We start from the raw sequence: 258260 nt of genomic DNA on the forward strand, positions 1-258260 counted from the left end.
AGATACAAGGACATGAAGTTAGAAACCTGAAAACACGCGGGAAGACAGCTTCAAGAGGTCTAGAGCCCTAAATAAAATACATAAAAATATGATATCTTCGAGGACGACCTACTATAACAACGAACAATACATATGGAGGATTAGGATGTGATAATACAAAAGGGAATCAGGGAATATGAACGAAATTCACGAAAACTACTAAACTACGACGGACCATGGCGGGAATTTTAGGGAACGATGTTCTAATGAAGTAGAGAGCTATAACACATTCGTTTGAGTAATTCTTGATTACTAGCAACTTTTTCTTTCAGTTTTAAACCTGAATAATTCACTCATTTATCATTTCAGTCTCATTTTAACTAAAATGTCACTAAAATTGGAATAAATCAGCTGAAGGTCTCAGCACAGTCGCACGCATAGTAATGCGAGGTTTGAATTCAGTATGACCGAGTCATAGCGAACTTAATGGGAAATATGGGGAATTTGAAATAGGGAACTGCGGCAAATGCGGCGCAGACAAATTCTAATTAACCATTAAAATAGCTTAGGCGAGGAAGGACAATAAGGATTCCAGGCGCAGTCTGACCGCAGTAGACCGCAGTTCAGCGCAGCAAAGCGCAGCGGAACTATAGCGTGAAAATTTCACTTTTTATTCAGTTTGAGAAAAATACACTGTAAATAAATCCTGTAAATAGAAGGTAGAGCGTGAAAAAGGAAGGCGACCCAAGGAGTATAAAAGGGAGACCCTTTCTGCGACCTTTCGCCCCCCTCAGAGAAGTAAGAAAATAGAGTATTATTTTTCTCAAGCATTTCTGGTTGTCACTCCAGTGCGAAAAAGTGATATACAGTTAAGATTGCCACTGTAGTAAAAGGCAGCAATTAAGGAGAGAAATATTAAGTAGATATTTCAACAGGAGAGCTGGTTAACACTCCAGATTTCAAAGTGTAAACACAAAACAGTTATTTTGCTACTGTTAAAACAAGCAATAAAATAAGACAAAAATAGAACGAACTCAAGGGACACTCCAGACACCATCCAAATTCATTAACTGAATAGAATCTTTGAAACTTCACCAAGTAGAAGATTAAATTCAAGTTTAAATCCAAATTAAACAACGCTACACAAAATTACACCTAGACAAATTAATAAATTTCAATAAAGAAACAGCTCCGCAGGGCTCGGTTTATCTGTAAGTCAATTCCCAGGAACTTTAAAACTAACCCATAAAAATAGAATTAGCCAAAACACTCGGATTGGTACTATATTTACAATAAACAACACTAGTACACTTCCCCATCCTAACTAAAGAACCAGGGAACAGCTTGGTGGTGGTCTCGTTTGAACCTCCCAACTGACCTTCCTTCGTTCTCTCCTTCAGCGCTTAACAGGTGAGGTCACAGGGAGGGGAAGGTCTCCCCAGGTGGAATGTTCAATGCTTGGAGCAAGTTGTTCAGGGTGGATGATGGATGGATTAACAGGGTAGACACCAGTCACTCGGAAACTGGTGATAATGTGAGTTGAGTTCACGGCCTCCATCCATGCACGGCCAAAGACCAATAAGAATGATGACTTGTTCAGTTTTTTGGGGTAATTCTGCAAGTTGAATGCGTCCCATTGTTTAGAGAAGCTCCGCTTCAAGAGGGAGAATATGTGTTAGATACTGATCCGGGGTCGGGCACCGAAGGTCGCCGATGCGGACCGCTAAGGGCCGCGATGGCCGCGATGCCTCAGACAAGGCCCGAGGGTAGGGCATTTGGCCTCAGCAACTCTAAAGGGAGTGCTGTGCCCCCTAGTTGTCTCTTGGCCCTCATTTCGAACTTACTGGGGCTGCCTTGTTGGGGTCAGGGCTTGGGGTCGTGGTCAAGTTGATATTAGAGCTGAGGTACTATAAAGTAGTATACAGGATATATATATGAAGATAGAATGAATAGAAGCGGACCCGGGCCGAAGGCCGAAGGGTCCGGAAGCAGATAGGAACAAAGAGCGGGGTTGGCCGCACAGCGGCCGGCAATGACCGAGGGTCAAAACAAACAATAACAGATAAATAAACGAAGGGGTGTAGGGCCGCGATAGCGGCGATGGTATCATAGCGGAGTAGGCGATGTCGCGGAGTCACGCTAGGTCGGTACCAGAGGCGGACTCAGGGCAGGGAGGTCGGTGTGGCTGTGGGGGAGTCAGCCAGGTGCAGGGGAGCCTAGGGGCAAGCGGGGAAGTGAGCAGGGGGTCCTCAGGGAGGATAGGGCTGAGGTCGGGGCTCGTGCTCACGCTTGCATAGCGGTAACGGGCTCGGGCGGCATCGGGACGGGCAGCTAACGGGCCGGAATGCACGGCCGTGACAATATGACAACATCAAGTCCTTGAAGGACATGAGTTGTGTGTGCAGGATAACATATAATGACAATATTGTGGTTGCATGCATAGGTTATAAAGTCAAGGCTGTAGTGCGAGTTATGTCCATCCACTATGAGAAGACAGGGGTGGCCAGCAGCTTTTCCCTGTGTAGCAGCATTAAGAGTTTGAAGCCAATCAAGGCCAATCTCATTGTCTGTCCACCCTTTCTCTGAAACAGTGACCCTAGAAAGTGGAAGTATAAGCATGTGCAGTGATATTATGGATAAGAAACTCATGCGGCCTCCAAAGGATTGTCCTTCAACCACTTGGAGTTCACATTCCGCCCTTTAAAGATGACGACTGGAGGCACTGAAGTGCCATCTGCACAGACAGTTACAATCACGCTCACATTCTTGTGGTTCCCATCACGTTGAATGTGTGCTATTTTTGTCATCTTGCATGCAATGACTTTGGCCTTTTGTCCTGTCCCAAATGGGAAGCCGCTTTCATCCATTGCGTAGATATCCTCACATCTAAATTTGAAATGGTCATACTGAGCTTGTAACAGCTGGAACCAGTGTCGCACAGCTGCACGATTTACAGCACCACCCCGAATACTTTCAAGGTTGGTACTCCACTTGGCATCAAGTCGGTTTTTGTTGCATACTAGAAATGTTATGGAAATGGGATTTTCCCATTTTTAGCCTCTTATGGGCTCTATGCAGTACAATATCACGTGACATGTAAATAGTAACAACTGAACCATCAACAATCACCAAAAGCCACCCTTTGTTAATGTCATTGTAAAGACAATTGTTAAACCTCTGTTACATTAACTGTAACACTATTTCGATGTCACGGCCACTCCCTGCACCCGGACGCTATAGAAATGGGCCAATTAGGCCCCATTTTTATAACAAGAAAGCCGTCAACCCAATTTTTACCAAGCCCAGTAAGGTTTGGGTGGCGTATCTGGGCAACTTCCAAGGCATATTCCTTCACACGATCATGGGTAGCAGGGAATCCACGGTCAGACATAAGGAGAAGGAATTCCACCAGGGTGTCACTCTCAATCTGATTCAGCCATGACCAGTTTATTGAGGCCTCGAGCCAACTTTTCCCACCACTCAGCCTCCACATGAATGTAGAATAGGAAACATCACAATTAGAAGCATGTTCCCTGGTGCTGGGAGCTTTTTTGTGATTTTGTGTTGCATCCAGGACCTGAGATCTATATGAAATGATGGTGTTCTGCATGTGCAGCTCTGCTGCCTCAGCTGCAAGCTGCCTATGGCGCTCCAAAGAGTTGGCATGCTGGACCATTTGTCAAAAGAAGCAAGCAATGCAATATTGGGGTCGGGGGATGTGGGAATGGTGATTTAATTTACAGATTGTTCGGGTAACGGATGAAAACATGCTTCCAACTTAGGTTCCATGTCTCATCAAAACAAACAAATACTGGCATGTGTAACACTGGCCTTTTGCTCACTAGCTGTCTGGCTAGCTATTGGTAAGATGAAGAGAGCAATGAAACTGGAGTGGTTAAGTTGCAAGCATGGCAACTCCTCACACCCAAGTTCCCTATGTTTCCTCGATTTTTTCCTTTACTTCTTGCCCGCTTGACATCAAACTCGGTACATAAGTAGTCCTAGCAACGACTTATATACATGCCAAATCTCATCACAAAGGGTGGGGGGGCTCAGAAGTTATGTGGTGATTTATCATTGGGGGGTGTGTCTCATTGAGGGGTGAATGACTGTATTAATGTGATTTCTAGGGATTACAGTTGGCCAGGACTTTCGAGATACGTTTGCAACTATGTGCGCTCCTGTGATTTTGTGTCAGCGCATGAAGGTGGACCGTCATGCGCCATATGGTGAACTCATCCCACTCGAAATCCCTACCCAGAACTGGGAATCAATTTCTATGGATTTCATCACAGATTTGCCAGTATCCCATTCATATGACACTGTTCTAGTGGTGGTGGATCGTTTGTCGAAACAAGCACACTTCATTCCGACTCATAAGTCTTTGGATGCACCCAGTCTAGCTCAACTGCTTATTGCGAATGTCTTCAAATTGCATGGGCTTCCGTCATCGATCATGTCAGATCGAGGGTCTGTGTTTATCTCGGAATTTTGGAATGTGTTGACTTCCCAATTACACATTCGGCTGAACCTCTCCATGGCATATCACCCTCAAACAGACAGGCAGACAGAGCATGTAAACCAAGTTCTGGAACAATTTCTTTGAGTATTTTGCTCATACCAGCAGGATGACTGGGTGGAGCTATTGGGCATCACTGAGTTCCAGTATAATAATGCCAGACACGATTCTACAAAAGCATCTCCATTCTACACAAACTATGGTTTTCACCCATGCATGTCATTTCCCCCACTCCGTTCAGTCCAGAATCCCACCGCATCCGGCTGGGTTGAACACATGGCTGAGATTCAGGAGGAGCTGCATGCAGAATTGGCCTTAGTGCAAGATACCATGAAGGGCCAATATGACAAACATCGCAGCGCAGCGCCAGTTTTTCAGCCAGGTGAACAGGTGTTGCTTCTGCATCATAACATTTGCACTACAAGGCCATCGAATAAGTTGGATTATCGAAAAATCAGGCCTTTTAGGATTTTGGAATCTGTGGGGAAGAATGCTTACCGTTTGCAACTACCTCCATCACTCTCCCAACTCCATTCGGTGTTCAACGTGAACCTCCTGGAACGATACATGGACCCAAATATTGTAAATGGTCATGCAAATCTGCTGTGGCTGCAACCTGAAGTTGTATTTGAAGGAGAGAATCTGCTGGATATCAAGAAGATATTGGATGTACAAAAAGTGGGACATTGCTTTGATGTCAGGGACGCATCCAGGGTAGAGGGGGTCCGGATGTATTGCCTGGCAGAAGGGCCCTCACGGGGTGTGAACCAGGCGTGCGTGCTGGCAGGTCCGGGAAGGAACAGCAGTCCCTGGCCACTCAGACTGAAGTGGAGAATGTGTTATTATTATTAAAAGGGAGAACTATACTACTTACCTGAAGTGGAGAATGTGAGAAGAAGGTTACTTCTTCAGTTCCCACTTCAGGTACATTTATGTACATGCGGCTTGAGTCACATGACGAGTGCCACGTCATCCTCGGAGACAGCCATGGGCATCCAGGTGTCCCTGTGGGGGATCCCGAGAGCGTCCGCTGCATGTGCGCATGCTGGGCACAGTGGGAAGCCGTCCGGGGTGTGTGGGCCAGACAGGTCGATAGTACATTGATACAAAGGAAGGTGGTCCGTGTAGATAGAAGGAAATAAACAGGAAGAGGAAGATGAGAAGAATGAGATAAAGAAAGGAGAAGAAAGAGAGAAAAGAAAGGGGAAGAGAGGGAGGAAGGAGGAGGGAGAGGGATGGACAGTGGGGAGCGGGTGTGGTGTGGCCGGGTGGGTCCAGGTGGACCCGGGTCAGGCGGGTGTGTGTTCTGGGGATGGGGGGAAATCCCCATTCCTCGATCCATTCTTATAGCGGGATGATGAACGTCATATCTAGTCTGTACCATAACAGGATATGTAATCGATGAGTGATCCCAGTCTTGCATGGGAGTGGATGATTGAATTCCCATCAATCGTGATTGGTGATGTAGTGAGCTATTAAGGAATTGATGGTAGGTAGTTGGAGACGTCATGACGGATGGGTCAGCCATGGGTACTTGGCGCTCCTCAATGGAGCGTACCGTGTGCGAGGTCGCGACTCGTGAGGTGGGTGAGAACTTTGTATAACTGCCATCAGGTACTTGGCGTTCGCAGCGCGAACATACCGGTAGTGGGTTGATATCATGAGTGTGCAATGAGGATTGACTAACGGGGCCTTCGGTGACTTGGCGTTCCCAAAGGGAACGTACCGTTGGTGGGGGAATATGATGACTGATGAAGGAGGGAACAGACGGTGGATGGGTGGCTACTTGGCGTTCGCATAGCGAACGTGCCGGCATCACGGGAAAGTGGACCTCAGAGTATTCACGATCTCCAAGATCATGATGTGACGTCGTCTGTCGAGCACTGGGGGGAGAGCGGAGTGATGAAGTCCCATAGGGTACAGATTCCATAGGATGATACACATGTCGAGAGTCTTCGACTCGCGACCTCGAGTTCTCACGGTGAGGACCGTTAGAGGACTCAACATAACCAGACTTATAAGACATGTTGTGAGTTGTACAGTCACATGGTTCAGTTGAGTCACAGGATGGGTTGTTACAGAAGATTACACACAAGACAGTTGTAGAGAGTAGTTGTTAGTTAGCAGGAACCGCCTTCAGCAGTTTCCGTACAAGACACGTGACTATCTACAAATGGTAAGGTTGCAGGAAATCCCGCGAAACACAAGTAACCTCGGCCAGCACCAAAACCCCAATGGGGAAAGCTTTGCATGAGGGGGGGGAAGGGGTAGAACGAGTAAGGAGGGTAGGGTATCGGGATAGAGGACGAAAGGGAGAAAGAGGGGGGAACGATAAAGAGGAGAAGTCTTTGACTTTGCGATGGATATGGTCGTTGGAGACTCCGTATCCATAACAGTGTGCCCTGACATTCGAATACCTGGTGGAACATGTCAATAAGGTTCCCTCCAAGACTAGTTGGTATCTTTTAACTGATATTCCCAGAACTTACAACGAAGTAATCGAGACCTTCCATTGCTGACATCCAAAACTCCCACGTCCATCATTCTTAAACTCAAGCCCAGAGCATAAACAGAGGGAAGCACCTCACAGATCGCCAGACGTACTCGCACCATTACCGAGTGATGAATGGGAGACAGAACCAGGTTATTATACACCTCCCACTCGGACTACAACTCGCTCAGGACATGTGGCACACCCACCGAATCATGACAAGATCATAGAACAGATTTCCAGATGATTATTTTTTTGGATTGGGACTTGAGGATGAGGGCTGTGCATTTTTGGAAAGAGGGAAGGTAGTGTTATGGTTTAGCTGTAACCCCAAACAGACTTGATGGACATCTCACGTGTTGGACTTGACAGACATCTTGCATGTCTTCGTCTCACATGTCTTGCCTATTTCAGTTCCATCCCAATTCATGTAGCTTTGTGACTACCTGTATGACTCGGATGTCTCTCTTGTTTCATCTTGCATGTGTTAGCCTGTTTTCATGTATATAAGGAGTTGACAAGTGAAGATGGATTCTTCAACTGGTCAACACAGGTTGCCAACCTGAATTGACTTCTTGTGATCTTGTGACTTGTGGCTCATGATCTTCTTGCTCGTGACCTCACTTCTTGTGATCTCACAACTCTCGCTCCATTCCACTCCGTTCTCATGCTCTTAGCACCAAGAGGTTTGTGACAACAACCCTGGACAACTTCAGCCAGAGTGTTATGGAAATGGACTAGAATCTTATGGTCCATGGCTGCAAGCAAGGGGACCCAGGGTCACCTCCATTTCCTCCTCCTTTATTTCATTGCCAAACCCCATGCCAAGCTTTCCCACTGGGTTTTGGTGCTGGCTGGGGGATTTGTTGAGTTTCAAGGGACTTCCCTTGACCATTGTGACTTTTATATTAGATAGTTAGAAGTCATATGACATGTAAGGCAGATGCTGGAAATGTTCTCTTTATCAAATATACAATCTCAAACTATCACCCAGTGATTGTAACTGCCACCCCAGTGTGCCACCACCTGTAAACCTTCCCTGTAACATCTGACTTGACCCTTATCGATGTCTACATTGATATTCCTACAATCTGTGAGAAGACCTCAACGGCCTGGTGAGTGCTCAGATGCCAGACCTTACTCTTCCTGCTCCCACCCCCCCACTGGGTGGTTGAGTTCCCATTCCTACCCTTCCTGTTATAAGACGAAATGATGGACTAGCGATGTTGTCGCTCAGTCCGCTATGCGTGAACTAGAAATATATAGGAAGTATTCACCTAGCAATGTTGTCGCTGGTGTAAGAATATTAGATACAAGTTGTTAAACACATAAATGAAGGAGAAAACTTAGACTCACCTCAGTCCGCTATGCGTGAACTGAGGAAAAGTCGTAAGGTCCAAAAAATGGTGTTTTATAGTCAGGCGCTATCAATGCGCACTGACTTTAGTAACAACTGATCCAAAAAAGGGAAACAAAGTAAATCTTAGCGCCGCAAGACTCAACATCAACAACGTGAGTTGGCCTCAGCGTACGCTTGTATCCCAAGAAATTTAACACCTGTAGTACCCTACTGGGTCCTACAACCCTTCCTCCCTTCTTGGGAGGGAGAAGTGACTCAGGCAGCCCCAGGATGCCTGGCCACGTACCTGTGGGCCCAAATTCCCATGGCCACTCACTACTGTGCACTGGTCAACCAACCTGCCTGTCCCAACAAATCCCACTACTGGTACACTCCCCTGAGCACCAAGTAACCAATAGTCAACCACTGGGCTGCTCCCTCAAGGAGTGCCAATTACCCACGCTACCAGTACACTCACATGAGTGCCAAGTCACCGCTAGCTGACCGTTAGGTGGCTCCCTCAAGGTGTCCCCATTATACCCACTGCTGGTACGCTCCTCGGAGCACCAAGTCACCACTAGCCAACTGTTAGGTGGCTTCCTCAAGGAGCCCCCATTATACCCGCTGCCGGTATGCTCCTCGGAGTGCCAAGTTACCGCTAGCAAGCCACCACACCCGCTGCTGGTATGCTCCTTGGAGCACCAAGTTACCGTTAGTACACCCGGCCTCAGATCACCTCCTGCTCTCCCTTCAACGGCTACGCAGCCACCTCTGTCCGTGAGCAGAATGGCTCAGGCTGGGTTCCCCAGAACCCATTCCTGTAACACAGAGCCACCAGTCTTCGGCTCCCTTCTGCAGAAATGCTCGCCGACTATAACCAAAAAGCGACCCTTTTGAAGCAAGGTTGGCAGCCGAACTGTACCCGAACAGAAGCCGCAATCAGAGGGCCGCGAGGTGAACAATCGGGTAAGCGAGCCAAGGTCTCTGCTCCAGCGGATGGGACTCGAGAATCAAGCCCTGATGATTCAGCTGGGTTTGCCGATTCGGGACGAGACGAGGGGCAGCGAGCAGTGCGACAGTGAGACTCCGCGCGGAGTGGGCGCAAAGTGAGGCGAACTTACGTGGGAAACACAGCACGAGTAGTCTGAAGCGCACATATAAGTTCCCAGCCCTGCTACAACTAGGTGAGGACTTACCAGTCCGGAAGGTACAAGCACGAGGGCAGCAAGCGCTAAGGAAGCGGGAAGGACGATCGGCGCCAAAGGTGAATCATTCAAGGAAAGCCATTCGAATCTGCTCAGAGTAGTCCTGCCTAGTCTATATGATCAAAGAGAGAGCTGCGGAAATGATCTTGGGGCCTGAGGATGACAACATTTCGCCCTTGTGCATGTCATGACGGGTCTCGGAGCCTTAGGAACCCCCACGCTGAAATCAACAGCAATGATCGGCACTTGCTGAAGCCCCCACATGCCGTATAACCCCAATCCCTATGGTCTCCGTTTCCATGTTCCATGAACAAAGCACCGCGATTTGCATATGATCTAGGTCCCTAGAGCTTTCGGACTCTTGCGCCACTACACTGGCCATCTTGATCCACACCACCCTCGGTTCCAGCTGGTACCATCCCTGTCTTTCCACACCTGGGAAAGGGTGTCCACCACCTCTGTTCTACTCTCATTGAATGATTCGCGTGTGGTATCATTCGGCGTCAAGTCACAAGGATCAGTTGTTAGTGGAGGATCTGTTCTAGGTCAAGCTTTGGCTGTCGGGGTTTTTGGAGCGGATTGTTTGTCATGAATTTGTCTGATCATCGGAAAGTTTCGACGATAATTCATTGTGATTCGGATCATGGAGTTGGCTGTGCATGTGGTATTGGACTGTAACTTTCTGGGGTGGACGACCATACGCTAAAGGGGAAACCGACAGCCCCCGTCTGGCTAACCGCCTTTGGCTAGAGTGCCGCTACGAGGGAGAACATCATTGATATGAAAGTATACACGACTTGAAACCAATGTGGGTCATGAAAATGGAGCGCCCAGGGAAATTCTGGGCCCAAATCATTCATTCAAATCTCTTAGGGCAAAATTGCCACCACTAAGAAAACGACAAGGGGTTGGGCGAGCTCAATTGTATGTGTGTGTTTCTTTTACTCAAATTACATACCTGACTGCCCTTCCAGTGAAATATCCAAGGGACGAGAATCCTCTTTACGAACTTTGGAGCAGGGGGAAACTCGACGTCCTTCGGCAAGTGATACACAGTATACATGAGCAACGGATGAGGGCCCTATACAGATGTAGTCGATTGAGCCGTAAATAGTGTGGAGCGAAAGCCTGTCGTACGCACCAAGGATCTGATATGAGCCATGACAGCTTTATCCATTTCTTCGAGCTGCTTCTCCGTCATCCCTGATGCTTTGATATTTTCTGGATCAAGATAAGTTATCTCAGCTTGCAACTGATGCGAATGAACATTATGAGAACACTGCTCGCTCGTTTGAGATATCGCGTGGAAGTGTTGCTCACATGCGTAGTCAGCGGAACGATGAAGGTGTCTATGATCGCCTTCAGACGAGCGCCGTCAAATGCCACAGGCTCTTTCTGAGTTCGAGACGCGCTTTCCTCTACCGTATCGCGAAGGCCCCATTTCGTGCCAATGGGAAGACAGTTGGTGAGATATGTTTTCATCTCCTCGATTTTGGCGTGAAAAGTTTGGTGCTCGGAGAAAATGGTCTGGGTTTGGGTAAACGATTCTGGGAAATGTGTAAAATAGAGGTTTTCCTCGATCCAATGATGATTTATGATGTACTGAAAAAAGAGTTTTATGTTAGAGAAATATATTGGGATATTCCCGCCCCCAGTGGACGTGAACGCACCCCGACCCATTGTAAGCAGTATCCGACAAAGGCTCGATGTTTCTCCTCGGGGACAGTCAGTGCTTTCTGCTCGCTGGGAAATCAGCACTCTCTTTGTTACGGGGCCAATGGCAGACGTACTTCATATACGCTCTTCAAACCTGTTAGTATGATGGTGTGGAGGTTGCTCATCTCCCAGCGGGGTTTGTCGAAGCCTCTGCGCACTGGACCCTTGGTATGCGGACGAAAAACCTCCAAGGCATCCTGCAAAACCTTGACGGTGTCAGTGGCGCTCATGGTGTCCAAAATGTCAGGAGAGGACAGGGGGAGGCAACTCGTAGTAGGAGATTATAACCGGCAGAAGCCATGCCATGCCGATCCTTATTCGTGCCTGGCGAGCTGCGGATAGCAAGGCGAAGGCGACTAGCTAATGTGAAATTTAGGTGCATTGGCTTGGCTGGCACGCGCTTAACCCTTGTACCTTTCTGCCTTTCTTCGTATTTCTTTTATGATGGACGCTGCTCATGTTACCCCAGGTGATTTTCAGATAGGATTGTTGTTGTTGCTGTCTCTTGTTACCCCGCGGTCGCGTGACGACGCAACAGTGTGGCTACCCCTATTGTAATCTACGCGCGTCGAGGTTACATGTAGGGATCGTCCGGATGGGAAATAAGGTAATGAGTTCCCGAATGCGAAGCGGGAATACTAACACAGCCTCAACACGTTGAGGGTTGAAGCGCAAAGTTTTGAATGCACTCAGATAGCATCCGAAATGATGGCTTGGCAGGATCACAGCCTCTACTAAAGTAGGCAAGGCAGCCCAGCTTAGTGTCTATCCTGGCCACCGCCCCGCCGCCCGGTGCAATTGTTCGATAAAAGTTCTACGTGTTTGCTCGTGACAGACGTAGTGTCTATGCGCACGTTTGAGGGCTGGAGTTAGGATGTAATGATTAAATTTGATTGTTTACGATTCGCATAGTCCGCATGTATATCCCAGAATTGACATCCCTCAATTGTCCCATTGTCATGTGGGCCCCTGACCCCAACCCTGTGATGGTGCATGCAGTCTGCGAAAGACATGAACTACGTGGAGGTTCCGGGAACACACACGCAATTGGGAGAATATCGTTGGCAGGACAAGGCGGGCGACGACTTCCTTCGGCAGTTATCCGACCCTCAATTGGCGAACAAATCAAATTCCTCTGAATTCTGGCTGCATGGAGAGAAGAGTTTCAGGTGAATAATGAACGCCGGGGGTGTCCACGTCGTTGCGTGCGAACAATCGGGGGGGCGCGAGTGACGCTACTCGTGTGACGTGACTATCTGCGTGACGTGTGATGTATCGAAGACTTCTCTCACCCATATCCACCCGTTCGTTAAGACGGAACATCGTGCACACTGCGAGGTAGGTCCACCAAAGCTGAATGGGTTAAGCTTCAACTGAGCGAAATGTTGTTCTTAAATCGTGCAGTCGCAAAATGCTAGTGATCCCTGTGCCCGTTCGATCGGACAATTACGCATATCTTTTGGTGGATGAGTCCACTAAGAAGGCTGCCGCTGTTGACCCTGTAGGTAATATGGCTCAATATTCCTCCGCTTTGTTTGCACTCAACGATAACCTCTCTTGTAGTACGATGTGAAGAAGGTAGATGACGCCGCTTTGGAAGCCGGGGTTCACATCGAGGCTATCATCACAACTCATCACCACCATGACCATTCAGGTGGGAATGAGGAATTCGTAAGATTTTTATATTAATTTCTACGATACACACATATAGCATTAATTCTATCAGGTAAGAAAGCATCCAGGGACGCCTGTCTATGGAGGATCGAAGCAGATTACGGCATTGACCAAACAAGTTAAAGACAAAGATGAGTTCACGTTAGGAAATGACATCAAAATAAGGCACGTTCCCAGAATGCTTCGTGTGGCCTGACTGGACAATGCCTTTACTCTAGTTGCCTGGCCACTCCGTGTCATACGCAGGACTCAATATCATTCTTCTTCGAGGATGCCAAAACTGGTCAGAAGGGGGTGTTTACTGGGTAAGTCCCGTTTCTACACACCAATTTCGGGTGCATTAACTAGTACCCGTTTTCTCAGTGATACATTATTCATAGCCGGTTGTGGACGTTTCTTTGAGGGGACTGCAGAGGACATGCACAACTCATTGTCTTATCTGGGAACCCTTCCTGACGATACAGTCGTGTATAATGGACATGAATACACGACTGCTTCAGCAGCATTTGGAGCACATGTGAGTGGGGAGAGAGATTGGGGCCATTTGTGTCACCCGGATGTTTCGTGCTGACGATGAATAGGTTGACCCTAAAAATGAGGCTGTCCAGCAACTTCGGCGCATCGCAAAGGAAGGATCCTGCACGACAGGGAAATCAACAATAGGCGACGAGAAGAATTGGAACGTGTTCATGCGTTTGGACAGTCCTGCCGTTCAGTGCGTATATCACACTTGGAGCGAAGAAACATCCCATTGATTCTGCTTTTTAGGGACTTCACGAGCTCGAAGGACCCGATTGCCTCGTTAGTCAAATTAAGGGAAGCGAAGAATGTATTTCGGGGATGATTGAGATGACCCAAGTGTGATTCGCGCATTTTGCCACGCACTTGCGGAATGTACCCGTCTCTTCCTCGCGCATCGCTACTGGTGGGTAGGGCGTATAGCCGTGGCTGGGGCAGGGGAATTCTTGCATTATTAGCACTGAGGCGCAGTGGGTTGCGCGCGCGAATCCGACAACTCTGCGTTGTGCCTCAGCAGTTGTGCTAATATGGCATATGCGAATGAATATGGTTGTTCTATTCGAATAACAGTGTTGTAGTGAAGCTGTCAACAGTGGATTATCATGTGGGTCTGCCGAATGCACATGCCAGCCATTACAATACTATCGAACTAAGGCAGTTTATGTTGATCAGCGGGGGAAAGACTCAGGCGAACGGGAGCGTGAGGTCGGACTTAAGACGTGTTGTCTAGAGCGCGATGTCAAGCGTGGTTGAGCATCGCACTCAGGTAATCCTCGTCCCTTTATGTCTATCTAACTATGTAACAAAGCAGACAACAACGGTGAAACTAGCGCCTCTGACGCTTTGTGCCACTAAGGGTTTGCCACTCGGCAACGCTTTGCCTGCAGCTCCGCCTCCCCTTTGTCCTCGTGTGGCGTCGGGCTGCCACGACAACAGTTTAGCAGAGCATAAAGCTGTGCAGCCATGTATGTGTCTCATAAATTATGCATGGATCAAAAGGGACCGTACTAAATGCCACCATTTTTGGAATGGGTTAAACGAACATGGCTAGAGCAAAAGGGAAGAAAAGACACAAGAGAACACCCCAGATCGGATGAGCACTAAAATCAACCAGCAGAGTATTTTGTGCAGTGACCCAGGCTGGCCCTGCTTGGGGCTTTTAAATCCAGGCACCAAGCGATAACCGAAGAAAGGATATTTAGTATGTGAATAGTAGATCACTTACTACGTCTTAAGGCAACTGAGGAAGTCAAAGTCCAACCCCGCCATCACGGCTTGTGGGGTGATGGGTGAATGTGCACGTGCTGAACCGCTACAGGTAGAATTGTCGAGCATCAGGTCCGGGAGAATTTAAAATTACAAGCGCCTCAATAAATTGCGATTTAATAGAGGCACGAGATTAATTAGGCTTGTTGTCCACCTACGCTCCCCGCCGTATGCTTGGGACACATTCGCGCCCGCTGCACACATTGCGCCGTACCCTCATCGCATGCTGATGCGCCCAGTCAGCGGTTGCCCGCTCTCTAGATCGATTTTGTTGCCTACCGTTTACCGGATTGATTTCTATTCAAGAGTCTCGAAAGTCGTCGAGGCTCCCCGGTGGGTTTAATATCTTGTTTCATGTGTTGGGCTACGCGCGGCTCAGGGATGGCCATCTAGTTTTGCAATGCTAAGTGGATGACACCCCGGGTCCTAACTTACCCGGCTGCAATTCAAATTAGCGCCATGCAATCCCCCTGTCCTTCCATCAGCTCTTCGCGTTCGCGTTCGGCTGGTAAGCCCAGCGCGACAGTTTCACTGGCCTTGCGTAGTTATTTGCGTTTCGCTGGTACTCTCAGCGCACGCTTACGTGGGTTCAGTGAACTCCGCATGTGGCATCATAACTTTTCTGCTCAGCTTTATTCTCATCCTACGCTTACCATTTTTCGCATCTCCCTCCTCGCTTCCGTTTGCTGTTGCGGTTTCTTCACCTGATGCATGTGTCTCTTCCGCTATTGCTTTCGTATCTCCTTGGATTATCGCTCCTCAGTGTATGTCTTTCTTCATGCCTCTGCGTATGTCTTTCATTACTCCTGTATGTCTTTCGATCTTTGTATTTGCTTCTGCATCCGTTTCTTCAATGGTATTGTTTCGTCGGCCCCACTTGGGCCGAGACTACCCGCTGACCCAGACCGATTGGACCACGTCATCATGAGCGACGACAACGAAGGGAACGCTGCCCAAGCTGCAATCATCAAAGCGATCAGGGATGACCCGTCACTGTATCAACACCAGATATATCTCACCCAAAGACCACCCATTTTTCAGACAGTGGACATGGACAAACTTGAAGAATTAGCTGCTGAGAAACTCAGGAAAGGCAAGTAGCTCCCTGATCTTGACCAGTGTGACGAGCTTTCTGCCCACATGGATCTCTCAGATGAAGACGGGGCTTTCTGGTACATCGCTGGTTCAGCCGGGAAAGGCTTAACTCATTTGGCAAACCGTACGGCTTTCGACAAATGGAGGATTATCCCAGGATGATGGTAGACGCTACCGTGCGGGATTTATCTGTGAGCAGTCAGTCTCCTACTATCGGCTGTTGTGCACTGGACGTATGTTACCTTAGGTCACTCTTTTCGGGAAGAAGTACCCCCACCCTATTATCTTGGGTCCTGTGGGAGTTCAGGGGATCGCGCACGAAGATGCAGAATTGGCCACTGCTCGTGCCGCACAGAGGCTGAAGGCCATATACACACTTAGCACGGCTGCCTCGCGTAGTATCGAACAAGTGGCGAACGAAAACGGAGCTGGATCACGTTGGTTCCAATTGTACTGGTAAGTGTCTGTCGCCTTCGCTGGTTCAAGTCTAAGGACAATGCGAGAAAAGGCCAAAAGATAATGCCATTACTTTATCCCTTCTCAACCGTGCAAAGCAGAATGGTTACTCAGCACTTGTGGTGACCCTCGACACGATCCTCCTCGGTTGGCGGCCTGAAGACCTTAAAATCAACTACCTCCCTTTCATACACGGAGTTGGTTGTCAGATCGGCTTTTCCGATCCCGTCTTCATGACAAAGTGTAACTCTATCCCCATGGATGTGGTTCCGACCTTCCCGTACGATCCAGAAACCTTGAATACACTTGCTGCAGGAAATGGCCCTAAGACTGAGGAGTTCAAGAAAATAATGGAGATTGCCATCAGATGGTTAAAGGACGAAGTGACTTCTGGGTTTTTCAGAACTTGGAGCGACGTTGGGTTCCTGAGAACCAGTTGGGAGGGGCCATTGTTGCTAAAAGGCATTCAGAGTTTGGAGGATGCCGAGAAAGCAATTGATGCTGGGGTGGACGGGATTGTTGTATCCAATCATGGTATGTTTTTCGGATTCTCGGAATTTCCAGACAGTGAGGAGTTATCAGGTGGGAGACAGGTGGACGGCGCAATTGGTTCTCTTGATGCATTGGAGCGCATCATGAAATCTTCGCGGGTTAGAGAAGCTCAGAAGACTGGAAAGTTCACCGTCCTGTTTGATTCAGGCATTCGAACCGGCTCGGATATACTGAAGGCGCTTGGGCTGGGGGCTCAAGCTGTTCTGGGTAAGCAAGCAGGCTTCTGTCATTCGTCAAGCTAGCGTTGCTGAAGCTGGGGATTGAATAACCGTTTGTGCTGCAGTTGGAAGATCCTATATGTACGGTCTTGCATTGCAAGGGCAAGAAGGGGTCGAGGAGGTTCTCAAGATACTATTATCCGACTTGAACGCGACTATGGGGCTGGCAGGCTATAAGGACATTGAAGATGTGCGCAGCAATCTCCTACACCACCTCGTCCGAGCCTGAACGAGGGTGAACGAGCCTTAGAGAATGAATGTTATGCCTGGTGTAGTCGCGACGCGAATAGAGACTTTTTTGACTCCATTACACAAAGGCCGTGCTTGCGCCATGATATCGCGATTTTCCCAGCTTGGCAGTGACTTACATTACCTGATTCAGTTAAAATGACGGACATATTCCGAACAGTTCAGCTGCTAAGCCCCAACTCTGAGTTGGACCGTTTTTTGTGGAATCCTCGGTAGCTTTCGCTGTTGTGCAGGCACATTGTTTGTCTTTGGGGGGAAGAGCTCAGACCGTGGGCGCAATTTGAAGTCCTGCCTAGTCTGGAGTCAGCTGAAGGAGGTTCAACGAAGACAATTTCCTGATGAAGGGCTTTTGAACTGGATCTACGTAAGTCAGGGCTGCTGGAGCAGGACATTACAGGCGAGCGCCGCGCGTGGCAGTGTTGCAACACCGATTGATATTTATGTAACGATGTCAAATTGCGATGCTTGGTCTTGGCCGTGCCTGGCTGCAAATGTAGGGCGCTATTTTAAGGACACGAACCCGGCAGTTGTTCCACGTCCTGTTCTACGCCTCGCTCCGCAATGGCCGCTTTCATTCTGAAAAGAAGCCTCTTCTACCTCTGCCTGCTATCCGTTCGTGAAGGATTCGCGCGGGAGCTCAGCTTCGCGACACCAGCTCGGGATTCGAGCCAGCTGTTTGGCACCTCAAGCGTCAAGTGCCAACAAGATTACGATTGGGTGTGTGACTTCGGACAACGATCCTTAATTCGGCGATGAACGACGTCGTCTTCCCCGTAGGCGAATAATTCGTTGGGTCAAAGTCCATGTTCAGTGAGTGACTGTGCTCATTTGATCCTCGTTCGCGCGTTTACGATACCATTTGCTGTACCACTAGGTAGCTGCGTGGCTCATGGGAGCCTGCGAGGGTACTTCGGGCATCTTCTAGATACATTCTTGACATATCGGTTCAAATGTAGGGTGGGGGACTATGGACTATCTTTCCCCAGAGTGTGAACCTTACAACTCGCCCATGGACAATACTGGGCTACCTACAAGCCAATGTGTGTTTTCCATTGTGCCCCCGCTGTGGCTAACATTTAGGTTTTGAGAAGGTGTTTGTTCATCCGTTGTCTACAATGTGATTGCTGCGTGCGCCGGTTGTCAAGGAGAACCTTATGTCACGTACGTGGTCTGTCTGCGCAACATTATCCGTGCGGTCTGTTAAAGTCGGATGGTTTTTATAGATTCACAAATTATACCGCTAATTGTTCCACTTCTTACATTACGGATGGAGAGTGAGCAAGCTAGACATTGTTCCTAGCGGGAACACCTTCAAATCTTTTCCTTCGTACTAGCTTCCCCGTTTCAATTCCTAGCGACACTCGCATTCCGGCTTGGGCTTATCTCAAACCAAGCCAAAACAATGATTGGTACGTGATCTTTCAGCGTCAGACATCCTGTCTATCGGAGGGCTTGACGATCACCCATTTCGCTAGGTACAATGCCCCCCTTTCTAAAAAGATTGGACGTGCGTAAGGTTTCTTTCACCGTGTGCAAACATTAGCTGATAAATGGCACGCCGACAATTCTTCGCTCACACAGGCAATCCAGAGAATCAGAAACTCAGCAATCCCACCGGAGTCTCCCACTACTCCCCTCCCAAACCTTCTTGCTCCGGTGGGCCCGTTGACGACTCGAGTGGGGGAAGCGGGGGCGGTGGCAGCGGGGGTGGTGGAAGTACTAAAACAGGTTCAATTGTAGGGGGTGCGGTGGGTGCAGTGGCCGCTGTTGCCGCTGTTGCGGCCGTCGCTTACGTTGTTCATGCCAAAACGGCAGCAGCGGGTGCCGTGTCTGCGGCTTCAGCAGCTGCCAAAGGTGCGGCTGCCTCTGGAGGTGCCGGGGCGACTGCAGGTTACGGTGCAGGCGGAGGCGTGAGCGCGGCTGCGGGTGCAGCTCAGGCACCGTTTGCTGCTGGAGGTGTCGCGGGTGCAGCGTCGGGTGTCAGTGCGTCTGTAGGATCGGGCGCTGGAATTGCCGGGAGTGGTGCAGCGTCGGGTGTTAGCGCGGGTGTCGGTGCAACGGTTACTCCTGGAGTAAGCGCTTCTGTTGGTCCGGCCGCTGCCTTCGGCCCTGGAACTACAGCTTCAGCCATCCCTGCTGCGTCAATGGCTCCTGGTGTTGGCGCCTTTGGGGTCGGTGCTAGTGCTGGTTTTGCGCCTGGAGTCGGAGGCTTCGCACCCGCGGGAGGAGCTGGGGCAGCTGGCATGGCACCTGGGTTTGCGGGCGCTGGCTCTGCCTTGGCTTTGGGTCCTGGAGCAGGATCAGGGTCAGTCATTGGAGGCATTGCTGGCAGTGTTGGAGGTGCAGGATTCTGGGGGAGTTTGTTCGGTACATCCAAGAATAGACGAAATGATCCGGAAGGAGCTTATGCGCCCGAAATGACAAGTACGAACAATGATACCTCCTTGCTAATGCCATCCCATCAGTCGCCGTCTTTTCTCAGTGGTTCGACCCCCCAGTCGCCAACGAGGTAATACAAAGTTCTGATCACTCCGTCTTCTCCGACACTAATTGGGCATTTTTAGCCTTGATCCTGGTGTCTTATCCCCTGGAGTGCGAACTCCACTTTCGGTTGGGAGTGAAGTCTCATCCAGTCAGAGTTCCCCGTATTACGCAAGTTACTTCCAGGGAGCTCAGGGAACTAGTTGAAAACCGATACCATGAATCATGATCCCCTTTACAAATCCTTTTCTGTCCGCTACCGCTGTTCTGCATTGACTTATGTCTCATCTGTTTGGTATCATGGGGAAGAGCGCTGGACGGACCCCGGACCCCGATTCCGGACAGACTCCGGCTGGATTGAGGGTCTCCAAGCTCTATCGGACGGTCTTCCTGTTTGTTACACTGTGTTTGCAGACATTTCTAAAATAACGGCAAAATTTCGTGATTCTTCACCGGACCATGATAGGCTGAGCATGAGCCTATAGCGCTGAAGCATCCCTTTCCCACTAGTAGTTTAAACCCATTTCCCGCTTCCTTGTGCTTCGTATAGAACGTTGGGAAACCTCTCCATCTCTATGACATCCCCAATTCGATCTGACAGTGCCTGGGCGGAGATAGGCAGGTGATCAGCTTCTGTTTAGTGGGTGTGAGATCGGGGCTGTCCAGAGCTGCCACCACTGCATTTACACACTATGGCTTCGCGCACCGTGTTGGGCTCACGCTTCCCTGGGGGGCTAGGAATACCCCGAACGGTGTACGAGGGTTGAAGGAGTCTCGGAGAACAGGGGGTTCCAAACGTATCAACTACGCAAACTGATTGCATTCGGGCTCAGTATTGAACCGAACCAGTGCATGATATCTCTACGCGAAATTTGTCAGATCGAACCTTCTTTATCATCATCATTTCCCTTCTCTCGTCATCCTCAGGCGAAATCAAGCAACGAGGCCCCATCTCTTTTCCGTGAAGGTAAGGGAAATACCCCATCCCTCGGCCCTTCCAAGAGTATGAGCCAACCTATTATCACGTTTGCGATTTAGGGTCTTCGGTTCAGCTCTCCGAACCGAACCACCCCATCCCTACATCATAGACACCACAGAACAACCCAAAGAACAAACAGGGAATTCGGGTCAGCTAGTGGATGGAAACACCTCTGAACATGCCCCCAAGTTTGACCCGACAAATAAATAAAAGTGGTATCCTGGAATTAAGTGACGGAAAATTTCGCTTTAAATGTGGCGTGTGCCCCAAAAAACCATCCCCCATGATAAGCATGAGATGTCAGCCAAAGTGTACTCTCGATACGCAGAGAGAACCTAGGCAAGTGACCAGCTTAATTCTCTTTAACGGAGAAAACCGGACAACAAGAAAGGGAGATTCCCTGAAAAACAATAGGGTAACTGACCGGATCGGAAATACAGACCAGTGATCTCATCGATTCCGAACCGGATGTTCGGCACGATAGAGTTCCGGAAGACAAGGTTGCCACCTGGAGATAATATCTCAACGCCTCAATTCACTGGGAACTGTTGCATCAACAAATACGTAAAAAAATAACATGAAATGAGGCAAACGCAAGCGCTGAACGGGTCCCAAAATAGGACAGACTAAGCCGTTTGCGGCTGAATATGTCATCCACGTGATACTGCGATCTGAGATAATGTGGCCAGGCATGAACTGTTCTATCGCACTACCACCGCTCACGCGCTCATGGAGGGAGAACCCAAGGCTTCCCCTACGGACCGCTTCCCAACCGCTACATCGAAAGTTCAGGTATTCAACGATGCGTATCTGCTGATATTTTCCAAGTCTGACTTGTGGCGCTTCAGGAAGAGACAGAAAAGCTTATCCGGACATTGTTCGAGACTGCCAAACCTCAGCGGTAAGTGATGGAAGACCTTTGACACCAACGTTGCAGTTAAATATAAGCGATTGTTCAGATATACACTCAACCGGAATGCACATCTGAACTTTGTCGCCCGCTTCGTCTTTCAAGGGTTCCCTAGGCGCTATATGTCGCAAGATGCAAGCCAGCCATGGTTGCTGTTTTGGACATTCCAATCATTTCAGACACTCGGAGTGAAGTTTGACGATGGCAATCGGACACGGTATGGCACTCGTTCAGATACGCAATATTGTCTCATAGCCTCGTCATAGTGCAGTTTCAACGGTTCTTCGTTATCAGCATCCTCAAGGAGGATTCTGCGGTGGTCCTGGACAGAATGCTCATCTACTTGCTAATTATGCTGCCGTGTGCTCGATAGCCATTATGGGTTTCGCTGGTCCCAACGGGGGATGGGATCAGATCGATCGCGTTAAAATGTACGAATGGCTCATGTCACTCAAACAACCAGACGGCTCCTTTCTTGTTAGTGCGCACGCTGAAGTCGACGTGAGGTCAGTGGCTACTCTATCCTTTTTTGTAGAGTCTCACTCGCTCGTTAGGGGTATCTATTGCCTTCTTGTTGTTGCTACACTTCTCGATATTATGACGCCTGAGCTGGTTGAAGGTCTCGACACGTTCTTGGCAAGGTCTGTTTCTCATACCCAGGGATTACGTTAATTTCTTCATTAACTGACTTCCCTACCGCTCAGCTGCCAGACTTACGAAGGGGGTTTTAGCGCTGCTTCTCAACCCTACTTCTCCGCTTCCGACGCTGACACGAAGCCCAATGGGGAGACTTTACTTACTTACCCTCGGCCACCTCTCGGAGAAGCACATGGGGGTTACACTTATTGTGCTTTAGCCGCATTGGCGCTTCTTGAGCCCATCAAGATGGCTGAGACGCCCCATCAGCCGCTCAGATCGACGACACGTTGGATGGGCTTGAATATCAAGCGCTTATATCGGTGGGCCGCAAGCTTGCAAGGTGCTGAAGTTGAAGGTGGCGGTTTCCGAGGTCGGACGAATAAACTGGTGGATGGTTGTTATAGCTGGTGGGTTGGAGGGCTATTCCCAATTTTGGACGATATTATGGGGGAACCCCTGATGTCGAGGGATGCTGCAGGGAGAGATACTACAGTTGATGAACATGGCGAAGATGAGTGGGCTGATGATGATAGTGCGTGTTTCCATAGAACAAGGTCTTTCACAATCATCTGACTTGTTTTTTCACCCTGCGTAGTCGAAAGTCTTTTTAATCGGCGTACGTTAATTTATTTCCGGCTTCGAGCACTAATATGAAACTTGCCGTTCATTCTAGAAGCACTGCAGAGATTTATTCTCATATCGTCCCAAGCGGACACGGGCGGTTTGCGCGACAAGCCCAGCAAACCAGCAGATGCATACCATACCTTGTACAACCTTTCCGGTCTTTCAGCCGCCCAGCATCGTTTACACCGGCCGCCGCAGGAACGTGAAAGAGTTGCCAAAGCATGGAAGTCTTCTTGGAGTTTACCAATCATTAAGCCCAATGGAAACGCTGTCGAGAGGTTCCCCGATGAGGTAAGGAGGGAGATATTTGTTACAAGCACGTCGTGGGTTGAGGATGAGCCCGCATCGCGATACGTGGGGGGGAAAGTCAATCGAGTGGTATGTACAATGCCTAAGAAGTTGTCAACGCAAAATGCTCACGACCCTCAATTAGAATGCCACTCATCCAGTCTTTGATTTGACTATGACAACCACGAAGGCTTTTATGGATCATTTCTATGCTCAAGGTATTTGACGACAGTAATCATGTAGGATGGTAAACTTTTGTAGTTGTACATAAGGATTGTAGGGCGTTAATTGATTTATTCCACACTTATATGTGATATTTAGCAGTAGTGAGGCCCTCATTAGATGGTGTTTTGTAGGACATTTATGTGACACTGAGGAAGGCAGGACAAAATTATGTCTTGTTGTGAACCTACCATTTTGTTAATACTCCAGACAGCTTGTATGAATATTTCAGGTCGGCATGATGAAATAGTTGTTGGCTATAGAAGTCTATGAGGAATACAGACCCAACTCAGCCAACGCACATTTCTGCCCAATTCAACAAGTTCAAGTTTACGCATCAGAATCTCTTGAATTTAAGAGCACAATATAATGAGCACTTAATATACATCATCTTTGCCAAGCTTCAGCGCTATTTCCCCACTGTAAGCGGGTTATAAGTGTAGTAACCGCGAACGGACATCACGGACGTCCCATGTATCTCGTTCTCATATGGTATGTGCCCAGTCTACATCTAGATTGCACTTGGCCTAGATAACCTATGTCCATGTATGTATATAAAACCGTTGACCAGCAATGACTGAATCTTCAATTGGTCAACACAGGTCGCTTGCTTATCATTTTTTGTCTCAACTTCTCGAGTTCTTGCATCTTTGCTCCAGTCCCCACGCCTAAGCGCCGATAGGCTCGTAACAGGCTGGATTCCCATTGGGGCACCCTGTGCCGAATCCAGGAGGACAAGTCCTGAGGCCCCTGCTTGGAAACCATCTAGAGAGACCTATGTTGCACCCCTTGAAACACCGATGGAGAATTGAGTGTTGATCCACATGAAAGATTCGCACCCGAAAGAATGGCACGAGGAGTAAAATAGAAAAAAGGATCGGAATCAAGTAGTTCGTCGTACAATGAAATCATAAAATGGGGGGAAAGTGATGAGGAAGTTTCAAAACGAAAGCACCCGTCTTTGGGCAAAGGGATAAAAGAAAAGAATATATAAATTACTTCGGCGGGTATAGATACGGGTCTTCCCAGGTGTCTAGAGGAGTTATGAGTGCACGCTCGGGTGTGTGAATAGAAGTCCATCTTACCTTCTGTTATGCTTACCCACCCGCCGAACAATACACCAACCGAGAGTGTCTACGTACGTAAAGGAAGGAACGTTATTGGCACTTGCGTTGACGCAAGCATTTTCTACCCACTTCTAGGATGGTTGCTACGAACGACCCATCAATCTTTGCATTCGTGCCTTTACATATCACCTTGCTTAGAAGGAAGTAGTCCAGCTGGGAGAGCACGAATAGCAGGGCCGCCACTAAGAACCAAACTAAGAAACAAAAAGAAAGATAAGAAGATAATTTCAAGTGAACAGCCCTGAGTGTCAGTTGCCACTTACGTAACGGGCGCCCTTCATCTAACATCCGTACGACAACATAACTTATGATGATGAAATACGCAAATGCGCAACTAATGAACGAAACCCTAAGCCCATAAACGCCAAGTGAGTGGGGACTTTCGAGACTCACAATGCGGGCCAGACGCTGGTAAGGACGAACAATGGCACATTTTGGAGAATTGACGGCGGGTTCGAGGGATTGAATGCCGTCGTAAAGCTAAATGCAGTGTCAAGGGAAATATAGGTAGTGGCGCCAAACAAAATGATGTATATGCCATAGAATGGCTTTGAACAACGTGTGAGCGGACTCAAGAACAAAGGGAAGGAATCTTTTGAACGAAATATCTTACAATCAAACTTGAAGGAGTCCCATCTGATGGTGACAGGGATGAGATATGAGACGACAGGGAAAGTCCCACGGGAAGGGGTGGGACATACCTTCCACAAATTGAGTGGAAACGATGGCGTTTGCGAGCAGACCCCAGAAAAAACCGACTACAGCGCCCATATGCACTGCTGTGACTATAACCAACCCTGTTGAGGATTGTCTAAGGTAGGAGCCTGTCGTAAGAATCTGCAGAGGTACATAAGGTTCAGCCCCCGAGTAGATAGAGCGCTGGCTTGACAACGTATGCACCTGGAGGACGAGCGTGAGCCCGTACATGAGAAGTAGAGCTCGAAACTCTGCACGGCCTTAATCGGAAAGATCGGTGAAACGATTCAGATAGCAAAGATAACGAGACTCACCAACAGCGGCCTCCCGTTTTGAGCATCGCAAAACGAGCAAAAGCACAGCAATTATTGACAAACCGCATGCGATGGTGTTCGCTATGTTCCCAAGATGTCCAGAGCCCGAAGCGCGTGGTATCCCGCATTCAATATTTATGCCGACAGGCGCTACCTTCGTGAAGTCGTAGAGGTTACTTGTTGGGAATTCATCAGGGAAATGTTTGGCGAGCTAATAAAAAGCAACAGTCAGCATAGACAAAGGCTCCGTAGGCGAACCGCTGAACGCGACGTTTCCCGCACCTGTCTGAAAAACAAGTTACAGATGGGGTATGACCCAACAGTGCGGCATAGTGGTTTGAACGCGCCAAATGGTGGAAGGCCCATTACAGAAAACAGACAGCTTTCTCAAAGCCAGTGAAGAAAAGACAAAAAGTAGAGAGCAGGTAGGGAATGATACTCGTGCAGGAAACCGCCCACACGTGGTGACTGTATACGGATATCCAGCAATGGTAATTAAAAGGTGAGTTTCTTCCAGTTTGGTGCCCTGCACCTGAGCAGAACGAGATTGGAACAGAGTCTGCAGAGTGAGGAGAACAGCAAGTGCAAGAGGGGCGCAAATGGAAGGGAAACGGTTAACACTAACTCGTCGTCAGGTCGTTGCTATTCATGAACGCCATGTTGCGACCGAACAATTCCATCATGTTTGCATCCGAGCTTCCTTTATCCGGTAAGGCCCTACATTATCATAACCTGCCGTAACAGTCACAGCCCCACCCGCGAACTTCCGCAACGTGGAGGCCACATTCCAGTCAGCCTTACTTTCGCGTGTTCTAAGGTCACAGTGCAGGGATGTTCTGTGGCGAGCCCGAGCAAGCCGGGCAATTTACATTGTCTCAGTGCAAGCCACCGATAAGATGATGGAAATCGGACGCATAGATATAATAATATCAGTCCAATATAATGAATCAGAGTACAGTATAAACAATATTCAGTAAGCAGGTATACAGAACCACCAAGTAAATTTTTGCAGACTCATAGAGGACATCATGTCATCTCGTCATCCTCAGCAGCCTCATCATCAGGAATATCCCAATCCGGTGACCCCTGGCGCTCCCTAGTCTCTGTGTCTAGAGTCTCCTCGCCCATCGGCGAGCCGGGCTCGGTTGCGGTTGCGACAGTCTTTTGAGATTCCTCAGATTCAGCGGGGCGGTTATTAACTGAAGCCTTCGCGCTGCCACTCGATGCCTTCGACTGCGGACCAGCTCCTGGGTTGATTGGCCGCTTGTGACCGGACGCCGTATCATCCTCACTGCCTCTGCTCTTCTTTCCAGGCTTCGCGACAGCATCGGGTGGCGGGGGCGGGGGCAGTCCGAACAGTGTCGATTGCCGACTGCCATCCTTCTTTCCACTGTCTTTACCGGCCCGCCCACGCAGAGCTACATTTGAAGTTTGTTAGTTTTAAAAAAATATGGAAAGCGCGGTGGTAACGCACGAGCTGCAACTTCAGAATCAGCAGCGTCGACTTTGTCAAAGAAACTGTTGCTCTTGACGGTATTGATGGGTTGGCCACCCTTCCGGGCGAATGGACTAGACAAAGCTCCACCTTCTATCGCCCTTTTTCTTGCAAACGGGTTTTTACCTGCATGAATGAGATAATAAGTCCCACCTTTCTTCGAGTGAAAGTGGGCTCACTATTGGGCACTGGAGGTCTGCTTCGTGATAACGGCGACGTCCTTCTCTTTGGGCTGTCCATCAAGGTCGATTGGCTGTCCTCGTCCCGCTTTCGCTTTCCGGAAGTTTCCATGTATGAGTCCAAGGAATCGTCTGCATAATAATTACCTGTTGTGGAAAGTGGAGGACTGGATGGCATTGAGAGACTAATCGACGACGGCTCAGGCATAGCTGATGATGCAGCTGCCAAAGACCGACGCGGCACAACCGGCACTGGGGCAAAGTTGTCACTTAAACGTCCAACATCTCCATTAGCATGGTTGTGCCTTGCAATATTATCGAACTGAGCAACGCCTGCCCGAGGAACTGGCTCGTGAATACGCCCCCATCCACTCCTGACGTCACGTTCGTCATCCTCCTCGTTCTCTTCCCGAAACTCTTCAAGTTTGGCTATTTTCTCCCTCAGTCCAGGAAGATGGTAGAACTCGGCAATCTTTTGAGCTGCAGCGAAGGAAGCCGGATTGCGTAGCATTGACGTGTAGTCCAAGGCACGTTCAAGCTTGTCGGCTTTACACGCAGCCTGAAGTAACTGCAAAATAATCTTGTCAAGTGACAGGGCCTGTTGTTCAATCTCGTCCGTTGTTGATTCAGATGGTGGGAGGGCGTCACGTTGCATGGAAATGTAGATGTTCTCCCGGAGCACCCTGCGGGATCAGGGCGACTGAGTTCGGGTTACAGGGACAGAAATCGGGACTCCCACCTCTCTTCAAACTGGCCTTGAGGGGTGCCGACGTTTAGTAGAGGCATTCGAACCTCCAGCTCTTGCACTAGTGGTCTAGGGAAATCAGGATGTTCTTGTCGCCCCTTGAGGAAGAAAGCTTGTTAAGGGATTTACACGACTAGAAGCTCGAACGAACTTTTAGAACAATACACATGAATTCCGTGAAGGAAAGCCCAACAGGCCAGTATGATTCATCTTTTCCCTCTCTACGTCCGAGGTTGGTGTCAAGAGCAATAACCCATCGGCCCTGAGTCGGCCGTCTGAACCTGTCCAAGATGGACAATACTCCCTTCGAGTCGAATATTACCGGAGCCTGGATGAGAAACGATTAATCAAACGTAAATGCACAAGGAGTTCCTAAGGCAACTGACTCCCTCAGATGTAATGCCAATCCATTTGAGAGTTACCCCTTTACCAAGAGGCACTGGCCCAGAGTTAATAATATCGAACGAGTCCAACGACATCAACGTGTAGTTCAAATTCTGACAACCTAACGAATCAGATTAGCATTTAAGAAATTAGGGTAGTGAACAAGTTCGACGAACCATCCAGACTCGTGCCACCATCTCTGTGGATCACGAACACCCATTCGGCGCCTGCCTCCATGGCTACAATCTCGCCGCCCAAGTGCCACAGATAAGTCTGAATACCCGTCCCAAGCCAGAACCGGATAAGACCAGAAGATGTAGCAATGACTGCATAACCTGCGCCACCAGCATCTTTCGGCCCTCTACCCAACTCGTCCTGACTCTCGTCTTCCGACTTTCTATATAGGGGGGTTCCTCCTGCGCATACTGAAACAGGAACTTCGCCATCTGGCAGAGCCATTTGCCAATCCGGAGCACTTGCCCACGTTTCATAGGGGCGATAGTGTACTTGAGCAGGATTGGACCCTTCGGGAGCGCAAGCGTACAGCGCCCCTCGGGGTCCTAACGAGGCCAGATGGTATCTAAAATGGTCTTGGAAGTGGTACCCTCGGTGTGAGGACTTATCGTGGAATTCGACGTTAATAACGTGATGTGTGTCTTGATCAGTCGCCTCAATCACCCCAAGCATGTTGAACGCTGTCGAACAAATTAATCGCTACATTAGAACACCACGATATCAATAGCGCACCTAGGTAGCGTTTCTTGTTTCGGAAAGGCGTGGACCCAGGCTGAAACGCTGGCTGAGCCTTTGTCACGCTCACTGCCCATGAAGGTGGGTGAAATTGATTCTGCTAGATCAAAACACGCACCCATTTCACGCAGACCACTGTGACTGGGTCTTGAAGGCCCCGATTCTTTATAATTTATCCCAGCATTGTCGTCAATAATCCAATCATCCTTGTATTCTTCATCCACGTTCATATCTGCATCGTCGGCAATATCTTCCCCAATATCGTCAAAGAGGTCAACACCATCACCTTCAGACTTCGAGGGGGCTTTGCTTCGTGCGCCGGACGTCGCTGCCCTGGGACCGGGGCTTGAAGTTGAAATCACGTTGTTCCAACGAGTAAGCATGCCATCGATATCAGTCCATGCAAGGGCATCGTCAGACGGTGAGAAGGTGATACTCGTTATCGGGGATCTATCTTTCGTTTGAGTACTGGTTTCCAACCTTTCAATCAGCGTCCACCCTAAATTTTTTCTTGTGTGAAACAAGCTTACCGGCTGACCACCTTCCGCGTGGCAGTATCCCAGATAAGAACTTGGCCGTCAGCGGCACCTGACGCTAGGTGTTTCCCATCTGGAGAGAAGGCAAGAGATGTGACAGCCTGTAGGTGTATTCTAGAAGCAACTCATTTTGGAGTCGGAATGCGACCCACACAATCAAGTATTTTCCCCGCCTCAAAATGACCCATGGATTCCCAGATCTCCGCAGAGACAACCGCGATATCTTCCTTTTAATCAGCAACAATAGCCCATTCACACCAATTGAGTTGACCCACCATGACTATTGTTAGGCACCACGAAATAGCGTCCGTTAGGGTGCCAGATAGCGGCAGAATTATGATTGAATTCAAGGGCTCTTTTGTGATGGAAACATAAACATGAGCCAATGGTGACGGTACGCCTGCGATATTCTGCTCACCCATCATCGTGGACGGCGGGTACTATCCCAGTGAGGGTGGAAGACAGACTCCATTGGCCAGGAGAAGATTGGGCCCATACATAAATGCCACCATCTTGCGCAGTAGTCGTCTGGACAATGAATAAACTTTCATCGATCTCAAGATGCCCAGGAATCGAAATGCTCACAATGTTGTTTCCGTCTGGAGACCAAGTGACCGCCCTCACACCTCGTTTGTGGTCTCCAAGGACAGTTACGCTGCCAACCTCAGAGATCGAGATCACTTTTACAAATAGTTCCCTTAGAATGGTGGAAGGTAAGCGAACAATGGCCACCCGTATTGGGCCGAGCGAACTAACTCTGACGCGACGGCAAAATGTTCTCCATCAGGACTAACCGCAATACAACGAATCGAGGCACCATTAGCATTATATATGTCATCCTCTTTATCATCCGTCTTCACACTATATTTTCGAACAAGTCCATCTTGACTTGCTGAGAGCCAAGAATTAGTCTGGGCACGGGGATCAGTTCACCAGCCAAAGCACGTAGTATCGCGTCTTACGGTGCAGTCCACGCTAGTAACGGGTCCATCAGCATCCTGAATGACTTTTGGCTCTTGCGAGGACCCTTTCGACGCGTCCCATACTCGAACGACCTCATCGTAGCCCGCGGTATAGATTTGTCTGATCGGCCACAACGTTAAAAGGGAGAGTGGAGGTTTCCGAATACGAGGACACGCACTTTCCGTCTCTTGAGAACCTAACGATGGTATATCCTGCATCATGGGCAGCATTAACGAGAAGACTAGGGTCAGTGGCCATGATGGAGGCAAGTCAGTCGCGTCGCTTTGTCACACACTCACAACGTCACACCTTGACGGCCAGCTTGGCGAACGTACTGCTCTCTTCAATGAACTGTCGCCTTGAGTTTTCTCACCCATCGAAATGGCAATGATAGTGGAAGCTTTCCTCATCGATATTTATTGACATCGCCCAGCGCGGTTCACCTTGGATCTGTCTCACGGCCAGCATACGACAGCTAAATATATGTTCCTCATACAGGCCCCTATTCACATTACAGAAATAGCCTAGGCCAGCTAGTCATCCCTTTCGGCTTCTGTTATTTTTTGCGTGCAGTGTGACGGCGACGAACACAATCCAAAAAAATTATGTGAGGCTGTGCAGACACCATCCATCTTGTCCTATGCCGTTGGTACGCTTCAGCGGGCCAGAATTCCTCAGGCAACGTCTAGTGCTTTCTATATTAAGTGGGAAGCCCGTTCGCATTGATGGTATAAGGTCGGAAGACAGGGACCCCGGACTTAGAGGTAGCTCATCTTTGTGGCCCAGACTGAACAATCGTTAAACTTTCTGCAAATATTCCACAGACTATGAAGTTAGTCTGCTTCGACTTTTGGAGAAAGTAACAAATGGGACTGTGATAGAAATTTCCTACACCGGTTGGCGTTATCCTAGCCAGTTTGTCTGTTTTACTTATTGTTCAAAGGTACATCCGTGCTCCTTAAGCCTGGGATCATAAGCGGGGGGAAGGTCTCTCATGACTGCCCTCTGTCGCGCTCGGTTGGGTACTTCCTTGAGGCACTACTTCTTATTGCCCCATTCGCCAAAACACCTGTCGACATCACCCTGAAAGGCATCACCTCCGACGACAACGATTTATCCGTGGGACCAAATAGTTTATGTTTTATCTCTTTCTGACGATTACCAGGTTGACCTTATTCGGACGGTATCCTTGCCCCACTTACAATTATTTGGCGTGTCCGAGGGTCTTGAACTCCAGGTCAGTGCCTAACACAGCTTCTGCATTCACCTCACCGATGGTTCAGCACAGATCAAGAAAAGAGGAGAAGTACCATTGGGTGGAGGGGAAGTGAATTTTCTATGCCCAATCATCAAACAGGCTAAAACTATCAACTTTGTGGCACCTGGAAAGATAAAGAGGATCCGAGGAATAGCGTACGTCGTGGTTCCAGCTTATTGGGACAGACATTTCTTAATGCAGCTCACCATTTAGGCATGCTGTGCGCGTCTCGCCCCAGTTTTCGCAGCGGATGATCGAGGCCTCACGATCCGTGCTCAATCGATTCATACCCGACATTTATCTCTACACTGATGTCTATAAGGGGGACGACAGCGGAAAGTATGTTCATAAACATCCCAGTTATTAGCGCATCCCCCTTCCCAACTATTGCAGATCTCCTGGGTTCGCGTTGAGCCTTCTTGCCGAATCAACGACATTTGCACTGCATTGTACAGAGGTTGTGTCCAAACCAGCCATAACACCTGAGGACGTTGCACTGGCAGCCTCAAGGGCATTACTCTCCGAGATTCGTCGCGGCGGATGCATCGATCGCAAACATCAAGGGATAGTTTTAACTCTCATGCTTCTTGGTAGCGAGGATGTCGCTCGCTGTAGGATGGGCGAATTAACGACTCGATCGTAAGTAAAAGACCCTTCCACTTGATGGGGTTCGCAGACCTCACGATTCGACAGAATCCAACTGCTCCGCGACATAAAAGCTATATTCGGAACAACTTTCAAAATCGTGCCGGCTGAGCCAGAAGATCAGAACTGCACTGAAATCTTGGTATCATGTTTTGGCACGGGCTATATTAATGCAAACCGGGGCCTGGCTTAGACCTAGTCCCAACTTTACTCACTGCTTTGTACGATTAATTATTAATGATGTGAATTGGGTGAAGCCAGACCGTTCCTGCACACACAAGCTGAATGGGTGCAGAGTATCATGCTGTAGGAAACTCTTTGAAATAATTCGGGCCCTTCCTCTGCGTCGGAGGATCGGGAGACAGCCAAGCCGTGTGGGGCGCGAATGCTCCCCGTCCTATACCACCCCTCGCACGATTATTTGATAATAGTCCGCGCCTTATTGAGCCAGATGACAACTTCGACGACGCTGCTTTGTCCCACTCTCTCATCACCTCTCATCGGCTTCAAAAGTATTGCCCTGAGCAATTTCTAAGAGTTTCCGGAGCTCCTCGTTCTCGTTCTCTAATCTCACTATTTCAACTTCCCGTTCCAGAGCCCAGTCGTCCAATGGCTGTGGTGAGCCAGTGTATCCCCTTCGCGATAGCGTTCGAAGCCACCCTCGTGGAAGAGGCTGAGGTGCTCGGGAGACTGCAAACCATCTACTCTATCCGCCTCTCGCGAAACGTCAGCGTCTGGATCTTCGCCACTAAGAGATCTTAACGCTCTCCGGAGTAGATCTGATATTTTTGTCAGTGACTCGAATGTGGATACCGAGAGACCGAGGTCCTGATTCAACGAGTTGTTTTCTCGAGCTTGAAGCAACGATTCATAGTGGCGAGTGAGGGTCAGCTCGTGCCGCTGTGTGGCATGCTGAGGAACAGCTAATGCATCAAACGGCCACCATTGGCCTTCCCTAGACCCAAAGAAGGAGAAAACATACTGCTTGCGCTCTGAACTTCGCCATCACAGTTTCCAGTGTTTGCTCGTACTCTTTGAGGAGGGAGTTGATTTGTTTATTCTCGTGCAGTAATTGTTGATTCTCGATAATCAAGCTTGCATTCATTCGTTCCAGTTCGGATTCAAAGACCTCTTCCAGAATGTGTGAGTTGTAGGGACTTGAAGGTGACGAACCCAAAGTTCTCACCTTTCGCTAAATCGGTATTAAATCTTCTAAGGACGAATCCTGTACCAGTATGCAAAGCCTGACCCTATGGAACGGGGGTTATGGGAACTAATCCAGACTACTAGCATCATCTATCTACCTTCGCTTGAGCAGCCTGCTGCTGCAAAGTGGCCGCAATAGCACGGTTGGTATTCAGCTGCTCTGAGAGTTCATTCATTAAACTCCACAGACGGAGTAGATCGCTGTCCATCTCCTCTGATAGCAGAGCCATAATAAACTGAGATTGTCCACGAGTAGAATTGTCCGTCGCCCTCTATCGGTGTGCGCGTTGCTGTGGGTGAGAAGCCAAAGCATCAGGTCACGAGGCCAGATTTCAACAGCCAACACAGGCTCAACGCCCGAATTCATGTACTTGGCCATATGCAGATGGCTGCAGTGATTTCCTAAGGTAGATAAGATATCCCTTGTGAACTCAGCCAGGTGATTGTGATCAGAAATCATATTAAGCCGAGAATATCTACACAAAAAATGGAGAGATGTGCATAGCAAGATAGTACACGCGACAGTACGCGGGCAAAGCCACCAGGAGTGAGAACACGGATTTATTTATTCCTCAGATACTGTGCGATGAGAATGGCATGATCCTAGGAAGCGTGTCATCCACCAAGCGACGCAGATAAAAAGAAAATAGCGTACTCGTTCGTATGGTTCAAGAGTTAACTGCTCCAGTGGCTTAAACAATTCTTCCTGCAATCTCTTCACCTCAGAAGCAAACACAACTTCTGCAGGTACTGTCGAGTCAATACAGTTTGCCTTTATGGAGATCACAGCATGTCCGCCATGTTTTAAGAATTGGTGGGCGTTCAACCCAACGATGCGGGCTTGGTCTGGCTGGGCAATATCGGCAAAGATAACATCGACTAGAGAAAGAAGTACGCGGTACTTGTTGGGATGGCGGGCATCCTCAACGATTGCTGTTGGGAGGTCCATTCATTAGGGCACATCTCACAACACCGCGGCAGATCGGGAAAATCACTCACGTATCACATTCGTACGCTTCTTGGCCATATCGACAAGGTCGCGCCCAGACCTCAGCGAGAACTCGACAGCGTACACCAGTCCAGTCTGTTGCAATGCGGTGTGTCAGAGCACTAGCTAACGATATAACTCAACACTCACGGGCCCAACTATGTCGGCAACATGGCTGACACTAGTACCACTGGCAGCGCCAAGATACAAAACCTTGGTACCGGGCGCGATGAATATATCATCCAGACCCCCAAAATACCGGCGGCCAATTTGCTGCGGAAGGGGTTCCAGACACGATATTCAGTTTTTACCTTCTCACCATTTTGATCTGGCGGACTCTCGACTGCTATTCTCTTCTCGCCATAGACAGCCTCACCAGGGACAAGGTTTTTGGTGACAAGAAGGTGTTCCTTGCCTTTGGCAATGAACACGCCAGCATGTCTGTGAGGCTCGATGATGACAGTGGATCCGCCTCTGGCACCCCCCCTACCGCCTCCTGATAGAGGGACAATCAGAATGGACAAAACGACCACGAAGTCAGAATACCTCTGCCACCACGTCCGCCTGTACAAAAATCGTGTTAATGATGAATTTACACTGTTAAGTCAATACTATACCTCTCCCACTTCCGCCGCGAGGGCCGCCTAGCCACAAAAATATGATCAACAAGAGTACAAGAGATGCAGGAAAGATTTTACCGCGTCCTAAACCGCGTCCACCAGCACCACCCCGGCCACCTCGCCCAGGTGGACCACCACCACCACGGCTGAAACCACGTCCACCACCAAATCCCCCTTAAGAATAATGAGACGCCGCAAGTATTTGAAGAAAAAATGTATGCATGTGTCGGGACCAACCTCTTCCACCACCTCGTCCACCATGATCACCTATGGGTTTAAAGACATGCCTGTTAACAAATAAGGTCAACTCAAACGCGAAACACTAACCAAATCCCATTTTTGCAAGTAGAGGAAGGTCAAAGGCAGAGGCTGTTGGTTGAATGCAAAAGTTGAGACCGTTTTGATTTGCTTCCGACCCACCCGCTTCAATTGGGAATCTTGGTCTGCCCGTGGTCCTCACATCTGGGCATCGATACGACTCGGAAGGAGACTCTACTACTCGTTTAAATTGGGCGATCAGCCTGCGCTGTCTTTTTTTGTCTATCGTCAGTTCATTTTCTCAGGTTTGCCCCGCCCTGAATGATCACTCACGACATTATTACTTACAGTATTGGCATACTCCACTTGCGTGATTCATCCTTTATAGTACCTCTGTGTTCGTTTTTCGAAGCGGTGAGTTTGTGTTCCCCTCAGGATTGTGGCATATCACCAATTTCGAGCAATGTATACAGCACTTCACCAATCTATTGGGGAAACCTTACCTTGATTCTCCACCAGTGAGTATCATTATGCTTATTTGGTGCGCAGACCTGAGATTGTTACAGTTATCATGACTCATGGGCCAGGTCGAGGTGCAGGGACAAGTCAATCATCTCCCCGTTCATATCCCGTTCCACTGCCCCCATCACCCCCCAATCTGTATCACGCTCCCCCTGTCCAGCCTCAAGTCGCGTATGGGAATATCCCGTACCCACAGCAGCGACTGCCGGCTGTTTCTCCTCCATATTACTGTACCCAACCCAATTTCATATGCCTGGACCATCTCAACAATCTGCTCCGTATCCAATGAATCCACAATTTTATCCCCATCTTCCACCACTCCCTTATACATATCCTCCTCAGTATGCTGCATACTACCCTCCCTCAAGGCCTCCATATGAATCTCCAAGAGCCTCAGACTATACTCGCTCCAACTCCACACCATACCGAGGACCAAAACATGCCCACCGCCAAAACTTGAACTCCGCACCTGCCACAATCTGCCTCAGTCTCATAAGAGAATGGCATCATCATCCATGGTCGTCCCCACTTCCCCCTTCCCCGTACAGACAACTTCACCAGCCGGTCCCGCAGCATTGGGTTCAACACTCATCCCGCCTCCTTCCACCACGCCTACGCTTCCTGAGGGTCAGCCAGTTCAGTCTGAACTACCATCAGACTGCCTCCCTCACGAGCTTCCGGACCAAACAAGTGGAGCTCCAATCACTCCAAACAAGTCCACTCCACTCGTTGGTTTCCTGGATGAAATAACCCCAGAAAATAATATTCCCCTACCTAGGTCACTAACAGATGCCACCTACACAATTTTACCCTCCCGTCCCGAGGACCCTTCAATTGCCTATGGACTCACTTTCAGCAGTCGGACGAAGCCACCACCCCAAGTTGTGAAGTTTGCATTTGTGGCTGGGTCTGAGGTGCCCGGAACGCCCATCGTCCCTGGGGAGCCAAGCATAGATGATATCCTGACCCCGGAAACATCAGCAACAGCCGAAGTCCCCGCCGCCGAGGAAATGGAGCTTTTTGCACTGGGTAAAGAGTCAAAGTTGGACGTCGCCTCTAGGATTCCAGACACTTCAGAAAATCAGATTGAGGTGTCAGAAGGGGCATCAATAACGCCAAGCCGTTCTTCTGTGTATTCGTCTACCGCGCCAACCCCATCTAGCCACACTCCCTCCCCATCGTCACCAATCTCTACGGCTACTTCAATCTCAGTTTATCCCTCGACCGCCAAAGCTTCCCCCGGTTTACCCTTAAGCGGGCCACCTTGGCCCAGGCCTTTGACCAAGTCGTGGGCAGACATCGCCAAGAAAACCCAACCGTTCAAACCGGAGGTTTTGCCAGCAGGTGCATCTAAAGAAACCACTGATTCTAGGGATTCATGCGAGGGCAACGGGCCGGCTGTTGAAGTTTTATCAAACCAACATTCTCTTCGTTCGCACCCTGAGCCTTTGCAGAGATCGCTTCCGTCTTTGCACACGGTCTTGACAGCTTCGCCATCGCTCTCGATCCCAGCTCCGCTCACGCATCCCCGTGGTCTCGTCAATTCCGGTAACATGTGTTTTGCGAACGTCGTTCTCCAGGCGCTTCTTCATACGGCACCATTTTACAAGTTATTTGACATGATCGGACGAACCTTGCCAGCTGATTTGCGCCGTCGTGCCCTCGTCGATGCCACGTGAGTCTGAGTCGGCTTTCTGTGCGACCAACCGACAAAATGTTTTTGTGGCAGCGTCGGATTCCTTAGGGAGTTCCAGTTGGAGTCAGATTACCCGCCCCTTCAGCGGCCACCATCATCCGGAAAATCGACTCCAATGATAGCCGAGCAGCTGCGGCAGCTATCCTGGCAGCAAGACTCGTTTATCCCTCAAGCGCTGTATAGCGCCTTGTCGGAGAACAAACGATTTGACTCTATGAAGGTATATTGCTGGCTTCGGTGACGGCCAAACACACGCTAATCACCTCCATGTATTAGGGTGGTCTCCAAGAGGATGCTGAAGAGTTTTTAGGCTTCTTCCTTGATACGCTCCATGAAGAACTTTTAACGGCGCTCACCCGGTTACAGGCAACATCTTCCATTGGATGGGCAACATCGACGGCCTCCCACGTCCCAGCAAGTATGAACGAACGAGAGGTTCACAGGCCCGTAAGTCCTGTGAATGATGATGATAATGATGGGTGGATGGAAGTGGGAAAGAGGAACAAAGTGACCCAAACGCGAACTGTACGTGTGACGACAAAACTCGATGCTCGTCGTTAATTCTTCTATATTGCAGACTAAGGCTCAGGAATCTGCCATCACAAGAATATTCGGTGGCAAGCTGCGCAGCGTTCTGCGTGTACCTGGATTAGGCAAAGACTCCGTTACTTTGGAGCCTTACCAGCCCTTACAGCTTGATATCCAAGTAAGTAATCACAGTGCGTCGAGGGGACATTCCGCTCAAGTTCGCTATACTCTCTCAGTCTGACGATGTGCAGAACATCGAAGATGCCTTGCGTCATCTAACTAAAGCCGAGACCGTCCAAGTGACATCTCGAGGAGGAACTGTTCACGCCACGAAGCAGGTCTTCATCGAGTCGCTGCCTCCTGTTTTAGTTATTCATCTTAAACGATTTATTTATGACGGCTCTGACGTTCAGAAGAGCAATAAGGTCCTGATATACCAAACATTGTTGGAGATCCCTAACGGTGTGTTCTTCGGTTCCAATAACCTAAAGCTAAGCCAGACAGTCAATCTGTACCAGATGTTTTGGCCCCTGCCCAGCGATCCCGCGCACGGGTGCAATACAGGCTCTACGGAGGCAAGTCCCAGGCTTATTACTGCCCATACCGCCTACTTAGCATTCATTTGTAGTTGTGTATCACCACGGGAAGTTCGCCAGTGGAGGGCACTACACCCTCGACATCTGCGACAGGATTGCTGTGAATGGCTACGTATTGATGATACTCAGATTGAGGTTATTGCAGAGTCCGATGTTGTCGCTGTCGCGGAATCCGATAAGGCCCTAGACCGAGACAAGTCGGCGTATATACTTTTCTATCAACGACTACACGAGGAGCCTCGTCTTGCGCAAGTCGGACCTCGTACTCACCCACACTCTCGGCAAGTGAATACCACCCCCAGGTCAAAACAGTTGCGCCCAAAAATGCACCTTCATAGTCTTTCGTCCCTATTCATCAGGGCCTTGCCTGTGACCTCTGTGTATTGATCCCTCTGATACGGACGCTGCAGCTGTAACCACTAGAAGATTCGTTGAATTGTTATATTTTGCTATTTATGCCCTCCGCTGGTGGCTTCGTTTTATCTTATGCGCAAGCACTATGCATGATCTCTTACGAATTTACCAATTCCAATACTCTTCTTACTGTAATGTGCTATCTCGCCGTTGCCGCCGTTTATACTACCCAAACAGAGTATTTGTGGCTTAAATTAACTATGAAGAGCGAGCTATCGCCAAGTAACGGGCACTGCCTTCTCGTCTTAAGCGGATGATGGTCCGAGTCAGATAGAATGCCATAAAACAGGGGGCGAAAGAATTATAATGCGAAGATGCGACATGAAGTCAGATTTGAAGGAATCAATTGTAGATATTCCAACTCTAATGTGTCCCCCTTGAATCAGCGTCTCAGTTGCGGACCAAAAGACATATACTTACATTTCTCCACTGTATACCCTTATGTTCTCCGACTGGACCATTGATGCCGTACGAAACACCCTTAAACCACCAAAATGTGCCGAAGATCGCAATCCCACAAATGAACAATAGTACAGATTTCGTTGTCTCAGTAAACCGCCGCTTCTCCGAAAATACGAGGTGGTCGAGCATATGCCCTCCCATCAATACGGCAAACCATAGGGTAGGAAGCTGGAATAGGAAGATAATAGGATAAGGAACGTCGAGCAGCAGCAGTGTGGAAGAAACCTACATAATGATGAATGTACGTCACCTGCGGAAAAAGAATTAGCAAAGCACAGCATATCGTAGGGCAGCACAACTTACTCGGCCCATAGCTAGAAAAGGGACTTTGGGGAATTTTCCACGATTAGTTACAAAGTTACGAAAAGGCATAAGCCTTACTGTAGTGAAGACACCACCCATATAGGGCAATCTTTCCAGGGTGTAATAATTGCTGCCATTCCTCTGGACGAGAAGATGAGCACAGGATGAGGTACTTTTGGGCAAAGAGCGCACCCGGTCCTAAATCATTGTACTTCCTTTGCCATCGCAACATGTAGATGCCGAAGGTCGCGACAAAGAGGATAAGACTGAACGTTGTGCCCCACCAAACGATAGGATTACCAATCAAATAATACTTTGTTTGATTGTCACCCCATCCACACATGCGAAGACCGACCTTAAGCCACGGCCACTGGTCAGGAGTAGATGCCAATATATCAAACTTGTCTGGATCAGGAACAAGAGCGTTGTTTGACGTCATCATGGCTACGTTGAGATGCCAAAAGTCCGCAAGGAAGGGAGAGTGGTACTGCTTCGCTTCGCCAGGGGGCACTGCCGAACGGAAACGGTCAGGATATCTTCAAATACCAAAGGCTTCGCAACGGCGCTTACGGTGGTCGTTCCAATGACTTTCTACATTCCAGTGCGTGTGGGGATTATCGGGGTTGTTTTCTTTGTCGCACGTAACTTCAGTCTGCTTGAAACCCCATCCAGGGAGAACAACGTTGTTTGCTTTCAGATAACACCCTAAAGTCTTGTGGCGGAAGCGCAATCGCGTGGTCAAGGAATGCACCCTCGATCCTGATGATTTCCCTTGAAAAAGATCCGAATGAACCTCGACTACCCAATGATCATTAACGTCCCCAACTGTGTCGTTTCCGTAACCGCTGACTTCCCAATCCGACTTAGTGATTGGAGCTGGAATGGCATGCGAGTGTAACATTCGGGTTGTGGATCCATGTTGCAATCGCACCGTGTCACCGTCGAGGAGGAACCGAATCTCGGAAGAGTTGGGATCCAGTCTTGGCTCGTCCCATGAGGGGAGAATATCCCAGTTATTGTTATCGTCTTTGTAATGATAACAGGTAACTTGCTGCTGTAAGGAACCGACAGGGAATGTTTGCACATGAGAGTGGAGCAATCCTCCGCCATAACCAACATTTTTCAAAGTAACGCGAGAACCGAAAGCAACCTCTGCGAGTGTGTCGTTAGTGAAGTGGATAACTTCTACGCACACTCAGTCATGTACCTAATGGATTCCGCGAAAAATCATTTCCCTCCAGGTTAGCCTGGAAGAGTGAGCTCATTTGAGAGTCACCTGGTCCGGATTGGCTCAAGATGAGGAAGTGAATCTTAAAACAAGTAAGGTACACCATGAATGGCAAGATGATGAGACACAATATGCGAGCTGCCCAGTGTTTGGCGTATATTCGCTGGATGAACAGGCCGAACGGTGAGACCCGACGCTAAGGAGAGTGCAGATAAATACTCACCACTGGCATTCGAAGATCCCCGAACTTATCCCAAAGATCTTCAATAGTGTAAAGTCCCACCAGGGCTGTCGCAAACATTCCAACCCATTTCACGCTATGATAAGGGATATCAGCGTCACTCGAGACAACGGGATGAGCATGTGCACACCTTGTCACAGCACCAATAGAGAGACCTGTCATTATAAGCCATAACCACCAATCAAACGAAAAAGATCTAGGGGGTTGAGGATTAACAAGGGTACGAGATGAGCGATTCCCAACGAACCGGTACTGTTGATTATGGAATTTGGTCAAAAAATACACAGTTGTGCAAGTAAAACATAGGAGAAGGGAATCCAAAAGAATGAAACGACTGATAGTAAGCCAAGCTAAATCTGCACAGGGAGGGTAAGAAAAACCACCCTTCAAAGTTCAGTGGACATACCGAATAACACCATCCAAGTGACTAAGTGACGCGCTCTATAACTGAAATGCAGCTCTGATGCGGTCAACCATCCTAGCGGGATCATCGCTACCCCAAACAGTGCGAGGTAGACGCGCATGGCGACGTAAGGTAGACCGCTTGGGTACTGATCACCACTCTTAAATTCAAATGACCCATCATAACCTGATATCAGACCAACAAATGCCACTAGCATTTTTCCCAACGGGGGGTGGACATCGAAATAGAATTCTCGTTTGAGGTAATGTGAAGCAAATTTTCCAAAGTGAGCCTGAAAAAAAGATGTTCGACTCAAACTTTGAGCAAGAGGGCATGGGCCAACGCACTTCGTCCCAAATAACATAGGGCGCTAAACCAATGTCGTGTATCCGAGTGAAGAGGCCCAGCAAAGTATAATAAAAGGGGGCCCATAGATGTATCTGTGCAAAGATTAGGGGGAGAAAACCAGGGGCGGAGACACTGGGACGTACCAAGTGCGGCTTTTCCTTTGGTTGGCGAGGAGGTAATCGCCCTGTTGCATATCCTATCCGCGCTTTTTCATACACAGCTCTCCCGCCATCTACATCGTTGGAATATGGTTGGTATACTGGCACCGAATCCCCATGTACCCATCCCTCATGTGGTAGATTCGAATGGTCAAAAGCGACGTTTCTTCGACGTGGTTCAGCCTCCATGTTGTGTAATGGTAGCCGCTCGTCGTCGCTCCCCACAGTGTGTTGAGTTGTATGAGGGAAGTGGTTTCGAAAAGGAAAGGAGCCGTATGTGCCCCCGCCGTATGGAATTTCTTCGTAAGATGAGTCTCGGGACAGAGGAACGTCGAGTGTCACTGGATTAGCTGTCGGAAGAGTATTGCTGTCTATGTTTCGTCGTAGTGACATGTGCCTGGATGTGCCAAACGTCCAGTTTTGCGACGAAGCCTGTCCCTTTAAACACAGAGAAGACTACTGGGTCACGGCTATTATTGGAGTTTTTGGGCAAGGTACTGAAGCGGAACCTTTCGGGTGAGCACTGCCACCTCAAAAGTAATCTCTTCAATTACTTCTTCGAACTGTGGCGGTGTCTTATTGAGCAACGATGATAATTGCAAGACAAATGATTATACCAAGTATATCAGTCACAAGCAAGCTAGAAGAGCCTCACAGAGGCCTTGTGCAGTATTGGCAAGGAGAATGTTGAAAGGTGGATGAGAACGGATATACATCTTCCAACAACGCGATCATCCAGCACATCAGTCTTCAGCAGCCCCTCCCGGACACTCTCGAGATATGTGGCCCTCCTGACCACAGTTGTACTAGGTAATAATAATCAAATTTAGAGAATAGCACGTTGATTCAGCACACGTTAACTTACGCATGCTTTCTTCGCTGGTTTCGGGCAATCCCTCGAAATGTGACCCTAAACAACGACATGAGACGTCACCCCTGTCCACAGAACGTAGGATGCACTTACAAGTTCGGAGCAGTTGTAGCACTTCGGTTGCCTAGCATCAGAAGCACTCGTGCAATCCTTGCTCATATGGCCACTCCCTCCACAAGAGTAGCAGACAGTGCTGCGATTATAGCCAGCGTTTCGTCGCGAATCGCCCTGCGTGGCTTGAGGGCAAGACCTGATACTCTTGTCCTCAATAACCGTCCACTCAAAAAGCATGTAGTCAGACAATACCGTGCAATATGGCCCACTTGGCCGCATCTAGGTGAACTGGTAAGGTTTTTAAGCTCTCGAAAATGTCGACTTTACGAACTTGTAGCATTCAGGCCCACCACCACTAGCCCCACCAGCAGCGCTCGGGCAGTCACGAGCAATATGTCCCTCTTGATTGCACTGGTGGCAGGTCTTTGGCTTTCTTTCGGAAGTGCAGTCCTTCGAGACGTGCCCTTCTTGCCCGCCTGTAAATTGGTCCAGTGATGGGAAACTCAGGGCTCTAACTTAAACTTGAATGCAGGGGAATCAGACCACTAACAGTTATAGCTATGTCCGTGCGCCGAAGTTGGATCAGGTTTAAAAAATCCTCAACAGCTAGAGCCTCACCAGGTGGGGGTTCCGGCTTTGGGGCAATCGGCGGCCCGATGGCCAACTGATGATCGAAATAGTATATCCCGTGCAGGATTTAGCCAAGAGATTGCGTTCGAATGTCAGATAGAAAGGGCGTAGATGTGGCCGATTAAAAAAAAAAGTCGAATGCACAATGTTCAACAGGATTCCCAAGTCCCATGATAAGAATACGTGAGTATTGCCTCTATTTTTGAGCCATGCGCATCGTAATAATAACAGAGGTAAAAGGCTTAGTGTCCCACCGCCTGAAACGACCCTCAAGGCAATCCAGCGCAGGCGCAGGCTTGAGTCCGAAGACCAAAGTTTGTCCAAAAAAAAAAACAGAATCAATCTCACTTCCTCCGCAGTTATAGCACGATCTTGAAGACATGGGCTTGATGGAATTATAAGAAGCTTCAAAGTTGGTTGTAAGTTGGGACGAAGTGAATGATTCAAATTTATCACGGCCGCAGCCGATCCGTCAATTTTGCTTCCGGAACGAGAGCATAGATTTGCAAATGTTCTCACAATGAAAGAGATCGTGAAAAGCGAAAGACAGGAAAATTGTTACGTGATACAATAAAGGAAGGGTATCATGGGTCAATCGCGTCGGCCTGGCGAGCTGTCAGAAATTGGAGGGAAATTTCAAAAAAGACCCAGGAATAACAAACCACGAAACTCACTCGAAAGGATTGTTGTAATCAGGAGACCTAGAATAACGAGTCTGACTGGTAAAGTACTCTACAGATTGAGCACGAGTTGTAAGTCCTGGGGACTCAGGTGGTGGCACAAATGCCCCCTGGCTGTCATTATAATTGTGCGCTCGACGCTGCCGGCCTGCTACGCCAGTTGCCACGCCCAAGGTGACACCAGCACCCAAGGGAGCACCAACAACAGCTCCCCAAGGCAACTGAGAAGCCCCAGCTCCCGAAGCAGCGGCGGCACCCGCATTACCGGCATATGGTGCTGAAGGTGTTCCAAACCCATAAGGTGGCACAGTGCCTGTCGGTGCACCCCCCATTCCAGCGCTCACACCAGATCCATATCCCGCACTCACTCCTCCGGATCCAGACCCAGCACCAACTCCTCCGGATCCATATCCAGCACTTGCTCCCCCAGTTCCGTACCCGGAACTTCCCCCGGCTCCATGCCCAGCATCCCCTCCAGACGCATAGCCTGCCGCACCACTATCTGAACCAAATGGCGCTGGTACACCAGAGGTGCCAAAAGGTGCTTGAGGGCTTAATGTCGCAGCAGCACCATCCGGCACGTAACCCGAGCCCCCACCACCGACACCAGAAGGCCCCACCCCAGGAGCGTAGGGAGAACTTCCGGGTCCGAAAGGGGATACGTTGACCCCAAGTGAAGGGAACATCGGTCCTACCGGAAGGGGGCTACTTCCACCACCGCCATGCGAATAATTAATCATTTCAGGCTCAGGAATCGAGTCATGAATGTCAGGTCCTCGATGGAGGTATTTGTACGTCAAAAATCCGAGAGCCGCAATGCCCACCAGACCGCCGGCGATCCCACCAGCGATCGCGCCCACATTAGTTCCACCTCCACCAGATTTGCCGGCTGGAGTGACAACGATCGTGGGAACACCCCCAGGACCAGTTGTGGTATACGAAGTAAAACTGCTAGATCTGTAAATACTCGTTGATGCAGCACTCGCAGTGGATATCGAGGAAATCACGAAGCCCGGGAGTGATGATAAACTGCTCGCCACAATTGAACCAGAGGCTTTTGTTAGCAATCCTGAGGAAATTGTCACTGGTGAGCTTATGGCTGATGACTGAGAAGCTGAAGATGCTTGCGAAGCTGGAGACGATGTTACCGTTATCTGAGATACCGAGAAGTTAGTGGGTGCGTATTCGCTTTGAATTGAAGCATGTACCTGAGTTGAAGTGGGAGCAGACGAGCCTGTGAATGTAGACGTGGATATGGATGCAGGAATGGTGGTAGAAGGGGTGGGAATAGGAGTGGTGGTGGGGACACTTGATGTGGTCGACGAAGAGGAGCTTGATGTGGATGAAGGGATGCTAGGAGTGCTTTCCGGGGACTCTGTAAGAAGTAATCTGCCATGAACGCATTGAGACGGGAATGTCGTAAAAACAGATACAAACCATTACCCATCGCAACCCTAGGGTTGAAAATGCCATCACCGGGATCTAGATAGGCCCACCCAGGGACTCTGGTGCCACCAGGAATCGGCTCGCTATACCTGATGTTGAGCAGGCGATGTGCTCAGTGAGGTGCGAGAAAAGTCAATCTGAAGTACGAACGTTCCAACTGGGTCGGTGTCTCCACCACAACCACCCTGCCAGACAAACAAACTGTACATAGAAGCAGCCTTAGGATTTCAGGTGCGATATAAGTCCTTCATAGGAACACACCTGTACCATGATCCATTTTGACAACCGGCACACGCAGCCATGAGGGAGTAAACGACGCTCGAGCATCCACCTTGAAAAATTAATATTGTACTGGATATTAACCTTGACCACTAGGTATTAGAGGGCGCACTCACATCTACTGATAACCGAAGGCTCACGGTATGATTGAACGCCCAGGGAATCAAGGGAAGGGACATTAAAACCTAGATGAACTGCCATATGAAGAAAGCAGTACGCAGGCCTAGATTAGAACTCACCCGAAGAACAAGTGTTCTGAAGATATGCTGCAACCTAGTAAGACGATCAAGAGCGGCACCATTGTCACCGACGTCTGGTACCTACCAGGCAGGGACTCTGGGAAAGAGTGTTGAAGGACTAAGAATGCTACATTAGCTCGTCTCCTATAGCCCTCCAAGCAACCTGTCAAACCCATTGAAAGTTTGATACATTACAACGCGCAGATGTCTGGGCGTAGAAAGCGTGTGATGCGGAAATTAATGAAACCACAGAAGTTTAACTTCGTTAACGTACCGACTGTCCATGAACCGTCCAGCTTAACCTCGCCAGAAGGAACAGAACCAGTGGGGCGATCATTGTGCCACTTTAGGTGGAAGAAGGAACGGAGATTGATTGTAGGTAGCATCTTATAACGGTCCCAGGGGCTGGGATTTATTATGTATTTCAAATCCTTGAGATGGCCTGACACAGCCCCTGTTGGTAGGCAGGACTAGTGTTAAGCTTTTGGCTCAGCTTTCTTGTTTAATATAGAGGCTAGTATCCTGTCCTCACCTGCAACTTCACGCCTTACATTTTGCTCCACCGGCCAGTAACGCCAAGACTAATGTTTAAAATTTATCGGAGCCGAGCGGCCCCATTGAGGCTGATTCACTCTGACTCAATGGGCCAGACTACATAATTCGGAATGTGGCAACACAACGTTCAATGCCTCAGCGCCTAAATCTGTTGTCCTCCCGACGTCGTTCGAAGTTTTGTGCTTTAATGAAGCTGTAAACGGAATTACATATTTGCTGGCTAACCATGCTCATTCGTCGAAGTCACTGTGTCGCGTAGGCAGGTGTGTCGCGGCTTATGACTTGCATGCCTCCCCCTTTGGTCAGAGCCCCTATATATGTTATGCTCATCACCCGATCTTTCTTAGCTGCCCCCATTTCTGCACTGATGATGCCTTAAGTTTGTTGACTATAATTAGATATGGGGCTGCCAGACAGGGAGGCCTGCTCATGATTAGCACAGCGACTTGATGAAGACGACTCCCAGACCCAGCGACTTATTTCGCGGGCAACGCGGGCACCGAGTGCCGCGTTACCAATGAACCAGACCCCAGGAAACCGATGGAATGCGAGGACGGGGTCAATACAGCTAGACAGCTCCAAAGCAATTTTCGTATATGAGTGACAGAGAATTTTCGACACTGTACAGTAGTGACGAGCCGAAATCAGGCATTTGTATACCGAGCCATCCATCCTCTCGGGGTCGAGATTTTGCCTGCGTCCAATCCCGGACCTTCCACCGAAAACCCCAACACCCAAAGGTTTTGCTCCATCTGGAGCTGCATATCCAGGCACCCGTCCTTGTGTGCCTCCACGAAGTTCCATGTACCATATGCGGACAGTCCGCGTGAGCAGGCACGTCCAGAAGCGTCCCATGCGGGAAGCTGCTTATCGGTTACCAACCTCATGAGTGGCCTTTATTACTGCCGAATATCAAAATCAAATATACCACCGTTGCATTCTGGATCAACTTCGCCAACGGCCTCCTTTTACCTCCGGATGGCAAGACACTTGCTGTGGCTTCACGTATGCCCCCGGCTGTGCAGCCATACGTTGTGCGACTGACTTGATAGCATGGCCGGAAACGGTCTTCGCCCCTGACAACCCTCATATGGCGAGAGAGAGAAGCCCATCATAACGACGCAATTTACATCCAGCTCAATCGGATCACTGAGGCGATGAGTTGCTCATTAATCTCCTTGTTGCGCTCCTCGTTGTAGTAAGCTCTCGGAATCTTCAGTTTCAAAGTGTGTTCCCCCCCGAAGCACGCCTCACCACGCAGCGATGACTACAACCAAACAACGCTCTTGCGATATTGGTATGGGATCCCCGAATCCCCAAGACAGGAAATATGCTGTGTACTGACTTGGCGTTCAAGCACAGAAGCTTTGATCACCGCATCGAGTAATTCAGGCCAAGTACCAGATCAGGAACCGCTTGTGACACATGTGCACAACAGGTGAGACGATTGCCACCGCCTACTATGGAATAAAGGCTTATTCGCATGACGTTCCTGAGCCAGGGCTGCCAGCCATAGTCGTACCAGCCTCTATTAGGATAGACCACAGTCAAAGTCATAGTGGAGCCAGGAATCAGTGATGTTCGCTGCAATAGGTGTCGCAGTGGGTCGAGAGAAGAGAACGGATGCGTCAAACGCAAGCATAATATCGCAGGAATGAATGTAATCGAGACTACCCAAACACGGGGAGGAGAATCCGGAAATTGCAAGTGATAAGGAACACCGCCGTTCCAGAACCTGACGCTCCGCTCTGACACGACTCGAGGATGATCGATCGCCAACGGACGGTTTTACATGACATCGCACCCCTTCTGACACGGCCATGTACACACGATGCACCTACACAATATTGTCCCATCCGTTGTCTGCCGTTCAATTAAGCGATTTTCGACCAACACCGAGTGCCTCAGTAGCGGCATCGCCAGAGATGTTCGATGGCTCGTCCTTGTTTTGCTGTTAGTCCTAGTCTTTGCGGCAGTATATGCCCCAAATTTGTGCTACTAATTATGTGTACCACAAGTGGGAGAACATGTTATTCTCCACGCAGCTTGGTTCATGATTAAGCCTGGAGGCGTTCTATCAGACGGTCGTCATGATCCAGTAAACCCCTTCCAAAGTCTGTCGTTCGGTCAAGTCTTTCGCCATGGCGTCTTGGGTTTCAGCCATCAGGTGTGGCGAGGTCTTGGGTCATCTCTCCGCCCCAGAGCACTAGTAAATTTTGTGCCAAGGGGTGTCGCCAAGAATGCTTGCTCTCCTCTGCTCCTCGAGGAACTGGCGGCATTCGGAGCAACCGATTGTTTCTAACAGGATCGAAGTTATGGCATCATCGGAGCGCCCCAGGACGTACATGACACGTCTGCGCCAGTTTATTCATTCAGCACAAAATCGACTCGTTGTCGGAATTGATCAGGACCTCGCGTTTGGTGGTCGTATGACTTCAAATTAAGCGAAAAACGCGGAATTGTTCCTGGCGTCTCCGGTGATTAACTTCAATTCCTACTTTCGGGTAGTGAGGCCATCTGCGGGAAGTTGCCTCGACACTAGGATTGAAGTCTGGAGTTGTCCAGGTTCACTGGGAAGTTTCATGGATGCCAGTTCGCCACATGCAGCTACATATCTGTTCTCTCGACCACTCTCGCATCGGCAGCTGCGCTGCAAGTATTCTTGAACGGAGAAGACTCCATCGCGAGAAGAGACTATCCGCATGCAAGAATGGTCCCCCATGCGTAAATATTAAACCCGAGTCCGGATCAAGGTAGAATTGACAAGGAATCCCTATTGATAAAGGCTTAGCAATTGATACTCCGACTTCGTGTGCTGATCTTCGAAGCAAACAACAAAGGTAATAAGTGGACACTTGACATCGTTCAAGAGGGGCATCACCTCTTAGACCCGTCACTCGTATGTTACTGAGTTCATTTGGCACAGATGTAGATACTCCTACCAGGCACCTGAAACATCTGCCCCCCCCCATCCAGCGTAAGTATTGGCACATAGATGGGAAAAGTCCCTATCATCAACAACAGGGTCTTCGCACCAGATTCATCTGTAGGGATATATACCGACGTCACTGGCAAATATTCAAACCATGCCTGTACATTTGTGCATTGTACGGGTGGATACTATGGGACATAAAACATGTTCGCTGAGGGATTCTCCCATTCCGAGCCGAGCAATTGGGTTACGTCTTGTATAATCGAACGTTCAGCCGGTTCCCTTCACAGTCCCGCTAGGCCCTCAAAGTATCGGAGAAATGGCCCTAATATTCTATCACTTGGTACTTTATGCAAGATTCAATAGTTCAAGGCAGCTTGACTTGTTGAAGCCAACTATTACCACACGTCATGAGGCCGCAAGCTCAGAAATTCGAAAGCCACACCTATACCACAAATGCATTGATAGCAGCCATCCTTATGCAATGACTCCGCGGCTTGTTTGTTCCGTACCTGTTTATGGGCCTGTGGACTCAAAATATCTGAAAATGGCCTTCCCTAGCATTGCTCGTTATGCACTCACCAATAACTGCCGCAGGGGTTTGGACACGTGCACGGAACCGCGAATTTCAATTTCATCTCAATTGTCCTTCAACAGATCAAAAACACCTGGCAGTAGTAAATATTAATGCTTGCAGCGGCTACGCAAGCAGCATCATCTTTCTTCAAAGTATCTGCGATATCGCAGAACTACATCTATGCCTCAAACAATACACCAGCAATTCCATCATTTTCTTCAACCTCTGTGACACGTACCGGCTCGCCTGCGCCACCACAGAGCAACTCCCCGCCATTTACCTCAGGATTATGGCGCGTTCAGGAGGCAGTACACAAGACGAACGGGAAGCGCGTCAGCGTGTGGTCATTCGATAAGAAGAACAGCTCTCTTGATCGGCTAACTGCTAATGCAAGGGACCGTGTTCTAGAGGTATTGAAGGCGGAGGTGGGTGCGGAAGTCATATCATGTCTTTGATCATGGGCTCATGTGCTCCTGCGTATAATAGGCTACTGCTTTAACGAGGATGCGTCATCCCTGTGTGTTAGGTATGCCAAGTATGATGTCCTGACACTTCAAGCTGCGCTCATGATGTAATGGTACCAGAGGTGGTTGAACCACTCGAAGAGACAAGGTGGGCTCTAATTGCCTCGCGTTGTGACAAGTCTTGATTAACTTATCCCAGATCGGAAATGGTTTTTGCTACTGAGCCGATCATCGGCTCATTAGCGATGTCAATACCTGGTTCTGCCATTGCTTCGCGCGATTCCGAACCATTAGACGAGATAGAGGTACTCAATATGCTCCTTCCACTGTTACCCGCTCTCACGTATTTTCCACCTAATTTCTAGATACAAAAGGGTGTGTTACAACTGACCAAGGGACTGGCCTTTCTACATACTTCTGCACGTCTCGTGCACTCAACTTAAGCCCCGAATCAGTGATGATCAATGCAGCCGTACGTCGTGCGAGAGACACCTTTGGCTACTTTCCCTCATACAAACCTTTAGGGCGACTGGAAGATATCGGGTCTCGGTCTCATAATACCCCTCCTTGGGCTAGACGGTAGTCCCACAAAATGGGAATTTCTATCGTATGACGTCCGCATCCCCCCTTCCTCCCAACGATCCTTTGACTACATGGGTTCGTTTGTCATGTCATCCTTATTAACAAGCCCATTCAACATGTTTGTAGCTCCCGAATATGCACTACAAGAGCAAATAGTCACATCGAGCGACATGTATTCCCTTGGGTGTGTAATATATGCTGTTCATGCAAAGGTACTGCGACTCAGCTTGGAAGAAGATTGAACTACTGCTGAGTCCTCGTCCCAGGGCGTCCCACCCTTTCGGAATCACAACAGTCTAAGCTCCATGCGTAGCAATCAAGGGCGCCTTGAGGGAGGTGGGGGACTCCCGGGCATGGAATCGTGGGATGTTGATCTCCGCAGTATGTGTCGATTATGTTCTTTGACTACTAGCTCATTTCTATTCCTGGGATATAGACCTAATCTCATCGCTTGTCACTCCATCACCTATGGCCCGTTTATCTACCGAGACGATTGCTTTGCATGCTTGGTTCTCAGGTGTGGCAGTCTCGACGCTGAATTTCTTGGACCCAGCAACATTCGCTCCAAAGCCGAGGGAAGAAAAAATCGCTTTTATGAAGGGTTTGCAGACGGTCTTGCCCCGATTCAGTGAGGGGATGCGAAAACGGAAGATTCTTCCTAGTATCCTTGCTGAGGTGCGTCCCTTAAGGCCCGAAATCATTTTAAAGTATCTGAGTGTTCACGCACACAAAAGATGAAAGACCCTCTTCTTCTTCCTTCCATCCTCCCTAATGTCTTTAACATCTCCACCGCACTAGACGCAAACCAATTCCAGGAGATTGTTTTGCCATCCTTGAAGCCCCTGTTCACAGTTAAAGACCCACCTCAAAACATGATAGTTCTTTTGGAGAACCTTTCGGAATTACAGAGGAAGACTGCCAAAAACGTCTTTCGAGCAGGTTGAGATCATGAGCCTTACTTCGTTTAATGAAAAGTTGATTTGTCTTGTAGATGTTCTCCCATTGGTATACTACGCTCTGGAATCTGAACATCCGCAGGTGCAGGAGCGCGCGCTGCAGTGCGTCCCTGATCTGTGCGAGACGATTGACTTCGCGGAAGTCCAGAGCGTGTTGTTCACTAGAGTGGCCGTGAGTTTCCCTGCATAATCCACAGTGGGATGTCGATTCTGAGTAACGATTTTCCATCATAGTATGTCTTCACAAAAACGAAGATATTAAGCGTTAAAGTGAGCTCGTTACAGAGTTTCTTAGCCCTTGTGAAAACGTTGGACCAGGTGTGCAGTATTCAATGACCTAAACGTTCACGATTTTTATGTTTTCTTGCCAGGCAAGTCTGACGCAGAAGCTAGTGCCACTGTTGGCCAAGATACGGACAAAAGGTGTGGTCTCCTAACGTTTTCTTTTCTTGATCGTATGGCTGAGTGATATTCATATCTCCAAGAACCGGCTGTGATGGTAAGTTCAAATACCAATATTTTCCCATCGTATCTGTCAAGTTGATTGGTTATGCACTAGCTCGCCACACTTGCCGTTCATGAGGAAATGGGGAAGAAGATTGATCGGGAAGCAGTTGCATTGCAATTGTTGCCACAGTTATGGCAGATGTCAGTTGGGCCTCGTGTGTATTCACTTTTTGGTTGGAAATCATGTCAATGGAACGACATGCTAACAAATTTCGTCCGTTAGTGCTCAATGTTGAACAATTTGGTCGTTTCATGAGGTATGCTCCACGCGGAATCCCTTCCTAATTCTGACACTTGACAATTTCCAGTGTAATTCGCAATTTGAGCGAGAGAGTGGAACATGAACATTTGCAGCATTTACGCGATTCTCAGCGAATCGAGGATCGTAGTGCGGTCCCCGTCAACGGAGTGACGTCCTCGATTGCGGCCTCCGGCCCTGTCGATTTCGAAACTCTTATCAGCAGTGGAGCAAAGACGGGTGCTTCCAGGACTTCCCAGTCACTTCCGCCTAAGGGGGAGAATGGGGATAGCTGGGAAGATGATGTTTGGGGGAGTATGTTGAATTCAGACGTGAGTGATTCTCGGATCTCATGTTGACCAAGTAAATTTGACACCGTTGTGAAGCCGCCATCACAATTGGGATCGAGCCCCTTGCCGCTAGCCCAGCCTGCGGGTTCTCTGCCTGCAGTATCTGCCGCCACACCCCCCTCGCAGTCCCGATCTGTTCCATCCAGTCCTCGATTTGGGTCAGTAGTAGCGGGAGCAGGGGCTAGGAAGTTAGGAGCAAGATCTTTTGGCGCATCATCCTTGACCTCGTCACCACTCTCAAATACGTCAACATTAACTTCATTTCCTTTTCCTACCCCTCCCTCGACTACATCAACATCGTCCCTGTCGGCTCAACAGCCGCCACTTGCTCACGCCGCTCTTCCGCCACCCCTGGCACCCCGGCCTCCTTTGTCTAATCCGATGCAACCCAGTACTGTCTCATCGAAACCAAACTATAATATCGCGCTGGAACCGGCTCAATCGATAACCTCTTTCTCGCAGCCCCCAAATTTACCACAAAGCTCGTTCTTTGCGTCGCCCCTACAACCTATACAGCCCATGCAACCCAACTACATGTCTTCGCCTGCCCCCCTACCTGCTTCAAAACCAACATCATCTCCTACGACGTCCATGACACCATTAGTACCAACTCGGGTCACAAATACACAACAAGCAAAGTCAAGTCCTGATTGGAGTGGGTTTGATCCGCTGTCATAACCAAGGAGGTGCTATTCACATTCTGTCACGCTGACCAGCACACTTTTCAAACATTCTCTGGAACTGGATATTCCTGTTACTATCTTCATGTCATGCGCGTGGAAATCAGACTGTTATTCCTGTGTCACTCGAAAGCTTGCCCCAGAACATTGACCGTTTACCTTGGTCTACAGAGTTAGCAGTTTGACAATATCATCGAGTTGAAACGTCGCATAGTTACATGATCCCCTTGCTACAAAAAAATCGCGACACGAAAGCATTTGGTGGCTGAGCTTGCCAGGCTTCTGTTTGCAAGGGGCGTCAAATTTCTTTTCAATCCCCGTGAGAAATTGTTGCCTCGTGGGAAATGGCCAACATGTTACGCCATCTGCGGCCATAGGAGTCGCATCCCGTCTGATCCGAGTGCCGCTCAGTTAGTACTATGGTAGGGGACTACATGGGAATCCTGAGTGCTGTAGTTTTCGTTTTTTAGTTTCCCTTTCTGCCACTTCTCTCTTTTCTTCCCAAACTAAGAGCGTCAATGTCGTCAACCACGAGCGTTCTCAAATTAACGACTTGTACGAGCCAATCTGATTGGTCACCCACGCTATCTAATCACTGGTTACCCACCCGGCTGACACAATGCAGCCTCCCATGAATATTGTGAACTTGGACATCACAGGAGTCGACTCCGCGATCGGAGATCGATTCTTCTAGTAACTGGATCCTTCCGTCCTGCTGTATCTCGCGCAAGTATTCTTCTGGACGGTATCATAGTCTTGTGAAGTCTGAGCAGTGAAGATAATGTGAAACAGTGGGGGAAGGCCTCTTTCAATGCGCAAGCCCGACCGTCCAGTTTGAAAATCCTCATAACAAAAGTAGCCTGGTACGCTTCCTCCACTGTTTATTGGATGTCCTGCGGTGCGCTTGGAAATGCCTGAAGATAGTCTACTAGCTGCGTTCCGTCCAATAATAATGCGTACAGATGAGTGCGGGAAGAACGAAAATGGAGTGCTAGAAGCAGCCCGACCACAAACGGAGGGTGATCGAGACAGACACAATGAATGACAGAAGTACTATAGGATCATGGGCTCTGGTAGCGAGGGCGCAGGAATGTGGCCCGAAAATAACAGCATTAATACGTTCAAAGAAAGTGTATGAGGAATCTTGCACAGCAGAACAGGGGAGGATAATTAACCGAATAGGGGGTGAGGTTCGGAATAACTTAGATCAAACGAGGATACGTGGCCTAGAAGTCCAAGAATTGCCACTCATGTGGATCAGATTGCAATTCTGGTGGTAGTGCCGATTCAGGGAACAAGCCGGGGAGTTCCATTGGTTTCGGGTATGGAAGTCGGACGAAGTTGCGGGTATCATCTGCTGACATGACTTGCGGGACCAATGGGGCCTGTGTGAAACACAAAAGTGAGCAAAGACGGCGGCAACGCTTACAAGATTTGTGGAATGCATCACCTCAATGTATCCATTTTCCAACGCGACCCAATCTACACCCTCGAACCACGGGTGGTTCAGCACATCTTCGGCACCCCCTTTTAAGTTTCCTAGCCTTTGACTCCGATCATGGTTCAGAAACGCTTTTATAAACTCCTTGCTCCCTAGATCGAGCTCATTGGGCCAGTATACCCTTCCTCTCACTATCTTCTGATAAATTCCGAACGGATGTTCATCGAAAAAGGGCGGATAACCAACGAGCATTTCATATGTAAGAATGCCACATGCCCACCAGTCCACGGCTTTGGAATGACCTCTTTGTTCAATGATCTCAGGTGCAAGGTATTCCGGTGTGCCGCAGAGAGTCCAAGTACGATCGTCTACTACTTTCGCAAATCCAAAGTCGGTAATCCGGAGCTGTAAAGCAAGTTAGCACATCTTTTTTCCAAGCTGGAAAAATACAACAAAACTGACATAACCCCGATGGTCAAGTAATAAATTTTCTGGCTGTTAGGGTTGAATGCTCTCAGCCTCGCATTATCCAACAGGCGATTGTACATACCTTCAAATCACGGTATATAATATTATAGCGGTGCAAATAGCGAAGAGCGAGAACAATGCAGCCCAAATAAAATCGAGTGACATCAGGCGTGAAGCGGCCTGCTCTACGCAGATGCGAAAATAGCTCCCCACCCGGAACATAGCTCAGAAGCATATAAACGTTCAAGTGGTCTTGGAAGGTGGCATACAGATCGACGATAAATGGATGTTGGATACGTGCAAGAATGTTGCGCTCGGCCACCACATGCTTGACTTGTCTAAGCCTTACAACGTCTGCTTTGCGTAAGATTTTCATCGCGAAGTGTTGTACGGTGTCAGGGCGGTGATGGGGGGAGTCAGCATGAAGGCAGACAAGTAGGACCTTGCCAAACGTGCCAGTTCCTACGTGAAATTTCAGAGTGAGTTAGAGACACAAGTATTGGGGTAGTAGATGAGGACACGCGCTTACCAAGGGTTTTAAGTACATGGAAATCGCGAAGTAAGAGGGGTTGGCGAGGGTCTTGAATATAAATATGCTCTTGAGGGAGAGGCAATGGTGCTGGTGGGCCTTCCTCCTCCGGTTCGGCGGAATCCTTCTCCTCTGGGGCATCCAATTCGTCATCAGTCAGCTCGAGATCATCATCATCATCATCGGCCCGGCTATTCGAGGGCTGATCTCGATCTTCAACCACGCCTATATAGATAGGGTCTCCAGCCAAGGATTCCGCTGCACCGCACACAGAGTCCTCCACTGTATTGGTAGCAGTATCCAGCGTCGCCTCAGACGGCGTAGATTCTGAGAAATCTTCGTGTGCTTCGTACAGGGGCTCAGAGCTGAACCCAAACGAAGGTGGTGGGTCGTTAACTCCTTCAAATGGGGCCGACTTGAAAGAAATATCCACTTCGTCGCAGGGAGTCACACAATAAGCGCCTGGATCAACGACTTGGACGTCTCCGTATTCCATCTGGGATGGGAACAGCCGATTAGATACAGGGGCCGCGAACAACTTGCCCACGAACGATGAGCGTGACGATGTTTTTGAAGATGATGTCCTGGAATGAGGCTTCGGCGAGTCCCGATGTTTGAATTGATCGCAGCTCAGTCGATTTATCCCAAAAATTCACTTTATTTGTGGTCTGCGTTGGCAGCGTTGGACTTATTCTTTCAATTGTTGCAAGCATCTGTGTTTGGAATGCATCTCAGCGTACCATCGAAGGAGCTAAATACACGCTGAGCCTTCCAGTCACATTTCACAAAGCCAGGATGTGGGTAAAGTTGCGTATGAGATGGGCGTGTATGCCACGGGTGATACGGCTTGCAAATCACCGCTTCCAACAACACCCCCGAACAACTGATGGCGGTTTGCAATGCTCATTGGGGGAAAATGGAAGAAATGGAACGTCGTGCTAAATTGCCCTCCTAACTAACAAAACTGGCAACGTGTCTCAGCCTGAGATGGGAGGTCAATGTCCGCTCTCCGCTCCGTTCCGAAGGGGAAGATGGAAATTGGTTCTCATATTAGGGGTTGGAAGTTACTACAATAAGTATGACGGTAAGATAGTGTTGCAGCTCTACTGACGCAAATGATGCAAAGAACGAAGATGACAGAGGCGCATCTTAGAGTGTTAACGGCCGGTGTATGATTTATGTAACGGAGTGTGAGGCCGAGATGGATGGGGCGTACGTGCTCCAGAACGGTTAGCCAGCGTCTTCCGGATTCCTTGTGAGAATGACGATCCGGTCTCAGCATCGGAGAGAGGCAGCGTGCCTAAGGCGGGCGATGCCCCAGGAGATGCCTTGAGCGAAACTGGTGTAGAGGGTCTCGATGTCATTCGCGATTGAGATGCGATACGTTCTTCGCTGAACATTTCGAGGATCTCCACGACATCATCAGTCAGGGAATCGATCTCGTCAATTTCCTCCTGGCTCAATGGCGTGGCTTCATCATCTTGGTCGTCATCATCACTGTCGCTAACATCATCGTTTTGAGCAAACTTAAACGCCGATTGAATGAGGCGCTCCCGACTTCGTTGCGAATTCGCTGCACTAATCCCTTCAAACACGCGAAGCATACACGCCTCAAGATATGTTTTGAGTTCTTTTACCGGTTCCAGGATATTTTGGTTGCCTTGGACAGGAAGCCAATTATCACATATTAATCCTGGGTCGGCGGAAAGGACTTGGTGTGCACCAAAGAGAACGTACGTGACGACGTCAAGTCTAGTAGTGTCACGAAGGAAAATTGTTGCATTCGTGGCGGTCGAAGCGACAGAGACGTTGCGGACTTTTTCGGTGAATGTGATGATATGTTTTTCGTAAGGCTCACGCTTCGCTGCAGACTGCCGTTCTTTCTTTATTCCGTTTACGCTGCTGGGATGTATGAGAGTAGCCTACGAATAAATTAAAACAGTAAGGCAGTGATAGGTAGAGTAAGGGGAGACGCTAAACCTTGTCTTTCGAAGTGCGATAAACACGCTCGCTCGTCCGAGCAGCGAAGTTCGGTTGACTGGCGAGAGCGATGAGAGCAGCTAATATAGGAAGCGAATCGCTATTGACGTTCAACTCGGGAAGAATTTCTGACTCGCTCGTGATTTTCCGCTTCCACTTTGACGTAGCCACGAACTGAGACTTCGCAAAAGCGGATGAAGCCCGGCCACCAGCTGAGGCATCAACGACACCCGCGTCCAACAAAGATTGAAGCAATGATGTCCGTACTTTCTCGATCATTAGCAGAGTCGGTTTGGACAGAAAGTTCTCGCTACAAAATTGGTTTGCTTCGATGAAGTTGCCACGACTTTGCTTCTCCCACCACACTGTATAGGCTTGCAAAGCAGCAAGAGAATCGGACAGGAAGGCTTTTGGCGACCATGACTTCTTCATGGAAAACGCTTCGGTCCTGAGATTGACCGGAGAAAGGAACGGATCACGATTTGCCATGAGAGAGGCAAGTGTAAGTGTGGGACCTAAACATTTGAACAAACAACCATAAAGAACAAGGCGACCCAGAGCGGCTTCAATTGGCAACTGCAGGAGGACACGTCCCAATGATGTCAGATGCTCATTTTGGTCCAGTGCTCCTACTAATCGAAGAGTCTCAAGCGCAGCTTGGACACGCTCCGGCGATGGGGGCTCAATCAAGGATGCAAATATCTCCTCAACTTGCATGCCAGGGAAATCAAGCGCCTTAACGTGCATGACAACATCGCTGAGGTCCACACGCTTCATTTCGACGGTTTGATAGGGTTCCAGCGTCGCTAGGCGCGTTTTCGAGACTAAGCTATAATACTGGCCGGGACGGTGACGTCCTGCTCGTCCAGCGCGCTGATTGAGGTTGGAAGTCCCTACCCAAGCAGAAACCAGAGATGACATATGCCGCTCAGGGTCGTAACGCTTCTCCTTGACTTTCCCAGTATCAACCACATAAACAACATCGGGAATAGTAACAGAAGTTTCGGCAACGTTGGTTGCAAGGATGATTCGGCGGACTCCATGAGGGGCTGGCTCGAATACGGCTTGCTGCTCAGCTACAGGAATGCTGGAATGCAGTAGATGGATCTTGTACTTTCTTGTGTCGCTTAAATTCATCCCCAGAAGGGGGAAGCGTTGTGGATCCAGGAGTATGCGCTGTACAGCAGTTATCTCCTCCCAGCCTGGCAAGAACACCAAAACGTGCCCAGATTCGGATCCCCGCAAAACGTGCGCAACGACCAAAGCAACCAAACCAGATGGCACATCCAGATTCTCCCCTGCATCACGAGTGGCCGACGGTTCAACAGCGCGAATATTATTGGATCCCCGGCTGCGCAGTGCGCCAATAGCAGAAGGGCCAACTTCGTTCCCAAGGTAATGCACGACATTGCGCTCCTCGAACAACCACGGCGATAGGCGTCCGACATGTTCTCCCGATAATTGAGCAAGGACATCTTCTAGATGGTGTCTCTCAACAGGAAAGGATCGCCCAGGAACGTCAATAACCTGCACTGGTTTCTCGTTCACATCTTCAAAGTAGCTCTGGAACAAGGATGGGTCGATGGTAGCACTCATCAAGATGAGCTTCAAGGGTTTTCCCCGTGCTTTTCGATCTTGAAGTAGCCGCTTGAGCACCATGAGAGTTAAGTCCGTGTCGACATCTCGCTCGTGCACCTCGTCGACGATGAGGTGTGTGACGTCATCCATGCTTCTGCCATTTCCCGAAGATGGCGAGTCATACAGCGCGGATTGCATACGCTTTAGGAATATGCCAGTTGTGCAGAATGTGATTGATCCATGGTTCATGGGCAATTTGGAGTCAAAACGAACTTGGTACCCGATCTGGTCCCCAGTAACTTGACCTCGCTCTTTTGCTACTCGCTCTGCGACACTAATGGCCGCAATACGACGAGGCTGGGTACACACGACGTTACATTCGCTCCCTTCGCCTTTCGCGATGTAAGAATCAAGAATAATCTGAGGGATTTGGGTCGTCTTGCCAGAGCCGGTTGCCGCCATGCAAACTGTGACATCTTGAGATTCAAGAAGATCGATAAGTTCAGATGAGCGAGTAAACACCGGCAATGCGTGTCGTTGCTTGCGCATGTCAGCATGGACCGGGTCAGACATGTAAGATTCCAAAGTGTCTTTCATCCGCTGAGACTTATTCTGGAGGAAGGTTTGATTAGGGGCGCGGTATCGTGCACCTGTTGGTAGGGAAACAGCTGAGGCTGACTCGGAATCTGAACTCGAATGTGATGGCGACCCTGTGTCGGCTGACAATGAGTCATCATGAATTGGTTTTGGACGATTGGAGTAAAGTTGAGTTCGCGATAATCCATGATTTAACCCCTTCAGCTTCGCTCCGAGCCTGCCGCTGCCATTGATCCAATGGGGCGGAGCAAGTTGAGCAGTAATCTCTTTCTTCTTGTCCTGCTTCTTAGAATCAAGAAGGAATGAAGGCCATAGATTGAGATCACAGTTGTCAAGGTACTTGACAGCGTCTAGATAGGAGCTAGAGATCGCAAGTTTCTTGGAATGGCCTTTTCCGACACCAAGCCTGCGATCCTGAATCGATAAGTTCACTACCCACGTCCCTCGCAAATCACTGGGCACAAGCTCAGGAGGTGGAAGATCATATTTCGCACAGTAGAATTCCACGAAGGCCTTTGCGCGTTGTAAATCGAGTGCCGTCCCATCTCGCAACACAGTCTCTGGTTGTGGAGCGTACCCGCTGGCCAATACTTGGTCAAGCTAGGGCAGGTGTTGCGTTAGCGTTCGGTTCAGCGGAGGAAGACGGACACCTCACAAGACCGGACTGGGCCAACTGCAATACAATAGACAAGTATGCTGTCTTTTCTGCATTGCTTCTGGTGGTACCTTCTCCCACGCCTGTGATGGAAGCGGGGGGGTCTGCGAGAGTCAGAGTTGTTCTAATAAATTGAAAGGACATAAAAGAGAAATCCAAAGAAATTCCAATAACTATAATACTTGAAATGAATTTTTCCATTGTAGGATCCATATGACGAGCTCGAGATTGTTGGCTTATTTAGGTTCTTCCTGGCACAATATGTGGAGACGGCATTCTTAGGCGAGTCGAGATGCTTCGAGGCAACACCAACTGTGGGGTACAGTGAGAGGACACGCTCCTCAGTCATGAGTGTCCCAGAGGAGGGTGTAGACCGCTTCTTGTGCTGACGGGGGTGTTGAGTGGGGGAAGATGCAGGTCGTTTATGAGAAGGCATCTCAGGCGTTAGACTCCGCTTCACTGCTGCGACTGATGTAGCCAGTGTCCTACTAATAATAGGTCTGAGCTGCAGTCTCACAAGCATACGCCAGTTGGAGAAAAATTAACTCGAACACAGCCACCACGAAAGTAGCATGGCGCGCCGCCGAAAAACGAAAGCTCGACCCGCAGCCTCAAATGATACGCCTGGTGGAAGCAGCCCTCAGGTGCCAAGAACATTCGTTGTCAAGCATGGTCAGGTTAGCACCTCTATAACAAATCTAGTGCATGACATGCGGTCGGTCATGCAACCCAACACGGCCACAAGACTTAAAGTGCGTAAACCCCCCATTGCGAAAGCTTAAACAACGCCAGTGAGTTGCATTTATCCTGAACGTTAACTGATAGCTTTTCCTCCCAGGAAAGGTCCTATAATAAACTTAAAGACTTCCTTGTCATGGCGCCTCCACTGGGTGTTTCGCACCTTCTTGCATTCACGTTGACATCTATCGCCCCTCACCTCCATGTTATCCGATGTCCTTCCGGGCCCAGTGTCACATTTCGGGTTGAGAGATATTCACTTGTTCGTGACCTGCTAAACGCGAACATAGAAGCCAGGCCCATAGGTCAAGATTTTAACACCCCTCCCCTGGTAAGTTTGGCATACAACTTGGTCATGATGGATGACACCCATAAACATCCTAACACATACAGTTGGTGCTTTCTTCCTTCCCGCCTCCTGGTCCCAACACTCCCGCGCATATCCCCCTTCTCGTGACAACCTTTCAATCGCTTTTCCCCCCGCTTTCTCCTAAAACCATTTCTCTCGACTCTGCCCGACGAGTGGTGCTCATATCATATAATTCGGATCTTGGGACCATAGATTTTAGACATTACTTGATCAAGATTCGAAAGACAGATCCAACACAACGATTCCGCTCCATCTTATATCGGACTAGCGACGCACGAAATCTCGGACAGGAGAGAGACCTCTCAGAGTATGTTCTTCGGATGTTGCGCAAGGCCGACGGTAATGCCATTGCGCATTCGGCTACGCAAGGCTCAGATTCGGATGAGGACGAGGTCCAATTCGATAAGACAAGCAGAACGAGGACTAAGGATGGAAAGCATTCGATTAGGCTCTACGAGATCGGGCCAAGGATGGAACTGCTGTTGATGAAGATTACAGAAGGATACCCGGGAAATGATGGGACAGTCTTGTACCATCATTTCGGTTCGTGTCTTGGTTTTCTTCTGCGGTTGTAGTTTTCTCACGGGGTTCTTGGTGCTGTCACACAGTTCAAAAGACTGCTGAGGAGGCGGAAGCATTAGCGGCTTCAGTGGCCGAGCGCCAGCTCCTCAAGAAGCAACGTCGAGAAGAACAGGAAAGGAATGTCGCCCGCAAGAAACTGGCCAAAGAAATGCCAACGGCGACGGGGGATGGGAGTGACGGGGAGGATGGGAGAGCCACGGAGAACGAGAACTCTGATGTGGACGAGGACCTATCGGAAGATTACGGTTTGAACGAGGATGACGACACTGGGGAGCCCTCGACGAAGGTGAAAGTGATGAGGATGAACCACTGCATCCTCGAACCAAAAGAGTTCGAATACGCGGATAAAGATGATTTTTTCACAGTTCTTTCACAACTCGAAAACTTTCTTTGCAACTCTCATTTTATATGATTAAACGCGGGGCAACCGGGTGACATCTGAATATGACATCACAACGCTGGACACCGTACCCCACCTACCGAAGCTACCCTTATATACATGATAGATGTGGCGGGCTGGGAGGTGTCGTCAGGCACGCCACTTACAATACTGAAAGGTAAAGCGTAGTCAAAGCTCGTCAGACAATCGTGAAACTATGCCTTTGTCCCGCCACAGGCATAGGTGGTGTTGGACTGCATGTCTAACATAATATAATGAGGGGCACTTGTGTTGGGCCGGGCAAAGGGGAAAAGCCATGCAAAAGAGGGAAATACATACCCAAAGGCTCTGAGTGGAAAGTGCCGGAGCTACCACAGCTCACGGAATTTCAATATGGCTACGCTTGCCCAGTTGGGCGTCGACAATCCAGCAGATTCCGTGGAGTTTTGCCCCTTTCCAGGATTTTCGAGTCTTCTCGCGTGTGGCACATACCAGCTCCAAGCTGGAGGAGACTCTGTCGATGATCCCCTCCCGCAAAAGCGCTTAGGACAGTGTCTTCTCTACAGATGGATCGAAGAGAAACAAGAGCTGTTAGATAACACTATATTCTTTGGTTTTCACGACGTTCACTCCCGGGTTTGCTGATCAGAACTCAGCTATATCGACATGAGCAAGCTGGGGTGTTGGATATGAAATGGTAAGCCCATCCTCATGGGTATCAACACCACCCTTCATGGTCGCACCATTGCCCCAGGTCTCGCTGTCTGTTATTGGAAAGACCCATACTGGCGATCGCAGATGCTGAAGGTCATGTCGTAGTTCACAAATGGCTCGAACACGAAGTGAGGACAGATCAAAGATCAACTCCTTGTTGCCATCTCACTTCAATCCCAGCACTCTTTGGAAACAGTTCAAAGCATTGATTGCGCCAAGGCCGATGTTCTGTGCCTCTCTATCGACTGGTCGGATAGGCGAAGACTGCCTGTGTCTGGGTGAATGAATGTGATGTTTTGTAACCAAATAACGATCAACCAGCATCCGTCTAGGCCAGGGTCTCTCGTGGTCTCAAAGTCTGACGGACATTATGTGTCCTAAGAGCACACAGTTCTTCCATGATATTCGAGTCTAATTGGTGCGCTCACGACTTCGAGTCTTGGATAGCGGCGTGGGATTACTGGGATGAACATATTGTCTACTCAGGTTTGACCGCTGCCTGCGAGTGAGTTGGTCACGCCTGACTTGCTGCGTTCTGCAGGCGGCGATGATTGTAAGCTCAAAGCTTGGGATATACGGCAAGAACCGTCGCATCCTATTTTCGTAAACAATCGGTAGGAAACATCTCAAAGTGGTCATCACTATTGCTAAGGCGTTCAAGGTTTGACGCTGGGGTGACTACCATTCAAAGTCACCCTTTTGTGGAACATTTGATAGCTGTTGGAAGGTGCTACACTCCAGGCTCTCTATCGTTTCTCCCGTTTAACATCCCAATAGCTATGATGATACCGTACGACTGTTCGATGTCCGCCAGTCAAAGGAACCCTTCGCCGCCATCAACATTGGAGGGGGTGCCTGGCGGGTTAAATGGCATCACAAGCCAGAGCGCTCACAAGATCTCCTCGTCGCTTGCATGCATGACGGCTTTAAAGTTCTCCAGTTTGGTCCCAACAGAATACCTGACTCTCAGGCCCTCGATCAATTTGGCAGCTTCAATATAATCAAGCGATATGAAGCTCACCAATCGCTGGCATATGGTGCCGATTGGAGCTATCAGGACGCAGCGGGTAGCGATTCGTATATCGCCACCTGTTCGTTTTACGATCACTCTTTACATATCTGGACAGGCTGACTGTATCTATTCTCCACATCTACATAACCTCATGGTGCGTGTCTCTGCATTCGGCGTGCTGTTTCTGGATATAATATCTTGAATGCAATGCTTGCGACTGAGTACGTTGACCAGCAACCGCGCTGCCTCCAAACAGCGGTGAAGCAGGGCCTAGTTGCATGTCCCACAGGAAGAAGCCAGCCGCGTCTAGCCCCCGGATATTCAACTCCGTTGTGCTGGGATGCGGCCATTACAACACTTCTAAGTCACAGAGCTGAACTCCGACCAGCATTCATTGGTTGCACTTGCTCGCATCTTGCCACTGCCATCAATGTCGGCTGATGCTGCCTCCTGATGGGGCAGCGGAATATCTCCAGGGATGTGATGAAGCTTTGTATTCGGCATGAGATTCTCCCGAGTGAACGGAGCCCACAATTGTACTCGTCCTCGGCCTCATCGCCTACGCATTAATCGAGACATCTCTGTTGAGACCGGTGATCGCCGTGAAGCTCAGTTCTTGCGACAACGGTGTCCGACGATAATTGATCTTGCTTGATTGCAAAACTTGAGAATGGGTACGATCAACGTGCGGGCAATACTCGCTAGCTCGTAGCCTGGTTCAAGGAATTTGTCCTTATAGGATAATGACCAGCCGACAAACCCTTACATGCTGTCGGTTCACATGATCACGCGGGAGTAGGATCTGCCTTAATATGCGAGACCAATTTCATTTCCCCTTCTTCTAAATTTTACTTGAATGTCGCTCCTGTGGAACATGATTATGGACTTCCAGAAGGATACTGCGCGTTATATTGATGACATACGCAGTCGGGCAATCGTCTAATAGCTAATCCAGGGTACGCCACCAGCCTGGTTTCGAGTTTATTTCCCTTCCCATGATACAGTTCAACACAATACTAATGGGAACACTACGACTATTGACAAGTTGTTAGTTGCTAACACAACCAAGTCCCTAAAGAGCACAGAAGTACCACACGCGGGGCAGTTGAAAAAAAAAAGGAAAAATAACAATTCACCTTTGTGTGCCCATGCTCTAATTAATCAATTCCCAAGTTATTTGCTTCACAAATGATTAATCCAACAGGGTCTCGATCTTTTTGCAAATACACACCACGAGGGTCCAAAGAACACTAGAAGCAAACATGCATTCTGGTCTAAACTCAGTATCGATCCTAAGTTCAGGACTACATTCCAACCCGCGATTTAGCGTTCAATACCAGCTAGTTTCCCCGTGACTGTGGTTTGACCCTCGGGATCATCGGCATTCAGCATTAGACTCATTACAGTCTGACGTCATAATTTGTCCTCGACACGATTCTGGATTGTCCCGTTCGATGGCAACACACGGGGTGTATATGTAAGTGGGGAGTCAAGGCTCCGGACAGGACATGAACATGGCAGGGAACCATCTTGTTCATTTGATGATTCTGGCCGAACTCTCTGTGCAACGGGGCGGGAATCCCCGCGCGTTGTTTGTTGGCCGCGCCTTCTCTTTCTGATGAATAATATCTCAACAGGGCAGGGTCGGTGCCCATTTTATCGTTGGGAATACGCCTAAGCGTGCCATTCTGATATAGACACATGATAGAAGTACTCCGGGTTCAGCCAGCGTATCAGGTTCAGGGAGGGGTAGGCAGGTGACCAGCCCCCCCTTTAACGGGAAGAGAAGGGAGGGGGTACGTTCTATGTAAATACCTTCCCACATCAGGCTATGCAAATTCAGATCCAAGGAACCCATCACACACCCATGAGACATTGAAATCCCTCAGACTTTAATTGGGCCCCTCTGGAAGTCAGCACCTTTTGTGATAGCTACGCATGACTCACCAATAAACCAATATACCCAGATGTCAAGCAAGAAGATCTCTATGGTTTCATATATATGATGGTCGCTCCTTTTTTCCTTCTCTTTTCCACTCAGCTCTCTTCGCCCAGCTAGCTAGAGACTGAGACGTCCCCACATTCAGCGCCCTATTAGCACTGACATGTTTTTCGTCACATATAACTATCGCTGTACGTTCTTGCTAAAACTTGCGAGCCTCCTGTGGCCGCCAGCGATCATCTCCGTGCTTGTGACTCGCTTTATCCTTCCATCTGACTTTAGAGCATCCTTTCTGCGGCGATTGATCCTTTATGTTGCGTCGTGTCTTGGATACTGGACTGTCAAGGTCCGATACACGCGGTTTAAACACTCTTGGGAAGCCGCAAAAATGGGAGCAGTTCTTCCACCCAGGATGAAGGGTAAATGGCCCGGGAACGTGGATGTCGTCCTCCGGTTAGTCACCACCGGTCGTCCCAACCGATCAGATGCACTTACACACTCTCCCAGTTCACTAGATATCATCAGAGAAGGATATTCCACTGAACACTATCAGGAATTCTTGGACGAGAACGGTTGCGATACATTGAACTTGGGATTATGGTGGGAGGATTCCTTCATTACCAGGAATCATCACACAGTGCAGGCGATGCTGGCAACGGATTTTGACAACTTCATGAAAGGCCCTTCGAATATCGAAAGGTCTGTCCGTTCTCCCCCACAGGTGTCAGGATCGGGGATTCAGCTCATTCCAGGATCCATGGCGTGTTCGGCGAAGGAATATTCGGAACTGATTGGCCAGAGGGGAGGGTTCATAGAGCAATGACTCGACCGTTTTTCGGTACGCAGATCCGCGAACCCATCTCTTAGAGAATGATCAACTCTGTACTCTAGCTCGTGAACGGATACGGGACTTCAACATATTTGATCACTATTCCGAAAAAGCAATACGACACTTACTTGCACGGGCTGAGACCAAACAATCTATAGACATTCAGGATATCTTCGCGCGGTTTACACTCGACGCAGCGGGAGAATTCCTTTTCGGGACCAACGATCTGAACACATTAGACCTTCCCCTCCCCATTCCAGGTCAATCCCTGATGGGCCCAAAAGGGGTACAGGTGGACGGGGATTACGGAGGATTTGTTCACGCCTTCGAGAGTGCTCAGATTGTTATAGTGGAGAGGTTGGCGTACAGGAGTATGTGGCCTGCCAGAGAATTCCTTGCGGACAGAACAATGGGGCATAATTTGGTCATGGACCGTTGGATGGCACCCATGCTCCAAGCGGCGATCGATAGAAAAAAGGCAAGAGGTCCTCAAGTGTGCGGAGACAACGAAGGGAATCTTATCGATCATCTAATGGACTCGACGAGTAACATAAAACTCGTTCGCGACGAGGTAAGCCTCAAAGCAATTGTATCTGCCAGACCCTAAAGGCACGAAAATCTGTAGCTCCTCAACATCCTTCTAGCTGCCCGGGATACAACTGCATCGCTTCTCACCTTCACCATCTATATGCTCTGCATGCACCCCGATGTTACCGCCAAACTCCGCACCGAAATCCTCAAACGTGTCCCTAGCGGCCCACCAAGTTTCGAAGACATTCGTCATATGAAATACTGTACGTGACAATTGTGGTTACCCGTTGGAGCTCTGTTTGAACCTCGCATTTCAGTGCGCGCGGTCTTGAATGAGACATTACGGCTCTTCCCTCCTGTTCCGCTTAACAATCGGGCTACTAAATCTTCATGTCTCGTCCCAGGTGATGCATCGACTAATGGGAAACCTTTATATATTCCAGGTGGGGACACGAACATGGCGTACCTCCCTCTTGTCATACAACGACGCAAAGACCTTTGGGGGGATGATGCTCAAGAATTTGACCCTGAGCGGTGGATTGACGAAGAGCGAGTGAAGAAGATAGTCGCTGATCCGTTCAAGTTTATACCTTTCAACGCCGGGCCGAGGATTTGTTTAGGACAGGTGTGCCAACAGTCTTGCACCAACCAGCATCCTCCTGACGGCTCGCTCCAGAACTATGCATATAATGAAGCAAGCTTCAGTACTCTTTATCTCTCCCATTTCATCATTTGTCACTGGGTTAACTGACCCACTTGTGTTAGTGATGGTGCGCATATTGCAAGTTTTCAGTGATTTCACCCTCCGACAGGAGGATGCACCTGCTGGAGCCTGTCCACCTGCGTCATGGAAAGGCGCGGCGGGACGAAAGGGCGTCGAGAAAATCTGGCCGCAGAATGCGTCAACACTATATTCCAAGGTGTGTACCTCCAATGATATCACAGTGACTCAGTATTGAGGAAACACCTTGATGTGGACAGGGCGGCGTGTGGATCCAGATGGGAATCGCCGTGAAGACAATGTAACCAGTGGTGTCTTTCAAGGGTAGACAGCGCTGTCATTTACCGGTGCTGCGGGAAGGACAATGTTGCAGCTCATTTGGTTCACGGAAGAAAGGATAACGACATCAGTCTGTTGTAGCCACAGCCTGTTTAGTGTAACGACCCGAGGAGAGCGATTTTGCAAGAAGGTCAAGGGGTACACAATTACCAATCCAGCTATAGTCTTGATGAGTGAGCCAATCATCGCGGTTTTCAGAAGAGCACTTGAATACCAGACTCGGCCGAAATGAGACCAAAGTTGTTCCTTGACACTGTGTTCGCGTTGGAAGCAACGATTACTGTGATACAGATGGTGCGGAAAGTAGTACACAATGAGTGAGACGTAGGATCCACAGCTACCGGAACTCGCAGCCAGCTTCATACAGCTTCCGGCTTGCTGGAGGAGCAGACAGCTTTTCGATGCAACCATCTATCGCCGAGAACGCGATGGAAACAAGGTTACATGGATGTTACATAATCTCGAATCTCTCGCCAGAAGAGCGGCGACTCGACACAAATAGAGGTAAATGCATGTTACCGAGGACGAGAATCCTTATTCGTTGCGAGTGCGACAGCTAGTAGAGTGCATGGCCTCGCCCAAGAAGTGCGAGTGTTTATCCAAGAAAAGCGTCGATGTTGCTCGTCGTCACAACATAGGTAGGTTGGGGTGGAGGTTGTGTCAGACCCGTGTCTCTGGCACTTACCCCTTTTCATTTATTCATCGTGTCCCCCGTACCTATCGGCTCGAATTACTGTCTTCATTTGCCATACCCGCCGTCGACTTCTTGCATCCTGTCTTATCTGCGCGAGTTATCCTGTGTCCGCCGCTTTCGCCCGCTACTACATACTTCACCGCCGCCGCATGCTTTTTCGAGCCTGGCATTTTGTCCTGGCCGCCGTGCATCCTCATTAACGAATCATTTCTTTGGGTTAGCCTTTCTCGGATTGCTTTCTGGTCTAGCCTTGCTTAATGTTGCGCTGCTCATTGTGGTCTGGAAGTGCTGTGGCCTTCGGTTACCCATGGCGAGTAGGTTCCTGGATACTTGCTTGACTTGCTTGTCGGCAGTGGGTTTTCGCTTTTCTGTTTTGCTGCCCTAGAGGCTTCTTGGCTGCTCCCTGTCTGCTGTCTGGTCTTTCTCGTGTATCTGCACCTCATTTCTTCTGCGTCCACCCCATTCTCCACCTTCCTGAATATTTTAGCCGATCGCTTCGCTACACTCTCGTGTGATCAACTCGTTAGCACACAAGTTTGTCGTACGACTAGGTACGGATCCTTCTGTTCTTGAGGGCCTCTCGGAACCGTCATCCCATATCCGTAAAAGCGGTAATCGAGCTGTGTCAGCTTGCACTCTTCCAAATGAATTCTATGACCAAATCTTTAGGATCCTTGGGCCGGAGCGGTTCGTTGCGCTCTCATGTCTGCTCACATTGGCGGTCTGCTTGCATAAGCAATCCTTTTCTAGGTCACATATTCGGCAAGATCTCAGGAGGTCGATGGGTGCACTCCATGTAAAGCTCGACTCCAGCGACACTCAGCAAGAATCGACGTTGCGCCATTTCTCCGAGGACAACCATCCTTCCCCATTCCCGGAAGGAATGCCCAGCTTTTCGTTGACACGGTCGGGGATCGAGCAACTGAAGGAAATCCCCGTCCATTGCATCTACGGAATAGCACGGAGATCCTTCCCGCACTTCGCACACTCAACCTGTATGTCATGAACATCGCCAAAGCGCCGGGGGTAGCATTATCGCCCACCAAGCTCCCCTCCCTTCGTAACTTGACGCTCCAAGGGTATATCCCTCTCTCATCGATAATGCCAGAGTTCGTCTCGACACCTAAGCGCAATCATTCCCACCATCCACGTTCCTCTCCATCCCCCCCATGTTGAAAAGAATTGCACCACTTTGGAGTTTGCTCGATCCATAGACTGGACGCCTTTGAACATACCATATGCATGTGCGAACCGTTAACCTCCCGACTCCGCGTTGGATAAATTCCTGGATCATGCTGTTTCCCCCTCTCTCCAGACATTTCGTGTTAATAACCGAGTAGAACGCCCATCTTGGTTTCCTTCCTTGAGAGAGGCATGCAAGCTTTTCGGCGCTCATCATGGATATTTACCACTGGTTTCAATTTGATGTAGTCCTTTTTCCCTTGTCCAGCGAGTTCCGATGTTCAGCCAGCTCGAGCTACTCCTCTTTGACCACTGCGATTTTGAACCCATCGAAAAAGCCGAAAAGGCAGCAGCATCCCTTTCATGGAAGGGTGAACAGACGAGCCTGCGATCTTTCAATGATAATTCTTGTTTGTAGTGAAAATGTGAGAGTGCAGCCCGATGATAGATCACTTATGGGGTTCTTGTTGACTTCAGCCATCGGACTTCCCAACAGAATTGCACTAATTGATAGATAAAGTGTAATTTTCCAAAGCGTCAGCCAAGGCGTTAGTCTCATGCAAAGCTCTAATTTGTGTGCCTCGGCTTTGCCACGTCGGCAATACTGGGCCGGTGGCTAGCCAAGCATCGGTACCAGTGGTGTGGGCTGTCACTTCAACAACACTGCTTATAACGCAGGGAGACGTTTGTACGTTTACTGTGACAGGTGCGTATCAGCAATCATCTTACAGATAACGCTGCATAGCTGCTTGTTACGGTATTAATGTTAGAATTTTTGTGACCCGCAGCCGCTCACACGGTACGTAGGAAGGTTGTTCAGTTCAGACATCAAACCTCGATTCTACTCAGGATGCAACCCCCCATGCATGAACCACAGTCACTCAAAGATCGAGTTCATTGTATTCAGTCATGACTAAGGGCTTACATGAACATGCGAAGGACAGGCGGTACACATACCGTTTGGACTGAGGTATTGAACTAAATGTGGACTAACAGGAATAGTGAACCAGGTTCAATTGTGTTGAGAGCCGATGAGTTGAGCGGAAATACAGATTTGCCACACGTATGGGCAGGAGCAGAATAAGGACATATTCTGGGAATGAAGTATCCGTACAAACCAACGTAAGAGCATATGGGGCATCCAATTGACAGTCATGAGTGAGTATTCGCGAGTGCGGAACACAACTGGTAAATGAAGATAGGCATAGATTATACGGAGCCATTTTCAGATTGAGCTCGGCGAAAGTGGGAGTGGAATCGAAAGAGTCGGCTGAACATTCCCCTTTCCGTACTCCGCAAGGGGGCGAAAGAATGGAGCAAATGATACTGAAAAGGACTTTGTGAGAGTAAGCCGATGCGGTGTTCATCAGGCGAGATCAGTAGGCTGTGAGACGTTCTAAAATGACTATAAAATGTGGAGGATCACAGCGATGTCAAAATTGGACGAAGACGCCGGGGTGAGGTCGTCAAAATTGATGTGGTCTGTGTTGCTCTCCATATGCGAATAATAGTGCATGGACCTGGTATACAGATTCCTGTATTACACTGATTTTTGCTTCGATGGGCAGCTATGAACGTAAATGGCGTGAATGTGACTCTTCGTGTCCAAAGTATTAGAAGAATCACCTGGAGGAATTCGCGCATTTGTTTCATTTGGAGTGGTGAGAAACGTTGATCTATGGCAAATTTCCTCATCCAAGTTTGCATATCCGATGTAAGGGGTACAGGCGAGAAAGTCTTTGGCAACGGTGCAGGCACTGTAGAAACAAGTTGGAATTACTGCTGGTCAACTCCGATCAGCGTACTCACCATAGGAATGCCGCGCGAAACATGACGCCAGCGGCGAATTCGCGCCTACGTCACCTTGGGATAAGTCCTTCGCATGGTCAGCAAGCGCTTGTGCCGCTCGCTCTTTTTCCCGAATAGCTTTCGCTTTAGCCATGGCGCGGGCACGAACGGCCATATGATCTATATCCGAACTAGAAGACGAGGCTTCTGCATCCTCTGCATTCTTGGAGTCCGCAAGAGTGGGCTGCGTCCATGCAAATTTCTTTGACGCCTTTTTCATTCGTTTAACTCTGTAAGGATTTGGCGGCGCCTCTACTGGGAGCATAGTGCCGTCTCTGACAAACTCCGCGCAGCCCGATCGCCACGCGCCAACGAATTGGGGGATCTCCTGAACCCGCTGGCGATGCTCAACGTCCTTGACCTGCTCAGGATCCATCCACGACGTATCCACGGGTTCCGACGGCCAATCGTGCGGCTTCATGTTCCAAGTGTCGTCCATCTGGACAAAGAAAACATGTTGTGAATTTTCCTCATGAGCGAGAGCATCGCGGGTTGTTTTGAAAGAGGGTGTCTCCCCTTCGGGATTGGCAGGGCAGAGAGTGCAGCAGAAGTATCCAGCATGTGAGCGCGTGAAATAATCCGGATTCTTGAAGTTTGGCATGATGCCAGAAATGCCCAGTGGTGCCATGTCGAATGGATGAAGAAGAGGGCTTGAGTGAAGACTTGTAATGATAATAGAGTGTTGTCCGGAGTCCCAATATTTGAAGTACAGTCGAAGAACTTGGTAAAGTTGACGATCACAAAGTGGAGTAAGCGATGACACAAATGGGTGGCTGGCTTATCAAGACTAGACGCTTAAGCACACTTTATGTTGAGCAGAGAGTGTGCGTAAGCACCCAAGCAACGATTCGAGAGCGACCTTGTTCCCTTGATGTCAGTTGGGAGTGGCAAAGAGAGAGTGAACAACCCCTCTGTTCTTCTTCAAGTTTGGTGACTTATTCGATCGGCATCTCCCCCAACAATACATATTGGCCGTTCGGTCAACTCCGCTAGTCCATCCGTGAATCGGTGACGTGATCACTTGCCAAACTCCCGCTTCGGCTCATACAATACTCTATAAACATCCCTTCCGCGTCTGGTCCTGTCTCAGCGTCCAGAGGGGCCATGCTCGTTAGGAGGGTGCTACATGCTAGACACTCATTGCTTTCGGCGAGAAGCGTTGCTCGGCCGCGGCCGCCCTGGGCTGTCTCCGGACATGTTCTGAGGCGTGCGTATGCAACTCCGGCAAACGATTCACCTTCCAGTAAAAAGGAAGAAAAAGAATCGAGGCCCACCGCTGACCGTGGGGAATCTTCTTCAGCAGATGCCAAAGGCAAGGAGAAGGAACCCAATCCTGACTCTCAAGATTTGCAACGGTTGCCCAAAAGCTTGGAAGAATTCTTTAGATCATCACATAAACCCAATCAATTGGATAAGGACGATCGGCTGTCCTCCAAACTTGAATCTAAACGCAATGAAGAATCCTCATCTGGTGGTAATGGAGGAGAAAATCGGCCCCCAACTCTGCAAATGTCTATACAACAATTCGGAGTGCTCATGACAATACTTTACATCAGTTATCAGCTTGCCTCACCGGAAGGGAAAAGCAAGGAAATAACATGGCAGGAATTTAGAACTGCTTTTCTTGACCGAGGCCTTGTCGAGAAATTAGTCGTTGTCAACCGGAACCGAGTGCGGGTCTACCTTAATTCCAATGCTAGTGCCGTCTACCCCGGTACTTCAGGCAACCAGATCTTTGGTTTCTCGATCGGAAGCGTTGAGGCATTCGAGCGAAAACTCGATGAGGCTCAGGACCAACTTGGTATCCCCAGTTCTGAACGAATTCCTGTTGCTTACCAAGAAGAAATGAGCGTTGTCAATACTCTCCTTCATTTCGCACCCACTCTCCTCCTCGCTGGTTTACTCATCTACATGTCAAGACGTGCTTCTGGAGCCTCAGGGGGAGGTGGTCCTGGTGGGATATTTGGTATCGGGAGAAGTCGGGCCAAACTCTTCAATAAGGAGACGGATGTGAAGGTCAAGTTCAAAGATGTCGCTGGGATGGACGAAGCCAAAGTCGAGATCATGGAGTTTGTCAGCTTCTTGAAGGAACCTACCAAGTACGAGAAACTTGGCGCGAAAATCCCTCGTGGAGCCATTCTTTCAGGCCCCCCCGGTACGGGTAAGACCCTGCTGGCCAAGGCGACTGCGGGTGAAGCAGGTGTACCTTTCTTATCCGTCTCGGGTTCCGAGTTCGTCGAGATGTTTGTGGGTGTCGGGCCCTCCAGGGTCAGGGACCTGTTTGCGTCAGCGAAGAAGCATGCGCCATGCATCATTTTTGTCGACGAAATTGATGCTATAGGCAAGGCGCGGGGAAGAGGGGCAGGTTTGGGGGGGAATGACGAGCGCGAGTCCACACTTAACCAACTGCTTGTCGAAATGGATGGGTTTGGGACGAACGAACACATCGTAGTGTTGGCAGGTACAAACAGGCCAGACGTATTAGACCCAGCTCTTCTTCGACCAGGGCGATTTGATCGGCATATCGCTGTTGATAGGCCTGACGTTTCTGGGCGTCGTCAGATCTTCGCAGTGCACCTTCGACCATTACTCCTTGCCCCAGGCATCACGCTTGAAGGCATGGCCCAGAAACTTTCCGTCTTGACGCCAGGGTTTTCCGGAGCTGACATTGCCAATGTATGTAACGAAGCTGCGTTACATGCTGCTCGTCGCAGTGGATCGCATGTTGAAGAAGTTGATTTCGATACGGCAATCGAGCGAGTGTTGGTTGGGTTGGAACGCAAGAGTCGTGTCTTGAGTAAAGAAGAGAAGAAGACGGTCGCATATCATGAAGCTGGACATGCGATTTGTGGGTGGTTCCTTGAACATGCCGATCCTTTGCTCAAAGTGAGCATTATCCCTCGGGGTATCGGGGCCCTTGGGTACGCACAGGTAGGCCGTCTTCCTCTGGTCCTCTAGTCGTGCGCTAACGTTCATAATTTATTTACTATCCCACAGTACCTCCCAGCGGAACGATACCTTCTCTCAACACCGCAACTCCTAGATCGGATGTGCATGACCCTCGGCGGGCGTGTCGCTGAAGAGATCTTCTTCGACGAGATCACAACCGGTGCTCAAGATGACTTGCAAAAGGTCACCAAGTTGGCGTTCGAAGTATGTGCCAATTATGGGATGAATGAGGTCATTGGACCTGTGAGCTATGGAGGAAAGCGAGGAGAAACGGAACAGTTCCAGAAACCGTTTAGTGAGCAAACTGGTCAGCTGCTCGATGCCGAAGTTCGAAAAATGATCACGTATGTTCGCTATTTGATTTCTGCCACCCGCTCTTCTTTGACACAAGCCACGACGTCTAACACACCTTTCCCCACAGAAATGCTCATAAGCGTACAACCGAACTTTTGACAGCGAAGAAGGCTGAAGTGGAGATAATTGCGAAACTTCTGCTAGAAAAAGAGGTCATTACTCGGTATGAACTGCCCAAATCTTGGTGAACCCCAAGTTAATAACTTTCTTCCAGCGAGGATATGGTACGTGAGTTGGGTAAGCGCCCGTTTGAGGGACGTTCAGACGATATGGACAAGTACCTTGATGAGGAGGTCAGTCCTTTTACGATTGTGCCATGCCGTTTTCTTCTGATTCCACGCCATGTTCTCTCTCTCTCTCTTCGACAGGCCAAACGAAGAGCAGGACGCGAAAGTGCACCTCCACCCTTGGAAGATACACCTGACCTACCATCTCCATCCGTCGCAGTGTCCCCAGTATCCTCATTATAGTTCGGGGTTTCCCTTTGTCATGCTACCCTCGAATCCGAAATATATCCCACTCCCTAGTCACGAACTTCAATGCCCACACACACACATGCTCTCTTTAGTCTTCGGTGCTCACTACAGGCTGGCATATCTCATCCCGTTTTACGTTATTTTTTATAGACAAACTTGACTTTAACCTTGCTGCTTATTCCTTTTTTTAACGCCACATCACTGCAGTCACAACAACTGTCTCTACAAACCAAATTTGGCACTCTCAATGATTTGTTCATGCCGAGCCTTACGTACTCGACGCAAGACTCGGGCTATCACTATCTTCACCAAAGGCTGCGAAGTATTTTCGATGTTAAAAGTACGCAAACCAAATGTAATCATGTTAATATGGGAATTTTGGCGTTGTTGATAGCTTTCGCGCGCGCTCGCTTGAGTCCTGCAATTGAGGTTCTTTGACTTGCATACTGGACGGTTCATATGTTTTGCGTTGCCATGATATTGATGATCACACTGCTTACGCGCGCGGCACGGCGCGCTCGGAAGGTTGTGATTCTTGAAACTGAAAGACCAAAGATCAAGATGTTTCGTTGCAATCGCACACTGTACGTACTTGCAGCCTCACATAATTTTCCGGTCCAATTTACTATATAATATATACACACGAACTCGAGATCATTGAGAGTTTTCTCTGGTCAGAATAATTAACCAAGCTAGCTTTAGAGAACAGTATCATTTGGTAGTAGTACGTCCGCCATTCAGACAACCTTCGAAAGATTGCATGCAAAAGTTGCATGAATAGTAAATAAACCCATCATTCAGATTTTAGTATTTTAGGCCCCAAATTTAATGGCGCCGATGCATGTTGCGCGCGGCCCGGCCGCGCAAAAAATTTGAAAAGTGGCTCAACTACTATAAGCTAACTAGCAATCGGCCACAATGACCAAGCAGTAGTATATATGTATCCAAACAGGATTGTCTTCGTCCGGCTGCGTCGGCACATTTAAGACTAGTGGAGTGACGAATCTGCTTCCAAGTTAACTATATACAACCGCCATCATTAGAAATTATGCTAATGTTTTTAAACCCCACCCGCGATGACCGTCGCCCGTTCAAGTTGCCGCTACCAGTAACACGTAACGTAAGCATGTCCTACCAACGTACAACGTCAAGTCCCACACACCCCCCCCCCTTAGGTGGCATAAAATACCGCCACATCGGGGTAGAGACCGATCAATGGCGCTGTATAGGCAAGAGTTGACAATTTGGGAGAAAGGAATGTTGCCACGCCGCATGGGATCGTAAAAAAAAAAAAACATCTTTAACGCGCATGTAAAATCCAATTTACATATGTATGTCAACGAACGAATGTGATGTAAATGGCGTTGGCAGTTGGAGTTCTTCTAACATATACATAGTAACTTTCCGATTAAGCAAGCAGCACTTTGTTCCGCTTTAAGACATAATGTCTAATCTTATGTTTTCGATATATATAATAAACGCTGGGGCGCACGGATGAAAGCGAGCCTCGAGGCCCCGTGCATGTCATGCAGCTGTCAATACAAGCTAGCTCATCGGGCAGGTTGGTTATGGCACGTTCAGCTGGTAGAAGCGCATCTTTCAAACGAAAGCGCCTAGCCGCACGTTGACCAGGTGAACGACAGGGTGAGGGACGTATATAATGCAAGTTGTGCAACGCGCACACGTTAAGGGTACAAGGGTCAGTACAGTATCCCCGTTGGGATACGCCAGGCACTGATCATGAGTGTTCAGGGCCATAGAAACCGATCCATACATGCAAAGGAAGGGCCCATCGCGAATTGATGCAACCCCCTAGCCCTTTAGTACTGTAGAATCCTAACCCTTATTCATCAGAACTTCCAGATGATGCCTATGACATCAAACGATTTTATTATGGAAAGAGGGGGGGGGGGGGGTTGGCTAGGACATGTTAGATCAAGGTTTTCCATGCCGAGAAAGTAAACAGTAAGGCTTCACTAAGAACTAAAGCCCCTAACGTCCTTGACGAGTCGACACGACGGCCATGCAGACGTCTGCAAGGGAAAAGCGGGCTGAACGTCTCAGCCTAATCTCAGTCCGCCGGTACGTACGTCATTTGTCCCCGATCTCGAATTATCATGCTCAAAGCAGTTGCTATATCAGGAATGACATCATTGGGGAGGGTGCTAGACCTAGAGAATGTTCAATCAATAACATCTGGTTAACTATTCGGAAGAATCCCAGTACTTGTGCATCGATGCATTTATGTATAGTGATAGTAAGGGGCCCGCCCTAGCTAGCGAGAACTTGTTATCCGGAATGGATTAAACCTTGAATACTGTGGCGGCGGCGCTAGAGGGGAACAACTTGTCCCGCGCGGGCGCGGCCAGGGGTGATCACCGGCTCGTGATTCTTTAGGGGGGGCGCTTACAGTCCTACTGAGTTGGCAGCCTAAGGAGCCAAATGACGTATGTGACCCTCTATCAAGCTCTTCATCGACCTACGCACATGCATGTAGCTAGACCACATATACTAGCCATGTGCGCACACTGTACAATCGGTTTGAAAACTTATCAGTTGAGTTGAAGACCAAGATGAAACGAATCGATATAGGGTTTCTCGATACTAGCCAGCTCAACCCAACCCTCTGGACCTGCGGCACCAAAGGGGTGACATGCATGGCTACGAACCGAAAAGAAGCATGTGTATGTATATGTTATGTCCGTGATTATGGAATTTCTTCGCCTCTCCCTTTTCTTCTTTCCAATCGTTCTTTGAAAGTTGTTGTTGTTGTCATCATCACACTCAGGGTGTGTAAGCAGTAATCAGCAGGGGCGCAGATGTGGCTAATCTAGGGCAGAAGGAGGATTGATCAGATCCATCCGATTAGACCACCGTAGCTAGTACCATATAGCGGTGTCGATGGAGACCAGCTAGCTAGAGAGCTAGAGATGTACATAGATGACGAATGAAGACACCCTCCGGCGTTCCACGATCACAAGGCATGCATGGTGTCCCCCCGAGAGCATACAAGTAACTGACCTTGGAAGACACACAACAATGATATCTCAAATTGGTAGCTAGAACAAACTGCATGAACAGCATTTCAATGCATTGACGTACTACGCACAACATCCCTGCACATATATACGCATATATACATATATATCCAGCCACTCCAACGGCAAAGATATATGCATATACCTGATACTAGTAGGGTACCGCCGTGCGAGTGAGATGACACCATAAAAGTACATTTCCTCCGATCGAGGATGTCCAGGCAGAGTAAGATCCTTAATGGAATTTGTCGTTAGACCGATCGCACCGTGAAACAAAGCATTGATTTAGCTTTGTGAGTACCCAAGAATGGTCCTGGACCAAGTTTTGATGGTGGCACGTGTGTGTGTGTCAGAGTGGGCCGGGGAGCTCTTACTGTATCTCTATAGACCCTAGCTAGCTTTTAGGCATCCATTCAACCCTGTCCCATGCGCGCACATTCAGAGGTTTGAGAGAGAATCAAGCGTAAGTAAGCTATTAGACCGGAATCGCAACTACTAGTGTTAATGTTTAATTGTGTTTGTTTTTATTATTTTCACGCCGCGCGCGCGCCAAGTTGCTGAGAGGGCCTTGTTCAACAACAGGGACTGACATGAGCCAATCGACGTACACTTGCAACCGCCAGGGGTGGGACGTTCCGTTACTGTGGAAGATAAGAGATAACAAGAAGAAGAAAAAAATGGCTCAGAAGACAGGACCCTAGCTGGTCTTGATTCAAGTGGGGCAGGCGCCCGCTTACATACACTCGCCATGGCAAGTCTCCGCGCCAGGCACACACATATACACACACATGGCACATGTGCATTGCGTGTGCGCACGGTACATCCTTCCCGTAATACATGGATGAAAAAAAAAAAAAGATCTAGCTCTTCTCGCAAAGGCCGGCAATTTATCGATTAACCGATGTATTTCTCAGCAGGGATAGTGTTAAATATTGTGGGATTTACTCTAAACACAGTACGGCTTTACTTACTTACTCCCTTTCCGAAAAAAAAACAAAAAAGGATCAGAATCAGGTCATGAGGGCGAAGAACCTGACCTCATTGTGCACGTACAGGCAGCCTTTTGTTTTTTTTTTCTCTCTTCGTATGAATGGCCGGCCATACATGCGTATGTCACGATCCATCATGATCGAAGGATGGAGCGCAAGCGACAAGTCGGACCGATATTATATATAGAGAGAGAGCCATGCAGGGCATGGGGCATTCTCCATCTAGGAGCACTACAACCCAACGCCAGTCTTCCACGACGTTTCGATTACAAATAAGCGCCCCACGTACTGGCAAGATTCGATATACAATGTACGTCATGCAACTCCGGCATTTTGTTTTTCTTTTAATGTCTGTGCGCGCAGTTGTAGGACTAGCCTTATCTGATCACGCTTCTTCTCGTCCGCGTGGCCACGGGTTCCCAATATATACATTACATCCGCCGTCACCCCGGGCCTCCACCCCCCCCCCCCCCTCAATAACAAAGAGTTAAATGGGGAAAACTCTTTGAATGAGGCGGATGAGGTACGTACGTACTGCACGTCATGCGCGCGTGGGCGTCTGTCTAAGGCTCCCGATGATATCGCATCGTTCCGACAACCAACTTGAACGCCACCATCTCAACCCATGTGCCCCTACCTGCATTTCCTATGATATACCAGGCTCATAATGGGACTCTGCAATCCGATTCGATCGATCTACAGAGCTGAATGAGAGCACCATTATTCGAAATAAAAAAAATGGAACTTGTAGTTCGCAATGGATCCGAGCTAATCGCCCTTTTAGAGTTTCTTTTCCGGTTCGCTCAGCGTGATATCCCGGGATGGTGTCGAGCGAGTTGGCGATCCGGTTTTCTTTGGGACAAACTATCCGTGAATCACTCGGTTACTCAGTTATAGACATACAGCCTTGGCAACTTCTAGAGCGACGGAATCGATGGGATCGTGCGATGGTGTGTTAAAGTTAAAAAGACCATTGTACAAAGTCACAGGATCGATGATGGATCGATATCCGTCAACACCCTAGTTTGGACGGGCTGGCTCTGCCAATGGCAAATTTGTAAGTAGTACCTGAACCGGGTTAAATCGGTAAATCGATAAGAAATGACTAAAAAGTTCGGGCGCGGGCTTGAAAGAATTAGCGCAAGTTGAATAGACGGGATAAAATTATGGACCGCGATGATAACTAGGAGGAGGAGAATCGTCTCATGACTCTAGTTCCTTACTTACGATGTCATACATAAACCCATTCCAAACTTGGTCTGTAAGGCGCGTGGCTTTCACTTTTTGTTTTTGCAAATTGATTAAGGTAATGACGTAGATGCCAGTTCATATTTGGAAACGACCTAGGTCCCATGGTACCACTTTGTGACAAATTCGAAAGAGTTTCCCTTGATCGCTGTACAACCGTGATTCAATGCCAGGTGAATTAATCTCCCCTTCCGCGGCCCCCTTCGCGAATCGATCGCTTGGAGCACGTTATGGCGCAGCGCATTACATATAAAGACTGCCGTAAAGTCATATCGATTTAACATCATACTCATTTTGGACAACTACTTACTAGCCAATTGCCAAGCGTAAATACATGATTGGTGTCAATGGGCGCTAATATAATGAACACGGCACTTTGCGGCCACTCCATCATCTCTTCGTGTTCGCGAACTGCTCCATTTGCGCTCCTCGAGGACGGAGGCAAGACCGAAATATCAACGCGCGCGTATTCAAGCTGAACGCATCGAGCAATTAAGGCACAAGCTTTGGGCCATAGTTACTAACAGAGACATTGCAACTGGTGGCAGCTGCAATGTACATACATCAAGTGCGCGGAGGTACTACCGTCCATGCATGTGGCACAGCTTCACATCTTCATAATAATCTATGAAGAATTCACTCGGATCAACGTCATACCTGCGCCATAATTGCTATATATACTGAAGAGTACATACTATACGTAGTTACTGCCATTCCGGTATTTCATGATGGAAAAATCTATGCCCCCATATGCCCCGATTGGGGAATTAGCTCTCAATTGCGTGGCTTTGGGGGGGGGGCGTACTGCCCATATTGCTCCCAATCATCTGATTGTTAAGCTGAAGTAGGACGTAGTAGTACGGGCTGCATTAGTATGGAATGGTATGGCGCAAGCAAGCCCCCGAAATGGATTCTCAAGTTCCGTTGCATGGATATGTGGGGCCTCATGAACTCGATCGATCGAGTTTCTCCATGGATGATTTATCATAAGAAAAGAATCATACATTGAAAAGATATATGTACATTATACGTATGTACCGAATTTATTTATTTTTCTCTTGCGCAGTTTTTTTGTGATCCATCCAACTTGTCCTCGTACAAGTTCCAGGGGGAAGGATATAGATTAACCATCATATACATGTCAAAATTAAAAAGGAACACTATGCTGTACTATGATCCATCACGTACTTACGCAATCAACTTATCGATCAATTTACAGGGAACAAAAGGTTCCGAATGGGAATATCCCCATAATAGGCGATCGTGCAGGGGGTTGGTTTGGGCGGCTGGAGGGGGCTATGTAGTAGCTCGCCGGAACACTTACCATGCAACCGCGAAACAGGATTTTTTCCAGCGGAACGTTGGAATGTGCACAGGATAACGTGCGCAGCTAGGTAGCAGCAAAACTCTACTAAAAAGCAATATCATTGCATCGCATATCACGTCCTAGCTTCCCTGTTCTCTAACTGCTGTTGTGCCATTCCTGTTGCCAAAATCCCTTGTTTCTATCCTATTCCTTCCCCCATCTTTTGAGCCAGTGACAGTGACAGGGGGGGGGGGGGGGGTGATTCTTTGTGCAGCAATTCTAGCCACGTAAACCAAACTCGCTGCTGCACGTAGTAACACACCCCCTTCCCCCCCGATCATGATCCATAGCTTATACATTATAAATATACCGGAGATGTGCGCCATCCATGCCATGCCATCCATGCATGATGAACAATGAGATCCAGACCATCATTGCAAGGAACATCCATTCCCCCCCCCGCCGCTGCGGAGTGTTGCACGGCTGAAGCGTTTGATCAGAACTTCGAACAGTTTTGAATTCAAACCCTAGCTAGTTAGTTCGGGGATGATGTCTGTCTCTTTGACGGCGGCCGGCGCGCGAGTAAGCGACGTGCTGCGCAACTTCATTCAGCTGCGCTTTGCGCGTGGTACTGTGATCATATTACGCTAAAGCTAGGACTCCCTGTAGTAGCATGACCAATAATCCTTGGGCACACGGGGGGAAACATAACGTTATCATGGGAAGCGCAATACTACGCATGCACATGCAACAGTTAGTACCACCACCACATGCATATATATGTAGTCGTTATCTTCTCAGAACTGTTATTATTTTCAAAAAAAAAAAATTTGTGTGGATGTGAGAAAGATTAATTTTTTTTTTTTCGTGGAGCGCGCGCGCGCCCTCGTCCCAACTACAGCCAGGACGTAAAAGATACTACGAATGCACATGAAAAGTTGGAGAAATATACTATATCGGATCCTATCACTAGCCCTAGCCCACAGCTTCGAGCGAATTGTACACCATTTTTGGCCTAGTTCGTATATATCGGGCATGGGTTCACATGCATAATCCAGAACTAAACGACGGACATGATTTTGCTTGGGAATGGAACTCGACGTGCATGCATGCTTCAGCAGCCATGCACGGCCTCGAGTGCCCCGATAATCCAGTTTCAAGCCATTCTTTTTTTTCATAATCACAGCAGCAACAGACTGGGGTAAGTATAATTGATGTTCGGCCGGCCGCGCGTGCATGTCGAGCTCGCTGATCTACTATGAGCATGCATGCCAATGCTGCCCAATTGTGAAAGCGCGCGCACGCGCGCGCGTTATTTTTAATTTGGGGTATATATATATGGAGGATCGACAACGTTAGACCAAGCCTCCGATTAATCCAGGCCCAGTTTGGGCACTCACGATTCCACGTTGCACTAGTACTACTGTAAGTGGGAGCGAGCACTAAGCCCAAAGTGAACGATTTTTAGCTGCCAGGCTCAACAAAAAAAAAAAAAAAAAGCAAACACGCACGGAGCGCGTGAGTCCCCCCTCCTCCACATACACACACACACACACACACACACCTTCAGCGGTACATAGTATAAAAGCGCATCAGTACCAAAGAAAAATATACATACGTACGCACGTTGCGTGTGATTATCTAAAATGAGAAATTCAGCGCGATAATTGTGGCTTGGGAGAGAAAAGGCTTATGAATTATTGGGGGGGGGGACAATATACATAATACGAGTTGTCATGTCGCGCTATAGTATAGATATGTACCAGCACGAATTTACTGCAAATTTTTTTGGAGGGGAGAGATTCAAAGGAAGGTAGCTGCGTGGATGGAATTGGCTGCATGTGGGGAGGGGAACATCTAATCGTAATATACACGTGGAAGGGAGGGGGGGGGCATTTTGGATAGTATGTAATGTGAAGAAAATAGGTCGCCCATATGCATGTGTCATTCAAAGAGGGATCGGCATCCCACTTAATAGATTAGATAAGTTCTTCACACAGCCCGTTCGATTTTACCAAAAGTCCTTGGCCAAACGCGTGTCGCGGATTAACGCGTCCCCTTGAGCTAGTAGAACGATCCGAGAACAGCGGCGTATCTCCGCCGGCTGGATGTATGTAATTATATGCACCGCTATCATTAGAAGTACATTTGTAAAAATGCGGCGTTATATGAAGGGGGGGGGGAAGCCCGTGGGAGCCGGACTCGGCACAATGATTGGTTGGGCTTCCCCCTCCCGCCCGGGATCGAGACTGTTTGTGCCTGGTTCGAGCCAAAAGGAATGAGACAACCCGCATGATAAGAGGTACGGTAAGCTGATCAATGATGTTGATGGGGGGAGGTTGCGATCATTCGGCACAAGCACAGCACAGTACACATGCAAAAGGCCATTCCCCTCCCTCTTCGGAGGAGTAGCCCGAATGACTCCACCAACCGACAGCCAAATGAAGAGATAGTGATTTTATTTTTTTTCTCCTACATAAATGGAAGTAATGAGAAATCCATACATATGTACATAAAAAAAAAAGAGGAGAGAGGCAAAATAGAATAACACGGGGGCATGTGAAGAATTGAAGATGAGAGTTTATAAAAGACTAAAAGTCGCCTCAAATCCCGGGAGCAGCTTCCCCAAGATGGCAAGTAATTCAGAGCCCGTCGGGCTCCGCGCATACGGGTCCGCCGGGTCCGCTTATGCCGTAACGGATAACGAGTTCAAGTCCAAGTCGGAATGGCTCAAACAAAAGGAAAGCGCTCGTAACGGAATTGGGGAATTATCGATCGTTAATCTTGGGTGGGTATGGGAAGTTGCGGCCATGAGGTGAGGGGGGGGGGGAAACAGAGCAAAATAGTTGCGAGAGAGCATTGGATATGTAAATCGCTCTTGGTACCATATCCGATACTAGTTAACGGATGGTGACTGAGGCAATAAACGCAGGTACAAATGAAAGCCCTTTGTGGAACTTAACAGACCGCGCGCGCGTTGCGTGGGCGAATGGTTCCCACTGTTGTAATGACTTCTCCGGAGCAGATTGTCCGCAATGTTTTCTTAGCTTAGTAATGAAATCCCGAATGAGTAGTCGCGCTAGGCAGCAGGACTCCAGCCTCTATGACTTCGTAATAATATTATAGTCGTGCCCGCGTCGCGAGGGTAATAATCCCCACATCCATTCAACACGAAGGCACAATAGGACAGAGTGGCAACGACATGCGTGCAGTCCCATGCATGACCAACTCCTGGTTGTCCAGGAGAAGGTTGATTGTTCACGCTTATGATTTTCTAAGAGATTGAGATTCTAATGAAATTAATCTGAAATGCAGCGAAGCGAAAATTGAAGTGTTGACCTCGTATCTTCCATTGTGATCTCAGCATGCGGGCAGCAACAATTAATCCATCCACTTGACCAGATATATATGGGCAGAACCACTACCGCAAGGAATATATATTCGAATGTCGCGGTTCAACAAAAACAATTATAGGGCCACCAAAAATACCTACCCGCATTGTGGATTAGGTGTTCCGGATCAGGAACATCAACAGTTCTCTTCGTCCATGCTTTGCACTCAAGCATGGCCCCCCCCCCCCCCTTTTTTTCCATGAGCAAGCAATCACTGAACCAGGCACCGCTGGTCGCTAGCTCCTGTGCCCTCGCATAATATCGCAAAGGGGCAAAACACGTACGAGTCCGCCGACAGCATGATATGGATGAGGCTTTAATTTCGTGAAGACCCTGATGGACTTGTGCGTGCTGCAATGACCGGCAACCCGATGGCCGAAAGATGCACCTTCGCCCAACTCTGCTCTGCCCATGCTGAACCCTTGTCCTTTTCGAATTTGGGTAGCACAAACACAACACAATATACTGTACATAGTACATACCTTTCCGTTTTACACACATAACGTAAGTTGTACTGAAGATTGTGCCTAAATCCAAATCTGGAAAGGAGCTTGTTACAGACTCTCGGACATGGCCGACCAACAAGCAATGCAAACTCTTAGGCGATTACTCAGTGGAGCAAAATGAAAATCCGATCCTTTCCTCTTCGAGTTGCTTCCCGCGCCCCCCATGGAGTTGCCAAGCCCTTATATGCAGAGGTCCAACAACCAGAGAAGTTTCCCCGGGTTTTGTTATGTATTGGAAGGGACTTGAGGGGAAGGGGGGGAGAGATTAAATCAAGGGGCTTAAGGGGTGTTTGAGCTAGGCTAGGACACGAGATCAAGTCACGCTTGTCGCCACGCGAGAAAAACATACAAAGTCCCTATCGGATTGGCGAAGCTCTAGTTTCGCTGTTGCGAGGGGAACTTCGGGTGTGAGGCTTCAATAGGAAGTACGGTAGTATCGACTTTGTGGTGGCGTGCGTGAGGTGATAACGCCGTGCGCTTATGTAGAAAGGGATACAATTATGTTATGTTATCGGGTGTAGCTCTGACAAAGCGGGTTGTCACGAGCCCCCCCCCTCCCCACGAAGAAGGAAGCTCGGTCTTGCTTGGGCCGCGGAAGAAGAGTGTGGCAAGGGACCGTTGTTGACGATTCATGCAGAAGAAAAAAAAAAAAAGTTATCCGCGGTCGAACGACAACGGGCGTGGGAACCATTGTTCGGATGAATTGGTCATGCATGATATGATGCCCCCCTCCCGCGGAATGATAGACGGAGATCAGGGAAGAAGATGTTAACTTGGGAAAAAAAAAAAAAAAAAAGTAGACGCTCGGAGGACGCGACGATAGACTACCGGCCAGACTGCTTGAGTTGCACGTAAAACTCTTCGTTCAGCTTCTTCATCTTCCGGATCGATTTCCAACAGAAAGAGGGAAAAAAAAAAAAAAAAAAAAAAAGGCAGCTGGGGCAAGCGCAGATGAACGAACAGCATATTCCGATTGATTAATTTTCAGCGGCCCTATCACCCAAATGCTGCGGACCAAAAAAAAAAAAAAACCATTTTTACGCGGACGAAGAGGCCAACGGGTTTGCTGACAAAGCTACGATACATATGTATCCTTGATCAGCGTAAGCGGTCATCTCAACATCCTGACTTCCATAACAGCTAGTACTTTAGTCCTTCATCTGGAAGGACGACTTTGCGTGCTAGTGTGCGCATGACCAGCCAACCCTGGCTTACATATCTGGGGCTTAAGCTAGACCGCCTCTCTATTGTTGATATTTTTTGTTTCTTCTTCAGTACTTATTCTTGCATCGCTTCTGAAGGATCGAATGTTCACATATGGAATGAAACTAAACCCTGCATCGTCTGTTCTTCAGCGACGAAGCAATGATAGAGGCAGCGCTATTTCCTCCATTAACAACATCCCCCCCCCAAAAACAAATCACGCTGAGGTTGATAAAAACAACGACTAGAACCATCTTCCCAACCAGGGATGAGCTCCAAATCACTCGACGGCCATTGCGTGGGTGCTTAATTTAGAGGAATAGCAACCCATCAAGCAAAAAAAAAAAAAAAAGTAAACAGCCAACTTGATCCCTTTCCGGTCCCCGCCAAAGTCCCTCACCTCAAACTCAGTCTCCACATACGTACACATGTACGCGGTTTATAGCCCCCAGCCACTCAAGAAGGATAACAACCATCATGATCCACCAACATTACAAAGAACGATCAACTGCTGAAAATCATGAGATCCCCCGACAACTATCCAGAGTAAAGCCCCCCCCCCTGCTCGCAAAAAAGCGAGGAGTTAGGCCAACTGCGAACAATTAACGGCCGGACCCGTCCTTACAGTAAGTAAAGGGAAGATCATACGGAAAGATGTTGTCGCATGCTCAAACGCAACCAGTCCTTAAGCGCATATGCATGTGCTGTGGTAGCCAGAGAATCATATTCGTGGGATACGTTGCGTCGAGATGCGGAACGTGCCGAACCGCTGGTTCGATCCCGTCGTCAGAAAGAAGCCTTGATGCCACGCGCCACCGCGCGGCGCACTCTGCCCAGCTTGGTATAACCCCCCCAAGTTGATCATGCGCTCCTGCAATGGTAATACCAACTCCCCCCTGCACTTGAGCCATTCCCAAAGTAACAGTAACCCGCTGATTGATCGGAGCCCGAACGCCCTCAACCCAAGAAGCTGCATGCAGAGCTTGGGGGTACCATTGCAAAATTGCAAAGCGATTCCATCATCACATATAAAGTTTTTGTACCACAATATTACAGTACAATATTGTATGGGCGCTTTGAGGGTGGGTTCCAATGAGATGTTCCTGATCAGGGCCAGTGAATCGTGAGAAAAGTGCTGCCATTGCAAGAAGAGTGAAACGCGCGAAAAGGCCGGCAAAAAAAAAAAAAAAGAATTGAAAGCGGTCATTGCATAGTTTTTGATTCCGTCGACCGCGTTCGAATCTTTTTGGCACGATATCATCAAGTATCTCACTCATGAAGTATCTGATGTGTGTGTACATGGTGTAGTGTACCCAGCTATATGTAGCCGCGTAACTTGAAGAATGGGTTGATGATGATGATGATGATGATGATGGAATATTGGGAGGAGGAATCTCGACAGTGAACTGTGATCGGTGATCTCCTGAACGGATAGCTGAGACAGAAGCGCCACGCGAGAGCAATTAGCGGCAAGGGATTGTTACTCTATACATATAGTATCGATCAACGTAGGTCCATTTCAGCGATATGAACCCTTGGGAAAGGGTTAAGTAAGTAAGAGATCTTTCACTCTAAAATAGTCAGCTCTAGAGGGTGAGGGTGAGGAAAATGGTTATGGTTTTGGGAGTAATTTATTAATAAATAAAGTTGTATATACCATGCATAAGGATAACGCGCGTACGTTGACTCATGCATGCAGAGGGCGCGCGCGACGTGGGTGAAAACAATCATCGTAACCACCCCTACTTACAGTATAGTAGCTAGCTAGCTAAGAGCAAATTAAAGGAGTACATTATGTGAACGACGGACAACGTCCGCTTTACTTAATCGAGATATCGCTGCCAGCACACTCAAACCATGATCGAAATGATCAACTGAACGGATTGAGTTCTGCGCGGAAATCGTTTGCACCCTGGCCTGCAGGGAAATTACACGCTTGGTGTACCTTACAGGTTAAATTGTACCAACATACCAACATAGAGGGAGAGCGACATGCGCATGCGCACCCGTGCGCCTCTATTAGCGGCGCTTCTCCGCACCGCGTTCGCACGGTGCATGCCGGCGCCAACTCGATATAAACCTGCGTTTAGGCGACGAATTATGATGTTTACATGCAAGTGTTCGGAAGCTTCAAACTCATTTCATTCGAGCTAGCCGAGCCCGAGCTCGTGCAGTGAGCTGCGTATGCATGTAATTGGAAAGAAGCTGGGCCCCCTTTTTTTTTTTTAGCTTTATACTTATTAGTGTCAACTAGCAAGCTGCAGATCATTACATGTATGTATAGCCTTTTAATTTCATTGCAAAGCTTAGCTGTGCGTCACTTAGGAGTCGTTGTAAAAAATTAATGTCGAATAGATAGCGTTAGCGTGCCACTCTTCTAAAAAGGTTATTTGCATTGATATTTCACATTCCGGTATGGCATCACTGGAGAGCTGTCCCATTGCGATCAGTACTCCGGTAGCATTTCACCGAAACCGATCTAAATTAGCAGGTATCTCGGCGTACTAGGTACGGGCGCCAGTGCTGGATTGACTGACGCCGAAGCTATGCAGCTGGGGCAAATTGTAGAGCTAGGTTCCGGCCTGTGGACATGGAAATTGGCCTGATGCTATCGGGCTTGGACTGTATTGGTGCAAGCGTATAATATAGTCAAGACATATGCACTATGTAGCTCCATGTTCATTTGTAGCACTAACTATGTGTACGGCACGGCGTGGCGCTGCGTGGGCGGAGCTCGATGCAATTGTGTTTGCCGTAATGTTTGCGAACCGAGCAGGGGTGGTAAAACGTTGGTATGCAATATGGCGGACATATATCATATCCATGCATAATATGTCATGCGTCGGTCAAGAACTCCGCTTGGGCCTGCAACACAATGGATTTTGGCTACATATTCAGGTTGAAAGGAGGCAAAACAATTAGCATGCATCCTTCAGAATAGAATGAGGGATTCGAACGAATAACGTCCGCGAGTACGTACCATGCAATGTTAGGACTACCAATTTTTTTTTCTTCTCCAAGTAATGTGTAATTGAGAACGATCCATCAAGGTATGTAGTCCGGACGTTGAGAAAAGCGCAAGGATCCAAGTTTCAGGTACCCACACAGCAAGCAATATGTAAATCGGACACGAGGTGTGGACGCGGTGACGATCATATCATGAGAATATATCGAGCAGCTGGTGCGTTACACAGTTCGCACGAGATCTTCAGGTGCATCTGAACGGGGACGAGCCCCTCGCATGATACGTGAGATAATTAAGCAGGCAATTATGTCGCCGGCGCCAGCGACGACGGAAATGTACTACCAATATATGTGTCAGTGCATGAGCTACATAGTTAAGTATCAATCATTCACGCAAATCCATGCATTCTTGCATCGATAGTACGGTACAGATACGCAGGAGTGCATGCAGCTTATGAGTGCTGGATGATGGGAAGCACGTATGCATTTAGTTTCGGGTCCTGAAGTGTGGTGTGGCTATGGAACGAGGGAGTTTACGGGGACCAGTACATGTAGGTAATGTTGGTGGGAAAGGCGCGCGATGAGAGAGCTATTTTGATTGGATCTGGTCCTGAAGTATGGTTATTGCCGCGAGCTAATAACTTAAGCTTTGATGGCGCTTGAATGTTGTTACTTAATCATCAATTTTTGGTCCCTGATTGTGGTTGATTGTTTTTTTGGTCAGGGAGAATTTAGGATTGACGGACAAGCTAGGCAACCTCTACTAAAGTAATGGACAAGCTTGAATTTGTCTGTGCGGGTGTGTTGTCCATATGGGGGTATTATGTATCGATGGGGACGAAACACTAGGCGCGTGGGGATGGTGAAGTTATTCCTGAAGAATGTGAACGGGGTTTCAGAATTCCAAGACTGAGACTTGGGCTGAAGCTTGTCTTTTGCAGCATGGGAGTTTGGAGGGCGTGAGCAAGCACATGGGCGGTCCAATAAGAGTGCCTTTAATTGTATCATGCTGCATTATCACAGTCGCCTGAGCCTGAGAGAAGGACAGAGGATCAATAAGCCGCATTGCATTGTACATTTCGTCGCTAAGTCTGTTGCCAGATTGTCGAGGGAGTCCGTTCAAGTTCTAAATCAGATCGAACGTTTCATGACGCAACATGCAATTCGATTCTGAGCCATCGGATTCTCTTCGTCCCCATAACCACGCGTGTATATATACATAGGCAAGATGCGAGAAGTTCATATGTGTTGAGACTCGCTATGATGCAGGCAGTAGGGGACACATCACTACGTTAGGAAAGAGCTGTGTCCAACAATTTGTGTCGATAGTACCAGTGGCGTTTTGGCTCCAGTTTGGCTTCCTTCCTTCTCTCGCCTCTACACCCAGAGAATGGGAACTGGGAATAACCGGAGGCTATATTGATAGGATGATATTTGGCATATGGGGGAGGAGAAACTGGCAGTATTATATATGGGAATACTTTGGTTGAGCTTGGTGCTTAGGTGGAGTCTCGACCTGACCGCAGCATTGCATGTGCTTTGCGGTTGGAGAGCAAAGGGAGGCATGGACACATCTGGAGATTGGAGTCATCAGCTTCAAATCGAGCGTGATAATATCGTATCGCCGATAAAAAAAATGTTGATAGTCCTGTGCTGCTCCTATTGGCGGGCGCTTGTGAAACAAAGCTCAATGTGCAAAGTAAGAGGGGGCGCCGCCATAGGCAGTTCCAGGTTTGTGTTATGACTAAAGCGAAGCTGCATAGGCAACGTTGTGGCAGGATCCGAAAGCGTTTAGGGGCTAACACTACGAGCACATCCAGCGGGCAACAAAGCTGATTGATGACTTATCGGCAACCTTGACGGCACGTGAGAGAGAATGGACAGACTAAGCCGGGATTGATCGTGCGGTAGCAAGGAAAGGTTATGACGGCAAGTTGGGGATGTCTATGAGTTCGGTGAGGTTCCGTTGTGGCGGTCCACAACTGTGCATGTTGAGGGTTGTTGAATTCCGGGTCCTTATTGGATTTTTGCATTTCCAAATTGCGCCCCCTCAATTGCCCAGTCCACTTCTGGACTTCCGGACGTGGGCGAGACCCCTCATTCAAGGGTGCATTTCGGACCAGCAGTTGTTCAAGGCATCTGGATGCAAATAATATGAATATTGCGGTGCATCATCTCATTATCGTTGCATGCATGCCATTGAGTCTGGATGTTACTATGAGGTCCTGCGCCGAATCGCAAGGGATTGGTACCAGTCATCATGTGCATTGCTCCAGGATAAGTAAACATCACTGAGGGGACCAGGGGAACCGCAATGAAAAGACGTGTCCATGGCGGTGACAGGATAGCGTCTGTCGCTCAGGGCTGTACAGCTGGTGGTTCTCCGCTCGTTCCTCGAGATCGCCGTCGGTCATGAGCGATGCAGAGGATATTGGCCCGATACATTTCACAAGCCATGGGCCTAGGTTGAGGGTAGGAGGAGATGGAGATGGAAGGGAAGGGCAAGGGGGGGGGATGGAGGGAAATTCTGCAAAATGTGTTCAAGTGTGGCTTGAAGTAAAATAAAGTGATAAAATAAATATTTACGAATATTATTTTTGCAGAGGGCCGAGAAAGGCAAGTCAGACTCGAGCTCATCATAAACATATCGAATATTGGATTTTGTTGAGAAGGCTTAATTTGGGCTCCGACTTGCCTTTTCCATTCCGCCATTTTTGCCCCCGGTTTTCTTCCTATAGCTCACACTACCACACCTCATTCCCCCTCCCTCCCTCCCTCCCTCCCCTTCATCTCCCATCCACTTCCTAGATCCTCTCTAGACTATCGTGCTAACCGCCCTTCGCTGCTGCTCTTTCAGCCGAGCTAGCTTACATATTCGCCTCATCTTTCATTTCAACTTGTTGACTGCACCAGCAAGGACGGCGCGCCTTTCTGCAATCATCCCTCCCGCCACTTCGTACGCTCTTGCCGCTCGAAGAAGCCTTGGCCAAGGGCTTACCTTCTTAGTGAGTTGATCAATCAATCACCGTCTTTGTAGCCCTCTCATGCCAACGATTCTCAACTGTTCGGTTCAATCGTTATTTCAACGAAAACAACAAACATTAAACACTCTCGAAACGCTGCCATATAGCTTGCAGATCGCTTGAAGCACGATTCAATCTCTCTCTTCTGCCTCAGGCTCCACTTCCCTCACCTCCTCCCCTCCATAACATCCTCATTTCAATGCTGTCTCATCCTCTCCCCATCAAAGGGGCCACGGCAAATCATAACGCGGCTAGCGTAAATCTTGATAAAGAAGAAGGTGCGAGAGAGTATGGTCCAGGTGGTTACAAGCCCCTTGCCATCGGTGATGTCCTCCGTAAAGGACGATATACTGTCGTGCGCAAACTTGGGTGGGGGCATTTCAGTACGGTGTGGCTTGTCCACGATAAACGGTGAGTTTTGAAACGCGCCTCGTGTCTAAGTCATTGTGTCTTGCCATTCACTGATCACTTCTGCGCCTATTCCGTTCTGTTCTGTTCCTGTGCTCTTGCCGCCTTCTCCCCTTTCTCCCGGCTTTGCAACGTCACACCGCCACAACAATAATCACACTGAACAAATCGCCATAAAATGGTTTCTGACTTTTTGGCCATTGTGTATACCAAATAGGACAAGCTCTCATGTTGCACTCAAAGTGGTCAAGTCCAATCAGAAATACATGGAAACGGCTCGAGACGAGATCAAGTTGCTCCGTCACATTCGCGACTCCCCTAATCCGAATCATCCCGGTCGGATCCACGTTGTCCAATTCTTGGATTGGTTCGAACTGAAGCCTGATGATGGGATATCGAGTATGTCGAGGACGATTCATGTCACGGACTGTAGACACGTTTGGTAAGTACTCTGCTTCAGCGTTGGACTGAGCGTCCTTCTCCCACCCCACCCTTTCCCATTCCATTCCTTTGGCAATTTAATTTGCGTTCCCCGGTTTCTCATTTGGTCGCATTTCCCCTGTGGAACCCTGGGTTTTAAGTCGTCGTTAAGCGAATGAAACCCAACACTTATCCTCCGCTTCTGTGTTCGACGGGTCCTCTGCGTCCAGCTTTTTCCCATTAATGGAACCACTTGCTCGTTTCTTCGGAATCTAATGTCTTGTTTTAATTTAGTATGACGATGGAACCTCTTGGGGAAACTCTTCTCTCCTTACTTCGCCGATTGCAATCCTGTGACGAAACGAATCTGAAGACGGGTATCCCAACATTCCTCGTTCAACAAATTGTCCGGCAAATGCTCCATGGGCTAGATTTCCTGCATACTGAATGCCGTCTGATCCACACGGATCTGAAGCTAGAGAATGTCATGGTACTCGTGGAAGATGTGGAAGAACTCGTTCGTGCATGTTATGCATCTGAACAGATGATGGGTGTATCACCTACCAGTGCAAATCGGGTTGTTGCTGTCCCTGTTCCGTCGTCGCTATCCAGACCCCATGATAAGTCTGGAACGAGAAACGTCCAGATTTTTGGGTCTTATCCTTTGCCTAGTCCATTGCAGGAGTGGGGAAGGGAGAATGCGGGGCCGGAGGTAGAGAGCCTTGCGAGGATCATGTCACAGTTGGCTGTTGAGAAGAGGGAAAAGGAGCCCCTTTCCTCGCCTTCGCCTCTGCAGGATGACAGGGATACCGAGGAGGGGTGTGAATCTCCGGTGAAGAAACCAGTGGGGTCAGCGGTGAGGGCCGAGTCCAAACCCCTGACAACTAGGGCCGGAGTATTGGGGACGGGGAAGGGGATTGTAAATAAGGCGCCAACCAAGACCCTTTCTTCAGATTCGATGATTGGATCGGGTGCGTCGTCGCTTGTCAGTGTGGAGAGTGGGTTGTCGAAGTTTTCGATGGCTGCGTTGAGTTCGGCTGCTACGTCGGTTGAGAGCAGTATGGTTGAAGGGCACAAGATTGGGGAGCGGATAGAAGGGTTTGGTGGAGCTGAGTCTATGATTGCGAGTGCAGGGCCGAGGAGGTCGACAATAAGTATTGCAACGTCGGAGTCTTCGGCCACTATTGCTGCTTCGGAGTCTACGATGGCCGTCTCGAACACAAATCGGGACGTTTCGGTTCACTCGGACGCGACGACTATGATGGGACAGGTGGAGGATAAGGAGGATACTGCACAGACAACGCCAAATCCTTCTCGCACCATTTTCGCTTATCATTTGAAACAACCTTCAATGTCCTCTCCTACACCTAACAATTCGAACTCGAACTCAATCCATAACAGTCATAACAATGGCAACAGTACTAATCCTCATTCACCAGTTTCATACACCCCCACCCCAACGCCTGCGCATGCGCCTTCGCTCTTAACAGCATCAGCTCCTATCCCACCCACACGAGCTACGTCTCGCGGTCGATCACGTACAAATACAAATCACAAAGTCCATGCACCCGCTACAACCGCCCCACCACGGATCCGCATTAAAATCGCCGATCTTGGGAACGCTACTCCCATCAAGAACCACTTCACGCCGGATATACAAACACGACAGTATCGGGCACCTGAGGTGATTCTGGGATTCGACGATTGGGATGAAAGTGCAGATTTGTGGAGTGTCGGCACAATGGCGTTTGAGTTGTTGACCAGCGATTATCTTTTTGCGCCTGAAGAGAAGAAAGGAAGGTATACGAAGGATGATGATCACATTGCGCAGATAATTGAGTTGCTGGGGGACTTGCCGCATTACCGCAAATTTGGAGGGAGGGAGTCGAGGAACATCTTTACACAAAGGGGTATGTGTTTTCTCCCTTTTGAGGGGTGTCTGTTATTTTGGGCTCGGAAAAACCTCCCTTGGTTCCTTCTGCATAGCGTTGCGTCACCGCCGATTGTTATCAGACACTAACGTTGTTGTCATGTCCCTTTTTTTAGGTGAACTACGGCGTATCACAAAGTTGAAACCGTGGCCGCTGGAACAAGTGCTCGTACAGAAGTACGACTACCCGCCGAGACAGGCTAAGGCACTGAAGGACTTTCTCGTCATGCCGCTTTCCTTGGACCCTGCGGACCGACCGAGTGCGAAGGAGCTTGCCGAACACCCTTGGCTTGACATGGAGGATGCTGCACCGCCTTATCCCACTGCCAACCGCTTCAACCCTCGGCCTGCTGTTGCTTCGACCGCGTCCGCACCGATGCCACCTGTTCCTCCGATCAATACGGAGGGGTCGTCAGATGAGGGGAGCCTGAGCAATGAGTCGTCACCCAACAACGCCGTTGCCAGCATAGCCGCGCTAGATTAGGTCACGACGGCAATGCTTTTTTTCTGGGAGATGACATATTCCCGTGCTGTGGTTGTCCGGTGCTAGGCCTGAAATAGAACGAAGCGAGGAGAAAAGAATAGAACGGCGTTGATCGTCGTTGGGGCCCGCAGCTCTTTTCCTTCATTCTTATCGCCTCGCCTTACCTGCTTTCGTCACTCCTTGCTGGGTACTCCCTCGTTTCATCTGGCTTGTTGCAATTGGACTTGGGCACTACGCGCGCGAATTGGATTTAGAGACCGTTATCATCAGTTCGCTCTTTGCATTATTAGACGTCTCTGTAATCTTCCACACTTTGCCTTTGGCGCATCGCCACGTGGCTTGGGCTGTTGTTCTGGCTTCAACGTCTCGTGTCTTTGCTATCCTTGGTTCCGTGCAATTGTTCTTTCGCCACCCCCTATCCCCTCCCTCATTGGCATTCCTGCTGGCAACTCCGCATCCTTAGGCAGGGCATGTTACTGATCCACCCCCTTCACTACCGGGAGTGCGCTGGCTTTTGGAAGCAGCTTAATTGATGACTCCCCTGTTGGCTTCTTACCCACCCTTGCGCTCTTGCTCCCCTCTCCTTATCCCCCACCAGTGAACCTAACAGTGTGTGCATCTTTGGTATCGTCTGATTCGCCGTCTACTGCTATAGAAGGTTTTTACCGGTTTTGTCGCGCCCGCTTTTCTTCCCTTGTTTCCGTTCTTGTCTTAGCTCCATGTTTCATATATTATTGTCCACTTACGCCCCCTATCCGCTCTCCCTTCTACCTCGTCTTGAAACGAGCGCCTTTGTCTGATGCACTGCGTCCTTGACCGCGGATGATTGATTGTCCTTTCTATCCCTTTCGTTCTCCCTTCTCCTTTCAACCATTTTACGCCTTGCTGTCCTATCCTCACCGCCCTCCCAACCCGGTCACACAATGAGCCCATCATATTTCGTTCCTACTTCCTTATTCTCCCCTCAACCTTATGTCCAATCTATCCTAACCCTTGCACTCACCTTTTCCGCATTCACGACTCAGTTTTCACTTCTTCCTTCCTCCCGTTGCGTTATCACTTTTCCTTATACACCGTAATTCTTAATCGTTTCAGCGACACCATCACGTCCAGCCTTATAATACCCAATTCATAGAGCCTTCCCCCTCCATTTCTTCCATTGACTCGCCACATCCTTCTCTTCCTTCCCGTCCGTGGTTCCCATGTCCTCAGTTGGGTTCCCTGGGTCCCACGCCTGCACCTCTATCACGCCCATGTCAGATCCTTCTGCGTTTCCTCATACTTGTTCCTTACATACCAATCTTCTCGTCGCTCACCAGTATCATTTATCCTTGGCCTCAAGTCCCCTAACAATTCTATCTTCTGGTACTTATGGTCCTCCTCTCTCTCTCTCTCTCTCTCTCTCTCTCTCTCTCTCTCTCCCGTCACTTGTCTTCTCTGTCCTCATTTCACACTCTTGAACGTAAACAAGTTTCGTACCCAAACTTTTTTACTTTGTATATATTCCATTGGGCTAGCTTTCTTGTGGCGTGCATTGTGTGAGCGACACACGCTAAATATCACATTCCACATACTGTTGCATAATTCACTGGCCAGTTATTCTTTGTGCTTGCAAGTTTTATTACTTTTTCCATCGAGTATTGTACATGATCTAGATGCGCGCGCAATCTATTCAGTTAGGCGCAATGAGGAAGTCCAGCTTTTTGTCACAAATCCTGTGCAAGTTCATTGCATACGTGCGTGCGTTCACACATGCATGGCCATACTATATTGATACGTGAAGAGTGCGATAGGACAAAATGGGGTGCTACCTGATCTGTTATCCTTCCTTGGTCTGAACTATCAAACTGGGGAACCGAGAATGAGGCATCATCGCTTATGAGGATATAGAGGCAGTCGGATTCGGCTCTTGTCCTCTTCGCCCCTGTTGGACTGTATGGACGGGATGGCTCGCCGCTAGTGCAAAACTAAATTGGTATAGGTACAGGGTGTGAGCGATTTTGGAGCATTGGATCTCGTTTGGCTAATCATCGCCCCTCCCTCCACTCACGGAAAATTCTAATGGCAACAAGGTTCGAAACATGCGCAACCTGAATGTGATGTATATATGCATTCATCCCAGGACCTTGTACAACACATAAGTATATAAGCATCCATGGCAGGCTCATTTCGATGATACTGCATGTAATTGAATTGGAGGCGGACTTCGATAGGACGTACGTATGCCGCCGAATGTATGCGCTGAGGTCATCACGCGTTATTTTGGCCAGCTCGTCGTGAGCGGTGTGGGCAGCGTGGGGCACCTATTTGCCTATTTAGTGAGACATGCCTCAGTACAGTACAGTAGCGGCAATAGCGGCAATGCTTAGAGTACTAGCCCACTGTCTCCTGCAAGTCACAGTTGGGGAGGGGGAAGACTGAAGGAATCTCCAGCGTAAATTTTGGTTTTCGAATAGGGCAGCTGACCCTTGCCGTTGATAGGGGACTGAAGCGAGTTCCCGCAGAGCTGAGGGGTTGGGAGATTAGCGAGCTCGCTGATGGGCGAGTCGCCCCCCCCTTTGCGAAGATCGGGATCAAGTTCCACTGCTCTAGATTACCTATCCACCTTACGCGAACGTGCGTTCAATCGAGGAAGGATTTATGTCCCTCTTCGGACAAACGTAACCCTCGCGTGAAAATTTCAAGGGTCGCAGTTAACGGGGCGAATTAGGGAGATATCGTCCTGTGACGGCAACACAACGGGCGATACAAATTTGAGTTGCTTCGCGAACCCTGATCCACTGCCGGGCTCATAGAACGAAGGGTGGCCGAAGGTAGTGTGGATCGGACATGCGTGAGACACAGGTCATTGGGATCGAGATGGCAGTTGCTCCCCGAGTTGAGAACGTCTTGCAATGAGTGCGCATTATTTGATTCTCGTGGGTGAACGAATGAATTGACATGTACTCATGTAGTATGTTACCGACCTCGGTCTGAAATAATCGAGCATGGCGTTCGTAGAGGAGAAAACATCACTGACTTGTTCGTGAGCTACTACTGCTATGTAGGATTAGTATGCCATACCAAATGCATGATTTCCATGACGCAGTATGATGCCAGTCCAAACGTAGAGTCTGTAGCAAGATAGTAAGTCCGATACCATCATGGGCACGAGTGCGGAAATAGTTGCTTGTCAGAGGTGACTCAAGAGCCGGCCGTAATGGGCTTCTTGGGGATTAGGATTCCTGACCAGAAGCAAAAAAAAATTTAGGGGGAAGCCTCGCTCAGCATTCCCCTATTCGGGACGTTGGAGACAAGGAGTAATTTGTGACTGGAACAATAGCGGCACGCGATCGCTCATCCGTTTGGAGAATTGACAGAAAACTCCATTTGGCAAGCTGCTGTTCTTCCCCAGTGTCAATTCCTCGCACACCAGAAAATTCCAGGACATATGAGGCACTCTACTTGAGCCAGAGAATCTGGAAGGTGCATTGGAAGTTGTGCTTTATACACAAACGAGATTGAGGCAAGGGGGTCCATCAGGCAGTACGTACCAGTCAGCAGATAGGGAACCCCCAGTTCCAGCCTGCATTAGAGTAGTTGCACTGATTTTCACGCCGATTTTGCATGTCAAGGATTGTTTTGTGTACTACATACACCGCGGCTGGGTGAACAGTGCGCGGGTCACGAAGTGAGGATTGCTCAACTTTGAATAAATCAATAGTCCTCTATCTCCAGATGATGGCTGTGGAAGGCGGCTGACCTTGAAGCTTGTTTTTGCTTGGGCTATCCAATGAGCACGCAAACGAAAAGTTTTGGCTAGCAAGTTATATACTACGACTTGCGCCATGAGGCCGGCGTATGGTCTACACGATGTTGTGACAAAAACAATTACAAATTGAAATTTTCTGGAGGTTGGGCCACTTGTGGAAGAAGGTTGGTCATGAAGTAAAAGCAAGCTTCATCTCCTGCTGCGTAATGATCATTATCGTCCTTGTACCGGTCCTTTTCAGATAATCGGCTGTCACTTTGATACGCATCACGATCCCTACCCCTATCTCGGTCCTTGTCTCCGTCTTTTCGATGTTCGCGGTCGTCGTATTTATCTCTACCCTTTTCGCGGTCCCTATCCCCTTCACGTTCGCGTTCCCTGCGCTCTCTATCCTCGTCACGCCTGCGATCATCGATCCGTGCTGAGTCACGACGGGATAACGACCTATCACGGTCGTAGTCGCGGTCACTGCCACCGCGCTCACTGTGTTTGGTGCGAGGAGGAGGAGAGCGCGACGGTCGTCGCGAGGAGGACGAGGATCGTGGGATTGGTGAAGATGATTCATATCGCTAGTGTGAGAAAGAGGAATTAGGCTTGGACCAAACAAGGTAGGGAACACCCACCCTGTCTTTTGTTCCTCTTTTGCCTTCATGACCAGTGGGATGTACTTCTTCTCTGGCCTGGAAAATCGCTTTCCATCTTTCCTTGATGCGCCTGCAGACCCGCTGGGAATGTCTTCGGGTGGCCGCTCCTTTGCACCTATTCCCAAAAGTGCTGGTCGTGCTTCGGGCAAGTACGGCTCCACAGGGCCTGTTCTCGTCCGACTGGCGGACGTCCCTTCCTTCCAACCCATCCCCCTCAGAAGCGCTGCGCCAAACTGGTCCACAGGTACACGTTGATAATCGTCAAGCGTCGCGCTGTCAGGAAGCGTCACAACATCTTCTCTGTAGGCCTCCGTCTCGGTTCGGCTCCTCGTAGGGGGAATAACATCAATCTGGATAGTGGCTTCAGCGAGATCACCTTGGAGGATGGCGCGTAGAGCTCGTTCGTCTTCGGTGAGCTGCTCCGGCAGTTTATCGGATTCCGTCGTTGTGTCCTCCCGCCTGTCCTGAGGCTTTTCATCTTCCATCTTTGCATCGCCCTCTATAGAACGCGACTTCATGACGAGACCAACTTGTTGTGAACCGGAATTTATTGTAGCGCGCGTGCCGAGACCACCTACGCTGCCATCGGCACCTGTAGCTGCCCGAGCGCTCTCGGGAACGAATGTGCCTATGGCCTGTCGTTTTCGAGCTGCAGCCCTCCAATCACGGTTTTCAAGCGCAGGAATGACTAACGGGCCAGTGGGTTTAGATGCCGGATTTTTTCTGCAATATGGAAACAAAGCAAGATGCCCAAGCTGGGTGTGAGAGATGAATTTAGATCCATTTCGGGCATAAAACTGCCGTTGCGAGAAATCGTGCACGCACCGCTGAACCCCATCGCATCAAAACCAGTTATAATCTCGTCCTCTGTACCAGCTTCATCATCTGAGCTGTCGTAGTCATCCTCAAAGGATTGCTTTATTGCTTGCCGCTTCCCATTACTGTTAATCGAGAAAGCAAGTGGACTAGGCCTGACAGAGGCACTGGCAGGTTTTACTGGTTTAGTAAGAAAGTTCGATTTCGTCGGCACTTCACTGTCAGACGTCTCACGAGACAGCGGAGAAGGCCTCCTCACGGTAAATGAAACAGCTGGATGGCTAGCGAGAGGATTTGGCTTGCTCATAGCCCAATAGATCAAGGAGCGTTCTGGGCAAATGCGTGAGTCAGTCAAAGCAAATGGACACGTGACTTACATAGATCAATTGTCTCCAATTCGCTTCCGACGCCTGGCGCTTGTTCCTGCTGAATTGAATTTGTGTTCATCACAACAAGGTCGATTTCGACCCTGATGCATACATAATCTGTAGCTTTTTGGCTGGGAGCTTCACCTTTCCATCCTTGTGTTCGTGATGAAAACATTCTCGAATGAACCATGGATTGGCGCACCCAAGATTGTTATCGGGATTGACGTTGGCACCAGTTATTCTGGGGTATCATTTGCATATCTCTATCCGGGGTAATAGCCTTTGCCTTTGCCCGCTCAAAAATACGAGGCGAGCTCTAATTGCCTCTCTTGCTGCTCGCAGAGGCTCGAAAACGGTGACCAGGGTCCAACAATGGCCAGGACAAGAATCCCAACGAAGTGAGAGCAAAATCCCTACATTGATATGGTATAATGGCGAGCAGGTGGGCCCCCAGGTTCTCCTATGGCACGCGGGATTTGCTATTAATGGCGTACGCTAGGCAATGGCATTTGGTGCCAGCGTGTTGGACCCTGCAACACGCATGAGAGCAGCGGACGAGGAATGGCAACTGGCAAGAGACTTTAAAATCCATCTGCATCCAAAGAACTTGAAAGATGCTTTCAACCTTGAGTTGACTCGTTGCGTACTGTTAACATGTTCGGGTGGTTATGCATGTCTTGACGCACACTCCCTCTTCACAGCATTACCCGATAAAGTCTCACTGCAAGCCGTCTATCGCGATTTTTTGGCCTACCTTCTGCAACATACCCGACGTTACTTCAGCGAGCGCATCATTGAGGGAAATCGCATATGGAACACTCATTTTGGTTCCGCGGAGATCGTTATTGCCCATCCCAATGGATGGGGATTGAAAGAACAAGACTTCCTTCGTAAAGCAGCTATTGGCGCTGGATTGGTGACCAAGCAGGGCGCTCCAGAACGGGTTACCTTCGTGAGTGAGGGTGAAGCAAGTGTGCACTTTTGCCTGTTCTACGCGGAGTTGGGGTCGCAATTGAATGTAAGCTCCATTCGTCGTACATCGAATGGTTCTCCCAATTTCTTGTCCCAGGTCGAAACGAACTTCATGGTGTGCGATGTTGGTACGTATTGGAGTGTAATGACCTCACACAAGATCACAAATGGGATTATGCAGGTGGTTCGACTGTCGACGCTACTACATATACCGTGACCAGCAAAACGCCAAAACTTGAACTCAAGGAACTCAAGCCGTCGGCCTGTAGGTCTCCTTCAGCTCATTTCATCATTTTTGGGTCATGGCCGAAATTCTCCTGCAGGCGTTCAAATAGGAGGTGTCCATGTGGACGCAGCTTTTGAAAAGTATCTGCGCAACACTCTCAAGAAATCTAGTCTTGCTGGGGATGATCTCGATGAATTTATTGATGAGGGTATCAATGACTTCGAGGCCCGGGCCAAAAGGGCCTTCAGGGACCCAGAGCAGACCTCCTTGGTGTTTATCGGAACGCCCCACAAGTTCGCAAGCAGTATTGGGATCTCAGGATCAAGGTTCGCTCTAAAGGGGTATGTGAGATATCTGCTGAAGGGTGAAGAAGTGCCGCTAACGTAGATGATGATGAAGGAGGGTGACCCAACACTTTTTCCAGCCGGTTTTAGAAGAGATTCTTGTTACTATACGCGACCAACTGTCGGGGTTGGATGTGAAGGTTTGCTGCATCTCCAGCTCTGACGTACTTATTCCAACCAGCTCCCTAGACCGTCTTACTTGTAGGAGGCTTTGGCGACAGTCCGTATATCCGGGATGCCCTCCGGGCTTCATTATATCCTGACCACATCGACGTTGTCTCTGCAAACGATCTCACGTATGTATCCTGCCCACTGCGGCTGATCCCGTTTTAAAGACTTTACCACAGGTCCAAAGCTGTCTCAGATGGAGCGGTAATGTTCCACGTTACGAACATGGTCGTTGCCCGGGCGGCACGGTTCACTTACGGAATTTCTATATCGGAACGGTTCGCAGCTGGTAACCCGCATCATGCAGGGAGGCCGATTAAACATGATTTGGATGGCGAATGGGTGATGAACAAGTGGTTCCCCCTTGTGCGTCGAGTGGGTCCGACGATCTTAGTGCCTCCTAGCTGAGTCCTGACTAATCCCCGGAACCAAAGGGGGATATATTACCGCATGGGCAGAGTGCAATAATTCACGGAGATCAAGTCTTTGACACTGCCAAAGCAGGCTTGAGCAAGTGGTCTCAGGTTATCTATGCTTGGACAAATGTGGATGATCCAGAGCCGTATTGGGTCAGCGACCCTTCGGGTGAGTGAATGATCCTTTGCTGGCTGAAACCCTGAAGCATTCACCAATTCCCCAGGGAATCTACTGCCAGGATTTGAGCGAGTTTGCATGGTGACCGCAGACCTGACCCCTGCTGCAGGAGCAATCACAGAAGTCAAGCCTGAATCAGAGGATGCCAAACCCCATTGGAAGGTTGAACACAGTATTTCCATTCAATTTGGAGGACCCGAGTTGCAAGCTTTTTTGGAATGGACAGGAGCTGTGAGTCGGTCCCTGCTAATACTTGAGTGGCAGTTGCTGAGAAACGATATGCACAGGATGACAAAATTATTCGGACCCAGCCGTCATCATTCCGCACTCACTTGTGTGATGCATTGACTACAGTCTACTACAAATTGCACGAACGAGATGATAATTATCCTGGACTGACCATGCTGGGCTCAATCGGGCCTCGACAAGATGTATTATATGTAACACGGAATCCCCAACGTATAAGTAAAATTATATGAAGACCAGCGGCGAAGAACGCCCAACAAGTCCGAGCCAACAGGCGAATCCCGTGAGACTCTACCAGTAACGAGGTTTCAAGGGGACTCTGCCTGCGTGTTGACGGGGTGCCTGGCACGAGTAAGTGCCCCAAGCACCTTGCGAACAACAGACGTTGTCGTCGCGTTCTTGTCCTCCTCAAATCCCGGACCGTCGTAGTCGTACCTGTGCGGTGGTATAAAATCAACTTGCCCATAATGCCATTCATCCCGTCTCTTTCTGTCCTCGATGATCGCCTTCCTAGCCTCGATGTAAAACCATTGTTTTCTTCGATAACGCTTCTCAGCAGAACGTGCGTATGCAGCAGCTCGCGCCTCGGCTTCTTCCATTATTTTCGCCTTAACTGCTGCAAGGAAGGATGGGAGTCTGACAGAGGATGTGCTCTCGTTTGTGAAGACCGCGATCTGTGAAGCGTTCTCGGGATCAGGGTGCCAATCTGAGTCGTCTGGGATTTCCTCAGGTTTGATTCCTACATTGCGAAGGAATTGTGGGTGTCGAAAGGGATGCGCCCTGCATGCGTTCGATTGGAACAATGAGTCCGGGAGCTTAGATCATTATGGTTACCATTCACCATATTGAAACCGGAGGGTTGGCCAAGGTGTCAACATAAAAGCATCGGTTAGACTATGACGCCACAACGTCAGTTGAGTGAGTGCCATTGGGTGTGTGTGCGATGACCTTACTTGAGGGTCGAATGCCCTTAGCCACCCAGGTGGTAGTTCCTCATAGGACTCATATGGAGGAGGCAGAATAGAGGATGGACTTGGCGAGCGCCTGGCCGTTGTGTCGTTACCACCTTCGTCCGCGGCTGTCACTTGAAACATTGCGAACCCTTGACCTCGAGTCCTTCTGTCGTGACTGAAGGTTACTTGTCGAAGAGTGTTCTAAGCACACGCACTCTACAGCTTGAGAGGGCCTTTGGCACGTGCGAACGATCCGACGGACCGATCGGCTGGAGCCCCCCTACGGTGAGCACTTACCGATCACAGCATTAATTAATGGAGACTGCGGACCTATATACATATACTTTGACTGCTCAGTATTGTTCGATCACTACATGACCTGCAAATATAGATATGTCCCGAACCAAAGAGAAAACAAAGGTGACCAGCGAAACGGGTGAAAATCTAGAATAGAATGTCACCCAGTAACAACCCTCCAAGTAGGCCCCCAAGCAATGCGGTGCCCCCTCCCACCCCACCGCGCCTACCATACGGACTCTGTCCATACCCATACTGAGGCATGTAAACGGGACCACCATACGCTCCTGGATGCGGTGCCCCGGAATACCCGTCTCCGTAGTTCGGATAAGGAATACCTTGTCTCCTGTAGGCCTCACGCTCTTCCTCGACCATCCTCTGTCGCTCCGCAACGTATCGATTACGGGCCTCGATGAAGCGGCGCTCTTCTTCACGATGACGTTGCTCGCGTTCAGCGCGAACCCTTTCCCTTTCTCGTTTCCTTTCTAGTTTCCTTGCGGCACGCTCCTCTTTAGTGCCGATGGCGGAATCTTTTAGCCTCCCAAAGAAGCCTCGCTCTTTCTGCTTCCCTTCGTTAGTGGAGGAAGAAGTACGGACCGAACTTGAAGCGGGAGAAGAGGTGGAGGCGCCAGGAACGCTCAGATAGTCGGAGTTTGATTTAGAGCTAGAATGCGGGTCTTTGGAGTCGGGTCTGAAAGATCCAGGAGACGGGGATATAGGACGAGGGTGGTGATCCTCAGAGGAAGAGTGATCATCATCGCTGAGATCGCGAGAGGATATGCCTGCCGATCTCAGAAACTGAGGATCTTCAAATGGATGAACCCTGTTAAATCCACAATGATTGTCATTATAAACCAAGCCCAAATGCAGCAGCTGTCCAACACGATTTTTTGCTTACCAAATAGAACGAGGAGGTTTTGCCATCGTGTCGACATAATAGTGACGCTCACTCTATTGCAAATGGAAGGTTCGGGGTGAATCGAGAAAATCATAGTGTAAAATAGCTCACTCTCGGATCAAACTCCTTCACCCAGCCAGGAGGTAACTGACGATCCTCATAATCAGGAGGTGGGCCAGTAGGGACCGAGAACGCCTGTTGCCCAAGAGCAGAGGCAGAAGTTGCTGGGACATTACCGACTGAAGTAATAGACGTTCCTGTATCACTTTGCCCAAGTTTTCAGACATTGCAAGAAAGGGTTTGGGAGTGGTTGGAAGAGTGCTGTTGGTCGTATATCAGTACTGCTTTTATTTGTAAGGAGGCTGTGTTTTATGGGAATTCAGAACAGGTGATCACCAATCAAACAGCATAATAGGCTCGTATTATTCACAAACCTTTCCCGAGGATGCTGCGCTCAAACGATTGTCCGAGTTTCCGGGAGTTCGGACATGCCGAACAATGTCCTTGACCAGTGACCTAGCTTGTGGTGACGTGACTTTGTGCTGTGGGGCGTGCTTTATCGATCGAGCCTGTACAGAATCCGCAAATCAACGACAATTGCGAGCGAGTGGGCCACACGCCCAGTCACTCTTGTGCAGCAATGTGTCCAAATCCCCAACAGCGCAGGGTCATCAACACACAAATGCCTTGTAGGTGGATCCTGCCTAACAAATGCCCACAACGAGAAGGTTATCGGATTGCCCTGCTTTGTGCGTGAAATCATTTCAAGGCTCATAAGCTATCATTGTCCCGATGTGCGGAACTGCGCGGGAGAGTGTGGCAGTGACATTTATGTAATTCGAAATCACACGGGGCTGTTCCTGGGCCTGGTTGTTAGACGCCCTCGCCCATCCGATCTGTGCGCCAGACATCTAAGATTACAGATACTATGGCATCCACTCAACCGCAAAACACTAACCCAACAGTTGTAAGTCGTCTAAGAAATAACTCTGCCCGACCTCCGTTGTATCCCTTTTTGTCATTAGCCCGACCCGTCAACGGGACAACAGGACAGATCGATCCCTCTGTTCCCACTGGACAAACGGTGAATCCATCATGCCAGAGTGTAGGAAGTGGCGAAGGTATGAACGTTGCACATGGGCATGACTGCCAAATTTCTCTAATATCTTGCATCTTTGGATTTCAGTTACTGCGGGCGCTTCAGCGAACGTGGTCGATCCGGGCACTTGCCAAAACCCTCGATCCGAAACAAACAATTGCCCGGCGCAAACACTGAAGCTACTCCTCCTTTTCCGCCCAAGGAGCCTCAGGAGCCAGTTACTCAGCCATCAAGCGACCAGCGAGGAGCGCTTAATCAGGATGTTTCCAGACCTAGCACTAAGAATGACTCTGTGCCTATCAAGTCTCGGCCAGACTCTCCTCAAGTTCCCCCGAAGCATCCAGATGGGAAAAGGGACGGCCACCTTGCGCGCATCGGGGCGTGGTTCACGGGAAGCGGGGAGAAGGCCAGGGCCCAAGGCATATCCAGGGCTGATACCCGGGAACCATGCGCCTCAGCAGCAGCTCAATGCCCCAAATCCTTATCCTCAATACTTGACCCCTTATCAACAACAACAACAGCAGCAGCAACAGCTCCAATTTGTTCATCAAGAAGCATGGAAACAAGCTACAGACCACTTTGGAAACCAAATAAACACCCTGAGCTCCGCGAACGACGATTTGAAGAGGAGACAACGAGAACTGCAAGATGATGTTGTCAGGCTCACAAAGGAACTTCGCGAGGCCCAAGCGGGTTACGCCAATCTCCGCAAGCACCTGCAAGTTGGTGATGATACCGAGGCAAGGGATATTGTCACTGAGTTCAGAGATGTCAACCGCGCTATAGAAGATGCTGCTCGTTTCATTGCGGATGCATCTCTGAAGCATTTTGAAAACAGGGATGACCTCACAACCGGAAATGCTCAAAACTTCGATGCCTTGAAGGAATCATTCCTCAGGGGGATGCCGTGCCCTCCATCATCGTTTCTGAAAAGGGTTTCCCCAGACCACTTGAAGAAATGCTTGACTACGGGTTTCGTTCGATATTGTGCCAGGTGCTGTTCGATGAGATATTCAAACCTTTTCATCCTGCTTTTGGTCGCGGGAACCGGACGGACAAAACGGAAAGACTCGATAGACACTTGAGGGATATATACAAACAAATTCGCATCCAAGGTTAAGATTCTGGAGTCTTGATTGATCTATTGTTACTCACACCTGTCTACACCCTATTAGAACCTCAGGTTGTAGCTGGACGCTGGCGCGCCAATACGTACAAGGCACTGGATGCTCAAGTCAACAGTCACGACGCACTCCTATCCAACATCGTCCAATTTGTCGTGAATGACAATCTTATATCCCTCTTGACAGCCATCTTCCCTCAACCCCTCCAACCTGGGAGCGAGATCTATAATCATATCCAGACGTAGTGATTCGATCGTACAATTGGAACCTAAAAGTAAAAAGGGATGTCCTCCTTTTTGACTTTGTCCCATTCCATGTCGAGAACAACGCGCCTTATGACTCCAAAACAATGGATTTCTTCGATAAGCCGAAGGGGAAGGGGGGGAGCATACTGTGATCTCTGTGGGGACGCTTGGGTTGAAGTCAATACTTGCTGTCGAGGGGAAGCGAGACCCTGAAATGCGGATACAAGAGAAAGTCAAGATATTGACGACACAGTTCTTTGGAGATTAGGGGGATCAGGGTCTCTTTCAGAGAGCTGGGCCCCTTTGGGTTTTTGATAAGTTTCTTGCATCAACACCCGTGTATCTGCTTACTCCTGTACATGCTCACACATGATAATCATTTCGGCGAGAATAGCAACGTTCTAACGAATGAAACGAAACTCAGACGCCGGGAGGAAATAAATGGTATTCGCAAATAAGGGATGCATTGCGTAACTCGTCTCAGATAGCAGAATTTCAGCCCCTTCAAGGCTTGCATGTCCATCCGTTGCCCACTTCATATCAGCAACAGCTCTGTGCCTCGAATTCGATGTGACGGCAACCCGCAAGCAAGTCGAGAGAAATTCTAAAGGGCCAATCTTTGTTCTAACCCATCTGAAAGACCACCCCAATCGGCGACAAAACCGTATACCTTTCAATATGGGAGCTGAATTCGGTCGCGCTTCATGAGCCTGGCGAGCGTCGAAATAGCTTGCGTGGCTTCACTTTGTCGAAGACCCAACACCCAACAAGGATCAGCTCACTTCGTGCACACATGGTAGTGTTGAAAACGAGCGCGACCGGGGAAGGTCCAAACTAGTTCTTGGGTGCCACCACACCCACGTCCCCGCACGACCGGGAACCAGGTGTTTGTGATTCAATTAATCCCTCGATATCTGACCTGTTGCCCAGCATGTCCGGAGTTGCGGCGATTATGCAGCACTCGACCCATAATTTTGTATTGGAACCGACAAGTCCGAGCTAGCGCGACCAACTGCCCCGAACATCAAATAACAGTTCCGTCAGGTACTGCTTTAGCGCTCGTTTCAAGATGCGGTGGGGACTTGCTGGCGAGCCAATCCAAAGGTTGGTTGACGATGATCACTGCACTTCCGAGCTCTCAGCGGAGCCACGAAGTGTGTCGCAAGGCTGTTTGATCCTTGGCCCTTCAATCTGCCTCGGGGGGCTGGTGATTATTTCCTTGACGAAGGGTTTGGAGAGCTGTCTGGAACAGATGGGTTAGGAACTCAATGATTTTGTGGACACTCCACTAATGGTTAGGCAGGGGCAATGTCTAAAGCTAGAAAGCCTTGGTTCCAGATTCTATGTCGCCATGGACGCGGCCTAAAATACCGACGAGTGTTAGCGAGTAGGGACATAAGGGTGAATTCCGATTGTCAATAAACGAACTGGGTGTTCCAGAGCGTGCTCATCGCAATGGCTTGCAAGCTAAATCCCTGACGCACCGCATCGAAGACTCCAATGACCGTGTCGATTGGTTCAAGCGCAATTGTGGTGTTTGCCCCAAATTTTGCAACCATTGAGTTGTCTTCGGCATGGATCGGGACATGATTGGCCGGAGCTCAGTGAGGAGAAACCTGGTGGTTGTGTAGAAGATGGACGTCAAGCTCCACATGCGATGTCGGCTCACTGGCAGGCAGAGAGGCGCGTTGTAAGCAGGAAGGAGGATACTGAACAGTTGGAGATAACATCGTCGACGACATGCGGCCTTCGTGTGAGCCTGAGAGTCGGGTTCCGTCCTCGCGGGCCCACAACGTAATTGTACCCTTCTGTCTGAGACATGAGTGATGGCTGAGAAATTCTCGAAGTATTTCTGGTTGCGTGCTTAACAAGGGGAGCGACGTGATCCTTCCATTACTCTGGGGCTGCTTCGGATTTCGAGCGTGGTGTTTCCAGGATCGAGCCTAGCTGTCATCAATCTACAGGGTTCGGTCAGACGGTTGTGATGGTCATACTAGCCAGCGGCCGTGGACAAGCAGCCGGATTACTCCAGAAAAGATTGCAAGCGCACAGATTCTGAGACCCGACGAAGATGACGTACTGGTTGGCAGCTAAGCGAACCGGAAGTTCGTGCACGCGCACCAACCCATACGAATGGATTTCGGGTCACTGAAGAGAGCGTGTATTCAATGGCTCCTGACAGATGTACCTATGGCACCGTAGGGGTTTGGTCCGCGACCGCTGAGGGAACTGATCAGTTTGCCGGGTTTGTTTTTTTCTTTCAATGGCTCTCAGTCCGTCTGTTTCTTATCGCTTGCCAAGGGCAGCCCTGTGCAATACTAGTATATACCACCGTGTTGGAATGATTCGATACGCACAGTACTCATCCAACGCCTCTGCGGATCAGCAGCGCATGCGTAGAATTTGGCGCCATACTTATGCAGTCAGCCCAACTGGAAATGAACATGTTGGCTGCTCGTTTCCCTCCGGGCTGGATGCAAAAGCGGAGGCTCTTCCTTTTGGCTTCGTCCACTCCTTGTCGAGCATCTCATGACTCCAAATCAATGGATTTCTTCGAAAAGCTGACATGAAAACGGGAGGAACACATTGTAACCTGTGTGGGGACTTTGGGTTGAAATCAATTGCAGCCCCAGGGGTATTCGAGAACAAAAAATGCAAATATGAGGGAAGACAAGGACATTAACGGCACAGTTCTTTGGCGATTAAGAGGATTGTGATCTCTTTCAGTGACGGAAAATCCCCTTGGTCCATTTGAGACCCTGATAATTTCTTGCATCATATCAACACCCGTGTATGATGTAACTATTTCCCACTATGTCGCGGCCGCTGCTTCAATGATGGACAGAAATGGTGACCATTCTGACAACCATAATCAAAATACATACACCTGGAGGGAAACAAACGACGCTTGCAATCGGTGGTGTTGCATTGGCGATAAAGTTACGAAACGAATGCGGTAGTGTTTCGTCGTCTCAGATGATGGAATGCGGAATAATCGTCGCCGAGCCTCGCCGTATCATCCCCTAAGAAGATAAATTGAGTTTGAGCGATAATGTCGAAGAGGTTGCACAGTTACCCGTTCGGTCCACTCTATATAAGCAACCAGCTCTGTGCCTCCGAACTCGATACCAACTCGGAAGTCGAGATGCCAGAAGGTCCCGGAAGGTCCAGATCTCTGTTCGAGCCCTCCTGAAAGACCACTTAGATTGGCGACCAAATCGCACACCTTTTCAATACCAGGAGTTGGATTCGGCCGCACTTGAGGGATTCGTCAGCTGATTAAGCCTGATGGACTCCAAGTACCGCACGTACCTTCAGTGTCGAAGGCCCAGTAAGGATCGGGCTCGCTCACCCTCGTGAAAACATAAAGCGGAGTTGAAAACGAGCCCAAATCCGGTCGACTGTGACTGTATGCCCTTGAGAAAGCTCGTGTTACCCCTTGGCCGGGTGCCATTATATCGCCCTATGAGTGACATTGGGGATGAGCACGGGAAATTGCCAGCGCCACTCACTCTTCGCACGATCGGGAACCAAGTGTTTGGTATCCAATTGATCCCATCAATATCTCTTGTGACCCGTCGCCCAACATGCTTGGGGTTCTGGGGATTATACATTACTCGACCCACAATCCCATATTGGAATCGGCAGGCTCGAGCTACGACCGACTGCTTCGAACACCAAATGACAGCTCCGTCAGACACCGCCTTGGCGCTAATGTCAGGGCGCGGTGGGGTTTTAACGAGTCTTCCAAAGTCGTACAGGTTTGGAATGACTTACGTTGAATCGTTGACAATGGTAACTTGTGAGTTGCTGACAGAGTTACGGAGCGCCTCGCGCAAATATGGGCTCTCACCGAACCCTCCCACCAGTAGCACATGCTACCGGACAGTTAGGTCACTCTTCAAGCGCACTGAAGGGAACGATTTCCTGCTTACATCGACCCTCAGTCCTTCCATTTGCTCCAGGGCACTCGCAATTATTTGGTCGACGAGCGGCTTGAAAAACGATTCTATCGTATTTCTTCGGAAACGGATCAATTCAGAACTGCACCAGAACCTAGGAACCAGAGTTCTTGGACTTACCCGTCTAAATTCATTCTACCCCTCCGTATCCCGAGGTTTTCTACCGTCAGTCTGCCGGCACCCAAGTCGAGGGTTCCTCTTCCATTGCTTCCTTGGAAGGCCCTCTTCGTATTTGCCTCGAAATCCGTCACGGCCTTTGCCACAGCTTCTTCAAGATCCTGAGCGGTCATCATTCTGACCGTGCGCAGAGCTTGACGAAGATACTGCTCGGCGGCGAGATTGACAAATATTCCCCCAGCTTGCACACCTACAGTGGTTTCCCAATGATTAGACCCCGCAGGCCACAGATAATTTAAACCATCCATACACGCAGATGCTTTAATCTCCTTCATTTTGAATTGAGGCTGGGGTGCGATAACTTGGTAGGTGGTCGAGTCGACGGTCGATCCACCTTGACGGTCGACCAACTCAGTCAAAGACCCCATCAAGAGATGCGCAACAACTCACCAGCATCACACACCAGGAGGCTGATGCCTCGCTACAGAGAAGGAAGTGGGTGATACAACGCGCATGACCTTACATGAGGGGGTGGACGCACTTGGAACCTAGGCGCAAGGTCGGCATGGAACATGCAATAGTGCACACTGGCCTCTCCTTCCGTTATGAAATGAATCCTAGGAGAGCCGCTATCTCGAGTCCAACCCGCAGCCGCGACAGCGCTCCGAAGGAAGTCTTGTTCACGAATGCCCCATCCATTGGGGTGGGCGATGACGATGTCTGAGGCTGGAAAGTACTGGTTCCAGACTCGCACACCGTCAACTACGTGATCCACGAAATACTGACGAGTGTTAGCGAGTAGGTATGCCAGGAAATCTTGATATATTTGTGTCAGTCCAACCCCAGGAGGAAGCGCTGATTATGAATGGTCAGATGTAATCAATGAGAAACAAACCCCTCAGGCGCACGCTCGATCGCTAGGTTATACTTCTGTCTCATTGTCGAGGGATGGAGGTGGAGCTTGAATTGTTTCGCTAGTCTCCAGCCATAATCCGCCGCATCGTTTTGGGTCTCCGCAGTGACAGCTTCCGCTCCATACGCGACCGCCTGAATCGATGTCAGCTTAACCGACATGGCTAATATAATGGATTAGAGGGATCGACCTGGTTTTGCCTATTGTACCAGATGAGAGTCGGTATCTTGCTTTCTCCTCGGTGTGGTGGCTGGCCCGGCCACTCTGAGACACGAGTCACAGCTTGAGGACCGCTAAGCGCGAGCGGTTAAATTTCTATGGGCGTTACTGTAGCCAGCCAGTCTGACATACCTCGGGTACAAGTATGCATATGAGACGCCTGTATTTGAAGTGCCGATGTCGATGGCGATGATTATTTTGCTCTGGCCAGCATAGAGCTCGCTTGCGAATGCCTTCATCGTCCGATAAAAGGGACGGATGGGGAGGAATGCCGGAGGACTGAATCGCTTGAATAAATAATCCGTATTGCACAGGCCACGCCCTGAGGCTGCTCGATATGGGAAGAATGTGCGCCAAGGCTGTTTCCGGGGTCCTGCAATATTCTGGGAGTGATAAAAGCTACAAGATGCCGATGCAGACCTGACATCGCGAACCAGAACCTCAATCTCAGATCCGGAGGTTTTTAACGAGTGAGGTGTTGCCACTCGGGCGCATCCTTAAGCCTAAGCGCCCACGAGATGGACCCCTGACAGGGCCACCTTCCTGATCGGGTGACTGGGTGCAATCGTTTGCAATTAGCGTCACCTAAGCTGTGCAGCGAAGGGAGCCGTGGTTCCAGCTCGTGTGTGACTCAGAGCGCTGACGGTGCTGGTGCTGAGTGACTGACGCATCTGCCTGTTCCTCTGTTCGATCCGAATATGTTCACCAGGAGTAGAGAGGCAAGTGTCGCCTTTCTCTGTCATTGCCCATGGTCTCAGATAGATATCGTTTTTGTCAGAATCCTCGCGAGCAGATGTACCAAACGTCTACGCCTGGGATTGTTGGCATACGTATGTTGCTTGTATTTGATCTTCTCCTTTCTCTCATTGTCTTCCTCATGAACAGCGCCCAGGGGTACATCATATGAGTATATTGAAATCATTCAACCTCAGATCCCACCTCGTCAACGTCACCAATCTCAATCCACCTCAGGGTATCCTCCCGATCCGCGACATAGAAACGGGGCAAGGGTGGCGTCGCCTTCGCCGAGCAATCAAGGCTCAGCATCTCCGGGCCATTCGCAACGGCCTACGCCTCAGCCCCCGTTGCCCAGCGTAGGATCCGAAGCACAACCGAGGACTTCGCTCTCTTCGTCGCGGACTGCTCCGCAGTCACCGTCCAAACCAGTGCAGCCACCCCAGTGGCAGGATCATCAGCAAATATACGGGGATGAGAGGCTTGCTCATGAAGTCCATCAAGCAGAACAACGAAATATCGAGTTGGATAATCTGCGGCACCAGCTTCGGGAAGAGAAGAACAGGGCGGAGAACCTTGCGAAAGAACTCAAGATCGCGCGAGAGGATCATAGCTCTCTCCGTGCCAATCTACAGCTTGACGATGACATTGAACCTGGACAAATGGCAAAGGAATTTCAGGCGATTAATCGCAGCATCGAGGACGCTTCTAGAGCGATAAGCGGTTGGTTTTGCGGAATCTTCACCTTTGATGGTATCGACGCGCCCACTACTGCGCACGTAGTAGACCAAAAACGACTTTATGACTTGATGCCGTATGCAAGCAGCCGGAATTCGACGCTGATACGGTCGTCGAGAAGTGAGTTTCGACCCCTGGAGGAATTCATAGATTTCTTCCTACGATGTATTCTGGTCCGAAAGGTCCATCACGAAATACTGGCTCCCCTACACCCTCATTTGAATGCGAGTGTGGAAACACGGGGCACTTTTGAAAGGGTGTACAAAGAAATGCAGAAGCATGGTAGGTACCCATTCTTTTGAAGCCGACTCAGTTGACATTAAAGCATCCACAGAATCTCAAATTGTGTGTGGCCGCTGGCGGAGCATGTCATTCAATGGACTTCAGTCCACGCTTGGTCCCAACTGGGATAGAGAATATGCTGGAGAACAGACTCGTCAATTCGAGGTCCAAACTATCTACCCACTCTTTGAAGTTATCTATGGAGTCAAACGTCCTGTGGGGGTTAGCCATGAGGTTATTGATATGCAAGACACACATAGGACCCAGTTGTACCAGCTATTCTCGAAATGTTTAGAGTGGAACAAGCGCGCAAAGGGGCAGATGTACAGTGTCGAGTATATCTCATTTCTCGTTGCAAACAAAGGCGCGTTTATCCCAGACAAAATGCGACACCTCGACTCGCACAACAAAGAAACAAGGGAAATACATATCGTGGCAGCGGTTACACTAGGTCTGTTGGCGGAGAAGGTGCAGGGGAAGGGTTGGGGGCCCGGAACAAACCCTGACCCGGTGCCGTTGGAGTCTCGTGTTTTAGAAAAGGTGGCAGTCATCACTGACGATTACTTTCGAGTGGATCGTTAGCGGGACATTGCGCTTCGCGGAGGTGCACAGTGTCGGCATTGGGATTCTCTCCCTGTACTTGTACTTGTAATGGTTGTCATAGGGCCTTATATGTCGGATTGAGATTTTGATGTTAAACATGCCGTTCGATCTGTGCTCTGGTATCATTATATGAGGTATGGTCCCTATCGGAAAGGAGACGCCCATAATCCAGTGAAGGACAATAATCTCAAGCCTCTAGTCATTTGAGCTTCGCATAGTCCAATAATGGTAGGACACCCACTACAGCCCTATAAAAGGCGTCGAACCACGCTAAAGCTCTGCAAACTTGCCCTTCAGTGTCTACGATGTCTCTATGTTCCCCGATTCTAGGTACAATGGCTGGGTCTGCCTTTCAAAAGCGGCCTTCATTTTTCCCTCAACGATCTGGTACAGTTTTGGCACGTTTGGCGCGTGAGCCAATCAGTGGAGACTTGTGAGCGAGAGGGGGAGACGAGGAGGCATCAAGGGCTAACTTGGGGAGAACATTGTTACTTAACACGGTGGGAGGTGATTAGCAGAGAAAGTTAGAATACTGCGGTAGAGGTTGGCGAAGATGAAAGGATAGAAGCACCAGTTGTCCTGAATTAAAAGCTAAGAACGGATTCAGCGCACATTTGCAAGCAAGGGGTTAAGCCGTTCGGGTCTCTGAGTCCCCCAGCCTTTGCGTGCAGTCTGGCATGTCGTAGTACATTATTTCATGATCCGCCAAGCCTGAGGGTTTGGGGGAGGGGAAACCTTCCGTCTCTTGGTTCGACCAGCCCAGCTATCTTCCTCACCGGTGAACATGAGCAGAGGTCTCGATAAGGTGAAGGAAATGTGGAAAACGTAGCACAGCAGCCAAGAGCAGCCATCGATCTATCTCAGTCGCCTGGACGGAAGAACAATGCTAGCTGGAAACTCATGCAGGAGGCAGCTGTCGGCCCAAATCACCCCGAAACCCGAGTCGCGCGAGCAACCGGCGTTAGTATACATCTATCGTAGGCTTCCCATGCCCAGGGCACGAATACGTATATAATATGACACTTCCGTATGGCAGTATGAGTGGCAATGCCGATGCCGACGACGATTTTTGCTTTCGCTAATGTAGAAAGAAAGCCATCATCGTCCAATAAAATGAACCGGAGAATGCGCGTGTTGCATGTAGACGGGCCCCAAGTGCCTTTGAGGACGGTTGGCCACTGATGTCTTCAGAGATGGAGGACATAATAAAGAACTGGAACCGTAGAACCAATGTCCGATCTGAACGTAGCTGTCACTGAGGAGAGCGTCGGCACTCTGATACTCTCTTGAACCTAAGCGCGCAGCAGATACCTTACTAACCGGGCAATTACCTGCAATTCGCACACCTAAGTCGTGCAGTGAATGGAGCCAGCCTCCTGCTCGTCCGTGACCTCAATCGCGCAAATAACTAGCAAGGGTGTGGACTCAGAGCACTAGTGACAAACCCAACCTGTCCTGTCCTCCGCGGGGAGTCCACCAGAAATACCAGGCTATCACTTTCCTTTATCATTGTTCGAGATGAACGCTAATTTCGCCAGCGCCTATCATCCGTATGTTGCTTGCACCTATTCCTCGCTCTGGTCTTATGGTCTTCGCCATGCTTAGCATCGGGGGGTGCATTACATCGGCAAACGGAAAAGACGGCACAGCTCCATCTCGTCAAGCACCCCGATCCGCAACACGGGTACAGAACAGGGGTGGCGTTGCCTCCACTCTGTAAGTATGGCTCAGATTCCCCAAACAATCCGCAACTCGATGAAGCCAGGCGATTAATCGCACCATCGAGGATGTTTCCAGAGCATAGGTTGCAGAACCTTTGCTTTTCATGTTGTCAAGCCGCCCACTGCTGGGGATGCAGTAGGCCAAAAACAATTTAACGGCTTGATGGCTTATGCAAACACTGATACGGTCATCGGAAACTGAGTGTCAACCCTCCTGAAAGAATTCGTGAATTTCATCCTACGATGGAAATACTGGTTCCGTTTCATCCTCATCTGTGTGCGTATGGAAACACGGGACACTGTTGAAAGAGTGTGGTAAGAAATCCTGAAGTGTAACACGCCCGTTCTTCAGGACAAGCTCAATTGACGTTGGAGTCCAGAATCTCAAATCGGCCTCTGGCCGAACATGTCATTCGTTCCGAACAAGGACACATTGAATCCAGATAAATGCGAAATCTCGACCAAAGAAACAAAGGAAATAAGCATCGTTGGGGTGGTTACCCTAGGCGTATTGGCAGAGAAGGCGCAAGGGAAGGGCCGGACGTCCGGAACAAAGACAGACTCGGCGCAGTTAGAGTCTCGGACTTTAGGGAAAGTGACAGTTATTACTTTCGAGGGCATCACTAAGCAGTACGACATCCTACTCCGCAGAGCTGTGGAGTGTCAGTATGGGATCCACTGCCAGCAATTTTAGAGATTGCAATCGGGCTGTCTAATTGGGTTGTTGCTAGAGCTTCGTGCTCTTCAGGACAAGCAGTGAACGAGCTACCATGGTTCAGAATCTCCACCAGAGAGAGGACCACGGTGATCCAGCGAAGGAAAACTCGAGTCTTGTGTAATTTTAAGTCAGTCGTCTGAGCTTCACAGAGTTCAATAATAAACCGTCCTACAGTTCTAATATCCTGAGCTTGAAACGCTAAGATTCGACATACACATCAAGTCCCGTGTTCTCTTTGCCTAAGACGTCGCTGTGCTCCCAGGTCCCGGGTAGGGCAACTCGGTAAGCCTTGGCCTTAGCCAAGAACGCCGCTTTAATTCTGTCTGCGATCATCTGGTGCACTTTCGGCACATCCGATAGTTTGGCGCGCGAGCCCATGAGTGAGGACTGTGTGAGTGATAGGGAGAAGTCGGGCCGAAGCGAAAGCGTGAAGGAGGGCGTATCGAAGGTTGGTGGGGATATGGTTACCTGAAAGCGGAGAGCAGTGAGAATCCAGCATTAGTGACAAGATACGAAACCTACTACGGCAGAAAATAGGGAGAGTGAAATAGAAAGAGAAATTGGCAAACGTGCAAATGAGACGGATGGATAATTAAAGAGGAACGAAGTAGAGAGTGTCATCGATAGGGTATCCGTATATAGTAGGTCAAAATTTATAATCTTGCATAGAAATCCATCAAATGAAGTAGATGGACGGAAATGATTGCGGATTGAACGCACCGCTTCGCCTGTTTCAGAAGAACGAACAACACGAGCGTTGGACAATTTAGGCGCCGAAGTCCCCAATGATACAGAATGAACCTTTACGGGAGACTGGATCAAGGGTTAGTTAAATGCGACAGCACGTGGAAGCGGAGCTTGCCAAATATGAAGAATCCAGAGTTCTTTGAACCCATCTTTCGATCCTCATCCTCGCCACTTCATCTCCACCACTCATTGGTGGGCCCCGGCGTAAAGCCTCACGGTATGATTGGGCAATCTGTCACCGTAGGACCATCGGTCATGACATTCATCCGGGACCAGAGGCAAGAAAACAGAGCGGCGCACACGTGCAAGCAAGAAATTGAGCCATTCAAGACTTTCCGAACTGTCCCGAAGCTTTTGAACGTAATCAGGCATGCCCAAGTGTGCCCCTTCATGGTCTTCCAAGTGTAAGCGTTGGGCTTTGTGGTTAAACAAGTTGGGCAAATCGCTCGGCTCGCCCTCGGCTTGATCATCCTGGCTATCGTCATCACCAGTAGACACGGGTTGAGGCCCCGTTGTGTCGAAGAAAAGATAGCGCAGAACGTAGCCAAGGAACACTAGAACGGATACTTGTCCCAGAATGAAGCCTTGGGTGAACGTGGGAGTTAACGACAGGAGCCCCATAAACACTCAGAAGGCCACTTAGACTCCGCAGTCCCGGTTGGACCAGATGACAAACAATACCGGTAGAGGGCCGGTGGCGATAGTTCTGTCTTATCACCACGCGGTCTTGTGGTCAAAAATGTAAGGACCACGTACTGTGTGGGCGTGTTTGGGTTACATAAAGCTTATGTAATCAGGTGACAAGCAATTGAACTTTCGCAAAGATTTTTGCAGAGAATATCATAGTGAATAGTTATTAGCTCATCTGAGACACGGGGGTCATCGTGGGGGTCATCGTGCACGCGTGGCACCCAGCGATGTGCACATATGAACATTCTAACGAATAACGTTGTCTATAGTAAATCATTCACTATATGCGAGAACTATTATATATAGTAAAGCTATAAGTAATATACAATGATATAAGATAAAAAAAAAAAGATAAAATCATCATATATGCGAGAATGAAAAAAAATAATCAAAAATGAATAAGTTTATTCGATAAGTCGAATAAAAAATAAGAAGAAAAGGTTGTGACAAGTAGTCACGTAGCGGAATGTGCTGTCGGCGAGTTCGCTCGATGTGGATGTGCTGTACGAACTCGTCGCTCCATAGCACACGTTCTCAACATTCAACTTGAATATTGTTTGATTCTACTTCACATCATTGCGGCTGACGACGCTTATATATACCGACAGAGTCGCGTACTTTCACCGATACCACGCGGTCTCAATAACTTTATCACAGGCAATTGCTGTAAGCAATATTGGCACCAGTCGTATAAGATACGCTGAGCGCCGTAATTTTCTTCCTCAGATCTCCATATTGAGGGATACCATTTCCCTTTTACCATGTTACAGTTAAGCAACGCGTCTAGTCTAATTTTATTTAACACACATATTGTCATCCAAAAAAGATTGATTGCAATCATATTTGTCAGTGAGCATACGCAAGCCTCGACAGCAAAGTACCTTATGAAGACCCTGATTATGCCACTTTGTCATATCAAGCACCTACCGATAGATGGATCCAAAACTGTTACCACACCGGAGATACAGGGGTACGCTTCCCCGTATCGTCAACACCCCCACCACTGGCACGAATGTCTATGCCAGGGCCTAACTCCGATTTGTCTTTGGTATGGGCCATCAGAACAGTGTTGGACTGGTAGAAAGCCCAGAGCCTCATTGGACGAATCTGAGGCCCCATTATGTGAGGTCGAGGGCTCATGTAGTATTTCTGGTAACTTGCGCGTCACATTGACGATCTTTCCATATTCTTGGATGATATCAGTGTCACATCTATCACAGTGACGCTGCTGAGCAAGGACCTTAGTTTCAGGCATCTTGCAACAATGCCCGTCCGTAAAGAACAAGGAACGAGACCGGAGATGCAGGGCGCCCTAAAAAAAAACGGTTGTTAGACTGTTGCTCAGAAGAGAACGTTGGACCAAACTCTAGGAAGCGGTGGGTCGGTGACGCCCGCGCGTACCGCTTGCCTCAAAATCCTTGAATAAAGGTTTGTGCATGGAAGGTTATATTTCCAGACTTCTACAATATCGTTGCCAGAGAATCTCTCAAAGGTCGAGGACATGTCATTTCCAACTACCTGACACGCCACCGCAATTGCACACATCCCCCCTTGCTGCCACGATATAAACCCCAAGTGATAGCCCCTGGCCCTTAACTTCCGTACATGCTGCAGGGCTGAGAAAATTGGGGCTGGGTGAGGCACTAGCGCTTAGTATGGACCACTAGGTAGACGGGACGTGGACCCCCGACCCCACCTACAATGACTTCATTTTGTGCAGCGCAGTTCAGGCCGTTCAGAGACCATATCGGGTGATGCCGCCGAAGTTCGCGGGTTCATAATCGAGTCACTTCCCAGGCACCACGGAGAAATGTAGACGCTGTGCAGAACTCAAGTGCCGAGTACTGAATTTAGCTCTGATTCTGGTCATCTACCACGCAATGTGGAATAGAGTATGATGGAGAATACCGCAGATGTGAGGATTTGACTTAGGATAATACAGGCGCCAACATTAATTCTCTGTGGTGAGATTTCTCGCGTGAGCCGAGTGTGCTAGCATCTGCCCAAGAATTTTGCAGGGAGGGAAAACACAGCCATCGACCATATTATATGTCCTCTGATTGCAGCGAAAGGAATGGTCAGTGGGAAGGACTGACAGGGGCGGGCCCGGGCAGCAAAATCTAGGTTTTCAAGCATGCAGGAGGAAAATCTTATCGACGGTAGAGGTAATCGCGCTCGCGGCAAGGCATGGCGGTTACATGGGTTGTGCCTAAGCGTGAATGTGGGCACCAGTATGGAGCGGCGGATGAAGCAGGGTATAGCAGCGAGCGGGGCAGTGGGCATCAGATCCAGGAGAACCAGGTTCTCTCACTGTATGTGCATGATAGGTATATCATAGTAGACGCAATGGTGAAGGACGAAAGGCATATGCAGTGATCACCATGGCACTAAGTTTCGAGGTCCAATTGATATGTCCTGCCTGATATTACAGCTTGATACGACCTTTGTGATGAGAAGTTCCTAATTGGCAATATCTGAACTGATATTACTATCGAGCGTGGATACAACGGTACTTGCAGAAATCTGCAATCAATTTGTGAGGAGTCGGACACCCCCCCGATTGCACGCGTTTGGGCAATCGGCAAAATACCCGATATCCCCAGTTGCGAAATCCCCAACACATGCTGAAGATACGTCCTCTCAGGCTGGCAACTAAATACTTGTCCCACCTAATAGCCTTCTATTTTTGCTTATTTGGTCGCGTCTCTCCCTGGCCAGTGGGGATGTTGAACACCAATGCCCGCTTCGATACCTGGTCGGAAAGATCGGTGTATTACATACAGTAAGTAAGAGATCGGATTTCGGTACCTTCGGCGAGTTTATTCCTGCAACTCTGCCGCATTATGTATAACTCTATTACACATGCTTTCTAGTAATGATTCCTATCAATGACGCGCATATTTTTGACAGTGGTTCAATTTGGAATTGATGCGTCATCCTTAGCTCGGTCAGAGCCTCACCTGCCATCTTTGCAACCTCCGTGGCATCTAGCTGAAGCCCTGTTCTTAGCATCCTTCTTACTCTATCTGGGCTTGACGAGCCTTGGAAACCTGATTGGGATCCTTGATTCAACGGAAGGTTGGGGAGAAGGAGAGTGCGAGGATTGGGATGGTGTTTTTGCATATGGCGAACCTGAGCGATGACGACGATGCAGAAAGGCCCTCCGTGTCTGACCGCCCCAGCGCACCATCAAACTCTGCATCATTCCCTAATGTATCAAGTCTTATGAGCAATATAAGCTAAGTAGAGAAGCCGGTGCCTGTGTCAGCGTTATGTAAGTGCAAGGCAGATTCCCAGAAATATGAGTCCAGGTCAAGTGTCGAGGGCGGGCTTAGCGTGGGACGCACAAATAAACCATAACAAAAATTGCCATTTGTGCTTCCTATCTCCATGATCGCTTATAAATTGGGGATATGGTGCAGATAATGGATTTCTACAAAATATTCAGAGGAATTTGCGTGTAACCTCCACAAATGAAGATATGGGCAAAATAGACTCATTTCCTCAACCACAACAAAGCCATTTTGATTTTTACGAAAATTCTTCCGAACTATTTTTCGTTCTGATCAATGTTTACTATGTAATGAAGTTCCTCTTCGCTTGTTGTGTTTGGTGAGAGACATTTTTGGCACTCTTGACGACTCCATATGGTTTACATAAGCAGGCCACAGAACCGAGGACTTTCTGACCTGCTCATAAAACTCGAGAACTCGCTGAGGCATGCCTCCACCCCAGTGGTGTCTAGGCAATTCTGATGAGTGTGGCTCCGAAATGGCCTCGTTCGGCCATTATCTGCGCTGAGTTGGATCGGAGTAAACCCGCGACCGTCCCAGGATATATATGTCGTGACCATCGAAAGCGCGGTTGGTGGCCTGTACATACCGTTGTCGTTCAAAAGCTGATCTGTTGGAAAGTTGGCCATAATGAGATCATAACATCATCAATAAATCTTTTGATCGCAAATATCTGCGACACCATATACTTTCGGTGTTCCTTCCTTCATTGTCTAATAACTACGTCTTATCGAGGCAAATACCGTGGATACTGTTGTATCCAACGTCGAGTGTTCCCCCAAGTCACGGATACTATGTAGTTATATCCTGAGCTCGAATATTGGACCTCAACGCCCTAGTCAAGGCTATTTAAGTACGATCATCAATGCATATTATGCATAATTTGGGTTTTGATTTTGACGCCGGCTTGGTTGCCGAATTTAAGGGAACAGATGCCCTTTTATACCGATCCGTTCTTGGACACTCCCCTCCCATCCATCCCCTTTTCCACTTCGACCTCAACGCTCTCTTGTTGCCGCTCCCTCCACCAACGTTCTTTTCGCATAGCTTGCGCAGAGCTCCCTCGTAGCTTTTGATCGTTCTCAATGTCTGTCATTGGCGTTCGTGCCGTCCTGGTGACGGTGCTTGTCCTCACGAAATGCATTTCCCTCGTGAACGCCCATATCTTGGTAAGATCTCCTGCCCCTGCTTTCATATGACCGAGGCTCAAGTTTGTTAAAACGGTTTTAGTTGTATGTTGAACAAAACCACCTTCTGCATGGTGCTCATGACTTGTCGTCCCTGAACAGGGCCCACCCATCCTCGTGGGGCTTCAATGTGACCGTGCACACGCCCACCGCTTATCCAGGCGATAATCGTCCCTGCACTCCCTTGCGCTATCGCCCGTTCAAAGGGTGGTGGTTCCATGGCTTTCTAGATTATCCACCACACCCGCAAGACAGTTTCCAACTGGAGGCTGGAACAACAGCCGTAGTCGAGACTGTGTGCAATAAGGATGCATCGAGTTACTGGGAGTCAGGCAATGGAAAATTCACCCAGACAGGAAATATGAATTCCCCATGCCGTGAGCTGACGTCCGGACCATAATTGGTAAACATGACTCACTCTGTCCCTAGCTGGCCACCCGCCGAGGCAATACCGTACGTGTGAGCACATAGCTCTTATACATTACTGACAAGAAAGTGTTCCAGATACGACGGTAAAAATGATACAGGGGGTTGTGCCCTTTCGATTGTGTACGAATCGGACGTAAACAAAGTCCAACCCGAGGACTTTGTCGTTTTTTCTATCCAACAAATATGTGTGTGGTACCGTTTCAGTCACTTCGACGTTCCTGCGCATATGCCGCACTGCCCCCATGGAAAGTGTATTTGCCAGTGGTGAGAAGACATGCTGACTCTTGCCCCCACGACAACAAGCTGATTAATGTCCGTCTTTCTTGTTAGGACCTGGGTAAGTGTTTATGGATTGCGTCAAGGCGCTGACTGATACTTTATTCTGATTTAGCAACATCGTGCTGATTCGGGAACTGAACAAAGTAAGTTGATTCTGGCGCTTCCGTCGAAGCAGGGTATACTGAAATTCCTCACCACAAGTGTACTCGAATATGTTCCGCTGTGGCGTGACAGGAGGTACTTCCCCGAAACGTCTTGCCAAGCCCAAGGTCCCTCGTCTCTGTGGCGGCGATCCTGACAGGCATATACCTCCTAATCCAAAGGACTGCGTGTCGGGAGCAAAGCAACCGTTCTATTGGCTCCAACTCGAACGTAATAACGTCAGTCTTTCACTGTCATGTGATGGCATCGTATCGGCTGAATTTCAATATTATTATCATGGTGTGCAGATGCCGAACCCGAGCACCATCCACCCCTCTATAACGATAGGTATAATTTCAAGCAAGGCGCACAAAATGACATCTTTGAGGATGGCCCACCGATGCTCTTTCCCGCGTCGAACGCCACGTCGACGAGCCAGGCGAAGCCCATGTCTACTCCGTCTACTAGGACTACAACCCCGAAGACGAAGGGTGGACCGAGACACTCTCCGTCTACCGCCCCTAAACACACTCCAACTTCTCACTGGTACGTACCCACTGCTCTGCTTGTCATTGGCCTGGAGGAATGACTTGGCCTTTTTTCATTAACTGTTGCAGCGAGAACAAGCGTACCGAGGCTCTCGAGGCTAGGGGACGCCCAGGTGTGGATGCCCACCGAAACTTATCCGCAAGCATGGTCACCATGTCGAGGGAGATGCTTTCTAGACTGCTTTTTGGCCAATCTATATCCTTTATTGCTCTTGCGCAAACTTTTGGACAGGGTCCACAGCTCTGCGTACTTTCTTTTTTGTTGTCACGCGTCGGTTGATACCAGCGTACCATTCAAGCAAATGAATGGTCTTTTCTTTTCCCGCGCTTACGTTTATATAATTTATCGTTGTTCTGGCAGCTTTTCACGCAAGCGTGCGTCATCTATTCGTTGTCCGCGTCGTGTGCCAGGCTTGTTGCTCATTTTTTTCTGACAACACTAGCCACTTTGTTCTTTGTTATGTCCAACCAGCATTTTCAATACCTATGTTGATTCCGTCCCAATCAGGTTCATCCTTGTCTGTCCCGTGTGTTCTCTGTAGTATTGTGACCAACCATATGTGGATATCCCATTATCCTAGTGAACAAGTCCCTTTCTCGCCTGTTTGGACACGAAAGCATGGGAAAGTATCTTCGGGGTTGCGGGTGGACAATGTCCCGCTTGCCTGATGGTTACTGACGCTGTAAATTGTAGGAGATAAGCCTATCACGGCGCTTCTTTCATGCACGTTATACTTGTTGACTTGACTGCGGTGTTACCATTCGGGTACATATATTATTATATGTTCGTGTCTCATGAGTGCCAGTGGAAACACCAGACTAGTTACCCTAGTTGCGAAATCCCGACGCACTTTGAAGATACGTCCTCTCAGGTTGGCAACAAAGCAGGCTGAACAATTCTCTCAGCTAATAACCCGATATTGTTGCTTATTCGCTAGCGTCTCATTCAGGATGTCGGGTGCTCGGATACTAGTTATATCTGAGCGGATATTTGTCAACGATCATTCAAGTACGATCATCAACACATATTATGCATAATTTGGGTGTTGATTTGGTGCTGACGTGGTTGCTGAACAGATGCCCTTTATACCGATACGTTCTTGGATGCTCCCCTCCCATCCATCCCTTTTTCCGCTTCGACCTCAACGCTCCCTTCTTGCCGCTCCTTCCATCAACGTTCTTTTTGCATAGCTTGCACAAAGCTCCCCCGTAGCTTCTGAACGTTCTCGATGTCAGTCGTTCGTGCCGCCCTGGTGACGGTGCTTATCCTCACGAAATGTTTGTCCCTCGTGAACGCCCATATCATGGTAAGATCTCCTGCCCCTGCTTTCATATGACCGAGGCTCAAGTTTGTTAAAACGGTTTTAGTTGTATGTTGAACAAAACCACCTTCTGCATGGTGCTCATGACTTGTCGTCCCTGAACAGGGCCCACCCATCCTCGTGGGGCTTCAATGTGACCCAGGAAACGCCCACCGCTTATGCAGGCGATAATCGTCCCTGCGTTCCCTTGTACAATCGCACCTTCCATGAGTGGTGGTTCCATGGCTTTCTAGATTATCCACCACACCCGCAAGACGTTTTCCAACTGGAGGCTGGAAAAACAGCGGTAGTCGAGACTGTGTGCAATAAGGATGCATCGAGTTACTGGAGGACAGGCGATAACGTGTTCACCCAGACAGGAGATATGAATTCCCCATGCCGTGAGCTGACGTCCGGACCATAATCGGTAAACATGACTCACTCTGTCCCTAGCTGGCTCCCCTATGAAGCAATACCGTAAGTGTGAAGCATTTGGCTCTTATACATTACTGACAAGAAAGTGTTCCAGATACGACGGGTAAAAATGCTACAGGGGTTGTGCCCTTTCGATTGTGTACGAATCGGACGTAAGCAAAATCAAACCCGAGGACTTTACCGTTTTTTCTATCCAACAAACATGTGTGTGGCACCGTTTCACTCACTTCGACGTTCCTGCGGCTATGCCGCCCTGCCCCCACAATCGAACGTGTATTTGCCAGTGGTGAGAAGACATGCTGAAACTGCTTGCCCCCGTGACGACAAGCTGATTAGTGTCCGTCTTTTCTTGTTAGGAACTGGGTAAGTCTTTATGGACTGTGTGAAGGCGCTGACTGATACTTTATCCTGATTTAGCACCATCTTGCTTCTTCGGGATCTGAACAAAGTAAGTTGGTTCTGGTGCTTCTGTCAAAACAGGGTATATACTGAAACTCCTCACCACTAGTGTACTCGAATATGTTCCGATGTAACACGACAGGAACTAATTCCACGAAACCTATTGCCAAGCCCAAGGTCCCTCGTCGTTGTGGCGGCGATCCTGACAATCACATACCTCCTGATCCAAGCAACTGCACGTGGGGAGCGAAGCAGCCATTCTATTGGCTCCAACGCGAACGCAATAACGTCAGTCTTTCACTGCCATGTGGTCGTATCGGCTGAATTTCAATATCATTATCATGGTGTGCAGATGTTCGAAGGCTACTACGATGTACCGACCTACAACGATAGGTATAATTTTAAGCAAGGTGCACAGAATGACATCTTTGAGGATGGTCCATCGACGCCGCACACCACGGAGACGAAGGGTAGATCGACACACACTCCGTCTACTGGGACTGCAACCACGCAGACGGAGGGTAAACCGACACACTCACCGACACACACTCCGTCTACTGAGACTACAACCACGAAGACGAAGGGTAAACCGACACACACTCCGTCTACTGGGACTACAACCACGAAGAAGAAGGGTAAACCGACACACTCTCCGTCTACTGGGACTACAACCAAGGAGACGAAGGGTAAACCGACACACTCTCCGTCTACTAGAACTAAGAAGAAGGGTAGACCGACACACTCTCCGTCTACTGGGACTGCAACCAAGGAGACGAAGGGTAAACCGACACACACGAGGAAGAAGGGTGAACCGGGACACTCTCCGTCTACCGCCACTGAACACACCCCAACTTCTCACTGGTGCGTACCCACTGCTCTGCTATCATTGACCTGGAGGAATAAATTGGCCTTTTTCATCACCATTGCAGCAAGCACAGGCATACCCAGTCTCCCGAGGTTAGCGGACGCCCAGGTGCAAATGCTGCCCACCGAAAGCTCATCCGCAAACATGGTCACCATGCGAGGGAAATGCCTTCTAGACTGCCTTTTGGCCAATATATATCCTTGATTGCCCTTTTGGACAGGGTTGCGTTCTTTTCTTTTCCACCCTTACGTTTAGTTCTCGCAGATGGCTTCCACGCAAGCGTGCGTCATCCTTTCGTCCACACATATCGTGTGCCAGACTATTTTTTTTTTTTCGCGAAAACACTAGCCATTCCGTTCTTTGTGTCCAACCAGAGCATTTTCAATATTTGTGTTAATTCCGTCTCAATAGGGAAGATCCCCAACACTAGTTATCCCTTCAATGGCTGCAACGAGTATTGTGACTAACCGTATGTGAACGTCCGATTATCCTGGCGAATAAGTCAAGCGTTATTTTCTGGCCTGTTTAGACACGAAAAGATATCTTTGGAGTTGCGCTTGCCTGATGGTTACTATACTCCTTGGTGCTGTAAATTGTCAATATAGCTGGCGTAGGAGATGAGTCCCACCACGGTGCTTCTTTCATGCGCGTTATACCGACCCGTTGATAGATACGGTCACGCTCGTCTTCTGATTGCCAGTTTACGAAAGCCAATGGGATCGGCTGGTATTTCCTTTTTCGTGCCAATGAGGTGGTCGACAGCAACTCAGGGAATAATATATATATATAGAAAGTTTGTCATCAATAGGTCGGCCAACAGGCCGCGCCGGATGCGCACCGGACGATCAGAGATAGTCAAGATCAATGAGTAATGGTTCCGTCATCCGGTGTGTGCATCCGCGCAATTCCACATCCGGAAGCTCGGTCATCTCTTCTCTACATCCATAGTTGCAGTGAATGAATGCTCGACCCAGCTTGCCAGGCTGATGGAGGGTAGGCCATACATCATATATTTGCGGGATGGGTAGTTATATGTACATCCTTGGATACATGCAATCTAATCAGTCGGTAACAAGTGAGCAAAGATTCGCTAAAGTGGGCTCCGGGAGGGAGCAGACGCTGAGCGTGAAGAAATTACAAACCAAAGCACACGTAACTTAAATACAGGTAAGTAGTCTAAGGCGCGCGCATAAGTCACCGGTCCAAACTAGCACACAGGCAAAGGAGATAAGCAGACGGACGAAAGGAATGATCCGACCTCCCGAATTTGCAAAGACAAAGTGGTGAGCCCCTGCAGAATCCCATTAACACACGGCACCACACACGTCGCATCATACCACCACGATTGATCGGGTGAAATAAGAATATTAAACTGTGGAATATTGTATGGGTGTACTAGTAAGGAGCGCTCGGGGATCAGGGTAGTTGACATGTACCAAGGTTGGTCGCTTAGAACGCCGCGCGTGACTGGAGATACAATTTGGAACACACCATTTTGTATGGTGGTGTCGTTGGCAGTACATAAGAGTGATCTTGCCTGGATGAAAACACGTCAGCAGCCATGTATCCACTTCCACTCCTATCAGTGGCGCGGATGAGCAAACACCTTTGTTAGAACGCCTGTCCCAAACTGGTGCATGTGAAATATCCTGAGATCGACAGACTCGATCAAGATCATGAGAAAGGATACTGATCACATTTCGCTCAGGACCAGATCGCAAGCGAAATCTGTCTGATCGGAGGTATTGGTGTCAAGATCGGGACAGATTCATGACGGGTCCATTGCGACTCACCATGAATCAGATTGATGATGGAACGTGGGCGTCTCGGGTGAGAAAGAGCTCAAGGACATGAAAGGATGTGACAGTGTGCGCAAGGTGAACAACGCGCGAAAGTGATATCTGAGATGAACGAACTGGCGCACTTATTCAATCCCAAATTTTTAACCGCATAATTTTGCATTATTTAATGCGCTTCACATCAAGCAGTGACATATATATATATATAGTCCGACGCATTGATTCATGCATAACGTCCTCGGGCGGTGATTTGAGAAGTAGCTGTGATAACTCTATAGTTCCCCCCACCTTCAAGTTCACTGGGTTAAGTCATCTGTAAATGTGATCCCAAGAACACAACTTCGATCGGTACTCATCAAAGCGTTGTCAACTCCCAGTCGGTTGCCTAGCTGCCCTCCACAGTGCACATACATCATTTGGGGTGTGTTCCCTTCGTTCTCATCAAGGTAAAGAAGCGAGAATAAGAAGCTGGGCTAGTCTTCCAATACGTGGTGCTGCGGTGATCCGTCCTTCGCTTGATCTCGCGTCCGCACTCGACAAGTGAGCCAGGAGCGGTGTTAAATTGAGAAGGGAGGGTGAGTAGTGATGTGGGGGATAATGATCGGCAGAAACCACGACGGCCGAGACTAAGACGAGAGGGAACCGGGTGCAGTCTTTCACTAACAGCCAGAAGAAGCCTTCTACATCGTGCACTGCAAGAAATGGGCCAACGTAATATTGTTACGAAGTCATAGAGGCTGGAGTCCTGCCTAGGGCCAACGGCACTTGATGTGCCGAGAAACAACATCTGCCAAACGTGCCTGCTATCGACATATCCCAGACAAATCCATGGAAACCTACACCATGCAGGCTCCAGGAGGAGTCCCTCTGCTACCCAATTGTAACGGCCATAGCTCACATTGAGATTTAGTCGGTCACCCTCCATCCAGTCATCCAAAGTTCCTCTGCTGCCCACACTAGCATCTATCTATCGGGTCTTCGATATAACGCCACGTGTGGAGAAGCAGTGTGACAATATTGTTGTTGGGTTGAGCGGAACAACAATGGGAGAGATTCGGCCGGCTCCGCCGCAGGACCCCCCAAAAAAGGAAAGACACTTTGCACAAGGGAGAATACTCGTAGAAGACAAAGAACACGACAAATTCGCTGAATGCCTATGGCGCGGAAGATCGCATGCGATCCTGATTGAATCACTTGTGATATGGAACATCTCCCTTGTTCTAGCTGGATATGCGTGGCACCCTGGCTGATAGGGCTGCGAGAACTGAGAAGGTGTCGGGCGTCTCACCGACTCATCCTATGTCATTGTACATGCAATTGGTTTGTTTTGATCAGTCACTTGTTGCTCAACAATGTAACCTTGGTTCTGCTCGTTCAGTGAGTGGGTGACCGCATCCTGTTATCGTCACCAGGAACAAACCAAAACTCAAACCTGCATATAGTAAAGTTGATCACTCTTCGACATACGCGCAAAGACATGTTTTTCCCATGCTCTGTCCGGCCTGCTGCGTGACCGATCACGGGTGTATGCCTGGTTCATGGCTTCTCGTGTTCCTTCCCTCTCGTTCCTCCTAACAAGGACCACATCAGGCGGATTCCTCAAATTAATTTAATACCACCTCATCCGCAATAAATAGCCACTACTTCCTTTTGCTCTATCAACCGACGTACCGGCACCCCCGCTCCGAATAATCCACCGTGACGGAGTCCCAGAGACTGTATGTGGTGTGTATTCGCTGGTTTATGTAGCCAATGGCTCGATAGGGACGTTAACGCTGCCAGAAGGCAGAAATTTTTCGTCCCTTGGGCTGGGAGATAAAGACCCTGGGGAAATTGGTTGGTATGCTCGGCTTCTTCACCAGGCTCTTTCGCAGATGAGGCCGGGGAGGGGATCAAGGGTTGACAAGTGGGGTCGCTTCTTGCTGTGAACCGGGGGGGTTGGAGCTGTTAATGGTGTGCAGGATGCCAATCATATACATTTGTCGCTAGGGTTCACTTCGAACTGAATGGCCTAGCGCTTCCACAAGTCCTTAGGCAGGTTCCCAGCCTCTACTAAAGTAGACAGCGCCCTCGGCCCATGGACAATAGAGTTTATAGATACAAGGGCATGTTCTCAATTAGAATGTCCCATGGTTGTTGGGCACACCGAAGGGCCAGACCGTCGAACCCCGGTCTCTCGCAGAGAGCCTTTTTGGGGCCCCATATACCAGCTAGAGGGCGTCTGCGCATGGTGGTGCACCATCAGTCCTGCTGCCACTGGGCGAAGGTACTTGTGAAGAACACTTCTATTTTTCGGTTTATCCCATAATCTTCACCACACTCGCGATCGCTTTATGTAACGTTGCATGCCTCCCAATATTTCCCCTGTTGTTGTATGATGTATTTCGGTAACCGCACAATATGGTTTCCGCTTCTGGCTTTTTTTTTGGACCTGGCGACAATTCTCACGGGCTCACAATGCGGATTCTCACCCCTCTGTAATACAAATTTGTAATTGCCAATAAATGCCTCGCGGGCTCGGGCAATTGTGTAGCTTACCTAAGCAAGAGGCTAGTTGACAGCCTTTTATGGCTGTTCTTGGTAGCTTTCTCCTTTCCATCAGTCTCCCCCTCCTCCTCCTCAACCTCGACGCTCTCTTGACTTTGACCTCGTTCTTCTTCGCTCCCTACACCAGCGCTCTTTTCGCATACAACGCTCTCTCATAGATTCTTATCTTGACTTTTTGTTTTTCAATGTCCGTTGTTAACATTCGTACCGCACTGTCGACAGTGCTTGTCTTCGCACAATTTGCCATCACGGTGAATGCCCATATTTCAGTATGTCGCCCCCCGTCTCTGCCTTCGTATAACTGAGACCTAAGCTTATTACCCTGATTTTAGGTGTATGTTGAACAAAACTATGTACACTGCATAGTGCTCATGACTTGCTCGACAGTTTTCATCCGGCGATGTGGGGCTTCAACACGAACGCAGACACGCCCACTCCCGTTGGAGGCGATAATCGACCTGTCATTCCTTTGATGAATCGCAAGTTCAACGACTGGTGGTTCCACGGTCTCCTCAACGATCCACCGGCCGCCGATGCCATTGTTCAGATGCCAGTTGGACAAACCACAATGCTTGAGACTGTGTGTGATAAGGGGGCGTCGAGCTACTGGAATTCAAGTGCTGGCCACACATTCGTCCAGACCGGGGATGATAATTATCCATGCCGTGAGCTACCAACCGAACAATGATTGCGACCATGGCTCACTCTTCACTTAGCTGGTTACCCTCTTTCTCAATTCCGTGAGTGAAGTGAGCACGCAGGCCCCCCATGTATGGCTGACAAATGTATTTCAGATACCACTGGCATCAATGATTTGGGAGGTTGTGCCCTTTCCATTGCGTACAAGTCGGATGTCAATCAAGTCACACCGGACGATTTCGTCATTTTCTCTGTTCAACATCAATGTGTATGGACGCGTTGGACAGCCTTCGACGTTCCTGCGGACATGCCGGCCTGCCCCAACGGAAAGTGCATATGTGCTTGGTGAGAAAATTGCTTGTCTCCGTGACGACATGCTCATTGATCTCCATTTCCCCCCTTCAGGCACTGGGCAAGTCAATGTATTACTGGCTATGTAAAGGCGTTGACTGACACTTTATCCCAATTTAGATCCACAATCCAGATTCGGGATCTGAACAGAGTGAGTTGGTTCTGGTGTTTCCAGTCGAAATCGGGGTATGCTGAAACTTCTCGCCAACAAAGTGTACATGACTGGATTTCAATGTAACATGCAAGGAGCCACCGGGACGAAACCCCTTGGGAAACCCCAGGTCCTCGTTACTGTGGCGCTGATTCCGCCAAGAACAAGCCTGCCGTTCCAAGCAACTGCACGTATGGGGCGAAGTCCCCGATGTGGTGGTTCCAAGCTGAAGGCAATAACGTTAGTCTTTCAGACCATGTAACGGCGAACAAAGTTTATATCATGATGCATACAGATGTTCGAAGATGCGATGGATGCACCGACGTACAATGACAGGTATCATTTCTCGCAGGGTGCACAGGTTGACATCTTCGGGGATGTTCCGGCGACGTCGTACTCTTCGTCGACTTCGTTCACCCCAACCCCGACGACTACGAGTACAAGTACGAGTACGAGTACGACTACAACTACAACCACAACTACAAGCAGCGCGTCCAGCTCTCCACAGCAATTATACAACAATGCTCCCTCCACGTCCTCCACGTCCTCCACCACTACAACTACGATTACTTCCCAACACAAGGCTGCACCTAATTCTACTCCGTCTCCTAAGACCACCACTACCACTCCTAAAATGAAGGCTAAGCCTAAACCTACAACCACGACCACTTGCACGGAGAAGCCTCACCCTATTCCACACACCACCAGCAAACACAAGCATCACCCTATTCCACATACCACCAGCAAACACAAGCCCCACCACGTACCAACTCCCTCCCAGAAACATTGGTGCGTACACATTGCTCTCTTCATTGTTGACTTGGGAGCACACCTTAACTTTTTGCATTCATTATTCGTGTAGCAAGCACAAGCGTACCAAAGATCTTTTGGCTGAGAGACGGTCAGACGCGGCCGCCCATAGAAAGCTCGTCCACAAGCGGGGCCACCATGGCGAGGGCAACACCTTCTAAACTATCTTATAGCTGATCTTGATTGTCTCTGCGTCGACGTTTGGACAGATCTTGCGCCCCTTTCTCCTTTGGTGTTGTGTGTCGGCTGGTGCCCGCCTCGGCTCTTGGCATGTGGTTCGAGTGAATGAACGATCTTGATGATTTCGTTCCATTTTATATTTTCTTTCTTTTTTTCGCGCTTGCGTTTAGTTTATAGTCGTTCTGGCAGATCGATGACTTCCACGCAAGCGTGTGTCGTCCTCTCATCCACATCGCATTAAGCTGCATGCTTTTTTTTATTTATTTCATGTTGCTCATTTTGTTTAAAGAAACTCGATGCCATCTGTTCTGTCCTGCGCATGTCGAATCAGAGATATTTCAAATATTTTCTATACCTGTATAAGTTTAGCTCCCCATTGGGAAAATACCAACCACTGAGTTGCCTTTCAGTCCTATTGGTGATGGTCGTCACTGTTCTTCCTTTCCCCTTCATAGTTAACTTCCATTCATGCCCCTCATTTTCTACTATTCATCCGGAAGGTGAATCTCCGTGCATCCGACACAACAAATCCATGGGAACACCCCTCAGGGTTGCACCAGAAGAAGCCGGAAGCAGCTGGGGAAGAGCGCGAGTAGCTACGGATGATGGTGTGGCTGAGCATTGATGCGGGAACGTGAATGGAAACGGATATCAGAAGGCGCAAAAACTAATACCCAAAGTGCACAAGTGCAGCATCAGCCACATCGATGCAACCGGTTGTTTCTCGGCTTCCCTGTACCCGAGCTACTCCAAATCTCGTCGCGCTTCCATGGAAGTAGGCATCGTGACCCTGAGTCGCCACATGTGTCTAATCGTCAGGGAGACCCCACGTTGGAAAGAATCGGCTACAATGGCTGTATATTCCCTGACGGGCTGTTCCCCCCACATGAAAGCATGGAAAGCGCCTTCTAGGCTTAGGGGTTGAAGCACTCGTATTGAATTCAGTGAAATTTCGCCTCCCAGCGGATGAACCAAACCGCAGATCGAGCCGGCCACGGACACTTGGAAGCGTTCGTATGCCGTGCCGAAGCATCTGTAGAAATGTTCCAACATAGGTCAACATGTACTTATTCTATGGTTACCGATGCGCAGTCTTGACCTTGCTTGTGACCAACAAAGGGAGGGGAAACCAGGAACAATCTTACGAGGATGCGAAAAAAAGTTCCCTCGAATTGTGAGGTTTGAATATGCATGCATTGGGCGCAACTGCCCATCGTCAGTAGGATAGCCCATCAGTGGTGGTCCCTTGTCACCATTCAATTCTATAGAGGCTGGTCCCCTGCCTACCATTTGATACACTCTGATCCCCTTGGGGTTGAAGGAAACCTGAGACCGAGATAGATACGGTGATGTTCATACGAATCAAACTTACATGAAAAGCTTACACGCCTGCTAGGAGTTAACTTCAGTCTTCCATAACGATGAAAATTAGGTTAGCAGACGATACACATGGTTGATTTTGTCCGAGAATCGCGCATGCCGTTGGAGTGTTTGCGTAAAAAACTGCACAAAAAATGCTCCCGCGCATTTAGAACTTCAGCATACGCAATTCCCTGAATTCTGGCAGCATTGACGTGACATGCCAAGTCACTGTCAATCACCCGTCTTGGTGATTAGGTGAAATGAGTGCCATCTTTGTCGGCAACTTCCACAAGACTTTGCATGCGCCTCGTACATTTGTGCTAATACTGACAGTGCCCCAGCTGGGTGCCAGCCATGAAATGGTTGCCGGTTCGATCCACTCTAGTGGTTGTACGGAAAGTGGCGGTCCTCGGGCTATTCTTCGGAGTCGCTAGCTAGGGGGAGATCAACATGCGTCAGTTTGGAGCACCACAGCAACCCATTTTGTGTATAAAATGTGTTACCCTACAGCTGCTGACTTTGCACGTTGGGCTGGGGCACAAGTGAATGGCATATAGCCACCGGCTCCACACCTCTGACATGTACTCCTTGGTAACGATCTAGCCCGGGGGGGGTGGGTGCAGGCACGGCTACTACTCGAGCCATCAGCCACATGCACAATTTGCCTCATTGATAAGCGAGCTGTGATTGAGTCTGACATCCTGTTTTCCGTTCTCCGATCCATTAGTCCGGCAGTCAAATAATAATTACTGCAAGCCAAGTACGTAGGCTTCAACGGTAGCACTCTATAAATACAATGGATCAGGACCCCAGTACCGCACGACCTACATCTCGTGATGTCAGTGGTTCTCCATATCTGAGGGTCACTCAATCATGCTCCCGTTACAGCGCTCTCCTGAGAAAGCCCTCGGAGGATTGACCAGATGAACTATGAACTTGGCGGGCCTCCAATGCAATATTCTATTCCCAACTAGGCAACGGACTGACTGGGAGGATTCAGTGGGCGCTGATCGGGGTCAGGATTTTTTGGGGACCCTCACAGGCAGCTTGGCCCAGGCTGCCCGAACTTGGGAGTGGGAAAGCCGTCACGGCTGTTGGTGTAACTGTACATCTGCTGCTGCCGAATCCATGCCCTCGAGCTGTTTGTGCATTGCGAGCCAGGTCAAAACCGGATCAGAGTCGATGCGAGAAGGAAGTCGGAACATAACCTTACGATTTCTTTCCTCTAAGTTCAGCCCTAAGAACGCATCTTCTTTGGCACGCTTATTTTCTTCGCCAAGTCTCCGGATTTAGGTGTTGAAAACATCTATCGTCCTGAAGGATCAGTATGATGACATTCCTTCCTTTGACGATCTCTTTGCATACCTCGATAACATGGCTAAGTCTTGTCAGAAATTGTGCGGTCCCTATTGCCAACACTCCCCAAGGAACGACTTGCTCGTTTGGCGACGGAGTAATTGTATTCCCCCAATCGTAGAAGACATGCATTGTCTGCAACGACATCCACCCTTATCTAGTCTGAACTTCACTTCTGTCTAATTCTTATCTGACACGAACGTCTTGCCATATCGAAGTCATTCAAGAGATAACTATGACCATAACCGCAGCGATCGTAGCTCTCATGCTCACGCCAAGGGCAAGTTAACTATTTAGAATCCATGGGGCAAAACAATCAGAGCTTGTTCGAAATGCTCAAACCTTGGTCACTATGGGTAGGTCACTGGTGTGCTTGAATACTCGTGCGTCGTGTACAGTGTGTTGAATATGTTAAGTGGCGCAATACAAATTACCAATGCTACTGCGTTTGAGGAAAGGAATGTAGGGCGGGTCTCATCGGTGCTTCGAGTGCTTGTGGCCTTTTTTACTGCGTCTTCCCCCCGATTCATCGTCACGGTTTTTCTCGGGACTGTCGTCATCGTGCCTTCGCTGTTGCTCGGAATCTTCGGCATCGTGTCTCTTTCTTTTCGACCCGGAGCGCTCACGTTCCTCGTCGTCCCCCCACTTGCGTTTGGTCTTAGAACGTCCAACGTCCAGCTTCCGATCTAGCTCGGAAGCCTCGCCACCTTCCCCCTTTCGATCTGACCCGGAATCCCTGCGCTTGCTCTTCTTTTGCTCCGACTTGAGGGATTCCCACTTTTTCCCCGACTTGGACTTGGAGGGCCTTTCATCATCCCGCTCCCTCTCTGACTCGGAGTGCGCATTGCCATCGTGCCTCTTCCCTGACTCACCTCGCCCCCTGTCCAATCCCAGATCCTCATCGCCACTGTGCTTTCGTTTGGACTTGGATTCCTTGTCCTCATCTCGCTTCCGTCTTGACTTGGAAGGCTCATCTCCACCTCGTTTCTTCGGCGTGGACTCGTCGCCCCTTGCTCTCGACTTGGAACGTTTGTGGTCGCCACGCTTCTGCTCTGATTTGGGCTCATCCTCAATGCTTTCACCATATTGCCCCTGCTCCGACCCAGAACGCTCATCCCCGTCTCTTCTTCGGTGAGATCTAACCCGCTCCTTATCCCGCTTCCGCTCCGACTTTGAACGTATCTCACCATATTGCTCCTGCTCAGACCCAGAATGTTCATCCTCGTCTTTCTTTTGGTGAGGCCTAACCCATTCCTTATCCCACTCCCGCTCCGACTTGTAACGCATTTCACCATATTGCTCTTGCTCCGACCCAGAGTGTTCATCATCCCATTCCCGCCTGGACCCAGAGCGTTTCCTATTCAGGTTCCGCTCCGACCTGGAATGCTCATCGTCGTCATCTCCCCTTCTCTTAGATTTAGACCGGGGTTCCTCTCGGTTTCGTTCCGACTTGTGTTTCTTATCCCGTTTTCGCCGGGATCCAGGTCTTTCCTCATCGCTCGATGCACTCGGGTTGATGTTTTCGCCCTTGTCTCGCCTTCGTTTGGACTTAGAACGACGTTCACTTCGTTCCGGCTCAGAACTCCCATCTTCATCCAGAGCGCGCTCGACTTCGACAACCTCCAGCTCCGCTCCGGAACCCTTGACCCCTTTTCGCTCACGCTTTGGCTTCTGGGTTTCGTTGTCATCTCCTTGGCCCGGGGGTTGCTTGTCCTGCTTTTGCCCTGATGCGAAATCAGATTCCTGACGAAATGGTTTCTGCATTTGAGAATGCCGTTTCTGGGTTGTGGGAAACGGTACCTGGACTGCAATCTCTTTATCCCCAACGGTTGTGGGAAATACAGATTTATTGGTTTCGTTGGTGTATAGCTGAGGGACAGAGACTTTGTGGTAGCCACTATCGGCTTCAACTCGTTTTGGCGCCTCCTCGTTGGAAGATGAAGCAGTTCTGTCCACCCACAGGGAATGATCTAGGGTTATTCTGAGGCTGAAGCAAATTTGGCTCACTCGTCTGAGCTTTCCTCGGACTTCAAGATGGCATCTGAGCTATAGAAGTCCCAGATATTCTGTATTTTTGTCCCGCCATTCTTTGGGGTGAGAGCCGAGTGGGGGGGAACGACAATATTGAAGAGGGAGGTTTTGGACTCATGACGCGCTTCGGAATTGGCAAGCGAGAGTGGTGAGTCAGAAACAGTGTTTGTGGCACTGGGGATGGTTTGGTTGGAGCTTGACTTTCTCTCCAATGGCCTAAGGGAAAACAGCTGTTACGAGTATGCGTAAAATACAAGTATTAGCTTACGTTTTTTCAGATTCATTATGACTCCGGTATTTCTTCCCCATGTGGATATACAGACAGTGTGAAGTGGTGATGGAGATGGGATCAATGAGAAATGTATGCGTCCTGTCGTGTTTGAAGATGCGTAAATGACTGCTTGAAAGCTCCAGAAGCCAATGTGATGCAAGAAGAACGCGGGGGCAATGGGATGCTTCGTGGCGCCACGGCGATAACACCAGCAACTGAAATGAAAACCCTGTAAACACTAGTGCTACAGAATAGAATTTGCGCTGCTTAAAGCCTGATGCACCCGTAGAGTGAAACCAGGGCTGCGTAAGGTAGGTGTGGCCGCGGTTTTCAACTGTCCAAATTTCAGTTCTTTGGCCAGCTTTGAACCAAACACATCAAAACAATGACGACCCAACCAAGTCGCTAGGTCCCCAATATGGGCCATGAATTAGGCAGGTGACCAGCCTCTCTTAGCCATGAACGGGCTCGGGGGCTGCTTTGCGCAGAGGTTCCGACTCGTATCGCTAGAACCAAACCAAGCAAGGAGGGATGATGATGATGAATTCATTTCCAAGAAAGATGTTCACGAATGAATGACTTGACAGCAGGGAACGTCCTGAAAAATTGGCCAGCTCGGGGATTCGAAGATGCAGCTGGTCACGTCACGGAAACCTATGGAGCCAATGAGGATCGATACTGGAACAGGGCTCCTGGGTGTTGCGTACAGGTTCGCGCCAGGAAAACGCCCCTTGAGTCTCGCATCTTGCGTCCTTTGAAAATGCCGTTATCATTCATTTTCCAAAATGTACCTGATGCTGCTATCTTCCGTGGTACTTGTGTAGTTGCCGTTGAAGCTTGTGCTGATGCCAAATTAGGCCTCACGGATGTTACGGCTGCGCACGCGACAAAAGGCCGTACGTCTTGATCGGAAGTGACTGCTTTGATTCCCTTGTAGTTGTGGCGCAATCCAATGAGACCTTGCACGGCCTCCCAAGGCCTCGATGTCAATATGGAAATTTTTGTCGGGACGCCCAGCCAAAATTCAAATCCACAAACAGTCTAGTTATTCATACACATAGGGAAATATTTTCCGATGTCCCGTCCTGTTTGCTGTGCGATCGATTACAGTGCATACCTACCCACGACCCGCGGCATTCCCTCCAGCATCCTGTTCGCACCAACAGGTATCGTATCAGCCGAGTTCCTAACATCGATCTCTCGGTCCTGTCTCATCCGCAACACGATCGCCACCACTTCTCTCTCCGTCACCAAATTTACTCTTTCCTCAGCACCAACATCGCCCCAGCCACGGCTACTCGCAGCGATTTTGTTGCTCTCTGCTCTATCAGCCCGACGTACAGCATCTTGCTCCGAACGATCCGTGAAGGAATCCCAGAGACTATATGTTGAGAGTATTTGCTGACTTATGTAGCCGATGAGCTCAATAGAGACGTTAAGACGTGCCAGAAAGTTGAGGATTTCGTCTCTTGGGGAGACTGAAGATGAGGATGCATGGGGCAGAAATTGACTGGTATACTCGGTTTCTTCGCCGGGCTCCTTCGTGGACGAAGTAGGGGAAGGGGGCATGGATTGGGAAGTCGGTTCATTCCTCGCGTGGGATTGTTGGGGACCGAGGAGCCTGGAGCTGATACTCGTGTGCAGGACGCAAGTCATATACAGGGCCGCGATGGCGATCAAATAAGGAGGGTAGAGCAAGCATAGCTCTGTCCGAAAGCTGTCACTGATGATGAACCTGAAATGGAATGATTGGTACCCAGTGGGCGCCGGGTGGAGTTAACTTACCATGACGTCTGTATGGCTCCCTCTTCGAGAACTAGTTTCCCTTCGCCAGTACCCCAGAACCGTTCCTCCTCTGGGACATAACCTTCCTCACCCTCTTCCTTTAGTTCGATGTGGCCAGTGTTTCCACACAGATCGGCAAGATCCTGATAGGGATGATACACAGTGAGCTGAAAGTCGAGGTCCTCGAGCAAGTAAAACTCCATTTCGCCTAATTTTGTATGATCAGTTGGAAACGATTTGATGCCATAGTCATCTGGACGGGGGTACTGCCTGGTTAGGCTCATCTGGGGTAAGTCGAAGACATAGTGTATACTCACTACCAAAGGCGTTTCGCGCTTCGGTTACAACACTCTTAAGATGGGCAGGAGACTCTTCCACTTTTGCGGCAACATAACAACAGGCAGCAGCAACGACAAATGGATCCGTTTCACAGTACGAGTTCTTCAGGTAGAAGCGCCGAAAGTAGACGATTGCAGTGGCAATGACCTGTTGTCGAAACTCCAAGCGCTTTCCAAGCTTCGAAATGACTGAAGGATATCAACGTAAGTTTCTGGCTCCGTTTCCTCGTATATTCCGGCTCACCATTGGCAAAGAGTATGTTGATTAAGGAAATCTCTCGTTGTGTTGCATACTTAAGATCGTCCGAGCGAGCCTGTTTAAGAATCGTCTGGTCAACGAGCCAATACTTACTTGTGTGGTCGATTAGTCCTTCAAATCATCTGGACCACTCGAAGACTTACTAGTGGGAAGAGCGCCAAAAATCCGTAGCCATTTAAATTATTCCATGATCGTGTCTGTAAGGAGATCCCCGGTTCCACAATCGACTCTATGTATTACATTCTCCGATGGTTTCTGGTTACGACGTGAGCTGAACAGGACTCCGCAAGCTTGTTTAACCGTGCATTCAACACGTTCAATGGGACGGCTTTTCTGCGTCAATATCCACTTGCGCAACACTCGTAATGGAGCCACTGAATTGTTAAAAGTACGGATGGTCTTGTGCCTATCGATCTCTTTGGTTGGAATCGTCATTCCCTTTCTTGAATTCTTTAGTTGTTTCGTTGTCTGAGGCCCCTTATCCCTACCGAGTTCAGTTGTTGAGATCGGGCGACTTAGAATGCTCGGTCATTGTTTGCATGAACCTTACCAGATCAGTGCAGCCAAAGTGCAGCACTTGTAGTCCCCAAGTAATTGAACGCCCCATCCTGTGCTTTCTGGCCCCTTCGTATGAAGTGCTTGTCATCCGAGGCGCGGGCTAATACCAACGTTTGATCATTCTCAGAGAATGACACCCAGGACGGGCCCGAAATATTCTCCCCCTCCTTAGTCGTTAACTTAGGGGGCCAGGAGAAAACTCTGGACCCACAGATCGGGTGCAGCACCCCCTGCCAGCGTCGCATCATGTCAGAGAAAGGATCAGTAACAAAGTCCACACAGGACAACGGCGTGATGACTCAGAGCCCACAGGAGGAGAATCAAGCTAGTGCTGGCATTCTGCCTGACCCTGCTAGTTCTCCTGCAAGGCGCAAGTTTGCCATTGCCAACGTTCGAGAGTTCCTCGACGAGGAAGTCTACACTGATCTGGTTTACATTCCTCTGTTTTTTTACTACTTTATGACCGTAAGTACTGGAAAGGATAAGGTTCCATCATATCGCATGGCTGAGTCCTCTCTTCAGTGCCTTTGACGGACAGCAGTGATCGACCCCCTAGTGCAGATAGACGCAATAGCATTCACAGCAGCCTACGTGTGGTGCGCTTTCCAAACTAGTGGGTTTGTTTCGTTTTCGTTTTCCCCACCGTCCCGGAAACCAGTCCTTCAAATCACCAGGAAATACCATCGGGCTCTCTCTCGCTCTGGCATGGCTTTTCTCCGGCCGAAAAAGCCTTGCTGTGCCCGATCGGAAAGCCTTCGTCTCCCCGCTTCATTCCTGATGCAGGTCTCGGCCAAATCTCAAACCTTCCGCCTGTTTCCGAGGTCCCGCAAATGGCTCGTCCTGAGCACCCTTGCCCAACTAGGCCTAACGCTTGCTGCATCCTTGGTAGTGCATTACAGCGGGCAGAGCGAGTTCGCAGGTGAATCAAGTTGGACGAATGCGTTGGGTTACGCAACGCTTGCGCGCGTGCCAACGTTGGCACTAGAATCGGAAGTCAATTTGCTACGTTGGTATCACCTCTTTCACCATTGATTTGTCTTCATTTCACAACCTTCTTGAGTGATCCATATCTCAGCGCAACAGAAGTGTCGTATTAACTACCATCTATCATCGGATCGCATCTTTTCCGGTTGAACCAGCCACACAAGCCTCGGGATTACAAGTTCTTAGCAATCCTTAGCCTCTTGTACGTCTTGTTCTCTTGCACCAGGCACGAGTCAGTTCTCTGATGAACTTTATCAACAACCACATCCTTCCGACCACCGCTATCTTGGAGGTGTGACCGGTCGTGCGCTCGTCGACTCCCTGCCACTCTTGGCCTCGGCGCGGGATTGTGTGTGCTGATCGCCCTCAGTTGGTTGTTGATACATACCCAATTTGTTCTTCATCACCCTAAAATCATGGATCCATTCATCAAACAACGCTTATTGAGCGGTAGTACAGTGTAGGAGTTGCGATTTTGTCCCGACGCTGATATTGATAATTATATCGTCTCCCCGCCGTGTTATCACCACATCAATCCATTATAAGTTTCTTTGGTATAGCCTGTGATTCCTTTGAATGACTGTAGAACCTGGGTCTGAACCGCATCGCGCGATTCGGGTAAAGCATTTACGTTGCGACCTAACTAAACACCAACGTGGAATACAAAGAAATGGCCACAATAAATCTGTCTTAGAGTCGACTGATTGATCGTCCAAGGACAGAAGGCAGAAATAATCAAGTCCAACACATCGGGGAAGAGTGATGTCCTTTGGACGACGGAAAAAACTGTAAAGTAAAATAACAAGAAGCCACATCTACATATCCATGGCAAAGAGCGGGGGAAATCCAACAACCTAAGGAAGAGAATTATAATATTGAAAACAATCCTGAAATGAGGAAAAAAGCGGGAAAACATATTTTTCTTGAACACTTCGCCTGGCCAATAAAGTAAAAAAGGACACATGAGTACAGGCAACTTCGTTTGACCATGACACTTTGGCTGAGGTCGACAAACGCTTTCGCGGTACACCTGCGCAAGGAGAGCGTATGTAGAATGGAATAAATAGTTTATCACAATAGACTTGTTTCATCCGAAAAGAACGGCTTCAGCATTAGCGGGCACGGGCGGTGCCACTATACCGGCTAGATACAGGGAGGTCTGTCAGCGAGTTGAGGAACGAGTAGCTTGAGAAAATGTGCATGATTCACCTAACGCACAAAGGGCTTGACGTCTTACCATGTCGGGTTCGCTCTCACGTTGTCAAAATCTACGTTGAAGCTGCTGCATCTCGAGCTTCGTCTCGGCAACATTGGGGGACCCTTCAACATAGGGACACCCAGATTTCTCGACACAGGCCGTCCTATTTTCGCACTCCGATCAAGACACTCGAGTGGCACAACACCCGCGTAACCATCTTCGTTGCCAACCATCTCGCAATAAGCCCAACCGTCATCAAACTCGTTGATGACCCGAACGAGATCGCCTACATTAACATTCAATTCGTCGAGAAGAGCAGGGACATAAGTCCGGACAACCACGAACATTTTGTCCGGTTGGCTTCCCTGTTCTTGTTGTAAGGCAAGGTCGGGGACGGTTGGGGATTGCGGCTGAGGTGATGCGAGGGGATCGGATACAGAGCTCAGAGCCAAAGGCTCAATGGGAACAGGAGGGAGGTGAAGGAATGACGCTGTGTTACTTTTTGCGGTCTGAGCAACATATGGTGGAGGGGGCATCGGAGCATTTGCAGCGGGAGCAGGCACCATCAGAGGCGAGGTAGTATGCATTGCCGGCATTGCAGTAGCAGCAGTTTGAGGTCCAGATGCCTCGTGTGCGGACTTCGGGGTGGAGTAAAGCAAAACCGGGCCCGAATCAGGACGAGGAACGTACGGAGAGGGTACAGGGGGAAGGGGTGAAGGTGAACGCGAATGCGCCTGCGCATTCATGGCACTCGGGACAGGGCTCGGAGCAAGTTTTGCAAAAGGGTCTGCCGAGGACGGGACGGTGCTGACCATTGCCGGAGTATGTGGGACAGGCGCGTGCTGACCTGTTCCCCCACTCACCATCGACCCCTTGTCCGACATCACCGGGGGAGGCGGTGAAACAGGAGGTAAGGCTTCATGCGTGGAGCCCGGCTTGTGAGCATCCGAACTTCCCATCCCTCCAAATACATATGGGCTTGCTACTTTTCCCTCGTCGCTCTGCGTCCTCATCTGGTCGAGGTATTTCCCGTTCTCAAGCCAAAGCCCACTCTTGGCTCTTCTGTGACGATTCTTCCTCCACTGAAACAAGAACCAAACCCCCACAAGTGCGGCCGCTACAAGGAGAACAACAATGACAGCAATTACGGGAGCGGGGACGCCTCCATTACCGCTTGGAGAATTGGAGGGCGTCGCAGAATGAGTGCCTTTACGCATGGTGCTTGAAGACTTCGGAGAGCTGCTCCTGCGTAAAGACGTCACAGAGGTCAGCGTGAAAATTGTTGCAGATGAGGTCCGTGGGATGGATGTCGCGGGTGAGGTCAGCGAGGTCTGGGTCATTGTGGACTGGGCAGCAACGGAGATTAACGAAATTTTTGACTGGATAGCGACAGACTGAACCGATACGATGGATTTCATTGTATCGTCCATCTTGTCTGCCGTCAATGTTGCTGATAGGGCGAAAACGAGCGTCGGTAAACGGTGATTTTCAGGTGCTTGAGCAAGTCAAAGAGCGTGGGTAGTGAGCGTAAGAGTGCAACAGCGAGAAGAAAGAAGTGGTGAAGCCAACGACGACGACAATGGAACACTGGAAACGGAGGTCCGGCTGACTCCGGATGGTGGCGTGACAAGTAAGAGGCGATGCTGGATTCCAGGGGGGCGCGAAATTCACCAGCAAAAATTATGGCTTTGTACATAAGGGGGGAGGGGCCACGGAATTTTAACAGCGGCGGGTGTGGCGGTTTCGGATTTTAGACTACATGCAACAACGAATGCGGGCAGGGTCCCACAAATTGCTTGTCACGCGACTATCCGGAGTCAGCTGGAGACATATTTCGCTGCCATGTGAACTGAATTCATTCCGATACCGATGTCTTCAATCAGTCCCCCAACATCTCCCATCGCACAAGATGTAGCCCAGCTCAAAAACGTGAATAATGCACCAGATGATGCAGTAGGGGGTAAAGCGAGGGATGATGCTGTTGAGGATGAGGCAGAGGATGCTCTTGATATGGACGATGATGAATACACAAGGCAATCCTCATACCAGGCACAAGTCAAGGAGGACTTGAAGTATGTTTAGTGTGCTAAAGATCGTCTAACTAACTGAACGTGTTTTTCTTCTGATGTAGCCTTCTTGTCAGCAATTTCGACAACGAGCAGTTGGAACGTTACAACCTTTACAGAGAAACGGGTCTGAAGGCGCCACAGGTCAAGCGTGTTAGTCTGGCCTTCCTTCACGCGATGTACTATCAGCTTACAATTTTTTTTAGATTTTAGTGGCCACAGGCATGTACAACGTGCCACCAACTGTTCTTCCGCTCATCGGAGGAGTCGCTAAAGTTTTCGTCGGCGAGGTCGTCGAGAAAGGTGCACAATTGCTCTTCCCATTATATTTCCCCTTTATAATCGGCCCTCTTAACTAATCTCACAAATATTTGCCACTGGACAGCCCGTGAGGTACAAGCGGTACGCAAGGAATCAGGGCCACTTTCACCAGAGCATCTTCGTGAAGCATACCGCCTGTATACGATCGAGTCAGGCCACATTGGTGCCGCTTCGCCTGCTCGAGGAAAACGGCTTTTTGTTCGATGACTCATTCTGAGTTACGTCTTTCCTCAACCTGTCTTGCATTTGGCGTTATTCATCCTTACATGTAATTGTAGCTTCTAACCTGGTATCCACCTGGAAGATGTCACTCGGAGTGGGACGAATTTTTTTCTCGGAAAAGCGTAGTTCATACAGATGGAAATCACCCTGGGGATTAGCATCAAGTGATGTAGAGTCTACAGAACTAACGAGGTATGTAATAAGACGTGTCCAATTGTACCAAAAGTATAGTTCCTCAGCTTAAAGACAAATTGGCAATGCATCCTTTAAATTCCTAATGGTCCGTGCCTCTTCAAGTTGAAGCGCTGTGATCAGATATTCCCTCTGCTTCTCTCTCCTACCTTGCAAACCGACCGCTTGAGCGAGGAAGTACCACGCCTCTGGAACGTCAAACCCGATCGTCCGCTGTGTGGCATCTTCGAGAAGGCCGGCGGCCATGTCAATATTGGATGTGTCGCGCTTTGCGGTGTCCGTTCGTTGTTGGTCGAGTATGCTGGCGCTGTCCTGCTTCCCTGATGTTGTGGGTGGCAGGGTAGGGTGTGGAGGCAAGGCTGGCGGAAGATGTGGCTCAAGGTAGAGCCTTGCGAGGTGAACAGTCGCAGAGATGTTGTTCGAGTCGAGCATTAGCACTTTGAAGAAACACTCGAGGCTGAGAGCGCGATTACCAATAGTCATGTGGTGCAGGCCAAGCTATGAAAGTAGGGACAGTTCAGAAGGATTCACCGCCAGTCCGAAGCGAGAAATACACACCTGGACCCACACTCCTGGATTGTTCTCGTCCAAGATCTCTGCCTCCCCGATTGCATCTTTCGCCTGGTCATATCTCCCCATCCTTCTGAATATGGCGGCAGAAGTTAGCCAGACATCTGATAATAACCTGTTCTCGTATCTTGTCCGCTGCACCGGTGTGGCCGTCGGCACTGGTGATGGTGTGAGCGACCGCTGAAGATCGTGTGTGACGCTACCATAACCACGTAAAAAGGATGGTGCAGGTGAGCGTGAGGGCGCTGTGGATGGAGCCGGCGAACCTGCCCTGCCTTTCGACTGTTTCTCAGTTTGAGACTGCAGATCTGCGAGGATTTAGGTGAGTGAAATTGTAGCATAGCGCCCAAGAATCTGAAGATGCAAACCAGACACAGAAGCATGCATCTTCAGAGCACTTTCGACATCCACCCACTCACCCGAGTCGCTCTTCTTCCTCGGACGATGCGGCCGGAGCAAACGCCGATGACGATGAGAATGGGACTCGGATGGCGAAGACTCCATTGAGCCCCGAGGGTCATTTATTTCGATCCGAGGAACACTTCCAGCATTGGTAGGGGGCTGCATGTATCCTGCCAATTGCGCCATGTCCAATGATTCCCCTGCGTGAGTTTGATGAGCATGATGACAATGCCTGTAGATGCTCCACTTACTACAAGAGGATGGCAAGGTCCCACTGGGACAGTGTAACGAGAAGTACGTGAAGAGATCCTGTAATTTCTCATTCGCGCTATCTGCACCCTCGTTTTTTTCGATGATTGCGATCTGAGTTAGAAGTAGATTGATTGACACTCCAAATCGTTCCTGTCTAGATATGGGAGTAGCGATGGTCATTCCAGCGAGAAGAGTGTAGGGCGATGGTATTCGATCGCTCCTCGGTTCAATTAGCATTTGCTCAGGTGCATGCACTACTTCCCCAGGGTTCCCTTCACCTTCGGGCTGCGAAGGCGCATAGACCCGTATAATTGTGCCATCATGTGGGTTCTGATTTGCGGGAAAATCCAGAACGGGGCTAGATGAAGTTTCGCGAAGATCCTCTTCCCCTGTCTCGACGAAGCATATGTCAAGCAGTTGCCTTGCGCTTGTCCATTCTTCTTTGGCTGTAAGCAAAAGCGCTAGAAGATGCCAAGCGCGCCGATCTTTCGGAGCCAGCTCTAGAGATCGTCGAGCCGACAGAATAGCGCCGTCAATAGATCGCTGTGCTGCTTGAACAATTGCAAGCTGGAAGTAACCTGAGGCTGGGCACCCTTTTGACACTGTTGCATCTTGTAGCGCAGCGCTTGCTTGCTTGAGCAAATTTGGTCGTGCCACGGGATCATGTTCTGAGGACAGTTTAGAGTGAATCACGAGCGAGTCCTTGGACAAGAAACCATACCTAAATTTGCTTCACGCCAGAAGAGGGTCCCTCGTGCGATATTCGCATTCGTAAAAGTAAGGGCTGGCCATTTGTGTTTCTCGATAACAAGTTCGTCGAGAAGAGCACACGTACGCCTTGCTTCAGCAACATCATCCCGGTCGCCATAGCGACATAGCATGCGGATTCCGTACATGAGCGTGTCAACGTAAGTCTCATCATCATCCATGTCGCCAGTTGACCTGTCGTCCACACTGTCTTTCGCTTTGGGCTTTCTGCCATCAGTGACAGTTTCATTCTCCTCTTCTCCTTTTGCTATGACATCTGGATGCTCGGCAGGAAGCTCCGTGGGGCGTCTCTTAAGCAACAATGATACGCCGCCTTGGAACGTCTGTCTCGACTTGGTGACGAGTTGCACGTACAGTTTGAATGTGCGCTTTGCTTCCACGAAATTCCCATGTGCAACAAGCAGCCGAGTAAGATGGCGCATGATTCGTTGTGAATGGAATGTCAAACGAGATGCCCACCATAGAATCTGATTGGTATGTCATTAGAAGGAACAAGATAACTAGAAGCAAACACAGACAAACCTCGATAATCCACTCCGTTTCTGTTTCAAAACACCCTCCTCGGTTCCAGATCGCAACACAAAGGTCGACGAAAGAGTTGATGGCAGCATTATGCTCTCCTGCTTTTGGGAATTTTGTGACAGATCCCAGCACGCGTTGGTATTCTTCGGCAGCCCGCTTTGACTCGACGTACCAATTTCCGAAAGAGATTGGTGGCTTCGACGAAGAAACAGCGCGTTTCATTGTCGAAGTTTGACTTGAGAGTTCTCCGGCCGGCAGCAAGGAGGACGATTGTTGCAACGGTGCCTCAGTGGATGGTTCCGAGATCGGCATCAGTGGAGATGACAGGCAAAGAGCCCGAATGTATAGCGAGTAAACTGCCCCAAAGCCGCATGGACGGAAAGAAAGGGGCCAATTTGACGAATAGAGCTGGTAGGCCCGGAAATGTAAGAATGTTTCGGAAAGGGACCTGTTGGCATTTGCGATTAAAAAACCGTTCGTCCATCTTGAGAGAAAACACCCACTGATACTTTGCGGCCAGTATAGTCCTTCGCCTTATGAGCAACTCTGCCCACCTCCACATTTCTCTGTGGGACCTGAAAGTCTCAACTTTGACCCTTTCAGTTTTCCCAAATGACTTCGTTGCCGTAAGCCCATCGAGTATCACGAACCCAGCATCATACGCTCGAGATGCAGAAACAAAATCCTTTAGCAGCTCATGGGACATCCCTAATCACAGGAAAGGCACCGTTAGAAACCATCAATGCTGAGTTGGGTTGCGACCCAACCTTCTTCGCAACGTCCCCTGAGAAGCTCAGTGGCACGCCAAACCGCACCGGGATTAGATTCAGACTCTGCTTTACGCGCGGCCGCTCCAGTGTTCCAAATGGTGCTTTCAGTCAGGCTCACAGAACGCGACATTACAGACCCGATAGTTATGTTTGTGATTGACGTGGTTGTTGTGCTCACGGTGGTGGTGGTGCGTTGAGTACTGCGGCCGATACTATCTTGGGGTAATAGTAAAGATGAGGGAAGTGAAGAGGGGAAGGCATTAAGGTCAACGCGAGAAAGAATTGAGAGACATTCGCTTGGATTCCCCAGTGCGTATGCAAAATGAGCACGAGCCAGTTGAATGGACTACATTTCAAGAATATGGAATGAGCAAGACAATGAAGACGTAGAGTTGTCGAATAGGATATTCACTCACGATTTTCGAGGGGGAATTCTCGTTTGCGCTCCCTAGGGCATTCAAGCAACCCAAAGCCTCTTCTTTCCGTTCCTCAGGCAGTACGCATTCTGAGCCCAATCTAAGTGGTACACCCGGGTCGGACACATCGCCGTCTAGTACCTCAGCGGAAACACTGTTGTCAGGCGCAACTGAGTCACCTAGTGGGACCAGGAGTAACGCGAGCGCCTGAGTTTGAGAAGCAACATTCGCCAGATCTAGTAAATAGAAAATTTGAAAATTCCAAGTCATAATCCTACGCCTTAGGAGAAAATAATCAGAAATATGCACAAACTCTGACCTGCATGATTCGAGGCATGCTTGCGGAACTTGCGGAGTAACTCGGACCAATTCAATGCGGTGCCATTGTGGGCACGTCCCGGAAGACTGTCAATCCAAGCCCCCTTCAGAAGCGCTTCGTATAGCTGGTGCTCATAATGAGCCGTCTTCCCCGCGTTCGGTGCCATGAATGCAATCCGTCCAGACGATGACCTCGTCGAGTTTGCCCACACACGTGAAACCGGATACGGCCGGGGCGCTAATGTCCAACTGTCGCGTCCATTCTCAGGAATGACGACAACTGGATGAGAAATTGACGACTTGAAGAGGCTCGACGACATCCATGGACTTCTACTGGCGCGTTTTCTGTACGAGTTGTGTTGCTGTTTTGTGTCCATCATCCTCGTGGAAACCTCGAATTCATCGTCTGCCAGCGTGCCCATGAAGTTCACTGCCGTGCAAATCCTACTTGTGGCCTCAAGAAAGTTATTGTATTGGGCCTTCCGCTCGATTCACAAATTGCCCGCTGTTTCCTTTGCATCTATTGGAATTACTAATAGGACCGTCCCGGACAATCTGAAAGCCCAATGGGACTTAGTTATGATTCGACTCCTGTGATGGGATTTGCACCAGTGGAATTGTGCCGTCTGCCTTAACCAATTTCTTGCCAGCCGGTTTTTGATTGAAAGCGACGACGTGGACATTTTCATTCCAAGAACGAAACAAGAGACGCGTCATCAAACAATAACTTTGAGCTATTTGGAGACCAGACAATCGTACAGATCAAGAACTGACACCTTTGATCCCATCCCCTTTCTGCACTGTTCAATTGAGGGTCCGAGTGGCGCTTTTGCCTAGCAATGCGGGGAGACAAACAATGCGCCATCAAGCCATATCAGGTTTAGGTGTCTACGCTAGCCTTTCAGCATGTCCATTATCCCTGGTCCCATCCCCCCTGAGCGGCGGTGCACACGACTACAGGATATACGCTGCCAGCAGTTACGTGTCCACTTCCTCCCACTCCTATGAGCCTTAAAACACCAAGATCGACCGGGTCCTTTTGATTCCAATAGTGTTCTCTGATAGACTCTACCGGCCTCTCGATACAAGCGCCTGCATTGGAACTAGTCAGTATTCCAACATCGCCCTGCCACCCTTGCTGCATTCCCTCGGACAATTGGAAAACAAGCCATGCTGCCGGCCTGACAGCAAGGAACTGTGCTACCATGCAACGTCCCACTAACCTGACACCACTCCCCGATGTGTCTGTATTCTACAGCATAGTATCAAAGTCCATTAGTTAAACATAATAATAATCTTTGTCTTTGTCTTATACGTCAACAGTTGGTCATCAATCATTCCCTACCTGTAAAGTACAGAGAGTCAGTCACATCCAAAGTCATAATGCATTACAACTTTGAGCTAAATGAGCGCTGATATTGATTGGTGTCTATATTTGGCCAATGTACGGTGGGAGAGCCACCTGCCAAGCGTGAGAAGTGTCGGTGACGCCCATGGAGAGGAAGAGAATTACCCTGCACAACATGCGCCACATATATCATGACCAGAGTGGTTTGCGTCCGCGCGCCAGCCGCTATTGGACTGAACAACATTGCCCCCCCGACGACCCCCAAAATCCGCAAAGTGCCGAGCGCCTACTTCCGCCTGCTTGAAATGGAGTTTGACGACACTGACGCAAGTTTGGTATTTTGCATTGCCTACACTGCCTAATTTTGGCGCGACAACGAGGGGCATTCGCATTTTTGCTCCAGTCGCTCCCATATTCTCGGTGCTCCTTTACGTCCAAGTAGACACAGCTCCTTTCTTAAGCAGACTTGCCAACAACCTATGTCTCTCACGCTTAATCTCAATTGTTGGGGAGTTGGCGATGATGTTAACCGAGTGTTCCCGGTGGAAAATTTGAATACAAAGTCTATTGGTGCCCTCAAGAAAGCTATCCGGGGGGAGAAGCAGGTCGCTCTCCAACACGTTGACGCAGATGCCCTCACACTTTGGAAGGTTGCCATCCCATTCGACGTTTTCGAGGAGAAGAAGGTTGGACTTGAAGACGAACGAGTACTACTCTCGCCTGTGAAGACATTGTCCAGCATTTTCTCAGATCAACCTGATGACCAAAACCTACACATCGTTGTTCAGTTCCCTCGTGTTAGTGAGTCCATGATAGTCACAGTGCCTTCTCTGTCTGAGACCCATTTTCTATTTTTAGTGCCACCTCCCATCCCTCCTATCCCTATCCTCGAACTATACTGTCTCATTCGTGATGATGATGCCAGCCACATCTTTCCGGTCAAAATTGATAGTACAGAGTTTGTTGCCACCCTCAAGAAAGTCATCCGGGGGGAGAAGCAGGTCGCTTCCCAATACGTTGACGCAGATGCCCTCACACTCTGGATGGTTTCCATTCCATTCGGCGGCAGTTTCGAGGAGAATGTGAAGAACGCTGAACTTAAAGATGAGAAAACGCTATCACCTGTGCAGAGACTATCCGACATTTTCTTGCGTCCACCTCAGGGTGAACATCTGCACATCATTGTTAAGCCTCCACGTAGAAGTGAGCGCATATGATTGACTGGTTGTTGTGTTTACCCCTTACCTGTTCGAACGGCGTTACTCGTGCGGTTGCCCCATTCGGTAGTCAACGCACAGAAAGATACAGGTACGCAGTGCATACACTTCTGGCTTCTTATTGTTTGTTTATACATTCCATTGTTGGTTTTCTCGTGTGCTCCGCCGATACCCACCAACAGTTCCTCGTCACCGAAGAAGATCCATGCTACAGCGACTTGGCTATCACCCACCACTATCTCTGGGGAAATATGGATCATTTGCGTAGCATCATTTCCTACTCCCCGATCCAAGTACCCGACCTTGGAGTTAATGACGAATTTCAAGAATCTAAGACAGAGGACGTCGCGATGGATGATGTTACGGCAGACACTCAGGCAGTGTTTTATAACCTAATGAAGATTCCGGCGATGCCGCGGAATACATCCCAGGTGCTTGAAGAGAGCTTTTATGTGCGGGACGAATACAATATACTCAACGAATTCGTGGAGAAGCAGAGAGAATTGGCTATTGCTGGGCCCCTGTTCCTGCGGGCCAATGTTACTTGTTGGACAACCTGGAATAGGTCCGTGGGTTGTGCAGGATTGTCGTTGCACAATACGACTAATCACACTCCTAAAGGCAAGACTGTCTATTTGACATACTGTCTCCTGAATCGGCTCGCACAAGGAAAGCCCACCGTGCTTTCGAAGTCGCGTTTGATGCGTTTTGCCTTTCTCCGCTCTGGTGTTTACATGGTTCCAGGTGACTCCTTCGATTTTTGGAACCATCCTGAGGTCCATGCAGCTAGAGCAGATTTGCGTGGCCTTGTTCTCTTTGACCTCACCCCAGGTGAGAAGGTTGACAATCCGCATCGTCGCCCAAGCTGCAAGAGCTGTATCATTGGATAAAGGAATACCGTGTGATTAAGTTCTACATGAAAACATGGAGTTGGCAGGAGGTGTATCTATGTCGGTGAGTCCTCAGCTGCGTAGATGGAGAGGCCTCGCAGTACTGATCTCTTCCAGCCATTATGTCATAGAGCAGAGGCTCGAAGATGATGCTTGGCGTACTGCATTTATAAAGTATGGGGGTTCGGCAAGGTCTCTATTCGATCATACCCAACAAGCGCTAGATGATGACCTCACCTCAGCCATTATGGAATGCAACCTGAAGGACCTCTTCAACCAAGCAGTGAACCATGAGCCCCAGAAGTACAGCCACCATCTGGTTGAAATCAATCCGCTTCAAGACGCCCATGGTGTTGTCCAGGATCAATTGATACCACGCACACGGGTTATTTCCTTTATCTTCACTGAGCTGATGAAGAAGGGATCGGAATTGGTCAATACCTCAGCTCTTACTTCTACACTTGTATGAAGTATCCTTCCACGACCTCCACAGCCGGTCTCATGTTTGAAGCCCTTGGACATGTCTATATCAACAAAGCTAAAGCCGCTTTTGCTGTATGAGCGCTCAGCACCAGTTGCCAACAAGACTTGCATCTGGAACACATCAACTGCGAGAATGTGCAAGTATTCTCCGGACTGGACCCACCGTTTGGTGGGCCTGGGGACCAGGGGACCCGTTGTCCAGATGCAACCGAGTGCTACCAACCAGCTGCCGGTAACCTCTCCAACATTGATTCATTCGCTTTTGAAATGGATAAGAAGAATGCCATCACCGGGGTTGTCATGTTCCAGTATACAGTTACTTCACAACACTCTGTCAAGCCAAAATTTATCAACAAGCTTTGGGATGTGCTGACGAAACAGCACAACCGAAAATGGAAGTGGAAGCTTGTATTTGTCATCCCGAAGGGAAACCGTGGTTTCAGCAAAGTATGCCCACCAAGGGCTTGAAACCACAGGTGGATCAATTTGTGCTGAGAGTTGATTTGGAGGATATGTGGGGTGCCATGTGCAAGTCTGCAGAGAAAGCTGGTCACTCCCGTGAACGTTAGCCTTCCCACTCTTGGACTCTTTTCTATGTCCTTCCCACTTTCTTGTACTGAAATTGTGTAATACAGTCGTGTGCCTATGAGGAATTATCCTTTTCCAGTTCAACGGGATTCCCGAATCTGCAGGATTGCAGAATTGGGGTATTCCCGAGATTCAAGTTCGAAGCAAACGCGTCATAGACCATAAATTGTCCCACTGCATCCGAAGTGATCAGATGTGTTGTCAGTAACAGGTCGGCGGCGCTGGGTTATAGAGATCATCATCATCTGAGATCGAAGATATGGCAGCGCCGCCCCTCAGGTGACAGAACTTCAAGCACTAGAACCAGAAGGATAATCTATGGTCCACGATGGATAGATCAGAATCTGGTAAGCAATATAACGATTTGAAGAGGCCACACAACCGCCGGCTGAGATGGCAACCACCCGTGCTGGCTATATAGTGTAAGAGTCCCTAGTCGGTGGAAGCAACGAAGGAGCCACCAAGGTCGTTGAAGGTTTATCATTCATTACGCTTGTGTTGGGCTTCTTGTCACAAGTCACTGCCAAAAACATTTACTTTATTGGCTTCAGTGGTATCCTGGGTCAGAATGGTTCGAGACGCACAGTCGTGAGCATAAACACCGCCACGTCTGGCGCTTATTTGCACCAATTGTCGCCGGCAGGCTCCGTCGCAGACAGAAGCGAAATTCCAGATGTACTCTCACTCCCCTGCATATCACTCAGACGATAGCCTGTCTACCTCAGATGATGAAGTGCCTCCTGAAATGAGCCAGCCGGGAGTCCAGGACTCGAATGCTCAGGCTGATAACTACTTTGATTTCAACCCACCGGACAGTCCTTCGGGTGACCATGAAGTCGTGACTTGTCTCTGGAATAACTGTGGCAGGCAGTTTAACAAATTAAATCCTCTGATTACTCATGTACATGGTAAGGAACCTTGTGGACGCGTTAGCTTCACCTTTCCCTTGATGCCAATATGAATTCCATTCCCCCGTCAATCACACCCAATTAGAAGATCACGTCGGCGTTCACAAGTCAACGTACGCCTGCGACTGGGCAACTTGTTCACGCAGGGGGATGGCTCAAACGTCACGCTTTGCCCTCGTGTCGCATCTTCGATCTCACACCGGCGAGAAGCCTTTCACTTGTTCACTCCCAGGTTCGTTTGCTTCTTCGGCTCCGGTTCAAGCAGCTTGCTCAGAACGGTGCAACTACAAAAATGGAACGCTCATGTCCCTGTTGATTCACATAGAGTGCGATAAGTCTTTCACCCGCTCAGACGCATTAGCAAAACACATGCGTCTTCAGCACAACATCTCACCCCCACTACCAGGGCGCGGCAATCGCAAACGAAAGCGTCCCGATCCTGAAGAACTTCCCTCTCCATCTTCTACACCGGCACCAGGTGCGCGAGGTTCACATGTCAGTCAACCCGGGATCCCCAATGAAAAGCCTTTGGAAAATGATGAGGACGACCTTGGAGACTTCGTCGATTTTGAGGGAAATGGCACACGTCATGGTGGGTCCACCACGACAGCCGCCGCCCCTCTGTAGGATCAAATGGGTCCCCACCGCCTGTCTTCTTACCCCTCATTGCAACTCATGAGCCAGACACCTCTCCACATGCTGGAACCGTCCCACCTCACGAAATGGACGGCGAAGAGGATCTTTCGGATATCCCTGCTTCACTTGCCCAGCACTATGACTCTTCACGACGGACAATCTTTGAACGACGCATTCCTCAAGTGCGGTATTTGATCACCAAGGCGAAATTCCGATGGTTACTTGCAGAGCATCAATTATTGCTGGACGAACTAGACACCGTGAGAAAGGAGGAGGAGAGAATGCGAGCGTCCGTGGATGCAGTAATGGACCGTGTACTCGTCAAGGAGCTTGGGTAAGATTCCCTTTCTTCCTTGTGCACCTTTCCCTTATTCCTGCAATCGTAGTCCGGAAGCCGCAGAGCCCCTGGTAGGGGAACTCATGCCTCTGCCCATAAAAAATTACAACTATTCAATCGGCAGTGAGACAATATCACCAACCAAGCCCAGGAAGGGCCGATGAATCCCTTCAGCATCAGATTCCCGCATCGCTCTCACGATGACGACCCAATAATAGTCAATAAAATGTATCAAGATTTTAGTATTCTGATAGACAACATAATGGCGTACCGCCAGGATCAAGTCGGCGAGGAAGCATAAGAACAAATTATAGGTGAAGCGTAGAGAATCTTAAGTGTTGTGCGCAAGAAGAAAAGCTCCAGTTGAGCCGAAGCGCACAAGAAACAGACAACGGAACAAAAGCGAAGCAAATGGGAACCGTAGGGATATCAGATGCCTAACGTCAAGTAGACGAGCAGCACTTAGAGAATCAACGTGTACACTAAACGAAGAGTGTTTTCTTCCTGCCATTCCATTCCCAATCAACCTCCTCTTCTTGGGCACGCAACAAAGTGACACAGCTAATCTTCAGGCCATCGAACCGCAAAGCCTTTTCAGATCCAGACAAAAAAGAGCATAGAGGCGCTATCCCGCCGACGGTCCTCGGAGATGATGCACACAAGGGACAATTGCGATGAACATTAAGTGCCGTGGATGAAAGTGCCCTAACTGGCGGCTGCTGAGAATCCGGAAGGATGTATGGCAATATATCCGATTCGGAGGAAGGGGAAGATGATGAAGGTGTAGAGATGAAGGATGGCGGGGATGACAAAGCTGGGGAAGCGGGAAGTGAATCGGACGGAGATAGAAGGTTTTCGTCTAAGATGGGGTCGTGGTGATCACGAAGGAAATATGGAAGGAACGTCAGTTCGAGAATGCAAGATGGTGCACAGCTGATTTCGACGGAGCTGGACGTGGGCTTGTCCTCAAAAGAGGCATCGCGGATCTATTTACGGTACGGAGTTAGACACTGTAGCACGGACCAATCAATGAGGAGCCTTACACGTTCAACACCTTTGCAAATAGGCTGCTTTCTCATTTGGACCAATGACAGTCCTCCTTTAGCGTTTGAAAGCGGAGACAGGGTCACAGGGCAAGTCATCCATATATCCCAAAGCACGGTCCGGAAGGTTTCAAACGGAGTTTCAATGTTGATAGGGAAACGCTCGCTGTCTTGGAGAAATTTGAATACTGCTAGAGGATATTTCCATGAGGAAGACGTTTCTTGAAGATTGACCCACAAAACGTTATTGTCTTGCAAAGAAAAGGTTGGGATACACGGAAACAACTCGCCTAACGCATTTTGAACATTGATAGTGACAGACTCCTCAGTACGAGAGAACATGAGGCAGTGTTGAGTCCTGTACGTCTCAGATGGCAGAGACATAACGAACTAGCAAGGCGAATGAATCATCGTGGCATCAAAACTACAGTTCATCGGGAAGCGCACCTCTAGATCGGCCCCTCGAGCGCCAAACAGCACCGAAACCCTCTTCTTTAGCACGGTCGAAGTTAGAGAAAAGAATCGCCGAGACAGAATACTGCAATTAAGCATGTCCTGAACCCGAAGCATCTCGAAGACATCGCAGATAAGCTCAGAAGGCAAGATCTGGTCTATCGGAGGATCCGTATAACATCCCATCTATGAGTCGCGTCGTATCTGAAAACTATTAGGTCTAAAGTTAACGAGATGGGTATGGGGTCGGGAGGGAGGAATTAGGGTAGCAGAGCAGCAACAATTCTGCAATATTCCACGTGGCGCTAAAATTAAATTGTCATAAGTACATATTTCACACCGTGTCGGTGATGAGGCGCCGACCTCCCACGGGTTTTTGCAGTGCTGAGGGTTTTTCGGGCGTTGTTCCATTGCGAGTTATCAAATGCGTCGTTTCCGGGTCAGGTGTTGTTGCGTCCTGCTCACTTCGCCCAATATCACCTCCAAATCACCTCTTCTGCGTTCGCATCCGTACTAATTTGGGCTCTTACATTGGGGCGACAGGGCTGGTGAGTTATGTGTATGCTCAGGCCTTGCACTTTTTTTTGCAACTCTCGTCGTACAGCGCAGCCTTGGCTACATAATTTTATGATCAGTTCTTGCTTACTGAGCATCCTTTTTCTCATTGACGTTCACTGCGAGCGTATGGCTTATTGGTCTCTTTTGTGTTCCCCCTCCTCCCCATCATCCACGTTTGTCGTTTCACCCTCCGAGTTTTCTGTGTACTGTGTCATACCGCTAGGTCGAAATTCGACCGATTAGGTTATCATTATCACCTAGCTTATCTGAGCTACTGCGATGTTAAGCTCATCAACCATGTCGAAGGAAAGTCTTGACGTCAAGTGCGCCTACAATTACGCCCTCAAATCGAAGGAATCGACTATGTCCGTGGACAGGGGCATTCAAACTAAGTGTCTCATGGGATGGATATGACAGGCACCAAGGCCCTCACAGACATGCCTGAACCCTTGCCATTAGCATCTCAACATCATGTACATCGCCTGATCGGCAACACTTGTTTCAGCCTGGACAACATTTATTTCTGGAAAAAAGCGATCCCAATACACACCGATGCTGCTCGTCTTCGGCATGATTTTCAAACGGTGAACATGAGTACGATTCAGTAAGAATAAGTGAATCGGATACAATGCGGAGAATATCTGGGTTTGTGGTGAAAGGAATGCCAAAATAACTGAAGCCTCAGACAAACCCCAGCCCGTCAATTGCACACATCCACAATGACCTACACCAAATGGTGAACCCTTGATTCAAGCAAAAGAGTGTAGAGAACAGCAAGACTTACCATTGTCAACGTCTTAAGCGGCGTTAGGGCAGCGGCGAGGAGCATGTCCTTGCTTGCCACAGATACGGCAGCTGGTCCTCTTCGTCTCAGAGCAAGAGGACGAGATATGTCCATCACGTCCACCTGAGGACTCTAGTTAGCGATAGGGCAATGAGTACTACCGCACATCCTACTGACAGTTGTAGCTTTAGGGTGTACAGAAATTAGATCACGATCGCCAGTACTCATTCGCAGTGAACTCACCAAACAGGGTCCCAGCCTTAGGGCAGGAGGCAGCAAGGTGACCGGCTACACGAGGGAGCAACAAGGTTGGACCAGTCAGAAGAGGTTGGGTGCAATCCAACCCATGCAGTTTGCAAGGAAAGTGTTACGACAGGTAAAGATGAGATAATCAGCACTGTGCCACACATAACAATGACATTGAGACAGTAATGAATGAACCACTCAAGCTACAAAGTTTGAAAGACCCTCAAGGCGATTCAAGCTTGATCGCTCGATTTACAAGCGGAAGAGGAGAAACCAACGAGAAACGATCACAATTGAGCCAAACACTCACGTTGGCCGCAGTTGAAGCAAGTCTTGCCAGGCATTGTTCAAAGTTTTGAGAAGAGGTAACAAAGGTTCAGAGAGAAAAGAGAAACGCCTATGTGAACGCCTAAGAGAAAGGGAGGAGCCGCGAAAATTTTCAACTATGTAGTAGGGCGCCGGCACCCGCCGCGTCAAATTTGCTTCCGAACAGGAATTAGCTCTCATTCAAGAGGCACGTCACGATGAGAGTGCAATCCTCAGAGATTGGGACGGGAAGGGGCTGGAGGGGGGGGGAGGTGACCGGTTGTCTAGCATATTTATACGCGGTGCTGGATACATCGTGGGGACTCATCATGAGTACCACAAGGGTCAGGGAAAAGAAATATAATCCCAGGAATTCACCCCAGAACTAGTGGCGCAATCCACAAGGCTCGACGGATTAGTGGTATTGATAGGGGGGAAGCTTAAATTGCAGGAGGGGCCATTTCCCAGCCTGCGTCAGAAGGAACCTTCGCGGCTTGCCCTTGGCCCTTGTTACATTCTACAAATAAACTCAGAACACGCTGATGAGCGGCTGGGAATACTCAACCCAAGCTGCCAGCCCGACGGCTCATTGGGGAGGTACTCAAGAGACTGGGACCGGTAGTTCCCGCGGGCTCGTCGACGTCGAACGCACACCGCTCCCTAGAACCACAATACCCAACACTTGTAGAATGCTCGTTTCATTCTGACAGAGACCCATACCATGCGATGCATGCAGGAATGGCTAGCTTTGGCGAGCCCAACCCATCAGAGATTGGTGATGACCATAGCTGTATCTGCTGCGCGCGCGAACATGCCTGGAGAACGGAAAAGGGCGAAGTGACGCCCGGGATTCGTGAGGTGATGCTGGGATAACATTGCGCATGGCAGGCGTTGGACAAGGGAACAAGATACACGATTGCGAATGGCTCTCAGCCATGGGTGCAGACAGTGACGGTCCGGGATAGCCGCTGAACCTGGGAATCCATGGGAATCAAAGGGAAAAAGGGGGCCGAGCCAAACGGGGAACGATCATTGTTCTGAAGCATGGAACATGGTGGCACCGCTAGTCGCACAATCTGGACTGGATCGAGAAAGAACTCGCATATTCGCGAGGGATAGCCAATCAGGACGGAGAGATGTGGAAGTCCCACAAATCCGAGCGCCCGCACTCTGCACCCCAGTTAACCCACAGACGCACAAGGAAAGTAAGACAACGGAGGACGCTCCAAGTGAGAAATTCAAGCGGAGCCGGTCGAAACATTTTTAGACCCAAGGGCGAGGTGTGCAAATGCGCCGTTCATGAGGAAATAATAGCAATCGGAGATTGGTGCAGCAACCAGCGCGTGCACTAATGACAAGGTGAACTCGGGCTCTTCGACCTCTGCGCAGAGCCAGCGGCAGTACCCTGGAAGAGATACAATCTAGAAAGCGCCGCGCATGCAGCATCCCTCAACAACCAAGACTGGAGAGCTCAACAAATTCGCAAAGCCGAAATCAGCGTTTCACGGTTTCGCGACCCTGGGTATCAAATGACTGTGGATACGTGATGGAACAGACATCGAAAAAGCCGGAATACCCAAGGCGAACGTATCCACTGGGTCAAGCATTTTTTCGATTGCCCGTTCACCCGACGCCCCCCGGAGCTATGGGCCAAACATGCTGATGATTAGCACTGCGGCATTCACAAACCACAGCGACGCCACTCTGATGAAAACGGTCCCTTTTGTCGGGGAATCCCCCGCCACTTAGCACCAAGAAAGCTACGCGCCTCGGTCAGCGGGAGAAAAATTGACGTGTTGCACACGCTATGGATGACAAGCAGTCGCGCTTGAACCCACGCACCGAATCCCCCCACTGGCGTCTATTCGCCACAATTGGGTATCTTCGACCAGATGAGAATAGTGTCCTGTTCGCACTTGATGTGATACAGAGGTTGGCCGATGGCCAAGCCACAGGCTTTCGAGGGAAGGAAGACACAACTACGTAACTAGCATGTATGCAGCGCCATATGATACATACTTGGTCCAATTTTTCAAGTTGTTGTGCAGGCATGGCCGGCCCGAGACTGATTGACCGCGCTTTCGCAACAGTAACTCTCAGTCCATGCAGGACAATCAGGACCAGCCACACAATGATCCACGACAATAACCAAGATGAGGCAAGTTTTACGGTCAGGGGAAGTCCGCCAAGTTGACACGCACCTAGGCGTTGCGAACCAATTTCTTCCACGGAAAGCAAGTGTGCAAACCTGTATGCCATGGAATCCAGTCTGCTGGGTCTCAATATTTAGTTAGCAGAAACGCACTAGAGCACTGACACTGAAGCGATGGTTATCGCCAAGTCTGACCTCACGCAAATAAGTACCAGAAATCCCAACACGCTTTTCTCGTTTGTCACATCCCAAACACAGTCCGGAGGCAGAACAGTCCACCTTGACTATTTGCCACACACACTCTCTTCATTAGAACACCTTGTAACTACCCTGCACACTCCCCAATGACCCCATGTATGCGAGCGAAGAGCGAGTGCCAATGTCCTGACCTCAGGCATCCATGGCATACAACCCCCTTCCAGCAGCGTTAGAACTTGACTACCAAACACCCATCAAAGCCAAAAACCCATAACCTGAGGCCACCAGCGCCAATCGTGCCAGCGTTTGTGTGTCTTGGGGAGACACTGAGCAACATCTCTCGGAGATCAAGGCGGTGAGGCTGTGCTGCTTGTGTCTCGAAGAATATAATTGCGCAACCGTTCCTTTCGCATCGCACGCTTTGACACCGGCTTGGTGCCAAACTAACTGATCGCACAAGGCTGTTTTTTCTTTAACTTGTGTCCCATCGTTTGCTTTTACCGCGTTTCCCTCGCGGACTTGTCAAAAAAAAGACGGAGGGTTTTCTCCACCGAATCCTTTGCGGCTCCACAGGGACCTTTGTCTCATGCAGCCGGCTCTCCAGGTCGTAAGGCTTCCGTCCCTCACTGCTACCAGTATCAATGGACGTGGTGATCTCAGCATCATTTTTTTCCCCTTCATCAGTCCTGTTTCGGTCCCCCCACCATGTGAGCATTATATTATTTGTCCCAAGTCGGAGATACATAGCGATACTACGTGAGGGTGGGGGTTGATTTCTGATACGTGAGCTCCACCCTTTCATGGTTGGCCGCTCAAGTGAAGAGGCAATGTATCCAATAATTCTCTGGGCCTGGGGCTTCGCGCACCATGAATTCTTTTTCTGATTGGTGATTCTCCCATCACCACCATCGTTTATTCTAATGTGCCAACCTGGCTCTAAGCGCAATATTACTCAAGGGCTTAAACAACCCCAGAGGACGATCCCCGGAAAACTCTCAGTTTTCACCAGTCCCTTCGCTTTACCGTACTTTTATCCTTATCCGTTACGTCTCGAGCCCCAGGCAGTGATACTAGTCGCACTCTCCAGTGCATGTTTAGCACAACTGGTTCTTATAACAGTCGCTTATTGCCAAATATGTTCTGCCCGGCTCCCCTCATGTGGGAACGATATTAGGCATCTTCCCAGGACATTGCTTCAGGCTTCCCGAAGAGCACAGAAGCTCGATCCAATCATGATGTCCTGAGGGCAATCGACCGGGGGAGTAGATCTTGGCTCTTGCGTACCCTAACCCTGCAGAGACCCCTTTTAATGGGCAATTCCCCGTGAACGCCGCTCGCCCCCCATCTCTTGGGTGATGCGATGTCCATTCGACTAACATGACTCGGTGTTGATCCCCCCCCCCCTTCCTGTTCCAACTGGTGGCAAAAACATATGATATATAGCATATAGCACTCCTGATTTCCTGATCTTTTGGAGAATCGGTGATCCACCACAGTACATTCGTGGGACAACATTGAAAGCTAAGGAGCTGTTTCTCCCCCGCGGCGAGCGAACAAGCGTTTGTGTTAATTGTAAATAAGCTGTACTTTGACTCCCCTGTTTTTCCAGCACAAAGCTCTTCTTGCAGGGACTTCCAATCATGAGCCCCCCCCCCCCCCACCATTCATTGGATATCGTAGCACCACAACAAATTACATAGAATGGAACAGAATCAGCCCTTGTTCTAAAATGTCTTACCTGGATTCTTCGGCTCCGAACTCTTTTGCTAGCCGGAATGGAACTCGCAACCGCTTCGGATGGGTACGTTCCCTTGGGGGTGCGATCGAATGTTTATCATGCACGGGGCCTTAATGGGAAACAATGGAAACACATCATACTGGTGTATTGTTCAACCACGCAGGGACTTGGTGATTCTCCGTTGTAATGTAAACCTGCGAGACTGGGGGGGGAGAGGGAAATTTAATATCTTGATATTACCTATCTGGAGCCCACATGGTCATTGGGTGACTGGTAACACGATCGAACTAAGCATATTTATAGGATACATCCCCAACTGACAACGAGCATACCTCTTGCCAGATATATATATATAAAGTGGCGGTCTCAAGGTATTCCGCTTTATCCTTCGCCGGCTGGCATCCGACCAAATGGAAATTTTACTACATATACGGCCGATCGTCACCCCAAACATCGATCGATAGCAACACTCAATTCAACTGGTGATGATCGCCCGTTTCTTTCATCCTGGCCTGCGACATTCGCCACACATACACGCACGCACGCACGCATGCACGCACAAGAAGCTCAATCTTTGAACATGTCCACCTGATAGTCACTTTGTTTATAAGAGGTCAATAATTGATCCTAGCCGAATGGAACAGGACCAATTCCGGTTGTTATTACTTGGCATAAAATGCAAATCAAGCTCCTCCAACCACTGGCGGCAGTGTTTTGATTTTTGAGGTGGGTTGCAAAAAAAAAAAAAAATCTCCCAGACGGGCGCGGGGCCTCTGGGTAACCGACCAAATTGCAAAGAGCGATACATGGATACAGTGGCGAGGCGTTAAAAAAAAAGTTACTTGAGCGGTGACATGCATGATAAACGGGGTTGGGTATATAATATGATTATCGATCGATCGGGGTAATCAGATTTAGTGTCATCATGCCATGGGTTTGTTAATTTCTTAATCCAACATGATATTTCTCCATGAATAACAGGTACACCTAACGTACACGTACGTACCCGGTTGCAGAGTCTGCTATACATGCTACCCTACTACTATATGTGTATGTCAACAGCGAATGGCCTTGAGTGGATGTACGATAGAGCTAGCTAGCCAAGGCGCGCGTTGGGGGGGGGGGGGGGTAAAATTAAAAAGCACAGCTAAATAATTATTAATATTAATCTCTCCCCCCCCCCCCCCCTTGCTGAAAACAGTCCCCTGATCCTGCGCGCACGCGGGCCCGGGGCCGCTTTTATGAATTCCGGAGCTTTTGTTAATTCCTAAAAGTGGGAAAAAAAAAAAACCACTACAATATTAGTGTTGATCTATCTCAGTACTCTATCATACGATAGATTCACTCTCCTCGCTTTTTGCTCGTCGTTTGGGGTTGATCATCAAGTTGGAAATCATTGTACCGGAGCTAGGCGCCGCCGGTACATATGTTTTGTGGTCAGGTCGAGTTACACAGCAAGTATTACGCAGCAATACATATACACATCATGCAGCTTTAGCTTGGTACTCATTGTCTTTCGTAGGTGATACGGTCGCTGAATTATAAGGTGATAAACATCCATGGTCCATTCAGAGTGTGTACGTATATAGCCATCAGGCCGGCTAACACAGCATTCGTGAGCATAAGGCGCCGTTACAGGCAGATGATCAAAAACCAAAGCCTTGACGTGATATATATCGATATATAAAGTACGAGAATTAACAAAGGCTAGGTCGAGCCCAGCTATAGTGGGGGCCTTTGTTTTTTTTTTTGTTCGCTCACGTACGGGCAGGTCCGGGTCAGCCTAGCTAGACGCCTACTCTGTAACACATGCACAGTACTGGCATTGGCGGTTGGACGAAGTTGGTGTTGATCAGTATTAATTTTTGACGCGTTTACAAGGATTAGATAGGCGCCTAGCTAGCTAGCGAGCTCTAGCCTTGAAGTGATAAGCAGTACTCATCAAGTAAAACCCCCAACCACGATAGATGATAGCCGACTGATCTAGCACATGCAATAGGCGAGGTCGGAAGACGGGATCTAGATAGACATGCACCAGCGCAAGCGGCGGGCTAGCGTGATTGCATTGCCAAGTGGTTCTGCTGACAAGGGGGGCAATATCTACAGGCTCGAGCGATAAGTGGCCCTAGGTCAACGTTGTTCGGGGTTTGAACTCACCCGGTGATACGAGAGTGGAATTTATGCTGCCGGATATATTCTATACCTGGATACCCAACGAAGTATAATAATAACCAATAGCCGGGAAAGGGCGAGTTGAATTATTTTTATTTTTATTTTTTTCAATTTCCCCACAAAGGCGCGCGCACGCGGAAGGGCGCGTTTGTTAGTGAGAGCTTTTTTTCATACATGTGGAAAAAAAAAAAAAAACGAGTTTCACCCACGTGAAAACGGTTGGGGCGGTGAAACAAATCCTTAAAAGGGCAGCCCGGGCGCGTCTGCATGCCATGTGCAAAAAGAAGAACCGAAGTTTTTGTTGTTTTTGGCTTGTGCAAAGGAAGGGGCCACCGAAGCAGAGCGAACCTAATTCGAAAACTTTTGGTATATTAAATGATTCAATTTAATTCATACCTCCCCCCCTTTGTCTTGCTCAGTCTGACACACCACAAACGCACACACACACACACACACACACAGACGCTCCACTGTATGTAGATTTCACGCGCAAAGATAGCCGGAGTAATAAAAAAGTGACAGACATACATCCAAACTCGTGAAAGTTCAAAACATCCAAGGTTTGGTGGTTTCACACGCTATTGATGATGATGATGATGATAGAACGATAAGTAAGTAATATCGATGATGTTGATTGTTTGATGATTGATCAACAAAAAGAAATAATGCCAGACATCATCAACCCGGGTGTATGTACTGCCATTGGGAATAACTTTGTACCTTTCATACCCAAATGTCCTACTTCCCCCCAACCCCCACTTACAGAGGAATCTAGTAACCCAAGCACAAGATAACATTCTTCCTGTTACACTGGGTTCGGCCATCTGGCACCACATCCCCGCAAGGCCACATGGGTCAAAGGTCCTTCTCTGACTCCCCGGTGTGGCGCTACCGACCTTATCTCTCTTCCGGAACCCGAGATACGTTCGGTATCGTATCGAATTTGAATCGTTCGCGATCATACCCCCGCCGGTCTGAAGAGCTCTCAGTATTGTACTGCCACGGAGTAAGCGGGAAATGATCAACCCTTTCCTAGCCTTTGTAGTGATGTATCAAGTTCATTAACTTGGTGAACAATGCATATGACCGCCCTTTGAAAGATAATACCCACACCTACTCACTAGCTTACTGCGCTCATTTTTGCACTTTGCACCGTGGGTCAATGTCAATGACGTCAAACGGATCGAATTGCACCCACGATACCATCGCAACAACCTCCACAAAGTCATTGGGTTCGAACCTTCTTACCCCCCTCCCTTACAAACGTGATTCGCACCCCTACAACCACGGCCATTCCATACAGTCATTTCGGCTTCTCTGACCCTACCATCAACCCATCTTCGCGGTGAGCGGTCACCTCCGGCTTGTACTTCTAACCCCGCTTGATCAACTTAAGATCAAGGACCTTTGAAATATAACGTACACACACCAATGATAATCATCCTCCCATGTTCCCATTTTTGAGAGCTTGTCGTAAACTGACCGAACGGAATATAATATTGCAGTATTCGGTACATATTCTCATGTTGTTGCAAAGATTGACATCTTATAACGTACGACGTCATCCTTCCTGCCTCAAACGTTCCCAGGCACGGACCTAAATCATGTGGTACCCGGAACTCCCAAAGGCGCGCTTCTACATATGCTTGCACACGTGCGGAATACGACTGTACTTGCTTGTCCATCAAGACTTCGAAATCCCCCCCCTCCCCCTTGATCTTGATCATCTCCCCATATATTCCCACACATGCACCCATGAGGCTGCACAGCTGCCTTGAGTAATTAATTAATATCCAAGTATTGTAAGGGCGTTTACTGGTAATATATACGTTACATACAACCATATAATGCGTGCTTGGACAAAGTACCCAAACCCAACCAGTCAGGTAACCGCATACGGCTTGGCGTTACATTTTGGGCAAACAAGTGTATAAAGTATTAGTTTTGCAATCACCGCTTCCGGTCCGGGGGGGGATATTTCCAACCCCCCCCCCTTCTTACACGTTCCGTTCTCCCATGCGTTTACGTTTTTACGTTGGTCCTCCCGGTCCGAACCTTCCCTCAATCCATAGTCATATTGTATGTATGGGCGCACTCGCGGCCGGGAGGGGGCAAGTTAATTTCTAGATTTTCGTTAGCCCGCCGTTTTTTTTTTTTGGGGGGGGGGGTCCAAGAATTAGGAGAGTATCCCGGGGTCGGCCACCGAAATCCCATCCCCACATTCTTCACACGCACACGCACACGCACACGCACGCAACACACACACACACTAGGAGCCCCTGGGGGTTGTCTCTTTTACTCAAGTACAATATGCATTGTGCGAAAATAAAAAAAGGCCTTGCGTGTGAACGTGTTCAGTTTTGACGGTGTTGAGCGGGCGGCCGGGCTAAGCTTTTCATTCAACTCAGCCTATAGAGGATTATGTCTTTCCCAACAGGCGGAACCCTAGCTCACGCTAGCGCTGACCATGAGAGTCCATCCCTCCCTCCCCCCTCTACACGAAAAGTGCATTGTACGTGTGACGTACGTTTCCACAGCAATGTATCCCGGTATAGCATTTGCTCTACACCCGTGCCGTTGTTCAGGCCCAGGAACGCTCGTACGTCCCAATGGCTATGAGGGGGGAGGGGGGCAGCCGAACTGCAGCTAGGTGCGCTAGTGCCTATCGATCGATCGTGCGCGCGCACGCGAGTAAAGCGCTCCAGCCGCATCGAGGCTGCAACGTACCGGTACCTTTATCATGTGTGCGCCCACGTTGGGTGTAATAATTGTGCCGAAAACAAGCTTAACCATCAGTCTTTCCGTTCAGTTTGCCGATACGAACATACATACCTTCCTTCTTGTGAACGATGTTCCAATAATATAGCCAATATTGGGACCACAACATATCGCATTTGTATCACGTATCATGTAGGCACAGCAGTGGGGAAAAAAATGAAGAAATGTGATGCCAGTAATGCCAGTACTACCTACAGTGCTTGTAGCGTATGGGAACGAAACGTAATCAACCGCAATGAAACGTGGATATATATACGACGCAGCGAGAGAGGTGGTGGTGTGTATGTATGTGAAAGCAACCAGCGCATACCACAAGCTATATGGAGCAGCGAGATAGAAGATATCAACACGAGGGAAACCAAAAGAGACAAAAGAGGCAAAAAAGAAGAGAAAAAAGAAAAGAGTACGGTAATAAAGTTATAGATGACAAGTACTGTACCGATCGATCAGTGATGTTTAAAACTGGCTCGGCGGGAGGAGGTTCCGTATAAGTGGATTGTATATACTGTAGTCGGAAAAGATCGAGGTTGAGAATGGAATTACGGCGAAAAAGAAAAAGGAAAAAAAAAAAAAACAAGGACGATCGCGAGGGGCAAAAGGCAGTTGGCACCAAAAGAACAATCACGGCAAGCCAACCCAAAAAAAAAAAAAAACAAACAAAACAGATCAGATCAGATCAGCCCGAGCAGCGATTAGTGAACACAACAAATATGCAACAGAGTTGAAGACAATAGAACAGAGGGGAAAAAAATATACAAGAATACTTTTTTTTCGGTTGTTCGATAGCGGATGGCGAGGTGGGAGAAATAATCTCGATCGCCCTCATTCCCCATTGATAAGATAACGGGGCGAACGGACGGTGATCGCAAGCACCTTTGTTTTTTTTTTTTTTGGTATGATACACCACACCAGTACAGGGTGCTCCCCCCCGCACATGCACAGATGCATAACGCGCAACACCGAATTTTTTTTCGGAAGTATGGTACTTTTTTCGGCTTCGTTAACGGTTCGTTTCCATCCACTCAGCTCGAGCTCAATTCGATGTCGTCGTCGCGAGTCCACCAATCCTCTGTCCATACATTGACACGCTACTCGCACTCCACCCTGGCGGTACACTCCCCACATTAGTAACATACTGAGGTTGACCCTGAACATACAGTTGCGGAGGCGTCTGCTGCTTCGGCAAGTAATGGTTTGTTTGCGGTGACTGTCCCAACTTCGCTGGTGGTACGGAACCCATTGCAGGTGCTGGACAAGGCGACGTCATTGTTAATGATGATGGCGACGACGCTGTTATCGAAGTTGAGTTAGTCGTAGGGTGGGTGGAGATAGGAGTGGGTGATTTTGAGAGTAGTGTAGAATTGGGAGTTGATGAGGTGGAGGATGGGGATGAAGAGAAAGATGTATTCGTGGCGAGCTGAGAGCTAACAGGTGAACGGGAAGAAGAAATTGATGTGGAAGGTAATGGGTGTCCATGATGAGAATGTGAACGAGGCGACGAAGTGGCCGACCCCAACGGCGTAGCGGCCCTTGAAGTGACAGGCGTTGTATTCCCACTCTTGATATGCGTATTCTTCAACGTATTCGCTAATGTCGTCGTCGTCGCACTCGAAACCGTATTGGAAGGCATCCCTGGGCTCATACCCGTCACTGACTGTGGAGTTGATGGAGCCGACGTCCCCGCGCCACCACCCGCAACTTTCGCAGCAGCGGTAGCAGCATTCGCCGCATTAACAGCCGCCGTATTCAAAATACTTGCCGGTATTGTCACATTCCCACTGTCATCCAAATGGACCTCCTTACTCCCCGTTTGAAGTGCGTGCTGCCCACTAGCAAGTAACGCCAACCCAACAGCTCCATGGGTCCCACTGTGCTGGTAGTGATACCTCAGACCATTCATATTCTTGTACCTCCTTGTACAATTCCCAACCTGACAAACGTAAGGCCTGGACTTTATATCCGCTTCCTTCTCATCTAACCCCTCCAAGCCAGGCTGCGGTGGCATAAAGTTACATTGCCCATGTGTAGTATGATACTTCAACCCATTGGCTTGTTTGTATGATTTGTTGCACCCCACTGTGGGGCATTTGAACGGCTTCGAGGCGGTTTGTTGAGACGAGGGAGATTGAGGGGATGAACAAGTGGGTGTTGAAGGAGTTGATGGTGATACGAGTGAGTTAGAACGGGAGAGTGCTGAAGCAGAGGTGTTGAGTTTTCTGGAAGGCTTCGATAACGAACCTGTCGATCCAGGTACAGGTGAAGATATCCTCGAACCCGTTGGTGTCGAATTAGGTGTGGTCTGGGTAGAGAATAATAACGCAGGGGGGATGCACTTGCTATTAGGTCCATTCCCGTTCGCCAAGGACGACCCAGCGGACTCGGGGACGAGTGTGGAGAATTGAGAGAAAGACGTAAAGTTGTTCATGAACGCATTTTCACCATGACGAAAGTCGGGATGAGGGCTATGCTGTCTCGAATGAGCAGGTGATGAATAGGCGCTGACGTTGGTGGCGATAGACGAGAGACGTCCGCGTGATGTCGCCGTCGCTGCTGCCCCAGGGGTACATGCTGATGAGAACGAAGCGCGGAGGATGGAGGTGTCAAAGGCGGAGGCAGATGAGGCGGAGTCGAGAGGGGGTGTGGACGGTGGTGAAGAAGCAGAGGAGGACGGGGCTGAATCGTCCTCGTCGAGTTCCATAGCATCAGGGTCGAATGCATCGTTGTGAGCATCCGACTGAGGTGTAGGTCGAAGTTGAGGTGAGTCAAGTACGACGACATGTGCTTCTTCAAAATGCTCCAAGAGAGCGTGCAAGTCATGTAGCTCAAGACCACAGCAAGCATAATCTTGAATCTAAAGTGAAGTGGGTGTGGGGTTAGTAAGATAGAAGAAAGAGGGGAAGAGATGGAGAGGAATAAGGGCGGGCATTGTGGCCCCAGGTACACGTGTGAGAAAGCTAAATGGGCGCTCACTAATTCATCTTTGAGTAAGGCTTCATCTCCCATGTGGATGGCGCGGAAAATGCGACCATGATCGCTCTCGATAGATGACGGAATACCACCATTAAAGTCGTTTAGACTATTGTAGAAGAAAAGCAAAAAAGCGCCCATAAGTTCAACGCTGCAAACGAGTCAACGATTCCCAAGGGGAAGCTAGATCCACGCACTCTAGGGGACCAGTGAAGGGACCAGGACTAGTGCTTGGATAGAAGCGACTGCCCAAGGAACCTATGAGCTTGTAGGACATTGGAGAACCGACCCATCTTTGAGAGGGGGAAATGTTGGTGTTGTCGGCGGGGGAGGGCGCGATGGGGATGTGATGTGGGCGTTGCTGATTCGGAATGGGTAAAGCAGTAGGCATGGCTGACGAAGAAGAAGAAGAAGAACTGATGTTGCTTTTGATTATGCCAGATTAGATGGTAGTTTTCGAAAGAGAGCGAGAACGACGAGACGGACGAACGAGGTTGATGAGGGGAGTGGCAGATGCAAGCGTGGCACCCTTCGCGTTCCACGGTAAACCATTCCTTGCAGGGCATTATATACTCAACTGAATTAATCCTAGCACTTGAAGCACAACTCTGGAGCAACTGAATTGAATTCACCGCAAGTTGACTAATAACTGCAGTTGCAATTCAATATTGCCTAATTTAATCATCACCGCAAAATGACCCTGATTTCTGCATATATATAAATATATATATGTATACCCAATTGATTTCTCTTCGGCAGATGTTCAGCCCGCTTCGGATGCTTTTATCCAATTCAAAAGACTCAACTTGGACTCATGAATGGAAAGAAAACTCAAAAAATCAAATTTTCTATCATCCATTCAGTTGTTTCCGAATGGCCGACCAATGGAATGCACTTTCTAAATCAGGGTTCCTCTCTCGCCTCTCCCACTGCTGGCGATCAACCCGAGTCCGCACATACGGGTCTCACCAAAACCAACCATTCTCCCCTCTTTCAATCCCGAGTTTCCTCAAAGCATCACGGTCCGAGCACTTGCCTTTCATCCTTCCTCTCAGTGTTCTCCATGAGTTTTAGACCGACGGCAATCACCCACCCCCAAAGAGCGCCCAACCAAGAGAGGGCCCTTTGATTCTGGATCACACACGAGGTTAGAGGTTGTTTCAATATTTCTGATCCTGATCATCATCAGCGGGACCAAAGGGAGGGGGGGACATTTAACATACCTCTCGGCTTCTCGCCTTGCATGAGGATTCAGGGACGAAACTGAGCATCGCGTAGGGTGTCGCCCCAATCCGATCCTTCATTTTACGAGGTTGGGATATTTGCCTTTGTTACACTTGTGCTCAAATGTTGCGTTGCACTCTTGTCTGCGTTTGAGATATCAACAGATCAACTTACCAGAGTTGGGTTGGGCGGTGATATTTTGCCCTCCCTGGGCTTTCTACACTCCTAACTCCCCCCAACAACTTCCGCTGATAATCAACCAAACCTCGAGCCTATCAGCCACTTTCCCGTCTTTCATTTCCCCCTGATTCCCTTACTAGAACGCCCCAAAATTCGTCTTCTTCGATAATATGCCACCTTGATGCCCGCGCCTCCTCTTCTATGCCCTACTTCTAACTTCACGTACATTGCCCATCGACCAACCCATCGTTTACCACTATTCCACATGTATAACTTGCATTAGACAATGTATAATACCATGAAATATACCATCTTCCATCTTACCACGGTAGTGACCAATGTGTTCCCAGCAACACCCAACAGGTGTTAGATAACCTCTTCACCCAAGTAGCCTCTCCGAGACAATCAACCCCGACATTTCGACCGATCTTACCCGTGGGTCCTACCGAGATTCCGCTTCTTCCCGCGGCACCTGTCTCATACATGAATGTGCCACTCAATCGATTTATTTTTCGCGCGTTCTAGCTCGATCAACGGTGCCCAAGCGCAGCTGCCCCAACCCCTGTGGATTAACAGCGACATCAGGAACGCTCATGTACAACATCACACACACAGCTAACCTTCCCACAATCAAAGAAATCCCAAAAATACCAGCACCAACCTGATCCATGATCCACGCAAGTTTCTCTTAGTGCTCCCAGTTCGCCCCCTCGCCACTTAATATTCCAAGCTTCTTCCCGTTCACGTCGATCCATCATACGTATCCCCATTCATCTAACGCCACGCATATACATATGCATGCAATACTTGACAGATTATTAGTTATTTTTTTCCCCTAGGGCCACCAACGCCCCATTCCCCAGCTTGCCGCAAGTTTCCCTTACTCTCTCTCTCGCCACTTAATATTCCAAGCTAGCTTCTTCCGCTTCACCCCATATTTTGGTCCACTTGGTCCGCCGGCTGACCATCCGAAATGGAACGTCCCCTTTCTCACCCTCCCCTCCTTCTTGTAGGCTATCAGCTAACGTAATCCGTTGATCCTACGATATTATTGGCCACGGGGACGAGTTCCTAATAATCATGATGCAATCTCCACGCGGAACGACGACGTTGAGCAGTAAAATCGTTCTTCCTTGTTTGACCATCATCAACCCAGGTCCCAGAGATCCTTTTCCCTCCCTCACACGCCTAGGATCGTAATGCGAGGATCGAGTCCAAACCAACTCAACAAAAGTCCCTGATTCCCCCCAGAAGAATCACCTGTACTGCAAAATTGATCACTGCATTATTCCCCCCCCCCCTCCCCCCTTCCTTTTGAATCTTCCGCGTCATGATGTTGTTACTTGTGCTTCCTCTGTAGCCTGAATTATGCCACTATTGCAGCTTAAACGATCGTCCATGCATCCTGATCGTTCCTTTTTATTTCGTCATCGTGTGACAAGCAAATGAATGGCAGCGACAATGAGAGAGATGTACGTTCACGATGGTATCGTAGTAACAAAACACCAAGTCATACTGTGTTGTTCACGCACAAGTGAGGTGTAAAATGTTTCACGAAGCGGAAATACGCTATGAACCTGTACGATTGTGACGCGTGTAACCGCTTACAGCTCGTTGATCGGCGCCCGCTGCTATATTCTTTTGCTTTGCATCGGGTATAGACGCATGTTGCGGTTCGGTATCCGTCGACATGTACATAACTGGGATCAATGTAGCAGTAATTAGCGCTTGTGTTGTTGAGACGTTAATATGTATCTGCATTTGCGCGATGTAGCATGGATCGTACTGGTGCGGATATCAATTAATGGGGTGTTCGGTCACAAAAAGTCAGTATGTAATAGCTCGGGTGTGGGATACTGATGCAACAGGATCATGCATGCAGAACCATGCATGAGGGGCTAGCAGCAGTTACTACCGCAGCAACAACTCCAATTGCTTTGATCATCGCATCGCACGACCGCGCGCGCAAGCTATATACGTTGCGGTTTCCATGGTCTACCCATCCGGCATTAAGGCCGAGGCCACAATGGATTCCATTCCCCTCCGGAACTCATTGCAAGGTGTTTAGCTAGCTATCCGGCGTTTACACTCCAACACTTTTTCTCAGTCTATTCACTGATCTACTGGCGCCCGAGTTCCGGGGTTTTCACGCCGCGTCGCCACTTGCACCGGTTACCACTGCACTACCAAAATCTGAGAAAAAAAAAAATCACCCGAGCAAGAGAACGTGATCGAGTTTGGGAGTGAGCCCGTAATATAGTTGCACAACCGGCCACTAGCTAGTGCACATGTTGGCGCCACTAAAACCCGTTGTGCGGCTGCGCCACTCTGCTAGTTTGTGGGCGCGTCAATTACATCCTAGCCAGCGTCGCGTCGGCTGTGCCTGGAGTTTAAGCTCACCCAGGTAATTGCCTCCCTTCGAGACATGCACGACGGGGTAGCTCAGCTCAGAGAGAAGAAAGGATCATCGATCATAAACGCTAAGCGAAAAGTCTCGCAGTTACTGTAGCGCTTGCATACAGTCAGACCGAGAAAACACGTGGTTAACCCGGCTGGTTGTTAGTCCGGAATCGTAGTACATAGGTGATTTTTGACGCGTGTCCAATCAGGTGGGCGAGGGACTAGCCTCCCGTGGCCATGTGTATGTAACACAGGGGTGCTAGACGCATGCCGTAAGTTTTGGGAGCCCCTAAGAAGTAGTACAAAACACAGATGCCAGAATCCCCCCCCCAATCCAAAGGAACTACCCTTTGACAAGAAGCTTGTTTCAAGCTGAGATTGTGCTCTTGGTAGCTACTTGATCCGAGTCAACCAACTAGGCAGAAAGGGGAAAGGGGGGACGACCAGGCGCCCGTTGTGCAAGGTGTATAGTAGTTTGATTAACGTAAATAATGGAGTCGCAGTTGACTCGGCCCTCCAAGTCATCTGAAAACGTCAGGTTGATTTCTCATGTGGGGGGTATCAATTTAGGCATTCCCCGCACGCGCACGGGACTCTTGGGGATATTGATCTGCCACCTACGCGCTAGCAGCGCTTGCGGCGTCGAGTTGCTAGGGTTCTTCTGTGGTCGGACGGATCGGAGCATCGTGCACGTGCAAATATTTGTGAATTGCCCCAGTAGAATCATATCGTCACCAACGTCTATTGCGTGAGAGACGACGGCGCGCTAGACAGCAGATAAGATAGTACTGGCCGAGCGCAGGTTCTGCCGACGTTACGTATCTGTTGCACACATGATCCAACCGCAGCTTAACCGACACCCTTAAGCGCGGCCCCGGGGCAACGCCCGCCGCATCACAAGTCATGCGCTCGTTTTAGGGGTTCTGCAAATCACTCAAATCACCCAAATTGCGCAAATATCTCAGCAAAGAAAACGAACCGTCGCCTGATTGCCCATCCTTACGTACCCCTGGTTACGTTCGACCCCGTCCCTTCCTGTGCGCTCGCACGGCTGCCAAACGGAGTTAATGGAGCCGCGCGTGCCTTCATACTAGTACTATGTATCTTGGACAGTTGAAATTAACGAGTTAAGTAATGAGCCTTATTTGATGAACAGAGAGATGAGCGGAGAGAGAGAAAACAAACAAGTCATTTAGGACGATAACCCAAACTTGACATCGCGGGAAAGAATACCAATAATTTGTCCTCATTCAGCAGGAATATGAACCTGTTCGGATCCAAGGAATGTTCACGGTACCGGATGCCGATGGCTAATTCGTTTCAAAATAATAACTTGCCCCGCCAAATATAGTCAATCGCCGCAGACAAGAAAGAACTTCCGGCCCAAGGTAGGGGCGATGAAGTTGGTTAACGTCGGAGAGAGCCAATATCGAGTCGAGGAGATAAAAAATTTCCAGGAACGGACGTCGTGACAAAACAAAACGGGCTGCACTCCGACGGACCCGGGATTACAAGCGGAAAGACCGAGCGATTGTAATCAATCACAGATCAACCCTTGGTGCATGCGTGACCCTACTCAGTGTGCAAAGTTCAATATTGATGAGTTCCTTGGCATGACAACCAAGTCCAGAAGAAAAATGGCCTCGATGGTCGTTGGACTTGTTTATGTAGAACACATGCACGTATTGCGGTGTTCCAAAAACTATCGCTCCACTCGGAATACGCGTTTGGATATTTTTTCTCCATACATGAATCCTCGGCCTCGAAAAGGGTGACTGAATCCCGGTATTGGGGAAGTGTGCACTCAATACTTAAACATAGACAGAGAACCCAAAACCATGGACGTAAACCAGAGACGATCAAGAACTGAAGAAGAGAGATTCGTTGATTATTGGTCAGCGGTGGAGTTCAAATATGAACGGGATTAACGGCTCGAGTTCGTAAATTGCTAGCTGTGGCTGCCGACCATTGTTGTTTCGATCTAGATCATCGGAATCTTATTCAATGTTCATTTTTGGGTTTGGACGTCGTGTGGGCCGGACGGAGTGAACCCCCCCCTGGAAACTGTAGAGAGGTCGTAAACATGAGAAGGTTGATTGACTGACTAGCTGCCTAGGAGTTCTTATCTTTGTGGCTGAATGCACTGCGGAGTTAGAGGCCGGTCGCGATTAGGATGAATAGAGGCACCGGCTCGGACAGGCGACACTAGTGTCAATGGGAACGACCATATGCATGATCAAAAGTCGATAGCATGTGTGTGCATAAGAACATAGGCCATTGATATGTGTGAAAGCCCTAGGTCACTACGAGCTTGGGCGATTGGGGCATGCTCAAGTCGCTTTGTATTCCGCTCTGTTTCGGTGCTGCGAATCCCCGGTATCTGGTACTATTGGCGAGGGTTCTCCACATTTATGAAGCAATAACAGTCACACATTCTTGCAAAGAGTCAAGTCGCAGCGGAGTTTCCATAGCGGATGAGGCAAGTACTACTGTCACAAGTTCCCCCCGTGACCCCACATCACATTGCGAATGAACAAAGGCAACAACAACTGCCCGATTGGTTTTCAGTCATGCAACCAACGGCGAACTGACAGCCATTCTATCATTCAGGGCCCCAGCCAGAGGAAGGGTCTTCACCCCACCCAAAGAAGAATCACCGATATTGGCTCGGGGATCAAGCCAGAAAGCGGCCCGCTTCCAATATTTCTGTACTGATTGATGGAATAATTTTTTCCGAAATGGAGGGGCCTCGCCTAGCTGATCATCCTATCCTGAACGTGTCCAAGGACAAGAGGAACACAGAGCCAAACACAAGACATGTCGTCGCAAATTTAAACACAGCAAAACTCCAGGGTCCAAAGAGCTTTTTGCGTGGAAGCAAGTCAGACAACATTCTGGCCAATGACCACCGATAAAAGTTGGGTTCACGAACATTGCCCATCGTTAGGGCTATTACAGTCGCAGTCGCATGACCCCACAGAAGCGAACAGAAAGACTAATGGTTCGTGATTCTTGAGTAATCCGAGGATATGTCGGACAACATGGTAGCTGGATAGAACAACGGCGCCCAAAGCCATCGTCTCGTAACAGTGAATTTGAATGGCCAGGGAGCGCTAGCGCGAGCAATAAGTTCGGTAATTTACAATTCCACTTTCTATGCGGGCCAACTCATCATCATCATCATCATAGGAAATCGGCGAAGGGGATATTCTGTAGAACAACGCAAAGTTGAGATTGGTCTGCAGTATATTCGATAGAAACCCTGGGGGGGGAAATGAACTTGCACACGAGACGATAGAGCTGGGGGGGAAGACAAGAGTACGGGATCGGCTGCCATTGTGCCTTGTCGTTTGATAATGACACTATCCCCCAACAGAAGGGCCCCAAGACGATCCTCTTCTAATGTCAGTAAGCACCACAGACTTTTCTTTCTCGAAGAAGACAAACTTTCGGGTCCTGTTCAAACTTTAGCGCAGCTGCACGTACAAGCATTTGTGCTTTTTTTTAAAAAAAAAAAACGTGAGTTCGAATGGCACAGGCACGATGCATCAACAGCGCTCAAATCTCCGGTCTAGCCCGACGGTTTTTCCAGGGGGGGGAGGGGAGGAGTCTACATGGTAGATGGCACGTCTGTGGAAGCCAACGACGACGGACGACACTTGCGGTGGCGGAAGACATGAGACACCGATCGCATCAGTGCGTTACTGGGTATCGAATGAGTTCCTGGTCCCAAAGAAGTGAGCATGAAAGGATGCACGCGAAGAGGTAAGTTTTTTTTCTTTCTTTTCGGGTAGGCCTAAAAGATGCGAGTGGCGGCACCGAACCCAAAAAAAAAAAAAGCTCCGTTTGACGACATCGAGGCGAGAACCATGGAAAAAAAAAAGATCTACATTATGCGCGGTCCGTTGGTAGCACAGAAGGAAATAAGAGCGCCGATAAGTGTCAGGAGGAAGAACAGGTTGCGTGTAAAAAAAAATGACGCCTTTATGAAGTGATCATGGCCCGGCTGTACAGTTTTTGGTTGTGTGGCTCGGTGACCCGTGGGACTTCATCATTGCACAGCCTCACTCATGCATGGCTTTCTGAGGATGATTTCTTCAATTTATCGCACGGCATCGGATTTTGGGGCCGAATTAGGTGGCAAAATTGGCTAAAGCAAGCGCAAAACTTCGGACTTATACTCGCCAGATTTCGGGTTTCGATGTAGGCAGGACTCTATGACGTTTCGATGAATATATAGTTATGCTACTCCTTCGCTTCCGCTTCCAAAGATGTCGATTGTTCTATTACTATAAAAGCTGGCCACCTGCCTAGTCGATTATAGGTTGATAAGTATCCTTCAGCATGCATTTCCCTGTAGCGCTGTTTCCATTTGAGCCGGGAACGAAAGCAGCGGTCGCCTGACAAGGCATATATCCTCACTGCTTGTTGCCACTCAAATAGCCAATGCCTCGCCAATTGCCACTAGCTTCTGTGCAGTACCATTGGCACATTTACGGGATCATGTATCCTCTGATTTTTTTCTGTTTCTGACTATGGGTGTAAGTATAGTGAGAGTGGCTGAGATTTTGCCGGGAGCCAGGAGAGTCTGGAGGCGATCGAAACATCAAACCCTGCTTACTATTCTGATTATTTGGCAACAGATACCTACTGCAACCCAGTTTTATTGCTGCGTACCCCATAGGGACTCCATCTTCAGATGAGATGGGGCCCTGAAGTGATCGGAAATAGTAATATCCAAGCCCCCTACCTACTGTTATGATCACCAAACATCTGTTGATTGCCAATCTCGGCGTCCGCTTCGTGACTGCGGTTCCTTCCAGTGTCCAGCTGTTGTGCGTATATCTAACTCCCGGCTTGCTGTGCTGCGGGTGCTAGGATATCAAGGGTCCATTGGTGCTCCCAACTGGGCGCCTGATGGCCAGTCTTGGTCGTGGCCGCTAGGCGGGGGTGTTTATTAAAGCACCCAAATTATATATGTCAGCGTATTTGGATTGAGGTGCGTATGACTCATAAGCATTCTCCGTGTTCAGAGGAAGTAAGCAAGCAGCTTGCTACTGTCGAGACTTGGTTTTTTTTAGGAGAGTGGGGCAGAAAGGGCGAGTGCGGGGGGATCCTGAACTTGTTCCGATTCCTGGCCCACTGCCCATGTCGTCTGCAATTTGATGGCAGCTACAAATTCTGTGAGGATTATTTTAGGTGTCATCGGGGATTGAGTATACGTATGTATCCTCGTCACTCGCCAAAACCAACTCACTCGAATTTCAGTGTATGACATCTTTTTCTTATAAAAGCGTAGAAGTTAGATATCTCTCTCAATCTCTTCCTGGCTCGATTCTGCCGGGCCATTATTGAGTAAGAACGGTCAGGAAGGTGGGACTAGTTGAACTCCTATTTTCAAAAGATGCGGACAATCGTTTCGAATAGAAGGCATATGCGTTGCAAAGCAACGATCTAGTGCATAAATGATGTGGTTAACAAAACATTCGGCCAGGAACTTTGGAGCTCCTTTACAACTTCATGGAAGCAATGTTGGATCACGCGACGTACAATGGTTTTTTTTTTTGCCCGGTGATTTCGCTGGACCAAGCACTTCCCGTATGGGGATAGGATGTGTTGTGGAGGTCTGGCGGCGTTGGAAGTTGGCTCCCTTTTAGCAATATTCTCATTGCATATAGCTTCTGGGGTGAAAGTTTAGACCTAGAAAGGGATTGGGGTCCTGCATCTTCATGCTCATGTGGGCCTCATTCAGGCCAAGGACACCTCATTCCTTAATTCGCCCCGCTGTGAACAACGCTGGGTTGCATTTTGTGATCCATGCTGCGGACATAATATCTGGCTCTGTAGAGTATAGCATGATTGCGGGCAGCTAGGACACTTGTGGCATGGGTAATTTATGCATATGTGCATCTGCGTGGGTCCAACACCTCGAGTCGTTGGCTTAGGGAATCACACATGTCGGCGGTTAGCCTGGACTCAGGGAAGCACAGATCCTTGATCCATTTGAGGGACGCTTAGATGACGAAAAGGCAAATATATCCATTACAGGAACTACTAATCTAATTTGGGACGTATGTTTACATTAACGAAGCCTCAAGGGAGAGAATACAATTTGCTTACGAAAGGTCCGTACAATAGCCTGCCGAGCTGGGTGCAGTCGTGGTGGTGGTGATTCACTTCATCTGCTCCCTCGCCAGTTCCACGACGCGACCAGAGTATTGCTTACCCAACAAAACAGTCAACCATCAGCGTGCGCGGGTCCTTCAAAACTGATTTCCCTCTGGTGTGCAGTTATCGTTTAAGAGTCAAGGGCGGGGCGCGAACGGCCGATTGCGTCAACTATACGGCTCGAGGGCCAACGATAACGGCACGTCAGAGTCATAGAAAGTAACAGACACGCCATTCCACAATTGCCACTCGTCGCCGCGACGGCAGAGATGTGGAGGTGGCCGGCCCTATGTGGAGGCCGTTGGGGGGTGAATGCGTATCCTATTGAGTCCTGTCAGAACCGATAATAGCAGCCCTCGCCATTCCCACGCAACGCATACACGAGTGACGATGAGTTCCGAGTACACCTCGTTCCCCTTGTGTCCAACGCCATGGCAGAACGGCACAAGCTGGCCGATATCAATTTCCTTTCCCACGATTCACTACAGCTGCACGCGCGTCTCCCCACTCATCAGCGGCACAAGGGTAAATCAAGGGCCAAGGACCTAGGGTGGTGTTGGGTTCACGGGCTCAAGGTATCAACTCACCTCAACCCTACTTTGTAATCGGATCCCACGGAATACCTATAAAGAGACTGGGCTGCAGCTGGCCAATGACCGAGTTGAAAGCTACTCGATTTCGAGCTAGTGACACAGTCTTCTACATCTTAACGAAGTGAACGCTGCGATGACAATTACTACTGTTGTGGGGGTTCTACGGGACTTCAAGTCGCCAATGTCGGTCATGGACTGATGATGATGACGTGCGTTGTATATCATACACATTGATAGACAAGTTGCTAACGTCTAGCTTAGTTGGAAAGAGAAAGTGGTCCCCGATGAAGAGTGTTTCGAGTCCATCAAGGCGGGTCTTGATCTTGTCTCCCCTGGGGAGAAAATAATTCTGAACACGGGTGAGAGCGATCCACCAGTACACTGAAGGATGTTCCTCATCCAGGATACTTTATGTGGCCCAGGAGAGTTTTATGGGTTAAATCCTCCGGAGGCCAATCTCGCTCTATTGAATAGATTCTTTACCAAGTATCCAGAGTACAGGGAGCGCGCATTCATCTCCGTTAAGGTAACATCATCATCGGGTCCCCTCGTCCAGGTATAATGACTCACTTTCCCGACGAATCAGGGTGGCTTTAACATGAAGGCTCGCCAATCAGACGGAAGTCCGAGTCCCTTCGAAAAAGGCGAGATCCCTTCTACCGTTCACGGGAACCCTCCTTGCTTACGACCCTTGGGAATTAGCGTCGAAAACATTAATAAGTGGCTAGGATTCAAGCCAGACCTTTTCGAGTGTGCTCGACAGGATAAAAACCACCCTGTCGAGGAGACAATCAGTACATTGAAAGGACTTGTTGAGGAAGGATTCTTCGACTATATTGGACTTAGTGAGGTGTCTGAAGCGACGTTAAGGAGAGCCGCAAAAATCCATCCTATCGCCGCCGTAGAGATCGAGATCTCGCCTTGGACTTACGAACTGGAAACTCGCAATGGTACGAACATAATCTTTGCCCACACGATTCAGATTTGCTGACCTGATATTCGGCACTAACTACGTGTATTCATCCATAGTCATCCAAGCTGCAAAGGAGCTCGATGTTCTTGTTGTCGGGTATTCGCCTCTTGGACATGGCTTCCTCGCCAGTAACTACCAGCCGGGAACTACTTTCTCCGACATTCGTGCTCATTCTCCTCGTCTGGCTCCCGGAGCCCTTGAGGCCAACATAAAAGTCAGAGACGCCTTGACCAAAATCTCTACTAAGCTGGGAATTACGAATGCGCAGTTGTGCTTGGCTTGGGTTGTCTCGCTCGGTGTGTCGAAACTATAAGTTGAGTTCTAGGTCGAAGGAAGGCTTACTCTTCATGACTCAGGGCCCCACGTTGTCCCTATCCCTGGATCGCATACGAAATCACGCACTTTGGAGAATTTCAGTGCGTCCAATGTGAAGCTTAGCGAGTCGGACCTGAAGGAGATTAACGAGACAATCGAGGCGTTCGAAATTGTTGGAAATCGATATCCAGCGGGCGTGCCTGTCTGGACCTGATGGCTGATGGTTGGCCAAGGATTGCTGTGTCCCATATATGGGCTAAGGGCCTCGATACCGGCATGATAGTCTGTACATTGCTCTCGGTTGTTGCCCACCCTGTAAATCTCATATATGAAGTCAACAACGTAGCCTAACTATCGATAGTGAATTACTAAGTAATGAGCCCTCATTGATCAGTTCATTAATTTGGAATTTAATAATTCTGGAAGCCGGCGCATCAACTAGGTCAGCTTGCGGGTCAATATTTACAGAGAGGACTTTTTTGGGAGAAAAAACTACAACACTCAGGATTCCCATATGGTCCGCCACTATGGTACTGACTAACCAGTACTACTTCGCAGATCGAAAGGGATGCGGTGCTTTCCAAGTCCATGGCCGTAGATAGTGGGTCCCGGATTTTTGCTCTCATCATATATTTAGGGGGGGGTGGCAATCTTGATTATGAGGCAACCGTCACTTGCCGCATGGTTTGGACAAACGATTGATTCATATACATATTTGGAAAGCATAGATTACACCACAATATTACGGCCAAGATCTGGATGCATAGTTTGATGAATCATAGATGTCAGTTGGGGGCACCAACGATCAGACTCCTCCCTAGTCGTCTTGGAGCCCGCGCAACATTGTTGAAAGTGAAGAATCCGTCCAACAATTGGTGTCTATTTAGGGGCGCAGAACGCATTGCCAGCACTGATTTACTTATTATGACATCCTCATCAAGGATCCGAAGGTACGAGAGTCGACATGCTTGGCAAACAGCTTTTCGTCCATCTTGCCACGCTCGTTTGATGATTCTGTTCCTGTGATTGAGAATGTAGCCGTGTGATCAATGTCAAATTTCACCATTGGGTGCGAAATGGAATGAACGTGAAGAGAGCCGCGCAGCGCCTCGCAAGCCTGGTAGAGATTAAAGAATACAAGGTTTGGATGTACACTAGACGATTCAAGCTGGTGCACCGCGCAAGACCTTATCCTGAAATGAATTTCCCAAGGGCAATGATTACATCTGACCCCATGGTCAACAAGTCTTCCCTCGATGAATTGTATCAGACGGTGAACAACAAAATCATGCTTGGGATGGTCTGTCCGGATGTGACTGCAAGAAATGGTACCAGAAACCACAGTAGGGTCACAAACGGAATACAGTCCGAGCAAAGATTAAAGTCTAATATCCACCTCAATGTTATGGGGCGAGAAATCCTTGAGTTTCTCCAGGCTCACCTGTGCAGACCTGCACCGGTAGCGAACGCCCATTAACTTGTTTGCATCACAACGATCAAAAAAAGCAGGATGCGCCTTTCCAGTCTGGCAGCAGATTGTTTCCATTTGGTAGTGGTCTCGACTGGGGAAGGAACGAGTACTGAATATGGTCGAAGTAGTGGGGAGAGTCATGGTGCCAATCATCGTCAGGCTTTGCACGTGAAGAACGCGCCGCAGTTAAACCTTGCACCAGTGATACTGCAAGAACAAACTCCGTGACTCGGCCGATGGCGTTGAGGTTCCATCTTAAGGATGACTACTGGCGGGGGGGGGGGGGGGGGGGGGGGGGGGGGATGGCGTGGGGTTCCATCTTAAGGGATGACTACTGGCAACGACAAATCTGCGAGTTCTAGATTTAGACTCGAACAGCACTAGATGGGCCTTTGCCCTTGGTACCAGCGCAGTCACAGCTTTGACCATTGCTTTACCCTGCAATGTACATTCTACTCCAGATATGGAAGTCTACAGGCATGACAGACCGGCTTGCTATTCTGTCGCTTCGCTCGCGTCACAATATTCTCTCTACGCAAAGCGGATCCCGAGAGTCTCCCTTCTGTTCATGTTTTCGAGGCATACCCGGCAATGTTTTCCAGCAGAGGATCCGTGAGCATAAGAAAAGCTGATCAGAGCATCGAAGAAAGAGTCAGAGAATGGAAGTGCTTCATTCGAGGGTGAGGAGGGCATAGCGGCATAGTCGTGTTTGAACTTGAGCAAAGGATGAGACGAAGGATGGAACTTGAGAGAATCTGGGAGAGCTTCGCGTTGCTCACAGAAGTTGAGAGAGACGCACTTAGCACTAAGGAGACGCCATTTAATTCAAGGCCAATAGAAGCAATCACTGACTTTGAAGCGGGCGCCGATGATCGTACCCATGCATTGGCTGCATTGTGCGTTACCAGGTCTTCGCAGTCAGCAGGATCAATAATGTCCGAGGGTGATCAGACAAGGACAAGGATGGTGGGCTGGAATGTTACTGAAAGGGGCCGTCATATCGGACATGAGGAGAAGGATCACACCTGGGCATTCCAAGCATTTGTAGCAAGCATTAATGATGGGTTTATTTCATTTTCAGACGGGTGGTTATTGGGAGCAATGGATCCTCCTGAACCTACAGACTGAGTCATCGCTGGGACGATGATGGATTTATTCATCCGGTTCAAAGGTCCGTAGAATGAGATGGACGTGTGGATGTGCGCCATGTGAGGCACCAAACGCGTCCAAAGTCTTGCAGTTCATCGTCACATACCATGTCCGGCCTTCCCCTTGAGCAAACCCGACATGGTGTTGAAATTTGGTTACTCACAGTGCTCAAAGACGTGTTCGTGGTAAGAAGCACGGTTGTGCTTTGGCAAATAGGGGCTTTTGGAATCTGTTTAAACCAGCGCGGTCAGGCAACATAATTAAGGTTCGTGAAGACAGAACGGTACGGAATATGACAAATAAGGACGCCGTCACATCATATCCCACGTCAGCCCGCAAAAAGAAAGCGAATCTTGGACATGGTGGTCCTGAATGAACACAGTGTTGCCGGTGTGAGATTAAATCCCTGTGTAAATGCGGCCTCACTCTCATGGGGTGAACGGGCCGTATCCGGGGATTGACAAACGAGGAGGGCAAATTCGATTCGAATGGTTTACGATGCAACACATGACTGATATCCGTGAGATTCGAGAAAATGAGAACTGTAGGAAGACGACAGATAACCCTCTTCGAACTGTGGATAGGAAAGTGGAACAAGCAGGATGAGCAGTAGAGAAGGATGACTGGTGCCTGAAAGTGCGGTCACTTGCAGTATAGGAAGGAGTGGGTCCTGTTTTTTTTTGTTTCGCATGTCAGCGTGGCTGGTCCACAGAATCCAAATGCAAGTGTCGCCCACACACGAAGCGAGGCAGAACTGCCTTGGGGAAATGGGGTCCCTCGTCATACGTGAGGGGATCCAAAGATGGTGTAAACCGAAACGTTATCGAAGCTTCCCGAAGCTTCTAGCGCCTCCATGTTAACTGCCATTTGTCTCGATTAGTCGATGCTAAGAGTCACATCACATGATGTTACAACAACCAACGTCCCAAACTTATGGCGCACGGACGGTTCTAGGGTATATACATAACTCATAGCACAGTGATCTTTTGTCCCCCATCTCTTGTGCTCGGGTTCGAGATCATCGCAGTGACGTTTCTACTGAGCGTGATCTTTTTGCTGGTTGCAAATTATAAATCCTAAGCGTTGCTTCGCTTCGGCGTTGCACAATTTTTGAAACCTTAAAGACTACTCTAAGAGTGGACTTTATTTCTCCAGTTTTTCTCGTTTGTACTTTATGTAATTACTCCTAAACCTGACTTATAATGTGCGTCGTATATTGTGGTCGGATGCCTGCCACGTGCGATGCGTGTCGACTCACAACCATCTACTGTAACTGATGCTTGAACTCCTCAAGGGTGCGACCCTGATAAAACAAGGGGCAGAAGCTGTACGTTTGTGCTGTCGACCAGCTTGCTTAGTGGTCACAAGTAATGTGAAGTGTTGTTAACATCCCTTTTGTGCATGATCGTTCTTGTTCTTGTTCTCGGTTGACAGAAAATCTTCTGTGGACCTCTTCATCCCACTCTCTCGCCCGACGTACCTTCCGCCAATGTCATATACAAGTATCGCTTCCCAAAACCTACCGCCACTCCACTCTCGACTCTATGCTGACTCGAGGACGAGTATCGGCAGAGGCACGCACTCTTGGACGGTGCCTACGAGCCGGAGTTTCTGTCCCAGGGGTGCGCATGGTAGATGAGTCGGCTGGATTGATTGCACTTGAGGAAATACATGGGAAGACTGTCCGGGAGGTACTGGGAGGGAATGGTGAGGGTGATCTCGATGAAGATGAGAGCGAAAACCAGTCGCTGGGGAACATAGATGTACAGAACCAATTTGGAGTCACAATAGGTGAGTTGGTGAACTTGACGATTTTACGTTTGGCTGGATCGTAGTCTTATTTTTGTCAGAGGAAGTGATGTTCCTCATAGGCCAACAACTTGCTAAGATGCATACAGCCAGCATAATCCATGGCGATCTTACCACTTCAAACATGATTCTACGACGTCGCGAGTTTTCTTCGACATCGTCCACATCCATCAATTTGTGGAAAGAATTCCCCGCCGAAATCGTCAGTGGGCCCTATCCCTGTTACTGCACTCCTTCCTTCACTTAGAACCCACTCGTGGGGCATATTACCGTTAGGTTCTTATCGATTTCGGTCTCACTTCGACATCCGCAATTCCCGAAGATAAGGCGGTGGACCTCTATGTTCTCGAACGCGCCTTCTCTTCAACGCACCCTTCTCCGGACGAAGGATCCGATCCAACCAATCCCAATGCTCATCCGCTCTTTGAGATGATATTGGAATCATACGGAAAAGCAAGCGGCACCGCTTGGGATGGAATTCGTCGGAGATTAGATGAAGGTAATTGTCCCCGCCGTGTACTGCCTTTTTTGCTTGACTATTCTTCTGGCAACGGAAAAACTGAAAGAGATATTTCGCACAGTCCGGTTACGGGGCGAAAGAGAAGTATGGTCGGATAAGCCTAGAACAATTCTATGCCACGGGTCCAAATTCCACGTAGTAATGGCACTTGTACCATACCCCTGGAACTGCAGGAACCTCTTCCTTCGACGAAAAGGTGGTTCTGTGTTCCATTCAGCAGAACTTCAGCGTTCAATCATCGGCGCTGAAACAATCTAAATATGTATTTTGAAGGCGCAGATTACGATTATAACTCCATGTATCTGTGTCCATCATGAGACGCTAGACCGAAGAAAAAGGGAAAAGCAGAAAGAAACACAAGTGAGTGGTAGGGTATCCAAGGAATGCAAACGACACATAAGTTTAAAATGAATGAATGTGCGTCGCACTGTTCGTACGGTCGTGAGTGGTCGTGAGAAGAAAATATATCAAGAAGGGGTGCTCATATCTAAGACATCTTTTGTTAGTAGGATGAAAGACGGGAGGAATGCAATGATATACCAAGCTGAGCTCCAAAGTCCACACTCTCCGTGCCCACAGCTTGACCGTACAGGTCTCCGGATTAAGACCACCACCCTTCACAGGGACATCAACTTCAACGCCATCCCACCAACATTTGCGCTGAAATGACCCAGGTGTGGGTAAGTTTAGAAAGTTCATTGGGCGTTTAATTAACAAGCATTGGACTCACCGCTGGTTTTCTCCAGAACAGCAAAAGCTTTTGGGCAGTACCCATCTGGTGTGAGTCCACACTGACTTCACCGTTGTCGGTGTGTATAATGCCCGTCTTGAGTAAAACGAGTGCAATGCTCGATATGCAGCACCTGTTGGGCTCAATTGCTCGATAGCCCCATTCATCCTCCCGATCAAATCCGCTCATACACAACATGTCGATTAGATGCTGTTCGGCGACGTTATTCTCCTTGTTCACGTTCCGCTGAAGTGCGGTGAAGATGCTTCGCTTCTCGAGTAGCTTGAGGCCGCACTGGACTTTGAGCGCGAGGTGTTCGTCATTCGCCAGTCCTTTCTCATTAGTGAAATTCGTCTGCGAGCCAGATGGGGGGATGGCGAAATATTCAAGCTCTTCTCGGAGAACAATGATGGCTTGTTTGGTGAGAATAGGGTTGCGGCTTCCGGTGAATTCGGTTGGATTGGGGTTTGAAGGGTCGACAAGGGCAGATTGGGCGGTGAAGGGTGCAGCAGTTGTAGATTCAGGTGTGCCATAAAAGTCATCCCGCGCGCGGTGGAAAAAGTGGATGATGAACGTGAAGCAGTTGGGATCAAACTAATAGAGAAGCGACACGTATGGCCAAAAGGAATAGGGGTTGTTTTCAACATAAAGAGAGGGAAAATCAGAGATCCATTTCAAATGAATGCGTGGAGGTGGGGGTGCTCAGGAGAGATTTCGGACATACATCAACAACGTATTGGTACTCCTCTTCATCACCTTCCATGCGACTCAGGACCAGCCCGTTTGGGAAAAGACATAGGAGTACACTTTCGGGGAGATTCATCAGCGTGTCCCGATCAACCCTGAATCGCTGCCCTCGCAAATCTAGATTGACGGTCGAGAGCAATTCAGGATTAAAGCCATGCTGAGGATTTTGCGGAGAGACAGATGTAATGATTGAGGACGAGTCAACAGTAGCCATTTTTAACAATTATGGGACGTGGAGTAGATGGAGAAGAGCAAGGGCAGAAAGACGTGTGTAGATGCGTTTGACGCAAGGCGCTTTCTCTCGGTCGCAACGTGCTGACGAAGCGATGAAGACGGCAACAGCCGGATAACTCGAATGGGAAGTGTCGACAGCGCATCGCCACCCTCGACGTGTCGGCGCTTTAGACCTGGAGTCCAGCCAGCACTAGCTTGTCTTTCCATCCCTTGTGCTCTTGCTCGGCCCGAGACGACCGCCAGCGTGGGCTGGCCATGCACAAATATGGGTTGTGACGAAGACATCAGGCAAGGCCCCATTTCCTGACTGTCAAATCGGGGGGGGGGATTTGATTGTTCAGGCAACCCTCTCAGGAAGGAATTGCTCGGTGCCGGGTCCGTGGTTCTGGTCTGAAGCGTCTGTCACATTTGTTTTTTGGCCTTCACGAGAGGGCGAAGATAACGGGAGCAGCGCCCCCTCCAAGTTTGATTTCAGTCACCTGCATCGATCCTTTCTGTTGGCGCGGGAACAGCGGGAAACTCAGGGACACGGCTGGCGGCACCGCCAATGTCAGTTGCCGGGCACATCAACGGCGAGGACGGAGAAGCCCCGTGATGGGTCGGTGACATTCCGTCTCAAAAATCATGTCCGTTGATGCGCCACAGATGAGATGGTACAGGCCCTATTCTTATGATCTTCCCATGAGATTCGGTGACTTGGTTTGGAAGGCTTTGGCGCTTCCTCCATTTTTCCTGCGGTTGAGTCTCTGGCTTCTGCCGTCTCCCGTAATATTGCTGTTTCTAGCATCAATATTGGGCAATAAATTTGGTCCCTTGGAGTCACGTAATTAATGCGGGCCGATCGGCAAGATCGCTCGCTAAACCTGTGCGACAAGTAATTTGGACAGTTTTCATTGCAGAGACCAGAAAACCGGTAAACTGGAATTTACGTTGATTTACTTAGGAGCTTTACTTACATAATGATGCAAGTGGGAAACTCGTTCCAGGCAACAGAACGACCTAGCTTGGTTTTTGTCATGAATATCTTTGTGCTGGTAGATGGGTTGTATAAATGTAAGAATTAAAGTCGAGGATATCTCCGTCCCGGGACCCGAGTTATAGGGGACGAGAGGGAATACGAGTCAAGATTTCCTGGGACTCTTACTGTGTTCACAGCTGTTGTTCCTCCAACTCAGTCACAATAAGTAAGTAAGCAATAATCCAATGAAGCTTCCCTTGATGGGGCGCGCTGGCGTCGCACAATTTAAAATCAAAGACGCAACATCATGCTGCCATATTTGGTAAATTATACCCTGTCAGGATATTCAATTGGACAGTTTTTCATTTCAATTGAAATCAGAATGTATTAACCCTACAATTAGATTGCAATGCTGGGAAAGAAACAACAAACCCAAACAAACTAAAAAAGAATGCTCCCCTCAGCGCTTACCGCTATAAGCAATGCGTAGTTACCAACTTCACGTTTTTCAGTTTCGAACAAATCACTATTTATTGCCCGCTGCTCCGCCCCTTCCACTCCTCCACACCCCCCCAGCTCGTCCTGTTGACTCGTCACATCAGCTGAGCAGGCGCCGACCCCTCGACCTTGGGAAACCGCCGACTTGAATGCCGCTGGCATACTAAGAACCGGCTTAACCCCAGATGGTACAGGGAGCCGCCTTTCCTCAGCCTTCTGGTCCGAGTCCGGCCAGCCCGAGATCCAACGGTCGAACCAACACGCCTTCTTCGGCCGTCCCAACGGACGCGAGCGGTGCTGAAGCGTCTGCGACCAAGTCGAACGCAAGTCGAAGAAGCAGACTTTCAAGGCTTATTATGCCTTCTTCCGCTACAACACCCTTACCTGCCCCACGCTCCCCTCGTCATCCCCACTCTGATCGCGAACAGACACCAGAAAATACCGACGCGTCCACAACTCTCATTGACGCATACACATCTCCAGGTGGTGGAAGGAGCACCCCGACTACTCCCACGCGCTCACCGACTATGGGAACGTTGCGTAGCCTCAAAGCGTCGTTCCGGACGCGATCTCGAACTCCCCCTCGGTCTCGAGATCGGAAGGTCAGCTTCGTGTCGGGCGACGAACTGCCGCCACCAGTGCCACCAATCCCCCCATTACCATCCTCTTCTGCAGCATCTTCATCGAAGCGAACTGTAAAGCCACCATCTGCACCAGAGTATACTGAAGTCGATAATGACTTTGAGCCTGCACCTCCTCCATTCTCAGGTCGTAGACCTCGTGCACACGTACCTGGCATTCCGTATCCCTATGCTTTGAGTCGTGAGGTACAAGATTTGTACGTGCTGTGTTTGCCTGTCTTTACGCTCACTGAAATTTTACTGATCCTGCTTCTTATATCATTCTGTTCGATTCATTGTCGATCGATATCTCATAGCGATGATTACGATCATCATTCGTTTACAAATACCATCCGATCTGTTTCACTGATTAAACATGCCTCACCTCCAACGCGTGTTTTGGACATTGGGTGCGGTACCGGCGCGTGGGTCTTCTCCGCGTCCAACGAATGGCCTAATGCCCGCTTTGTGGGAATTGATATCGCACGCACTTTTCCCGATATGAGTGCTCTCGCGGAACTTTTGGGTGAGGAGAATACCGGGCGGAATAGTAAAAGATCGAGCTTCTCTTCAGGCAGACGGTGGAGCAGGGAGTGGAAAGGGAAAGGAACGGCCAAATCTACGGCCAAGTATGATAGGATTCAGTTTGTGGAGGCTGATTTTTTGCAGGGATTGCCTTTTCGTGATGAGGAGTTCGATTATATCCATGTCAAGAGCATCGCGGTGAGTGATTGCCAGACAAGTACCATTATGGCGCTGAGGGTCTTCTTACTTACCTGATTCTTTTCCGTAGGGCGGTGTACCTGAGCACAAGGTTCGTACTGAGAAACTTTGGAGCTAAGCGATACCATCTAATTGTGGAAACTTCATAGTGGCCATTCATATTTTCTGAGATTACTCGCGTTTTGCGGCCATCAGGTATCCTCGAAATGGTGGAATCGAACCTCACTTTCCCTCTTCCTCATTCCCACACTCTTCTCGCACGAACCTACGAAGACGCGTTTGACGCGCGACACATTGCACTCGAACCCCTTTCTCTCATTCCCGGAACCCTCAGCATGTACCTTTACGGTTTGCGAGTGATCGAGTTCGATGACACCAGTGGTATGCCGTGGTGTGCTGTGGACCGAACTCCTTTGACGCGGACGAGGCCTCGAGCGAGAAGCGATGCGCTCCCGCCTTTATCAATCAAGCAAGCTATGTCATCACCATCATCGCCCTTGTCACCACCACGGCCAGTAGCACTCGTTCCAGCAACTGCTGAGAATACGTTGCTCGCTCCCCCTCCATTCTCACAGTCCCCCAGCGCTTTGAGCGGCCACTATGACATTCCCCGAGTGTCTAGCTCAACGTACAAATCTGACAGATCTGAAAGATCTGAGAGGTCTGAAAAATCCTCACCCACTCTCGACCCGAGAATGGTTATGCATCAAATGTACCTTCTTACCCATGTGCGCGCTGCTGGACCAGCGCTACGGGACTATTGGGTCAGCAAAGGTGGTGACCGCGATGCCTTCGATGAGATGTGGTGGGATTTCGAAGCGTAAGCAGTTCTCTTCAATATGCCGCAGGGCCAAACTCTCATTCTGGTTCTTTTCGTAGCGATCTTCTCTCCCGACATCAAAACATGAACGTTACTCGAACGATGTCGGCATTCCCTTCTACATATAGCGATCCACCTCCCCCACCTGATTCCGCACAGGCTCTGTCTTCAGAGTCCCATCGACGGAAAAAGAAGACGCCGCCTCATCCCCTCCTCCTTGAACCCCCCATCAAGCGCATCACAAAAGCTTTCATTGCGCGTAAAGCTGCCTTTCCCTTTGTTCCTGTTGCCCCTTCTCCCTCCCAACCCCCACAATCCCCAACGCACCTTCAGCGTCCCCGAACTCCCAGCACATTGGCTTCTACTTCGTCGGGGAACATACAATATCGAACTTCTCGTTTCGTCCATAGACCGTAGGACACCCACGCGTCAGTCACTGCCCTTTGAAACCCCACTATCCGACCAAAATTTACTTTGTGTTGATTTCTTTGCACGACTTGCTTTATCTTCGTATTATATAATACCCCCTCTCTCATCGTTCACTCTAGCGCTCACATAGAACAATTTCTTCTATGCCAAAGTATTCGTTCACACTGCATCACCCCGCACATTTATCATGTTCATACCATTCCATTGTCCATTCGGATTCCTGTGTTACTAAACCAGCTTCCACTCCACCCCATCAGCATAGCTGTTCATTTCATACCACTTCTTTTGCACCACACCCCAGCTAGTATATTCTTTCACTGTTATCTTCTCACTTCACGCTTAATTCGGCTGCTTCTCCCCTCCCCGCTGCTCGCTAGAACTGATGTTTTCATATTATCCCCAAAAGTGTCATATTTCCCCCTCCTTTCCTTTCCCCTCTAATCTCCATCCCCTATTTCCGTTTCGTCTTCTGGTCCTTTTCCTCCCCAGAAGCTCATGGTAACGTCCATACATGGGATTCTATGAGAACAACATTGTCCCTATCAGCCTCCGCTGCATATCCCTTCAGCCCTGCTTAACCTGCCCAGCTCTTTTGCCCATTGGCGCGCTTCTTACCCTTAAAAATGTTGCGTAGACCCTTCCATTTATGCATAACATTCAGACATGCGTATCGTCGACCACCGCTTCTTAGTTTGATTCAATGCCGACATACTCTATTCATTATGAACGAAGCAGGGACTCCAGCAACGTCACAAACGGGCGATGATTTGAATTCGAACACTTTGAGAGAAGCTAATTGCAAATAAGTATCATCAACTCAACAAGCAGATGAGGTGTACATGGACTGTGCGCATACATGAACGACGTCACTGATGAAGGTTCTTGATTTGCTTGAGGAAGCATAAAACCAGCGGCCGACTGCGGGGTGCCAGATCGGGAATGGCACTATCGAGAAACAACACCGATCATCCGTTTGATATAGAACCCACCACTCCGGCCTTACATAATGGCGAGGAGTTTGTGGTGTGTGTGTGTGTGAGCTCTGGATATTTAACGTGCACGTGCAGGCTGCCGAATGAGGCCAAGGCACGGATCAAAAAAAAAATTATGTACAAGAGGGAAGTAAAACATATGATGCGTGGTTCGGAGCGCTAGGTACTCGTACACCGTTTCCGGGGGAGTATACATTTGGATTTGTTGGCAACGGATGCGGCCGAGCCTTGTGGCCAGACGCGTAAGCGTGCTCTGATGCGTTGGAGAACGCGGCGAAACGGTTAGTGAAACGGTCCTGGGAATGTGGCCAGACGACTCTTCGTGCTCTTGTCTTTGGAGACCGCGCTTCGGTAACGCAGCGGGGCAATAACGTTAGGCGGAGCGCGTGTATGCGAACACTCAGTGCTCGTAAGAGAAGGGAGATAGACTTGTGGTCCCATAGAAAAGTGGAGTTGATGCGGCGGGTTCGTGTAAGGCAACGCGATCCATCGCCGGAGAACCAGCACCACACACTGGCCTAGCACGCGGGGCCGGGGTGTGTCCAACATGCGCCGCCGCAGCGCGACCGAGAATTTGATCGGCTTCGGCGCCAGGAGACCGTTGAATTTGCACCGCCCATGCTTGTCATATATACGAGGAAAACAGTACACATTCATCGCGTACCGCGCTTATCCTAACTGAAACTTTCTCCCTTCGTCGCTAACCCCTAAGGCACAGTTTATCACTATGTATACTGAAGTGCCATATTCATTCCCCGTTGCCGAGCCCAAACACTTCCTCGTACCACGCAAGCTCGGTCTCATACGCGACACGTATATTTTCGGCTTTTCTCCATCCGTGCCCCTCGCCTTCAAATAGTACATACTTGTATTTTCCGCCGTTCGCTTTGATCTTTTCAATAATGAGTTCTGCTTGGTTAGGGGGAACAACAGCGTCGACGCTTCCTTGGAAGATCTGTTACACAAGGTTATGAAACAGGAGTGTGAAGTGTCAGCGGAAAGGGTCCGAAGATAATCATTGAGATTAAGCGTAACGTTAGGAAGAAGCAGGGTATAGAAACAAGTTTATGACATACAAGAAGAGGAGCTTTTATGTTTTCTGCGTGATAGACGGGACTGCGCCGTCTGCAGACGTCCTTCTTCTCCTCAGGCGTCTCTGCACCTAGCAGACCGAACAAGTATCCACTTCGTTGCATGAGCCACGGATTTCGGGAACCCAGTTAAAACGGTGTGAGTCCGATCCGACAATATTGAAGAGGCAGTAAGCACGAGTAGGTGGGATTTACTGACCTTTCAAACTTGTGTGTATCCTCTGCCAGCGCTCCCAAGTCCGAGATCCCATAGGAGGAGGTGCCCGCACTGAATACATCTGGCTCCCTAACCAGGGCCGCAAGTACGGTGTACCCACCAGAAGACCCACCACGAATGGCCACACGGTTAGGATCGATCAGTCCTCTGGCACCTAAAAGCCTGACAGCAGAGACCGAGTCCGCGACATCAACGATGCCCCAATTCCCGTTGAGGCGCGAGCGGTACTCGCGACCGTAGCCTGATGAGCCCCGATAGTTGACGCTAACACTGGATTGTACATAAACCCACGAATCGAATCAGATCGCAGAGAGTAAGAAATAAAGCCGGAGAAAATCAGAGGGCCGTGACTCACTATGCCCATCCACGGGACGTAAAGAACTGTGCCAATCCATTTAGACCCGGGGCAACACGACTTGTTGGTCCACCGTGGATATTCACCACGGCCGGAGGCAACTCGCCCTTGGGTGCTGAATATCTTGGGTTTTTGGGTGGCGTAAACAGGACGTGCAGAGGCCCATCACCCTCCTTCCCTTCCTCCGGCGGGAAGGCAAGAGGGAGCCCAACAGATATTAGCCCAGAAGGAAAGTGGTCAAACAACGTGGACGACCGCTTGAGGATAGTGAACGAAGCGCTAGGCGGGGATGCTTTTGTGTCCAGCCTAACTTTCACAATTTGCTCATCCGTGGTATGTCCTGTACCGATGAAGACTGCTTCGGTGGAGCTCAGAGCCTTCAAGCGGGAGATGCCCACGTAATCTGACGAAACGGGCGTCGATATGCCGGTTGGAACATCAATTAGTGTTAGTACGGATACAGATTCCACGATAGGGGCCGCGAGGATGGTAGTTGGATCGAGAACGGCGTAGCGTGACTCTCCGAGAAGCCAGGCGGGTTCAGAGAATTCGTCCGATTGAGCCTTGGTCAGGACCTCTTTGACAGAACCAGTCAAGGCATCAAACATGTAAGGATTATAATAACCAGTGATATCTGAGAGGAAAAAAAGTGTTCGAGCATCAGCCCATTGGGGTTGGGAGACTGACAAGTCCTTGTCACTCGTAATAGCTCTAGGGGGCTCAGAGAACTCGACGCCTTCGTCCGAAAAGGACAGAGAACCGAAAAAAATTCGAGACGCCTCCCATGGCATAGACGGAAGGCCCCAGCTTATGAATGCCAGTTTCAGCCCTCGGGACTAACAGCGGGACTCGAGTAGAAATCCGCGCCGGAGGCGAGTGTCGTGACGGTTTGGGCCTTAGTATTGATGGCAACGAGGGCGTTTACCACCTCTGAGAAGTGAGAGCCTTTCGTGTGATCCTCGAGGACTGAAATGAGAATATGTGATTGTGTTGGATGGACTACTGAGTCTCCAAAGCGCTTCTTGTCATTCTCTTTGGATAACATAAGTGACACTCAATCCACTCCAACCCTTGAAAGGACGAACCAGGAGTAACAGGAACAGGCAGTTCGTTAGGCCGCGTGGTGTCGATCCGATAAATGCGACCAGTTTTGAAGTCTGAGAAGTACAGCAAATTATTTCTGACGGCCACTGCCGCTCCTCCATACTCGTGTACTCTACCCAAATAAGGACAAATCAATGCTGTCACGGTAGGTAAATTGGGCCTGATTCTTACCTAGTACGAGCATTCCATCCCCCGGAAGGGATCACATCCCGAAAATGATCTACACCATCAGAAGTTACAGGAACAACACGTCCTTCTTCAGCCGGGCGAGACTCGGCCCAGTATATGCGGGATGTGACAGGGTCGACATGGGTTTCTGTAAACTTAATTGTCTGTCCAGGTTCAAGACAAACATAGTTATGGAGTGAGGCCCAAATGCCCGATAGCACATGCCGGTGATTGAATTGAAGTTGGCGAAGCTCAATTTGAGGCTAGATACCACGCACTTTTTCTGTTAGAAGGGTGGCTGAGATGGGGGATTTCCACTTTCCGTAGGATGCAGTGGTAGTCATGATGTTTGATGCTGGGTCAAGAAGAAGTGGCTGGCAAAGGCCGCGCGCGATCGATTGAGTGATCTGGGCCCTCGTGACTGCGGTGTCTCACACAAATGGTGCGACTCCCTCGACAGCGTCTGGTGCATAGCGTTGGGCTTAAGCCCCTTGGCTACTATTGTGATGTTTGGGCGATTTCGACCAAGTACTTTGGTCCCGCAAGCCTCAGCGAGTCAGCGCCGGAAACCTCCGAAACTAGTTAATATCATGCTGATCGGAATAACGCCTAATGCGAAATAGTCCTGGGACAACCAATGCAGGGACGAATAAGGGATTTCCATCCCCAGAGTGCGGTGCATGGAGGGAGGCGGCCTCGGCGATGAAGCAAATGAGCGGTTTGAAATAGGGGGATGAGTGTAGAAGGGGTTATGAATACAATGAACATCGGACATGATGAACATAGTTAAAAGCCAAGGTTAAGCCTCTATCAAATATTACGAAGTCATAGAGGCTGGAGCCCAGGTTGAGCCCAGAAATTGGGACCTGCAACAAGGATGTTTCCTTTGAATCCCTTGATCTTGATGAGCTCGCAGATCGCCGCCGTTGATGGCACTTTCATATATGTATTAAACCCATCTCGGTGGCTGTACTCTCTGCGCCATCAAGTAAATTTCTATTTTTGGCTGTATGATTCAATCAGTTCATCGGACCTGGATTGCATCCGGGCGATAATATATTCACGTCCATCCCTCTCAGGTCAAACGCTTCCCCCTTCCTCAACCGACCGCAGCTTTGACCACAACAAGAGCAGTACACATGGCATCCACCGTCCAGGGAGTTGATATTCCCAACATTAACAACATGTTGGGAGTCATTCTCGTTTGTCTCATCATCGCCGCTTAGTAAGTCCATGCCGAGGTTACTCATCAGACAATCATGAAAATTGAGTGGCCTCTCTGAACAGTTTGTTTGGCATGTCCTCGTCACAGGCGTATATCTATTACGATCGCTTCCCCAAAGACCCGTGGTCGTACAAGCTCCTTGTAGGTGTTCAAGCTCCGGGGGCACGACTGCCTTTTTGTCTCGTAGCCCGCTTACTGACTCTGTCCTTCCAGGTTGGAGTGGCATGGGCAATTGATACCCTTCACACGGCGCTCATCTCTCATACTGTTTATTATTACACCGTCACCCACTTTGGTGATTACAGCTCTCTCACAACAACGCCAGCCTGGACCTTCAACGTCGAGGTTGGGCTGGTCCCTTTGTTGGCCTTGATTGTGCAGTTGTACTTTGCCCATAGGAGCTGGAGTATTGACAGGAAGAGTTGGCCACTTGCTCTTGCTATCAGCGCTCTAGCCTTTATCCAGTTCGGATTCGGTGTTGGTGAGTGGAAAAGCTACGGTTACGGAGGATAGCCTATTCCCACCGGAAGATGCTGATAAGACACGTCTGTGACTTCTAGCCGAGGTTGCAGTGTCGTTTGCAAAAGTCAAGTCTTTCAATGGCCTTTGGAACTATAGCGTAAGGGTTCCTCCGCTATTATTGACGGATCATCAAACTGATCTCTCTGTTTCTATACCAATCCTGGATATCCTTTGATGCTGACCGCTTCCATCAATCCCTATTTTCGAATATGCGTTCTAACCTTTCCAGTGGTTGATTATAGTCTGGCTGTCTGTTGGTGCCGTTGCCGACCTCCTTGTTACCTGCTCCCTTCTATACAGCTTCTACAAGAACAAAACAGCCTTCGCTGATGACGACGGATGGGTGACCAAGATTCTTATGTATGGTCTTCACACGGGAGCATTTACGACATTCACAACGATTCTGAACATGATCTTCGTGGCGGCTTGGACACACACTCTTGTGTATGCCGGTTTGACGTACAGTAAGTTCGGTTCTGTCCGTGGCATGGGCTCTTCCGTTCTACTTTGTGGACTTGTGGCCGGGAACCACATCACCATCATTATCCCCCTTTTTCAATCAGTTTTTGAGTATTGCGCACCCGTTTCTGATATTCCCTTCCCATCTAGTCCTTGGCAAACTGTATACCAACACGATGTTTTATGTTCTGAACCGCCGTCCAGTTTCCGACCCTCGATATGCATCTAAATCTGGCGGTACTTCTTCTGGCTCCAGGGCCAAGAGTGGTCATAATATCAGCAGCATTATGCCCACGTTCGCTCCAAATCGTGGACAAAACACTTCAACCGCTCCGAGAGTTCAACCCAAAGATCCTTATGCTCCAGATGCAGAGGTGGATGTGCTTGAGAGCGGCAAGGCACCTAGTTTGACAGAACGAGATGAGGCCGTGAGTACCTTTCAAGCTATTCCCCGTCTTCATTCACCCATGCCCCATTAGTTGGATATTCACATCGATAAGCGCTCTGAAGCGAGCTACATTGCTCGTGATAAGGAACCCAGCACGAACGGCAATGAGTCTGTTACCCATGAGGTTCCCTATCAGTAGACCAACAATCTTCTGTAACCCCCATTGTGCCCCACTATCAGGTCTGAGAGGTGGATAAAGTACGACAATCGTGCCAACTGTTCCCGTACACTTTTCGTTCTCGCTCAAAAGCCGACGCTTCACTCCTGGTCATGTAGTCTTCTCTTCCCGTTTTCTGTACTGCCCTTCGGCCTCGTTATTCCTTCATTATTGTACTCTGGCGCCATTTGCTGTTGCTCAAATTTGAATTGCGTATCAAATTGTTCATCGTACAGGACTAATTGTCACACCGCTGTAATTGCGATTCCCGCTACTCTGTAGCGGGTCTTGTAAAAATTTTGGTCCCACTTTGATGGCAAGGTTCTCCATTATTGCCGATTCCCCAAAACCCAGGTTCTTAAATAATATAACATAATATAATGGTGCGCAAGTCACGTTACAGCTTCAATGACGAAGAAATTCGGTCAGCTCGGGAGTTAAACGCAAATCGGTTCACCTCCCCCAAAAATTGCCTTTGACTGGGGCAAAGGAGCGGGGGAGGGGACGAAAGGGAAGGTGAAGACATGATCACAAACATAATGGAGGCGAAGGTCCACGCACAGGTAATGCATCATGACCCCACTGCTGCATTCCTTGAGTCATATACCAAACACGGTGCTAGGCAGGATCCCAACCTCTGAGCCAGTGCGATCTTCCCAATCGGTATTAACGACATCATCACTTACATACCACTTTGGCTCCCTGTCAGCTCATACAGGGCTTTCGCAGGTTTTCCCACTTGATGTAGCGAAGACGAGTTGCTTCATCCAGGCTGTGATGCTTGTGAGACAGACCATCGAGGTTAAGCATAGCAATCGCGTGTTACTTGTTTTGGGCGATAGGATTTCCTAAGAATTGATTCGCCCCCATTGCGACTTGAACTTCTTATCAATAGTCATGAAGGTCCACGAGATCTTCATCTTCTGGGAGAGAGACGTTAAGTGTCTGGGCAATGGGAAGCAAGCAAGTCTGCGGCACTTATCTGGAGACCAATTCCAAAAACCATAACGGGAGGTTTGCTAAATATGCTCTGGATGTATCCAAGTGGAATCCGAGCATGGGGTCATAGCTCGTGGGCAAGCAAGTAGGATGGATCAACACATTCCAGACTAGTCTCCCTCACAGAACGTATAACGTTGAGTTTCATATGCCCAATCTTGCGCTGTCAACTCGGTTTCTTGATCATCTAAGCTAAGGCTGCTGAACTGAGTGGTAACATCGGCAGAACCCACAGGCTGGACGGTTGGACGAAGAATTTCTGTAACGATCAGAACCATCCAACGACCTCCGGTGCATGCCCGAGTTTTGCATCTCCTTGAATGATTGAGTGTTCCATCCTAACGCCCAACTCCGGATGTTGTGAGATTAAAGCATCCAGTGCCGGTAATCTTTTCGAGTCGAGTGGTCCGTCTGATTGGTGGACAATTTCTCTAAGAAGAAGACGAAAATTTCCGGGGACAAGCTCGGTAGACTCTCTATCCCAATAGAGGTGGTAACCTGCACAGGTAACACACATGGATGGATGGATGGATGGATGGATGTTTTCATTTTAGAGTACGTAACTGTGCCTATCGGCATATGCCGTACTATGATGACACGGGTGAAAGATGTTTGGATGGTCTTATATCTAGGTGTGAGTGATGCATCGAGATTCGGAAGGTAGGAGGGAAAATAAAGTGAAGTAATAACACAAAGGAGAGGTGCATGGCACTCTCGGCGTGTGTTCACGGAGGTGGTTGGTAGTGGGGGAGAGATAGGCAGGATCCCAGCCTCTACTAAAGTAGAGGCTGGGACCCGACTGACCCTACTGAATAGAGGCCAGAATGTGGCCAGATATGGAAATGCCGCATAAGGGAATACTGAATAGCGTCTGTGATGTGATTCAAATATTTTGTATTGTACATGTAATTATGATGACCAATGCCGGAGTCCAGTTTGCAGAGGGTCGCGCAACAAGTCATTTAGTGTTAACCCATGCGGTCGTTGCACCCAACCCAACCCTGGGAGCTTGAGGAAGCACAGTCAAGGTCGTGGAGTCAATAGCTGGGCATGTGGAAAAATTAATGGTTTAAATATTAGTTGTAACTATAATTGTTGTTGGTGTGCTGTAGTGTAGATGTTATAGCGTGAGTTGAGGCTGTGCAGTCTTTTTTTTTTTTTTTTTTTTTTTTGGTGGAACCCCTGTAGCTTTCGCAGTACATCACTGTATCAGGGGTTTGTAATGGGAGTCGGTAGTCCCGATGGATTGTTGAGTAGTAGTTGGGTCTGGTCTGGTTTGCCACCATGGGGAAATGTGTTACACACTCAGTGTGGGACTCACCGGCCCCGGTCATGTGACCAGGGGTCCGGTATACCCACTAAAACCCCACTGCTGTAAAGCCAGTTATCCAGATGCCGTTCTTCATTTTGCAGGTTGCTGCTCCAGGTGTGTAGCACGAGTTTCGTCGGTAGTGCTTTACGGCTGTATTTCTTTTTGTTTATCAGGGCGATATCTTGTTGTAGTTTCTCGTTGAGGCCGGCTTTCAAGGTGTTGGTTACCTGTCTTAGGGAGGTGGGTGGTTGGTTGGGGTTCATTACCCTGCGGCATCTTGATTTCCATAGTTGCCATGCACATTCCAGCACTACTATTGTTACGGATATGGAGTCTCCAACGACCATATCCATCACATGGTCAAAGACTTCCCCTCTCTATCGCTCCTCCCCTCTTTCTCCCTTCCATCCTCTATCCCGATACCCTATCCTCCTTACCCGTTCTACCCCTTTCCCCCCCTTGTGCAAAGCTTTCCCCATTGGGGTTTTGGTGCTGGCCGAGGTTGTTTGTGTTTCGCGGGATTTCCCGCGACCTTACCATTTGTAGATAGTCACGCGTCTTGTACGGAAACCGCTGAAGGCGGTTCCCGCTAACTAACAACTGCTCTACAACTGTCTCGTGTACCGTCTTCTGTAACAACCCTCCCTGTGACTCAACTGAACCCGTGTGACTGTACAACTCTCAATATGTCTTATAAGTCTGGTTATATCGAGTCCTCTAACGGCCCTCGCCGCAAGAACTCGAGGTCAAGAGTCGAAGACTCTCGACATGTGTATCGTCCTATTGAATCTGTACCCTATGGGTCTTCATCACCCCGCTCTCCCCCCAGTACTCAACATACGACGTCACCTCACGATCATGGAGATCGTGAATACTTTGAGGCCCACCTTCCCGTGATGCCGGCACGTTCGCTACATGAACGCCAAGTCGCCGCCCATCCACCGTCTGTTCCCTCCTTTGCCAGTCATCATGTCTCCCCGCCAACGGTACGTTCCCTTTGGGAACGCCAAGTCACCGAAGGCCCTGCTAGTCAATCCTCATTGCACGCTTATGATATCAACCCGCTACCGGTACGTTCGCACTGCGAACGCCAAGTACCCGATGGCAACTATATGAAGTTCTCACCCATCTCACAAGTCGCGACCTCGCACACGGTACGCTCCATTGAGGAGTGCCAAGTACCCGTGGCTGACCCGTCCATCCTGGCATCTCCGACTACCTACCATCAATCCCTTAATAGCTCACTACATCACCAATCACGATCGATGGGAACTCGATCGTCCACCCCCAGGCAAGACTGGGATCACTCATCGATTACATATCCTGTTATGGTACAGACCAGATATGACCTCACTCATCCCACTATAAGAACGGATCGAGGAATGGGGAATTTCCCCCATCCCCGTAACAACTATCCTGAATAGTCTAGTTGCACCATCGTTGGGGTGGCTGTTTATTGTTTTTACTTTTGCAATCGGTGTTACAAAAATGGGGCCGGAGGTGCCCATTTTCGTCCGTTCGAGGCGCAGGGAAAGGGAAAGGGGAAGGGAGTTGGTTCATTAGGGTTTACAGATGGTTTCACAGATGTTAGCACAGCGGGTTTTTTGGTTGTAATTGATTTTTTAAACTTAATTACTATACAAATCATGTGATACAGAACCCATAAGAGTCTAAAATGGGGAATTCCCATTTCCATAACAATCGGGGCTGCCATCACATAGGAGGTGTTGAGGTTGGGTGGCCAGGCGATCTTCCTATGATTGCAGATCGCTTTAGCTATAGCCCATATTTCCTTGCCATGGTTTAGGGGGCACACAAATAGTATGTGGTTTATGGATTCAGTTTGATGGCAGTGTTCGCACTCACCGCGGTTTTCGTAGTTAGAGATTCTTTTCCAGTAGTCGCCGATTTTGAGGCCGTTATGGGTAAGTTTCCACAGGAAATTTCTGATTTCTGGTGACATGTCTCTGCGGTTTTTATTTAGGTCTCTCCAGAATCTGTCATGTGTGGGGGGGTTGGTCCCCATATTTTCGAGGGCGGTTACTATTAGAGTGGTATTGTCCGCGGCTCTATTTCTATATTCGATTTTTTTTGCTAATCTTGCTTTACGTATTAGCTTGGTTGCCAAGGATTGTGATAGGGAGATCAGGCGTGTGCCATTGGGTATATTTGGGGGGGATACGGGTGGGCTTGGGTCAGGGTCAGCTTGGGCGCCTTGTACGGCAAGGGAGTCGGCTTCCTCGTTTCCTTGGATGTCTGTGTGGCCTTTGAGCCATTCGAAGGAGGTCGGGTGAGTTCTGTATCTCAGGGCGCTCACTGTTAGTTTGGTGGCATATTGATGGGTTGTGTGTATGTAGTCTAGGTCTTCGAGAGAGGTCAGGTTCAGGCAGAGTGTGTTGATGCACCACCTGGAATCGGATTTGATATGAAGGACCGAGTTGGTTGGAGAGGAGGTGGCTGCATGGTGGATTGCCAGCATTTCGGCAATGTTATTTGTTTGTGGGAGGAGGGGGTGGACTCTTTTGCTGGCATTTAGGGGGTTTCTGCGGTTGTACCATATTCCAAACCCTGTGGTGGCATTGATACAGCCATTTCGTTGGCTTGACCCATCCATGTAGGCGACTATGTCTGTGTCACTTGCCAGATGGTTTTGTGGGGTAGGGGGGGGACCGGGGGCTGGGGGAGTTCTTCCAAAGATCCTGTAGTGGTGGTGGATTGGACTGCATCGGTGCGGCGATGGGTCAAAAGTTCTGATTTTTTCTGGGTCGCCAATGGCATGTGTCCTTATTGAGAGTAAGGGAAGGTGGTTTGGGAGGTTTATGTGGGTGTCACTGTGGGGGTCATAATGTGGGTTGAGGTTCGTGGTTATTTTTGTCGCCATTTGGTAACATCTTTCCGGGTTTTTACAGCCATTCTGTCTGTAGGTTCGGCATGGGGTGCAGGGGCATTTTCTCATTGTAGGGTCGTGGGTATGGTCCTCTTGGGTGTCTGTTTGTGTTAAGAGGTCGCTGACTCTGAGACAGTGGTGATTCATTCTTAGGCAGGATGCAGTTGTTGATCGGTCGCTTATGGTTGTGTCGTTGTTCAGGCCGGGATGGGCCCAGGCTGGTAGGTTAAGTTTTGTCTTAAGGTCAATGGTTGGGTGATCTATTCTTAGGTTGTATTTGGTGCCCATGTTTAGGGCGTCTCGTAGCTCTTTAGGGATTTTCCTGTTGTGGATGCGTGTGTTGAGGAAGGGTTTTTGTACGAACACGTCGAGGATGTAGGGGGATCTGTGTTTTTAGTTTGGAGTTTTTTAGGGAGGGTGGCCATCATTATAGCTTCTGCGGCATCAGAGGCTGGGGGTCTGTTCAGGGATCTGTCGAGGATCCTTTGGAGTTTGGTGAGCTGGATTGCCTCATTCCTGTCGTAGATGTTTAGGACATTTTTCCCACCCGTGTTTCTGGGGCTATTGAGTAGGTCCATGTTTATGGGTGGGGGGCTTTCGGAGTTCCATATAAACTCACGTATTTTTTTGCTTAGTGTCAGAGATGGGATTATTGTCGGAGTCGGAAGTACTGTCAGAGTCGGAACACTGTCAGGAGGTGGATAGAAGATGGATTGGGTTCTGTCTGAGTTGAGGTTGGAGGTCAGAGGTCTGTTGGAGCATGTGCGGATATGCAGGCGGAAATATGCGGCGCGTCCAGAAGCGCTGTTCAAGGTTAGCAGAGTGGGATCGCAGCCTCAGCGACTCAGGTGGAGCGCTGTGCCCTGAGCTTGATGTTTGGGGGAGATCCCGTATTTACAGACTGACACTCACAGCGGACTTCAAACAAGACTTGCAGGCGGAGCGGACCTGTAGGAGGAGCGCAGACTCCACGAGCACGGACTCAGAGGGGGGGAAGCCCCCTTTGCAGAAGGAGAGACTCAGACCAGACAGGGGGGGTACTCTAGTTGATTTCAGACTGAGGTCCCCGAAAGTATTTACAAGGTATAAGTAGATAAGAGAAATCAAAAGAGGGACCAGTCGGTCCGGTGCGGAAATAAGCGGAAATGAGCGGGGACTTGTCAAACTAAACCAAGGACAAGGACCTGGGAAATGGGAGGCAAGGAATGAATGAAGTCAAAGTGGATCAAGTACCAATATTGACAGATTAAATGAATGAATAGGAAAGTGCAATAGCACACGGATCAAATGCCAATATTGGGGTGAACATAATAGGCACTCAGCAAGGAATGAATGTTATGTTGCCGAGTGACAAAAATGGCCAGAGGACAAAAGCGGAGGTCAGCATGCAGCGCCGATACAAGTCTGCAAATAAGCGGGGTCGGTGCAGTGCTGACACAGGTCCGCAAACAGAGGTTGATCTGTCAGCACTGTCACACAAGGACAGCATGAAGGCCAACAGAGGTACAGAGGGGAGTGGGAGTGTTGACCTGACCAGAGGTGTCAAGGGCAACCAGAAGTGGCCAGAGGGTGCAGAGATGGGCAGAGGGCATGGAGTGGGCAGAGGGTGCGGAATGCATGGAAGCAGGGCATGGCTGTGACCACATAGCGGGAAGCAATGAGTGTGGTTCAGATGGAGACAAGGCTGGAATAGGAACTGGAGGGACTGAATGCCGGGAGTGCCAAGGGCTCGGGAACTGGAGGTAAGGTTGGAATGCCGGCAGGGTCTAGGTTCTGATTGTTGGCCAAGTCTCACGCAATAAGGCAGGGGGCCAGACAGTGGGTTGGGGGCTGGTTAGGATGGGTTTCAGGTTGGCGGATTTGCCTATTGGCATTGGTTCACCGCTGACAGAGCCCCGGGATTTGTCGGTTGTGACACTTAGGTGGGTCTCGTATTCTGTGGGCATTCCTTGGGCACGGGTCTGGAATTGTGTCATTCCACCGACAGTCATCTGGATAATTAGTCGGTGGCCTTCTATGGTTGGGTAAGTCTTGTTCCACAGGGATAGGGACTTTTCTATCTTAGTCATTATTGTGGGCCAGGGGTCTTTATGGTTCGGTTTGTTTCCACATTGGGCGCCTAAGTACCTCATGGTCTGTCCATCTTTTAGGATTGTGATTGAGTCATCTAATGTTTCGTTTGTGAGGGGGTTTATTCGCCTCTCTCTGTAGGTCCTTTCTCTGTGCTCAGGTGTTCCCACAGGGAGGACCACTGTGTTTTCTTGGTTGAATTTTGCCCCAGACACCATACACCAGCTATCAAGTATTGAGAGTAAGTCGGTTAGGTCATCATCTTTGGATAGAAATACTGCTGCGTCATCGGCAAAAAGGGAGATTATTGCTTTCTGTGAGAGGGAAGGGGTTTTAATTTCGAGGCCCTGAAGAGCTTGGGTTTCTTTCAGGGTGATTGATAAGGGTTCAATGGCAATGTTGAACAGTAAGCATGATAGGGGGTCACCTTGGCAGACCCCTCTTATTACTGGGAATTCATTACTTATTACTCCGTTGAGGATGACTTTGGTTTTTGCATTTGCATATAGGTTTCTAACCGTTGACACGAATGCATTGGGTATGCCCATTTTTTCCATGACCATCCAGAGGTAGTCATGCCAGATACGGTCATATGCTTTTTCTTGATCAAGGGCGATAATGGCTCCATCTTGGCCGATAAGTTCGCATAGGTCCGTTGTAATGGGTCTATCCAACTAGACTCGAGACAGGAAGGAGGGGGGATAGGAATCTCACTGAGGGTCAGGTCAATGGTGGTATATTGGTCCTCTCGAGTGTGGTGCTGATCACTCTCTAGCTACTGTACAGTGGGTCACGGAAGAGTCCGATAAACAAATAAGGAAAGAACATCACATGACAATAAGGAAATGGAAACATCGGGCCCTTGACACCGGAAATGGAATCAGAAAAATAAAGAAAAATAAGGAGTGTGTATGAGAAGTGCGTGAGAGTGCGTGCTATGTGTCTAGGATGTGGGGAGTTTGTTGAGCATGGTGGAATCACGGGATTTGGCTCGTTTATGGTACACTGGCAAATCCCCGTTACACTGTCATCCGGTTTACTAGGTCAATTTGATCGAATATACTGTGGCCTTTGATGAAGGCCGCTTGGCTTTTGTGGACTAGGAGGGGGGCGATGGGGGAAAGTTTGTTCATTAGGGCCGTTGTTATGACCTTATATTCAGCGTTAAGTACTGTTATTGGTCTGTAGTTTTCGATTTCTCTTTTATCTTTTTTCTTATATAGCAGGCAGAGCCATCCTTCCGCTATTTGGGGACAGGTGGTTCCTCTAAGTTCTATGTCGTTTGCAAGGGTGGTTAGGAGGCTTGTTATGTGTAAGCCTTGGTTGTCGTCTTTTCTTTTTCCCCATCTCTCATGCAGTTTTTTGTATAGTTCTGTTGGGATGCCATTAAGGCCCGGGGCCTTCCCATTAGGGGATTGTTTTAAGGCTTTGGTTATGTCCTCTGTACTCAGTGGGAGGGTTAGATCTTCAGCAGCTTCGGGGGGATGTGGTTATGTATTTTGTTGAGGGAGGCACTCATGAGGGCTTCACGTTCGCCTGGGGGAAAGATTAGGTCTTTGTATTGGACGGCATTGTAGTGTTTGGCAGCAGTTGCTGCCATTTCTTCGGTATTGGAGGTGTAAGATGGGGGGTTGGATTCAGGTTCTCTTAGTTCAGGTACAGTGTTGCCGGGTTTCTTCTCTTTACCCCAGTTGCACCAGTATTTGTTGGTAGATTCACTTAGTAGTTTTTTGTTGGCACCTGAGCGGCCTTTGAGTTTTGCTTGTTTGGTTTTCTCAACTTCGTTTATTCTCTTAGTTAGGTTTTGGATTTGTGTTTGTGTAATTTCCGTTAGGATTTCGTCCGCAGTGTTCAGTCTCCTCATTGCCTTATCTTGTCTTTGTGTGAGTCGTCTTAGTTTGGAGTTGAGTTTCCCTGATTTTATTTTTGCAGTTTTCCTGGCACAGGATTTTATGGAGCTCATGAAGTCTTGGAATGTGGTTTGTATGTCCTCGTTTTTTGCTATCTTGTCAATGGTTTTGTTGCCAATGGTTTTGTTGCCAATGGTTTTGTTGCCAATGGTTTCGATTTTATTTAGGAGATTGTTGTCATTGATTAGGTATAGGGGGATGGCCCAACAGCCTCTGCCAATCATGGGGGAGGATTCGTCCTTAAGTTCAACTGTTATTAGTTGGTGGTCTGCTGTCGTGAGGCTGGGGTTTAGGATTTCCCAGGTGAGTGCTTTGTCACATATGGTTTCAGAGGTGTATATCCTATCAATTCTTGATAGGGATGTTCCTGTTGCATGTCCGTATGTGTAGTTCTTTTCAGGGGGTGGGTGTGTAGTTCTCCAACCATCTGATAGGGATTTGTGGGTTATGAAGTTTCGGAGGGCTGTTACGGCTGTTTCGGTGTTACGGGGATGGGGGAAATTCCCCATTCCTCGATCCGTTCTTATAGTGGGATGAGTGAGGTCATATCTGGTCTGTACCATAACAGGATATGTAATCGATGAGTGATCCCAGTCTTGCCTGGGGGTGGACGATCGAGTTCCCATCAATCGCGATTGGTGATGTAGTGAGCTATCAAGGGATTGTTGGTAGGTAGTCGGAGATGCCAGGACGGACGGGTCAGCCACGGGTACTTGGCGCTCCTCAATGGAGCGTACCGTGTGCGAGGTCGCGACTTGTGAGATGGGTGAGAACTTCATATAGTTGCCATTGGGTACTTGGCGTTCGCAGTGCGAACGTACCAGTAGCAGGTTGATATCATAAGCGTGCAATGAGGATTGACTAGCAGGGCCTTCGGTGACTTGGCGTTCCCAAAGGGAACGTACCGTTGGCGGGGAGACATGATGACTGGCGAAGGAGGGAACAGACGGTGGATGGGTGGCGACTTGGCGTTCATGTAGCGAACGTGCCAGCATCACGGGAAGGTGGGCCTCAAAGTATTCACGATCTCCATGATCGTGAGGTGACGTCGTATGTTGAGTACTGGGGGGAGAGTGGGGTGATGAAGACCCATAGGGTACAGATTCAATAGGACGATACACATGTCGAGAGTCTTCGACTCTCGACCTCGAGTTCTCGCGGCGAGGGCCGTTAGAGGACTCGATATAACCAGACTTATAAGACATATTGAGAGTTGTACAGTCACATGGGTTCAGTTGAGTCACAGGGAGGGTTGTTACAGAAGACGGTACACGAGACAGTTGTAGAGCAGTTGTTAGTTAGCGGGAACCGCCTTCGGCGGTTTCCGTACAAGACGCGTGACTATCTACAAATGGTAAGGTCGCGGGAAATCCCGCGAAACACAAACAACCTCGGCCAGCACCAAAACCCCAATGGGGAAAGCTTTGCACGAGGGGGGGAAAGGGGTAGAACGGGTAAGGAGGATAGGGTATCGGGATAGAGGACGGAAGGGAGAAAGAGGGGAGGAGCGATAGAGAGGGGAAGTCTTTGACCATGTGACGGATATGGTCGTTGGAGACTCCGTATCCGTAACATTCGGGGTCGGGGTGGGGGGGGAGTCTGTCAGTGGATTCCTCAACCATGTTGAGGTCACCTAGCATGATGTCTATCAGAGTATTGGCCAGCTTTTGGTCTAGCTCTAACCAGAAATTGGCATTGTTGTTATTTGTGTTTATGTTGGGGGCGTAGATAGATAGAATTCTCATGGTTTCGCTTTCTGGCCATTCTATTTCAGTAAGGAGGGCTCGGCCGGGTATGACACATCTCGATGTGAGGGGGTCTTTCTTAACTATGTTTTTGTTTATTATAGTTGCAACACCGCCGGAGTGGGTGTGGTCCACATTGTATGAGTGTGTGATGTTCCATTCCAAGCCAAAGGTATTGTCTAAGTAAGATTGTTGAAGTTGATCCATGTGGGTTTCGGAGAGGCATAAGATGCCATATTTTTCTTGTTTCATTTTCTGTAAGATGGTTGGCCACTTGTTCCTTGTTGCAGGGCTATTTGCCCCTTTTATGTTGAGGGCACCTATTTTTAAGTTGGTAGGTGGGTTCTTTGGTGGTCCGTTGCCGCCCCTTAGGCGGAGGGGTTTTTTGGGTGACTCCATTTTTCGATCTGCTGCCCCCTTCATGGGGTGTTCATAAATTGATCATCCTTGGGGGACAGAGGCCTTTTACCAGATGAGCGTGCATAAGGAGATTGGGGATCCTTCTTGGGTTTTCTTTTGATTAAACTTAGTTGTTCACTGGCGATTGTGTTAGTTCCCATTGGTTGCTGGCCATTTGGGAATTTGTTGTGGGGAGAGGGGGGGGCTGGCACGCTTTCCTGTCACCTTTCGGTTCAGTAGATTTGGGCATGCTAGTGGGGTTCCGTGTTTTTCTCGGGTTTTCAGCATGATCATTTTATTATAGGGAAGGAGAGGTACATTGGGCAGGGGACTGGGTTGCCATTGTAGTGTAATGTGACATTACCATATTATTTATTCACGGTATCTTCCACGTCCATTGTTGCAGCCAGGGTACCTTCCGTGGCCACATCTCACAGGGTAGTGTATGGGTCGGTCCGGGGTTAGGGTACTTGGACCTGGATTGAGCTCGTGCCAGATGTGGTGGTCATGAATTGGGCACACTGAGAAAGTATGGTCGATCCCTTTGCATGTGTGGCAGTAAATATGGTCGCCACTGGTGGACCCGCTGTTGCTCATGGGGGTGGAGAATGAAGTTTGTTTGAACAGTTGAATCCATAGGTCATGGATACTGTTCATGTCCCTGGGGGTGGGGTCTTGGACTTCGAAGAAAGGGGGAGGGAGGTGGATTTCCCACAGAGTGACATTCGCATCGGAGGTTGGGTTTCTACGCTCAGATGGGTTGAGACCCCCATGGTTGGAGTTAGAGTAGCCTCGTGGGATGGCTGCACATCTGTTCGCTAGGCGGTTAATTTCATCCTCATTTAGGTTGGCTTTTTCCAGGAAGTTTCTGAATGGTGATCCGTGTTCGAGGATCCTTTGAGTAATAGCATTTTCCACATCATCCTTTTCATTTAGGTTTGCTCCGAGGCCACGTAGGGAGACTACATATCTGGATGGCCTGTAGTTTGCGAAGTTGATCACGATAAAGCATATCGCGCGGCTTATCCATAGATGGCCGGCTATGAGGGTGTTGATATGTGAGGGGTGGAGGCCTTCCACAAGGAAGCCCTAAGGGGTTCCGGATTGGTCATGGGTTTGGGCCGTTGGCAGATGGACCGTAATGTTTGGGCCTGATTGAGGGAAGGCCCTTTTAAGAAAGGTCGTCATTCCTGAATTTTTGGTTACTTTTGGCGCTGTGCTTGGCGTCTAGCGGGTAAGATAGAATAGTTCTCGAGATGGATCTCCATTGGGCGAGGCGGTCGTCGCTGATATTGGCAAGAATTCTTGCGGGTCGCGCACCGTGGGCTTGGAAGTCAGTCAGTTCACCGTCGAGGTCGACGTAGTTGAAGAGGACATTCCCATCTTGTGGGCGCTGGGCTGCCACTGTTACATAGTCCAGGGCGTCTGCTGTGGCCGGGATTCGGGTGTCGTATGGGAGTCCGAGAGGGAGGTTGGGTGTAATGATAGGATTTTGGGTGTCAGCCATCATATGGTTGTCAGAAGAGGTGTTGCCGGCCCTTCCTACAGTAGGAGGGGGTGGGGGCGCGAGGCTTGGCCCTTGTATGTTAGCCGATTCGGGAGACCTCTGGCGTTTGGCTACTTCGAGTATGGAGGTGGTAGGTGGGAGTACAGACAAGGGTAGTTCGGTCATAATGGGGGCTCTGATTTTGGCCACGGGGGTACTTTGTCGGTATGACTTGTTTGGGGAGTTGTCTACCATAGTGTCATCTTCCTCAAGGTATTTAGTGGGCGATGGTGATGATAGAGGGCTATCTTGCATATTGGCTGTTTGGGGAGGGACTGCTGTGTGGGGTATTATTTGTACGTTATTGTATGTCATGGTATTGTTTAGGAGTTCGTGAGGATACACACCGTTTTGGTGTACTTCCACTTGTATTCGATGTGGGACAAGCAGTACTTCTGTATGTGTACTTCGTGGCAGTATTTGCCTAATCTTTGTGGGATTACCTGGATACAGAAACTGTAACAGTTTAACATGTACCTTGCTCCTAGCCCCTACCAGATGGGGACCCGACAGCATATTAGGCTTAATATGATTGCCTTGTCAGGGTCCAGGGGTCTTTTTTGCTGGTAGAGCCAGCAACTCATCCGGTTTTACAGCTGATGGTCCCTCCCATATCATATGCCTGTTTTCTGTTGTTTATTGTGTACTTAGAGCATGTTATTTCCGTTATCTTACCCTGCTAGTTTAACGACGTTGCAGTCACTGTGCAGTCTTTTTGGCTGCATGTGTTCAATTCTCGCTTGTTGCAACTTTTTTTTAGCATTCTCCCATGCATTAATTGCATGCCCAGCATTGAGGAAGCGAGTCAAAGCTGCAGAGTCGATACCTGAGCACAGAGAATGCCAGAAAAAGGTGGCAACAAGTGGGAATCGAACACATGCAGCCAAAAAGACTGCACAGCCTCAACTCACGCTATAACATCTACACTACAGCACACCAACAACAATCACAGTTACAACTAATATTTAAACTATTAATTTTTCCGCATGCCCAGCTATTGACTCCACGACCTTGACTGTGCTTCCTCAAGCTCCCACTTGTTGCGCGACCCTCTGCAAACTGGACTCCGGCATTGGTCATCATAATTACATGTACAATACAAAATATTTGAATCACACCACAGACGCTATTCAGTATTCCCTTATGCGGCATTTCCATATCTGGCCACATTCTGACCTCTATTCAGTAGGGTCAGTCGGGTCCCAGACTAGGGGAGAGATAAATTTGGTAGCTGAACTCTACGACACGTGCGTCAAGCCTGTTGTAACTGAGTGCTCCTTTTACGTCATCCGATGATCCTACCGAATCTGAGGCGAAAGTTTGCGGGACGATTTGTTGTTCTTTGTTGCTCAACCTGTTGGCATCGCATTGGATTGGATCCGGCCCTTGGCGGACGACTCGCGGGCGGGTCGAATCCTAAGGAGAGTTTTTGGGTGATTGGATGCATAGGGGCCCATGAGATTAGATTAATGTTACGAAGTAATAGAGGCTGGAGTCCTGCCTATCCACCACCTCTCTTATCTTTGCTCTCGCGCAACCCATTGTGGTCTTCCACTATATTTCAAACCCTCATCGTGTTAGGTAATTCGATCCTACTTTGAAGTGAATACTGAGTAATAACCATCAGTGTTCATCATTGGGGCTGTCTTGACAGTTACCTTGGCTTCATATGTCTGGTCACTCCTCATCCGTTCCCGTTGTTGTTCATACTCGCGGCCTTGACTCAGTTCTAACCGGCTTTGCAAGAGCCGTTGACGGTCCTGGGGTAGAGATGTCGCGCCATGAGGCACTATAAATCAGATCATTATCGCTGAGAGGTTAGAGCGCGCCTTAGATGCTACGGCTCTAGAATTGTTGTCTGGATTATATATATGATCTGTCGCGATGGCGGCGTTCAGCAGTTATCGCCATATATGACTCTGAATGACGTCGATTGTTGCTTTGCGTAACGGCGGAGCTACCAGTGAAGGAAGCCCACCGGTTTGGTTACTACCATCTTACCCGCTTCTTTGGAACACGCAACAAGTGCAGGTAATCGCGACCCAAGGGCCCACAGAATTTAGTTGTATAACCTCACATGTGGTACAAATGAGAACTCGGGACTACCCTCAACTGCAAACAAGGAAGGCAGCTAGTTAGAGCTAAGGCCACGAAAGGTGAGGATCTCCGTAATGTAAGATGGTCACGGTGATGGTCGGGTGGCAGTATTGCACTCGCCAGATTCAGGTCAAGGTTGCTTAGTACGTCCCTTGGCCGGATTGGGGACATCGGGGTAAAGCTGGTCGGGGTCGTTCAGAGATCGTTCTCGCTTCAGTGAAACACGGCGCTAACCTTCCCTGGATTAAAAAGACCCAAAGGATCGAGAGCATGTTTAATCGTCCTCATGAGCCCAACCGTCCCGGAACCTAGTTCTTCGACCAAGAACTTTTTCTTCCCGATGCCAACGCCGTGTTCACCAGTACCTGAGCCACACTAAGTCGCCGTGTTCTTTGAATCCCGTGGCTTCTACTCACACGTCCCTTCAAGGGCAATGGCCCTACGAACCATCCTGTGCACTGCTTCCTCCACCTTGGACCGTTCTTCTTCATTTTCGAATAGCTGATCATGGTTAGCGTTGCTTAGTTGGTGCATCGACGCCACTACTAACAATGAGAGCATGGAAATTCCCTGTATGAAGATTTAATCTATGAGGAACTCGATGTTCTTTCCAACACCATAGAAAGCCGACTTGCCATCACCGACGTGACCTAGCACGGTACTGAGGAGTCCATTGTCTTGAAGATCCTTTGAAGCCCATGAATACATGGATCGAAATCTCCGTCAAACGTGGGATGTACCTTCTTCGTTTCAAAAACCAACTGTGGCAGTTTGCTGACAGGAACTGAGGAAGAGGAGAATTCAAGAGACGTCAGAGAGCTAGCCTGTTTGGTTCCTACCACAAACATCAGTACTCCATCCCTTTGCATTAGGATTCAAAGCCAAGCTCGAAAATAGAGCATTCTTCCTGTCCGCCCAGAGGCTCTGCGCTTCATCGTCATTTTCTGCAACAATGAAACCTGTGGCCCCAAACCCTTCGACCTTCTCCTTAACCAGTCGCGCGGTCTCTTGAAAGGATTCCTTCGAGCCTTGAAACTTAAAAAAGAGTGAATCTGCTTCAGGATACTTCCGCTTGGATTGCCCATACGCGTTCGTGGCGCGCATGAATGTGTCGTCACACAGTTCGACGCATTGGATATTAGAGGCTACGCTGGAGGTTAATATAGCACGAACAGCTTCCGTGGCCTTCTTGACATTCGGAAATTGAGCAACCGCGCACGTAGTCTCAAGCAGAGGCGCAAGACGGATGGTAACTGTAAAATTGAGCCATCCTGAGGAAATTCGAGGAACATGCAGCGGACAAACCCTCAGTGACAATTCCTAACGTCCCCTCGGCTCCTGCTCGACAAATAGCGGCCATGTCAATAACTGATTTACTCGTCTCCATCTGAGAAGACACACCAATGAAAAGCTTTGTGGTGTCGAAACCAGCTGATCTGCCACAACGTATGTCAGAAACGTTACCGAAGGCAATTGTGGTGAAGACCAACGATTTTCTAGCCCGTTTCCGGGTTTTTATGACCTCGCCCGACGGCAAGACTACCGTCTACGAGACAACGAGGGTCAGGGGTAGTATTGCGGTACCGCCAACGGCACATACCGCATTCAAAAACCATTCACCTTTCGCGGTGCCATAACGCACCGCATTCGTCCCGCTGCACCCGGTAGCCATCATCCCCCCTAACGTAGCACTAGGACCGGGGTCAAGCTAGATGGACGGGGTCTTGAGTCGGTGCGAACCATTGAATTGACCAGATCTTACAGGAAAGAAGAGTGGAATGCCTGCATCAGACAAGAATTGATTGATACCATCCCAGGTGGCCCCTGCCTGGCACACCATGTCTGCGTCTTCCTCTATTTTGCATAGGATTGACAGTTGAGCTGAAAGATTCCCATTCCCAGAGGTACTCAGCTCACCATGAACTTCAAGAACTTGATCCATATCAGACATGTCCACGCATATGCCCCCGGAAGCAATCAAATTTCCAGAAGAATCGGTAGACTTGGAAGGGATCGTTTCTGGGACATCACATCATTTGATGAAGGAGCGCTTACTCCAGCCGTGTGCCCTTCTAGGCTCGTCCCCCCAGCATACGGAACGATAGGGATTCGATGATCCCGCGATACATTGACTATGCGGACCACATCCTCAGTGCTCTTCGGGTATACGACGATTCCGTGTGGTGTCCCTGGGTGATGATTGTGACTCGAAAAGCCATGAAAATGTAAGACACTGGGATCAAGAGACAATTGGGAAGCAGGAAAGTCCGCCTGCAATGACTTCAAAGCTGCCAGGAAGTCTTCTGGGCCTCCGAATCGTAACTTTTCTCCCCAGAGAGACTCAATTCTGGAGGGATTATTATAGGATTTAGAAAGCGAGAAGCCCACTCCCCCACTGACAATGGCGGTCACAGCGATCGCACTAAAGACTTTATAAGAATATATACGCGACACATCCGGCCCAAATAAAGCCGTTGAGAAGGAATTCCCAGATGGCGGCCTCTGGAACGCCGGGGGTTCACGAGTGACAGCCAACCTCATTGACCGCTGCCACAAGTGGCATCTTATGGCGAGCATAGTGTGTAAAGGGCCTTGCCGATACGAAGCGAGCATAACGCCTCGAACCACTCGGGCGTCGAACGCTGGTCTCAAGAATAGTCCTGAGCTCGAATACCTCAGGCAAGTCATTACCAAATTTGGTAACTTACCGGACCGGTGGAATCGATCACGGCAACTCGAAGTCTCTCATCGATCGCACAGTCATGTATGTATTCCTATTTAGTGCTTCCGACCCCTGCCCACCTCAAGCTTGCGGTTTCAGAAGCAGTCTAAGAAACACTTGAACCTTCGAACTTGCCCAGAAGGCATCGTAGCAACAATGTCTGTCAGAACAACCCTGTACAATTGGAGCCCAGGGGGAAATAGGGGCCTATCGTTCTACCTTCCAAGCCCAAGCGCCTGACGATCTCTAAATCGTTGAAAATTGTCACCTACGACATTTGGTCTTTCAACAGGAACGGATGTAGATATATTGGGGCGGGAGGATCCCGACGTAATTTGTATCCCGCAACCTTTGAGTTCATTACATCTCGGAACCATGATCGCGGTCAAGAGAGAGGTGGATGCCCCAGAGTTACTTCCGAAATTTTCCTGACACACAATGCGGGAGAGGATTGCAAGTTCTCGAATTGCACCCCCCTTGGAATGAGCAGCGCCACCCCGGACCCGTAAGTGCCGTCCAACTACAGTCCCATCGCTTCTTATGCCATTTCTGCACCGATGCTAGATAAACATTGGGAACATTCATTATGAGTTGGACCTCGATCTTCGTTCACTCCAAATAAAGCTTTCAATTTCATGGCTCTCGCGAAACTTCTCCCTCTTTCCCATCGGCTCTACGTCTAGTGGATTCATTTCAGAATCTTACAGGGCATCAGTTGCTAGCATTCTCTGCGGCGACACAAATGTCTTTGAAGTGGTAGAGACTCAGCCATTCACCGACCATGGATATACAGATTGCTGGATGAAGATGAATCCAGATATAGCTGCATCTTCGACGGTTCCCAGCTCGCGACCTTCAGGCTCAACTTTTGGTTTGTTCGGCCTAAAATCAACACTTGACTCGAACGGGGTTTTTCCGCACGACGCACATGTTCGACGGCTAGACTTCGTTTTAGCTCGGAATTTCGATGTGAAGGAGTGCGTGTATCTAGGGACTAAGGAAGAGGGCACGGGCTCAGGGAAAACAAGGATGAAGTCATGGAAGATACACTGATATGGCCAAGCGATCATTGCGGTGTGTATGCAAATCTTAGCTGCGGTCGCCATCATTGGCCACAGCGGACTAGGCTCGAACTATGCATTGGGAATTGCTGGGGTTAGTGGGAAACATTAGGATAACGTCTACTCAAATAGCAGGGTGCAATAAGGATATATTGTGGAACAAGTCTCTAAGTCCGACGTCTTCGATGATCCGAAACAAAATGTAAGATCACTTATGTGCAACAGGCACGGTCAACACGTTGAACTCACTTGAAGCATATCCATCCGCACCGCGGTGATCGTCTAAGGGATTGAAATGTCATTGCGCTAGTCCTCCGTCCATAGTTCACGGGAAGGTAATAAAGAAAATTATGATGCCCATTCGAATCCACGAAAAATCCAAGAAATAATGGGACCAGGAGCATCACTTCGATCGGCTTGAGCGACTGCGACTACCGGACTTGCTTTTTATACGGCCACGTTCCATCTTTTCTTTCTGACGCGCTTTCTGCTTTCTTGCAACAGCGACTCGCGCAGCTTTCGTCTCGTACGTGAACTTTCTAATTTTCTTTCTGGGTGACTTGTCTGAAGGGGCCGAAGGAAGACTAGAAATAGGTTGGGAGCAAGACCGGGGGACTGGCACTCCGTCGGTCGATGCGCCATCCAGACAATCCGCCTCCAGAGGACGATACTCGAATTCTCCCGCGGTGGAAATGTTGAAGTCCTGGTCGATAGTCACAGTCGCCAGTTCCTCCTCCCCCTCGTACTCGTGCTCTTCGTTGTTTTCATTGCTTGAGCTTGATGAATCATCCTCATTTGGCTGGTCGTCACCTTCGATGGTGGAAAGGGGTATGATCATGAACTGAGGAAGACATCAATTGAATAGATTGACCTGATGACAAGTCGTTGCCGTAGGCACGTTCTACTGCTTTCGCATTTGCTACAGCCCTCTCTGCCAGCGAACGTCGCTTCTATCAATTCTTGAGTACAACGAACATGATATGTGAACCACTGCACACACCTCACGCCTTAACTCGAGTCGTTCCTGACGTTGCCTTTCTTTCATTTTGGCAGCCCTAGCCTCTTTCTTGGCTAGGTTTCGTTTATGGAAACCTGTCAGGTAATCCCTGGAAAGGACAAAGCCACAACTTGGAATATCCCCTACATCAGCTGCGTAGGGTAACCCACTTTCGTGCTCTTTCATCGAACAGCACCTCCTTGGTTTCGCCTTTTTTCTCTCGATCGTGTCCAGCCTTTCTTCTTCGTGCAAGATGCTGTGCCATAGTGACGCTGTCCATGTTATCCTTCGTGAGCTCGGACGATCTAATCCCGCTGTTAGACAGAGCCTCTTGGTGATTGTGTTCAAATGGCCTTTGTTTTTTGCCCACCCTATTTTGGAAAGTGCTGCCGGTGCCGGAATCAATTTTCATTTTTTTGGCGCCCTGAGTAATATTTAAGACAGTGCTTTATCGTCAATCTGGGGCGCCCACAGCGCTTCCCAAATCGGCACACATCCTGGTGTAGCGCCTGGTGTCAAGGAAACATGTCCTTTGATTTGGTGGTCCTTGGTTGTGGTGGAGGTCCGGACGAGTTGAATCTCTCATCGTAAGTCATTGAAAGTGTTCAGAAATTGTGCAGTTGTTACAACCATTATTTTCAAGATATCTGTTCAAGACGTGCCAGAACCAATGGTGTGATGGTATCTTATCTGTTGAGGCTGGTATGTCTCGGATTTTTAGAGGAAACATTCACCCTCAGCTTTTTTTAGGATCTGGTTTAGGTGCTCTTAGAGAACTCTTGTCAAGAGATCCGTTCATTTTTGAGGACCTGAAAGTGATTGGGAAAGATGATCTAGCCGAAAAGGTGCTGGACGATGGCTCGCCATCCCAGCGAGCTGCCCGCATATACTCATGGATTAGAACATTCCTTATCAGCCACGCTCATTTAGATCATGTCTGTGGTCTCATTATAGGCGCTGGGTCTACATCTAGTTCCTCTCCTCGGTATATCGCTGGCACTGAGACCGTAGTTCGAGACATCGACACAGTCTTTGGAGGTGACTACACGTATCACAAGCAAAAGTGCGCTGAATAAAGGAACGTTTACCGCCCATTAGGTCAAAAACTCTGGCCAAAGCTTGCGTCTCGCTATGAATCTCCTGCCTCAACATTCGGTTTCATTTATAACTCGTTAGTCTCTCCTTCCGTGTAGCTGTCGACATGCTCAGCCCCCTTTTCCAGACTTTCTTCGTTCGGGCCTTATCATAGTCTTTCTCCTAATATATCCGTCCTCCTTCTTCCGATCACACACGGGATGGTCGATGGCGGGACATACGAAAGCACAGCATTTTTTATTCGTAATGATACCACCTTAGAGGAATGTTTATTCTTCGGCGATGTTGAACCGGACTCTATATCTTCATACCCACAGACTCTCAACGTTTGGCGTACGGCTGCCCCAAAGATTCGGGATGGGATGCTGAGCCATATATTTCTCGAATGCTCCTGGACTTCCGCACGCCCCATACACCTGCTCTTTGGTCATCTTTCACCTCCACACATCTTGGACGAACTCATGGCACTCGCCAGAGAAGTTGTTTCCGTAGGGCGCCACTCAACTCGGAAGATTTTAGATTCGCAATTGGAAGGTATTCTCAGAGGGGTTACCCTTGTTATCATTCATTGTAAAGAACCCATCACCCCTTCTAACCCTGAAAGTGACATCGTGGACGTCATTGTTGGCGAGGTAAAAAAATTGGTGTACCCCGCTCGCTTGGGCGTTTCTGTCATCGGGGCTCGACAAGGGATGAAGCTTCGTGAGCGGCCGCCCCTTGATGTGGACCCAAAGTTCGCTAATCGCCTCCTTGTAGGTTTTTGACATCTCGCCTCCGCGCTTGTATCCATCGAACTTTACTGTTGGGATTTCTGTATACTCTCGTGTCTCATCTTATTCGATACTACCCGCTGGATTTAGGGCTCGTTACAGTGGACTTGGTACAGTTTGTTGTAATTTGATCATGTCACATGTCAATTTGTCGAGCATTAGTGTATTTCTACTCACCTGGGCATGTCACTGCCGCCCCAGTTGCGAGCATCGTTGAGTCCCGTAGAACTCGAATTCATAGCTTGCAGTCATGAGACGATTGAGATCGTCCCATTGTTCAGCATGGATCGGATCCGTCTCATTTCGGTGAGCGTCCCTATCACTCTTTCCCGACGAATCAGGCGCGTCAACGATAAATTACGCGCAGGGTATATATGGCCCTTTCGTCCCACCGACAAAAACGCGGGTTCCGCTTTGGTTGGCAGCGCACTTGAAGCTCAAAATGAAATGCCGAATAATTCCCCCGGAATGGCTTTCTGTAGGTATGTTGCCCTTAATCACTGCTTCGTTCTCGAGCCGACGAGTACATGTACCTAGACTATCTGAAGGCAAAAGTGGAAGAGGAGATATTGAATCCTGAGCTGTTTACCGATATTCCGTTTCATTACTCTGAAATAGCTAAAGTTCTCCTCGACATGTGCGTTGCGACTCCATATCGAATCCCCCAGCCCGTTCAAGAATCCATATTGTCTTTATACAGAGCCTCAGACAACATTCAATCACCAGACAAGATTCGATCCTCGCTGAAAGACCTTCGAGAGGCAAGGCAGGCCAAACTTCGGAACAATTTGGGGAGTATTGACTTCGCCATTATAGTGGATGTAAATCCCGCGCCGTTCTTTTTTGTTGCGTCATCTCTCACATTTCGAATTTCATAGCTCCCTAATCTCTCGTCTATGGAAATTAACGAAATCCGCCCTCATTTCACGAAAGCCATGAGCATGATGAATGGATTGACACCCCCTGCCTCTAGCAAGCCTGAGGCTGACATGGATGTAGACAACACATACTATTGAGCTAATGACTATCACCATCATCGATAATTCAGCATTCACCAGACCTCATCCCAACCAACACCTCTTCGATCATACTGCGCGCCTCCCTTTTTCTCCACCCCTGCTGCGCATGAGCCCGCCCGCGACACGGATGAAAATAGACATACTCTTCCAGGAACGGATGTTCTGCATCACGAAAATCCGACAGGTTCAGGAGCAAGGTCCCCTGCTCTAAAGTCTCCCGAGTGCTAGAGCACTTGTCGGGTTTTCCTGACGTCTGTGGTGTCTCGCGTTTATGGAAGCGCCCTGGTTTCTGCAGCCCATATGTTGCCCCGTAGTAGTGCAGTTTCACGAAGTGCTTATTGCCGTGCCACAAGGCCACCTCGACAACAACTGTCCAAGGGTTATGATGCCGGGCTACCTGGCTGAAAATGGCACCTCGTGGCGGGGGATGACTGGATTCAAGATGGGACGTTGGATAGTACGACTACGTAATACAGGTCGATAGGGAGACGTGGTCGACTTTTCCAACTCAGTACGGTGAGGAAGAACGCTTTAAGAAGGCGTGTTGCGGATGGAATGCTGAGAATGGAGGGAAGGAAATAGATGAAGTCCACAATCTACGTGGACGCTTGATCATTTCAGTAGTACGATTCCGATAGAACACAATTGAAGTCGTACGTATAGAAGTTGGCACGAAATTATGACCCTCCTAAGCCGAATGTCAGAGTGATAAGCTAAGCCAACTCTTCCGATGCAGCGTGGATGTCTTGAAGGCACCATTGCTGAATGATGATATCTCCTCCAGCCTCAAGATAACAGCAAAACGGGTGCTGCTAATTCGTTTACAAGCTGAACTGGGATCCAATCGCGCGTCTTCCAACATTCGGCCAAAATAGCAAACTAGTGCTCCCTTCTCCTCATGTACCATGAAGTGATTTAATGGGGGAGGAATACCTGGGGAGGATCCCCAATCTCGTCGCAAGGAAAAACATCTTTAAAGAAAGATACCAGGAAAAAGGATATCACATTCAGATGTTGTCGTAGCGGCTTGAAGCGACCATGCTGTGAATAACCGCATCATTTTACAGAGAAGGGAGTTACCTTCCACAGCAAAATAATCATGTCCCAGCCATATCACAGGGTGTAAGGCGCCACTAAATAATCGAGACAGCATTCGGGGTGAATCATGTTTCTTCTCTCTGATCCAGTTAAGTAGAAGCGTCGGAGAAGACGTAATGATCGCAATATAAACGGTAATACCTTCAAGCTAGGATATATAAGTCAAGATGATATCGCAACGCCGAGACGCACATATCATCTCCGAGATGTTCTTCCAGTGGACGCGGTTGAGGCACTTTGATTGCCAGCCGCTGGTATGACTCATGGGAATCGTATATGTAAGGCAGTGGTGTAGCCGAAGCACCGAAGTAGCAGGCTGCACAGAGTTGTGTACGGATTGTTGGGCTAGGGTACCGGTAGAGCTAGCACGTTGTGATACCCCCTTGTGGGATCATGCAGCGTGAAACATGATTGACACCGGAAAGAGGGTGAGCCCCATTTATTCTCGAAGTCAGCCCTCTTGACAAGGGTAACCACAGGACAGCTGCCGCGACATCTCGAAAGCTGAGGGTTTCATCAGGGTTTGCATCGATCGTGAACCACGGCTCGTGTTGGGATTGAGTGGCATAGCCGTGCCGAACAAAGGCATGGGCAATTGACGGGCTACGAACTTCTGGGGCGGGCCTAAACGGATGTATGGTGCTTCCATCTTTAGCGATTTCCGTCAGTCCTGCAAGTTTTTCTTCCTCGCCCAGTGGCAAGAAGTCCTCTATTATAACATTGCAATACCTAGCTCGATGCGCGCTTGTATCGCATCGTGAAACGACGTGTAGCATTGGGCCACTCCGACTACGAGTGTGTCTGTGTGTAACGGTTGCAATGGCTGGAGGAAGAGATGCACTACCCCACGCTGTGCCAACATGAAAAGACACGTCGACTCCTGATATTGGAGTCAAGAAACTATGTACAGATCGTGCACGTAGGCGTTACCAGTTTTTGACCCTGGGCAAGTAGGGGACCCCATTAATGTTCAGAGATGGATGCGTGACGGATGCACGGACTCGTCTATCACGCCAAAACTTTTCAGAAGCGCGACCACAGAGGCTATACGCAAGAGAGAGAGAGGCTGGCTCAACACCATTATTCATGCACAGATCACCCTGTGTAGGCCAATGCTCTCCGTGAGCATTCCAATTGAACCAAAAGCAGTGACACTCCTGGCCTGGTGACTAGCCCTGCAGAAAGGAAGCACAGAAGATCTGCAGGAAACTGGTAGGACTCTGTGCAATGGGACCTAGCTTCCTTTACATAATGCAACAAGAGAACTGGAAAGTCCATGCATGCCGTGAAGGATTGATCTCGAAACTGCGAAGCTCGAAATGAACATCCAAGCTATCCATTCACTTAATTAGTCGAGACACATCGCGCTCGTCGATGGTCGCGACTTCCCCGATTACATAATATCACGGGAGGACAGTTCGTAGGACAGCGGATAGGATAGAGGTGATATTGCGAATAATTAAGTTATGCTGGGGTAGAAGTGGTGTTGGATTCTGGCCGTATCCACCTTTGGTTGAATTGGTTATTGGAGAAGGGTTCCACATTGCAAACGAAAAGCGTGTTTGCCAGGGGTGCACACGGAATCGCCCCGTCGCTGGGGATACTTCACCTGACAACAGGGAAAACATAGGTATCGGAGGCTTGAGGCATCGCCAAGAGGGCAGTAAGTATTAAAGACTGGATGCAGTAGCGTGCATGGGCACAAGTCGTGTAAGCGCCGGAGGACCCGGTCCTTCTCGTGCAGTAAATTCGTCTGCTACAAGGCTGAAGCACGTTTTAGACTGGATTATAGTTGCAACCAAGCGTCCTGCCGAGCACAAGTCATACCCTCACTTGATGGATAAAGATCCGTGAGCGCCATGACAGTCTCGACGTTTAGAAGTCATCCTCATCGAGGGGTGCCCGGGTGATTTGTGCGTGTGGGCACTTGAATTTCAAAACGTTATTCTGACGGGCACTCAACCCCCCCTCAAGGAGATTAACAAAAGCTGAGCGATAGCGGCGTTCTGAAGGGTGCAGTTGAATCGCTTTCCTAGGCACCCAATAAACTCGGCGGTGTCCTGCAGAACAAGACGCTTCGGCTTCAACCGGTAATGGTTCGGTTTCCCGAGATAGAGCATCGACGCCAGAACATAAACCAATTATATCTGGCTTGCGGGAGTAGATCACCGCCGTTTCTCGGGAGGTATCAACCGAATCGTGCGTGGGTCCAGGATTACTGATTTCTGTGGCCTCAGAAGTTATGCTTTCAAGTCAGGCGCGTATTAGTCCCTGAAATAAGAGAAGCTGCTATTATACGCTGTGGCTACAATGGAAATTTCTCATCGGCACCCAGGGCATTACTGCCTTCGTCGATGTCTACTCCTGTGAGCCTGCTCCAGAAACAAAATCCGAATGGCCCCAACCCCATCATAATCACCTCAAGGAAGCCGAAAAGAACCCCAGGATAGACATGTGGACCAATTCCAGTATGATCAAGACAATATACAGCTGATAATCAGGAATGTGCAGAACAAGCCCAGAATAGACCTAAGAATCACCAGCACGGTTATCTCCATTGGCATGCGGCAAGATTGCACGGACAAACCCGTTACACGAAGCCTCTCCCTCCGCGTTTCTCGTCGATTCTTCTGAACCGTTCCTCTTCCCTGCGCTGTCAATGAGGTAGATAGAGGGGAGATTCAAGGCCGCACTCATGAGAACGAATTTGAGGTGTACCCACCACGTTGATAAGGCAAAGGCTGGCGAGGAAGAGAGTCAGGGTGATAGCAATGAAACCGTATATCTGCAATCGAAGGATCAATATGAAGGAATTAAGTGCCACCGAGAGTTATAAATAATTTACAGTTCTGTCGAGTAACATTATCGGTAAGAATATGCAGAAACATGACAGTGGGTCAAGACCAACTTACGTGAAAATATTGTCAACCACGACGTTGATTTTCGGGATGATGGGGGTCACGCAGCCCGGCAGCGCAGCTGCCGTTGCGTTGTCGTGGCAGACCGTGCCTCCAATAGCAATGTTTGTGCCATTGAACCATCCGCAGCATGTAAACTAACTCCGCAATGACAACACGAAAAAGTTGATCGTAATTAACACTCACCTTGTCTTGTAGCTGCGTTCGCACCTCAACAGCGGATGCAATCCACACCTTCTCATAATGTGCCCGCTCTTGAAGGGTTTGGACCCACATAATGGACCCAATGATGATACAAGCTGCACTATCAGCGATTAGCGCCCAGTTGAGGATCTTGAACCCGCTCGTGAGTGGCCTGCGCTGTGTGACGGCAAAAACTGATACAAAGAAAGTGATTTCGAACATAATTCCCAAAGCGAGACCAGCTAGACAAATTGGAAGTATTGTCGAGGCCACTGTTATAGTGAACTCTTCGGACGTAACATACCGCGGAGGCTCATCTTGCTGATGATAAAGTTATTCATCAAGTGCTTTCCAGCCCACAGTTGGGAGAAGATGATAAGAATTAATCCAGAAACCAGAAGACAGAAATCAACGGCAGCCCAGACTCCTGTGAGACCACGCGAAGGCATTGGGACTTGAAAAGTTGGGTGCAACGAAATTTGTTAGAAACTGTTGGATTAAAACGCCCTGTCATCCGAATGTCTGTCATTGATGCCCGTATAATAAAGCACTGACAGATTAAAGATGGTAGGTATGAGAGGGAACAATGACGAAAAGCCCCAGAGGCTGAGGCGGAAAAAGCAAACAATTATGACGATCAACGTCGACAGAACGTTAGAGAGGGGTCAGGACCAAGCGAAACGGGAATCCTTGTGACAAAAGAAAGCGGTGACCTTGGGTTGCGATGGACAACGACGGTTCCTAGGCAGACGTTGTCATGCATCACAGGCAACGGGAACTCCAGTTTGTGCGGCCGTGGGAATACCTGGCAATTCAAAGCGTTAGGTTATTCTCTTCGGGCACTCGATGGAAGACGACCAGGCATCCTGGGGGATTCGCCCGATTCTGCCGAGTGGCACTGGTGCGTGACACGTGGTATTGCTCCGTCACCGATATCTGCTTGCATATCCACCTTCGGAAGTACTGCCACTTTGCATCAGTCTCCTCTGCTAGATTTAGACACACTCTAGACTAATATGCAACAAGCTACAAGAATCAAGCCCTGTACTCAGCTACTCCCAACCCAACCCAATCACTTTCTGGAATCGAAGTTTACTACCCTTTTAGGGCCGCGGGCGATATCATTCTATCTACGTTGCAGCTCCGCAAATATAATTTGCAATCTGACAACTGCTGCCGAGTTCCATGGATTACTAGGACCAACCTTTTCCTCAACCCTTGACCTTGGCATTAATGGGTCCACTAAGCAAAACCCCCATCTTTGATATGTTGTTGTATCATCTGCCATATATTATGTAAGTAATATCACTCACTTAGAGGTATGTATCCAACCCATCATGGTACTATATTGTTCTTCATTCATAAACGCCCGATGGACCGGTGAATGCCACCGTTCCAGTCTCCACGCTTCATGAACACGTTTTTTTTCTTTCCATATGTGTCTCGTATCTCTACGCCGCCCGGATAATATCCTTCTTCGTCTCTCCATCGGGTCGTGTTGTGGCGGGCTTCATCGATAGAACCCCTATTTCCTATGCCCACTCGACTGAAGTTGCTAAGTGTTAGTTCCCACTTAATCATGGAGTCGCAATGTGTTGGTCTATAACAAAATCTGATATGTACTGCACCCTAGAGACAGGGGTTTCTCCCAAAAACTCGTCCCCCCATTCAAGAACAAACTAATTTGCACCGGCTTTTTTGGTTGCATTCCTGCATTCCCATTTTTCAAGGACGACGTGAGCCACTTCTTGCCCATAGTGTGAGGACGCGGATGCGGAAAGTGCCTGTCAGGTCCACAACAAATTCATCACCGCGGTCCTCGGGGTGTCTCAGATGCTATCTTTGGAAAAACCACGTTAGTCACGTCATTCAGCCCATCATCACCGAATTGTCGATTTTCAGGCACGCTCAGCGTGCCCTGGTCATGCTTAACCGCCTTGATATCAGCTCGGGATATTGAAATTCGTGTGATTCTAGATCCAGGCAAATTACACAGCATGGACAAACAAGATATGAACATTCCAATCTGGGTAAAATGTCGTGAATTCCACCTTTCCAGCAAAGAAGACAAAGCGAAGACAATTACAATTGAGAAAACCACAACAGAAAACATAAGGATCATGAAACATGGACGAGACGGAACAAGTCGTAAGCAGAACAGAAAACAAGACGCAAGGTATTTACATGCGTGGGTGGTGAGGTGGTGAGGTGACGCCTGCAGTCGTGGAAGGGAAAAAAATCGTCAAGTAGAACGCCCGAGTTCCGAACGAGGTCGTAAAGAGTCTTGCGATGTATGGATTGAACATGAGCAATTAAAACGTGAAATTCCAATAACCGGGTTGAGATCCGGGACGAATTCGGGTCACAAGTCAGAGGGAAAGAGCAATTTGGGGCAGAAAGGTATTGCGATACAGGGATTCCCAAATTATGCTTGAATTGTCGAAATCTGGCACCAAGCCTTAATCGCCCTTTCGTGGTGTCAGCAATCGCTCAATCGGCCGCAAAATGGAGTAGAAGAGCGCAGCTCCGAAGAAGCCGAGTTCAAAGCCGATATCGCCTGCACCTGTCTTTGCAATGGGTCCAACATACCAGATTTGGTCCATGCTGGGAATAATTAAGCCGAAGCTTAGAATAATACTCCCCAGACCAGCCAACCCGAGAGGAAGAGCGTGAAAGTCATTCCAAAGAGTACGGTCATAACGTTCACCAGAGGAGGAGCGGAAAGCAATGTGTTCGACGAGGAGGACAGCGGAGAAGGGAGAGCAGTAGTATGCGATGATTTCGAGGAAGTGAAGCAGGGCAGAATCGAAATGCTTAGCACCGACGATAGCGAGGGGTATGAGACTATGGGACACGAGTTAATAATGTGGCTATGCACCTCGATGCCGAAAACACTCACATCGCCGTGGAAATAACGGAGAATACGTATCGTGGCAGTTTGGCGAACCATGGCGCCACGCACTGGAATGAGATACCGAAAGAGTACATCGTAGGAGCGCAAGCAGCAGGCACGCTCATCGCAAGCACGACCATACAGAATTTGCCAAATCGACCAGCAGGCTTGAGTACAGCAGCGAATAACCCGCCAAGATTATTCCTCTGATATCCCAAAGCCCACTCCTGGTTGGCGTTCGATGCAACAGCGAGCGAAGCGCCAAGAATTTCGAGGAGAACGAGTGGCAGGAAGAAGCCGAGATAGGCATATGTGAAAATCTTCGCTTTGGGAACAGTGGGGGGCATGTATATAGTATAGTCCGCCGCAAGGGTTCCCCAGGAGAGGATGAAGCCCGCAATGGCCGATGCGAAGGTCAGGACCTGCGAAGCTGTCGCGGGAGCTGGTGGAGGAACGTTTTTTATGTGCTTTCCGCCGATCCCGACCGTAATGATGAATACGATCGTAACTGGGATCCATGCATAACGTTCGTATATGTTAAGCACTTTATATCCGGAGAAAGTCAGCTGAAGCAAATAGCTCATTCAGTCACTGTAAGGGTAGTGAACGAAGGGAAGACTTACTAGAAGCGAGATCAGGGCAATGATCACGATGCCAACGTTCCACGACAGGTTGCCATTGGATGCACTGGCTAGGGACTGACCACCAAGGATACAGTTGAGGATGAGGAAGCCCATAAATACCACAATGTTGACACAAGCTGTAAATGGAGGGGAATTGGCCAAAAGAATGAATTAGGCAAGAAGCATATTTTGATTCGATATCGGTGGCACCTGGATGAGGTGCTGGGAAATAGAATACTTACAAATAATTACAGCACCAATGTATCCTAAACTATATCGCGCAAAGATCATCTGGCGAAGACCGGTAATGGGACCAAATGTCGAACTAAAACGAGTATAGGGTTGGTAAGGATTTTACGATTTGAAGCAAGGGCTTACAAGTAGGCTGGGATGACACAGCATGCCGCGTTCATGAAAAGTATAACCAGAGCTGAGTCGCGCAGACCAAGGCCGAAAAATATAGGTCCGAGCGTGCCAGTTGACACACTGCAACATGTTGCTGAGCGTGAGAAATAGATACACAAACCGATAATCCAATAGTATGATATTGGGCACAGACATACATACCTGATCAGACAAGTGTTGGCACTGAGCCAAAGGAAGAACAAGTTGATGAAGTTGGTGTAGGTCTGCTGCTCTACCTTGACGGGGGACACTCTTGTGGAAGCGGAGGTCCGTAAGCGATGATACTCGGGGTAATTGCCAGCTGATCACTCACCCATGAGCCTCAACGCCGTAGGCTTTCAGCTTATAGGCAATTCTTGCCCGTAAGGTGCTCGGTGCGAGTGTGTTGTTTTCTGCAATTTGTGCATGGTCGGAGAAGGAGGAAGAGGACTTTTTCTCGATATCCACCATGGTGGTCGGATAGGTGGATGATGATGATGGAAGGGGGTGAAGGAGAGGGGGGAATGTGCGGGCGCGCGACGGATGAATATATATTCACTTTGTCGCGATATGGTGTTGGGCAGGGCCACCCATACATTCCCTTTTGCCTGGGAATATTGCTAAGCTATTTGATTTTGTTCCCGGAGGGGCAGCCAAAGGCAGGCCGCCGGATGCAAATAGCAAATTTGCAATAAATGATCCAATTCAGCTCTCATCATCATCATCAAAGCGCCCAATTTAATTTATCATGCCCTCAATTGAATAGATTGGCAATCGGAGGGATTCAGTAATCTCGATTCGACATCTCACGGCCCGCTACAATATTCTCTCAACCAGTTGTGCCAATTGACTAGACCAGACTAGACCCTATCCCACGTCGACCAATTACAATTTAAGCGAGTTTCCCAGGCCTCGTGCCTGTCCAAATGCATAAATGAATAAGTAAAATAAAATAAATAAGCACACCATGTATTCCTACCCAATCAAATCTCTGCGCGGCTTATCCCGCGGGCATCCTTTCAAACCACCCAGATATCTCCGAATGTACTCACCTCCATCATTATCTGCCCTCCAGAAAACACTCGAAGCCCACCTCCGAAGCCCTGAAGCCCTTTCCGAAGCGCAACATATTCCAACTTAAACTCGTATCGCACTCTCGCCTCGTCAGTGGATACCATCTCTGCCGAGCCCAACTTGACCAGGGATGGGCCAACACTCACTATAGCGTCAGCGCTGCATGGCACCAAGCCGGCATTGGAAACAATTCCCTCGCTGGGGGTAAGGAACGGGGAGGGAACCTCAGTCGCTGTGTTCAATGAATAACCGCCTTTGTTCCCAATGTGATGATCGTTTAATGCATCAACAGCTGGCATGGTGACCGTTGCAAAACCACGAGTTGAATAAGTTTCTCCCAAAAATGGCGAGATTGACTGTCCATGTGACGGTATGGGAGAGCTCGCCATGAGTTGGTTTGAAACCACATGTTGGGCCGGATCGCCGATAGAATGGAATAATCCAGACCCACTTGCCTGTGTCGCAAACGGTACGCTAACCCGACCCGACCCTCCAATCACAAGGCTTTCTGCACTAACGTCCAGCGCTCGTGTCTCTGTCCTCTGGATCGAGATCGTGGTCGTCCTCATTTGGTTCGTATCACCCATAGAAAGTCCGTCCCTTGTGGCAGAAGCAGAGGGGGTCTGTTGAACATCCAGCCTGAACCGCACATGAAATGGTTCTTGTGCCTTGATGACGGCACCGACCTCAGCAGCCTCATCAATGCGTCCGCTTGTATCCGCCACAGCTAATTGACTACCTAATTCGGACGACGCTCCAGCAACTCTCAATACTGACAACGTGGCTTCTCTCAAATGTGAAAAAGCCCCAGAGGTGGCAGCAGTCGGAATCGGGGGGGCTTGCCCTCCCTGACCTTGTGCTGAAGGGGGACGGTCAGCAAGAGGAGCCATGCTTGAGGAGGTTAAGGAACTCAGACTCGGCGATTGAGAACGGGACATTGGACCTGTCCCGACGTTTCGTACTCGGAACGGTGAGCCTGGGCGGGATCCTGGTGTAGATGTCGACGTCGTAACGGTAGGCGAGTGGGGACGGGAGATGGAAGATGCAGGGCCGGAGACATGTGGCGGAATGGCTATCTTTGGGTACATATAGGGAGGAAGACTTGAAATAGGTTGGCTGGTGCCAGCAGTATTTGCATTAGGATTCAGAGGCGCAGGAATAGGAAGTGGCGCAATCTTTCGCGAGAGCATCTTTACGCACATCACGAATAATCGAATAACGTTAACATAGACGCAAGTAAGGGTCAGATATTATCGAACTTACACTGGTTAACAATCTTCCTGGCTCGCCGAATGAGGATGTCCACGCTATGTCAAGTCGCCCAAGCGGGACTGTGCTGCCTGGGGCCTGCTTCGACGGTCGTTCGGGGGGTGCTTCAGACCCATCACCGTCACTCTCCCTGGGGCTGAGGACGTACAAGTACTGTCTGGTGTCTCCGGGAGACATCCCCGCCCTTGTGTTATCATACAGGGCATCATTCAGATCCCGGACTTTGAGGCCTGAATTAGGCGCGCATTCAAAGCGGATACGCTGGAATGTCATCGGTCCTGAAGAAAGATTTTGGAGATGAACTTCGAGGAAAACTTTATCCCTCTCTGATGGCCGCAACAACGCATTGGATGACTTGAGGGTCTGAACTTTAGTCTTAACAGAGAGGGGATTTGTGACCTGACGAGAGATCGCAAATAAGATTGGTGTACGCGGGCTATGATGCTCGAAGGAAAACTTTCCATGAATTTGTAATACTTTCTCAATGTCCTGAGCGTTGGGTCCGAGGGATCATCAGGTGGAACTGGATACGTTGTTGCAATAAAGCCAGGGATTCTATAAGTCAAAGTGCATGCAAGGACATGTTGGCCTAATTCCTTCATTTCTACTTGGACTTTGCATTCCATGAAACCGCCTGCTTTAAGCACTGAACTCTCGCTGCCCGTTTCACCGATAGCGGCCTTGTTTGAGGTGCTTTGAATTTCGACCTTGAGATACACCGAAGACGCATAAATTGGAGCTGGGTTGTGCGTCAAAGAAACGGAGTCATTGTTGATACAGATTACAGCAGCGAAAGTCTCGCCAAGTTGGATAGTACCGAAGGATGCCGGCAGGAGGAGAACTTCAGAAAGGGGATAGTCTCGAAGGGTGCTGGGGTAAGAGGCAAGCGGAGCAGATCGTTCGAGAGATAGGATGGAAGAGCGCGCATGTTCGGTGAGTGGCCCGCCATTGGGCTCAGTGAAGTAAGGTGCCGAGTGCGTGGCAAGCGTAGGTCGCTGCAGAACCATTCAAATCGAATAATTGAGCTCAGCGAGTACCTCACTCCATATCAGCGAGGACACCTACAGAAATTCGCATCACTTTCAGCGACAGCGCGTGCGTTCCCTCCATTCACTCAAACCCTCCTTCACCACGCCTAGCTTAACGCACAATAAATTCGGCCAACTCCGGCACAGCTGAGAAAGCGCCGTTCAAAAAACAATATTCAAAAGAAAAACAAAGCGAACACCAGCAACTACATAGGAGGGTTGCATGGCCAGACATACGATAATGAAAGGTAGGGACACGTGATACTGCCGGGCTAAGATTAATATTGGGTATCTTTCGCCACACGTACTGGTAGGGTGAATGTGCATCCCGTTTCCTTTATTTCTTCAATTAGCACTCCTTCATCACCCTTTTTCGAAGTTTGTGTTGGAGTTACAACGACGCGTGACTCACTAACCAAATTCACATGATCTTACTTTTCGTTTCCGTTGTATTGATACCGTGACTGCATTGTATATAGGTAATTGTTTTGGTATATTTTCCTTTTCCCCTCAGTTCTTCATTCACGGAGACTGAGCTCCCGCGTTAGCCCTCATATTAGTTTGAAGTCCCATCCTGGATATCTGCAACCTTTCTCGCATAAAACCATTAACCCTTGAACGGTAACAATTTTGTGTTTTGCATGGAAACGCCGCAATTTTGCGTCGATTTTTTACGGAGAGTAGCCAATGGGGACATACTGTACCCACACGACCAATTACCGGTCACACATCACACTGACGTTCCGGTTGAATGATCCTTGTCACACCATTTTTTTTTGGCGCCTAAGTGGCTGTGTGAAATCGAATTAAATTGTCTGCAAGGAAGTAGTTTTTTTGGTATAAAATGTATCAACACGAAAATTTGCCAGTTGGACATTTCCAGCGCCACTGTGGCTGGTGTCACACCAACCTTGCCACCTCTTCCGGTTGCTTGTCACACGTCACAAGGAGAAGCCGGTTGACTATTTTGTGTCACACTCGGAACCTCAGCCGGTAATTGGTCGTGTGGGTACAGTAACTCCACACCAGTGAAGATGGAGGAAAGAAGGATGCAAACCCAGTGCCTGAGATGGCAATTATCCCACTGCCAAACTACTACACTATACAGGTTCGTATGTCCCTGAAACTCATCCCGACCCCAGACTCCTAGTTCGAAGGCACAGAACTTGGTGGGGTTGGCATGAAATGCGAGTCACCGGAGATATCCGGGACGCATGTGGAGGATAATGGAGCACCCAGGAGTTGCAATTCATTAGCCGAGCTTGCGAGGCGTTTGTATTTTTGTGTATATATATACATGCACGGACGTTGACCCAAATCATTAGTTATATTTCCTGCTTCCATCTTACATCATCTAAGTGAGCCGCTGGTAGACGCGTTGTCGTATGCGGAACGCCATTTACAACACGCTTCGCTGATTAATCTGATTGTGACTCATTCCATTTTGACACGGTGCATCCCAACGTTCGCGCGTGCCCCGTACTGAATGGTAATACACGTGCAAATGAAATGTTGTATTGCCTCGTTTAAATATAGTTCCTCACGCTGCAAGGAGAATGCAACACCTGCTCTTGCATCAGAGAGGCATTCAGGTGCCAGTCTGGCTGGCGAGACAACCTCGCCTTCGAGGCGACTTATTAGTCCATCGGTCGGTTATAAATACTGTGCGGAGACGCGCACGGCATGACATGGCTCCGAATGTATGCGGTCTGCACTCCTCAGGCTCTCTTCATTATTTGAGTTACAATTCATGCATTTGTTGCAGTCGCCACAGAGGCTAACCGCCAGTCTTTACATTGATTCCGTTTTCCCAGTAAGATTCGGCAAGTGGGATATACGTTATCTCTTCGCCACTCTCCGTCAGCCAGCCATAATGGACAGACTGGCGGCCATATTCAAGGACATAGACGTTCATGGATTCAAGTTACTCAATTTGGAGCTCCCAAGGTGCGTTGCATCAGCTGTAGGTACATTTCCCCATTCCTTACTGTGATGGATTTAGATCCAAGGATGGAGGTGTTTTTGCCGAATTTCAGTACACGGCCCCCGACCCTGAGGAAATACCATATTCACTCGCTGAGATACAAGAGGTTCTGCGCAAATCAGCTAGAGATCATGGTGGTGTGCCTTCCTGGTCCGGTTTGAGGCAGGGTGATATATGGCTTGTAAAGGGGAAGCCTTGGAAAGAAGTAAAGCGACTCGTTGCGGCCGTGAAGTTCGGTGGCTGAGAATTCTACAATCGTTACAGGATTTGGATCGCTTTCCATCATCACAATTGAGGATCGAATTTGAGGGTGCAGATGTTCACACTGAAGTGCTGTACGAGGCGCTCAGGGTACGGCGACCCTCTGCATATTCTGGATAAAATCCTAAAGGCTTCCCTTCCACGATTTGACAGCCCTACGGCCCACTCGTTGACATCACTCGGCCATCACCTGTTCCTGCAGGGGCTCCCCACTTTGCGAATGCTGTATTCTACCAGGTCCGTTCTGCAGTGCGCGCTCAGAATTGCCTGCACGGAATCGTTATATACGCAAGCGATACCGCAAAGACTCGTTTGGGCCTTGTCTTCGAAAAGACGGTGAAGGTAAGCGCAGTTCGGGATTGGCTAGCCAGTCATCCAAGAATTGTGTTGCCTGTCCTTGCGTTCGTTTTGGGCATGCTGACGTACACGGCATGTCCCTATCTTCTAGTTCACTAGAGAAATGTTGTTTATCTGTTGTGAATATATCACTACTAGGTATTTGACCCCTTACGGACGTTCATGGTCGAAGTTAAAGTTTGGGAGATATTTGAGTACCCAAGTAAGATTTCAATCCATCCTTGTGGGAATGAGCCTCACTGCCAGTCTCTTAGGCAACAAGTTGACAGAATGGCTCAGGAAAAATATTTTTGGGAGGGTGCCGGTTGACCTCGGTGAATACCAGTCTCTGGCCATTCCGGGAGGCACATGGGAAGAAAGGAAGGAAGCTCAAGTTGCCATTTCAACTTATTTGTCTGATCAACCTGGTGGGAACTAGTTTTGTTTTCTGGGTCCATCCATCTTCAATGCTGGATTTCACCCTAGCCACAATCCTCTTTCTCCATGGGCCCGCCGGATCCGGAAAGTGGAATCTGGTTTCTCGCATCCTTCGTACTCACAAGCGGTTCGTCGCTTCTCCTTTTCCTTGCTGACCTTTCGTCTCACGCTGAACCCCGAGACCTCATCTGGTCCTTGACTGCAAGACTGTGCTAGCACAAGATTCGGACACCAGTGTGATGGCCCAAATTGCGAAGCAAACCGGGTATTGGCCCCTCTTTGGCTTCCTCGGCTATCTGAACAATATAGTCGATCTTGTCAGTGTTGGTCTCATCGGACAAAAGGGTATCCATCTTCTTCCTTTCCAGTTGGCATTTTCGGCTGCCTGACAGTGTTTATCTGCAGCTGGATTCAGTAGCCCCCTCGACCAACAGCTCATGGATCTTCTCAAAACCGTCGTGACGGCACTTAAACGTGTAAACCACAAACACATACTGGAACACGAGCGAAAGCTTCGGAAAGAGGTTATGCAAGATGAACGCGAGAAGCAGGACAAACGAGTCCGCGATATCATTCGTCATGGATTATGGCACGATGGGCGGCTTGATTGCATTGCTGGAAACGGAATTATAGGCGAGCTTGGCCTCGGTGACGAGCTTTTTAGGGCGGAAGATGATGTTCCCGAAGACATTGGAGACGGAGAGAAGCAAGCTGTCGAGGTATCAGCTAGGAAGTCGGACTTTCATGATCTCGTCACGAAGCAGGAGCGCTGGCCGAAGGCTTGGCAAGAAGCTGAGTTCTCTGGAGTGCCTATTGTGATTGTTAAAAACTTCGGCTCGAAAGGTGGCACTGGGACTCGTGACATCGTGCTGGATGTGTTTTCTAAGTGGGCAACCCAACTTGTCGAGGGCCATGTAAGCTTTTTGCATCTTTTCTCGTCCAGAATCCTCATCATCGCGCAGATCGCGCACGTCATTGTCGTGAGCGACAATAAGGAGAATGTCAAACGTTTGACAAAGTCACTTGGTGCTCGACCCCTCACGGCCGTTTCCCTCGAAGATGCAGATACGATGACTGCTCTTCAATTTGTCACAGCTCACTCGAGCAATGCTGAACTTATGCAGCGTTTAACTCTTGAAAAATTGTCATACATCGAGAGGCTTGGTGGACGCGTGAGCGATCTCGATGCGGTGCGTTATTTTGTAGGGATTTGGGTGAAGATGCTGATTCTAGTACAAACCATTCAAGCTCGTTTACAAGATACAAAATGGGATGAGCGTTGAGGCCGCTGTTGAGGACATCATTGAACGTACGACAAGCGAAGTACGTAGGAATACGTTCGGTGATGATATGGACGATGTGAAGGGTCTCGCATGGCAACGCGAGCAAGCGTGGGCGGTTGTCTCCAAACTGGCGTCGCAGGATGAGGTGCGCGTTTGTGGACGGAACTATGCAACCCCACTCATGCCGCCACCGGAAGATTCCCTATTTAGACACTCTCTTGGATTTCCCCTTCAAGGGCGATGACGTTCCTATAAGAGAGATGGAGCGCGCAGAATTAATCCATGTTGTCACTCGTCAAGGTGCAGTTGATCCCAGATTTAAAACTATCTTGAAAGTTGCTCACCTGTATGCACATTTTCTGGAGGAGTGCCAATATCGATTCGGGCTGGTAGACCAGTGTACAGATACGTTTTCCAGAGACTGATGAACGGTATGTGGAACATCACCAGTAATGGATTGATAGGCTCTTGATTTATGTTTTACCACACAGACCCAATATTCCATGCGCTTCAGGAAATAGGTTTCAACGAGAAACGGATTGCACTGGCTGAATCAAATGTTCGAGCTTGCGAAGAGGAACTCATCAAACTCAAGTCGATTGGATTGGACCTGACGGAATCGTACTGGGGCACCCCTTCAGTGAGCCTTAGAGTCAAATACTTGGCCCAGAAGATGAGATCTTCTGCGCAAAAAATTATCCTTTTGGAGGAAAAAAATGCCAAGCTGAGGAAAGTTCTTACGAAATATCCTCGATCGTAGCTACTGGTCGAAGTAATTTGTAAGTGCGAAATAATTGATAGTACCAAAGCTGCACCACTGTTACAAGCGAGTAAACAATCTGGTTTGGTGAATAGTTTTCGCAATCCACTCTCGATGAATGCTTATTCGGGAAGTTGTTTCATGCATGTTCATTGTGTCGCCTCCAGTTCCGTGTACGATTCGCGGTTACGTTCGCATCACCATTACCAAGAGTAACATACAGGGCCAACGGTACCAAATTTCAAGTCACCCTAGAACATCTGACATCGAAGGTCTTTCAAGTTTTTTAGACAATCATGTAGTGTGGTTTCTTATCTATGTCTGTGCTAAGTTTGAGGCCATATCCTTGTGATTTGGACGACTTAACATGTCCTGTTGTCAAAGCAGAGCATGAGGAAATGGTCAAGGAATGGGGTCCCAATGGTGGAATCGGGGGGCAAAACCGACACGTCTGAGGCAACAGGAAGTATATTCAGCTCAGAAGATGTCTGGAATGATGTACGGAACTAATATTTTATGAATCATTTTCCTCCGAACACCACACATACTAAGACGAGTGGTTCGTTGGCTGTGTTTCAATAGAAGAAATCGGGTGAATCTCAGGGTCTTATCCATCTCCTAGCGTCTCGGCATCTCACTGTGGGATGCACTGAGCATTGGTGAGTACGCAGTATCAGGAACTCTGCTAGTTTGAAGCAGTCACGTGCGGATTGGTTCCGAGACTGACTCTTACCCGCTGCCGACAATTGACCATGGTGTCTGTTACCCTCAACGCACCTGCATTCTGGAACCGTGTTGGAAAAATTTTGGATGCATGGGTGGTAAGTTGGGAGGTGTTAAAGTTGACTTATGCTAGTACTCAAATGGCATGGGGGTTTCTTGACGCGCTCGACTGGTGTTACTGCTTAGGAGGGGCCAAATCAGCCTGATTGGGCACCGCTTGGCGAGCTTGACGCGCTCCTCGTTCTTTCCGGGGAGTCTCCGACTGAAGACGAGCCAGTGAGGAAGTCTACTGCTTTCCAAGTACGCGACCACCGTCAAAATCTCTGAGTTGCTTGCCCAGAGGCCGTGTAAACAGCACAGTGACGATTCTCCCTTGATTAGTCATGGTTACTAGGAGGCTACGAGTTTCCCAACTCAATGATACTCATACAAAGGGATGCCATTACCATGATTTCGTCTCCCTCCCAGGGTGTGTTCCATTGTCGTTCTTTTGAATTTGATGTATGATATATAATTCGCCTTATAGCCCAGATCCTTCAGCAACTCTCTGTAGATGGAGCTATTCTTCCCATTAAGGTGATTGCGAGAGCACGAGCCAAAGAACCGCCAAACAATGCCATGCCAGAACTTCTGGAGAAAATGGCCTCATCTGTACATTTGTCTTCTCTTTCCCAGGAATTGATGTTAATAAGTTTTGAAAGCAGAAAAGGATCGGGCTTGCTATCAAAGAGAAGCATACTGGGAAGCTTGTGGATGAGTGGGAAAAGCTGCTGGCTGAACCGGGGCGCAAGGAACAATTTGAGTTCATCGAATGTGGCCCGATCCTTTCCTCTGCTATGGCATCAAAGGACGAGGACGAGCTTGTGCGTTGCATCGCAGCATCATCCGGCATGATTAACCCTCATTCTCGTATGTTTAGAAACTCGTCCGAACAGCCTCTCATCTTGCTTCAGCACTCTTGGCTCATTCATTCGTTCCGAAATTGGAGACAATTCTTGACAATCAGAGTAAAATTGCTCATATACGGTTGGCGGACTACATTGAGAATCGACTTGGTGCTCCTGACGGGTCCAAGGGTCCTGACATGCGTGTCTTTAACAAGAGCAAACACTTGGGACCAGATGTTGATTATAGCATGGTCGAGGTCACTTACACACCTATTATCCAGTCAAGGAACACGAAAACGGGCTATGATCTAAAGCCTAGCGCTACATCGAGTGAGGACAACATGGCTGTCAGCGGAGTAATCCTCTCCTCGATCGGTGTCAAATACAAAGCCTACTGTGCTCAGGTAGGACGGAGCTTCTTGGTTGACCCGACAAAAGTGAGGATTCGTGTTCGATTCATTGCCAACTCTCACGCATTGGATGTAGGAGCAAGACCAAAACTACACGTTCTTGCTGAGTCTACAACAAGAACTCCTGTCCAAGATGCATGATGGTGCTGTGGCTAAGGATGTGTATGCCACGGCTGTCGATTATATCAAAGCAAAGATGCCTCATCTCGAAAAGCATTTTGTGAAGACAATCGGCTTTGGAGTGGGTATAATTGGGGATGGTCCGTCTTTCTTCACAAGCTGATTCTTTCCGCCGATAGATGGGAATAGAGTTTCGTGACAGTTCATGGCTTCTTAATGCCAAGAACACCCGCACACTCCGTTCCGATATGATCTTTTCATTATCCATCGGTTTCCAAGACCTTGAGGACAAAGAGGGGAAAAAGTGATTGCCTCTTTCATCTTGGCTCTTTCATGCGTTTGATTGTTTTCGAGCTAGATACGCTATAGGTCTCACGGATACCGTCAAAGTAACTGCAAATTCATCCGTATGTCTTACTGAAGGCAGCAAAACTCCGACGGAATACATCTTCCGCTTCGAGGATGAGCCAAAGGAGAAAGCCTCTTCCTCCAAGGCTCCTAATAAGTCAGACAAGAAGGCTGTAAAGGCGGACCCCGATGCATCCCCGAAAACGAAGCCATTGAATGGGGTGACTGTAGGAAGCAAAATCCTCCGTGGCAAGACCCGACAGCAGTTGCTTGATCCAGAGGCCTCAAAATCCGTCCAGGCCAAGATTGCAGATCATCAGAGAGAGTTGCATGCCCAAAGACAACAGGAAGGCCTCGCGAGGCATGCTGGGGAGGATGGGACCAATACGGAGGATAATCGTAAAACTTGGAAGCGTTTCCAAAGCTACAAGGGAGAAGCAGGCCTACCGAAGGAGGCGGAGTCCCTCAGGGTAGGCGCAGGCATCTCACAACTCAGACGACTTTCACGTCTCATACGTGTCGTTAGATCCATGTTGACCGCAGGAACCAAACCATCGTCGTACCCATTAACGGATTCGCTGTACCCTTCCATATAAATACTTTGAAAACGTGCAGCAAAAGTGACGAAGGAGAGTACACTATTTTACGACTCAATTTCCAAATTCCCGGTTCTCATGCTGGCAAGAAGGAAGACGCGGTACGCATATTATATCTCCTTCGCTCGTGGACGATTTCATCTCCCTCCCTGACTTAGCCTTTTGAAGACCCTGATGCTACATTCATCAAGTCTCTCGTATACCGTAGCACTGATGGCAATAGGTTTGAAGCGTTGAACAAGGCCATATCTGATTTACGCAAGGAAGCCACTAAGCGAGAGAACGAGCAGAAAGAGATGGCTGATGTCGTTCAGCAAGATAATTTAGTGGAAATTCGAGGTGAGCGTACTTCCTCGTCCAGCTTCGCCTGATCTGAGTTTTGTTTCATAGGACGGAAACCGCTCAGGCTTCCAGACGTGTTTGCCCGCCCGGCTCTAGATGGCAAACGCCTTGCAGGAGAGTTGGAAATCCATTCCAATGGCGTCCGCTACATCTCTCCTCTTGGCGGAAAAATTGGTAAGCTAAATCCTAGAGTACTCTTTGACGGGGCCAACTCGCGTGTTTTCAGATCTTCTCTTTAGCAACATTAAACATCTCTTCTTTCAACCTTGCGATGGCGAAATGTTGGTTATCATCCACTTCCATTTGAAATCCCCCATCATGATTGGGAAGAAAAAAACAAAGGCAAGGCAGTTTCATCCTACGTATCTTCTTGTTGAAATAATGGTCAAGTGATAGGATGTACAAGTTTATCGGGAAGCATCTGATGTTCAGTTCGACGAGACTGGGAACCGTAAACGCAAGTATCGTTACGGCGACGAGGATGAGATTGAGCTCGAACAAAGCGAATTAAAGCGAAGGAAACAACTCAACAGGGAATTCAAGCATTTTGCTGAGAAGATAGCGGAGGCGGTGAGTGTCTGATTTTGTCGGTCACAATCATTGATGTTTACGAGTACGTGACCCAGAGTGATGACCAATTAGAGGTCGACATTCCATTCAGAGAGCTTGCGTTCGAAGGTGTTCCCTATCGTACAAACGTGAAGCTGCAGCCAACAACAGAGTGCATCGTCCACCTCTCCGACCCTCCATTTTTTGTTGTCACGCTTTCCGACATTGAAGTTGCCTCCCTGGAGCGTGTGCAGTTTTCGCTTAAGCAGTTTGATATGGTCCTTATTTTCCGTGATTTTAACCGTCCACCGATACAAATAAATTCCATCCCGAGTTCCCAATTGGACAATGTCCGCGAATGGCTTGAGTAAGTGGTTAGTTACATGATGCACTTGCGTCTTGGTTGACATGATCACTGTTGTCTTCAGTTCGGTGGAAGTCCCCGTGGGAGAGAATGCGGTCAATTTAAATTGGTCTCAAATCATGAAAACAATCAATGACAGTCCATACGAATTTTTCAAAGACGGTGGTTGGGCATTTTTGACAGGTGGAAATGCCTCCGATGTGGTAAGGAAATGGATGTGCGTCTCTGTGACCCGCTAACAACCTTTGACCTGTTAGGAAGAGGAGGAAGTGGGGGAGGAAGAGAGCGAGTTTGATGCAGATGCAGCAGACTTTGCTTCATCGTCGAGCGAAACTGACAGCACCGAGTATTCAGATGCATCCGATGACAGTGACGAGGACTTTGGCGCGGGGTCTGGGAGTGAGTCCGAAGGTCAAGACTGGGATGAGCTCGAACGGAGAGCAGCCAGGGCAGATCAGAAGCGAAAGGAAGAGAAGGGTGGTTTCGACTCTGACGATTCCGCGAGGCCTAAGAAGAAGCCTGCGAAGGCTAACGCGAAGTCAAGACGCTGATCACGCCCAGACTTCTTTTCACATACCAAATCCTTATGTGTACTAAATTGTTCCAATTCCTCATGTTTTGGTATATCTTATCTTGATCTCCTCACTGCATGAAGATGGACATGGGTTCATGTGCAACGCACAATAATTATTGTCGAACAGAACTCTTCATATCATCAGAATAGATCCAGTAATGCTAGGACATGGTTGGGAATGCGAACGTCGACCGTCAGTCAATATGATTGTATGAGATAAGGATGATGGAAGAATTGGAGTGAGGTTAACTAACGGATTCTGATCGGGAAGACGAGATGTGGCAGCAGGAAAGATGTCTCTGTTTGTGTCGTCAACTGTAATATTTTTGGGCTAACAGAGGTGGACCTGTGGACACATGCTCATCGTTTTGTGCTTCTCCGATTCGGAAGCGCTTTTACTTGTCGGCGAGGGGTCGTAGGCGTTCCCGGCGGTTTGTTGGGATCACTGGCCTCACTACCGAATACAAATGTCATTGGAGGAGAGCTTACAGGTCCCTGCGTCGGAGATAATGTGGGACTGGCCGTGGGAGTTGCTTGGAAGGTAAAGCCAAATGCTTGCGGCTGAGTTTGTGATGTACCGAACCCGGCACTGCTTCCAGCCCCTGCTCCAATTGAGAAGGGAGGTGCGGAAGCAGTCGACGCACCAAAAGCGGGGGATATGGGCTGTGATTGAGGAAATGGTGAAGTGGAGGCGGGTGCAGGCTGCGCGAACGGATTGGCAAGCGCGAATGGGGATGAAGGTGTTCCAGGCCGGCTGTTGTCTACTGCAGCAGCGAAAGGGTTGGAGGAGTTTTGGGCAGGAGCTGCCGGGGGGGCAAAAGGATTCAATACGGCACTCGTCGTATTGCCCAAGGAAAAGGCTGAAGCCCCAGTAGTTGTCGAAGATGATATACCGAATGTTGATTGGGGAGCTCCGAATGAGAATTGCGAAGGAGACGAGTCAGGTGGAGGAAGCGAAGTGGTGAATACGCTCTTAGAAGGCGATCTCTCTGGGCTCATATCCATACCTGCATCCCCATTTGATTCTTGAGGGGGGGTTCTCGGTCCAGCGGTGTCACCAAACGTGAAAGATGACGCTCCACTCGTACTTGAACCAGATATTGGGCCAAACGGATGTGGCGTCCCTGGCTTGCTAACACCAAATGAAAATGCTGGAGCAATGGGTGCGGAGGCAACACTAAATGCAAATGGGGATGGAGCCGACGATGTAGACGCGGTGTGAAGAGTGTTATCCCCCGACAGGGTTGCCGTGATTCCAGCCGTTGGAGTGGATGTTGGAGCCGATATTTTGGAGCCAAATGTAGAAGTAGTTTGCTGCGAGTTACCAGCCAACCTGAATGAGAAAGAACTTGCAGCAGGCTTAATCGATGGTGCAAGCAAAGAACCAAGTTTATTCTCTGTCATTACTGAGGTCTGCGCAGGCGTACTTTCCATGGAGATAGCAGGTGCAGTTTTTACCATCGATGGAGGTGATGACTGCGTGGACGGTGTGCTTGACGTCTCCGGGTTACTTAATGAGAATCTTCCAACCGAAGCAAACGAAGAAGTTGCAAAGGCAGAGGATGGGGCTTTCTCCCTATCTTCCATTTTCTGGGGGGATGAAGGCGCGTTGGCTTCGCTAGGAGGTTGATTGAATCCTAAGGTTCCATTTGCTTTGGTCCTGACGCTTGGAGTCGCACCAGTCGAGCCCGATGAGAACGAAGTGGGTGCCACAGGTTCCCTGGGAGACTCTTCCTTTCCCCCCTCAGCCAATTGCTCCACTGGCGTTGAGGTCGATGTCGAATTGGACAAGGATGCAGAGACAGACTTCTCGGCGGTTGGCACGCCACTTGCGGAAACACCTCTGAGGGGTCCAAAGGTGCTGAAAGAATTTGCCTTTGGATGGTCTGGGGCGGTCTGGGTAAGAGGAGGTGGTCTTGGTGATAAGAAAATCGTGGGCATCGATTCCGACGCAGATGCAAGAGAGGTCTTATTCGGTGTCTTATCATTCTCCGGCGTGGATGTGATCTCAGATTCGCCCAGATGCGATCTCATCATTGATTGAGACTTCGATTCTCCTTGTTTCGCATCCGTTGTTTCGAGGGTGGCTTCGGGACTGACTGGTGGCGATGACGTTGGGGGCACTAGTGAAAACGGTAACTTTGAGATCGGAAAACTGGGGATTGATCGGGGAACAGGGGGTACAAGGGAGGCTGACTCTATGTGCGGGGGAGCGGGTGTCGTGCCCAATGATCCACCATCCGGACGGGAAGAAATTGGCATGCCCGAGGCCGAAGAGCTGGCTGCCTTCGATGCTGCGCTGGACAAAGTGCCATGTGGCACTGCTGAGGAAGTCGAAACAAGGGCAGGAACAGCGGGACGGAACGTTGACTGTGTGGCCTTGTCAAATGCAGCCGGGTTCGCCTCCTTTCGATATGAATGAATCATTATTATGATATATGTATGTCGTTGAAAATAACCCACCAGATCCGTCTCACGCTTTGCATCTTCAGCGGGTGGGGGAGCCTGGAGTGCATTTGCAGTCGAAGCAGCTCCATCCGTGAGAGTCCACCCGACGGGTACTTCCATAGCGATGCCTTTGCTTTTGGCCCATTCCTTCAGAGCCACCGCTTCACTCTCTCCGCCATCGTCATCACCTTCACATTCTGTATCTATGCCAAATCTATTGGGACGACGTCGCACGGATGGTTCGTGAGATGCTCGGGAACGAATGCGTGGCGCACGCAGTGAAGATATAGATCGCACAGTGCTTCCAGACTTGGGAGGTACCGCAGATGCTACTAGGGGAACGAAATCGCTGGTGAAGGATTGAATAGATGACGGAGTTGGTTTTTCGAACACTGTTTTGGATGGGGGTGGCGGGCGTGCCTCGTCTACCTCTTGCAAGACAACAGGTTGCGTCTTCTCGTCCCCTTTCTTCCATGAATCCCGGCCCTTAGCGTTTGTTGGGTTTTTCGGCAAGCTGTCTGCACCTGCACCAACGTTCAGCACGGCAGAAAGATTAATCGCCTCATTACTCTTTGGCATGTGCAATAAATCCGCGAGGGTTTCTTATCCTCCTTGTCCGCAGCATCCACCTTGCTACTATCCCTCCCGTAAGAGCGAATCATTCGACTCGCTCTCCTGGAAATCTTGGGACCGGATGATGAGGGAATACGAACGGCAGCCCGCTGATCCCTTCGAAGCTTACGAGCACTGGACCACGGGAGAGCCTCTTCTAGAGCCTGAAATATCTTATCAGTGGCGTCCCGCTCAGGCGAAGGATCAGCCCGAGCCCCCGAAACCCGTGGGACAGAAGTAAGCTGCGAGAGGGTCCCTGTATGCATGGGCTGCAATTCCATCCCACAAGTGATTGTGGAGTAAAAGTGTCAGGGTGTGTTTATCGTAAATATCGGAACGAGTCATAAGATGAGATGTGGAGATTAAATGATAGTCAACGCAGAGCTATTTGAATCGCCACGAGTGATGGTGAACGCGTACTGACCATTGGGAAATTCGTCACACCATTAATACCACCGAAGACTGCATGCCCAGAACCTTCAACCGGATTCACGAAGCTTCTATTCTTAGAAATTCCTCTGGGGCCCTCTTTCTCAGATGCGGGTATGGCAAAACCCCCAAGTCCATCTACTGTGCGCCTAGTCGGACTCCCGAGAGGAGTCGATCGATAAGGAGACGTAGTGCGCATTCGCTGATCATCGGCAGCCAAAGAGGATCTTGGTTTAGGGAATGATGCGTCTTGATTCGAGTGGACTGAATCTGCCCTGACATATGGGCGTGCAGGCGAAGTCCTGGAGGATTGTGTGCCAGGGTTTGGTGACGGAGGGATCGGGATGAGAGGCATTGAAAAATGAGAGGGATACAAAGTGGAAGAGAGGAAGGGGGCTGATATGGATGACCGTAGTGTCTGCATCCCCCCGTTCATAATATGAGGCGTCAATGTAGGGCTCGTGCGACGTGGTTTCTTGGGTGACCGCATAAACTCATCATCAAGCGAACCGTTATCTTGGCTAGGTGATGTCCTACGCTTCGATTTGATATCTAGCTTCATTCTTGAGACATTTGGCCCCCCTTTCCCCTGAGAGGAGGTATTCATACTTAGAGCATTGCGCACACTTGTGTCGCCATGATCAGAGCCGAGGTTTGTACGTGACGTCGACTTGACTCCATTCATAGTTGACTTTGCAGCCCCAGTGAGCCATGAAAGGGGTTTTGTAACGATAGCGCGAATGGAGTCTACAAAACTGGTCGAACGACGCAGCTCATGACCATTGTTGGCCTGGAGTTTGCTCCCGCCCCCGACCGCCTTTCTATTTGCCCAACCAAGCCCACGAGTTGATGTGTTGGGTCTCTCATATGGCTTTGGCTTGAGCTTTTCCGCCCGTTTGACTTTGTGAGATGTTCTGTGAGGGCCAACCCGACTGAAGCCAGGTCGCGGTTGATCTTCCATTCTCAAATGGATGTTTCAGGAATGGAGCTCGGGGAAGGCTAACAAGTGTGAGCCCGGTGGCTTAGGACAGATTACTAGCTAGTATGTCGAGACGGCCAAGCTCAGAGTCCAGTCAACAGCCCCGACGTGGCTGCGACGGTTTCTTCGTGAGGGCAGACCCGGAAGCAATTTTTGCGGCCACCCAGACACAAATAAACCACAACAGTGGTGTGATGCGACATCGAATTTCTTCACTTTGACATTCAGTGCACTGCGAAGTTTGATATTGTGGGAATATTGGTCAAGGTCCACAATGTTCTTGCGACGCGCCTCCTTCACCAAACCACGAGGCTCTGTGGTGCGAATTCGGCGCATCTCGATGAAACCGTATTATGTTAGCACGCCCATTTTTTACGTAAATGCTGGTTTGTGCCCTTGATTTCCGAAAGATGCACTCGAGACTTATGGCTACGACAGCCCCTCACATTGGCCATCTTTACACGAGTGTAATCGCGGATGTTCTGGTGCGCTATTCCCGTCTCAGGCATCCTGACAGGCCGGTCTTTCTCAACACGGGTACGGATGAACATGGCTTGAAAATACAACAAGCGGCGGAAGCGGCTGGAGAGAACCCGATGCAGTTTTGTGACAGAATTAGCGAGCGCTTCAAAGTTCGTGCATGGCTCCAATGAGTGGCTCTGAAGTAATAACACGTACATCCCAAGTCAGGAACTTGGAAGAGCCGCCAGTATCGGCTCTTCCCGTTTTACACGCACCACTAACATTGATCACAAGATGTCGGCACAATACTTTTGGGTGAAGGAACTGATCTCGTCACCTCTGGCCGTCAGACTAAAGCCTCCAACAGGACCTGTTAGAGAGAAGCGGTGCTGTATACAAGGGACAACATAGCGGGTGGTACTCGATCTCAGACGAGTGCTTCTATACCGATGCGCAAGTCGAAACCATCACTGGTCAAACAAATGTCAAGGTTCGTTTCATCGTACTTGCGCCGTCAATCGCTAACATTTCCCAGGTTGCCACTGAAACGGGCTCCATCGTAGAGTGGACAACAGAAGAAAACTACAAGTTCCGTTTAAGTTTATATCGTGAGCCGCTGTTGGAATGGCTGAATGGAAACAAACTGTGTGGGTGTCTTCTGAGCCCTGCGTTATTTGCGTTTACATCGTCGAACAGCCGTTTATCCCCCGACACGTCGGGATGAGCTGATTCTCCAATTATCAAATCCTGAAAATTTCAAGGATATTTCCATATCGCGCCCCAGGAGCCGGCTCCAATGGGGAATACCAGTTCCAAGAGATAAACAACAAGTCATTTATGTATGGCTAGAAGCGCTAGTCAATTACCTGACTGCTGTCGGCCATCCATGGACTGATGGTAGAAACGACGGGAAGGGATGGCCGACGGACGTCCATGTCATTGGAAAGGATATCCTCAGGTGCACGAACCGCTTCTCATGGTGTGTCACACGACCGACATCAGTCGTATAGATTCCATGCAGTCCTCTTGCCTGCTTTCTTGCTGGCTATTGGATACGAGCTGCCTTCCACAATCCTCGCGCATGCACACTGGACTGTGAACCGTCAAAAAATGTCTAAGAGCCGTGGGAATGTCACTAACCCTTTCAGCGTCCTCCAACTATATGGGGTGGATCCAATTCGGTATTACATGATGAGCGTCGCTGGCAATTTTCATGATGACTCCAGTATGTTTACAGCACGCTAATTTCGTCGTTTCATTAATCGTATTGGCTAGATTGGTCTGAGGAACAAATCGTAAATCACTACAATCGCGATCTCCGTGGCGTTCTGGGGAATCTGGTTTCACGGATTACTTCTCCTGGATTGACCTCACTTTTAAATTCACTTGCAAGCGAAGAGGGACACTCGGTCACATCGTACGCTCTCCTTGATAAGAATCTTCCTGAGGATGCAATCATCAAACGCATGTTGGAAGAAGCACCTTCAAAGTTCGAGCAACATTTCAGTCAGTTTGAGATTGGGAAAGCCCTCGAAATCCCGATGGGTTTAGTCAATGAAGTAAGGTGTCCCTATAGGTGTTCTCCATCCATAACCCATCACACGCTAAATATAGGCAAACCGACACTTCATTCACCTGAGGTGGTGGGAACATAAGGACTCACCGGATATCATTCGAAGGTCTCATTTCTACACTCACGAAGCCCTCCGTATCGCCTCGATACTCCTTCAGCCATTCATGCCCACCAAATCACAGGAAGTTCTTGCCGCTCTGTGCGCTGGATGTAATCAGTGGCGGAGTACTGTTCTTGGAGCCTCGGGCGTTCCAGCGAAGTCAAAGCATACGGCGCCATACAGCACATTGTTTCCACCCATAAAACTCAACTGAGCGGTGCGATGTTTTCTCTAGCGAAGGTTTTGCAGGGCGAACAGGATCAGGAGGGGGGGCACTCCCATCGAACTGTGCTGTATTTATGATTCCCCTACAAATATGTCCTATTGCCTTACGGCATTGGGTCGCCGGATTAGAAGCTTGATACATATGCTCCCTTCAGTTCGACGCTTGAGGTAGTTGCATGTTGAAGGAACAACGAGAAGATCCCTGGACAAATTGTTAAATTGGGTGTTTGCGTATTAAACCCCTTCCAATGCACGTAGAGCTCCAATCGAACCGCAATGCTCTTATTAAATTGGTGGGATAAGTAGCGTGACATTCATGGACGGAAAAACAGTCGATAAAAGCACCCAAAATTTTCTGATAAACGCTCATGCTATACCAAAAAGGTTCTTGACGGCAGTCCTGGCGATGGGAAAAGCGACAAAATGAGAATTCAAATACCCACCCTATATCGAGGCACCTACCGGGCATATGGTATGTACGACAGGGAGTACCAGGTGTACGCTGCCACATTGAGTGAGATTCGTACAAAAGAGTCCAATTCGAAAACATACCGAGATATTCGACTACGACGAAGACTAATGAGGGTGTTTGTACAGTGTCAGATCGAATAGGAGGGGATGAAAAACGACCCACTTATACATAAGGCCTATAAACACATAGAACATTGGTACCCCAAGTTAGAGTCCGACAAGAAAATGGGCACAGACTCACATCATTGCCAAGCACAAACGCGCCAACAAAGACCAGTGCAATAGACCCCAAGAATACAATAGTAGCAACTACCCGCACAGGTGCGAACATCTTTATGTGATATTTTAAAGCCTAGCTCCCCAGGTCCCATTCATGTAATTATGGAGTAACGCACCATTTTGAGCTGCTTTTTGAACTAATAGTAATATGACGATTGAGACAACGTCAGACACTTATCGAGGAAGTTGAGAGATAGGGTTCACCCCAATTAAGAAGCCTGTCCCTGCGAGACTAATGATTATCCCCAGAGTGAATAATACTGATCAAGAATCGTAGAAGGTTAAGCAGGAGTAACATGCAGGTGACTGGATGGGGCCCACCAGTGAATGACCAGAGAGCACCAACGAAGAGAAGGACAGAGCCTATTATTGAGACCGCAAATCCTAGAACAGTGCTGAAGGGAGCAACAGTAACTGAGTAGTGTTCAAATGACTTTTTTGCTTGGGATTGTCACGCTCACCATCCTACGAAGCCGTAAAGTCGTTGTGTCCTCGTCAAACCTAAGAAGGAGAAGGCCGGCTTCTCATTGTCAAACAACTGGGCGTCGGAGGTAGCTTCGATATTGATCCAACCAGATGGCATGTTAGGGAATCTCAACTATAGGAGACCGCTCAGGATGTTTGATAAAAATGGACGATGAGACTTGTTGCAGGAGTAC

The 258260-nt window shown here is 49.0% G+C and overlaps 75 protein-coding genes across 75 annotated transcripts in view; 37 read left to right on the plus strand and 38 right to left on the minus strand.

Annotated features, from left to right (window-relative positions):
* Positions 1–10389: 10389 nt before the first annotated feature.
* On the minus strand, positions 10390–11479 carry EI90DRAFT_3119007 (uncharacterized protein; the record flags this gene model as incomplete). Its single annotated transcript, XM_039063167.1, has 6 exons — positions 10390–10422; positions 10492–10614; positions 10675–10785; positions 10854–11135; positions 11204–11269; positions 11324–11479. The coding sequence occupies 6 exons, from the start codon at positions 11477–11479 to the stop codon at positions 10390–10392; spliced, it is 771 nt and encodes a 256-aa protein (XP_038920026.1).
* A 1020-nt stretch (positions 11480–12499) lies between these two features.
* EI90DRAFT_2663507 (beta-lactamase-like protein) lies at positions 12500–13973 on the plus strand. The gene is made up of 8 exons (XM_039053427.1): positions 12500–12587; positions 12654–12750; positions 12813–12920; positions 12976–13088; positions 13142–13228; positions 13287–13440; positions 13505–13638; positions 13692–13973. The coding sequence occupies exons 1-8, from the start codon at positions 12520–12522 to the stop codon at positions 13765–13767; spliced, it is 837 nt and encodes a 278-aa protein (XP_038920027.1). The 5' UTR covers positions 12500–12519; the 3' UTR covers positions 13768–13973.
* Positions 13974–15632: 1659 nt separating this feature from the next.
* On the plus strand, positions 15633–17258 carry EI90DRAFT_3119009 (FMN-dependent alpha-hydroxy acid dehydrogenase; the record flags this gene model as incomplete). The annotated part of the gene is made up of 5 exons (XM_039063168.1): positions 15633–15805; positions 15898–15994; positions 16051–16259; positions 16312–17018; positions 17095–17258. The coding sequence occupies 5 exons, from the start codon at positions 15633–15635 to the stop codon at positions 17256–17258; spliced, it is 1350 nt and encodes a 449-aa protein (XP_038920028.1).
* Positions 17259–17549: 291 nt separating this feature from the next.
* On the plus strand, positions 17550–18657 carry EI90DRAFT_2663349 (uncharacterized protein). The gene is made up of 6 exons (XM_039053426.1): positions 17550–17995; positions 18056–18088; positions 18153–18183; positions 18235–18318; positions 18370–18439; positions 18502–18657. The coding sequence occupies exons 1-6, from the start codon at positions 17840–17842 to the stop codon at positions 18554–18556; spliced, it is 429 nt and encodes a 142-aa protein (XP_038920029.1). The 5' UTR covers positions 17550–17839; the 3' UTR covers positions 18557–18657.
* Positions 18658–21466: 2809 nt separating this feature from the next.
* EI90DRAFT_3279746 (terpenoid cyclases/Protein prenyltransferase) lies at positions 21467–23505 on the plus strand (the record flags this gene model as incomplete). Its single annotated transcript, XM_039066706.1, has 9 exons — positions 21467–21530; positions 21587–21639; positions 21698–21865; positions 21915–22154; positions 22203–22289; positions 22353–22819; positions 22883–22903; positions 22961–23289; positions 23345–23505. Coding segments are annotated over 9 exons (1510 nt in total), but the record flags the coding sequence as incomplete, so codon positions are not given.
* A 765-nt stretch (positions 23506–24270) lies between these two features.
* EI90DRAFT_2968457 (chitin synthase III catalytic subunit) lies at positions 24271–26259 on the minus strand. The gene is made up of 10 exons (XM_039055623.1): positions 25841–26259; positions 25559–25769; positions 25449–25504; positions 25250–25385; positions 25162–25184; positions 24942–25096; positions 24812–24882; positions 24618–24742; positions 24507–24555; positions 24271–24454 (listed from the first exon to the last, which is right to left on the minus strand). Exons 1-10 carry the CDS (start codon positions 25922–25924, stop codon positions 24417–24419), a joined length of 948 nt encoding a protein of 315 aa, XP_038920031.1. The 5' UTR covers positions 25925–26259; the 3' UTR covers positions 24271–24416.
* Positions 26260–27146: 887 nt separating this feature from the next.
* Positions 27147–30828, minus strand: EI90DRAFT_2909942 (uncharacterized protein; the record flags this gene model as incomplete). Its single annotated transcript, XM_039054381.1, has 14 exons — positions 27147–27915; positions 27972–28075; positions 28129–28305; positions 28364–28482; positions 28538–29056; positions 29109–29180; positions 29230–29579; positions 29642–29748; positions 29800–29870; positions 29923–30002; positions 30066–30175; positions 30233–30344; positions 30404–30558; positions 30610–30828. The coding sequence occupies 14 exons, from the start codon at positions 30826–30828 to the stop codon at positions 27147–27149; spliced, it is 2964 nt and encodes a 987-aa protein (XP_038920032.1).
* An 80-nt stretch (positions 30829–30908) lies between these two features.
* On the plus strand, positions 30909–33105 carry EI90DRAFT_3043368 (18S rRNA biogenesis protein). The gene is made up of 8 exons (XM_039059250.1): positions 30909–31374; positions 31435–31506; positions 31554–31729; positions 31776–31847; positions 31899–32023; positions 32082–32207; positions 32262–32507; positions 32562–33105. Exons 1-8 carry the CDS (start codon positions 31251–31253, stop codon positions 32704–32706), a joined length of 1086 nt encoding a protein of 361 aa, XP_038920033.1. The 5' UTR covers positions 30909–31250; the 3' UTR covers positions 32707–33105.
* On the minus strand, positions 32577–34033 carry EI90DRAFT_3043369 (uncharacterized protein). Its single transcript, XM_039059251.1, has 5 exons — positions 33818–34033; positions 33700–33763; positions 33496–33644; positions 33173–33425; positions 32577–33009 (listed from the first exon to the last, which is right to left on the minus strand). The coding sequence occupies exons 1-5, from the start codon at positions 33947–33949 to the stop codon at positions 32813–32815; spliced, it is 795 nt and encodes a 264-aa protein (XP_038920034.1). The 5' UTR covers positions 33950–34033; the 3' UTR covers positions 32577–32812.
* A 247-nt stretch (positions 34034–34280) lies between these two features.
* Positions 34281–36699, minus strand: EI90DRAFT_3279751 (Fibrillarin-domain-containing protein; the record flags this gene model as incomplete). Its single annotated transcript, XM_039066707.1, has 10 exons — positions 34281–34322; positions 34375–34652; positions 34719–34803; positions 34858–34920; positions 34956–35203; positions 35254–35271; positions 35325–35351; positions 35406–35501; positions 35565–35594; positions 36654–36699. 10 exons carry the CDS (start codon positions 36697–36699, stop codon positions 34281–34283), a joined length of 933 nt encoding a protein of 310 aa, XP_038920035.1.
* On the plus strand, positions 36503–39248 carry EI90DRAFT_2665317 (uncharacterized protein). The gene is made up of 7 exons (XM_039053429.1): positions 36503–37782; positions 37852–38023; positions 38080–38328; positions 38381–38509; positions 38568–38793; positions 38850–38906; positions 38960–39248. Exons 1-7 carry the CDS (start codon positions 36608–36610, stop codon positions 39112–39114), a joined length of 2163 nt encoding a protein of 720 aa, XP_038920036.1. The 5' UTR covers positions 36503–36607; the 3' UTR covers positions 39115–39248.
* Positions 39249–39475: 227 nt separating this feature from the next.
* On the minus strand, positions 39476–42877 carry EI90DRAFT_3279752 (glycosyltransferase family 39 protein; the record flags this gene model as incomplete). The annotated part of the gene is made up of 14 exons (XM_039066708.1): positions 39476–39704; positions 39762–39971; positions 40033–40053; positions 40107–40129; positions 40185–40247; positions 40299–40616; positions 40677–41258; positions 41314–41497; positions 41558–41651; positions 41706–41771; positions 41823–41931; positions 41982–42270; positions 42326–42418; positions 42458–42877. 14 exons carry the CDS (start codon positions 42875–42877, stop codon positions 39684–39686), a joined length of 2493 nt encoding a protein of 830 aa, XP_038920037.1. The 3' UTR covers positions 39476–39683.
* A 2687-nt stretch (positions 42878–45564) lies between these two features.
* EI90DRAFT_2665094 (uncharacterized protein) lies at positions 45565–47251 on the minus strand. Its single transcript, XM_039053428.1, has 12 exons — positions 47216–47251; positions 46958–47164; positions 46856–46891; positions 46769–46801; positions 46684–46717; positions 46561–46629; positions 46427–46496; positions 46316–46366; positions 46157–46248; positions 45928–46094; positions 45848–45873; positions 45565–45788 (listed from the first exon to the last, which is right to left on the minus strand). Exons 2-12 carry the CDS (start codon positions 47018–47020, stop codon positions 45671–45673), a joined length of 759 nt encoding a protein of 252 aa, XP_038920038.1. The 5' UTR covers positions 47021–47164; positions 47216–47251; the 3' UTR covers positions 45565–45670.
* Positions 47252–47613: 362 nt separating this feature from the next.
* On the minus strand, positions 47614–48093 carry EI90DRAFT_3013756 (uncharacterized protein; the record flags this gene model as incomplete). The annotated part of the gene is made up of 1 exon (XM_039056694.1): positions 47614–48093. The coding sequence occupies one exon, from the start codon at positions 48091–48093 to the stop codon at positions 47614–47616; it is 480 nt and encodes a 159-aa protein (XP_038920039.1).
* Positions 48094–50857: 2764 nt separating this feature from the next.
* Positions 50858–54522, plus strand: EI90DRAFT_3144538 (kinase-like domain-containing protein; the record flags this gene model as incomplete). Its single annotated transcript, XM_039065157.1, has 17 exons — positions 50858–51172; positions 51234–51273; positions 51332–51359; positions 51411–51516; positions 51577–51639; positions 51736–51868; positions 51920–52005; positions 52060–52174; positions 52230–52468; positions 52528–52732; positions 52785–52921; positions 52984–53067; positions 53121–53174; positions 53309–53411; positions 53480–53513; positions 53565–53826; positions 54034–54522. The coding sequence occupies 17 exons, from the start codon at positions 50858–50860 to the stop codon at positions 54520–54522; spliced, it is 2493 nt and encodes an 830-aa protein (XP_038920040.1).
* Positions 54523–55385: 863 nt separating this feature from the next.
* On the minus strand, positions 55386–57237 carry EI90DRAFT_3043387 (kinase-like domain-containing protein). Its single transcript, XM_039059252.1, has 5 exons — positions 56963–57237; positions 56516–56895; positions 56428–56460; positions 55975–56370; positions 55386–55909 (listed from the first exon to the last, which is right to left on the minus strand). The coding sequence occupies exons 2-5, from the start codon at positions 56807–56809 to the stop codon at positions 55751–55753; spliced, it is 882 nt and encodes a 293-aa protein (XP_038920041.1). The 5' UTR covers positions 56810–56895; positions 56963–57237; the 3' UTR covers positions 55386–55750.
* EI90DRAFT_2666096 (uncharacterized protein) lies at positions 56753–57897 on the minus strand. Its single transcript, XM_039053430.1, has 3 exons — positions 57514–57897; positions 56959–57458; positions 56753–56895 (listed from the first exon to the last, which is right to left on the minus strand). Exons 1-3 carry the CDS (start codon positions 57673–57675, stop codon positions 56850–56852), a joined length of 708 nt encoding a protein of 235 aa, XP_038920042.1. The 5' UTR covers positions 57676–57897; the 3' UTR covers positions 56753–56849.
* EI90DRAFT_3152220 (uncharacterized protein) lies at positions 57673–62323 on the minus strand. Its single transcript, XM_039065779.1, has 4 exons — positions 61955–62323; positions 61773–61896; positions 58943–61717; positions 57673–58884 (listed from the first exon to the last, which is right to left on the minus strand). The coding sequence occupies exons 1-4, from the start codon at positions 62293–62295 to the stop codon at positions 58120–58122; spliced, it is 4005 nt and encodes a 1334-aa protein (XP_038920043.1). The 5' UTR covers positions 62296–62323; the 3' UTR covers positions 57673–58119.
* A 21-nt stretch (positions 62324–62344) lies between these two features.
* On the plus strand, positions 62345–64015 carry EI90DRAFT_2991932 (Brix domain-containing protein; the record flags this gene model as incomplete). Its single annotated transcript, XM_039056125.1, has 4 exons — positions 62345–62524; positions 62611–62841; positions 62904–63423; positions 63489–64015. 4 exons carry the CDS (start codon positions 62345–62347, stop codon positions 63872–63874), a joined length of 1317 nt encoding a protein of 438 aa, XP_038920044.1. The 3' UTR covers positions 63875–64015.
* Positions 64016–64234: 219 nt separating this feature from the next.
* Positions 64235–65687, plus strand: EI90DRAFT_3144541 (WD40-repeat-containing domain protein; the record flags this gene model as incomplete). Its single annotated transcript, XM_039065158.1, has 9 exons — positions 64235–64431; positions 64491–64538; positions 64596–64683; positions 64736–64833; positions 64888–64927; positions 64966–65041; positions 65097–65158; positions 65188–65282; positions 65333–65687. The coding sequence occupies 9 exons, from the start codon at positions 64235–64237 to the stop codon at positions 65685–65687; spliced, it is 1059 nt and encodes a 352-aa protein (XP_038920045.1).
* A 1657-nt stretch (positions 65688–67344) lies between these two features.
* Positions 67345–70165, plus strand: EI90DRAFT_3152222 (cytochrome P450 monooxygenase CYP63). The gene is made up of 9 exons (XM_039065780.1): positions 67345–67962; positions 68017–68208; positions 68262–68347; positions 68401–68909; positions 68964–69132; positions 69187–69494; positions 69546–69573; positions 69635–69789; positions 69851–70165. The coding sequence occupies exons 1-9, from the start codon at positions 67673–67675 to the stop codon at positions 69893–69895; spliced, it is 1782 nt and encodes a 593-aa protein (XP_038920046.1). The 5' UTR covers positions 67345–67672; the 3' UTR covers positions 69896–70165.
* Positions 70166–73271: 3106 nt separating this feature from the next.
* On the minus strand, positions 73272–74281 carry EI90DRAFT_3119025 (uncharacterized protein; the record flags this gene model as incomplete). The annotated part of the gene is made up of 3 exons (XM_039063169.1): positions 73272–73373; positions 73432–73562; positions 73615–74281. 3 exons carry the CDS (start codon positions 74279–74281, stop codon positions 73272–73274), a joined length of 900 nt encoding a protein of 299 aa, XP_038920047.1.
* Positions 74282–75189: 908 nt separating this feature from the next.
* On the plus strand, positions 75190–77426 carry EI90DRAFT_2910101 (peptidase family M41-domain-containing protein; the record flags this gene model as incomplete). The annotated part of the gene is made up of 5 exons (XM_039054387.1): positions 75190–76584; positions 76651–76946; positions 77024–77119; positions 77171–77249; positions 77325–77426. The coding sequence occupies 5 exons, from the start codon at positions 75190–75192 to the stop codon at positions 77424–77426; spliced, it is 1968 nt and encodes a 655-aa protein (XP_038920048.1).
* A 12341-nt stretch (positions 77427–89767) lies between these two features.
* EI90DRAFT_3043417 (uncharacterized protein) lies at positions 89768–90195 on the minus strand. Its single transcript, XM_039059253.1, has 2 exons — positions 89931–90195; positions 89768–89883 (listed from the first exon to the last, which is right to left on the minus strand). The coding sequence occupies exons 1-2, from the start codon at positions 90088–90090 to the stop codon at positions 89783–89785; spliced, it is 261 nt and encodes an 86-aa protein (XP_038920049.1). The 5' UTR covers positions 90091–90195; the 3' UTR covers positions 89768–89782.
* A 3136-nt stretch (positions 90196–93331) lies between these two features.
* On the minus strand, positions 93332–94325 carry EI90DRAFT_2666915 (uncharacterized protein). The gene is made up of 2 exons (XM_039053432.1): positions 93965–94325; positions 93332–93910 (listed from the first exon to the last, which is right to left on the minus strand). Exons 1-2 carry the CDS (start codon positions 94109–94111, stop codon positions 93578–93580), a joined length of 480 nt encoding a protein of 159 aa, XP_038920050.1. The 5' UTR covers positions 94112–94325; the 3' UTR covers positions 93332–93577.
* A 975-nt stretch (positions 94326–95300) lies between these two features.
* On the plus strand, positions 95301–98343 carry EI90DRAFT_2910248 (kinase-like domain-containing protein; the record flags this gene model as incomplete). The annotated part of the gene is made up of 6 exons (XM_039054393.1): positions 95301–95512; positions 95727–95912; positions 96224–96664; positions 96791–97056; positions 97369–97839; positions 97976–98343. The coding sequence occupies 6 exons, from the start codon at positions 95301–95303 to the stop codon at positions 98341–98343; spliced, it is 1944 nt and encodes a 647-aa protein (XP_038920051.1).
* A 3978-nt stretch (positions 98344–102321) lies between these two features.
* EI90DRAFT_2871061 (DExH-box splicing factor binding site-domain-containing protein) lies at positions 102322–103825 on the minus strand (the record flags this gene model as incomplete). The annotated part of the gene is made up of 4 exons (XM_039053855.1): positions 102322–102663; positions 102750–103461; positions 103560–103614; positions 103774–103825. Coding segments are annotated over 4 exons (1161 nt in total), but the record flags the coding sequence as incomplete, so codon positions are not given.
* A 117-nt stretch (positions 103826–103942) lies between these two features.
* Positions 103943–106743, plus strand: EI90DRAFT_2666954 (uncharacterized protein). The gene is made up of 13 exons (XM_039053433.1): positions 103943–104194; positions 104265–104364; positions 104422–104560; positions 104624–104940; positions 104992–105022; positions 105076–105159; positions 105218–105461; positions 105520–105604; positions 105654–105760; positions 105812–105998; positions 106067–106217; positions 106273–106457; positions 106514–106743. Exons 1-13 carry the CDS (start codon positions 104088–104090, stop codon positions 106703–106705), a joined length of 1929 nt encoding a protein of 642 aa, XP_038920053.1. The 5' UTR covers positions 103943–104087; the 3' UTR covers positions 106706–106743.
* Positions 106744–106780: 37 nt separating this feature from the next.
* On the minus strand, positions 106781–107566 carry EI90DRAFT_3119030 (uncharacterized protein; the record flags this gene model as incomplete). The annotated part of the gene is made up of 3 exons (XM_039063170.1): positions 106781–107252; positions 107314–107366; positions 107426–107566. The coding sequence occupies 3 exons, from the start codon at positions 107564–107566 to the stop codon at positions 106781–106783; spliced, it is 666 nt and encodes a 221-aa protein (XP_038920054.1).
* Positions 107567–107705: 139 nt separating this feature from the next.
* Positions 107706–108673, minus strand: EI90DRAFT_3043434 (uncharacterized protein). The gene is made up of 2 exons (XM_039059254.1): positions 108621–108673; positions 107706–108545 (listed from the first exon to the last, which is right to left on the minus strand). The coding sequence occupies exons 1-2, from the start codon at positions 108644–108646 to the stop codon at positions 107870–107872; spliced, it is 702 nt and encodes a 233-aa protein (XP_038920055.1). The 5' UTR covers positions 108647–108673; the 3' UTR covers positions 107706–107869.
* Positions 108674–109145: 472 nt separating this feature from the next.
* EI90DRAFT_3043436 (uncharacterized protein) lies at positions 109146–111487 on the plus strand. Its single transcript, XM_039059255.1, has 8 exons — positions 109146–109591; positions 109646–109741; positions 109899–110103; positions 110126–110626; positions 110665–110834; positions 110895–111084; positions 111126–111159; positions 111231–111487. Exons 1-8 carry the CDS (start codon positions 109549–109551, stop codon positions 111354–111356), a joined length of 1365 nt encoding a protein of 454 aa, XP_038920056.1. The 5' UTR covers positions 109146–109548; the 3' UTR covers positions 111357–111487.
* Positions 111488–113566: 2079 nt separating this feature from the next.
* On the plus strand, positions 113567–114515 carry EI90DRAFT_3043440 (uncharacterized protein; the record flags this gene model as incomplete). The annotated part of the gene is given in 7 exon segments (XM_039059256.1): positions 113567–113712; positions 113751–113924; positions 113935–114027; positions 114038–114108; positions 114144–114145; positions 114164–114346; positions 114401–114515. Coding segments are annotated over 3 exon segments (228 nt in total), but the record flags the coding sequence as incomplete, so codon positions are not given.
* On the minus strand, positions 113622–116816 carry EI90DRAFT_2991950 (uncharacterized protein). The gene is made up of 13 exons (XM_039056126.1): positions 116432–116816; positions 116271–116373; positions 116076–116214; positions 115709–116022; positions 115618–115648; positions 115478–115561; positions 115171–115417; positions 115024–115108; positions 114866–114966; positions 114601–114799; positions 114401–114551; positions 114165–114346; positions 113622–114111 (listed from the first exon to the last, which is right to left on the minus strand). The coding sequence occupies exons 1-13, from the start codon at positions 116536–116538 to the stop codon at positions 114061–114063; spliced, it is 1794 nt and encodes a 597-aa protein (XP_038920058.1). The 5' UTR covers positions 116539–116816; the 3' UTR covers positions 113622–114060.
* Positions 116817–116862: 46 nt separating this feature from the next.
* Positions 116863–118164, plus strand: EI90DRAFT_2667557 (uncharacterized protein). Its single transcript, XM_039053434.1, has 5 exons — positions 116863–117018; positions 117078–117129; positions 117185–117892; positions 117955–118054; positions 118107–118164. Exons 1-4 carry the CDS (start codon positions 116998–117000, stop codon positions 118023–118025), a joined length of 852 nt encoding a protein of 283 aa, XP_038920059.1. The 5' UTR covers positions 116863–116997; the 3' UTR covers positions 118026–118054; positions 118107–118164.
* A 3130-nt stretch (positions 118165–121294) lies between these two features.
* On the minus strand, positions 121295–122464 carry EI90DRAFT_3119035 (uncharacterized protein; the record flags this gene model as incomplete). The annotated part of the gene is made up of 5 exons (XM_039063171.1): positions 121295–121564; positions 121619–121756; positions 121817–121909; positions 121989–122075; positions 122144–122464. The coding sequence occupies 5 exons, from the start codon at positions 122462–122464 to the stop codon at positions 121295–121297; spliced, it is 909 nt and encodes a 302-aa protein (XP_038920060.1).
* Positions 122465–124720: 2256 nt separating this feature from the next.
* Positions 124721–125676, plus strand: EI90DRAFT_3013773 (uncharacterized protein; the record flags this gene model as incomplete). The annotated part of the gene is made up of 3 exons (XM_039056695.1): positions 124721–124845; positions 125210–125319; positions 125444–125676. 3 exons carry the CDS (start codon positions 124721–124723, stop codon positions 125674–125676), a joined length of 468 nt encoding a protein of 155 aa, XP_038920061.1.
* A 1276-nt stretch (positions 125677–126952) lies between these two features.
* EI90DRAFT_2668495 (uncharacterized protein) lies at positions 126953–128784 on the plus strand. Its single transcript, XM_039053435.1, has 8 exons — positions 126953–126995; positions 127175–127390; positions 127443–127466; positions 127518–127706; positions 127773–127779; positions 127834–127864; positions 127956–128101; positions 128171–128784. Exons 2-8 carry the CDS (start codon positions 127386–127388, stop codon positions 128468–128470), a joined length of 702 nt encoding a protein of 233 aa, XP_038920062.1. The 5' UTR covers positions 126953–126995; positions 127175–127385; the 3' UTR covers positions 128471–128784.
* A 141-nt stretch (positions 128785–128925) lies between these two features.
* EI90DRAFT_3043471 (uncharacterized protein) lies at positions 128926–131767 on the plus strand (the record flags this gene model as incomplete). The annotated part of the gene is made up of 12 exons (XM_039059257.1): positions 128926–129282; positions 129361–129368; positions 129647–129717; positions 129779–130112; positions 130165–130192; positions 130265–130432; positions 130503–130509; positions 130564–130594; positions 130655–130833; positions 130898–131406; positions 131475–131557; positions 131620–131767. Coding segments are annotated over exons 2-11 (1417 nt in total), but the record flags the coding sequence as incomplete, so codon positions are not given.
* Positions 131768–135941: 4174 nt separating this feature from the next.
* On the plus strand, positions 135942–138362 carry EI90DRAFT_3256312 (uncharacterized protein; the record flags this gene model as incomplete). Its single annotated transcript, XM_039066600.1, has 10 exons — positions 135942–136025; positions 136089–136090; positions 136144–136421; positions 136473–136496; positions 136551–136740; positions 136801–136897; positions 136922–136932; positions 136993–137137; positions 137193–137686; positions 137760–138362. The coding sequence occupies 10 exons, from the start codon at positions 135942–135944 to the stop codon at positions 137866–137868; spliced, it is 1434 nt and encodes a 477-aa protein (XP_038920064.1). The 3' UTR covers positions 137869–138362.
* A 1181-nt stretch (positions 138363–139543) lies between these two features.
* On the minus strand, positions 139544–139981 carry EI90DRAFT_3043491 (uncharacterized protein; the record flags this gene model as incomplete). Its single annotated transcript, XM_039059258.1, has 1 exon — positions 139544–139981. A coding segment is annotated over exon 1 (220 nt), but the record flags the coding sequence as incomplete, so codon positions are not given.
* A 4030-nt stretch (positions 139982–144011) lies between these two features.
* Positions 144012–145467, minus strand: EI90DRAFT_2968507 (cyclin-like protein; the record flags this gene model as incomplete). The annotated part of the gene is made up of 5 exons (XM_039055624.1): positions 144012–144642; positions 144693–144945; positions 145010–145219; positions 145275–145381; positions 145433–145467. The coding sequence occupies 5 exons, from the start codon at positions 145462–145464 to the stop codon at positions 144012–144014; spliced, it is 1233 nt and encodes a 410-aa protein (XP_038920066.1).
* A 626-nt stretch (positions 145468–146093) lies between these two features.
* Positions 146094–146879, plus strand: EI90DRAFT_3013778 (uncharacterized protein; the record flags this gene model as incomplete). The annotated part of the gene is made up of 2 exons (XM_039056696.1): positions 146094–146312; positions 146631–146879. 2 exons carry the CDS (start codon positions 146094–146096, stop codon positions 146877–146879), a joined length of 468 nt encoding a protein of 155 aa, XP_038920067.1.
* A 502-nt stretch (positions 146880–147381) lies between these two features.
* On the minus strand, positions 147382–148077 carry EI90DRAFT_2669785 (uncharacterized protein). Its single transcript, XM_039053437.1, has 2 exons — positions 148050–148077; positions 147382–147974 (listed from the first exon to the last, which is right to left on the minus strand). The coding sequence occupies exon 2, from the start codon at positions 147793–147795 to the stop codon at positions 147475–147477; it is 321 nt and encodes a 106-aa protein (XP_038920068.1). The 5' UTR covers positions 147796–147974; positions 148050–148077; the 3' UTR covers positions 147382–147474.
* EI90DRAFT_2669586 (uncharacterized protein) lies at positions 147905–149623 on the minus strand. Its single transcript, XM_039053436.1, has 2 exons — positions 148041–149623; positions 147905–147990 (listed from the first exon to the last, which is right to left on the minus strand). Exon 1 carries the CDS (start codon positions 149457–149459, stop codon positions 148065–148067), a length of 1395 nt encoding a protein of 464 aa, XP_038920069.1. The 5' UTR covers positions 149460–149623; the 3' UTR covers positions 147905–147990; positions 148041–148064.
* Positions 149624–150039: 416 nt separating this feature from the next.
* On the plus strand, positions 150040–150623 carry EI90DRAFT_2909846 (TAFII28-domain-containing protein; the record flags this gene model as incomplete). The annotated part of the gene is made up of 4 exons (XM_039054377.1): positions 150040–150101; positions 150161–150248; positions 150302–150398; positions 150481–150623. 4 exons carry the CDS (start codon positions 150040–150042, stop codon positions 150621–150623), a joined length of 390 nt encoding a protein of 129 aa, XP_038920070.1.
* A 255-nt stretch (positions 150624–150878) lies between these two features.
* On the minus strand, positions 150879–155270 carry EI90DRAFT_3119043 (uncharacterized protein; the record flags this gene model as incomplete). Its single annotated transcript, XM_039063172.1, has 10 exons — positions 150879–151328; positions 151389–151708; positions 151769–152002; positions 152054–152722; positions 152776–153289; positions 153345–153792; positions 153848–154052; positions 154112–154460; positions 154531–154766; positions 154844–155270. The coding sequence occupies 10 exons, from the start codon at positions 155268–155270 to the stop codon at positions 150879–150881; spliced, it is 3852 nt and encodes a 1283-aa protein (XP_038920071.1).
* A 1405-nt stretch (positions 155271–156675) lies between these two features.
* EI90DRAFT_2910618 (uncharacterized protein) lies at positions 156676–157413 on the plus strand (the record flags this gene model as incomplete). Its single annotated transcript, XM_039054405.1, has 2 exons — positions 156676–156991; positions 157055–157413. The coding sequence occupies 2 exons, from the start codon at positions 156676–156678 to the stop codon at positions 157411–157413; spliced, it is 675 nt and encodes a 224-aa protein (XP_038920072.1).
* Positions 157414–157823: 410 nt separating this feature from the next.
* Positions 157824–158303, plus strand: EI90DRAFT_2910625 (uncharacterized protein; the record flags this gene model as incomplete). Its single annotated transcript, XM_039054406.1, has 1 exon — positions 157824–158303. One exon carries the CDS (start codon positions 157824–157826, stop codon positions 158301–158303), a length of 480 nt encoding a protein of 159 aa, XP_038920073.1.
* A 663-nt stretch (positions 158304–158966) lies between these two features.
* EI90DRAFT_2910458 (uncharacterized protein) lies at positions 158967–159254 on the plus strand (the record flags this gene model as incomplete). Its single annotated transcript, XM_039054399.1, has 1 exon — positions 158967–159254. A coding segment is annotated over one exon (288 nt), but the record flags the coding sequence as incomplete, so codon positions are not given.
* Positions 159255–160119: 865 nt separating this feature from the next.
* On the plus strand, positions 160120–161256 carry EI90DRAFT_2909718 (uncharacterized protein; the record flags this gene model as incomplete). The annotated part of the gene is made up of 4 exons (XM_039054375.1): positions 160120–160282; positions 160368–160514; positions 160608–160868; positions 160967–161256. 4 exons carry the CDS (start codon positions 160120–160122, stop codon positions 161254–161256), a joined length of 861 nt encoding a protein of 286 aa, XP_038920075.1.
* Positions 161257–161569: 313 nt separating this feature from the next.
* On the minus strand, positions 161570–163182 carry EI90DRAFT_3043530 (uncharacterized protein). Its single transcript, XM_039059259.1, has 5 exons — positions 163115–163182; positions 162746–163056; positions 162589–162688; positions 162299–162519; positions 161570–162241 (listed from the first exon to the last, which is right to left on the minus strand). Exons 2-5 carry the CDS (start codon positions 162935–162937, stop codon positions 161738–161740), a joined length of 1017 nt encoding a protein of 338 aa, XP_038920076.1. The 5' UTR covers positions 162938–163056; positions 163115–163182; the 3' UTR covers positions 161570–161737.
* A 2983-nt stretch (positions 163183–166165) lies between these two features.
* Positions 166166–167103, minus strand: EI90DRAFT_2670474 (uncharacterized protein). Its single transcript, XM_039053438.1, has 2 exons — positions 166993–167103; positions 166166–166914 (listed from the first exon to the last, which is right to left on the minus strand). Exon 2 carries the CDS (start codon positions 166902–166904, stop codon positions 166419–166421), a length of 486 nt encoding a protein of 161 aa, XP_038920077.1. The 5' UTR covers positions 166905–166914; positions 166993–167103; the 3' UTR covers positions 166166–166418.
* Positions 167104–174576: 7473 nt separating this feature from the next.
* Positions 174577–177185, minus strand: EI90DRAFT_3043544 (uncharacterized protein). Its single transcript, XM_039059260.1, has 3 exons — positions 176848–177185; positions 176654–176759; positions 174577–176534 (listed from the first exon to the last, which is right to left on the minus strand). Exons 1-3 carry the CDS (start codon positions 177039–177041, stop codon positions 174717–174719), a joined length of 2118 nt encoding a protein of 705 aa, XP_038920078.1. The 5' UTR covers positions 177042–177185; the 3' UTR covers positions 174577–174716.
* Positions 177186–184337: 7152 nt separating this feature from the next.
* EI90DRAFT_2670712 (uncharacterized protein) lies at positions 184338–184800 on the plus strand. The gene is made up of 2 exons (XM_039053439.1): positions 184338–184657; positions 184726–184800. Exons 1-2 carry the CDS (start codon positions 184452–184454, stop codon positions 184766–184768), a joined length of 249 nt encoding a protein of 82 aa, XP_038920079.1. The 5' UTR covers positions 184338–184451; the 3' UTR covers positions 184769–184800.
* A 1802-nt stretch (positions 184801–186602) lies between these two features.
* EI90DRAFT_3279767 (NADP-dependent oxidoreductase domain-containing protein) lies at positions 186603–188910 on the plus strand. The gene is made up of 7 exons (XM_039066709.1): positions 186603–187223; positions 187338–187424; positions 187477–187574; positions 187638–187741; positions 187802–188165; positions 188245–188484; positions 188545–188910. Exons 1-7 carry the CDS (start codon positions 187054–187056, stop codon positions 188715–188717), a joined length of 1236 nt encoding a protein of 411 aa, XP_038920080.1. The 5' UTR covers positions 186603–187053; the 3' UTR covers positions 188718–188910.
* Positions 188911–192511: 3601 nt separating this feature from the next.
* On the plus strand, positions 192512–193642 carry EI90DRAFT_3043568 (uncharacterized protein). The gene is made up of 3 exons (XM_039059261.1): positions 192512–192914; positions 192974–193431; positions 193514–193642. Exons 1-2 carry the CDS (start codon positions 192668–192670, stop codon positions 193177–193179), a joined length of 453 nt encoding a protein of 150 aa, XP_038920081.1. The 5' UTR covers positions 192512–192667; the 3' UTR covers positions 193180–193431; positions 193514–193642.
* Positions 193643–193769: 127 nt separating this feature from the next.
* On the minus strand, positions 193770–195283 carry EI90DRAFT_3043573 (phosphatase activator). The gene is made up of 4 exons (XM_039059262.1): positions 194907–195283; positions 194183–194776; positions 193993–194112; positions 193770–193939 (listed from the first exon to the last, which is right to left on the minus strand). Exons 1-4 carry the CDS (start codon positions 195141–195143, stop codon positions 193934–193936), a joined length of 957 nt encoding a protein of 318 aa, XP_038920082.1. The 5' UTR covers positions 195144–195283; the 3' UTR covers positions 193770–193933.
* A 1218-nt stretch (positions 195284–196501) lies between these two features.
* On the plus strand, positions 196502–199517 carry EI90DRAFT_2671152 (uncharacterized protein). Its single transcript, XM_039053440.1, has 5 exons — positions 196502–197457; positions 197557–197962; positions 198033–198053; positions 198112–198782; positions 198842–199517. Exons 1-5 carry the CDS (start codon positions 196805–196807, stop codon positions 199197–199199), a joined length of 2109 nt encoding a protein of 702 aa, XP_038920083.1. The 5' UTR covers positions 196502–196804; the 3' UTR covers positions 199200–199517.
* Positions 199518–200951: 1434 nt separating this feature from the next.
* Positions 200952–203482, minus strand: EI90DRAFT_3144554 (Alpha/Beta hydrolase protein; the record flags this gene model as incomplete). The annotated part of the gene is made up of 8 exons (XM_039065159.1): positions 200952–201158; positions 201280–201388; positions 201494–201781; positions 201867–202695; positions 202716–202919; positions 202952–203082; positions 203142–203302; positions 203417–203482. The coding sequence occupies 8 exons, from the start codon at positions 203480–203482 to the stop codon at positions 200952–200954; spliced, it is 1995 nt and encodes a 664-aa protein (XP_038920084.1).
* A 795-nt stretch (positions 203483–204277) lies between these two features.
* EI90DRAFT_3119053 (uncharacterized protein) lies at positions 204278–205931 on the plus strand (the record flags this gene model as incomplete). The annotated part of the gene is made up of 7 exons (XM_039063173.1): positions 204278–204363; positions 204426–204504; positions 204577–204844; positions 204924–204982; positions 205115–205349; positions 205495–205772; positions 205824–205931. 7 exons carry the CDS (start codon positions 204278–204280, stop codon positions 205929–205931), a joined length of 1113 nt encoding a protein of 370 aa, XP_038920085.1.
* A 14913-nt stretch (positions 205932–220844) lies between these two features.
* On the minus strand, positions 220845–222916 carry EI90DRAFT_3043589 (FAD-linked oxidase-like protein). Its single transcript, XM_039059263.1, has 13 exons — positions 222832–222916; positions 222677–222768; positions 222515–222622; positions 222405–222460; positions 222316–222350; positions 222220–222252; positions 221754–222167; positions 221655–221698; positions 221550–221601; positions 221465–221484; positions 221331–221415; positions 221149–221279; positions 220845–221095 (listed from the first exon to the last, which is right to left on the minus strand). Exons 1-13 carry the CDS (start codon positions 222863–222865, stop codon positions 221045–221047), a joined length of 1155 nt encoding a protein of 384 aa, XP_038920086.1. The 5' UTR covers positions 222866–222916; the 3' UTR covers positions 220845–221044.
* EI90DRAFT_2671547 (uncharacterized protein) lies at positions 222662–223824 on the minus strand. Its single transcript, XM_039053441.1, has 2 exons — positions 222832–223824; positions 222662–222768 (listed from the first exon to the last, which is right to left on the minus strand). The coding sequence occupies exon 1, from the start codon at positions 223600–223602 to the stop codon at positions 222892–222894; it is 711 nt and encodes a 236-aa protein (XP_038920087.1). The 5' UTR covers positions 223603–223824; the 3' UTR covers positions 222662–222768; positions 222832–222891.
* A 39-nt stretch (positions 223825–223863) lies between these two features.
* Positions 223864–224856, plus strand: EI90DRAFT_3043594 (uncharacterized protein; the record flags this gene model as incomplete). The annotated part of the gene is made up of 2 exons (XM_039059264.1): positions 223864–224141; positions 224201–224856. Coding segments are annotated over 2 exons (588 nt in total), but the record flags the coding sequence as incomplete, so codon positions are not given.
* A 244-nt stretch (positions 224857–225100) lies between these two features.
* EI90DRAFT_3144556 (nucleolar protein 12-domain-containing protein) lies at positions 225101–225959 on the minus strand (the record flags this gene model as incomplete). Its single annotated transcript, XM_039065160.1, has 4 exons — positions 225101–225507; positions 225569–225647; positions 225698–225803; positions 225865–225959. The coding sequence occupies 4 exons, from the start codon at positions 225957–225959 to the stop codon at positions 225101–225103; spliced, it is 687 nt and encodes a 228-aa protein (XP_038920089.1).
* Positions 225960–226117: 158 nt separating this feature from the next.
* EI90DRAFT_3043603 (cyclic-AMP phosphodiesterase) lies at positions 226118–227788 on the plus strand. Its single transcript, XM_039059265.1, has 6 exons — positions 226118–226281; positions 226338–226396; positions 226445–226732; positions 226793–226865; positions 226917–227491; positions 227546–227788. Exons 1-6 carry the CDS (start codon positions 226220–226222, stop codon positions 227551–227553), a joined length of 1065 nt encoding a protein of 354 aa, XP_038920090.1. The 5' UTR covers positions 226118–226219; the 3' UTR covers positions 227554–227788.
* EI90DRAFT_3043604 (uncharacterized protein) lies at positions 227610–228538 on the plus strand. The gene is made up of 3 exons (XM_039059266.1): positions 227610–227865; positions 227927–228041; positions 228097–228538. The coding sequence occupies exons 1-3, from the start codon at positions 227743–227745 to the stop codon at positions 228435–228437; spliced, it is 579 nt and encodes a 192-aa protein (XP_038920091.1). The 5' UTR covers positions 227610–227742; the 3' UTR covers positions 228438–228538.
* Positions 228539–232266: 3728 nt separating this feature from the next.
* Positions 232267–233226, minus strand: EI90DRAFT_2910546 (tetraspanin; the record flags this gene model as incomplete). Its single annotated transcript, XM_039054402.1, has 6 exons — positions 232267–232329; positions 232402–232461; positions 232522–232525; positions 232589–232731; positions 232781–233019; positions 233082–233226. 6 exons carry the CDS (start codon positions 233224–233226, stop codon positions 232267–232269), a joined length of 654 nt encoding a protein of 217 aa, XP_038920092.1.
* A 2010-nt stretch (positions 233227–235236) lies between these two features.
* On the minus strand, positions 235237–237148 carry EI90DRAFT_2910210 (cytosine-purine permease; the record flags this gene model as incomplete). Its single annotated transcript, XM_039054390.1, has 7 exons — positions 235237–235621; positions 235677–236236; positions 236294–236430; positions 236536–236618; positions 236672–236779; positions 236861–236950; positions 237012–237148. The coding sequence occupies 7 exons, from the start codon at positions 237146–237148 to the stop codon at positions 235237–235239; spliced, it is 1500 nt and encodes a 499-aa protein (XP_038920093.1).
* Positions 237149–237577: 429 nt separating this feature from the next.
* Positions 237578–240389, minus strand: EI90DRAFT_3043622 (uncharacterized protein). Its single transcript, XM_039059267.1, has 4 exons — positions 240086–240389; positions 239482–240015; positions 239015–239419; positions 237578–238941 (listed from the first exon to the last, which is right to left on the minus strand). The coding sequence occupies exons 1-4, from the start codon at positions 240128–240130 to the stop codon at positions 237697–237699; spliced, it is 2229 nt and encodes a 742-aa protein (XP_038920094.1). The 5' UTR covers positions 240131–240389; the 3' UTR covers positions 237578–237696.
* Positions 240390–241428: 1039 nt separating this feature from the next.
* EI90DRAFT_3279780 (RNA12 protein-domain-containing protein) lies at positions 241429–245371 on the plus strand. The gene is made up of 15 exons (XM_039066710.1): positions 241429–241748; positions 241814–241995; positions 242051–242237; positions 242297–242383; positions 242447–242722; positions 242789–242852; positions 242905–243057; positions 243116–243194; positions 243249–243412; positions 243473–243981; positions 244030–244257; positions 244316–244495; positions 244548–244650; positions 244716–244781; positions 244842–245371. The coding sequence occupies exons 1-15, from the start codon at positions 241605–241607 to the stop codon at positions 245108–245110; spliced, it is 2691 nt and encodes an 896-aa protein (XP_038920095.1). The 5' UTR covers positions 241429–241604; the 3' UTR covers positions 245111–245371.
* Positions 245372–245822: 451 nt separating this feature from the next.
* EI90DRAFT_3279781 (FACT complex subunit SPT16) lies at positions 245823–250213 on the plus strand. Its single transcript, XM_039066711.1, has 17 exons — positions 245823–245931; positions 246020–246133; positions 246215–246302; positions 246360–246484; positions 246538–246696; positions 246753–247157; positions 247207–247371; positions 247430–247554; positions 247609–248068; positions 248125–248295; positions 248353–248533; positions 248585–248710; positions 248763–248878; positions 248933–249106; positions 249163–249452; positions 249514–249652; positions 249707–250213. The coding sequence occupies exons 1-17, from the start codon at positions 245863–245865 to the stop codon at positions 249998–250000; spliced, it is 3201 nt and encodes a 1066-aa protein (XP_038920096.1). The 5' UTR covers positions 245823–245862; the 3' UTR covers positions 250001–250213.
* A 973-nt stretch (positions 250214–251186) lies between these two features.
* EI90DRAFT_2673171 (uncharacterized protein) lies at positions 251187–253196 on the minus strand. The gene is made up of 3 exons (XM_039053443.1): positions 252487–253196; positions 251451–252429; positions 251187–251382 (listed from the first exon to the last, which is right to left on the minus strand). Exons 1-3 carry the CDS (start codon positions 253048–253050, stop codon positions 251345–251347), a joined length of 1581 nt encoding a protein of 526 aa, XP_038920097.1. The 5' UTR covers positions 253051–253196; the 3' UTR covers positions 251187–251344.
* Positions 253094–254645, minus strand: EI90DRAFT_2673766 (uncharacterized protein). The gene is made up of 2 exons (XM_039053444.1): positions 253508–254645; positions 253094–253339 (listed from the first exon to the last, which is right to left on the minus strand). Exons 1-2 carry the CDS (start codon positions 254471–254473, stop codon positions 253241–253243), a joined length of 1065 nt encoding a protein of 354 aa, XP_038920098.1. The 5' UTR covers positions 254474–254645; the 3' UTR covers positions 253094–253240.
* A 186-nt stretch (positions 254646–254831) lies between these two features.
* Positions 254832–257126, plus strand: EI90DRAFT_2992009 (putative methionyl-tRNA synthetase; the record flags this gene model as incomplete). The annotated part of the gene is made up of 9 exons (XM_039056127.1): positions 254832–254877; positions 254930–255123; positions 255182–255268; positions 255321–255443; positions 255489–255600; positions 255650–255911; positions 255964–256178; positions 256229–256512; positions 256568–257126. The coding sequence occupies 9 exons, from the start codon at positions 254832–254834 to the stop codon at positions 256838–256840; spliced, it is 1596 nt and encodes a 531-aa protein (XP_038920099.1). The 3' UTR covers positions 256841–257126.
* Positions 257127–257207: 81 nt separating this feature from the next.
* EI90DRAFT_3287176 (Got1/Sft2-like family-domain-containing protein) overlaps positions 257208–258260 on the minus strand; it is a 1212-nt gene continuing 159 nt past the window's right edge. The window contains exons 1-9 of the mRNA XM_039067041.1: positions 258063–258260; positions 257923–257996; positions 257806–257861; positions 257718–257738; positions 257564–257653; positions 257486–257498; positions 257404–257427; positions 257314–257353; positions 257208–257251 (exon numbers count right to left, since the gene is read on the minus strand). The exon at positions 258063–258260 is cut by the window's right edge and continues 159 nt beyond it. Of these exons, the coding sequence (XP_038920100.1) occupies positions 257218–257251; positions 257314–257353; positions 257404–257427; positions 257486–257498; positions 257564–257653; positions 257718–257738; positions 257806–257861; positions 257923–257996; positions 258063–258184 (474 nt within the window). The 5' untranslated portion in view covers positions 258185–258260 and the 3' untranslated portion in view covers positions 257208–257217. The remainder of the gene's footprint in view (positions 257252–257313; positions 257354–257403; positions 257428–257485; positions 257499–257563; positions 257654–257717; positions 257739–257805; positions 257862–257922; positions 257997–258062) is intronic.

The sequence above is a fragment of the Cantharellus anzutake genome, assembly GCF_015039405.1.
Source record: "Cantharellus anzutake strain C23 chromosome Unknown EI90scaffold_9, whole genome shotgun sequence".
NCBI lineage: Eukaryota > Fungi > Basidiomycota > Agaricomycetes > Cantharellales > Hydnaceae > Cantharellus > Cantharellus anzutake.

Excerpts from the sequence above, each read along its gene's own strand:
- EI90DRAFT_3043589 (XM_039059263.1), bottom strand. The coding sequence starts at position 222,865 with ATGTCTGATATGGATCAAGTTCTTGAAGTTCATG. Across the intron at positions 222,253-222,315 it reads CACCACAAAGCTTTTCATTG|GAGCCGAGGGGACGTTAGGA; the intron begins GTGTGTCTTCTC and ends TTTGTCGAGCAG. Across the intron at positions 221,280-221,330 it reads CATTGCCCTTGAAGGGACGT|GTACTGGTGAACACGGCGTT; the intron begins GTGAGTAGAAGC and ends AGTGTGGCTCAG.
- EI90DRAFT_2669586 (XM_039053436.1), bottom strand. The coding sequence starts at position 149,459 with ATGGACGATACAATGAAATCCATCGTATCGGTTCAGTCTGTCGCTATC.
- EI90DRAFT_2665094 (XM_039053428.1), bottom strand. The coding sequence starts at position 47,020 with ATGATCGCCCCACTGGTTCTGTTCCTTCTGGCGAGGTTAAGCTGGACG. Across the intron at positions 46,802-46,855 it reads ATGTATCAAACTTTCAATGG|TCCTTCAACACTCTTTCCCA; the intron begins GTTTGACAGGTT and ends TAGCATTCTTAG. Across the intron at positions 46,497-46,560 it reads GCCTTCGGTTATCAGTAGAT|GTGGATGCTCGAGCGTCGTT; the intron begins GTGAGTGCGCCC and ends TAATTTTTCAAG.
- EI90DRAFT_3043604 (XM_039059266.1), top strand. The coding sequence starts at position 227,743 with ATGTCACTGCCGCCCCAGTTGCGAGCATCGTTGAGTCCCGTAGAACTC. Across the intron at positions 227,866-227,926 it reads ATCGGATCCGTCTCATTTCG|GGTATATATGGCCCTTTCGT; the intron begins GTGAGCGTCCCT and ends AATTACGCGCAG. Across the intron at positions 228,042-228,096 it reads CCCGGAATGGCTTTCTGTAG|ACTATCTGAAGGCAAAAGTG; the intron begins GTATGTTGCCCT and ends ACATGTACCTAG.
- EI90DRAFT_3043368 (XM_039059250.1), top strand. The coding sequence starts at position 31,251 with ATGCCGTTGGTACGCTTCAGCGGGCCAGAATTCCTCAGGCAACGTCTA. Across the intron at positions 31,507-31,553 it reads GATAGAAATTTCCTACACCG|GTACATCCGTGCTCCTTAAG; the intron begins GTTGGCGTTATC and ends TATTGTTCAAAG. Across the intron at positions 32,508-32,561 it reads GGCGAATTAACGACTCGATC|AATCCAACTGCTCCGCGACA; the intron begins GTAAGTAAAAGA and ends ACGATTCGACAG.
- EI90DRAFT_3043436 (XM_039059255.1), top strand. The coding sequence starts at position 109,549 with ATGGCATCCACTCAACCGCAAAACACTAACCCAACAGTTGTAA. Across the intron at positions 109,592-109,645 it reads CACTAACCCAACAGTTGTAA|CCCGACCCGTCAACGGGACA; the intron begins GTCGTCTAAGAA and ends TTTTGTCATTAG. Across the intron at positions 110,627-110,664 it reads TCATTCCTCAGGGGGATGCC|ACCACTTGAAGAAATGCTTG; the intron begins GTGCCCTCCATC and ends GGGTTTCCCCAG.
- EI90DRAFT_2671547 (XM_039053441.1), bottom strand. The coding sequence starts at position 223,602 with ATGACTTGCCTGAGGTATTCGAGCTCAGGACTATTCTTGAGACCAGCG.
- EI90DRAFT_3043387 (XM_039059252.1), bottom strand. The coding sequence starts at position 56,809 with ATGAAAATCTTACGCAAAGCAGACGTTGTAAGGCTTAGACAAGTCAAG. Across the intron at positions 56,371-56,427 it reads TACTTGACCATCGGGGTTAT|CTCCGGATTACCGACTTTGG; the intron begins GTCAGTTTTGTT and ends CTTGCTTTACAG. Across the intron at positions 55,910-55,974 it reads TGGAAAATGGATACATTGAG|GCCCCATTGGTCCCGCAAGT; the intron begins GTGATGCATTCC and ends TGTTTCACACAG.
- EI90DRAFT_3043622 (XM_039059267.1), bottom strand. The coding sequence starts at position 240,130 with ATGGAGGGAACGCACGCGCTGTCGCTGAAAGTGATGCGAATTTCT. Across the intron at positions 240,016-240,085 it reads TGAAAGTGATGCGAATTTCT|CGACCTACGCTTGCCACGCA; the intron begins GTAGGTGTCCTC and ends ATGGTTCTGCAG. Across the intron at positions 239,420-239,481 it reads GAAAGTATTACAAATTCATG|GTCACAAATCCCCTCTCTGT; the intron begins GAAAGTTTTCCT and ends ATCTCTCGTCAG.
- EI90DRAFT_2673171 (XM_039053443.1), bottom strand. The coding sequence starts at position 253,050 with ATGCCAAAGAGTAATGAGGCGATTAATCTTTCTGCCGTGCTGAACGTT. Across the intron at positions 252,430-252,486 it reads CAAAGCGTGAGACGGATCTG|GAGGCGAACCCGGCTGCATT; the intron begins GTGGGTTATTTT and ends TCATATCGAAAG. Across the intron at positions 251,383-251,450 it reads ACCTGCTATCTCCATGGAAA|CCTGCTGCAAGTTCTTTCTC; the intron begins GTACGCCTGCGC and ends CCATCGATTAAG.
- EI90DRAFT_3043573 (XM_039059262.1), bottom strand. The coding sequence starts at position 195,143 with ATGGCTACTGTTGACTCGTCCTCAATCATTACATCTGTCTCTCCGCAA. Across the intron at positions 194,777-194,906 it reads AGTACCAATACGTTGTTGAT|TTTGATCCCAACTGCTTCAC; the intron begins GTATGTCCGAAA and ends CTTCTCTATTAG. Across the intron at positions 194,113-194,182 it reads TGTTCTGGAGAAAACCAGCG|CGCAAATGTTGGTGGGATGG; the intron begins GTGAGTCCAATG and ends GGGTCATTTCAG.
- EI90DRAFT_3279780 (XM_039066710.1), top strand. The coding sequence starts at position 241,605 with ATGCAACACCTGCTCTTGCATCAGAGAGGCATTCAGGTGCCAGTCTGG. Across the intron at positions 241,996-242,050 it reads CTCAATTTGGAGCTCCCAAG|ATCCAAGGATGGAGGTGTTT; the intron begins GTGCGTTGCATC and ends TGATGGATTTAG. Across the intron at positions 244,651-244,715 it reads CCATGTTGTCACTCGTCAAG|GAGTGCCAATATCGATTCGG; the intron begins GTGCAGTTGATC and ends CATTTTCTGGAG.
- EI90DRAFT_2667557 (XM_039053434.1), top strand. The coding sequence starts at position 116,998 with ATGTTCACCAGGAGTAGAGAG. Across the intron at positions 117,019-117,077 it reads TGTTCACCAGGAGTAGAGAG|AATCCTCGCGAGCAGATGTA; the intron begins GCAAGTGTCGCC and ends CGTTTTTGTCAG. Across the intron at positions 117,893-117,954 it reads GCTGATACGGTCGTCGAGAA|GTCCATCACGAAATACTGGC; the intron begins GTGAGTTTCGAC and ends CTGGTCCGAAAG.
- EI90DRAFT_2991950 (XM_039056126.1), bottom strand. The coding sequence starts at position 116,538 with ATGAAGGCATTCGCAAGCGAGCTCTATGCTGGCCAGAGCAAAATAATC. Across the intron at positions 115,649-115,708 it reads ACCTTGCGCCTAGGTTCCAA|CGAGGCATCAGCCTCCTGGT; the intron begins GTGCGTCCACCC and ends CCTTCTCTGTAG. Across the intron at positions 115,109-115,170 it reads GGTAGAATGAATTTAGACGG|AAATACGATAGAATCGTTTT; the intron begins GTAAGTCCAAGA and ends CCGTTTCCGAAG.
- EI90DRAFT_2666096 (XM_039053430.1), bottom strand. The coding sequence starts at position 57,675 with ATGCTTGCAACAATTGAAAGAATAAGTCCAACGCTGCCAACGCAGACC. Across the intron at positions 57,459-57,513 it reads AAAACATCGTCACGCTCATC|ATGGAATACGGAGACGTCCA; the intron begins GTTCGTGGGCAA and ends TTCCCATCCCAG. Across the intron at positions 56,896-56,958 it reads GTACTTAAAACCCTTGGTAA|GAACTGGCACGTTTGGCAAG; the intron begins GCGCGTGTCCTC and ends AATTTCACGTAG.
- EI90DRAFT_2671152 (XM_039053440.1), top strand. The coding sequence starts at position 196,805 with ATGGTACAGGGAGCCGCCTTTCCTCAGCCTTCTGGTCCGAGTCCGGCC. Across the intron at positions 197,458-197,556 it reads AGTCGTGAGGTACAAGATTT|CGATGATTACGATCATCATT; the intron begins GTACGTGCTGTG and ends GATATCTCATAG. Across the intron at positions 197,963-198,032 it reads TCCATGTCAAGAGCATCGCG|GGCGGTGTACCTGAGCACAA; the intron begins GTGAGTGATTGC and ends TCTTTTCCGTAG.
- EI90DRAFT_3043417 (XM_039059253.1), bottom strand. The coding sequence starts at position 90,090 with ATGCAGCTTCTTGGGTTGAGGGCGTTCGGGCTCCGATCAATCAGCGGG. Across the intron at positions 89,884-89,930 it reads TGGGCAGAGTGCGCCGCGCG|CGGTTCGGCACGTTCCGCAT; the intron begins GTGGCGCGTGGC and ends GGATCGAACCAG.
- EI90DRAFT_2670474 (XM_039053438.1), bottom strand. The coding sequence starts at position 166,904 with ATGGCATACAGGTTTGCACACTTGCTTTCCGTGGAAGAAATTGGTTCG.
- EI90DRAFT_2666954 (XM_039053433.1), top strand. The coding sequence starts at position 104,088 with ATGAAAACATTCTCGAATGAACCATGGATTGGCGCACCCAAGATTGTT. Across the intron at positions 105,160-105,217 it reads GGAACTCAAGCCGTCGGCCT|GCGTTCAAATAGGAGGTGTC; the intron begins GTAGGTCTCCTT and ends ATTCTCCTGCAG. Across the intron at positions 106,458-106,513 it reads TTTTGGAATGGACAGGAGCT|GATGACAAAATTATTCGGAC; the intron begins GTGAGTCGGTCC and ends CGATATGCACAG.
- EI90DRAFT_3043530 (XM_039059259.1), bottom strand. The coding sequence starts at position 162,937 with ATGGGATGTTATACGGATCCTCCGATAGACCAGATCTTGCCTTCTGAG. Across the intron at positions 162,689-162,745 it reads CTCGAGGGGCCGATCTAGAG|TTCGTTATGTCTCTGCCATC; the intron begins GTGCGCTTCCCG and ends TCGCCTTGCTAG. Across the intron at positions 162,242-162,298 it reads TTTGCAAAGGTGTTGAACGT|ATCCGCGATGCCTCTTTTGA; the intron begins GTAAGGCTCCTC and ends TACCGTAAATAG.
- EI90DRAFT_3043369 (XM_039059251.1), bottom strand. The coding sequence starts at position 33,949 with ATGGCTCTGCTATCAGAGGAGATGGACAGCGATCTACTCCGTCTGTGG. Across the intron at positions 33,645-33,699 it reads TAATACCGATTTAGCGAAAG|AGGTCTTTGAATCCGAACTG; the intron begins GTGAGAACTTTG and ends ACATTCTGGAAG. Across the intron at positions 33,426-33,495 it reads CGAAGTTCAGAGCGCAAGCA|CATGCCACACAGCGGCACGA; the intron begins GTATGTTTTCTC and ends GCTGTTCCTCAG.
- EI90DRAFT_3043434 (XM_039059254.1), bottom strand. The coding sequence starts at position 108,646 with ATGGCAAAACCTCCTCGTTCTATTTG. Across the intron at positions 108,546-108,620 it reads AAACCTCCTCGTTCTATTTG|GGTTCATCCATTTGAAGATC; the intron begins GTAAGCAAAAAA and ends TGGATTTAACAG.
- EI90DRAFT_3043544 (XM_039059260.1), bottom strand. The coding sequence starts at position 177,041 with ATGCCTACTGCTTTACCCATTCCGAATCAGCAACGCCCACATCACATC. Across the intron at positions 176,760-176,847 it reads CCCTTCACTGGTCCCCTAGA|TCTAAACGACTTTAATGGTG; the intron begins GTGCGTGGATCT and ends CTTCTACAATAG. Across the intron at positions 176,535-176,653 it reads CCTTACTCAAAGATGAATTA|ATTCAAGATTATGCTTGCTG; the intron begins GTGAGCGCCCAT and ends ACTTCACTTTAG.
- EI90DRAFT_3279781 (XM_039066711.1), top strand. The coding sequence starts at position 245,863 with ATGGTGTCTGTTACCCTCAACGCACCTGCATTCTGGAACCGTGTTGGA. Across the intron at positions 246,485-246,537 it reads TGGAGAAAATGGCCTCATCT|AAAAGGATCGGGCTTGCTAT; the intron begins GTACATTTGTCT and ends TTTTGAAAGCAG. Across the intron at positions 247,158-247,206 it reads TCTTGGTTGACCCGACAAAA|GAGCAAGACCAAAACTACAC; the intron begins GTGAGGATTCGT and ends CATTGGATGTAG.
- EI90DRAFT_3043603 (XM_039059265.1), top strand. The coding sequence starts at position 226,220 with ATGTCCTTTGATTTGGTGGTCCTTGGTTGTGGTGGAGGTCCGGACGAG. Across the intron at positions 226,282-226,337 it reads GACGAGTTGAATCTCTCATC|ATATCTGTTCAAGACGTGCC; the intron begins GTAAGTCATTGA and ends ATTATTTTCAAG. Across the intron at positions 226,733-226,792 it reads CATCGACACAGTCTTTGGAG|GTCAAAAACTCTGGCCAAAG; the intron begins GTGACTACACGT and ends ACCGCCCATTAG.
- EI90DRAFT_3279767 (XM_039066709.1), top strand. The coding sequence starts at position 187,054 with ATGGCAGAACGGCACAAGCTGGCCGATATCAATTTCCTTTCCCACGAT. Across the intron at positions 188,166-188,244 it reads CGAACTGGAAACTCGCAATG|TCATCCAAGCTGCAAAGGAG; the intron begins GTACGAACATAA and ends ATTCATCCATAG. Across the intron at positions 188,485-188,544 it reads GGCTTGGGTTGTCTCGCTCG|GGCCCCACGTTGTCCCTATC; the intron begins GTGTGTCGAAAC and ends TTCATGACTCAG.
- EI90DRAFT_2663349 (XM_039053426.1), top strand. The coding sequence starts at position 17,840 with ATGGCCGCTTTCATTCTGAAAAGAAGCCTCTTCTACCTCTGCCTGCTA. Across the intron at positions 18,184-18,234 it reads GCTCATGGGAGCCTGCGAGG|GGTGGGGGACTATGGACTAT; the intron begins GTACTTCGGGCA and ends GTTCAAATGTAG. Across the intron at positions 18,319-18,369 it reads TGGGCTACCTACAAGCCAAT|GTGTTTGTTCATCCGTTGTC; the intron begins GTGTGTTTTCCA and ends GGTTTTGAGAAG.
- EI90DRAFT_2968457 (XM_039055623.1), bottom strand. The coding sequence starts at position 25,924 with ATGGGCCTTCCACCATTTGGCGCGTTCAAACCACTATGCCGCACTGTT. Across the intron at positions 25,185-25,249 it reads TTCCACTCAATTTGTGGAAG|ATGGGACTCCTTCAAGTTTG; the intron begins GTATGTCCCACC and ends TGTCACCATCAG. Across the intron at positions 24,883-24,941 it reads ACCAGCGTCTGGCCCGCATT|TTGCGCATTTGCGTATTTCA; the intron begins GTGAGTCTCGAA and ends TTCGTTCATTAG.
- EI90DRAFT_2669785 (XM_039053437.1), bottom strand. The coding sequence starts at position 147,795 with ATGTGTCCTTTTTTACTTTATTGGCCAGGCGAAGTGTTCAAGAAAAAT.
- EI90DRAFT_3152220 (XM_039065779.1), bottom strand. The coding sequence starts at position 62,295 with ATGCTTGTGAGACTGCAGCTCAGACCTATTATTAGTAGGACACTGGCT. Across the intron at positions 61,897-61,954 it reads AATGGAAAAATTCATTTCAA|AACAACTCTGACTCTCGCAG; the intron begins GTATTATAGTTA and ends TCAATTTATTAG. Across the intron at positions 61,718-61,772 it reads AGTTGGCCCAGTCCGGTCTT|CTTGACCAAGTATTGGCCAG; the intron begins GTGAGGTGTCCG and ends CACCTGCCCTAG.
- EI90DRAFT_2666915 (XM_039053432.1), bottom strand. The coding sequence starts at position 94,111 with ATGCAAAAATCCAATAAGGACCCGGAATTCAACAACCCTCAACATGCA. Across the intron at positions 93,911-93,964 it reads GCACGATCAATCCCGGCTTA|CTTTGTTGCCCGCTGGATGT; the intron begins GTCTGTCCATTC and ends GTCATCAATCAG.
- EI90DRAFT_2665317 (XM_039053429.1), top strand. The coding sequence starts at position 36,608 with ATGGCATCATCATCCATGGTCGTCCCCACTTCCCCCTTCCCCGTACAG. Across the intron at positions 37,783-37,851 it reads CGTGCCCTCGTCGATGCCAC|GGAGTTCCAGTTGGAGTCAG; the intron begins GTGAGTCTGAGT and ends CGGATTCCTTAG. Across the intron at positions 38,024-38,079 it reads AACGATTTGACTCTATGAAG|GGTGGTCTCCAAGAGGATGC; the intron begins GTATATTGCTGG and ends TCCATGTATTAG.
- EI90DRAFT_2668495 (XM_039053435.1), top strand. Across the intron at positions 127,467-127,517 it reads CCACCCGCCGAGGCAATACC|ATACGACGGTAAAAATGATA; the intron begins GTACGTGTGAGC and ends AAAGTGTTCCAG. Across the intron at positions 128,102-128,170 it reads TCCAACTCGAACGTAATAAC|ATGCCGAACCCGAGCACCAT; the intron begins GTCAGTCTTTCA and ends CATGGTGTGCAG.
- EI90DRAFT_3152222 (XM_039065780.1), top strand. The coding sequence starts at position 67,673 with ATGTTTTTCGTCACATATAACTATCGCTGTACGTTCTTGCTAAAACTT. Across the intron at positions 69,495-69,545 it reads CGAGGATTTGTTTAGGACAG|AACTATGCATATAATGAAGC; the intron begins GTGTGCCAACAG and ends GGCTCGCTCCAG. Across the intron at positions 69,790-69,850 it reads CGTCAACACTATATTCCAAG|GGCGGCGTGTGGATCCAGAT; the intron begins GTGTGTACCTCC and ends TGATGTGGACAG.
- EI90DRAFT_2670712 (XM_039053439.1), top strand. The coding sequence starts at position 184,452 with ATGGCCCGGCTGTACAGTTTTTGGTTGTGTGGCTCGGTGACCCGTGGG. Across the intron at positions 184,658-184,725 it reads GCCAGATTTCGGGTTTCGAT|ATGTCGATTGTTCTATTACT; the intron begins GTAGGCAGGACT and ends CCGCTTCCAAAG.
- EI90DRAFT_2673766 (XM_039053444.1), bottom strand. The coding sequence starts at position 254,473 with ATGGAAGATCAACCGCGACCTGGCTTCAGTCGGGTTGGCCCTCACAGA. Across the intron at positions 253,340-253,507 it reads GTGTGACGAATTTCCCAATG|GGACCCTCTCGCAGCTTACT; the intron begins GTCAGTACGCGT and ends CCATGCATACAG.
- EI90DRAFT_3043568 (XM_039059261.1), top strand. The coding sequence starts at position 192,668 with ATGCTGACTCGAGGACGAGTATCGGCAGAGGCACGCACTCTTGGACGG. Across the intron at positions 192,915-192,973 it reads CCAATTTGGAGTCACAATAG|AGGAAGTGATGTTCCTCATA; the intron begins GTGAGTTGGTGA and ends TATTTTTGTCAG.
- EI90DRAFT_2663507 (XM_039053427.1), top strand. The coding sequence starts at position 12,520 with ATGTATCGAAGACTTCTCTCACCCATATCCACCCGTTCGTTAAGACGG. Across the intron at positions 12,921-12,975 it reads CAGGTGGGAATGAGGAATTC|GTAAGAAAGCATCCAGGGAC; the intron begins GTAAGATTTTTA and ends TAATTCTATCAG. Across the intron at positions 13,089-13,141 it reads GGAAATGACATCAAAATAAG|TTGCCTGGCCACTCCGTGTC; the intron begins GCACGTTCCCAG and ends CCTTTACTCTAG.